The sequence below is a fragment of the Acromyrmex echinatior genome, chromosome 7, assembly GCF_024713525.1.
Source record: "Acromyrmex echinatior isolate Ae372 chromosome 7, ASM2471352v2, whole genome shotgun sequence".
Classification (NCBI taxonomy): Eukaryota; Metazoa; Arthropoda; class Insecta; order Hymenoptera; family Formicidae; genus Acromyrmex; species Acromyrmex echinatior.
In genome coordinates, this window is record NC_141858.1 from 8,746,896 (window position 1) to 9,035,253 (window position 288,358).

The 288,358-nt window shown below is 38.3% G+C and overlaps 2 protein-coding genes, 2 long non-coding RNA genes and 1 pseudogene across 5 annotated transcripts; 2 read left to right on the top strand and 3 right to left on the bottom strand.

Annotated features, from left to right (window-relative positions):
• Nucleotides 1-22,683: 22,683 nt before the first annotated feature.
• LOC105154417 (uncharacterized) lies at nucleotides 22,684-56,969 on the bottom strand. The gene is made up of 6 exons (XM_087408299.1): nucleotides 56,940-56,969; nucleotides 46,571-46,596; nucleotides 37,374-37,489; nucleotides 37,054-37,123; nucleotides 23,865-24,129; nucleotides 22,684-23,210 (listed from the first exon to the last, which is right to left on the bottom strand). The coding sequence occupies exons 1-5, from the start codon at nucleotides 56,967-56,969 to the stop codon at nucleotides 24,033-24,035; spliced, it is 339 nt and encodes a 112-aa protein (XP_087264425.1). The 3' UTR covers nucleotides 22,684-23,210; nucleotides 23,865-24,032.
• LOC147909149 (uncharacterized) lies at nucleotides 31,039-36,602 on the top strand (annotated as a pseudogene).
• An 8,706-nt stretch (nucleotides 56,970-65,675) lies between the features above and the next one.
• LOC105154418 (uncharacterized) lies at nucleotides 65,676-164,463 on the top strand. Of its 2 annotated transcripts, none has more exons than XM_087408186.1 (8): nucleotides 65,676-66,285; nucleotides 75,509-75,957; nucleotides 89,370-90,626; nucleotides 97,373-97,518; nucleotides 142,183-142,308; nucleotides 157,007-157,196; nucleotides 158,001-158,200; nucleotides 158,915-164,463. In XM_087408186.1, the coding sequence occupies exons 2-8, from the start codon at nucleotides 75,786-75,788 to the stop codon at nucleotides 158,939-158,941; spliced, it is 2,118 nt and encodes a 705-aa protein (XP_087264312.1). In that variant the 5' UTR covers nucleotides 65,676-66,285; nucleotides 75,509-75,785; the 3' UTR covers nucleotides 158,942-164,463. The 2 variants fall into 2 exon arrangements, with proteins under 2 accessions (XP_087264312.1, XP_087264311.1); XM_087408185.1 differs by having other exon boundaries at nucleotides 97,373-97,514; nucleotides 142,170-142,308.
• A 1,043-nt stretch (nucleotides 164,464-165,506) lies between these two features.
• Nucleotides 165,507-197,895, bottom strand: LOC147909150 (uncharacterized). The gene is made up of 2 exons (XR_015545783.1): nucleotides 196,092-197,895; nucleotides 165,507-166,392 (listed from the first exon to the last, which is right to left on the bottom strand). It is a non-coding gene; the product is annotated as an uncharacterized LOC147909150 (long non-coding RNA).
• Nucleotides 197,896-267,941: 70,046 nt separating this feature from the next.
• On the bottom strand, nucleotides 267,942-272,887 carry LOC147909151 (uncharacterized). The gene is made up of 2 exons (XR_015545664.1): nucleotides 269,775-272,887; nucleotides 267,942-269,598 (listed from the first exon to the last, which is right to left on the bottom strand). It is a non-coding gene; the product is annotated as an uncharacterized LOC147909151 (long non-coding RNA).
• Nucleotides 272,888-288,358: the final 15,471 nt, after the last annotated feature.

The following is a 288,358-nucleotide window of genomic DNA, read 5'->3' on the forward strand; positions in this document are numbered from 1 at the left end:
CCGGTCGGTGGACGATGCCTATCACGATTACGATTCTCGATTCGCGTCCGATAGCTTCGAGGTGGACGTAACTGCCGACATATTACATACATGACTTGGGCAAGCACAGCATACTCAAGAGCGGAGCGAATCGCGCGGTATTATGTGTATTGGTTTGGCATCGAGAGGTTGGTTCAGCCAGATACGCGGTATAGGTGCAATCTTCGCACGCATCGACATGTGTATTTAAATTAGTCGCTTCTACGGTTGGCAGAACCCGATAGCTGGAGGAAGCACTCCGGGTACCAGGAGAACCACAGGGCTACACGCTTATACATGTATAGGAACACACGCACGTATCGTGACACGTAACCGGGACGCGGGACGAGGAGGCGTGCACACAGGAGCGACGTGTAAGCTGCCTGGCCAGCTTGTATTCAAATTAACTCCCCGAGAAGCTGTTAATTAGCGGTCCTATTGCGCCAGGGTCTTTCATTAGCGGGCCTCGCGCTTCGTTATCCGCGTGACTCTTAAATATCTCGCACTCACGTGGCGGGTACGAATTATCCTTCAGGAATTAAAAGTGTTTGTAGACGCCACTGACGTCATCTGCAATCTGGGTTACCGTCTTTAGCTCGATGAACTGAGAAAATTCCTCAAATATGTTGTATTACGTTTAACTGTCAGTTGCGTCCGTATTAGTATTTATACGCGACCATGTTTCGTGAACAAACGCGCTGACTATCGAATATTGGAAAATATAGATTTTCCAACAATATTTAAGGATTGGTCGACGGGTGTAACGTGGATAAAAGCTCGTAAATAAGGATATAATCCGTGTGCGGGAGAAATTTTCTGTAAGCGTGCCGCGCACAACGCAGCACGCGTCGTAACTCCAATGGTGGTGTTCGTTAAATCCACATTGAATCAATCCTGAAATCCATATCCTTCGCACGGCGCGTCGATAACGCCGGCGAGCGAACGAGAGCGGAGTTCTGAGAGCCGCATTCACAAAAGCCGCGGCTGTCAGTCACACGTCAGCTGGCAACAATATCCATTGTAGTAAAGTGAATCGTAATACCTTGCGGGTTATGGACGTACGTATCTGATACGATAACGCGATATCGAGATGACACTGGCGCACCGACTACCAGCCGCTGGAAGCGTGGCTGCCAGCGACGAGAGAGCGATAATCGTGAGACTTTTGAATGTTATCTATCTCGAGAGTGAAGTTCAGCACGTAAAAGACTGCGGACTTGTTGCTCTCGTACGCGCTGCTCTCATAACAGACATGCGATATTGATGATAATTCAAGCAGGAGACTTGTTTGTCGCGATTTTGCTCTTAATTATTCTCGAATGGTTATTTCATTCAGAAACGTGCTTGACAACAATGGCGTAAGCGTCAGGGAAAAGAAAGGAGGGGGAGGGAGGAGGGGTGGGGGCTTTCCTTAAATTTTGGCAAGGAGGAATTAAATTATGAAAGTCATTTTTACAACGAAAAGTTAAACGCTCATGCATAGACTAAAGCGCATTATATATAGTTTACGCATTATATATAGTTTACGCATTATTCATAAGAAAGTTCGCTGAAAATCCTCAAAGATTGACTTTAACATAAGTTTTTTAATCCTACTCGCGGATTCAATGGACGCGGACATTTTCTTCAACTACGTTGTTTTATTTATAACAAATGTTTTTCACAACATTATACAATTTTAATTTTACATAATTTTAATTCTCAGATTGTGACTTGCAAAATAAAAAAAATCATTCAATTACTGCAAAGATACATTAATTTAAAGTAAAGTAAGTAAGTGAACGCGAATACTTACCAGTTAAGCAAATTTCGGAACGAGTACCGATTAAGATTAATAAACTTTGTGAGATAAATTTTTTGTCTCCCTCCTCTAACTGAAAGCCTGAACGCCCACGAATAGGTATTCTTTATTCGAGTTTCATCACCATTCAAATGATCGTTATTCGGAGCAGTCCACGAATGTCACGATCCATCGATCGTTCGCGATTTCACCTTCGTCTACGTCGATCCATTTCCGCGAGAAAGCTATCCAACGTGAGGTTCGTCGAGATGTTATCCATTGACAATCGGTTTTCTCTTGTAAGCATCGATTTCTCGAGATGTTTATATATATATATATATTTTTCTAACTATAAAAACATTTGTCAACAAGAGCGAAATAATAATTTTATATCATATTATTGTCAGCAATATGACGACAATGCAAGCTGTCGCTTTGAAACTTGATCAAGTTGTAATTATTGAAAGTTCCGTCACGTTCGTAGTCGCGGCGTTGAAATAGCTATTAGGCACGAAGCATTTTGCAACTTTGCTATTACAACTTTGTTCGCGTGCAACGCACTCGATATTTTCTGCGCGAAGGATACGCGATAAGTTTTAAATTTTTTTAATACTGACGTTCTCTTCTATAAAAGACTGTCGATAGTTTGATAAGCGGTAGAAAGTAATAAAGGCAAATTCTTGTAATCATCGCAGACACCCTTATGATATAGGAAATAAATCTAATTAGATTAATGAATTTCAATACAATTTAAATAATAACGAATTGAACAATTTAAACAGAAATGAATTCAATACAATTTAAAATATATCAACCTTTCCACGTGGGCTGGTGGAAATATCGTTAGCAAACTGTTGTAGCACTTATCGTAGTGCTTACCTCATTTTTTTTACTTTGAAAATAATATTGTAAAACAGTGCATTGCAACTGGCTCTCAACTTACCCTTTAATCTTTGTACTAATGTTATAAAAAAAAAAAATCAAATCTTTTTCTAACAATAATGCTAAAATGCATAAAATTCTTTCTTGAAAAAGTTATAATTTTTATTTTCTAAAAGGATCAACTTAATACAACTTGCAATCTTCAATTCAATTATATATTATTATATATTATTTTAAATTAAAGAAGCAACGTACAGAGAAACTTGACGAAGCGAGGTGGCGACACGAACGAAAGCATCGATTTGTGTAGCAGAGAAACAAGTTTGCCCGGATCACAAACTTGCGGCGATCGAGTTACGACCGCGTCGCTTGCATGCAATAAAAAAATAGCACTTCGCTATGCGCTCGCTCGCTGTCGCTAAACGAGGGCCGACCTGTCATTACCAGCGGTTCTGTCACGTTCGCCAGTGCACCGGCCGAAACTGCCATTAGACACGAAGCTCGTCGACGATCGTCCAGGTACACGCATGCACGTCTCTAAAAACTGATTCCTCCCCGCGATTTGAATTTTTCGCCGGTGCGCACACACGTCCGGACTCATTTTATATATTTTTTTCGTCGTAATTAATTAGCGGATAGCATCGCGGACCTGGCGCACGTACGAACGGCGGTCGACCGATAAAAGTAATGCTCCGGAAAAATGTTTCTCCTACGAAAGCGCGGGGGTGGTAGCGATGGGAGAGAAAGAAAGAAAGAAAGAAAGAAAGGGGTGCGGAAGCAGCGAGCGAGCGCGCGATAGAGAGAAAAAAAGAGAGAGAGAGGGAGACGAAGGTGATCGCAGGTAGGCGGGAAAGGAGGGAAAGAGAGAAAAATGGAGAAAAAGCATGGAACGGAGAGCCGAGTGTGTCCGAGTCGAAAGAGGCGAGGCGAGGCGAGGCGAGGCCAGGTCGGAAGCAGAGCGAGTACGCCAACGGCATAATATCTGCGCTCTCGGAGAAACGAGCGGCGCGCGCGTTCTGCATGCAACCGCGTCGTGCAGCGAAGAGGAAACGTGGGCACGGAGTTAGTACCGTAGGAGGCGAAGTACGGGCAGGCGGCGAGGGAGATGTATACGCTATAAAATATAAAGTATAACGTATATATAAGACCATAAAGCCCGATAAGGGAGCACCCTAGATATACTGTGGCCGCGCCGCAGTTACCGCTTGCGGTGGCACACGCGAAAAAGGGCCGGCGAAATTAGAATTTTTACGGTGACCTCGCCGCGAGGAAGCGAAACAATAAAAAGCGAGATACTGCAGGCTATCGGCTAAGAGCGACAATTATTTATGCGCGTGTCATCTTAAACATATATATATATAATCTACTTGAGCGCGTTATAAAATGGATCACTTTCGAAAAATCACGCTGATGAAATAAACATTTAATAAAAGCATGTTTGATGGACAGAGACGTAAAAGTAATAAAAACTTCTTCAAGAATCCGTAACAGAAATATGTTTTTGTGATGTTAAAGAAACATTGAGTTCTTGAAACTTATAATAATTTGTTTTTGTTTAAAAATTGCAACATTTGAACTTAACATAGATAGTACGATAATTCATCTACATCAATAGAACAAAAACTATATAGAAAATAAGATCGTGAAGAAATACAAATATTTCAAATCATTGCTTGACTCTTAATATGCATGATGAATCGTTCATATTAACTATCAAGTTAGCTTTTATCACTTTTACAAATATACAAAAATTATTACATAACTTTTATACATGCTTTAATATTTTTAGAAAGTACTTGTAAAGTTTTTGTATTTAAAAATCTATATATATATATGTATGATTATAAAATTAAAATTGTAAAGAAGCAGCTCAACATTTTTAAAACACAAATAAAATTAAAGGAATTACGAGCCAATGTCAATTATGTAAATAATTACTAAACAAACGTTTCCACCTCCGACGAGGTCACTTTCAATGTAAAATATTAATAAATTTGACGAAAATTATCCGCACAGCTGAGTTATTACGCAATAATTATAATTAATTACTTGGTACTCTTGATATTTCAAAGAAAAGAAATGCCCAGAACACAGATGACTCAATCGTGTACATAAAGGGTTAAAAATTAGGAAAATATTCCAATCATTAGGACCCATATATTCCAATTACAGGTTAAAATTAATTTTTACTTTTGATAGATTCTGAATTATATACTTCTCATCATACAGTTTTTACTGCAATGTCTTGAGTTCCATTTCATTGTAACGATAATGCAGCTGCTGAAATTACAGCAATAGTTGATCTCATTGATAACTCGATGACACGAAGCCAAGAAAGGAAAAGAAAGGGAGAAGTAGGTATATACGAAGTACGCTGTTACAGCTCTGAGAGAGATTGATAAATTATGGAAATCCTTCGCTTAAAACTGTGTAACCCCTAGATCTCGCCTCGTAAAACCCGACGAGGCAGGCAGTCGTCTAGATATACGAGCTCGCCGTCTTATCGGCGGCGCACGCGAAATTAGAATTTTTACGGTCACGTCTCTCGGCGGGCGGATGAGCCGACTGCCGAGCGCGAGGATGAGAGTGCGGATGAGCCACGGGCTTGTAACGACCGGGATACCGCCTTTTCGGTGGTAAACATCATTGGTCCTCGTGTACGAGAGATATGGGTACGTATGCGTACCGCGTGTACCGCGAGTACCCGAGTATGTAAGGGTCGTCGCTGGATTAAAAGCGCGCGATCGTAAAACGCCAAGTAGAATCGCGCGTTTGCACGCGCGCGATAATTAGAGGCGCGCGATCGTATCGCGCCACCGCGAGCGGACGAAGTAAATAAATATTTGAGGCAATCAGAGTGCGGTAAATGGAGTCGGTGCCGTGCATATATAGATACACATGCGAAACGAGCGGCCAAACTGAACGAACTCTCCGCCAGACCTTTGTCTGGAAATTAACGAGGCCGTCGCGCATATTTTTTCCGTGCAGGCGCCCGCTAGATATATGGCCGTATTCCGGCCGCGATCTCTTCCGGCCTTCCCGGGAGAAGAGTGCACGAGACTGCGGGATTTCACGGTGGATTTTCGCAGGAATTCGCGACTGGAATATCCGCGCCACGAGAGATACGAAGATCCATTATTTTCGTAACGCCCGCGGTTGGTAACGAGGGTTAAAAGAATGGACAAAGAACAATTTCGCGGGTCTCGCGCGATCATTTCGCGCTCGCGGAAAAAGAATGCAAAGTGTAAAGCGCGATGTATAAAAGCAGATAAAAAGTCCTCGGATATATACGAGCGTAGCTACGTAACTACGGAAACTGTTCGCGAAATTAGAATTTTTATGGTGACCGTCCGCGTCGCGTTACCTCAGCAGGAAGAGGAATAATAAAATGCGAGAAGCTTCCGTTTCCAGAATGACGGCCGCCCGCGCTCGCCTGTCCAGGTACCGTCGTTAATCTCGCAATATCTGTTACCTGAGCTTATAACTCCCGGATTTTAGAGGAAACTTCAAAATGAAAAGCCGTCCGTTGTAATTGCCTGTTTCGCGCGAGTCCAGGATACGTCACAATGTAATAGATGCGCGCGTTGTTTTTTCTACTTAAGATATTCACCTAATACAATAAATTCATCGATTTTTCACGAATTATTCACGGCCTCGATTTTCATATTTGTATTGTAGATCTTACTCTCCTTACAAAATTCACGAGATATTATTTTAATAAAGACCTAAAAAGAGTTTATAGGCTAAAAACGAATCGCTAAGAAATCTGGTTCTTGAGAGTTTCTTTAAGTTTTCGATATATTATTCTTCTTTTTTTAACTATTGTTTTAAGCACCTATCCGATGTATCAGACGTATAGTCACTGCAAAAAGAAATGACTGGAATTGAAAATTTATACTTTTTGTATAAAAATGAATAATGTTAAATACCTATGAAACAGTTCAATAAATTCAATATCTACATTTAACAATACAATTTTAGTCTATAAAACTTTTCTTACTTTATTTTAATTATTTTTTAAAGACATATCTACTTCATATCGAAATCATTTCTGATTCCGATTTTAAATCACTGCCAAACTTTTTGTATTACTTTCAAATACAACATGGAAAGATTTGAAATTTTTTCATAACTTTTTCATTTTATTTAAAAAATATGCGTGATACATCCTTAAAAATGTCAATTAATAGAGCGTGTTAACGAAACGCAAGAACGCGAAGAGTGAGAACGCTGGTGTAAAAAAAAATCGGAACGAAGCTTCTCGTAGCAGATCTTACGCCATATAACCGAACTAGGCAGTAAAACGAAACGACCGATGTATAAAAGCCATGGGGATGAGAGAAGGGTTTTCTCGTCCAGCCGAGGTGAAGCGGGACTACAGAGAATGGGAATGACGTTGAAGCCGCGTGATGTGTCCCTCCCTGCTGTCCTTCGTGATCTCGTTGGGGGATGAACAGATCTTATCCGTTAACTGCAAGTGCCATGGCTTCTTCTCTTACGCTCGTCCCGTCCGCTACCGGAAAATCCGTGACGTTGATACCGAACTGTGCCGTATGACATCGCGGGTATCGCGCATAGATTGAATCGCCACTGTCCCACACTGGCGTGTACATCGCTGGCAGCTAACTGATTCTCCTCTCGAGGGATCGCTAGATTGCTCTTTTGCCGAGGATATCTGCGGGCAAGGCTCTTGATTTTCTCTACATCTAATAGCGGACATTTAGAGAGCAGTGATCTATTTTTTAAATCTTACAGCTTTTTCTTGAATAAAATTTGTTATAATTCATTACTTCATTGTATTGTCTCAAAATACAATAACTGACGACTAATTGGACGCCATTATAGTAACTTTCTCATTCTATAAAAGTTAATGATAGACGTTGAAGTATTCAAATTTACGTTTTGATGCCATCCCTGCTAAAATCTTTTCATATATTAAAATCTAGTTTATATTAGATCATCTTTCTTCTTTTTTATCATGATAACGTTAATCGGATATTGATCACTATGATATTCCGTGGATAGACAAATTTAGAACGATAATAGATGACGTTCCTGCAGGTCTACATCGGAACGCCCGCGTTTACATGAAGTAGATATGCGTATCATTGTGATATTTGTTGGTTCACTTTGCTGCCACATGCATCCCTTTGTCGTATATATTGTTAAGATAAGCTCGCAAAGATAATATGATGATACGTGTGTAACACGCGTCCTGGGTTCCATATCAGCAGCAATGACTACATTTCGTTTCGTGTTACACGTCCGTAATAGAATGACTTAACGTTGCATAATGAAGAAGCCAATTTCATTATTTAATTTTACTTAATTATACGATAACATATAGCATACGATCGCTTCGATAATTTTCTAATTTATTCTTGCTAATTTTATTCTTGCAATCGTCTGTCTATCTGTTCTTTATTTCCAATTTGTTATACACGGAAAGAATGAGTTTGCTGAGATATCTCAAATTTTACTGGAGAAACAGATCAGAAAATAATTCTGGACTATCAAAATAATTTTGTCGAACACTCAAATTGGTCGGTAGAATATTATATTTTTTGCAGCATTGCTCATTTTTTGCGACATAATTATTTTCATATCTGTATTCGTATCAAAATGTTAACTCTTCACGCAAAATTGTACTTTTCGTATACAAATTTAATCTTTTATACATTTTTATGATAAATATATTTTTTACGTACATTCTTAAAAGTCTCGCAAGTTATGGAGCTTCACGTAATTCAATCATCGGCCACGCAGCTGCGATCGAATACGAGAGCTCCTCGATGAATGCAACAGGATGCGCACCGAGGAGGACGTTGCACTTCTCGCGCGCATCCTCGAAACCGATTTCCTCAGAGTGGACCAGCCGCGCCTCTGCCCTCGCGGCAAGATGACATCTCCTGCTTACCGAATAATAAATGAAAGAGAACGTTTCAATTAGGTAGTTCTCGTCTCTCACAGCGTGATGTCTTCCCTCCCGAGGTCGGAGACCACCCTAACGCGCCTCCGTGGCTCCGAAGGTCTCATCGAAGCTCGGGTCCGGTGAATTCTGCGTATCCATACAAGCACGCACCAATATGCGTACCTTACACACATACCTTGCGTTATAAAGAGGCGTGCTTATGACGAATGAGGACATTATGCGCGCTCGGCGTTAGGTGTCTACTGCTGGTTAGAAGAAACTTAGACCCCTGCGGCTCATTCACCGCGCGTCTCGCTCGGTATATCTCATCATTTTCCATTGCGATAATATTAAGTTTTTTTACGTATTTAAATGTGAAAGTTGGTACGAATTTAACACTCTTCGGAAAATGTAGAAATATTCAAGTAACAGATTGGATACTATTTAGGCGACTTTTCATTGGTTCACTATATTCAGGACGATGCTTGAGATAGAATGAGATGTACGGTCCTGAAAAATATGGCAGAGCAATGTATGACGTCCAATTTCTTATGGGTCGATTATAATGAAAATAATATTGCGTGTAAGCCCTAAGCTTTAAGAAATTGACCAATCATATTCGATTATTCTCCTGATATTTGATTAATCTATTCCTTATGGTTCACAATTTACTTCATATTACTCCCATAGATGACCTTCTACTTGAATATCTCTAGGAATCTCAAGAGTTAAAATGTTCAATGATTGAAACACACTCTTGGCTTAAAGCCGAAAGTTTTTAATTGACCAAATTTTCTCTGCTCATTTTAGGTATAACATGTGTTAAATAACACATGACTTTACGCGCGAAAGGATGAGAAGACTTTAATTATTTCAGTTCGAAGATTTATCGTTACGATCCCAAACTCAACGTCGCTACAATGTACACGATAACTCGCAAGTCGATCGATCATGTCGAAGCTAGAAGGGAGGAGGAGATTGAGAGGCGAAAAGCGAGCGAAACGAGAGATCCTCGGTTGATCTTCTCGTTAGGAGAGAAGAAGCACGAGGGAGAGATGTAGCCAGCAGTACGCATCCGTCCGCAGGTCCCAAAACAGGTAGCCTGTCCTCCCGCGAGCGATCTCTCCGACGCCGGTTCCGCGCGACTATTTTTCACTCGTCCAGTTTTTAATGGGCGGGATTAATATCGCCGAGTAACAGGACACTCTCTTTTCCAAAGATCCGTGCGTGTGGGTGAGCGAGCGAGCGCGGGGCGGGTGGACGGGCTCGCGCACGAAAAGGATTACAGATGCGGCCCGTCCGTTCGCGACGGCAATAAGTCCGATTGTGTTCGGGCGAGCGGACAAATTATCCGGTATTATGCCGGCGTCTCAGTCTATCAATTATGAGAGAGAGATTGGATGTGAGACCGAGCCCTTCGCGCGCGCGCGCGCACATCGTATGCATGCTTAATGCGTGCGTGAGTGAGTGCGAGCAGGCTTCTGAAAGATCAGGCCCAGCCACCAACACGCTCGCGGTCTATTTCATTGATCATTCAGTCAGTTGCTTCCAAGTATTGCATGAACAGGTCGCTGCCTCTTCTCGGAAACCTCATGCCTCCTCGTTTATCTAAGTAGACGTACAAAGTGAAGTTTGAATCCGCAAAGAGTGGGATAAACAAATGGAATCATTATAAAAATTAATTATACACGGAAAGGACGGTTTTGTTCAAGTATTAACAAATTTAGATAGATATATAGATTTGAAAAATGATTTTGTTGAATCATTAAAATAATTATGTAGGACACTTAAATGTTGACGATGATGTTACAAAAAGTTACAACATTCTAATAGCAGGCAAGTGTTCTACATAATAATTTTGGCCAAACAAAATTATTTTCAGATCTGTATCTAGTTAAATTTTTAAACTTCAACAAAATTGGTTTTCCCGCCATGTAAATTTGGAAACTTTCTATCTAACACAGCATATTGTATAAGTATAATAACAACAAACAATGAAATAAGTGGGAGTACAAATTTCTGCGCGGTAATTCATACGCCAAAAATTCAAATCTATTTATCTTTTAACATTAATTGGCACGAACGTTCGTTAGAGAGAAAGGGAGAGAGAGAGAGAGAGAGAGATATAATAATATTTATAATATTACATTTATTTATATTTAATTTGTACTACATTTGTTTTCTAATTTATACATTTATTTTATTATTGTTATTTTCGTGGCTAAGATAATCGGCAATTTGAAGGCGAAAATGAAACGATCATTGAAGTGTGTATAACGCGGCGGCGGTCGCTATCGCGTGCTAAATTGTAAAATAGTAAATCATCAATTGCATTTCCGTGACTGCGATGCATTAACACGTTCGCCTCGATTTCGACTATCGTGCACTTTCTCGCCTCCACGCGGTAATGAATTATTACGTGCTCGATATTCATCGTACGAGCATTTCTGGCCGAATAGATAGGCTTTTCCGCGTCCATTTTTTATTACGAGAAAACTCGTTTAGCCACGTCGTTGGCTATTAAGTTACATAGAAGTTACAGGTATAGGACCCTCGTGTATTGCCGGAATGTCAAAACGGAAACTGTTCTAGGCGCATTAATCAGAATACCTGTGGGGGCCTCTTTCCACGGAAACGGATTCTGCATAATTTTCCAGCGATTTCCAAAGCAACCAGCCATAAACATCGTGACTTATGGTCGCACCGTTGACACGCGGTCTGACTTATGTGCGGCTCGCTTCTCCTTTTTTTCATTTGGACCTTCACCTGATCCGTCGTCCATTACGTCGCGGTTGAAACAGTTAGGCACACCCATACGATTCTCCACCGACTCAGCTTACTCATTTTTCGAGAAGCATTAAGAAAATATTTGTGAAGAAATAAATCTCAAGAAAATGAGGACAGAGTAGTCTAAATTCATCGCTACGTCTTTATTGATTTATTAATATTTTTGCCAAGCGAAGTTAAGTCTTTTATAAAGTCTTCCAACACAGATTCCAGTAATATTACAGCAACATTCCAATATATCGCAGTAACATTGTAAACGTTGCAACAATGTTGCTGTAAGCTATATATGGGTCTTTACAATTTTGAAATTTTTATTTTGTTTAATAATAACGATTAATGATTTATTTTTCTAAAATCAATTTATCGACAGGATATATAAATCTCGGAGCAAAACGGATTAAAACCTTTGAATATCATAGATTCTTTATAGAATTTTTCGAAGCGCACTATAATCTATTTATCAACAATTTAATGCACTCCCCCAGTATAATGGACTCGGAGTATAATGTGTCGCGCCAAACCTTTTTCCCATGGTTCTCTATGGACCCCCTTAAGAATAAGAATAAGACGTTGACACATGGAGGAGCCCCGTACACACGCTATGATCGCGATATAATATACGACGGTGTGTGTGTTTTGTAACCATACTTTTATATAAAGAATCTGTTACGGATTATGGCGTTTAAAGATGAATCTATACAGGATTGCTTACGTTTCTGTCGAGCTTTTATGAAGCTGTCCATTTATCATATACATTTTCCGAGCTCTGGATAAATTTCTTCGGAAAATAATAAGAAACTCTTGAATAGAGAACCATATTATATTTTCCGTATATGTGATTTTACATTAAATGTATTCTAATAGCTCGTAACTGGAACATATAGGTCTTGGTGACCCGGATTTTTTGATAATTAAAAAAAAAATAGGTAATGATTTGGAATAATTTTATGTTTCACAATCTTACTCTTTACAGTTAAAAAATTTTTTTAAAAATAAAACTAATAAATATTTTAGTGATTTCCCAAGAAATGATGTTCTTTTAGCATAAAAAAAATGTTACAGGCTAAATGATATTTGAAAATAAATTTTTATAGGTTCTTTTTAAATTTTTTAAAACTTTCACTTCCACATGCAGGTATAAATTGAATATATTTAGGTAGAAAGTTGTCATTTTTTAAACTATTATTAATCACTATACCACGACTTTATACAAAAGAGCTCATATAACGTAACGTCCTTGAAACTGAGAACGCGCTATAAGCCGGGTAATTCATATTTTTTTTTCCTTTACGACGCGCGCGGGCCCCGTTCACTTTCCATCGTTCTGGCAGTCATCAAGGGGCGAGAGAGATCGTAGTGAAAGTAGTGCAGCGTTGCGATAAGAAACGCAATCCGATGCGCGTGTCAGATAAGTGGCTGATGCCTTTAGTATGGGGAACGGCGATGTTTCAGCCGTGGGTTAAAACGCTCTCTCGAGGGGTCGCAGTAACACCCTCACTTAGGCCGTTCGACCGAGTAAAACCCCCGGGGTCGACAACGCAGATCGAATTATGCCAAGGGGATGAAAAGTCGTTCGCGAACTAAATAGCTGGATTAAGGGACTCCGTCATTAATTGGTCAGTTTGGCTTCTGGCACGTTGATTATCTCTCGCTTGTGTAAAAATCTTATCGAACCAATTTTATTTAGTTATTTACGAAAACGAATCCCATATCAGCTTGTGAAACATAATTGTAATTTAGCTAATTGATTGATGTAAATTTGAATCTGTTTTATTTAATAAGAAGTGATTAAAAGTAATTTTATTTAGTAAGAAATTAAAGTGGTTAAAAGTTACTTTTATGACGAATAATTTAAATTAATTTTTTAGTAGCAAATTAAATTTACATATTTTAATGAGATATGGACATAGTTAATTAAAGGCTTTCAATACCTCCTATCCTATTGTATCGAATTGCTTTTCGTTTTGATAAAATAAACTACAATGTTCACGAAACATTCGCATTTAATGATATATCAAGATACTAAGATAATCCACAAGTAGTATAGTTTCTCTAAAAAAATATTCGTGGAAGTCTCAAAGCATTATTCTGGAATTGTTACAAGATTTACGTTTTCTTAATGAACACCAAAGTATCCTTATTGTTAGACATCGTTACGATTTTGCTTCAAGCCGTCCAACTCGAGAGATTTCCACGGAATGAAATCAATCAAAACCCTTAAGGGCTTTCCATTGCGAAAGATGAGAAAACGCCGAGTAAGAATATGAGAAAAAAATGACGAAAAGAGAGAAAGAAAGAGGAAGGAGAGTGAATGATGAAGAAGAGGAGGAAGATCCGTAAGATGCGCGTAGCCACGGGGGTGTTTGATGAGGACTTCTCCACGGGTTCCCATGGGCAGGTTGGCCCACCCATGGCTTTTCATGATGCACCGGAACGCATTCAGGAGGGACGCACCGATCCCTCCGACACGTATTTCGTAGGGAAGAAACAGATAGAGTCCTTCGTGCCTCCTGACAGCGGGGGCCCCACGAACAATCTGGCAGATATAAACGTGTAATTCTTTCGCGCTTCGCACTCATTGTTCCCCTTAACTATGGATTGCGCTATTGTCGCGCATTGTGCATCCCCCGCCGTCCCCGCCCCCGCCCCGTCCTGCTCTACAGGGTTGGAAAGGACATTATTTCCAAGGCGACACCATGAATGTGTTCGTACATCGCACGCAGGCTTTACTCGCGTTACCTCGCGCTTTTGTGAAAACACTGCACTTGACTTTCTGGCCAGCACAATGCGACGATATTAAGAACTCGTCACGAGGTTTGGATACGAGTGCGTCGAATTTTGAACATGAAAATGAGAAAGTGCGTTGAACTCACGAAAAGAACGATTTTGCTGAAGTACCTAAAAATTTAGTTAGATACAGATTCAAAAAGAATTTTATTGGGCGTTGTCAAAATAATTATGTAAGATACTCAAACCGATATTTAGAATGTTACAACTTTTTTCAACATGTTCGAGTTTTCTACATAATTATTTTAATAATCCAAGAAAATTATTTTCTAAATTTATCAAAATTTTTAGATATTCTAGCAAAATCATTTCTTTCATACTCTTTAGAAAAAATGCATACAATATAAGCTTATGTGGGTGAAAAAATTTCTATAACAAACACGGTATAAGGTAATCTTAAATCTAAAAAAGTAACTTATAAAATAACTTTTAAAGTAACTTTTCCAATCCTGAATATAAAAAGAGATTTTTTTAAAAAGAGATTTTTTTAAAAAATACTTTAGTGTTGCAAACTTCATACTAACTTCATACTTCATTGCTAATTTCATACTAACTATTAATCATTAAATCAAGCTTTTCATTATGATAAGAAGTCAGATCATTGTTCAATTATTATAAAGTTCTTAGACAATCTTATAATCAAATAATAAATGAAGAAAAACAAATAATTAAATCCTTAATTCGTGGTAATTGGTGCGATTAAATTATTAATACATATTTCAATCTTACATATAATATAAAAACAAATATAAAAATCGAATGTTTCGGCTCAATTCGAGCCATCTTCAGCACAATAAAAATTTTTAATAAACATCAGATAATCGTACATCAAAGTAATCGAGTGCAGCATGTCGATTACCAAATCTGAAGTGTGTAACTGTCAGTTAGCTGTTTAACTAAATGCGAGCTACTACAAAGAGCTACTTTCCATAACTGCACAATAAAATACAATAAATTAAATTAAGATTGACGAACCGATAAAACTAGAGCACATTTCTTATAAGGCATAATGTTCGCAGTGTCAAAGCAAAGTCACGTTTGTAAAATTTTATAATCTTCGAAATTTCTTGAGGATCTAACGAGCATCTTTAAATTATTAAGCACAATATTAGACAGAATATTAGACAAGCGATGTCGTCGATAGGTCATATTCTCTAAGTGGTGAGAAGCCGCGAATTATGCGACACACACAGACATGTAATAATCAACGAATTAATTAAGGTTAATTATTTTTGCGAGATGTTAATCAACCCGCCGCCTCGGTCGACTTCCTCGATTTTCATCGCAATTAATTCGAAATTGCGCAGATGCGCGATAAGTTTTTTGCACAGAAATACCTACGGCGTTTATATTTAATTATTCGCGAAGCAGCAATTATCCTCACGAAATCGTATCTTGATTTATCAATTGTAGGAAAAATAATGCGATATTGCGTAATGTTCGACATATTTATCGTGGACGTTTTTTCGTTCATCGACAAAATGCGATTTATCTTTCAGTGTGCATTAACGACCATTTTAGCGAAATGTTTTCGCAGGGGCCACCTGTTCGCATGGATGATCTAGATTACCAGTAGTCGAGTCATAAAGTTACATTTTTTTATGGTGAGAAGATACGACGCAATTGATACGAAGCGACGTTTACGCGCTGGTTCACACGCCTTCTCGATTCAAAGAGAGAGAAAAGCTACGTCCCCTTACACGTTATATTATATGCTTCCCATACGCCGTCGTCGTTATCGTTGTCGCGGTCGCCGTCGATGCGTCTCGAACTGCAGCCGATACTAACAGATAATTGAAATAATCCGTGATATGCCTGCCGTCACGACAATCAAAAGGACACATGTCCGAAGCTGCGCGACACTCGCCGACTCCCTTCTGCATCCGAGTTCGTGCATCGCGCATGGATATCGGACGCCGAAAATCGGATGCGACCGCGTCACATAATGTCGTACCTTGAATAATTTTATTGGTGGCATGGAATAGGAAGGCGAGCTCGAGCGCGCCGTTAAATAGCCATTATATTGATCGTGACGAATCCGTGTATAAAACAAGCGTGACCCAATGTTGTCACGCTGGCTCCGTACTCCGCCCCGCAGTTCATTTGAACTTTTCATCCCCTAGTTCGCTTGATGCAGTTAAGTCCGATGCCGGCTCTCATTTCGGACCCTTGGGACACGCGCAATCGCGACCCGGAGTTCAGCGAGATCCTTCGGAGGTTCTACGAACCTGCGAAGTGCACGTATGTCGGCGAGGATAGAGCTGTTTTCATTGTTGAGCTTAATTTCTGTGTTAATAGATAAGGAGGAAAATTGTAGTTCTACATTATTACTTTCTTACTTGAAGAGTGACACAACTTAAAAATATGAGTTTCGAATTATTACCGTATGAATAAGTTGAATAATCATTATCAATTATCAAAAATTGAATTTGAAATACCTTAACTTTAAAAAATGATTAATATTATCGGTAAAAATGGAAGATTCATGCACAGTGCAAATGATCGGAAATCTCTTTCTCTCATTTAGATATTAATGCACATAATTATTTCATTTCCTGCATTGTTATGTTTCTTTCTTGCTTAAATTACGTTTACAATTTTTATCAACAAATGAGAGGAACGGAATAAATTCCCATTATACACAATCAAATAACTTACCGAATCATACCGATTGTGTAACGAGTGAAATGCTGGAGTAGCCCACTTAGTCCCGAAATTCTCGTCACTTTTCTTCTCTTCGCGTCCTCCTTGGACCTGTCGATCAAGCGACGTTCGAAAAAAAAAAGAGAGAAAATGACAGAAACACAAGCAAATAAGTAAAACGAGAGAGGCGAGTAAGTGAGAGAAGACGCCGGTCTTTCGAAGGCAGGCCTCAGGAGCACAATGTTCGTCAAACGGACAATGGGGTCGATCCCTTCTCGGCTGGTGGATCGGAGACCCCGGGCCGAGTATATATCGATACTAATCGATAAGCATGCATACCGGATCGCTTGCTCGTGTATACATATATATATTCGACGCGGGACTCGATTAGTCTCCGCATTGTGACCCACCATTCGCCGTCAATGTCTATGGGCGAATGGTAGGCTTGAATACGCGTAAGCTCCGAGCATCTCATGTATACATAAAACAGGCACACGTGGATGTACGCACGCACACACTTGCGTGCAAGAGGGACCCCGAGAAAACTTGCGGAGGAACGAACGTGTGTCATTGTTAGCCACGTGAGGCTCTAAGTGATTCCTGACACGTTGTCCGTGAAAATGCTTCCAGATGAGAGAATGGGAAAGAGGTGGAACGATGAACATCAGATTCCTCTTGCGTCCATTCGAGCCGCGCGATCGATCGCTATTAACAGTCCGGCTTCGCTTTTTGTTTCGAGTTTCGAAACTACGAGAGCGAGGGGAATCCCTGTCAAGGTAGTAAGCGAGATCGCGGTGGTCCTCTCACTGTGGTTTCTTTCCTCATCGTTGATCTACATCTCTTCTCCGAGACGGCGCGTCGCATATTCATTCGCGTTGCTCACTACTTTTGATAGCAATCAATTTGAGCATGGCTATGTTCAACAAATAGACCCCAATTAAAACAGCGAATGATAGATTGCTTGATCATATGTGTCTGTAGATGCGTGATCCCTTCTACCGCGAATCGATTAATTCTAAAAATATTTTTGTATCTTATTCTCAGTATGAAAAACGAATGTGTTTCCTTTCAAAATATTTAATTCATACGTAATAAAATTATTACAACACAAATGAATGAAAAGAGCCACGCGGTCAAGGCGAGTCTTGGTCTATATTTTTATATAATTTTTCTACAATTTCCAGTTGAAAGAAATCGCGCAAACTCCGCGTTAATTATTTATCGATCTTGAACACAATGCAATTCTAAACTGAAGTTGGAGTAATATCGCAAATTAAATTGACAAATAATTTAATATTATTGATGTTAATAAGCATCTTTAAAAACACTGTGAAGAATTTATTACACCAACGCTCGACTTAATCCATCGAAATAGCTGTAGTGTCTGTCATTTCGAAGAATCATCACGTATCGGTATTTACCGCGATTTTAATGGTTGATGCCTGTCATCTTTAGTAAACGCGGTGTGAAGCGAAGGGCGAATAGGAAAAAAGAGGCACCACTCGGACACCCGTCGAGAATTCGAAATTCGAAAAGAAGAATGATGCATCAAAATATGTCGAAAAAATGTCAAAACGTTCGTCGAGATGGAGGAAGGTAGGCGCGGATCGAATCTCGAGACGATCCCTCAAATATACCGACTAGCGTTTTTGTCAAAGACCGAGAAAACAGCGTAAATGCATCATCCATCGACGAAGTTCTTTATCCTTCCATTTGCTTGCGCTTTTCACATACAAAAGTCACATTTTGGTACTTGGATCGACAAGCTGAACCGATGAAATGTGCTACTTGTAATTTCTACCAGAAAAAAAACTAAGTACAAACATCAGATTCTCTTAAGGAAGAAAATATCTCGTACAATTTTTTTATCGTTATAATCATCGTGTATATCATAATTTTATTTAGTTACTCAATAGATTGTTGAAAAAACGCAAAACTTTAAAATATATATTGCAGCGATTGACGTATCGATCACCTGGGAAATAACGTTTTCTCGTTATTATATATTTTCATCTAACAACTTTCGTACGTATATTTCAACTTAATAACTTTCAACTTTCGTGCGATATTTCTGCTAAGTACACAGTTTAAATCACAGTGCCATTGTTGGTCAAGAACGCAACGGAACGCGATAACTCTGCGGGCTGCTATAATGGAATTCCGTGACTTACAGCGCGACTTACAACACGACCGCTGTAGCATCGTATATACATCAGATATTAAATCCGCAGATTTGCTCGACGGCATCAATTTCTTCTCTGACACGTATTTCGGGATATTGGAAAATATGTCTTCTCTCTCTCCGTGATCGAAGGGGATCTACGGATCGAGAGAGAGTCGATTCGCGCGAGGCGCGTTCTTACGACTGCAAAAATTCCATTCGGAGGCAATCGAGACGTCTGCGGGAACGAAAATAAAAGTCAGTTCAATCGACACTGCGCCGCACCGCGTCGCGACGACGACGTCTGCTCTCGTCCTTTTCGGTATGCTTTTATCCCAAACGACGGAGAGATCCTTTCGCTAACGTAGACGAAGTTGTAGACGAGGAGAACCCGAAAATGAAACTGTCACTCTGCTCTCGCGGCTATCTTCTTCCTGACTTCAACCTTCCAAACCACGAGAGAAAGCTTCGCTGATCTCTCCTTTCGCTGGTTTCTCGCTCGGATTTACTTTCCTATTTTCGCGAGCCGTTGTCGACCTAAGACTTTGATATAACGCATTATATGATAAATCTCCGACAGATAAATTTCCAGATTATTTCCTTAATGGCAAAATAATCTAAGCAGCGAATTTCTTATTTATCATATATTCGTTTCCCAACATAATCTAAGTCGCATATCATGATGTGGGATTGATAACATTATCAGGGCATTGCAAAAGTTCGTATAATCAAGATTAAATGTTACTAGAATTTATTGTAAAATTTTTAATTATATGTATATTATTATAATGTTGGATTTTGCATTATATCAATTATATTCCTTGGTGTGTGTCATGAAATTTAATATTGAGTTAATTATGGAATTTGATAAAGTATTCGTTAGTGTTATTTATTTATAACTAGAAAAAGACTGCATGTCATGAGGATTATACTTATAGCGAGTTAACTGTTTCTGAAAGTACCCTAAGTTTCAATTATATGATTTAATTATCTATTCTGATGTACTGAATTAAAAAAAAATCAGAAACATCTGTTAAATATTAAAACTGTTTAATCTTAAATTTGTGATACTCAAGGAATACAATTGTATGCTGCAGGATATCCAACTGCATTCCTTGATTATAATAATACATATAACTAAAACATTTTATAATAAATTCTTATAATGTCTAACAATGAATTTTTTGTAAACATGAAATAAGATTATCATTATGCTTTCGATCGTTAAAGTAGATTTAGTTAAACGATCGTTCTTGACCATCAGTCCATTTAACTGTAAATACTGCATTGTACACCAACGCAGCAAATAGATGCTTAGAAAAACTTTTGATACGATTACGAACACCCTATAGATAGCGAAATAACCGTTCCATATTATATAGGGTGGTTCCGTATGCAAATAAGGCTTCTCTTTCTGTTCGTTCCTCGAGCTCCACCCCCGTCCTCGGGCGCCCATTGTCCGTTGTTGCATACTTGCGCGTGCACACAAATACACGAAACGTTACTCACGTACTGTCGTGTACATACACGTAACGCGCACACATGAAACACATATAGCGGTCGCTACAAGTATATTAATAATAATATACGCGGTGGCTCCGGGATCTGATATAATTATAGTCCGGACGCGGGCAGATAGCATCGACAAAGATTACGCCGGCTACTCTCCGTACAGGACAAACCGTTGTAGAGCATCTTTATACTTATCGAGCCGCGAGCATTAGAGTGCATTCACTTTACGGTCTAAGAAAACGGGAATATGCGAGAAGAAAGCATGATACAAGACACATGTTAAATTTCTAAAAAGAAACTGTCGCGCTGTTTATAATATAAGTTTAGTATTAAAATATATATTATCATGAGAGGCTCATTAACGAATAATTAGATTAGCTTATTATTTTTCTATTAATTATATGATTATATTACGATAACGAACGATTAGATTACGATAAGGAAAATGAGTAGATTAACATACTATTCTCTATTTTTAGTTCTATCTAAATGAAATTGTAACACACGTTAATCTCTCGCAATTATCTTAAATAAGTATTACGCATCTAAAGTTTTAACTTCACTTAAAGTTGTTAATTGAATTTTGAAGAAAAATAATTGCTTTTTGTTATCGTTTATTAAATTCAGGCTATTTCGAAATAAGTCATTCAATGTAATTTCATTACAATAGGACACTGGTTGGTTTTTATGTAATACAATAAACAAGAAAGGGAGATTTTCATTTTTCTAGATGATATCTAAACTTCTTTGATCCTACTGAAATATCAGTGCGAAAATCATACATCTTAGACCGCTTCATCGCAGATCGCAGATTAATGTTCGCACTAAGATCATTTCGTGCAGATGATACCATCCTTCTTCATATTAGAAGGGCGCGAAATCTCGGTAAGATCTGCAAGGAAAACGAAAGAAAGTTTATCGCCCAACCGCCAAGCTACTTTCCACCCCGATACAATATTTACGAGGCGATGCATCATGACCAACAATGGCTCATAACACCCTCGTCGAAGAAAAACCACCCCGATGACCTCCAACGAGATGTGCGTACGTATTTATGTGTTTGTGTGTTTGTGTCTTACGTGTGTACGTCTGTGCGTCGTTCCTGAAAAGAGGGTAAGAGCGTCCCTCACAGTCGCACGCACTGTGTACATTCATGTGTGCACGCATGTGGATACGTACGTGCGCCTATTACCCGAGGGCTATATCGTATCGGAGGCCAACAGATAACTCTTATCTCGACGAAGCAGTATTCTTACCGATTTTTGGACGGGGAAGAACGTCGAGTTCAGGGCTGTGCTTATGCGCGACTGGAAGTCGTGAAAGATCGATCGCTGCGTATCATCCGAAAATTTCTAAAGTTATAAAGTTATTTTTCACATTAGAACAATAATCTATAAAAGTTTTAATATAAAATTAAATTTGTCCAAGAAAATGGACAATTCTCCTCGAACACGGTTTTTTTTATGTTATTGAAATTGTTAAATTTTATTTTACTATATTATTTTATATAATGATATTTAATTTTATGTAGCGATATATTGCTGTACGTTTAATATATTTAAAGGAAGATTGAAAAAATTAAAAGGAAAAAAGAAAGGTAAATATATCATCGAATAATGTGTTGAAAAATAAAAGAAAAAGTTCTGCGTTATATGAGAATTTTAATATATATTTTAGTTTGAGAATATTTCTAATAAGATTCCACGATACGGTACTGAATATTGATGATCACGCATAAAGTTCAGAGTTGAACGACGTGCGTCTAAATAACTAGTAGCGTTTGGTGTGACTAAAAGTAGGGGTTGTGCTGAGGCAGACGACCGGAAGGGACGAAATTCGCGCGCGACGAACTGCGAGGGGTTGTACGCGTGCCTCTCCACAATCCCTCCCGGGGATGAGGCTAAATCGACTAAACATATACCTTCCGCTTCGTTTAACTGCCGAATATGTTTTAGATTTACTTCGACCTTAGGTATACCGTTACTCGATAAGTCCGCCAATTAGATACGCTGTTCTAACTTGGATTATCGGCCAATTTTCTCGTGTAATACATGTTTCAATTGAAAATTATTTTATCTTATAATTAATTTGGATTTTAAAAAATTTGAATTAGCGATAAAAAAGTGTACGTATTAAATATAAACAAATAATAGAATAACTTTTTATTATTAACTGATGTTTAAAATAATGTGAACGACATAATTTACAATTTGCAAAAATTAATTAGTGTTAATAGAACGTAGACATTAGATATAATAAATATTTATTTGATGTAAAAGATTTATATGTTAAAAATACTAATTTACAAGTCATAGAATATCTTTTGATTTTATTATGATTTAATTATTACTAATTGCATCTTAAATTAAATAAATGTGAAGGGCCGAAAGAGGATGCGAATGTGCTAAGAATTTTGACCGCCAAAGGTGGACGCCCAGCACTTTATTCGATAAACGCCCATTCACAAAATCTGAATGCATTAACGTGTGACCTTGCCTCACCTTTGTAACCGCGATAACCACAGAGGAAGATGAAGATGATGACGCGGCATAGTTATCCGATCGTCCTCTATTATTAGAGCGCAGCATTGTTTCAACAGCACTCCATGATTGACCAATTACCGTTACATCATGTTAGTTGATTCCCGAAGACTCCCGGATTTATAAAAGCTACTGAAAATTGCTTTCATAAAGACTGGATACAGGCAATTAATTACCGGCATTGAAAAGCTGCACAAAAATAGAGAAGTGAAAAATTAAGCAGAATTTTTTAAATATAAAATAAATATAAAATAATTTAATTTCTGTCTCTGTATTTAATACAGAATTCGGCAAAAAAATCATATAATGTTATTTTTAAGCAAAAAATAATAATTCTTTAATCTAAATCTCCATAAATCTCTTTTTAATTACCTTATCTTACATTTTGAAATTCTTATATAAATGTGAATGTTTTTCTTGAATTTTTTATTGCAATTTATCAATTCGACCGATGAGATATAAAAAAATTTCAGGAAAGCGTTTAGATTTATACAAGAAATTAAAAATATGAGACAAAGTCGTTTACAGGAACTAATATTATACATATACATATTTTTTTTTACAATGAAAATACGCAGAGTTTTTTTTTCATAATTTAATCTCCAATAATGTAGTATATAATAAATATTTATTTAATAAAGATTTATGTTAAAAATTTACAAGTCATAGAATATCTTTTGATTTTATTATAATAAATCCAATAATGTAGTTATCGTGAACTGCTTGCAATCAAGCGTTATAAAAAGCATGTCGATAGTGTTTGTATCAGTAACCCTTTTTTTAGTCGACGATTTTGCCAGGAGTAATCGCGGTGTACGTTCTCGCTATCGAGATTATACTAACCGGATTAGCTTGCGGTAGCAGGTTGTCGTGCTTGGTTAGTTAATAGTCTTTGGTAAACTATCGGCGAGCAATACGGGGTGGCCGTTTCTGTCCCCCATTAAGAAGCCCCTTAACGAGGGTTACGTGGCCAGAACGTAATGCGGATATCCCGCGGCGATCCTGTCGTTACTATCCACCGTATAATTCGCGCTGCGCATCTGCCAGTCTCTTAGGAAAGCGTAGGTCCTGATACTTCTGATCGACAGGATTTATTCGGGCTGTTCCCCTGTAAAAATATATGCTCCTGTGAGAATATATAGACACTAAAGTGAAAGACGAATGTAATTGAGACATCTCAGATTGGTACATATGGCCATTTCCGCTTGAAACATTAATCCCTCATTTGCATCGATAGATTTTAGATAAATATATGTAGAATACCCAGTAAGTATCAATCAACAATAACATTAATGTTGTAATTTCACAATATAATGATAACAATATAATAATATATGTTGTATGTAATAACAATATAATAGTACGTAGTAACAATATTATGTTACTGCTAATTAATATTTACTGAATAAAAAGTTGATAATTTAAGCTGGTAATAGAATAATTAATAAAATAATCAAAGTTAGTAAGAAATCGTTTTTTTTAAGCAAGTAAACTGCTTTAAATTTCTTTTTCTCTTTCTTTAATAAAAATTTATTATAAATACTTCGGACTAATTCTCTCTCTCTATCTCTCTCTCTCTCTCTCGAAATTCCTGTATTCAAAAATATCTTCATATAAATATGACTTTTTTAATTCAATAATGTACCATTTAAAATATAAAATACTAAATTACTTTTTATAGAGCGGATTTTATGGAAAATATTAAGAATATGTTGAATTATATATGATATTAGGAATTCGGCGAAGCGTTTCATTTACGAGGATTCTGACGATAGCGGGCGTTCGCGACGCTGCGTTGAGAGACTGAAACTTCAGCTTCCCTCTATTCGAATGAATGGAATTAGTGAGGAGGCTAGCTGAATAATATCGGCTCTATCTGTGGGGGCTAGACCGGGAGATGAAACGTATCAGCACGGTGTATCTGCATAGATGTGGGAGACGGGTGCTCTCGCCTCGCATCGTAGATGCGAAGAAGACCAACCCTCCTCGTCACCTCCATCTAAACTCTTCTTTCTTTCTCTTTCCCCTTCTAGCACATCCCAATTTTTCAAATAGGAACGGAAGAACAAAGTACGCCATTTCGCGATTGTCAAAATCTCTTCTTATACTCTCGCAAAATATGCATACGAAATTATGCCGTTTAAATGTACTTCAGTACAGTTTATTGTATTTCAATACAACATCAGTTTTTCAAAAAGTAGAGATTAGTATGTAAAAGTTTAAGAAAATTACTTTATTATAAAAATTTAATAAATTTCTTGAGAGAATATGATAAATTAAAAATTTGCACGTATTAGAAATCAGAAAAGAAATAAGACACTCTTATCTAAAAACTTTGTAAACTTAAAAAAACCAGAACAAAGAAATGTGACAGATTGAAATAAATTTCAGCTTTTCTTTTCACGTCCGCGGTCTCGTTAACGTTCTCATTCGTCGGAATTGTCGCTCGTTGAATAACAGTAAGTGAAATAATTTCTCGGAACTTCTCGATGTATTTTAAGATTACGACGCATCCGCGCTCAACACCAACGCGTCAGATTATTCTTCGTAATCGTAACAATATTCAAATCTCGACCAGTGCTACCGTCGGAGATATTAGAAATGCAAATATATGCCACGAAATCCGAAATACGTTGGCTCGCCAGCAGTAATCTCGCGGACAAGAGAGCAATCAAAAGACATCCTGTTATCCCCGGGGAACATACTTAACTCCAGTACCTTTCTCGAACCGGATCCATCGTCAATTCTACGATCTTCGAAATGCTCCTCTTATTTGACTACTATGTGCCACACCCTTTTCTTACATCATCAAGGTGTATCATCAAGGAAAATTCTTGAAGATGTCAATAACACATTTTTCTATTAATACATTTCCTCTCTTACTCCTTCTCTAAATATTTACAAAATCATATCTTTTATAAACAATATAAATACGTTAAATTATTTTATTGATATGTGTATATCAAGAAAATAGGATTTTAAATTATATGTATTCATTATTTAAAGAATTTGAAAAATAAAGAAAGTAAAAATAATTCAAGGTACAGATATTGTTTGCGATAATGTCAATGATCTTTGATAATCTAATTATTTTAGATGAAAATATAATTGCGATTATTTTTTTTATAAATGATTTTTGTCGGATCTGATTGCACCCTATTAAAAAATTCCGTTCCCAAAATCAAGCAGGTCATGTTCGCATTTAGGAAGCTGGCCTTATGTGACAAGGGTTCGACCGCGACGATACCGCTCGTTTGTCACTGACACCGCGATGTTCTACAACGACATCGAAGAACATCCTTATGGTTCTAACGAATGACTTAACTAACTCAATGCGACTCGATGGCTGATCATTTCAACCATAATTGGATTTACAGCCATGATAAAAAAAAACATGCGTTTAGAAAAAAATAAAAGAAAGAAAAAAATATACGCAAAATATTGAAATTTATGCGAAAATCAAAAGAATCAATCAAGAAATATTTTTATTATAAGACTTGTGAATTTGTAGAATTATAAGATCGTTTTAAAAATAGAACTAGTGTTTAGAGAACGAATGTTACTTTTCTCAAAATTTTCTCAGATTTCATTATATTTCTCTCTAAGCGGAACTTATCTCTACGAGCGCAAATATAGACATTGGAATATAATAAAGTAGAGAGTGACTTGTGCGTGATTTTAGGCAAAATCAAATTCAATGGTGGCGAGATTGATATCCTGTTACTTGTTGGTTTTAGAACCCCCAGAACGTTACAAGACCTCCTACAGTCATCTATCGTGCTATCCTCTTTCCTTCCCTTCTTCTTTCCGCCAGTAAATCCCCCAGGATATGGGTCTATATTTTGGAATGAATATAATATATTAGTTACACCAGGAATCTGATGCAAGATGTCACGAAGTTATTCGTTTTCATATCTAAGGGTTGTTTAGATCATTTCCTCTTTGATTCAATCATTTCTTGGAATTTGTTAGAATTTCTTACCTAGCTTGATAAAAAATACAATAAAAAAGAACGTTCTTTTTTCCGTTTTACGATACTATTTTAAAATATATAATATTATTTTAAGCAACTATAGACTACGGTTATTTAATTTAATGGTCTTTTCTCTTACATTTGTAATTAGTACGCCATTATTCTTAAATAACTATATATCTTATATTACAATGATTCAGAAATATTCTATAAATTCGATATTCATTGAAATTACAGCACAAGCTGCGCTGTGTGTAATTTATCATGCGCAATCGTCTCGGATGTGGCTACGATCGGTTGACCACAATAGCCCGTGTTGATGGAGACTCCCTTCGGGCACTCTGACACTCAACGGTACCAATAAACGCAAACAAATTTCTTGAGGACCCGAGACGAGCCAGGGGAAAACGCTTGTCGCGTTTTCCTTCGTATTATATAGAGACTTATAGAAGAATATTCTCGTGAAACCGTACGTCGTCGCGAGTCTTCCTCTTCTCGGCACGCCGCTTGACAATGGTAGTACACAATGCTCGCCAAATTACGGCTGTTCCAGTCAAAATACGTTTTCTACGGGCTCTTCTCCTCTCTTTCTCTCTCTGTCTCTTTTTCTCGTACATACTCTGTCACCCTCCCGGTCTCCATCTCGTTTCTACTCGGGGCCCGTTCTCCGTTTTGGTAATCGCGATCGACCATCTACGGCCACCGTGCATCGGGTGACCGCAAACTGCAGCTGTATTTTCGGTTATCGCCGATCACCGATCTGCGGATTTTCGGTTTTTACGGAAGGCACGAGGGGATGGGAAAAAAAGAGAAAGAAAGGATGAGAACTAACGTCTCACTCCTCTCGTACTCGACATCACTTCGCTTTTTACCGTTAATGTTACTCAGCATTTCTCTGTACTTGCGTTTTCAGCAAACATGTGTTACACTTCGAAAACCTGTATTACATTCGAAACAACAATTGAAACTCACTTCTTCCAAAATTGTCGTGTTCATTGATACTGCAAAATTATTTGTTTAACTCTGCTGATTTGTTCAAAAAAAGTTTATTATACAATCATATTATTTGGGTCAATTTTGTAAAAAAGCTCTAAAAAATAAAAAAGTTATACAGAAAAAAGATCTTACATTCACAGATGAAGTTACCAAATAGATCAAATGGACCTAGAGAAAAAGTTTCTAAACAAGCTATTAGTAGGAAAATAAATTATATTTTGGAAATAAATCTGAACAAAGTAACTAGTAAGATTGAATCTAATTTTGTTTAAATCTGGTCGTTTGAATCCAGTAGTTAAATCAACAAGTTTATTTGTTATCCTTTTTTACATATCGCCTTTAATCGGTTCAAAGTTTGAATATATTTATCTTACTATAGGAAATGAGAACCCAAATGCAAAATCAGTCTAGACCGTCGACAGAAAAAGATGAGGTCGCTTTCTTTCTGAAGATCGTCTTATAGTTTGCAGTATATACATCTTCCTCGCGCAACGGATGTGAGTTTCGCATTCCCCGGATCCATTTTTTGCGTACCGAAAATCCGTAGTTAAAAACTCTCCGATAGCGAACGATAGAGAATCGTATAGGCGCGAGGGCGAGCGTTAAGCAGCTGTCGCCCATTCGGTGCCATTGTCGCGCGATGTTGAGTGTTCCCGAACAGTGGAGAACGACCGGTATTGTACCGCTCCTGAGATCTGACGATTACTGGGTGTGCGATACTATCTCATCTGCATCGGACCGTCCGCCTCTCTCGTTCTTTCTGCGCCTACATAAGTACGTGTCTACGAGCGTGTACCACTGCCCCAGAGAATTAGAGAAATATAGCCCTGTCCACCCTGGAAGCACGCGAAGAAGTCTTCCGGTCAAACATCATCCGACGCGAATTTAGATGTCGAGATTGCGCGAGCATCTCGGCCCACAATTGAATCGTCGCGCCGAGATGTCTTTATTAAGGTGGTCGCATCATGTGGAAAATTTGCCGACGAGGCTCGTCGACAAAGTTGAGGTGCGTGTCGTCTCTGTTGTGACAGGATCGCGGATTGCTGCAATCCGATGTCGGTTGATGGGACGTCGCTTGACGAGATTGCGCTCACATTCTGATGTACTTCTCATATTACGTTAGGACATTTTTCGAGTACGTCATAAAACTGACTTTAGTAGAAACGATTTTGAATGATAATTAAAACATTCTTTCACTCGCGTGAATCTACATCGGAAAACAATTATTATGATATTAAAACAGTCAAAAATGTGCTCCGCATGTCTTGTAAAATTTAGAATATTTTATTTTCAATTTTCTAATATTCTAAAAATCCAAAGAAAAAAAAGGAAAGCATAAAAGGTATTTATAATTTGTACTATTTTTCTAATATTGCATACAAATGTGTGATTATTGTCTATAGAAAAATGTACTCGGGGAGATATCCATTCGATTGCATGCATTTTGAAAATAATGTCTCCTTTCTACCGCGCAGCAGTTTATAAAATATATGTAGACAGACACCGTTCTGATGTGAATGCGATAAGCTATCGGCATTATGCAGCCGCTTATAAAAACTCGATTGTCGTCGAACAAGCGAACAGGATTAATCTCGATTGGCTCTCTTTTTTTCGATCGGTATATCGAAATGTTTTCTCTGCGAGAAATAATGCTGATTTATAACTCACGTTAATTCGAGATTGCGGTGATTGCGAGGTCGAAGTATGGAAAAATGTATTTTTGGAAAACGTCCAACGGATGAGACCAAAAAAGTTTATCAGGTCCGCGTCATCTATCGCGAGATACATCCAACTCTTGCGATTTCTCCAAGGGCTGTTATTAAATTTTTAATGGCTTTCATATAATCTGCTCTTTAACGCTCGCGAATGCGAGATAACACGATGAAATATTTCGCGTTAATCGGCACTTTTCGTTCGGTCGATCGTTCATTTAATTTGTCGTTCGATGAATTGAAATTGTTTAATCTCGCGTCAGTGAATGGTGTTGATAATCTACGCGATTTCGGACGAACGTTCGTGCAGACCCACAACGATGATGATCGTGAGAGGAGAGAGTTAAGCACGATAATTAATTACCACGTACCGAAACACGATAATTCATCGTGGTCCTGTCAGCGATTCTTTCCGCCTCGGTCGATGTCAATTGCGCGTTGAGAAGCTGAGCGACTCTTAAAGCATCTTCTTTGCTCTTTCTCTTTCTCTTGGAGCATTTTTTTCAGATTTCTTAGGATAGCCTCGTTATGCACGCGTCGGCGAGCACACGGTGCAGAAAGATACTCCCTTTAGTCGCAAAAAAATGTTCTCGGAAAACACGATGCAACGCTTTTATTATTGTCGAAGAGTTCGGTAAATTCCCGCCGACATATATTATACTATATACAGATGCCACCGTGAAGTACTTGGTAAAAAGGGGAAGGGGTTTTACACGAAAAGAACAGTTTTGCTAGAGTATCTAAAAATGTTGCTAGATATACATCTGAAAATAATTTAATTAGACCGTCAAAATAATTATGTTGAAGCTTATAGTTACTACAAAATTATAATTACTCAAAATTATAGTTAGTAAAAATTTTTTAAGTAACATTGCTCATTGTGATTGAACGTCCTACATAATTATTTGATATTTATAATAAAATTATTTTCAGCATCGAGCAAAATATTTTGATATTCTAGCAAGATCGTTCTTTTCATGAAAAATCTCTTTTTATTGATACATAATTATTTTGATAATTCAATAAAATTATTTTCAGATGTGTATCTAAGTTAAATTTTTAGACTTCAACAAAATAATCTTTCTGTATAGCAAAACTTCATCCTCATAAATGTGCAGTAATGTTTAAATTATTTATTTCGTTTACGATTATTGTAATTAACTCATACAGCAAAATGATTAAAAGTTTGTTAGTTATGTATACAGAAAATGTACATAAAATTTTAGAATATATAATATAAAAATAAAAATGATAAAGCTCCACAATACGAGGAAATAGCGATAGGAATAACACGATTCCTTGCATTGTGTTTGGGATTTAATAAATGTATCATTTAATGATACAATAATATAAGATAATTTCATTTAGTATTTAAAAAAATAATAATTGTTTTACTAATGAGAAACTTGGACGAAAGAAGTGGTTAAAGAAATACAGTTATGAAGTATATATTCGAATATTCAAATATGATATCGTGGAACAGCGATGATATAGCAGTATTCTATGGAATATATATAAGTTTGAAATTGTAATAACATCCATATATAGAAACTCGAGTTTAACCGCGGACACGAATTTCAGTATCCATTTCATTCTGGCGTCAGTGCGTCGAGACGTATCCGAACAAATAGAAAGTTCGTGAACGTTTCCGTTTTCTCTTTACAGACAGAAGTCTATTATGTCGTTAACGAGAGCATTGATAATAGAGATAAATAGTTGCAATTGTTTATTATCTTTAGTGATTTGCATTAATAAATAAAATGCTGTATAAAGAGTAGATCTTACAAATTAGAAGTTCTTCTATTCTTATGTGAATTACAAATTTTTATAAATACATATAGGACGTATTTATTAAATACTTTTATATTATCAAACTTGTTTCATTTAATAATTATTTGTTAACACAATCAAAAGAATGAATTACCACTAAGGTCGATACAAATATTTCTGTTGATTTATAATCGTTAGATTAGTCACCCGCAAAAGTATGTATAGAAATAATTTCATAGAATTAGTTCGCGCCATTTATTTTCGTATGCATTCGATACGTCTCGCATTATCGTCTCACGATGCACGATATGAGTGCATTGCCTTATTCGACTGCGGTACACATTGCGAACATAATTTGCACTGTGTCAAATAAACAGAGAAGGCTTCGAAATCGATTAGTAATTCGCCACCGCAAACACTCTCGAGATTTAATCGATTTGGCAACAGCATTGGCACTGACCGGTGGACGCAGATAGGTTCGTCGTCCTGACATTGTCGTCTTCGACGAGTTCATTGTCGCCAATCAGCAAACGAGCTTCAAGTTAAACCGCTCGCAAAAGGAAATTGTTTTATTAAGGAATACGTGCTTTGCATTTGGTGTATAGTCTTTAATATTGTCACAGAAAATGATGTAATTAGTTTAAAACAGATTAATTATCTGCATATTTAGGTTGAGTATTCGAAATTTTTGGATAAGCTTCCTGATACAATGAATTCGTGAAAATCGATAGAATTATCAATGATTAGTTTCGCTTTTTCTGTGTATGGCTTTTTATAATTTACCAATGTTTTCATTGTTTAATTATGCGTGTCAAATATTCGATTGATGCTAATTTATATACTTTATTTATAATAATGATTTAATAAAAGTTTACAGTCTATAAAAAAAATGACAAGTAAAAATTTTAAAATTATATATAGTAGATTCTTTCTAATTTATAACATATTCGTGTATTTATTTATGAACTAATTGATTTAACAAAAAATGTTTAAAATAATATTTTTATAGTATATTTTGGATAATAAATTTACTCGTATACAGTATACTCCTGCATATTTATATTTTTATACAATTTTATTTTTTTAATCATCCTTTTTTTATTTACTAGTTTATTATTCTTTAAATTTATATTTGCGCATATGTTTGTGAAATTTATTTATCAGTTTTAATTACTTTAAAATGACAAATTTGAAATATATATATTGCAGTTAAACGATTAACAGAGTTTACGCTAAACGATAAATCTTTCACGATATAAAAATAATGTGTCTTAGTGGTGTGCATATTAATTTCTTATCAATGTGTATTGTAATTTTATGCTGTCATAGCAAGCGCATTGTTGTGATAAAGTGCAGACATAAAAATTCAAGAGAATAATATCACACTGAAAATGTAGATAGATTTTTATGCACAATCAGTGATAAGGAAACTATAACAGCGCGGCACATAAAATTTTGAAAAATATTTAAATTTTTGTATAATGTATATAGAAAAAGTATACTTCTTGCTGATCAAATTTTCACAAATAAATATTCAGATTAAAATCTACAATTAAAATATAATTTAAAATATTTCTCTAGATGGCTAATAGAAAATATACAGCTTTCAATTATCCTAAAGGCTGCATCACAGAAGATAAAAGAACAGTTCAATCATCGATTCAAAACATTCAAACATCGATATAACGCTGCAAATTTCCGAATCCCGTTTCGAATAAACTGGACTGTAATATTGATCATAATAGTGTCAATATCGATTTGTCAATTTATAGAATCTGTTACTGAACGACAAGTATCGGTAAACATAAGTAATATATCGAATATCACATTTACATACTTCCTTACACTACATTACAGTAAGAAGAAAAGATAAAAAAAGAAAAATAAAATAACATTTGCTTTCCACTCGATAGAATTCGCACGGAAAGAAGCATTATAATCGGCATTGTAACGCGCGAACATCTATGGTACCTAGACTTTACAAAGCGTTGCTGAACATCCGGCTCTCACGCCGCAAGACGTTTAATCGCATTTGGAGGCTGCTGCAGTTTTGCGTGACAATCTGGTGACGACGTTAGGTCGCACACTCCTGCTTTGTCTCAACGACAACGTGAGAATACCCTTCGAGCTGATTCACGATGCCGTACGAAATCGTCGAGTCGCGGTCTACGAATTCAAGTTCTGCCGGCACTGAAAAATAAGCCACTGAGGCAACAACTATACAAGTGTTGGAGAGGGTTGATAACCGCTTCATTCCCGATTACGCATCGCTCTGTATAAACATCTTTTCCGACGTTCACACCGCTTTAGAGCAGGTGCCGCTCACCGATATGTTGCTCAACATAGACCAGAAAGTGATCTCGCGCGATAAGCGAAGGGCCGGCGTGGTGTTTCCATCTTTGATGAAAGGCATTGACTTTCTGTTACAAGCAGCTCGCAATGGCGATCAGATTCTTAATCTGCGTACAGTGTCAGCGATATTATTAAATTATCCAACATTTGATCTGACGGATGATCTAGAAGTCCACAACGCCATCAAATTTATCGCGCAACGATTGAAGGAGCCATCGAGTTCGGAGGATGCTCTACTGCAATATATGGGACCGAATCTAGAGAACACAACGAATTTTTTGAAAACTGTGCTTAAAAGACTGGAAACAGACGAGTTGTCATCCGAGGCAATTAGGGAGACAACTTCATTATTACTTCAGAATTTCGATAGAGCCTTATCCGCCCATTCTCAAGAGCAAAGATAGCTTAAAGAAGCTCTTGATGATAACGAACAATTATTACTCCGATAACGTCGTCGCTGTAGCTAAACATCTCTTTGATCATCTTGACAATTCGCATTTTCAAGATCTCGATATTGGTTTCTATAAAACAGGTGATGAGGTGATGCTCTTTTACTAGTCTTGTCTCCGTAAAAAATCATATCTGCGACATTTAAGGAAACCTTTGTCCTTGCTGATATCTTTCGTCTCGCAAAAATTGGCGAACGATGCCAATTATCACTATACAGTGCCAATTAACTTTTATGAGGTTAACGACTATTTAGATTCCTTTGATACGCCGTGTCTGCAGAACATTAGCGACGCAATGAAAATGTTACGTCCCTATTTATCCGAGGATCTGCCATGGACCTACGCCTTCGAGGATAGACGAGCAAATAGTGATCCCTGGGAATTAATCTTGAACCCCGCTAATCCAATTAAAAAATGTCCCGCTAAACAAGACGAATGTTATCGATAATTTCATTTACAAAGGACGCATCAACGGTTTAACCCTTAAACGAGAGCTGCTCTATAATTCTGACATCATCTTTCAAAGGGATGATTCAATGGATGTTGAGATCGACTTCTTTTCTTTGTTGAGGCTCATACTGAATATCTTCAGAAGTGAAAAATTCGCTCCTATGATAAATTTTCTGTCCGAGCCAACCATTCTCAATATTCTTGGCTTCGAGTTCAACAAGTTTGAATACGAAACACCGAGGAGCTTATTACTAGCCATGCTGAAAAGAGCGCTGACACTTCCTTCAGTTAAATCCGACGAACCTTTATCCAGGGCTCTCCAGAACGCAATTATCTTGAAGAACCACTAATCAATTTATATATCAAAGGATTTGCAATTGTACTAAATAAAATATCTGCCGTATATCGATAGCGATCCACGGTATCTGAAAATATTCTTGAAGATACAAAAATTATTTGTTATCGACTTTCAGTCTGGCTGATGTGCACACGCCGATGAAAAAACTTATGCTTATATTACAAACCGTAGGCTTGAAAAATACAGAGTCGAAGCTTTCCGAAACATTGAAATTTGCTATCGATAATATCATGGATCGCCATTGCCAATTAAAACTTTCGATTGCTCATTTTGTGTATCTGGTACGACAACTGTTGTCTCATAACAAAATACTGCAGGATAAAATTCTTGATTCGTACGCATAAACGAACGTCGATGACTGGAACATCTCCATCACGTTCGTCGTACTCTGCACAATGAGATTAAGATTGAGCCTGCAACATCGAGAACGATGGACGATATCAATGTGCAATCGCTCTTTTTCGCGCTACCGAAGACGAGAAACGAAAGAATCATTCGTGGTATCATCAAGTTCTTCTCCATTCCTGATTTACTGCGTAAACTGAAGTTATCAAGAGATCCATTCGAGTACGTGACAAAAGATCGACTTTTGCAGACTATTATGGACTTGGGCCAGGAACTGGAAAGTGTGCAGCAGGATCCCGTGCAACAGGAGGCTCTCGAGTACTTCAGAGATAAAATAATCACCACTGGTCCCGGTGCACAGCCGATCGAATTGAAGACGTATGCGCACGATTTCAATATGGACGTGGACTTGTATGACGTGATGCGGGCTATGATTATACGAAGATAAACGAGACTGACGCGGTGAAGGTTTTCGATTTTTTTCGAACATAAGTACGATAATCTGCATGCTATAGGTTTCGATCACATGGCCTATGCGACAAGAGGCTCGTACTTGAAAGCACTGTTCGAGCATCTCGTTAACGTTTCTGAAGTGCCTAATGACGTGAAGGAGCAAATAACGTCATTGATACCGGCGGTGAAGTTGACAGTCCAGGAGAAGAAAGCGTCGATTTGAACACCGACATCGTTTATGAGAAAATGCTGCATGTGAGAATATTTAAAGAATTTTCGGATAACAAATCTCTCAAATCGGATGACCATTTAAGTACAAAAGTATCGTATATATTTTCTATGAGAATAAAGAATCGTTGAACGCTGCCATCGATAACATGTTGGAAACCACATCGCCATCTGAGGAAGAATATCTCAAACGTATTGATGAACAATCTAATGTTTACAATGATGAAATTCGCATTGTTATCAACGCTCCTGAACATTTCCATAACGCTCGACGAAAGTTAAATTTCAAGCAACCGCAAATACAAGAGAAACTCAATAAAATTACTATTAAATCGTATAAAAACAAAGAAGAAAAACGATCGAGCAACAAAAAAATCATTGCTCTAATAGAAATATTTTTGCTCTAATAGAAATATTTTTTAAAAAATATCTGTATTTTTAAAACAAGTATCCCAAGTTTAAATTACTGATATTAATATTTACAATTGATACATTTACAGTTTTGCTTTTTGAAATTATGATATGCGAATATTGCCTGTGTTTTAATATAAGTTTTGGAGTGTTTAATTCAAATAATAACACATAAGCTGTACGATCTAGCAGTTAGACAAACTTAAATTGTACATCAATATTTCCATTTCCATAATCATATAATCCTTTCTTTGATCATTCATATATTTTTTCATATAGAAAGAAGAGAAAATATCAAACTTCTAATTTTAATCAGAATTTTTAAATATTCCCCGAATTTATTGACAATTTTTCGATATCAAAAAATTTTCGAATTTTTTAGAATAAGTTTGCGCATTTCGAATTATAGATATCTGCACCACTCATAATATCATCGTCACTTTGCCAATTATTCGCACGATTATATTTTCGATTGGACAAATATTGCAAAATACGCGTTTTAAAATTAATTTAAACAATAACAAGTTTCGCTTACCAATACGACGATACTATTTGATCCGGAGCCAGGGACAGAGACTCTTGACTTTTCTGGATGTGGATCTCATCTGAATAAGAAGAGGATTTCAAAATAACACAAATATCTCTTTTGTTGTATGTACGAAACATATTTCTATACATATACACTCTATCCTAGTAGCATAATTTATTGGCGCAACATTGGTCCAACATATCTCCAATGTATGTCAATTTGTTTAACCAATATTTCGCCAATAAATTGTGCTAGTCAAGTACTATTTTTTTTAATCACTAAATTTATTTAAATTTGTCAAAAATTAACATTAATTTTTTAAATACCCTGACTTCTGGATGTGGAATTCAATCCACAGAAGCTCTGAATGTGAAAAGCTTCGTACTCTCCATAAGAAAGTCTCTGTCTATATTCGGAGATCGTCCAGTGTCCTGTGAATGTCCTGCAAGTCGAACGTTAATATAAGATAGTTAATATAAGATAGTGGACGAAGATAGGTAAAAATTTTCGATGCGCAATAGCCGATTTAATTATAGTCAATCAGAATTTGTCCTAAAGAATGCGAAAGCAATAGGACAAAATTAGATTGGATAGAATCGAATTTAAGATAAATAATTTGATTTGCTGAATTGCTCTGAATTGCCGTTATACACATTTGTTTCACTTGTATTCTTCTACCATGGCATTAAAATGATAAGAAGACGCGCTTCATATCTGGCGGTTTTATAATTACATTATTTATTATAAAATTTCATAATCGCTGCCTATTTTAAAAAAATATGTATTATAAAAATTGCACTTATAAATGAATTTTAAATGAATTTATTTTTAAAAATATTACAATAAATTTTTTAAATAAAAAAGTATTACTATTCATATCTTAACTGTATAAATTACTCAATTGCATGTTTTAAATTAGGAGATAAATAATTTGACAAATTTATTATATAAAAAGTTAGACATTCCTACAATAACTGGATTTACTAAAGAATCACCTTAAATAGTGTTATTCGCAAATTATCAATTAATTGTTTCCCGATAAATTCAGAATTAAAATAAAGAGGAACTACAAACTTCTGAGACGTATTATTTTTGAAGTTAAAATATTATATTAATTTAATATTTACAACAAAATAATAAGATAAATCATTTCGTTCATTGAAAAAAAATAAAATTAAAATTTCGAAACTCTTAATTTTTTCAAAGTAACATGTATGCAAATTTCAGTATCGTTTGTCTAAAGACAGAAATATAGATATCGCCAGCGATGCGTGCATATAGGGGCGCGTTCTTTGTGGCGAGCAAGACAAAGAGGATGAGAGAGAGAGACACATTCCGTTTATGCGCGCGACATGGAGCAGTATGGAAGGAGGTACGTGACACAGACGTCACATTAGATTTGGAGGCTAGACGTGTACCAGCACAAACGTATCTCGCGGCGATCTCGCACACCCCCCTCGCGTACCCTCTCCGCTTACCCTTTCTTCCTTTCGCCTGGAGCGAGCACTTTGCTTTTCGGCGGCGCGCGGCTGCGGCTTCAGATACTGTGGAAGATAATCTCGATCTACGCCAAACAGCGTGAGCGACTATGCTCGGATAATATAGATAGCATTCAGCCCGTACCTCTCGCATCTCACCCGTCCGCGTAACCCTTTCTCTCTCTCTCTCTCTCTCTCTCTCTCTCTCTCTCTCTCTCTCTCTCTCTCTCTCTCTCTCTCTCTCTCTCTCTCTCTCTGTCTGTTTAAAGCGACTGAATTCAATAATGCGCCCGTGTATACGAAGCCTGAATGAGGGCATTGTTGGTCCCTCGAACCAGTACACTCTCTCTCTCTCTCTCTCTCTCTCTCTCTCTCTCTCTCTCTCTCTCTCTCTCTCTCTTTCTCCCTCTCCCTCTTGCTGCTTCCCGCGCTCAATCTGTTTATCTCTCCATCTGAGTTCTTGTCCCCCTTCATCTCCGTAAGGTGAACCAGAGACATACATGGACCGGCCACGTATGCGGGAGTCTGCGTGTCGCGTTCCGCGAATAATTCTCGATTCTTCGTCGACGATACATTGTATCGAGAGGATAACAGGAAGATAAAGAGAATAATCTAATAGATACGGTCTTTCCTTAATTATTCGTTATTTTCGTTTTTGCTTCTCTTAACAAGTGTTTCCTACAAACCCGATTTCTCTCGAATTAAGATGAAACGTTAACTTTGTTTGCGATTGATTCCTTACTTTGTTATTACTATCATTATATTTCTGCGGATCTCCAACTATTAACCGACTTGTCTTAAATCTTTAACACTTCGCTCGTTAATTTAACATGTTATTAACGTTTTGTAATGATACGTTTCTCCCATCCGCAGCTAAAATTGCTTAGTTTAACGCCTTTAAGACTTTAAATCTTTAATCTCATATTTTCTTCATATGCAATAATGTTAAACAATTATGTACCTCGAACAAAATCTGATAGAACAGCGAAACGCTTTGAGCAGAGGAGCGATCATGGTTTTCCTCTCCTTCCCGTTCCTCACGTTGATCACGAAATTGCCTAAAGCGTTGCAATAAGCCATAAAGATACCGTAGCGGATACCAGCGGTATATACGTGAACCCTTCCTTATAAAGATATGTGTATCCTGCATCGAGAATAATTATATAGACGCGCACGGTCCGTAAACCAGCAGATTCGTACCGTAGATGCACCCTCGATGCACTCCGTCTCTTCTCGTTTTCTTCCATCTTATCACGTCTCGCGCAACTCGCACGTTTATTGACGTCTCAACGATGTGCGCATATTTTTCTCCTCGTCCAGAAAGCGTGACTGTGCGCGCGCCGGGACGAATGCGAATTAAGTTTTTTTTTTTTTTTCACAATCGTTTTACAGCATGAATCCAAGTTATTTTATCGATCAAAAAAATGCCCTAAAATTACCAAGTCACTGTTACAATTAAAATACCTAATTAGAATTCTAATGAAATTACATGTCTGAGAAGTGCATCATTACATCGATAATTTCTTTAAATTGCTACCGGGTATAAAAAAATTGTAATTTTACGGCACTGACAGTTTATATTTATATTTAGGCATTATATAGAAAACTGTAAAAGTATCATCGTCGTAATACATGTGTCGAGCAAGAATTTTTAAGAATTTGAGAAAATCATTGATAAAATGGCACACTATCTAAAAACTTAGCTTTGTAACTGTAAATCGAAATAAACTTAACGCATATTACCGCTTTCGTAATAATGAGACGAATAAGATGTGCTAAAACTGATGTTCGCAGTGCGTATCCATTTATGTAAACGTTTGAAATTCATGGAATCTGCATATTGGTGTCGTTGCTATATTAAATAGCTCCCGATGTCAGTTGCTGCAGGTGACAATATCAAATGTAGACGTGCGTACATCGATGATCGCAGTGATATTTGTCGTGCAGGTGCGAGACACCTGAGACCAGCATTTAATCGAGGCGGATGTCTCGACTGGACTTATCAACGTGGCGTCTGATCGAATGCAAATTTGGTAACGATTTGCTAACGCGGCGATTTCTGATTCTTTTTAACATCGAATGAAAAGTCGTAGGAGAAGCTGCTGCTAAAAATTGTGGATGAGTACACTGTTGAATTCATGTCAAATTATATTCAAATAGAGTTATTTTTAATCATTTCTATAGATCTGCTCCTGTTCAAAATGTTAATTTAAGTAAAACAATTATTTGCTAAGTATATGTTAATATGGACGTTATTGCTTGAAATCTACCATATAGAAACGGATTTATATTTTGATGTATATGGAGGTTATAAAAATATATAACAAAATGTTTAAATTAAATGTTTTAAAATTTAATTCAAGAGATTAAATTATCATTGCTCGTTTGATCTAACAACGCGATTTATTTCCGCGTCTTCGTTTTGCGAGAAGCTTCATCGCGATCCATTATTAAAGGTAATTAAAATATTACAAGATAAACTGAAGTCAATATAATTATATGATATAATAAGTCAACATAATTACATTAATTAAACGACGACCTGCCTTTCCCCATGAGAAACGCTTATGAATTCCAAATATGTAAATTACTGGTTTCTTCAAGAAGCCAATATAATTCTGCTGGTCATGCATATATTGAATAATAATTACATTAAATAACGCATCGCATGTGTACACGCGATATAACAACATAGTGAGTTCTAAAAAAAAATCACAAAAATCGCGGAGATATACTCTGTTGGAGAATTAAAAATCGTACTTAGAACCAATTACTCGATATGTATGGTGTAATTTACGCTACATCGGGAAACTGAGAAAAAATTCAAGTGGATTGTCAAAGGCATTACTGTTTACAGAGCTTAACGCGGCTGAACATTGTCTCGCAACAATAGTCTCGCATTACGAGCCTCTCATTATACTAGTGCAACTCTTTTTGTTCACGTGGATTAAGGGCACTCCGTCGCAGCGGGTAGTCCCACCTGGAAACCCCAGCTTTATGGTCCAGAGTGGTCGATGGAGGTAGGCTTAGAAGAATCTTTTGATTTCGGGTGCGGAAAAATATAGTCGCCCACTCCACGGTCGACAATACCTGAGACAATGTGCCATTCCAGTTTTGGGGGCATTTCTCGGATTTTGCAGCGATGCGACAGTAATCGCGTTGACCCTCCTTGAGGATTTCGTGATTTTACATCAAGATAATAGTATCATATGGCGCCATAGAAGCGTTTTACAATTTTTGGTATCTGTTTTCTGTCTGTCGTCACAGATATGTACTTCACAACAAAAGGAAAACGACTTGTTTTACTAATGCTTACATGTGCGTGGATCTTAATATACAACGATGCTAAAACCCATTTCTTCACGATAAATGCGTCTTTTGATGTTTAAAAATAAATACAGTATAATGAAAATATAATAAAAATATTTTACAAAGTACAAAAAATTCATGGATAATTTGTGAAAAATAATAAATACTAATACCTATAAACGATACCACAATAGCACGGAACTTGCAGCAATATTGCTGCAAGCTTTGTGCTGTTGGAAAACAAGCTTTGTCCTTTGTGCCCTTGCTAGGCCCATATTCGAAACAATATATCTAATATATCTGTTAGCCTTATGCGACACAATCCAAAAGATTTGTCATAAAAGATTGTAACATTCTAACAAGATCTCGAACACAATCTCAGATAACATCGCTATGTGAAGCAATGACCTTTAAGCGACAAAATCGACAAAATCAAGTTTTTCATCAAGCATAAAGAAAACTTGAACTGGCACGTGGTACATGAATTCGTTGTTCGTAAAACACGCAATTTTCGATACAAAATTGTAAAAATGTGCAAATCTGCGCTTATTGAAGATATCAAACGGATGAGAAAGTTAAAATTTAAATTCACATCGCGAGACCGTTCCTGGAGACAATGATTATTAAGAGTTCTATGGTTACTGTCAATCGAGCGTCTCTCATACTCTGAGAAATCCTTTATTCTTTTCGATAGACGAAGCGCGGAAGGGATTGTAGTCTAGTGTGCAAACCACAATCGATACACTTAATGGAGACATTGGTTATCCGTGTCTATTCTCTTTGTGCTTCCAATTATAACTTCCCTAAAGCATAGTCACGTACGCAACACTTGGCACGCGAATCTGGATATTCTATTCTCTCCGTTGCCTCGTAAGCGAAAGACGAGAAATGAGAAAAAATCGAGAAAATTATACAAGAAAGAGATGGACAGAAAGAAGAGAGAGAGAGAGAGAGAGAGAGAGAGAGAAGAGAGGAGAAACAAAAATGGAAAAAAGAACGAAAGAAAATCGGCTTCTCTCTCCTATCAGCTTGGTATCCCTTTTATCCTTTGATACGTGCGAGCCGGCCGAAAAACACGATGAGAAACAAAAATATAGACAGGGGGTAGGTTCGTTTAATTTTGCGGTTTAATTATTTTTTAAATTAAAGCCGGCACACTCGCGCGTACCCAACACACGTAGCGTGTACCATACACAGCAGTGTATGCAGTTCCGCGCACAATCTATGTTTTATATTCCTTCCAGAGATACGCCAGGACGCTCGCTCAGGAGTCGCGGATGCGCGGGGGTTGGTCGAAAAGCAAGGGGTCTGTAAATCGGGTAGGAGACCGCGATGCGCAGGGAACGTTTTGAATGTGAAATACCGTCTCCAGCAAGGGTGCCGGTGGAGGTACAAGAGAAGAGAGCAGAGGGAAAGGGCGGCTGTGTGGCAGGGATGGCTGATTGTGTGCTCGTTCGTTCACCGGCTCGAGAGCGCTACCAAACGCGGGAAACGGTAGCCGCGAGGGAGGGAAAAAAAGGAGAGAGCAGAATAAAAATGTAAAACGCGATTCGCCTCGGGCTTCCTCCGACGTATGTGAAGATGCGGCCCGTATGTGTGGTTATGCGGAATACGAGTGACCTCTTGTGCGTTCCACGTAGATAGGTTCGCGCGCGCATCACCGTCACCGCTTACACATGTAGATGCACATCCAGGAGCTTTTCCAGAAGTTTTCATATTTCTGGACCTGTCTCGTTTCGCGGGTCTCGCCCGGCGTTTTCTATTGGTGGCCCCGCAGTTATTAAACAGTTTCATTGCACACGAAGCTTACCTGTTACGCGAGGAAACGCAATGGAATAAGGATATCAGGGTCGGTGGATCTCTTGATGGTTAAAAAAGTTCTCTTTTCCCAAAACACAACCGCGTTCGCCTTTCTTTAATTATGCCTGCGATCGGTGACGATAATCGACCCGTCGTAAAGATGTGAACGATTAAAGACGAGCGGGAGCAAGCACGAATGAACGCGAAAATAATTCCATAGTGGAAACGCCAATGAAAGCGCGAGAAGGACGACGTTTTCGTGGTTCGGTACAATATCGCCTAGATCTGCATTCGTACGCTATGCGCGAGTTTCTCATAAAAATGTCCGTTTTCGCGTGCATACCTGTATGCCAAAGTATACGAGTTACTGTACAATATATCTTTTAAAGATAACGCCGATATCTCTGATATATATATTGTTGCCTCCATATGCGCGTTCTACACGGTATATACTCCATTTTCCACCATATATTTGTACAATTGGAAAAATATTCCATTACTAATCTCACTCAGAAAATGTAAAGTTAAAAAAAAATTAATTTGAAAAATTTCTAGGAAAAAAATGAAATTATGATTATAAAAATAAAGCACGATCGTTGAAAATATCTGCTAATTTATTACGCATATAGATTGCTAACTTTGTTTAGAAGCAAAGCCAGAAAAGTTAGGAGGATGATATAAACGCTATAATTAATCAAATTAAAAGCCCTTAAAATTAAATCGCCAATAATTTATTTATGTTTATTAAAACATATAAAAAATAAGAGCATAAAAAAATGTTTTAATTAATGTAATAATAATTAAATATCATAAACTGTAACCTGTGCTGTGGTTTTTTATGCTCTTATTTTTTATATGTTTTAATATTATAACCACGTTAGTTTTCAAGATATTATTTATGTTTATTGTTTAATAGAAGCTGATATGTGAAAGTTTCTGGTATAAATTAAAACTATTTGATGCAAAGTAGAAACAAAGTTGTCAAATTAGACTAGACCGTCTTTTAGAAGACGAAACCAAGATTCCTCGAGAACTCCTTTACATCAGTATTAACTGACTTTGCATTAGCACGATAAGTCAGGTGAATAGAATGGCAGGTCGAAGGGGAGGAGGGAACGAGCGGGTGGCCCGTGGGCCGAGAAGATGTATTTTTTCACCCCTTTCTTGCAATAAATCTGCTCGCGGGGAATTAGTTTCGAGATAAAGTATAATATCGGGCCCCCGGTGGGTGACGTCAGAGGCTGCTCCCTAGTATTTATGGCCGCGATAGTGTCAGTCGTGTGCGCTCGCCGCCCGCTCTCTAGCAGCAGTAGGCACCCAACCACCGTTGCCCCCCTTATGCACCCTCCACCTCCTCCACCGCCTCCTCCTCCTCCTCCTCCTACGCCGCTACCGGAAAACCGCCACCCAACGGACTCCCTCCCTCCCTCCTCCCGCCACCGCCACCCGCCATTCCCGCCGGCGGGGTAAATTATTGGAAAATAGTCGGCCGCTCTGAGATCCTCTTTCTAGCGTCGCGACGCCAGCACGGGCGCGATCCTTCTTCTGTTTTGTATTCCGCGGTACCTTCGGGTGCCCGTCTGATTTATGCCTCTTCTGCCACCGTTCGCTCGCTTCCCTCTTCCCCGCGTCCCGACGTCCTCCTGAAACCTCTCCCGGCGCTCGCCTCCCCCTGTTCCGCCGCACGAGGGGGATGAATTTTGTCTCGTACGCTCTACACTTTATCTCGCAAACTTCCCATCCCTGTCCCATTTCTCCTCCTTCCAACAATGTATCGACTTTTTCGTATCCACGCCTTCGCGATATAGTAGGTAGGTATTCGAAGCGGTACAATGTAACTCGGAGTCTTTATTTCCTAAGTCAAGGACTTTGTCTCTGCCCATACTTCAGATGCTTAGTACTTGAGGCACTTTATAATGCAACAGCATTTAATGCTGAAGTAAATATAGGATCAACTATAAGGACAATGTCGTCAGTTTCGTCTTCCATAAAATCCGACCTGATTTGACTTTGCTGTGCTTTTTGCATAATTCTTTTCATAATTCTTTTAATTTACGCTGAATAAAGTTTACTAATTTTTGACATATTTCTTTAAATAGTACTAATTGTAAGTAAATATTTAATCAATAAAAAAAATGATATTTAAATCAAATTAATGGCTTTGTTAAATAAACATATATTTATATTTAGGCATTTAGTAAATATTTGCTTATATTTTGTTCAGTGTACACCAGAAACTTTTATATATGCGTGTGATTCTCTATTATAGATAATTAAAAAAAAATTCCATACTATAATTGCAACATAAAGCAATTGATCATTCTTAGATTTTCTTCATCCATTTCCCCCTGTTGTATTTACGTATCTTCCGTAATTTTGCCACCCCGCGTGTATATTATGCACAACGTTGCTCGTCTAACAGATGGTCGCGCACTCGTATCAGGGCGTTCCCTCGGGAGATCTTACGAAATAATTGCGATGTCAACACCGCGCGGCTTCGTCGCGACGGGGCGGTGATCTCGCTCCGTTCGCGCTATGTTTACGTAGACGGTAGCTTCATCTCGATTCTACACTTGACGAACAGATGGGCGACGGACATTTGATTCGGCCAATTGGCCCCAGCGGGTGGTCCTCCCCGTCGCGACGGGGTGAAATCGATCTTTAATGCGCGCCGCGGGAAGGCCGGGTCCCCGACTCTTAACCGCGCCGTAATCGCGTGATATCGCGCCGCCAACAACTACGCAATGGTTACGCACGTCGCGCGCACCGGCTGCGTGCTTTTCGGCCCATTGCGCTGTCACCCGCTAAATTTACAATCATTGATCGCATGCGGATATAGGTGGACGTGACACCCGTCGTAAAACCCGTCTACAGTTTTCGTGACGGCCGATCGTTGGCTTTTCTAATGATAAAATAAAACAAGAAAAAGTACTTACAGATTGTCGACTTGGGGTGTTTTTCTCTACAGCGTGAAGATGTCTGAAAAGATAGAAAAAGAGATTATTTTTAAGGGGAATAACAGACAATACGAACAAGTTCTAAAAGACAATACGAACAAGTATAGGGTATATGAGAGTCAACGTAATTAATTATAAATGCAAGAACTGTAATATGTATATAAAAAAAATTCTATAAATAATACATAGTAAAACACATTACATTATATATTTCGGCTCTTAGATTGAGTCATCCTCAGATAAAACAAAATTCACAACCTTAAAATTCATTTCCATCGTCATAGAAAAATCATGATGAAAGTTATCCAATTTATATAGCGATATTAATGCCTCATGGAGAATTACGGGGTAATATTATAAGGGTAATATTATTATGGGGGTATAGGTAAATATAAAAAATGTTATTGAATATATTTTTGTTAAGATTGATGGTTAAATTTGAATTAAATATGTTAGAGTTTATAAAAGTTAAATAAAAATTGGAGTTTAGATAGTTATTACCATGAATTACTTGCAAGACTATTCTAAAAAAGTATCGTTTAGCGACAGTAGGAATTTACCTGCACGATGGCAGATCTAATCTGATCAACGTCGATCAAGTAGCCCGCATCGACGCACCTATATTTCGAGTAACAAGAATTCCCGCGTCATAAATTCCGAGCGTCTCGTTAATTAGTACGGAGGGAGGTCAATTAACGCCAAGTCAAAGTGCGCGGTGCAAATTATCGGGCGATTACACGTACCATTAGAGGTATGCTGCCACGAGTACCAACGGAACGAAGCTCGACTAAGGGAGAGGAGAAGCGAAGATAGGCAGGGTAGAGAGCGAGAATGACGGTGGGAAGGCAGGAGGATGCGAGAGTAAGAGGACGAGGAGGTCGATGTGCAATCGTCTAATTTACGCAAATTGCAAATCCGGCCCGGCCGATGTCGCGCGGTCGTATAATGTCGCCAATCCTTGTTGGCGCGGGCGCAAACTAAGATCTAATAAAGCGACAAATCAGCCTAACGAGCGAAAATGCCACTTAATGCGGCGTCCTCCATACGTTGCATTAATGACTGTACTAACGGCTTTCCTATATATATATGCCGCAAACATTTCTAGCGTATGATTCTCCTCATTTCCATTGGGAGAATACTTTTTAGGATATATTCACTTCTCACAAATCCGTCAATAGCTTGCAAATTTCTTTTCTTCAAAGAATGAAAGGCGGTATACATGGAAAACATTTTGCTGAAGTATTTAAAAATTTAGATACAGATCTGAAAATAATTTCGCTGAACTATCAAAATATTTATATCTAGGAAATTCAAACATAACGAGCAATGTTGCAAAAAGTTTTGATAATCTAGCAACCAGCTCAAGCGTTCTACATAATTATTTTGATAATCCAGCAAAATTATCTTAATCTGAATCTAGCTAAATTTTTAGGTACTTTAGTGGAATTGTTCTTTTCGTGTACACTAAGTATTAAATATGTAATACTTCATTAGAATTTTTTTATTAAAAAAAAAATAGTAAAGGACAAGAAACTTTCCGTCTCAGGCTGTCGATATTAATTAGTAAAATTAAGGTAAATAAGAGCAAAATGCAAGTATTAGAGCGCAATTAAATTTTTAATACTTAGATTTTAGACTTTAGTAGTTCGAACGTTTCGACTCTTTTTAGAGTCATCATCAGCGATACAATACTCTTCTAAAGATATATACGTCTCTCATTTTATCATAAGCAGCTATTAATGGATTGAATAATCCAAAGTGAGGTGCAAGAATTTCGTTATAAATGTAATAAATAAAAAACAGTTAACAGAGAATCGATATTCACAGGAAAATTTGAGATAAAATCATGCAGATCATTTTAAATAAAAATCAATAGTGAATACATAAAATAAAAAATGTTAGTCGTGATAAGAGATAAAAAGAGATTTTATTCAGAATATTACTAGTTCAAGAAAGGATTCATGACACTTTCGCTCGTGGCAAGAATTAAATGAAAATAAACGCATTTTCTTAAAGATAACATTTTACATAAATATGATTATGCCTCCTGTCATTCCATTATCTCATCGAAAATTATGTCGCCGAGACGAGCGAGCGAGTATTGAATTCAATAACGGCGGATAACATCGAGAAAGAGACATAGGCATCCGACAAGCGGACGATAGCGGCTTCGTCGTAATGACGTAGAGAGTGGCACTCACCACTATCTGTGGTCCGGCGCAAAGCGATGGCCGAAATTAATTTTGGGCTTGACGTACGGCGCCTCATAATATTGTCTCATAACTCTCCGTCGCAATGGGGCTTATCTCGTGCGCAGTGGCGTTTCAATTAGCCGCTCGGCAGCGGGCCCCGTCCGAAAGTCTTATCCTCCGCATTGCATAATGCACGCATAAATACGCCGTTCGCCAATTAATTTTCACCAACGTGAATCTCTGCGAGATCCATCCGCCAAGTCCACGAGTTTCGAAATTCACGTCTATCGCACGGAGTGGATCTTATCGGCGGGCTGGTGTGTGTGTGCGTGTGTGTGCGTGCGTGCGTGTGTGTGTGTGTGTGTGTGTGTGTGTGTGTCGTAATGAACGCTTCGTTTTAACAGCTTCTCCGTCACCGGTTTTACATCAGCACCTGGAATCTCCGTGAATGAACTCGTTGCGCTCGTTTATCTGTGTCAACGAATTCTCATTTCATAACAGAAACGGATTGAACGAGATCTCTAATCAAGTCACAAATTTCCAATACCAAATATTTGTTGAGAGAGAAAGGATTTTGCACACATATTTCTGCATAGGCACTAATAACTTTCAGAACAATACACGATATGTTTAAGAAAAAGAATTGAAAACTTTTATGGCGTGTAATACAGATTTAAATCAATCGAAAGCGTTTTATTCGTATTTTCAGGTATTACATTTTTTAACTTGACATTGTATTATTCTAAATTTATCCATCTTTGTTTTAGTTTATCAAAGCTACAAATATTATATTTTACATTATATTTTACAAGAAATACAAGAAATCGTTGTATATAGAAATTAGATGTATAGAAATTAGATTTGAAGAAACTTTTACAGAAACAAAGTTCTAGTTGGACTGCGCGACACTTAATCAAAACGGATGAAATATCTATCTTGGGTGATTCTAACCAGTTCGTGCACCTCTGATAATAGCAAATTCTCCTGGATAGAAACGTCATCGCGTTTCGTGACCTGACAATGAGAAAAGTTCGAAAGTTGTTCGCAGGTCTGGCGCGGTGAAAAGGCGCTACTCGACGACGTGCTGCGAAACTCGAGTTACCTTTTTCACCCTCGAGTGGCGGTACCTTAAGAAGAACTACGATCTGCCCTATCGACATCTATATACAACCGAGAGGGCTAAAGCATCTAATGCGGGCCACTTCTTAAACAATCGCATCGATGAGTGCCCTGCCTTATGTTATCGTTTACGCAAAGGCCACATGCACGATTGATCAATAGAGCATTAGTCAACTTCGTTTCGCACAAATTGACGTCTCAATATTACAAGATCGAACTTGACGATCTCGCGAGAATAGATTTGAGTTAGAAATTTAATTTATTTCTTATTCCTTTGTTTTCTGTCGATTACGAGGAACGTATTAATTCCAAAACTCGAGATAGATTCGCGTAAATTCATAGAATCTAACAAACGTAAATTGAAATATTTCTTCTTGTCGCTCTTCATCAGTTTAGTTTTTCATGCCCTAAAAATTTTTTGGATGAGTAGACGATACAAATATGTGTCAGTAAGGAGCTGAAGATAATGATTCATTCTACGCTTTCTAGACATCGTGATTCCGCAAAATGTTCATTGGGCACAAGAGAGGCGGAAAATAGTAGGAAGGACACAAATCCCTTTCGAAGTAGGCGATTTTCGTAGACTTCGACTTTTCGGCTCCATGCTAACGGGAAACGGGGTCACGCCTACCTCGTTATCGAGCACGAGCTCCTTGTCTAGATTCTATTTTACGACTGTCTAATATGTGGTTGCCATTGTTGCACATGTTACTATCCAGAGCAGAAAATTTTCTCTTCTCGCCTGCTGTTGAACAATCGTTTTTCATAAAATAAAGTCTAGATTCCAAAAAACTTCAGATAACTATCATCAAGAATATCTTGAATATCTTGAATAACACTCGGAATAAACATTATACATAAAAGTGTAACTATACATAAGAGATTAGAATATCATATTAATTGCTTTTAATTATATTTTATTATTATGATAAATAAAACGAAATATCTCTCGGAAAGTTTAATGTTATTAGCATTACGTGTATTTTGGTAATATTTGTCTTCAATAAAATAATTACTTTCAACTTCTCAATAAAGAAACAATAATTTATTAAAAACTATTGAATTGACTACTTTATATTAACAGTTACCTGTTAGGATATATGTTAGATTTATGTCAGAATTGACACGGAAAGGATAAATGAAATTAGAAACATGAATCAGTTTGCTTTTTCGGCGTGAACAAGAGAAATATTGAACCATAATGATAGAAATTAGGATAGACTTCCGGGGAGTTTCTCAAGTATCCGAATTGTTAGAACGAAACGCGCTACCAGTAGCCACAAATCGTCGAAAGTTTGGAGAATCTTCGACAAATCAATAATAATATAATAATAATTTATCTTTTCAGATGAAACATGAAAAAAATTATTAATAATATAATAATTCATGTCAATTTTTTAATATACGAAAATTAAATTCTTTGAAATTCATGACGAAGTTGTTCTAAATTTAGCTACAAACAATAAAGCTAGTCTTCGACGACGTTATAATAAGACATATAATTATTGTTACTAACAATTATTTATACTTTATATTTTATTGAAAATTTTATTTTATTATCTTACACATCTCTTACATTATTCTTAAGAGAATCACTGTTTGTTTCTTTTAAACCTTACAATCATTTAATCACGTATTCACACAACACACATTTAAAAGTAATCATAATTGAAATATTTTTATTGAAAAAGAGAAAGAATCATAAAAACGTAGAACGATCTGACTGAAAAGATATGTCTCAAAAATTCCAATCCTGTTCGTTAACCCCTCGGGAGCGCAAGAAAGGAGTTCGGTGATGAGGGGCTAAGAAGGGGGCTTATGTGCACGAGATGCTTTTTATATTCTACAGGATTGGTACCGTCCCATAAATCAAGCAGGGCGACCATAAAACCGTAGTATTCGCGCAAGGGTATGCGGGAGTGTATCTGGAGTTACCGTCTTCTAAGAGTATCCCAGTCGAGTTCCAAACGTGCGCAGGCAGGGTGCCTGGCGCCCCCTTCAGTTTCCTCTATTAGGAAATTCATGACACGAGACGAACATGGGATACGTAAGACATTGCGACATTTTCATAGGCTTCAAAAACACTTGTAGTGTAAAGGAAAGCAAGATTATTTCGAATACCTGCATCCCTAAGCCGGATACATCTCGCCTGAAACTTTTGAAATTAGGTATTAGGGTCGCGCGCTGAACTAACATATCAAATCGCGTAAGGTAAGTGGACAGAAGGGTCTCTATCGGAGAATTAAGGTAAGAGGCTCAATGCTTACTAAAACCTAATATTAGCAAGAAGAAAAAGCGTTTGGTTCTCGGTTTAGCTGAATTTTTTTGCAATATTTTCACAACAAACTACGTTTTTAACATATGTAATGACGCAATTAAAAACATATTATACTACAATATAACAACTCTTGTACACGAATATTTAGATATTGTTAACTGTCTAATTTATAACGATCTTCTTTCTTACATCTTGAAATATCTGTAGAGTAGATCTTTAATACATACAGCGCTGTATAGAAACATGTTAAATGTTTAGTATGAATTAAAAAAGCGATTATATTATAATAATAAATCATCTGATATATTTTTTACTGCTAAATTTCAGCAGTAACTAAAATTTTTTAAGCAATAAAAATTAAGGATAAATAATAAAATATTTGAAAAAAGTTGAGATATACGGAGATAAAGGAATAATTTTCTAAAAATTGTTTCTTACATTCTTTATTATTTAAATTCTGTACAATTATTATTAATTAAAAGATACAGTCATTTAATATTGTATTTGTTTTTAAAGACAATATTATGAAATGCGAGTAAAATAAATAACGAGGGCTGATTTTCTTTCGCGTCATCTGCAAAAAAATGAAATAGAAGGAGCAACGAAAGCAGAGAGAGAGAGACAGAGAGAGAGAGAGAGAGAGAGAGAGAGAGAGAGAGAGAGGGGGTGAGTGAACGAATGACCACGCCTCAAGCCGAAGATAAGGCAACGTACTCATCGATAAACTTCAATTTTGAACAAACGAGGAAAGAACCGGGCCGGATGTATCCTCGACACGCCCCGACACGATGTAAAACCACGATGTAGTAGCTCTTATCTGTGGCCGGGACCAGCAACGAGATAAGTGGCCGTTTAGGCCATCTCCTTCGGATACGGAAGGAGAGAGGGGCAGGGCTCGACTATCCGCCGACGAGGCAGATAATCGTGTTCATTCACCGCGTGTTTCTCCGGGAAAGAGCTGCCGGGAAATCCACTTCGCATCGACTATCATATGGCACGAAGCGTCTGCTACCTGTTTACACATCCGCGGTGCTCCATTTAATTTACAAACGGTAATTGCATAATTGTACTCGCGATCCCCTTCCTTCCCCTCTCCATTCCCTCACGTTGTTTGAAACTATTGTAATCCTTCGTAACAATAGGCGGTTGTCGCGTCCAACAAACGACGAGCGTAGACGCAGATCGTGTTTCTAGATACACGCGTTCGAACAGAGTTCTAACTCCAAGAAAGATCCGAGAAACATAAGATATTCGTGCCAAGATACTAACGAATAATCAAAATTATATTTTTAAATTGATTTTTAGAACGCTGACTAATTTTATGTAAAATAGCACATTAATATACTGAAGGTGACCTAAACCGAAACTTTTATGATACATTTTTATAAGAAAAATTAAATATTGGGTCATTTAAAAAGTATCCGCGGTTTTTTCATTCAAAAATTGAACAAAAAACCGCGAATACTTTTTAAATGACCTAATATAATAATTCGCAAAAAAGACCCTGCATGAGTTTTGATGCTTCTTATTATTTATTATTAATTTATTTGTTTATTTTTAGAATTAATAGAGACGTGCTCAACAGTCGTTTAGATTTAAAAATAAAGATATATATATATATATATATATATATATATATATATATATTGTATATATATATATATATTGTGTGTATATATATATATATATATATATATATATATATATATGTATAAAATATTCATGCAAACGACAGAATTCCAGATTTCTAAAAATCCATGACGGCGGCACCCAGACTCGAAAATAGAGCGGCAACTAAAGAGACTAGACTAGAATGAGGCATGTGTGTTCATCAGAATTTAAAAATATCACCGTATCGGATCGCATAAAGCACTAACGCGTGACATCTCCACATCATTAGTCTCCACAACCTTGCTTTAAGAAATCGCAAGCTGTAAAGTCGTAAGAAATTGACAAATTACAATTGAATATGAAAAAAATAATCGATTGTGATCGGTCATAACATTTTCTTATAACTTTATGACTTACAGTCTCTTAAAACAAGATTATAAATCTAGAATTATATGTGGGTGTTCCTTGTCCAAATTTCTTATATGTTAAAGCATCGTAGATAGTTTTAATATTTAAATAAAAATCGACCGAAAATTAAACATATGGATGAAAATGCCACATTCAATCAAGGCGATTTATATCTATAATAATTGTAAATTATTTATATTAATTATTTATTATAACTTATAAGTTCAAGCTAACTGTGTACCGATTATTTATCGATCTTGAAATATAGTTCTAATAATTAATTAATTTACAAAAATATTTTCTCATCAAACCGAAAATATATTTTATTCTTTAGATAAACTTTAGATTATTTTTTAATAGAATAATAATTAAATTATTCATTTATTTTAATTGCTATTAAAAAAGGGAATAAGAAATAATGCGTATAATAACAAAATTTATTGTTTGTAATATATATTTATATGTCTATCAATTAAATTGCTATATAAGCGAATTATGATTTAAATAACATTATTTTTATTCTAAAATATTCAGAATTGAGTTAATTAATATTATTATTATTAAAGAGAATTATTATCTCAAGCTACGCGAATCATTCGCGATAAAACAAAACACAAGGTATATGCAATAAACAGTTCATTTGCAATTAATTGAAAATGCAGAAAACAAAATTTTTTAACGCACATTTATTCTATAATTGATTGAATAATTCATAATGACAGATCGATGAAACAAGATATAAATCAACGATACGACAATGCAGATAAAATAACATCTCTCTGCGTGATTACCTTCCTACTGTCCTTTCTAAACAAAGTGACCACCATGATCACTGCACCGACATCACGCCTCTCAGCGACAATAGTCGGCAGTTCTTTGACCTTAAAATCTTGAACTTAAAGTCGTCGATTGCTTGTATCTAGACTGCGTTGTTTTTTTGTGACATAATATAAAAGAGAAAAAGAATTATCGTTCATCAAATTCAAGATTTCAAGAACAATTCTATACTTATTCAATATCTTGATTATCTTTCTATTGAAGAGAATTAAATACTTGCAATTTTAAATTCTCACATGTCCTCCACATGTAAGCTTTCTTTTTCCGTCCTTTCAATTTTATTTATATGTGTATGATTAAAAGCAAATGTCCGAATCGTGCATAGAATGTATGGCGCGTCTTCGAAGATATGCTTTATCATCATCTATTTAACGTCCATTTAGGACGATGAGTTCGCAGCGATCAGACATAGGTTGGACTATGTTTCTCGAGCTACGCACTCCCTGTCATTGATGTCAAACGAAAGGCATTTCGCGAAGTGGTTTGTCACCGATCACTGGCTGCAGCGACGTAGGAATGGTAGTAGTAAGAGTAGCAACGGAGAATGCCGTTTCTTATCACGGTAGCATCGACAACCGTGAAAGATCTCTTTTCCAAGGTGGATAGACCCCTCCTTCTCTTTCTTTCTTTCTTATTTCTTCTTTTTTTCTTCGTGTCCCGCCGTCCACCTCTTACCCCCACTAAAATCTATCTCTCCTCCAAATAGGTCTTGTAGTACTTAGGGTTCATCAAGATAACTCTCCGGCCTGGCTTTGTGTCTCTTCCAAGAGAACGTTGCAAGCAGTGGTGGAGGTGGATTGAGAGCAGTGAGACGGAAGGACGAGGTGGGTAGTAGGACATATTGTACGGATGCTGCGCGTGGTTTATGTTTTGGTCTCTTCGAGATGCGAGAAGTGAGCTCCTTTCGTTTCTCTCTCTCTCTCTCTTCCTCCTCCCTCCCTCTCTCTAACACGCTGGATAAGTGCAAAGAACACATTGTAGAAACTTCGCGGATCGTTGATCCACGCTCGAAACCTGTCAGGACGACACTGCTCTTCCACCGTTCTTTTCCTCCTATTCTTCTACATACGCGCGCGCACACAATTGCCGGTGAAACTGTTCCATTGTCGCGCGAGATGCTCCTGATAAGTTAAAGTGGTGACCGTACGTGAGATGATCTGTTGACGATGTAAATATTTTCGCTACACGTTTGCGGAAGATACCCGCAGAGCCTAACTAAAATTGTCCCATTTGCATCGAAAGTATAGAAAGGCAGAATCATATGGATCGTATCGAATAAAAAATATGGTCTACATTAAAATTTGTATACACTATTTTGGAATACATCGTGCTTCGATTACTTCGCTCGCGACATCAGCTTTACTGGAATTCTTGAGGGTCCTGCGTTACGAACGGGAAAGCGAAACGAGCCATTATGTACAACAAATTACGGCGGACTGCGCGCTCTTCATTGCACAAGCAAAAAGGTAGTTCATTAACTGTTACGAGCTCTTTGGTGGAGTACGTACATACAAAGTAACGATAATCCGGACATCTCCGCTTCGGGCGTATCATCCCGGCCTTTCGAGAAAAAATAAATTATTCTCGAACAAGATTCCGGCCGAGAATGAAAAAATGAAAGATAGCTGAGATTGAGGGGAGAGAAAGAGAGAAACGCAGAGCGTGCTAAACTTTCGGCCGTAGAAAACGCATCGTCGTGTCGGTGCATTAACGTAATCACAGAGATGCCAGGTGTTGCTCTGCCTCTCTCATTTCCTCCTTTTCTTTTTTTTTACTATCTCTCTTAAACCGCCCGTTTTCCGGATGGACCTCGCGCGTCATGCTTCGTTCGCGCGTTCACAACACGTTCCTGACACGTGTCTGTGCGCAATTAAAACAAAGCGACTAGAAAAAAAATACCTACCGTCGCCTCCCGATGACCCATGTGCGCCATGTCCATCAATATTGAAAGCGAACGAACGCGGTGAGCTTAAGTGGCTCTGTGACTCTGCAAGAATTCGATTTTTATTGCCCGAAAATACACGTCGCGTCGGTCAATATCTAAGCAATCCCTTTATCACTGATTATCGAGCGCGTATTACGTTATCGTATTACCATCTGACGGATCGACGTTGCTACATAGTCACATTGCGACTAGGAAAATTGATAGAAGTAGGACACAAACGTTGTATCTTATAATATAGGTGTATCTGGAGGATATTTGTACGTGTATATTAACTCCAGCTAGATATCGATTATCGCTACATGAAGGATATTAATAGTTCTCGTAATCTAATTAATTAACTTTGAAATACTAATGGCCATTATCTGTGATTCCAACTTCAATTAGTTTTTTATCTTTCTCGTATATTCTTTGCAATCATTAACATAATAAGACATAATCAAAGTTAGGTTACGTATTATTATAGATTATGTATTATTTATTTTTGTGACATATATTTGCGACTGTATAATTTTCTCTATACTATATAAACATATAGGAATGTGTAACAAAAAAGAAGGAAGTGCATACTGTTAGGTATAAATTAGATCACCCTAGATTATATTAGATATAAAGAAATAATGAGAATCCAATCTCTAAAGTATATTAAATAATTTTTAATTTTGTTATTTTCAATATGTGTCAAAATGTAATTAATTTCTGTGATTAGTTCAAAAATAAACAACGTATATACTTAGTAAATAATAAATTAAATTTAATAAATTTTCTTGATTTCTTTCACAATTATTTAACTCCATATATTGTTTCAGTTAAATTAATGACGTATTAAAAATCAGGGCGGCAACTTATAGACATGATTAAGCATTTGAATATAATTTGACATTATTTAAGAATGTATTCATATATTACATATCAATATACGTATATATAATAAAAAATATTATAGACATATATAATAAAAAAAGAGAGAGTGCGAGAAGATTGCATTTGTTCTGAAAAAAATTAGTAATTTCGCACGAAATTGAGGTCCTCTCGAAAGTCTACATTCTTAGCCTGGGGGAAAGAGCGGTCACGAGATAAGAATTTATCAAGGCCGTTGGAATTAATCTGGCATTAATTCTAATCGCCCCGGCGATTTATTAGGAGACGGTAAATCTGCCAGGAACTTCTAAAGAAGTAGGAAAGTTCTCTCGCCGCCGAGCGAAGTCGTAAGGAACTTCGGGCTGGCAGAGAGGAGGGTGAGCTGGGTGAGCGGCCCGATTTTGGCTTCTTTAATTAACTACCCTCGAATCACGAAATCCTCGTAAAATTTATGTCCATTCATCTCGTAACCGTGATAAATATACTCAACATCATCCATGTGGAAAACCCTGTCGCCAAGCCTGTGACATTCCCCATTACAGAAAAAATACTCGGTTAATATGACGACATTGCCCCTACAACTATTTATTCTAAATCGATATCATTAGGGAAACACGTTATTAGTGAAATGATGTGTTATATCTACATACTTGTCATAGTTTCTCGGCCGTTAGTGATTCGTCGAACATATTAACCTGTTTGCTTCTTTGAACTGATAAGCATCGTAATGTGGCATTAGCCTTGAGGCTAATGGATGCATTTAACAAAAATACGAAACGCAATTAAGAAGGCTGCAGCTCATTAATTATGCCGTCTCTTTCACTTTGTAATTTCAGCTGAGTGAAAATATAAAGTGAATATTCTATTGCTGTCTCATTGAATTTTTCTGCTCTCTCATGTGTCACTAAATCTATTACAGATTGCTGCGTTACATCGTTTATAGAGTCGTTTATCTGTATAGATGTTTCTCGTTTTACATTTCTCTCCTTCATTTACACAAGCATGACGTGCGAGTTAGACAGCTCTAGAAAACTGTTTTACAAAAGATCTAGAGAAAGAAATGATGATATCATATCTGACGCAATCAGAGACAGTTATTCTGTATCACAAATGTGGTCTGTCGCTAGTTGGTTAGCTTAAAAGTTTCGAAACGAAACAGCACTTTTGAAAATAAAACAACGTTTTTAAATTTAAAAAAAATTCGGAGACGAACCATTGTATGTAAATACTTGTTTGAACAAAATTTACGTTTAACATGCCTACGCGAAATTAATACTGACAGGAAGAGAACTTAAAATATTATCAGTCTCTTAAAAATTCATTTTTATAATACTACCGCTAATAGCAAACGGTTAAATACCTATACAATTTTGCCGTCGTCGCATAATGTTGCGAGTCATTAACAGCAATCATTAGCACGCTCTTCTACTTCACGTACAGGTGATGTTTAAAATGCCAATCAATCTATTTTCGCGTTAGTGAATACAAATTACTAATATTCAAGCAGACTTTTTTTTCTTAAATCATCTATTGAGTAATATTTAACACAGATAGCAAAAAAATTAGAGATAACATCTATTATTTTCTTTCACACACGGTTAAATATCAAAGAAGCAAAAGCAATCCAATTCCTTAAGTTAAAAAAATAACATTCTGTTACTTTTAATCTCCATGTGTGTCAAAATGTACATCAATCCATTTCTGTGATTAGTTTCAAAGAAAACAACATTCACATTAACGTATGCACTTAGTAAATAATCAAATTTAATTTAATACATTTTTTTAGTTAAATAGTTTGAATTAAACTAACAAGTAGAAGCACTTATAGAAATGATTATTGAGTAACTCAAATTGGATGTAATTTAATACTATACATATAAAGTTAATTATAATTATAAATCAATGTCAGAGTCTAAAGACATTTACAATCACGAAGCAACTCTATAAATCGACAACATCCGCGGAAAAGATAAAAATCGAGCTTTATTATAATCTATAACACGCGTTATTTTTTAATCCACGCGGAATTTCTGAGTAATCTGACAGTATAATTCATAAGTTTTGAAAACAAAATTTTATCGAGAACGCATTCAAGGCGGGCGGCAAACTGCGACAACAAAAGGAAATCTGAAGAAAAAGTTATTATCGGCGCGAATTTGACTTTTGGGAAGACGGCCAGTGTTGTCGAAAAAAAAAAGGAAACGGCATTCCGCATTATCTGAAAGGAGACCCTAGAGAACTGCTGCTCCAGTCTCCTTTGGTGCTCTTTTTCCCCTCTTCTCTCTCTCTCTCTCTCTCTCTCTCTCTCTCTCTCTCTCTCTCTCTCTCTCTCTCTCTCTCTCTCTCTCTTTCTCTCTCTCTATTTTCGCCGCTTGCTATCCCCTCTCACACTCACACAAACGTGTTCACTTACTTTTCTAAACGCGAGTCTTTTATCCAAAGTCCCTTATCGCCATTTACGCCAGTCAATAAAGGAAGAATTGAGATTTTCTGCATGAAGACTACATGAAAAATATATAGCTATAATACATAGTCATCGTATGTATTTTAACTTAATATATAACAATTAATTTCATATTATATAATTTAATTATATATTTATAATTCATTATTTTAATATTATATTAATTCGTTATTGTTAACGACATTTAAAAGCTTCGTAAATTTTTATAGAATTATTTTAAAGTTACATGTTCATACAGAATAGCGTCGGTATTTCGCATGACTACAAAATATAAAACTGTTTTATAAACTAATCCGTTAAGATAATAATTCTTGGATAAAATAATTTTCATCGAAATTATTTCAACCTCCATTCGCTTGCTATTTGACAGCTATATTGTACAATTTACAGTTTTTACTTTTTTTTTCGATATCTATCGTTTCTCTCTCCACAGCAGTATCGACGTTTCCGAAAGACGTTTCCGCGATGGGAGAGGGTCAGGGAAAACAAAAGAGGTTTCCTTCTTTCCGGCCGTACTCGTCGCACGTATTTTCAGCGGAGAATAATAAATCGACGCCGAGTATCCGAGGCACCGATATCGCGGCCGTTCAAAAACTCACGTAGTTATGTAATTTATGACTATTTTCCGACGTCCTCCCCCATCCCCCCAGTCCGGTTCCGAATAAAAATCAGGGCAGAAAAATATCTGCGTAAAGCATCGACCGATCGTACATCGAGACGACACGGAATAAGAATAGATCACAGAGAAAAATTCAGGGAAATCGAAAATTATCGACCAGTAAAAAATTCAACTCGAAAGTTTTATCGACCTACCTCAGTTGTTCTTTAAAATTATCTCTACTATTTTATTAAATTAATTAAAGAATTAAATAAAATACAAATGCGCCCTTACATATAATTAAATATAAATCATATAATTTGATGGAGGACATTACTATTTTTATAATGACATTAATTTATTAAAAATGAGAAGTAATTTTTATGTCTCAAGAACTTAATTGTTTATTTTCATGATATTGTATCATTATTTAATTCTGTTTGAATATATAAGTTAATATCATCAATCAATTGCTACACAAATGGAGAATAGAGAATAAGATAATATATGTATTAAAAAAAATATACAGTTAAATATTCTTTTTCGAATATAAAATGTAATTTCATATTTTTATAATTTCATTGTTATTATAGTTACTTATATCCTGAAACTCATTCTCAATAATTATTATTTACAACAGTAATTTTATTGTATTCATGATCTATAATACGTTCTTCAAACATGACAAGACATTTTTTAAGTTTTTTATGTGTATAGTATAACATGGATATTTCCAGATACATTTTTAATTTCACTTTATTATAGATTATTATGTACATAATTTTAATTTCGTAGATTTTTGTGTAGAATTGAGTATGTGGACAATATTTGTGTAAACGTATTAAAATACGCACAATATGATTCCTTTCATAATTATTAATCATCATAAAGACAAATATATTAATATTCAATATTAATAATAGTTAATAATTAACATCTTTCCCAATCTATTTTTTTAGCTAAATTTTTACTCTGTTTTTTCGGATAATCGTATAGATACATAACATATGATAGCATATTTATATAATTTTCTTCATATTATTATCGTACATATATTGTATATAGAATATCTACATTATTCTCCTTTTAAATTTCTCGATAAGCAAGTTAAAGTAGATATGGAAAGGATTATTATAGAGCAATCCTTTATCTATTATTTTAAAACAGTTATCGAATTTTATTCTTTGTTTGGAACATTGTCAAAGATGGAACGCAATAAACCAGCAATTCGAGGGACGGAGAGGAAAGGGAAAAAGATAGAGAAAAGGGCGACGTCAAAGAAGAAGTGAACGAGATCGGTAACGAGGAGACATGCGAATGGACACGGTAGCTCTGCGTATGGCGCGCGATGGAACAGAGACCGGTTGTTAAAGAGAGGTGGCAAGGTGAGGAAGTGAGAGAGAGCGACGGCGGCGGGAGATAGAAAAAGAGGTACGCGCGGAACTCTGGAAGGAAAGCGAGTCGACGAAGCGAGTGGAGGAGAGAGAAAGAGAGACGGAGAAACAAGAGCGGTAAAAATGAATCGATAGGCGGAGTTTTTCATGACGCGCCGCTAGAGGCGCTCCAGGTGGGGGAGCGCAATAGGCGGAGTCAGGCTGATTTAGGGCCGCCATTTTGTGACAATGGACGAGAGGGGGTATGCCTATCTGATTGGCTGATCTACGGACTTCTCTCGTCCTGGACAAGCTTCTACAGATTGTTCGGTTGTACACACCGCCGGGTACTCCAGCCACCCGGCAACCCGGCAACGCTGGGCCACCCCACACCGTGGCTTCTCCTACCCCGCTGCCGACGGTGACGTGCTCTCTCTCTCCCTCCTCCCCGCCCCTCTGCTGTATCATCGCGCACATACACGTACGTACATACGTTTACGTGCGTACACACACGGAAAAAATGCCAAGTCCCGCGTAGCAGAGGAATCCTCGCGAAAAATTGCAAGCGTTTCGTATACGGCTCGCTCGCGCGCTACATGCGATCATTTTATCTGCCATCAGAAAATGTTGATTGCAATATTTCGCTTCCGCTTAATCGAACGTGTTTGTCTCTTTCTCTAGGACGAACGTCGTCCAGACAGACACTATCGCGTGATCTCCTTTAGGATTTTTAATTTGACAGAAACAGAGGAAGAAAACGTGTGAGTAGGACGCTTTCAAGTGTCGATTATGTAACAGTCTCCTGGATAGCAGATTGATTAGATTCACTAGTTAGCAATCACTAAGATCTACGTGACTCTTGCCTTACGATTGCGAAAAGCATGTTGCCAAGAGTGCTTTGTCGATTAGAATTCATTTCCTGAAATAGGATTCGTCATTGTTTAAGAGATTGAGTCGAAGAATTAAGCCTACTCAGGATTAAATTTATCTCATATTAAAACTTCTTTTTATTTTATCTAGGTATAAGCTGTATTTTATATTGTATAATTCAGTTTTAATAATAACAAATGTTCTACAAAGCACGTTTGCCATTATCTTATAAAATTTTCACTTTTCCACGTAACTTTCCTATTGACTTTTTCCTATAATATAAAGTTCATTACATTTCTTATAAGATAATTAAGAAAGTAACATTTATTTACAATTGAATGCAAACTTGCGCCATTAACAAATTCAATATCATTCAATTTTGAGAGAAAGTCAATAAGTTCAAAATTTTTGTAATAGCAGGAAGAATTTTTGTATCGCGTATTATAACGATTATATATCTGTAAGATACAGATCATCTCAGAAAAGTTTGGAGTCACACAGAACGCACCTAATGTTGAGCATGCTATGTAAACAAGAAGATTGCCGGTATCCGGCTACAATTAACGTAGAAATGATACGAGAACAGCGGACAGACCAGAAAGTCTTGCCGCGCTATCGGATCGCACGACCTGGGGCAACCTGTAATACGGTAGATTGTCGTCGTCGTCATTGCATCTCGCTCGGATTTCAGACTTCGGATTTCGGAGGGCGTGTGTATCTTAATCGCGGTATCTCATCTAGATAGGCCGCCGGCATCAAGATCGACGGCCTGCTCGTTCGTTTGCGCGCGCGAGCTACATGTCGTATACGCGATATATGCACAGGCGAGGCATGTGCATGAATGTGTGTGTGTGTGTGTGTTTGTGCGTACCAATATACGCAAGTGTGTACGTATCTAGCCGGTAATCTCTCTTCGCGCGTGGGGCACGTGGCTCCCGCGTTCGGGCCCTCGTTTTCCTCGATCCGATCTAAATTTGGATCGACCGATCAGTGTGGAGAAGGCGCGCATCTCTCTTTCATCACGGGAACCACACGGGATTCCCAGCCACCTCGCGCCGCGTTGATCCGACGGAATTATTCAGCATCCCGCCGGCTCGTGCTGCGATCTAGATAATCGTGTTTTACGCGATCGGCCCGATTCCCTTTCCGTCGAAAAGCGGGTAAACGAGCCGAGTTTGCGATCGAAATCTCTCCGGAATAAATTGTATTAAGTATTCGAATAATTAATATTCCTTGAAACATTTTTCCTCTTTTTTTATCTATAGATTAATCGATTAATTTATAATTTAATTAATTTTCGCTCGATAAAAATATTGGAGATAATGGAATTTTGAATAATAAACAAAATTTAAAGATATCTGTATCAAGCCATTCATTGAATTTAAATTCCTCTACCGATTGTTCAATCAATTAAAAAAATTTCTATTGCGAGGAAGATTAAAAATTATCTACGATAATTTCATTCGTCATTGCACTATGATGATACGTTAGATTTTCGATTGGCCGGGCGCGTTGATAAATTGCCGACGTAAATAGCATCGCTCGCGTTACACTCGATGCAATATATTCAAAGTAGACTATAGAAATGTATCGTCCATGTGCGTCCTGATGGAACGATTTGGCACTGTTGAGCCGCGGTATCTGCCAATCGGTGAGGACTGTATTAAATCCGCCTGGGAACATTGAATTTTCCGCTCGCGCGCGCGAGCGTCCCGCTGTGGACCGAATCGCATTCTGAACACTTCGCTTCGAATACTGTTGCTAGGTTGGATCCAGCTATTTCCCGACTCGTAAATTATTTCTGTGAAAAACGAGCTGTGTGAAAATCACCGTCTACATATATACAATGTGCGTGTGCATTCCTCATTTATTGAATTGACTTCAATAGTCAGTGCAAGTGGTATGACTCGTTTGTGCATTTTTCTCGAGTGAAACATACTCAAGAAATACTCATGTCGTAGACCCCGACGCTTTACTCTTTCGTAAACCGGTACGGACAAGATAAATGACCGAAGCGGGCTTGATGCTCGAAAGAAATTACGCCTAAGCTAAACGGGTACCGCCTTCCCTCATGAATATTCAGTTGGCCAATAGAAATCCGTCCTACGACGGTACAACGGTCTAAAAATTTCAATAACATTATTGATCGTCGCCTCGTGTATCTGTGCACTTTGACACCGATTCAGCATGTATGGATTTGTATCCGTCATTGTCGTTATTATACTACGCTACTAATTTTATGAAAGCGTGAGACACTTGTCCTTTCGTCGTTTTCTCGTATTCTCGTCGACGGCGTTGACAACAGCGGCAATAACATCATCGGTGGAGAAACGGTACGGCCGCCGGCATAAATGCATACGGGGTAAGCAGAATGCACTTCTCCGTCGGCGTCGGAGTGGTGGGGAGAAGAGAGCAGTTACGCCCCTCTGGTAGGTTGGGCTCCAGCTGGGGGGCGGTGCCAGAACCGGCCGAACGGCGTCGGACTGGAACGAAGGTTGCCGAACGTGCGGGAACGTGGGGGCTCGTGCAGCGCAGTGTTTTCATGCGCTTAGTTTCGCGCCGGGTGCCACGACAGTCGCATCGAGTCGAGTTCGCGCGCGCGTGCGTGCGTTTTTTTGAAAAAAAAGGAGGAAAAATTCCGAAAAAGACTCTACAATCGCACCTTATCTGCTCGATAAGACGAACGCGACGAGAAAACAGGCAGGAGGATGGACTAGGGATGAGTTTTGTGGTGGAAGGTAGAGTACGATTGGTACGAGTTCGCGCGCCAAAGTTCCACTCCGCAAAGTGAGAGAACGTTGTGGGTCCTGTTATCGGAATCCTCGTTTTCCAAGAGACAACATCCGCCGGAAGGAGAAACGGAAGAGGGGAGAAGCGGAAGAATCAATGAAAGTCGATCGATCCGATTAATCTGCCTTGCGTCCCTCCCCCTCCTCCCTCCCTTCAACCATCTACTCGTCCATCCGTCGAGCAAAACTCCAAGAACGCTACGATGTGCTGTGTGTGTGATGTACGGTGCAGTGTGTTGGTGCTAACTTAGTGATAACAATATCCCCTCCTCCGTCGCGTCTACAAACAACCGTGGAATCGGCAACAAACTAGTCCTGTTATCTCGACCGGGGATTGCCGCCGGGAGATAAGGTAAGGGCAGACAGACGATCGTAGTCGTTTGATTATCCGTGTTGATTGTTTCGCGACGGGGGGCATCGCACCGTAATGTACCGCAATGTAACGCAGCGCAAATATCTCGCGATTGTCGCTGGCCTTTATCGAATCCACCCCGCCGAGTCACTTTTCCAACTTTTCTTCGGCATAAAACATTACCACCGACCACGAACGTCACAATCATAATACGTAAGTTTGACTTATCGCAGCGCGTGAATAGCAACTTGACTTGTCTTGAAATCTGTAAAGTTAAATTGTCGTCGAGAGTAACATGTTTCATTTCAATTGGATGTGCCAGAGGAGAGAAATCAGTTCATATTATATAGCTAAATCGTACTTTCGTTTTCTTATACTTTGATGTCAATTTCCATTAATGTAGATAACCTTAATCTCGATTTGACTTACCCTTTTATCTTTTCAAGTTCTTAGGCCCAGTTTCACAACTCACGATTAAATAATTCTTAGACTAATTCTACAATATGCTTTTTATTTTCTGTTTCTTGCTGTTTGTCTCTTGTTTTATTGACCAAAAAGGCAAGAGACAAACAGAGACAAACAGCAAGAAACAGGAAACAAAGAGCACATTGTAGAATTAGCCTTAATCGAAGTTCAACTTGTTTCTGATTTCTTTCTTATTCTAGAATTGGAAAGAAATGAGTAAGTTGCACCTCGACAAAGAGTTAATCGTGATGAGTTGTGAAACTGAGCCTTGAAATTAGTAAATTAAACCGAGATTAAAATTAATCTAAATTGGTGGAAACGGGTATAAATATGATTCATACATAATTAGGTTAGCCAGGTGAAATCAATCTCGCATTGTTTATACGCGAATAAAGTATCGCGATTTTATCAATATTTATGATACTAAAAACTATAATTTATTGTGTTTTCGCTATTCATCATCGAGTTTATTTGCTCTATGATCAGTGACTGTCACGTCATGTGCTACTCATTTCGCAACAGATTTTTTAGGCAGAATAAACAATACTAGTAATGTTCATTTCCATCAATATAGATTAACCTTAATCTTGGTTCAACTTTTTTCATTCTTAAATAGTTAATCTTTTTTAATTCTTAAACTTTTTTAATTCTTAAAACTACGCTAGTAAATCTATAGTGTCAAATTTATTCATTGTTTTAGTATAAAATAACGATATAAATTAAGTAGGAGTAGTGACGACTTAAATTAAGTTAAATTTGACAATATAGATTTAACATGGGTACGTAAAAAAAGTTAGTTGAACTGAAATTAAAATTAATTTGCGTTGGTGGAAATAAAAGTTCGATATTACAAGAATATTCAAATAAAGATTACACTTAGAGAGAGACAGAGAGAGAGAGAGAGAGAGAGAGAGATGTTTCAAAATACATTTTAAAATCGATGACTATAATAAATGAAGGGATACCTGTAGTAAAAAATAAATAGAGCGCCTATAAATAGAGAGACCTAAATGATTCAGCAAGTTGGAAATTTTCTTGACCCATCTATAAATGGAGAGATATTAGAAAATATTTAAGTGGTGAATACTCCAGCGATGGACACATTTTTCACGATAGTCAAACTTCTCAGGAATACTCGATTGCGATTGAGTTGATGTGCTTATCACCTTATTATTGCTCGAGTTTTCCCACGTCTTCAACATATCTATATCTACAATTCGCAGTTCTTTTCTTACAAATGATTACACAATTCTTGGTCCACGAAAACGAGCTAAAAGCAGAACCAAAGAGCGAAAATCAGAATTCCGAACAGCGCAGGTAAAACGACGCAGGTTGCAACGGTCACAGAAGAATAATATGGACCCTTTTTCGACACTCCGTCGCAGCACAACGGTTTACACTCGCAAAATGTCAAATTAATATCTCCTAGCGATTTTCTCCTCAGCTTTGACAATGTGAATGTCATTTATAGTTTCTTGTTGAAATGACTAATGCGTCTATGTATAACAAGTTATGGTTAAACCTAAAACTAGCAGAGTCCATTTGTGTCTGTCGATTTTCTAACGCTTGTACTTAACGACAATGGGAATTTATTTCAATACTTTTACATGTAGTGATCAGCATCATTTGTATAATGAACTTAAAACTTAAATAATTTTTTTGAGAGAAAAACAATTTTTGAAGAAAAACAATTTAATCTTCGGGGATTTTTAATGATTTTATAAATAACTAAACCGTGTAAAATCTTAGTGTACCTATAGTTTGCATTGTGACTTGAAGTAATAAGTAAATCATTATGCAGTTATAGGGTAAAATTACACAGATAAAATCAAAGATTGCCTGTAGATTCTTTTCCTTTAAAAATACTTGTTGCTTGCCATAGAATACAAATATTTTACACACCTTGGGTATGTAAAACATGTTGTATTTACAATAATGCTGAATTATTGCAAATATGTGCTTACAATTTAAACAATTTGACGAATGAGCGAATAATAACAGCAAAGCATTTAAGAATGTAATATGAATCTATATTCAAAACAAACAATTTTTATCCTTTTCTTTCTTTTTCGATTTGACCCAAAATGACGTATTTTTAACATGTGAATAGAAAAATGTAGTTTTCTTCCAATAAACAATACCTCACTACTTTGTTGGTATCAATGCAAAACTTTGTTAGACATATAATCCGAAGAAACTCACTACTCCTATAAAATTTCATTATAGGATTCTTTATAGAAATTCTTTTATAAAAAGAACTCCGATTGTAACTAACATTGTAACTGCTAATAAAATTTATAGACGAGAGAATTCATTACGATTAATTTATTCATCATAAAAACTTATTTAATTTCCATATTTCCTGTCAATGGTTTTTTTTCTTAAATTTTTAATATCTAATTAATTTAATTATCGCTGATAACTTTCCAAAATTAAACATTATGATATTGAATTAAATTATTTTTACTCATTAAAAGAGTCGATATTTAAATTGTATAATTTTAATACTTTTATAATTTTATATACTTTTAAATTTCGTTATACATATATAAAATAATTTCTGGAAACGCGATAGTTTCCGACGTTGCAACAAAACACACAGAGTTATACTTTTGTTAAAATTATATTAAATTTCTAACTAAAAATAATTTGTACTTCTTATAAGACATTTATACTACATACATATGATCGCGATTATACATTTCTGATATCATCTACACTTTTATGTGAATGGAATTCACTTATATTTTTCTCGGTTTCTGCCATCTCGCGAAAATATATCTTCTTTTCTACGGAAAAGGCGTATAACTTTTGAAGGACATTGAAAAAGGGGAAAACAGATGTTTGCCGTAAAGTATAAGTGGCGATTTGCAGGTGTAACGGACATGCCGGCGGTATAAGAGAAGTAGAGAAACATAGCATACTTGGCTAGTATAACTCGACTACTATTTTTAAACTCGAGGATAGAAAAATGCGGGAATGGTAATATTAATCCTTTGGTAGCAGCCATGGTAACATTAATCCTTTGCGTTCTATCTTGGGTGTATTCGTCTACAAAACGTGACATAAGAGAAATTGCGATGCATTAACATACTTATACTTCCAACTTATTTGTTTGTGAATCCCACCTGTCTTAAAACTTGATAGATCTTTCCTACTTTTGCTTTCCTCTTATTTTGTTGTGAAGGGATCCTTCATAACAAGACTTCCTTATACACACTGAGAATCCTAATTGGTTGACGACTAATCTCTTGTTTTGTTATAGGCGAACAAATTCTTGGTTGATGCAATAAAGTAATTTAAGTTTAAGTAAAAAATTTGATTATTGTAATGTTTTACTTGTGTTGTCAAAAACATATTCACATACTATAATGATACTATAATGTTATAGTTACAGTTAAGAGTTACAGAATAGGCCTATTAGTCTGCATTTTAAGGAGCGAAGAAGTATACATAAAAATTGACATCCACATTTTTTGCGTCTCAAAATTTCTCACAAAATGTATCAAAATGATTCTTACTTTTGCATGCGCGAATCCTTCCGCTTGAGAAAACATCCTCGAAATCCAACTTCGGCCTTGAGTATCATTCGGTAAACGAAATGCCACCATCGGCCAATGTCCCTTCGAGTTTCGAAACTGAAATTTCTTTCCCTTTTTTTCGGGACGAAGGGGAAGTATCGCGTTACTATCCCTTGGCGGTCCGAGTCTCTCGCGTTCTCGATTGTTTCGTTCTCGATCCGTCGGCCGCGAGCCGATTCGAGATCCGCTTTTCGAACTTGCCGAAAGTTCGCCGAAGCGACTTGTCGATGACGTTTCTCCTCTTATTTTCGTGGCCGTGACAGTGCGTGTCACGGACCGATGGTTCCATTCTTCATCCTCCGACGCGTTTCGACGGCGTGCGAGAGAAAAGGTATCCGTTTTGGATTCCTATCAGATTATCACAAACGACGCCTTGCAGTGAATGCGATCGGTATATGTCCCAAACACGTCACTGTGAAACGCTAAGGCGTCACTGAAACGCTGAAACATTTCAGACAATTCTGCCTTCTTCATTCTTGACGTAGCAGGATTGAATATGTTTAAGTGTACGTAACGCGAAGATTTTATCGAATTTTCGATGGTTGAGAATCATCTCATATTTTCTTACACTAAAATAGTTCGACACATCTTGAAGTTGGAACGATGAGTGCCATCTTGGAAATAAACGGAATAAGATGCGACATATTCAAATATAAAATACATTCTTGATCTTGAAGCTGCAAAACTGGATTATTTCTAATGTGTGTAGATCTTAATTCAACTTACTTTTCGTTTTTTTCTAGTTTTAAGTATTAGAGAAAGAAAAAGAATAAGTTGAACCGAGATAAAAATCTGTGGAAACAGAAATTAATAGAAACGAACATTAGTCGCTCTATTCCGAAGGCGCAGAAATGCGCTAACAAAATTAATGGCTTCCGTTGCTATTCTATATTATTTATATTGTGATGTGGATGAAGTAGTGTTGACTATGTTTACAAAGTTGTAACATCGACGTTATGAAACTAGCCAATCACAGTCATTCCATTCTTGAGAAGAATAACTATGATTGGCCGTATGATTGGAGTTTCATAACAGCGATGTTATTATCCTCGTATCCGATTCTTCGAAACCTCCGTTAATTTAGACGTTGCGTATGTTCCGTGTATTTCAGAGTACCCGACACTATTACAACATTGACGCTTTTGAAGAGATTAACGAATTTCGATAAGATTAGCGACGTGATACGTGATCGAGGAGTTGACGCCGATGGAGTTTCGTCGAGAGTGGACACAGTGATATAATTCGAAGTAGATAAGATCCACTAGATCGCAGCGGACTTAATGAAAGTACAATTAATTTAAGTCAGAAGCGAAATCAAATCGCGGGTGAAATTCTAAAACACTCATTTCTCGTTCCTGTTAGTTACTCGCAAAATATCGGATTTAACGGCACGTATCAGATAGCCACGCAGAAAAATGCATGATTTTTTTATTAATATTATACATTGGCAAGAATTTTTCACGCGTTTAATTATTGGCGTTACAATCGAGGCATGTAACCGCGATATTGCGAGGAAAGAATTTATTCGCAGTGAAAACTCCTTACGTTGATGTACTATTACGATCGGTGAGATCATCTTTATCGGAATGAGCAAACGTGTATGAATAGTATACGCTTATCAGCTGTAATTATTTCGTCGGCGGTTCAACGGACGTGCTCCAATTTGCTCGAACCTGTTCTCGTCACGGTCGTGTGTAATATTCATTTATATATATATATATATATATATATATATATATATATATATAAAACGTCGATTTAGGAAGTAACCGCTTATAGTCTTGTCGTCTTATATAGTTGCGAAGAATTCGTGTATTTTTATCAGCTTCATTTTTTTCACGTACATCAAGTATCATAATCTCTCACGCGCGGTTAAAGTCCACAATATTTTCGTGTTAGTTATCTAGCCCGGGGTTTTCAATCGTTATCATGATTGTCAAATCGATGAAAAATTCGACTCACGATACGTGCGAGTGATTGAAAGTGCATATCGGTCAAGAGTCTGATTTCGATTGATTATCTCAAGTCGAGTGGCTCTTACTAGATTAGACGATTTCCTTCTCGCTCTTTTTTCCGGCAATCATAACGCCTCGGGAAAGACAAACTGTTAAATTTTACCTCTCAGAAAAGCAGAAAGGAAGAAAGAAAATAAGTTTCTGTATTATTAGTAAGTTTTTTTTTTTTTTTTAGAACGAGTTTCGCGTGTTAGTAATTATTTAAAACTGCGAGAATATCCATAGATTTCCAGTTGTTAAATATTCGAGCGAGCTAATGATTTAAACAACCGCTATATGGATGCGATAAAAATAAAGCGGCTCTCGTGTGATTTATATTGCCGAAAAAATATTCCGATCGTGAGATATCTCTGAAAAGTAATCGCTCGTTCGTCTTGCGATCGTGTCGAGTGATACGATTTGATTGATCTGTTCAAATTTAGTTATATCTATGATCGATCGAGTTCGCGATTATCTTTCCGACATTTTTCGTGATAACCGCTTAAATTGGGCGACAATTTGGAACGTCAATACTTTTCGGCGCATTTAATTAATGAACTGCGTGGTTACTTGTGATTGATGTTAATTACTGAATATATTGTATTTATAAGAAAAGTATTTAAACTAATTATAGGGTCACGTTCGTATTATGCATATAATCGTTGGCATAGTTGATAACATTATCTAACTCGTGAAATGTATTTGCAGAATATAATATATGTATATATATATATATATATATATATATATATATAGTATATCATATAATAATAATAACAACATAAGAATCTCGATGGCCTGGCAATTAAAATTAATCGGATATGCGTGTCGCATTCCGTAAGGTTATCAATCTTATCGAGATACACGCTTTTTCGTGTATCTTATCGCGCATTGTTTTCGAGTGTTTTATTTGCTCCGGGCGAGAGTGATTTTTAACGCTCAAAGCCCCAAGAGAGGAAAGAAATATAATGTTATGTTCGAATTTGTCGAAATAACTAACATTATTACTACCGCATTGTTCTTTTTTGCGCCTCGAAAGATTCACTATTTTGCGACTTCGACTGAAAATGAAACCTGTTAACCGGCGTAACCGGTTTCACGAGAATATTTTTCCACCGGAGTCTCGCGAATGCGCGCACGCGGATGTTTTTAGTTCTCGCGACAATAAAAATTCTCTGGCGGGGATCTAGCAAAGATAATTATCTAATATTTCCGAAAATGTGTCTCTCGATAAGAATCCCAGTCACATTTCTTCGCATCTCCTCTATCTGGATTGGGCAATTAAACCTGTCCCGATTGCGTAATCGATGACCTTGATCGCCCATAAGCTGATTGACAAATCATTTCGAGTATTTGATCGTCAATCGTTGATACTCAGTATGTTCGTATTGAAGCGCTGATCAGGACCAATTACTGTAGATCTCGCTTCGATTATCGAAATTCGGCGCGTTGCATCGATTCAACAATCGGGGTAAGTCTAAGTTTTTCGTCCGTTTCCTCCGCTTTTATTAAACCTACGATAATAGGATTTCTATTAAAATTCCTTTCTTACGTAAGTAAGAATCTAGCACTTTGATCGGAAAAGCTTGCGACACGAGAAACATCCACGAAAACAGGTCTGAAAATTTATATATCAATTTTGAAATCTTAAAATATGACGTTCTGCTTAAATCAAAGAATCCTAGAAATCATAGAAAACTGCTTTATATTTAATTGCGTGTATTTAACGTCGGTGCGTCCTCTTTTCTTCTTCAGTTGCCTTCAATTTCGAGCCGGATGAAGCGGGAGGACCGCGGTGGTTTCGTTCCGATCGTTCACGAATCATCTCGCGTCCGATTCGCGATCAAGGAGAGGAAAAAAAAGAGGGCGGGAGGGGGAGGGGAGGGAAGACGTCTCTCAAAACAGGCGGCGCATTATGCAGCTTGTAACCGATGAAAGAATCATTGAAGCGTCTCGTGTTTCGATATTAATTTACTGCGTGCGTGTCCGCCCGGTTCATGACACGCCGTTCTTCCTTTTGCGCGACAAGGGCGATATCGGAAAGCCGGTAAGGATACGCACGTAAACCGGTGCGTTGCTGTGCGAACGGACGGGCGTAGCTTGTCGTCGTGCACGTTACAAAATTGTTCATTATCCCGTACCCACATTCGTGTGTATTGCGGTATACACGATCGCGCTCAGAATTCGAGAAAGGCCACCGAGCGACGGCTTTATTGAAATGACGTGTAGGACGTAGAATATCGGCTGGACGTTGTCCAGCCTCGGTGTGAAATCGGGTTATAGATCGATTAATTAGTACAGTAATAATTTTCGGATTTGACAGCGTCTTATTAAGTCAACCTGGTCGAAACGTATCACCCGCTCCCGCGAATGTTATAATTAATTATTATGTTACACGGCCCACGTATGTCTAGTCTAGCCAGTTAACGAGCTCGTGCAAAATCGCGAAATTATTTATTGCTAATAGAGCCACCAGGAATTTTCCCACCATGTGGCGCGAATCGCGTGGATCGCGTTCGGCTAAACACTCCAATTAACTTCATTTCATGTTTGCATATAATATATCTCGTGCATCTTACGGATAGTATTCACTGCTAGAGCAGTTGTATCGTATAAATCGATGTTAAACTCGCTTCCAATTGTTACGATTTACTCCTAAAGGTTGCGCAAAATAATCTCGCGTGTTCAGATTTCTAAGGCCCAGTTTCACAAATCTTGGTTAACTCTTAACCGAGGTTTAACTTATTCTTCATCTCTTTCTAATGCTACAATTGGAAAAGGATGAGAAATAAGTTAAGAATTAACCGTGAATTGTGAAATTGAGCCTTGAGCCTCGATCTATAGCAACGAATTATTTAGACTTGAAGTGAAAATTTTTTAGGACGATTACATAATCTGGTACAGTTCTAAATAAGTAAGTAAAAAAATTGTTGAACCTTTCTCTAGCAATCACCAGCAGAGATTTACTGCACTTCAAATAGGACGCTTTAGATCTTAGACGTAGGTTTTCACAACTACAGTTGAAGGTTAAATGTATCATTTGTGGTTGACACTGACTATCTCGGACACGTTTTTCGCCGCGCAAGAATAAATAGAAGAATTATTGTATAATGAGAAATAAAGAAACGACCGATCGAGGAGCAACTGAAGAACTAATCCATGTTATTTGATTGTGTTTTGCAGGACGGAGGTTAGGAAGGAAGTTTCTTTCGCTCAGCAAATCAGACCAAGATTACCTATGATCCCACTGGGCGTCGCGAGGACGACGGAAAAGGAAGAGAGGCGCTTTTGGCAGTATTCCTAATCTCCCTCTCCGACCTGCCGCCCGTTCTCTCACTGTATTCCGCTTTCCACCCCTCTCTCTCCTCCCCCTTCTCACGCCTCCTCTTCCCGCTGCTATTCCTCCACCTGCTCGTTCCTCGGCGAGCGATCGCGACGTACCGAGATCTCGTTGGACACGATGGACATGAGCAGCGAGTCGAGCGCTAGGACGTGGTACGAGACGCCTAGGTTGGAGCCGCCTTCGGGGGGTGCCGGGGTGGCCGGAGTGGTCGGCAATGATTACAGGGGTTACTACCCTCACACCGGACCGACGGCGCATCACCCCGCAGCTGCGGCCCACTACGCCCACAGTAAGTACACACACATATCCACATACACACACACTATTCTCTCGTTCCTTTAATCCTTCCGGTTATACCTTCTTATCTCTCTCTTTTTTCTTTTATTCTTCTGAACCTTCTCGTTTTTCTCTCTGTTTTTCCTTCTTGAGCAACCGTCGTCGCGGTTCAACGATCGATTGCTCGCCATTTTCTTTAAAGATTTCGCGAGGTTAAAATCAAAAGAAGCGAGGACTCTCGAGAAAGGGTCTTGTCTTTTTTATTTAGTGGCGGATACCTTGCGGCTATTAAGAGGATAATACGTATAATCTTCGAGCCACTTTGTAGCGTTATCGATTGAAATTTATCTTAAAGATTCCAATGCGTGTACAATAAAAGCCTCCCGATTTCTGCGTGCGTTATGGTTGTGTGTGGTTCTGTTGCACAATGTGCTCTTTGTTTTCCGTTTCTTGCTTTTTACCTTTTGCCTTTTTTCTCTTTGTGATCGTTTTATCAACAATTATATTTCTTGATATGCGTTTTCTATTTCTTCTGAAGTTCGTTAACGTTTATCTCGAACAACAGAAAACGAAAAACGGGATAAGAAGCAAAAAGGCAAGATGCAATAAATAGCAAAAAGCAAGAAACAAAAAGCACATTGTAGAACAGGGTTTAAGGTTACGTTTGAGGAGCACACTATCAGCGTTTTGTTGCATCATTCTATCCTTGTTTCTAATGAACAATAAAGACAGAGTGACACAATAGCGCTGATCGCGCACTTCTCGAACACACCAGCTTAAATATTATGAAAAAAAAAACGACATACTAAATCAAAACAAAAACTTTAAAAAACATTTGATTGCAGTAAAAGAAAGAATTTGACCAATTGATCGATCAATGAATGCTTTAAAGCATTCATTGTAACATCACGTTAACTCTGATAAAAGTACTCGCTGTTTGCTTCTCGCGTGTTTCACGATACAGTCGGGTCAACGACCGTCGAACAGTTACCTCTTTGCGAGCACTACTCATTAATTAGAATTTCTATATTTAATTAACGAGGCGTCTCCGAGGCTATCAGCGACATCGAATGTCTCCCCTGATGCATCGCCATTTCGCTCCTCCCCCTTCAGCTAGATACCTGCCTCGATAATTAAATTTCTACCGTGGCTGATAGGCGCGTGACATTGTACCGCTGGGAGGCCCGGGCAGAGTGACAACCGTAACATGCCATTGGGGCAGTTTCTTAGCGCGGCGCTAATCCATCTCGAGCAGATCCCCGAATGCAAGCGCCCTCGAGACGCTCTCGGCGCTCTCGGCGCTCTCGGCGCTCGGAACCTGCACTTTCGAGCACGCAAGTGCGTGTTATTGTATACCCACGCGCCGTCTTTTCTCACCGCCGCTGTCCCGCACACTTAACACCCGTGGCCTATACGTCCTCTCGATTCTCGCCAGGCAAATGACTTTCCGTTTCAAGCACAACCCTTGCTACTTCTCTAGCGTGAATGACAGTGAGAAGCAGAGACGCGCGGCAAGAAGCAAAGACGATTAGCGTGGTTACCGGCGATGGCGTACATAAAGGAGAAGCGTAAACGCAGGAAATGTGTGATTAGTTGTCCATAAAAAGGAAATCATCCTAGGGGATAACGTAAAAGAAGTAATACTTGACTAACACGGTTATGTACAGGGGAGAAGATAAAAAATTATAATTAAACGTGAAAAAGAGAATGGATGAAGTTTATAATGAGAGAAAATCGCGTCTCAAGTCAAAATGTGACGTCTCAAAAACGATTATATGAACAATTTCGCAAATGAAGAAAAACAGCTTTTTTGCCTACAATTTTATTTAGCATATTTACTTTACATAATTATTGCTTAATAAATAATAATGATAATAATGATGATGATGATGATAATGAAACTGTCGGGAATAAAACAAAACAAGCAAAAGCTAGTAATATCCTTCTTTGAAACTGTATTTAATTATTTCAAGTTTTAATTTCTATTCTTCAACTTAACATTTATTCCAGACTTTCAATTTCACTTTCAATATGCTATTAAATGCGTGAGCGAAATTTTTTATTACTCCATGTATAGTTTAGTCAATAACTAGATATATACACGCAGATCGTCCCTCTCGGTTTCTAACTCTACGCTCTTAAATTCCACGAGAGAAAAGATTTCACGGCGTCACGCAAGAGAAAAAGAGAGTCTTTTCGAGGAGAGGCGAGCTAGGCTGATAGTGTGTACATTCTAGATGTACGTAATCTCTATAGCTCCTTCGGTTCCTCGCTGTTGGCCAAGCATGAAAAAGCACAGCGTAGGTAGAAAAATGTAGGTGTAAGATAGAAGAACGTAAGAATGAGAAAAGAAGGAGAAAAAAAAAAGAGATGAAGAAGGACGAGAGGCCAGCGTTTCATTCGACGTTCTTCAACGCGCTGAGGAAAACCCAAAATAAGAGGAAGGGAAAAGAGAGAAGATGGAGGACAGATGACGGAGACATGGACGAGAGAGAAACGAGAGGGAAGGCCAAAAGGCTAAAAAGTGCGTGAGGAAGAAACACGATACAGCCGGGCCAGATCTTGAGGCCCTGGAAGGCGATATCCCTGATTCGTGCCGACGTGTATGGATCATACTCGGTCCTCTGTTAGCTCGTGGCCCCCCAAAAAACAACGGCCCTAATCAGAATCAAATCTACTCTCCGATTGTATGTCGAGACGACGTGGAAAAAGCGCGGAATTTCTTGCGACTTCTGACTGCTCTTGTCGGCAGCATCCGTGCGTCGGCGATTTCTCTTGCCGCCGACAAAAATCTGCCGTTTGACTCGATGAGCGGCCGGTCGCCTTTGATTTGCGTCGCTTCAGATCGCGTCGGAAAATTCAAACCTCGTCCAAGCGTGTCCCGAGTTTTGACAGCCGCTGATGAGTAGGGCGGAAAAATGTTGACAGCTAATGAACGTCCAGTGTTTCAAAGTGATCGATCTTATAACGGTGTTTTGACAATTTAATCCGAAATTAGTGGAATAACTTATACTTTTATATTTATGAAAAGTGTACTTTTTTTTTTATAAATAATTGTTTTTCTTAAAGATAAAACTATAATATTTACGAGTGAATATAATATACAAGAATATACAGGCTTGCACAATTCAGAATCACTTAACTTGAACTCTCGCTAACAAAACAGGGTATCTATTCTTACATTCGCGAGACGTTTTCACGCGCGCTTGACGCCAAAGTCTGAATATTTCCCTCCGACGGAGCTATATAGCGTTTAGACTAGAAAAAAAAAAAACAAACGGAGAAGAGAGCGGAGAGGGAGGAAAAGATGGGACAGCGAGAAGTGATGTTAAAAGAGGGAAAAAAAATAAATAAACAAGATAGGCGGACGCGCACGGAGAGCGGGATGCATAATATACAGTGGTTGCGGCACAGACAGGAAGGAAGCGCAGCCAACCGCAAAGCCCGCGGGGTCTGAGAGAGGTGCATACGTAATTGCGGGGCCACGCGGGAGGCTCTCTTTTCTCTCTCTATCTCTTTCGCTTTCTATCTCTTTTGTAAGTTAAGTCTTGTCCCTTCTTCGCCTTCTGCTCCTCTCTCTTCCCCGCCATGCGCGGATCCCTCGTCGTCGTCGACGATGACGACGACGACGACGACGACGACGAGGACGAAGGAGAAGAGCGTTGTTCGGGCAAGAGCGGAGTCGGTACGACGAACGTGGTCGGTCAGCAGCGTCGGTTCACGCGCGTTGCTCCGGTGTGCAAAATGTGTGCAACCGCGGCACACACCGACCGACCGGCGCCATCTTGCGCAAATGCACACGCCAGCTGAAGGCGGAGCCTCTCCCGAAGGGCCTCTCCGTCGCTCTCTCCCGTCGTTTCTCTCTCTCTCTCTCTCTCTCTCTTCCCTTCCCCTCTCTATCTCTCTTTCTCTTTCTCTCTGTCTAGTTCATCGTAGCAGATGCAGCTTCACCGCGATCAATCTTCCTCCTCGTCGCCGCGTTTCGTTCCCTCCGTAGTTCTCTCCTCTCGCCTCAGACACAGACATATAATAGTGTGATTCCTCCGCTCTCTGCGGTAGCTCCACATCTCGGTATATCGTCCGCCTCCGTTTTCTCCGTGCTTCGAGAATTTAAGGTAGATTTTAGGACCGATTCTATCAACGCCGATTAATTCTCGCCGATGCGCGATGTTTAAACAATATATAATATTCTCTGCCCAAGCCATATATTGTAGATGATAAGTGAGAAGTAATTTTTGAAAAATTATATCTTGTTCTATAAAAATGGCAAAGAGTTTCGCGACTCTGCCGCGGTCGAGCTTTGACTTCAACATCGAACTCTTCGAAAACGGGAATTCAATTTCGTGGAATGAATTTCTACTTACATTCTCTTAGGCCACATATTTTTCGCCTGGGTACACTTACTCGAACGCCTTTTGCGATCGAAAGAGAATGAAAGAAAGAAAGAGAGAGAGAGAGGGGGAGGGAGTTTGATCGGATGGGAGGATACGGGGTGAAATTGCATGTTATTACGCGAAAGCTGCTGGGGGCGCCCGACATGAAATGAGACGTTATTTTCCATGGGAATTTCGTGCACGTATCGGGATTATATTATAAGGCGCGCGCGAGCTCCTGCAGCAACGGGGGGCGACTCCTTACCCGTGGGATACTTTCGGGGTATTCCTGGGGTATTCCTGGTCTTAACTGGTCCCTGCGATCCTCCCAGTGCCATGGATCTCCTAACGAAAGTCATTCGCGCGAGAATCGTTAACGAGTTATTTCGCGGAGATTGCGTGCGTCTCGCCGTCGTTGTTACGAGCGATAATTGGCCCTCGCTAACCGCGAGGATAATGACGAACGAGTTTCCATCAGAGAATCTCTCTTTCGACGGAAAATGGAATTCAGCGGAGCGGCTCCTCGTCCTTGTCGACATTCGCGATAACAATGCTTATCGCACACGAGCGCGCGCCGTTCACGGTTAACGAGGTTGCCACGCAAAAGTAACGCGTGACGGATGTTTTGCAACCGAGGCGATATTTAAGCGTATCATCTCTTATTAGCGATACTAATTGGAGCTACACTCAATGAAGGAGTCTGGCAATCTTAAAAAAAAATTATGATCTTATCCACATCGAGATTCCGTGATCTTTCGTTACTTCCTTTCTACTTATATTTTTTACTTCGAACAGTGCAAATAAAAATATTACACTTTAAGCCTGAGACACAATTGAAAAGCGCAGACAACAGAAACAGGGAATAACAGATTTCAATTGATCAGAAATACCATGTATTTAGAAATGTGTTCGTTAAAAGAGACTTCTTATCCTAAAATTTGATAACTTTTTCCTTTCCAGATAAAATTTCTGACCTTTTCTCTGACCTTCAATGATATTTAAGAATTTTTTTGTACTTTATTCGTCCCGATTTGAAAACTCACACATATTTTGTTAAGGGAACAATTTAACATAGCCATAGTTAATGTTGCTGACACTGTTTGCATTTTTGATTAAGTTGATAGTATTCCAAAACTGCGCAAGTATAATGTACGCACATCAAACTTCTTTAAAGTCAAGAATTTTAATTTTTTTAGACAATTTTGCATTTCCCGATTTTACCTTGATTTCTCTGACCATTCTCAATTCTTTCCGCGATTTCCAGTTTTATACCCTGTTATTCTTATTGCTTGTACTTTTCAATTGTGTATCAGGCTTTAAGTTTGCCACGTTTCAACGCAACTCATCATTTACTATAAAATATATTTTCCAAGAGGATTTCTTTTCACGAGACGGTAATGAACTGCCGCTTTACAGATCCGCGTTACGAAAATAAGTCTTAATTCTCCGGGCAAATAATTAATTACTATCTCATGGTAATGAAGCAGGCGTTAGCTCGAAGACTCCCTTCCTCGCCTCGGAAACGCTCGAGATACGCCCGGTAATTTTCAGCAGGATCGCTCCGGGATATTTCTTCATTAATAAAATCAACGCGGTAACGACTCTGGTCGCGCTTGAATCTCGCTGCATCTCGATTTCGCGTCTCTTTTGAATCCGACGGCGGATCCGGGACGGGACACGACGACGTCGAAGGCAAATGGCCGGGAAATAAAGCGCGCTTCCTGATACGATACGACACGACGAGTCGTCCTTTCAGATGAACCCGTCGGTGCTTTGAATCCTTTTGACTCTTTGAGATCGCCTCTTTCGCCTCTCTCTCTCTCTCTCTCCCTCTCTTTGTGTCTTTCGTGTCTCGTACAAAAGCGAAGTGTGAGCGTCTGCGCGCGCTCTTTCGGGCGTGGTTAATTATTTGGAGTACTCGCTTTTGTGTGTGATACAAACGAGCAAAAGGGAGAGAGAGAGAAAGAGAGAGAGAGAGAGAGAGAGAGATCTCGCACCGTGTCCGTTCACGAGATAAACATAGATATTTGCGAGGACGAAGTTTTGCGCTGGCGTATGCTAGCGCGCATTTGCAAATTATTCGTTATCTGGAGAATAGAAGCTTCGTTTCGCGGGAGTTCTTTTTTTTTATGGAAATATACTCCCCTCACCTCGGAATATATTTCGCTAAAGCCGATGGAAAGAAATGCAGGGGGGGGAGGGGACAATAATGATAAGCGGACCGTGTTACTTTATCTACACCTATTTACTTCGTTTGGGGAATAATCATGATATTTTGCTATTATGTAGGTTAAAAATAACCGTTCAAGATAAGTATAGGAAATAGATAGTGAACATAAATAAGCGTATAAAATAGAACATGAAAATAAATAACCGAGAAACTCAATGACCAATTTGTTCATCCGTTCTATATTCGATAATTGCAATAAAAGAAACTAAACATTTGACGATCAAACAATTGCATAACATTCTACGATTCTGACCATATTATTATGCTTCCCGTAGAGTAAACGTTTCCGTTTTAATGTATTACCACATTACTAATGATATCTTTCATCTTAATAGTCGTCATAAGATACAAATCAAACTGAATTACATAAATCAAATTACAAAGAAAGTGAAGAGAACAAAGAAATTGGTCATAATTAGTAGAATAATATTTACGATTCTAAAGATGTATCGTCGTTGTTTTTTTTATTGAATTTATTTTTTTGTTTTGTTTATCGGAGAATGATTTCCACGACTTTCACATTTGGCTTTGATCTTTGTTCGCAATCGCAGCAACATGAATATAAATCGGCCGCGATTGAATTGCGTATTGGTTATGTAATTAGTCAGTTTTTTCCGTGAGACGGTTTTTCACAACGCAAAAGGGGAGGGGAGGGGGGGGAGGAGGAAAAAAAACGAAAACAAAAAAAACTGCACGCCAATGTTCCGCAGGTGCGCCGCGAACTCGATTTATTTCCGGTTCGTCGTTAGTTCTGAGCTCCGCGACGACGGTATCGATTATCATATTAATTTATTACGGAATGTCGTCTGTTCTCGGCAAGTAACACGGGATACTCGTGACACGCATACTCGCAGAATGCGTGGGCGTGGACGCGGTCGCACCTGAATCATCCACGCTCGGCTCGAGCGATCGAGTAAGCGATTAATCGAACCGATCTTGATCGCTCCTTAGGCGTGGGTCGTCTCTGACGTTATCGCGCGTATCGCTTGCTCCGTGACGAGCGAATTTAAAGTACGCTAAAGTAAGAGAGAACGGAGTCTGAACCCCAAAATGATCGGCCCGATCGCTCGGAGCGATCTTATTAAATCCCGAGCGATGGGATGCAAATTTGCGTGGCCCGTGGCGCGACCTGTTTTTTTTTTTTTTTTTTCCGGACAAAAAATTTACAAATATCACCAGCAATTTTACGACGATCGGATGTACGCTGTGGCGTATTGCCGATGAAAAAAAATACAAATGTATATACAGTTAGGAGACCGAGCGCGTTATCTGTAGTTGTGTCGATTTCGTTCGCGCGATATAACAGTGACCATATCCATGGATTTTTCATGAATATTCATGATATGCTGAATGGCGTTATACCGTGCAAAATCCTCCGGTTATTATCTAGGAATCAGCCGATCGGATAATATCGCGAGAAGCGAAGCCATATCTGGAATTTAACGATGCGACTAACAGTGGAGCAAAGCAGAAAATATATTTTCTGAGCGGCTTTACCCGTCCCAAGCCTCGAAAACGATCTGCGATTTCCCATTCTCCTCAGCTGTCCGATTGACTTAATCGTGAGTTGAAATTTGATACGTTAGAATAGAATAGATTGCGGAGAAAATCGATACTGTTAGCATAATGTCATCGTTAATATACGGCAGGCTGTATTCGTGATTGTACATGGATACCGTAGATCTTCTTTCGGACCTTGGTATATTTTTTGGTCCGATCGAAGGACAATCCCGCTTTAATAGCACAAAAACGGATTCGTGATTGAGAAAGAAAGCCGGCGGAATATTAGACGGGATCCGTTTCTCAATGAGCGCCTTGCCAATGGATGCTCGAAAAAACTCCTCGAGATCTACGTAGCATAATAATAAAAAGATTCGTCTGTGTCTTCCTTTTTCCTCCCGTTTCAACAAATGACGTTACTTTATTGTGACGTGCTGCCAAGTTTTTGAATATCGCCGAACGGCGTGATCATCGTGGAGCGATTTATGGAGCGCGATTATTGCGCGTGTGAAAACTGGCGGCTAGGTTCATAAAAGCGGAGCCACGAGAGTGAATGGAAACGTTATTCTGGACGATCCATGGCTCGACGTGGCTCTCATGAAGCGAGGAAATTATATCCGTCGAAAATGTATAGCTGCCGCTTACAGCAAACGTAATTTACGACGTTGTTTTAATCGGTGATCTTTTAATAAGGGGATCTTTAATAAGGCTGCATTCGTATTTCGCGTTTGTATCTTTGAGAAATTTAAACGATACTGAATATTATAAGCTTTTTACAATAAGATATTACCTAAGCCTTTAAACCGTAAGAAACTGACCAATCATAATCGAATGTGGGAAGAATTAATTGACCAATCATGGTAAATTATTCTTCTCATATTTAATTGGTCAGTTTCTTACAGCTTAAGACTTAAGGGAATGCTAAAGTCGAACTTGATTGATGTCGATAGCAGGTACAGTTTAATTCCAAATTAAAAATGTCGATAATAATAACATCTTTAATTCATTTCTCACATTATTGTTCTGTCTCACTCAAACGCATACATTTGTCCTTATCTAACATGTTACAACGCCATCCCTTGCAAGAACACCTATTGTTAGACACAATTACTGTTTTGTTTACCATTCCGAGTCTTCGCTAAGTATACGTGTACACGTAATTTGCAAATCAATACAACACAAATCTTTTTTTTAAGCTTTTAATTTTATAAACACAGTATTAATCGTTCGCATAATCCGACGGGTGATACAACGTCGTTTAGTCCATACGAGCTATAAAATTTTTGTAATAAGAAAACATTTACAATAACAATAATTATATTAGGCCTCTTGAATTTTAAACAATACAAAGGGATAAATATAATAGGCTAATGAGAGTCAACAATAGGATACGTGAGTTAATTTATACTTGTATCATTCTTGTTGAGGAGAACTCCAAAGAGAGTCGAAACGTTCCAAAATAAAAAAAACATCAATCCAATATCTGATTATTGATTGTTCATTAAATAACTGCGCCGTTTATCGTTGCCGACTCTCATTAGCCTACTATATTTATCCTTTTGTATTGTTGAAAACATTTACGTTAGCTCTACGAATTGAAAAAATATAAGTTTTTAATTTTTTTTTTTTTCGATCTTAGTGTAAAGTCCATTCCTAACTTTGCGTTTACTTAAATTCTGTAAAAGACTTTTTGATTCCGTTCAGTCAATTCGGAGATTTTCATACGACTGTGATGTCTCGATACTTTGGACCCTCCTTTCCTTAAAGCTTATAGGTAATAGCTTATTAAAAAGCTCAATACTGTTCTCGATGATTACTTCATTGTCAATTAGCGAGTTATACTAGCATATCAGGACAAAGACACAGGCGAAGATAACGGAAGGGAACGAAACGGAAGAGTCGTATGCCGCAGGGGGGAGAGTCAGCCGACAAAAAGTCCCGTGAAATCCTGTAAAAACGGAGTCGCAACGAGGGAAGCGTACACGAAGAGGAGGGTCGGAAAGAGCGATAAATATCGCTCAGCATGGAAGTTTTTATTGCGTCGAAAGTGCGAAGTGTTCTTCTCTGTCTGCTGTCATTTCTCGTCGCTACCACTCCGTCTTTATCTTCGATTCCCATCTTGCTCGTCGCGACGATCGGAATGACTCTGACATGAGACTGACTTTGAGTTCCGTTAGTGATATTTTATCTCGAACTATTACAACCTATTGAGCCTTGTATCTACGATACTAGAAATTGGTCATAGGACTTCTGGATGAAGAAAGAATTGAGCAAACGCGTTTGGTTACGTGGCCGAATTGTTTAAATGTGATTTATTCTTTGTCTGTCCGAAATCTCGCACTGATTTCTAACAACATGGACACGAGGACTTCAAATCTGTTCGTGTTGCTTGAAATCTCAAGCATTTTGTTACTAAAAAGAGATAAGTTTATACATATTCAGACATTGTAAAAAATAGAAAGTGAAGATTTCGCAAAAAAAAAAAAAATACAAGGCAACAGAAATATCAATAATGATAATGCTCGGATATGTCTTGGATAATTAGAGGAAATGAAATCACGTTAGCATGCTATTATCGTTATAAAAAGTAACGTACAGGGATTGCATAACATTATTAGGATGAATATCAAGATATAATGAAATAGTTGAGGATTCGAAAGCTATACGTAGAGCTTGTTTACTTTTCATTGCGGCTGCGCTGCGATGCAGCGGATCCAATTACAGACAGGCCATCGTTGGCTCCGATTAATTACAGAGCCGCAGCTGCTCATCTCGCCGCTCGCTGTATTCGTAATATTGTGTTTCGCGCTTCTCTAAATTTAGACAGCTTTCCGCAGATGCCGCCCGCCATTTGCAATGCGCGATATGCGAAACACGTTCCGTTTATATCCCGTCAGACGTGCTTTTACGCTACGGATAATCAATTTGCAATTGTATTAAAAACCAGGAAATTTCTATTCTATATTATTTGCGTGCGTTCCAAGTACATCTATCGCGTTTGCGATGGAAATGCAATTTTCAAAGTTTCCTTCTCGGCGTTTGTGCGAAGTGTGGGAGTTCTCGTAGCGCGGATGTGAGCTCGAGGTTGTAAAATTAATGTCTACAATTCGAGGGATAGTCAGAAGACACAGGGTGGGAGACAAGACGAAGCACGGTTTGGCAAAACATCATCTTGTTATCAGCGTATGCCGTGAAGGTGGTGGAGCGGGGCGTTGTTAGCAAGAACCAACTCGATATATCGATCGGCCACTTGGGCCAAGTAAGCAGGTTTGCATGCGTCGCATGCACGTTTTGATATTCGCTGGCAACAATGTGCATCCGCAAATTTGCACGGATATTAAGAACGCTGCACTTTCCTGGCTGACGGCGAAAGATGGGGATCGGTTAATTAGTCGTCGTCGTCGTCGTCGTGGTTGTGGTTGTCGTCGTTATTGTTGTCGTAAGATAATAACCGAAGCTAATTAATTTGATGCGTTATGAGCTCTCTGTACCGCCATTAATGACGAGAGGTGACCGTATCGTCGCAGGATGGCCGTAATTGCCCATTCATTTTTGTCCCACAAATGTAACTCTAATTTTAGACATCGTAACCACGCCAGATTTTTTGGCTGTTAATTATCTTCTCGTTAAAGTGATGTAATCATTTTTACAGTGGCAGATTCATTCTCTACATTTTTTTTGGAGTGGAATCTTATTTTAAAGAAATAAAATTAGAAAGAAATAAAAATTACGTTAGTTTTGTGAAAAGAGTAGCTCAATTTTCAATCTTTAACAGACTTTCTTCAATAAACCGTTATCTAAGCTTTAAGTTTTTAAGCCGTAAAAAATTAACCAATTACAGTCGACTATTCTTCTCACATTGATTGTAGTAATTAGCCGATTTCTTACGGCTTGTGATTTAAAGCTTAGGTAATGGATTATTGTTTATATAAGAAATCCTTTAAGAGGGAGATTTTACTTTTCAGAGTGATAATTTATTTTAAAAGTCTTACAATATGTTTCACTTCAATTAAAAAAAAAAAAAAAAAATCAGTTTCGATAAAAAATATATTGGGCTTCGATGCGATTTTTTCTTCAATGATTCGTACGTTAAAAAACGGAAAATGCGAGTCTAAAACAAAAACCAGCCATTAACGAGAATAAAAAAAAAGTTATCGGCGATATCGCAATCATTACGCTCGCGCGACTTCTACATGCGACACGCGGTCTAATTCGAACTCGGAGCGCAATTAGCGTCAGGCGAGCAGCACCATTTCTCGATCCGACATTTACATAGCGCTCTTTCTTGTCGATAAACACGATAAAACGGACGAACGCGCGTCGTCTAGCCGGTACGCATACATAACGCGATTTCTCATCACGCTGGTGGACACGTTCCTAGTGCCATATAACGAAATTAAGATTGCCAATGAAGAATTAATTACGCGTGAGTTCAGTACCTTATCGCGTATAAAGCGAATCATGATGGTTTCAAATTCAATCGAAGAATGATACACGTCGCTGTAAAGACAAGAGGAAGAAGGGCCATAATACCGCGTACTAAGCGAGTGGACCTCGCACTTAATTAAGACGTCTGTCGCAATTAGGTTTACGATCGGTATAAAATCCGATCATTCCGAGCACGCACGTGAATCAGGTTCTTCCTTCTCGTGACGGTCGTTGCTGCGGTACAGCATCTACACTCCATGCGGCTACACCATTTTCAGATAAAGCGATTCCCGAGCGAAGCACGATCGCACGCTCGCAAGACATCTGTTCAAGCTCTTCATGGCAGTTTTTAAAAAAAATATTTATGCCAGGTAGCAGTGGCAATAAAACTTGCTTTAATAGCTGGAACGATCAATGCCTTAAATACACGACTTATTTTCATTCCCCTTTACATTAGGAAGAAAAAGTTCCGTCCGCATTGTGAAATATACTACTCTCGTCCGTATCGTAACATGTAATGATTTCGCCAGTGATGCCGGGATATTAAACTTTGTGTGTTGATGAGAATTTATTTAATTAGATGTTAATCCATAACTAGAAAATATGGGTCTTAGGAAGTCTGAGACTTGTCCTCATTTTCAATACTAACGATTTGGAATAATTTTATGTTTTAGTCTTATCTTCACAGTTTTGAACTTGAAAAGTTCTTAAAAAGTATAACTAATAGAAACTTCAGTAGGTCCCAAGGATTCATATGTTCCTTAGCGTGAAAAAATATGTTCCTGGTACAGATTGAACATCGATACAATTCACACATATTTATAATTATTTATTCGCATTTACACGTGCATTACGTTATCCCGTCTAACGTTCCATATTTCGTTTGCTTTTCAGCGAGGATGTCGAGCAGCGGCGTGTCGAGCGGTCCAGTGAGCCAAGTCTGCCGGCCGCACTTCCATAGCTCGGTTCTCCATCCGTGGCTCTCCGGCAGCAGCGCGGACACCTCGAAGACACCCTGGGGATTCCCCGCGACGACGACTACGGGCGGCGCTGTGAACGACGAGAAGCCGCAGAGTCCCCTGGGATCCTCGCTGCCGCCCACCACTGGAAGTTTATCGAGTCACGGTGGCGGCGGTCATCATCTCTTCTCCTTTCCACCGACACCGCCCAAGGACGCTACGCCTGATAGCATAACCGCTAGCACGACCTCCAGCACGAATAACAACAATTCGACGAGCGCCAATAATAATAACAGCGGTAATCCTCTTTCCGGGTTGGGCGGTGGTACTACCAGCGAGTATCAAGCGGCGGTCGCTCACGCGGCGGTGATGGGCGCGTTTATGCATCATCAAGACGCGCTAGGCGCATCCGGTGCGAGCTCGTGCGACATCAAGCCGACGGTGATGCTTGGGCACCATCACGGAGCGCCCTCGCCGCCACATCAGCAACACAACGGTTCCAACAACGGGAGCAATGGTCCTGCCGGCACGAACGGTTCATCCGCCGGCCAGGTGAAGCAACGAGAAGGTAATAACCAATCTGGCAATGTGACGGGCAGCCAACAGGCGAGTGCCACGCAACAGCAGCAACAACAGCAACAGGACGCGTATCAGAGCAACAACGGTGTGCCGGCCGGCGGCGGCGGTGGTGGCGGTGGTGGTGGCGGCGGCGGCGGCGGCGGCGGCGGTGGCGGCAGTGGCAGTGGCGGCGGCGCGGCCTCGCCCTGTAGAGACAGTTACGCGGCCGCGGCCGCGGCCGCCGTCGCGGCGGCGACCAACAGCCACCATGCCACTTCCGGTTCGCAGTATGACCCGGCCGCGAGCGCGTACAATATGTATCAGCACCTGCAGTATCCCACCAGCACCCACCATCACCATCATCATCATCACGGCGCCACCTCGTCGTCTACCGCCGCGTCGTCCCACAATCCGCACAACGGCAGTGCAGCCGCGGTCGCCGGTATTTTCGGTCACCATGCCGGCAGTGCCGGCACCGGTAATGCAACCGGCGGCCTAGCCGGCGGCCTACCCGGCGGCGCCGACTCGAAGCTGCTAGTCGGTCACGCGGCCGCGCACGGAAACACGCCGGGCTCGCCCTCCGCGCAGCAACAGCAGCAGCAAAAGCCGAGGAACAAGTCGAGGACGTCCGCCGGTAAGCGGCACGCGCCTATCACGGTTCTTTCTGTTTTTCCTTTGAGTTTTCTTTCTTTTTTACTTTATTGTTTGTTTATTACTTTCATTTTGGAATTTATACTTTTGGTTTCCGAATATTTCATTTGTTCTTTTCTTCGCTTACATTTCCGTGCGGGAAAAGTGTTTTAGAAAATCTTGCAAGATTGAATAGAAGATTTTTTAAGTCCTCAAATCTTGACGATGAAATTTAATAATTAAAATCTATAACCCTCTCTTAAAAAAAGATTTAATAATCTTAATTATTTTATATTGCACTGTTTCGTAATTGAAAAGTCTTGAAATTTTTAAGTCTTGAAAGGCACGTTTAAAATATGACTGATAAATAATACTTTTCCCGTATAAGATGTGTTGCGATATTCTTGAATTATTTATCAGTTTCTTTGCGTAATTGTTTGCTTCGGCATCTTTAGTTCCGCTTCTTTGCACCGGCGTCGATTGTTGAAACTAGAGATATTAATATATAAATTTCAGGTAATCCTTATGCGCATTTTATTTTATCTGATTTTTTCAATGCTACATATACATTATCAAAAAATCTGACTTATCATATTTTACGTAATTTATACAAGCTTAACGTAATCGACGCCAATGCGTTTTTTGTTCCTGATTTCATATTACTTCTCCTGTTACATTAAAAACTTCTTATTAATTCTTATTTTATTTAACTTTAAAAAATTTTCCAATAACTTTCTTAGAAATTATTTTTATTTCGCTTATATTCTCTCCATCATTCGAGATCCACTCGATACTCTTTCGGAAGTATTTCGAATATCGATTGGGGATATGTAAAGAGGGCAAGAGAATATACAGGCGAGATATTTATCAATTTCGTTTCATTATTCGATTTTATTTTATTTTTTATCTTAATTTTAACCGTGAGCTTTTGGTGGCGGTCGTCTTACGCTTAAAGTTCGTTCAAAACACGTTCTTTCCACCCGTTTCTCTCGTTTTTTTTGGACGAGCTATCACAATAGAAAGAAAGCGAAAGAGAGAGGGAGGCACTGATTGTGGTTTTTTGTATTTTGCCTCACTGATGTGTTTTTTGCGTGGCACCCACTCGAGAGAGCGAGCGTGAAGCACCACACCCGATTTACGAAATGAAACACGATATATGTATCTACTATATCCCTATTTATAAATACGCATACTTCTCTCTCTGATTCCCCCTCCCCCCCCCTCCCCTCCTCACACATATATCGTACAAATTCACATGGACACACATACATGCGCAAAGACACAAAAATATGCGAAGAAGCACAGGTTTTTTTTCGATGTGGTGTGGCTAGCGCTGTATTTTTGTTTTTGTCACGGCAAAGCTCCCTCTCAAAGAGTCCACGGACCATTTTTCAATGGCGTACCTTCGGCAAATAATAATTTTTTCCCCTCGTACGAGCACACGCGGCTGGGTCGCATTCGTCGTGGATTTGCGGTCCAATTACAGTCCATCAATTTCTGTAAAGTACGATGTCGCGTGACGTGTGACAAGACTATAGAAAGAGTTTCGAGCGATCGACGAACTTTTGGGAAATTTTGCGTTTCTTTCGGTATCGTCCATGTTGTCGTCGAAGTGGATAACGCCGCGGAGGAAGGAGAAAAAGAGAAGAGAGAAACGAGAAACGGTTGAAAAATGCCGGATACGCTGATTGCGGTAATAATAGCTGGTCGCTCTCCAGCGTGGAGCGGCGGCGGCGGCGTGGTAAAAATCCTAATTCCGGGAACAATGGCCCCCGGCTTCGCGCCATGGAAGCCCGCTAATTGAATCGACTTACGACACACACCAACCAGCCGCGCGCGGAACTTCACGATGACGAAGAAGAAGCCGGACGGAGCCGCGACGGCATCCACGGCATCGGCGGTTCATTTAGCGACACCTACCGCGATTGTCGAGAAAATCACCTGTGAGAAGGCCACGAAAAATGGCTCCCGTAACAAAGTACGTCAGCCGAAGTGACGCTTGAGAGGTGTCGATTGAGTAATACGTCGCGGCATGAAAAACAAGCGGTAGACACGGGATTGGCAAATATCTTTCGCTCATGATGGGAAGGAGGTAAGAATGGGTGGAACTTGAGATACTAGAGATTCCTTCTCCGAATGGACGAATGAAGCGTGAAACAATTTTGATCACTTAGAGGAAGATAATTAATACAGTAAATGGCAAAGTGGCGAATGACGCGTATCGATAAATCGCATAGATATATTATACGGAATCGAAAATGTGAATAATAATATCTAATTCATTATATGTAGATAACTTCCTTTACAGAAATTTAATACTGGCAATTTTTTACAGAAAGACAAAAAAACAGAGTAATTAATTATTTGGAAAAAGGATTAAAAGTGAACAAGACAGTGCTTTTAACCCTTTGACGGCAATGTCTTTAAAGATATTGATATTTTGATTGTGAATTTTGGTAGATAGATTAAATACGTAAAAAATAAATAAAATATAATCCGATTTCTGTGATGATAAAAACTCATTGTTAAAGCTTTGACAGTATAAAGTTTTTGTGAATTTTTATACAATATAATCTGGAATGGATAAAAAATTTGTTCTGTTTGTTGAATCCCATGTTGTTGATGGAAAATTATTAATTACTTATTTCACATCTTTCATATTAAATTAGCTAATATTAACCTATAATCATACTAGTGATTATAAGTGGCAATTGACAATTACTTTTCAACGAATTAGAGCAAAGTAATCGATAACTGCTTTGCTCTCTGATCGGTTGAAAAATAATCGCTAATCCCAATCGCTAGTACGATTATGGGTTTAGATTTTTGTAAAAATTGTTAAAATTATGTTGATAAATTAACACGAACTATAGAATTTTCGGCTTTAAATCTTCGAAATGTTGAAAAATGCATGGCAACAGAACTTTAAAATATAAATGACAAATACATTAGACGCCATTGATGTGTTTGCCCTTACAACTAAAAAGTTAATCAGACACTGACGATTCAGACAACTGAGCTGACGACCAGAAATCCATCGGGAAGCAGAGGCTTTATAAAAAATTCTGTTAGGTTCGAAAGGATTGCAGAATTACGGCCGTAATTAGCGAAGAAAGAAAAAGGACAATAAGGTGGAAGAGAGATAATCATGGGCCAATGCAAAATTCGTAACGGAACGCCGCTTCTTTCGTATTAAATCATAACTCGACCGTTGATGATAGAAGTGGCAAGCGGTGGCTTCCTTCCTCCACTTCGTCGATTTTCTTCGTGCGCCAACGAACACCGGTGGCTAGGCTCTGTTTTGACCCTAAATAGTCCTCGCTCGTTTGTTTCTATCAACAATAGATGCCTAACTTTTGCAGCGGATGTTGAATAACAGAACATTTAAAAAGGATGAATTACTCGATATAAAAATAATGCTGACATAAAATAAAGAATACTTGACTAATTTCAAAAAATGAGGAATCATGTAATTGTTTTATTTAGGTGTGCATTTGGATGTAATAATAAAAAACGATTCCAAATTTAGCAGAATTTTGCCATGTTACGATATACCGTTTTATCAAGCATTTCGTGTTGTAATCCGGAAAGCTTCGCGAAAGTTGAAACGGAAGCGGTGGTCTAACGAGCGCTTCGTTGCATGCCTGGCATTAAGGTCGGAGGTGATGTCGAAAATGGGAGCGATACCAGTCCCTTTGGGGTGAAACCGGCCATTTTAGCGTCACCTTCTGACGCGAGGACTATATTTCGAATAGCGACGCAAACGAGCGTCACCTCGACGTTTCGTAGCTGATACCCATCGTCTGCGTCAGAAACTGTCCGTCTGTTCGTTCCATCATTACAAACCGATCGATAGTCAGAGAAATATCGGTACAAGGAAATATGTGTAGCGGGAAATTATTATTGGCGATAATATAAATGCCAAAGAGCGATGAGCATTCTTATCGACAAAATTGATTGATAATTAAATTGCTAAAAATTTATTCCGCCAAAGGGTGAAACCCGCGTTGTCGGCGAATAACACAAGGTGAATAAAGGACGTCACAAAATAATATAAATAGTACTAGAGAGAGAAATCAGGATTTAATCCGTAATCACCGAGGCGTCATCGAAATCAAATCAGAAAGCAGTGAGGGGATCAAGATTGATCGCGTTTATGCCGCTTTGTTATTGTTGGCATGAGAGAGAGATTCAGAACATAGCATCGGCGATTGACGGTAGTTGTAGGCGTTATCACCCTCACATCTGCGGGTCGGTAAGACCGAAATCGAATTAAAACGCCGCGGAGGAATGAATTGGGCGAGTCCTTCCCGTTAGTTTCGAAATCGATCTCGAAACGCACCAAAACGACAATTAGGCGATCATTAAATATAATATCTCTTTCACGTCAGAACCTGTACTTTGATTCTGTAACTATTACGGTAAAGTGAAGTTTCAAGATATCCAGAAAAGTAGGATTGGATCCGATTCGATGCTGTTTTATTCATATTTTATCTAATCGACATAACAAAATTGTTAAATAAAAATAAATAATATGTATCACGAAACTTCCTTCTCTTAAACAATGGCATGGATTTTGTAAAATTGACAAAATCGAGGGTTGCATCCGATCTACAAGAGAGTTAAATATTTATTGAGTATAATGTCAAATTATATTCAATTTGAATTGTTTTCCATCATTTCTATAGGTCGCCACTTATTCAATATGTTGATAATTTAACGAAAATGACGAAGTTAAATTTAATTCGAGAAAATGTGTTAAATTTATTTTATTATTTAATTTAAACTCTAATTTAACTTATTATTTATTAAATGCATACGTTAATATGAACGTTGTTTATTTTGGAGCTATTCACGAAAATGGATTGATTTATATTTTGATGCAAATGGAAGCTAAAAATTATAAAATGTTATTTAATAAGAGATTGTACTGTCATTGCTCATTTAACAGTATAATATCTGCGCAACGAAAATATATGTGATCGATATTATCGTTAAGAGTTACAGAATCGAGGTACAGTGATCTCGTCTGTGATGCTTCGCGTTCCTCGATTGCATCTTACATACGTGTGTGACAAGCCTGACGAAAAGACTGACGTTCGACTGCTCGGTTACAGATTCATCTACATGGTGGACTCGCAAACGAGCCGCTCGCGTGTCGACAATTATATGCGACCTACGTTACGTGTGCTAGAATTATTCCGCCGCCGTCAAATTTCGCGTTAAATCGAGGTCGAGTCATTAATCAGCGACGCGCGTTCAATCGATATCGCCATCATCGGCACGACATCTTTTTGGAATTGATATGACATTTCCAATTGTTCTATCCTTTATAAAATATATCTCTCAAGATAAATTACACTAGAAATTTTTTACAAAATCCAAACGCACACTAGTAATAGATGTCAAACAGAATTGATCTAATCGCAGAGGTAGTCAGAGGGTGGCTTTTACGAGCATCGTTAAGATTGTTTAACAACCACTGAACGGAGCCATTTACTTTTACCTCGAATTTTACTCAATCGTATCGCGTAACAGTCGACAATTCGGTCTCTCGTGCGTCAACGAGAGATTCGACGATGCAATTTAATAGCAATCATTTTCAGTAGCAGCCGATAAACTCGGCTGTATCTCCGCGGAGGACGCAGCTCGGAGGACGATTCGTGAAACGCGCATTTCGGGAGAAGTGATCCTTTTATCCACAGTCCTTCTTTCTTCTTTTCCATCCAGAATCGCGCATTGTGAGAGATCTAAATTTATTTTCTAATTCCACGGGAAAGAGAGCGCTGCCTGTTTATTGTGAATAAAGGATCCTCTAATCAGAGACGATCATTGTACTTTTCATTGACATTTTCTGCCAATTCATATTAATTACAACGAGATAGCACACATGTTTTTCTCTCTCTTTCTATCACTGCAAAGTGAAATAGCATATCATTTGTCACTTGCAGGATTTTGCAAGAAAATGAACGACACTCTTTTATGACTAGTCTTTGATTAGAGGGTCTCCAATTGTGGAGGGATAACGTCGATCTTTAGGAACATTTAGAAAATAAATTTGCCAATCTTTCAAGCAGCACCGTTCCTGTCGTCTGATCATAGATCAGGAGATATGAACGAATCCCATCCTTTTTCTTCCCATATCCGCTTCTTTCTCTCGCAGTGTCCTTGGAGATTAACCAACCGCACTAACGTAAGTTCGATCCGTGAATCCTATAAACGCCCATGGTCTTAAAGAGACTCTGCTTTTGCTCTGGTAATCGCTTGATATTGGTATGTCTGCAACTCTGCATGCGAATTCTTTTTCACGAGTCACCTGACTGTTTGCAAATCTCTCTGTAAACGCACGTTGATTCACCGAAGTCAAATCTATACATTATTACGTTAAATTAATATTGTTTTTTATCGCGTAATATGTATTCATATTATGTATTTATTCTATATAATCTTCAAAGGCCATATTAGTTGAAAGGAGAAAATATCATTTTATCAAAATAGTAGAAAATTGTCAAAAATGGCTTGCATGATGAAAGATTGAGAAAAAAAAAAACGATGAGTTGCCCCTTCGCGCGATCAACGTGCTTCCGTGTTCGCGTGGGAAACGTTAGAATCGAGTCCTCGAAGAGAAGCCTGAGCAGTTCCCACTTTGACAAATTTGATCTCGCGTTTCGCACGCGAACACGAGTGAGTAATATCGCTGCGCGATATGAAATGCGCCGAATTAATATGATTTTCGTTCCGTCGGGGTAGAGGGTCGCGAGTGCGTGAATTGCGGCGCCACATCGACACCCCTTTGGAGACGGGACGGCACTGGCCACTACCTCTGCAACGCTTGCGGGCTTTATTACAAGATGAACGGTCAGAATCGACCCCTCATCAAGCCGAAACGACGACTGGTAAGTACCTAAGCTGTGTTAGTTCCTTGTACAAGTGAAGTACAATTTTATATATATATATATATTTCCGTCAAGCTTGATTGATCAGACAACATAAAAATAAATAGAAGGTAATTTTAATTTTTACATTTAAAATCGATTGCTTCTGATTAATAAGCAAATACTCATAAGTAAATTCATATCTGCTTTATTATGGTTACATTAAGTAGGCAATTATGTAAAATGTTGAAAAATGGCGTGGAAGTGCATATTTTGCACGATAAAATTCAATACGTTGACTTATTGAGCTTATCGTTAAAACACTTGATATCTCAATCTCGAAAAAAATCCTACGTCTTCTGTCTACACCTTATTCGTAAAAGTGCGTCCTTGATCGTTTCCTTCGCGTATAAGCAAGACAACACATACTTAATTAGCACGTATAGCAGAGAGAAACGAAGATATACGTTTCTCGCGGTGTGTAGATATAGTAATCAGAATGCAAGATAAAACAAGGCCAAGTTAATTTCCTGTACCCGCTGATTAATATACGCTCCGCTTCTCTCCACTGTGATTAGCAGCTCCGTATCGCAACGCGCCCGGTGATGGCGGGTCGAATGATTTTCGTGCGGTAGATCGCCGTTATTGTGTATTGGAGAACTTGCCTCGTAATCTTCGGTTAAAGAGAACATCTGGAAACGCCTTAATCGGAAGTACGAGACCTGACGATTTGATCAATTAATTTAAATTCATTTAAATTGATCGTTTTCAACGGAAGAGAAGACGTAACGCCCGAGTAAATTTCCGTACGTGATATTTAACGCGAAACGGGCAATTTTTCCACGTCATGGAGGAAGGCTAAGTCGAGTGTGGAATACATAAATAGAAATGTTTCGAATCCGGATTGAATAGTGCATTTTAAAAACTATGATCAGCATTCTTATTTTAATGCCGTTTTAAGTAGATAATATCTTAAGATGCTTATAAATATATAATATATGATTCAGAGGCCAGAATTCATAATCGGTTCTTATTTTAAGATCGCCTTAAATAATGATGCCAATACGGCTTTCTAATTGATTCATGACATTTTAAGATTATAATTAAGACGATCTTAAATATAAGAACAGATTATGAATACCAACCTGTGCTTGGTCCAGGATCTTAAGACTTAGGACAGTTTTAAATATAAGAATTGACTATAAATATTTCAGCCTATATAACTTATCGACTTATAGGCTTGAACACATTCTCGCAGAAAGCGGATATGAACGTTTAACTCTCAAGATTGAGTTAAATATGCTTAAAAAAGGAATACATTATATCTCCGTTATTAACACATACACACACACTACATCACAAGTTTGTATTACTTATATTCTTAAATTAGATACACGGTTTTCATGAGCACGTTTTCAATCGTAGCGCGTTATAGGCGGCGAGTTCCGCACATATCAGGTCGCCGCCAGTTCGATCGATATCACGAACGGTAGCCGGAGGTTTCGTGCGATCGGCTCGTAGAATTCGTGTGAACTCGATCTATTTTTGGCGACTCGGCTAGCACCTATGTAGATGGAGCAGCCTCGTCCGAAGTACCGATGCGGAAACTCGATACCACCGGCTCTGCTTCCTCTTCCATCGTTCGGACTCTCCTCGTAACAGCGATTCGACCTGACTAAACACTCACGAAAATTCGCGGAATCGATCACGAAACGTCTGTTTTATGGGGTTTACACTTTCCGTCTCTCTAATCACTTATTATCCGAAATCGAACTCTCCTTTTTTTTATTACGTACAGCGTGGTTGAATCATTCGCGATAGTACAAGAGGAGAACTAAAGGTTAATCTAAGTCACAAACGTAGTTCGCAACAGTCGTTACTTGCAGAAAATCAGAAGTGTCAGTGATATCATTGACTGCTTTTGATTGGTTGTCGCGACAAGCATTGCGAATTACGTTTGCAATTTATGTACGATAACTTTAATATTTTTCAACACATGACAAATGATTTTATGATTTTTTATAAATTTTACAATCGTGATTTTCAAATATTGATACAAGAGTTCTTTTGATGGAGATATTCTTAGAATATTCGCGAAGCATGTGCGTGTCAATATCGACTAAGCGATCGAAAGTATCATAGTGGTGAAGCACGCAATCTCCGTGAAAAAGGAAGATTGTTCGGCCAATTATATCTATTTCTACCGATATAATTTAATTTTAATCTCGGTTTAATTTACTCATTACTTTTTCTGATTCTTAAAACTGGAAAAGGATAAAAAGCGTAAGTTAAACGCAAGTTAATTCATCTCTTAGTCAAAAGATTGTTAGACCAATTATATGTATATTTCTATCAATATAATTTAATTTTAATCTCGATTTAATTTACTCATTACCTTTTTCTGATTCTTAGAAATAGAAAAGGCTAAAATGTAAAAGTTCGGAGATTGAAGTCAATACATTGTGATAGAAGTAGACATTGGACGTTTAGATGTATTCCAGGCGTGCACTTTCATGAGTGTCAACCCTCCATGAGAGTCCATTTCTCAGATCACAATGATTCGCGGTTTGCAGCAGTTCATTTCAAAGCGAAGGTGCGTCTCGTCGAGAGCGGCACGAAATGCAACGAGCGGACCGGCATACCTCCGATGCAGAAACGCGTATTGACGTTTCACTATCCCTCTCGTTATCGCACTTTCTCCCTGGTACGCGATAGAGCAAGGCTGATTAATTCAAAAGTTTTTCACCGGCCGGCGTCGCCTCGCGAGTAATTATAGATATGGCGGTTGCACTCAATGTGTTCGTTAATTGACGAAGCTTTACAAAGAGCATTACATCGCCGCCTCATGTAATTTTCCGTAGCTATTATTTTTTTGTTGCTCGCTGAACGTATCACGATCACTCTCTTTCGTGAAATGCAGCGCAGAGTTCATTGTGATTTCGCTCGATCAAACCGTGTTAATATTCGATGCATTTTATTGTAAATTTCTGATTATACACATATATATTTCCGCAATTATTCAGGTAGTAATTATTTAACTCCCTATCTGCAATCATATTTTTACTCCCTCTGTCTGTAATTTGTCCTTTTTGCTGTTCTAGGCTTTCAAGCAATGTGGAAAAAATTCAGAGTTAATTTTCAATATCTCCATTACATTATCAAATAATTTTGAACTCGCATATTATTTAATAAAAATTAAAATTTGAGTGAGAAGGATAAAATTTAAGAGTGAAATTTCGCTTGCGCCAAAAAAGAAGACCTAGATAATAGACGGAGGTTAAAAAAGGAAAAAGGAAGAAATTCATCAAAGAATCAATCATTAACGTGTCAGAGAGTGGGACATTCTATATACATCCCAGATACATACCCTGCCTGCTGTGTATAATTCATTTGCTGTCACCGTTTAAACAGAGGCAATCGTTTCGCGAGTTCGCCATGACGACCCGTACAAATATTCCGACGCGATGATGAACCGACACGCCCACCCATCATTCATCCGCGCGGCGTGCGTGCGTGACGTGCGCGCGTAAAAACGTGGCCGGTCGATAAAATATGTATCGATTTAAAGTAGTGGGCGTACGCACGTGCGTGCGACACTTTCGGTGTTTTCCATTATTATTCCCCGCCGCGAGAAACACCAGATACCCTTTCCCCTCCCCCCCCCCAACGTTTTTAGGGCGCGTTCACACCTTGGCGGAAAAGCGTAAAACGGAAAAACAACAACCAATCAAAATTCGCGATGGTAGTAAGTAGTACAAAAAGCCGAAATTGTCGACTACCAGCGCGAGTTCTGATTACCTGCTGCTTTTCAGCTTTCTGCTTTTCCATCAAGGTGTGAACGCGCCCTTATTCACCGCGCCCTTACTTGTCCCTATTTACTTCCGGATTAAAAATTCATGCAGGCACTCAGCCGAAATTTATTCCCGATTGTCCTGATTGTCCCGGTAAAATGACGGCCGATCGATCGATCGATCTCATTCAGTAAATGAAGCCGCGAACAATAGTATTCCACGTTAGGGGAAAACATTACGAAAATGTGACCCATTCATTATTCAGCGATTAGTATCTATGTAGAAAATACAGTCAGAAACTATGATAACTTCATTTAACCAGAGGAACTGACAGAATTAGACTTTCACAAAGGAGATTAAATTCTCGTAGCGAGAAATTAGTTTGTTTTTTTTTTTTATGTAAAGTGAGAAACTTAATTTATTTTCAAAAAAAGTACGATTAACATCTAGTCGCTCATGTTTCAAGGGAGCTTTCTAGCAAGAGATACATTACATCGAACGCAGGAATTATTCTGTCTTTGTTCAATATTTAGTGAAAGAAAAAAAAAACAGAATGACAGTCCATGTTGATAAGTCTCACTTGCTAGAAAGCTCCCAAAGTAAGGTTGAAAAAAGGGGGAACACACGCAAAGACATATGCCTCCACAATATGTTTCATTTTTAGTGCGTCGGTTTGAATCCAGTCGCAGATGTGTCGCCGAAAAACGGAGCGCAGATACGATCTGGGAAACAAAAGGCGGCCACCAGGTATACGCACGCGGGTGTGCACGCGGCCCACCACCCTGTATATAATAAAGTCGTGGCATATATTGCCCACCGTCCGTGTCCTCTTCTTCCATTGTACATATTGAGCTACACGGAAATTCCGTACACGCATACGCACGCACGTACGCACACGCGTGCGCCGTGAACTCCTGCGACGGCGAGGTTTCGATCAGGCAGATAGCAAGGGTTGCAACCCCCTCCCTCCCGTTGCGACCGACGTCCGCCATGTTTGATCCTTCAGGAAGATAAAACGCCGGCTTGAACAGCTGGGAAATTTTCGTTTTTTTTTTTAACTTCTCTCTCCCCTTGATTCTCTCTTTTTTTTTCCACCCCGCCTCACCCGTTCTTTCTCGCTGTTGCTCTCCGTTCGCGCCAAGGGTGGTTATACCTATATATTCACGTACATGCGCGGAATGGAACATTACGCTCATGTCGACGATATGGCGTCGATCTGCTGTTTTATGAGTGAACGCGGAGTACGATACAATACAATTTAATGTGATTCTTACATAGTTTAAAGCTCCTGAATAGTCGGCATGCGAATTCAAAATCAGTCGGCGGCCTGGTGAAATGTGGCGAAATCAGTAGCCACACACACACACAAGCACGAGTCCATGTATATGTACTCTCGGTGCGCCGAAAGCAAGCACATATACTTGTGCTTGTGTGTGTGTGTGTGTGTGTGTGTATGTGTGTGTGTGTGTGTGGCAGCGCCTCGCCATAAATGGCTGAACTTATAGGCATAGAAAAGTGACGTTTTGACGACAAAATTTGTGCTGCATGCCATTTCGTTATCATTTGCTTAATTTGCTGAAAATGTGATGTGTCTCGTATTTATGAAGGCACTCAAACTAATTGCTGGTCGAAATTTTTTTGCAGCATTACTTGCTTGAGATTTCTACGTAATTATTTTGAAGATTTATACACTGGAAGAAAGATTGGCTGCTGCAGCAAATTAAATGATAAAATACGGCATAGCATTTTTAATTGGTTGCAACAACCAATTTTTGATTACTGCAGAGTAGCTAGCTAAATTTTTAGATACTTCAGCAAAACTGTTCTTTCCATGCAACAGTAAATATTAATTGAGTTGTTTAATACAACATAATTAGATATTATCAATCTTATATGATGTTGTTGAGACATTATATCATTAATTTTATAAATGCAGTGTTTTATGTGTTCAAGAATGATAAACATTTTAAACATAAAATTTTTCATCTAACATTCCTTTAATAGTTACATTTTTTTCTCATCTATTCTCGTTTTCAAAATATAAACATTTTTACAATCCATGTTATTTTCCTAATTATAATAATTATTTTCGTATCCACGTGAGAAAGTAATGCGGAAGTCGTGGATCCGCTACTGGAATCGATCCTCGACATTACACGAAGAGATGATCTTTTAGTCGAAGTCACAAGCCGCGCGAGTCTCATAGTCGCAGGAGAAAAGAGGAAGGCATAGCGCGAAGGAGAGAGAATAATTCTGCGCGCAGAGTCGCTCGTTAACGACTGTCCTACACGCTCCCCTGCTTCCCTTTTCTTCTCTCTTGTCCTGTGGCGATGCTTATCTGAGTCCATGGCCGGTCCATGCCGAGCAATGCTCGTCGAATTACGGTTCTCCAGGCGTACCTGGAGGTATAACCCCAGCAGAAACTGCGCTGCCATTGCTGTAACAGAAACAGCAACTTCGGCGAGACCTGTTAAACTCTGTTAAAGACACGCTATGCGTTTGCTGTCATTGGAGAATGCATGAGAAAAAACGTTCAGAAATAGTCGAGACAATTATTATACAATATTTAACTAGATCTCGATATTTTATCTTGCGAGAAGACATTTATGCGAAATGAACGCTTCAAATTGGTTACAAAAATTACCATCATTCAACCTTCAGAGACGTCAAAAGATTTTCGAGAAACCATTCCGTTCGAATTCAAGGAGTGAGGAATGACCCCGAACTTTGCGGCGTGATTTTATCTTCGACTCTTCAGGTAGTCAAGATGGCGCGCGACCGAGAAAGCGAAAGAGCGACGAAGATCCCCGAGTGCAAAGGGTTATCCTCATCGATCTCCATGCGGAAAATGAATAGTGTGTTCTGTGTGCCAGAGTCGAAATTGTCTGGTGTCCCGCACTCGCGCATTGTGTTTCCGAAGGCACTAAAGGCACCTCCGTACAAATGAACGAGACAGAGTATAGGAGAACAAACCAATCGGGCAATGACTCCGCATTCAGCTTCAGCTAGGAAAATCGGTTTAAATGGCATAATAATTGAACGTGCATTTTTAATGGCTCTTGATGACTTGATAAAGTGTCATTTGCAATCTTCCTAGCCGCGTTGCGTCGTTACTGGACGTATTTTTAGAGACTACTCGCTTTTAAGAGACTCGTAGACGCCCTGGTGTGTCACTTACGTGACGGTGATTGAACGTGTTTTGAAAAAAAAAAAGGGGGGGAGGCAAAAAGGTAAAAAAGGGCGCGTGGTACTCTGCAAGTGCGCTTGCGATTCTTGTAAAGGCGCAAAGTAATCCGGGCAATGACTTGGAATATGTCTTGCCGGTGCGCGAACTCGATTATTCCACCGCGTGAAAGTATAATTCGTGGCGGCGACCAGCTCGTGTTTTTCGCATGCGCGCGCCGTGAAAATTTCCCTTCGCGTTCGCTTTTTATACGGACAGACACACGCTCGAGAGCGATGAAAATTTCCACATAATGCACCGCGCGGGCCCGGTAATTGCTCTCATGACTCGTCAACGTTACGGTTTAATTCATGCGCTATATCCCGACAGTCGTTTCAAATAACTTTTCGGTTTTTTTTTTGTCTCGATCTGGTACGTGCGGCAATTCTCCTCCGTTAACTCTCGCGCGAACCTGTTCTGGATCATAGATCTTTCCTCAAACAAAATATTAGTTTTAAGACTGTTAGAAAGGCCACGATTAATTTAATAAATAAATTAAATAATCCATGAAACCTTATACATCGATGTGAAAAATTATTCGCTAATTTCATTTTACGTGTTTAGAGATCGCTTGTTAAATTGTACGAAAGAGAAAAGCGATTTACTTTCTCCCGAGAGTAAAATTGGAAAAGTCTCAATATAGCGGAATCGTATCTGTCGACGAAAATTCATTGGCGGTCTTTTTTTTTTATCACGAACGAGAGCAAGTCTAGTATTTCCGACTGTCTTATGGTGGTCTATGAGCAGCATTCGCTGCGGATACGTCGGGGGCAGCAACGGTGACTGAATTATGTACCAGATGCAAATATCGTCGATTGTTCGGTACCGCTGGCGTCTTCCATCCATCTTTCAGCTTCCTTGAAAATTCTGCTCATGAGATACGGGATTTGCATCCGTTCACACTTTGAATACGACGCGCTGTCCTCGCAAGCGAGATCGACACTCGTCCGTCTCTTTCTCTCTTTTTCTCTCGTCTCGTCAAATCCCGTTTACGCGCCTTTCTTTCGCTTCTTTCCTGTGTCTCGCGACGCCGATCGATATTCTCTTATGGTGCCACCAGAATCTATCGACGATTGAATCTCGATCGGCGATCAGGGAGAATTTACACGACCGTGGAACGCTTCTCGCGAAACAATAGCACACGAATTCACGATTTCTCCGCGAACAAAAGAGCTTGTACGTATCGTCTCGATCGATTGATTCGTTATTACATCGCACTTAACTATTATATAAGATATAATTATTATATGTTGTAATATATGATAGTTAATGTATTGTAATACGGAGTGATTGCATCGGTTGTTATATTCCAAGATCATAAAGTGATAATTCATAAATTTAAAGCTATTTAAAACTTTTTATCTGTATGTAATAATTTTAAAGTTAAACATATATATATAATAACACAGAAAGAGCAATTTTATTGGAGAGTCTAAAAATTTAGTTAGATACAGATTTGAAAATAATTTTGTGGAAATCTTAAGCACAATGAGCAATGTTGCAAAATATTTTGATATTCCAGCAACCAATTTTGTCGTCCTACCTAATTAATTTGATGGTCCAGCAAAATAATTTTCAAATGTGTGTCTATACAAGCCTCCGCTTGCCATGTATTGTATATAAATAATATATTTACAAGTCGATAAAATGTAATTCGCAAACAATGGGAACGTATCCATCAATGAAGTTAATTACAAACGTTACGACTCTGAATTTAAATCTTCTTCAGTGCGGAAAAAAAGTTAAATACAATTTATTAAATTCTAAAGTTAATTTCATTTTGTTATTAACTGTGGTCGAAAATTTTTTATTCCTACAATGTTAAATTTATTTCTATAATCGATTGAATTAAGCAAGATGAGCATGCTCCATGTACCTCGTTTTCGAAAGGTTTTAGTATCCTTTCCAACGGTGTACGTGCGTATAATTTTCGATAGAGAGCAAAAACGAAAGAGCGAGAGACGGACGAGCCAATTAGATGGGCGTGTGCGCGGACCAAACGAAATAAATTCAGCAAGGAGAAGGTGAGGGGAGGGGGAAGGGAAGGGGGAGGGCCGAGGTGTGAGAGAAGGGCGCGTAACGAATCGTCGTAACCTATTAACTTGTAAATTGCTTCCGACTGTTGTGGGCGAGAGAGGCGCGCGGCGCTCCACTCATAAATTCGCGAAATAAATCCCGGGGCTTGTCGTCTCGGCAAAACGAGACGCGTGACAAAGTTATTGGATCCCATTAGCATAACCGAAGCAGTAACTAAAGACCGATTAGATTCCGCGCTGATAACTCGTAAAATATTGCGCGACTTTGCGTCAAAAAGGACTGACGGTTCCTCGTTGATACGGTCTTGTAGGATTTCCATTTAAACGTAGAAGCACGTAGGTGTTTTCCCGAGAAACGGGAAAAAGCGGATGAAGGGCGAGATAAATCGAGAGATGTTCAAAACGATCCCGTCGATCCCGTGTAAGATTATTTATTGCGCGTCGGTAATCCTAAAAATCCTTAAAAAAAAAAAAAAAAAAAATCGGGCGGATTGATGTCGATTTATAGACGGAACGGATATAAGCGAACGACGATCCTGTCTATTCGCTCGGTGAGAAGACACTCGCACACTTCGATCATTATTGATGCGATAATTCAAGCCGGTTGTTTGCCCGGCACCGTTACTCTCTACGTGTGTGTAACGCTTTTCTTTTTCGTCCAGTGGTACACGGCTACTTAAGATTCGGTATGCCGCGATTGGACGGCCGGCTACGGCCGTCCGACAAGCCGATCGATCATCCGCTCCGGTCCAAAGAAACAATTGTTTCGTCGATAGAGTGCTGCGACTCGCTCTTCATACGCGTATATTTATAGCCCCTTAACTCTTTTTACTCGTCCATGAAGGACGAGTTTCAGCGACAATTTCTCGCAGGATCTATCCTATAAAGTTATATATAAAGTTAACGTATGGTACACGGAAAAAAAAAAAACAAAATTTGAAGTATTTAAAAATTCAGCTAATTACAGAAAATAATTTTGCTGGATTATCGAAATAATTATAAAGTGCAAAACTTATTAATGACGCAAAAAGTTTTAACATTGTAGAAATTAATTTGCATATCCTACGTATTTATTTAGTTTATTTTAATGATTCAAACAAAATTATTTTCGGATCTGTATCTAGCAAAATTTTTAGATCTTTATCGTTCTTTCCGTACATGAATAAATCCGTCGCTAAAATATACAACAGTGTCAAGGTAATCGAACTGAATGTTTCGAGGAGACAAAACGGAAAAAAATAGATTGAACGGTTCAGCAAAGCTACAATTTGCTGGGCGAGTTTAATACCTATAACTAAAAAGATTGATAGTTTAACAAAGAAGTTACATTCGCAAGCAATTATCAGTATGCCAATTCAGTTAATTCTTTACTACAATGAAAATTGCTAATATAACAAGTTTCTTCATTGTAGCAACAAAAAAAGTACACGCCATCTTAACTAGTATATTTTAAAAATGTTAATCTATATATTCAATTGATTTCATAGAAAGTTATCTTAGCTGAATTAAGAAATTTGCTGTACTGTTACAACAATATGATTACTTGTAGTCATTAATTTTTTTCAGCTGTACAACTTCGCTATACTTAAGAAAACCAGCTATCGGTACATGTATTGTACGGCTGTAGATTTGCTGAATCAATGAAGTTTCTAGTTGTTTCAACAAATCTTTTTTTTTCCCCGTGAACGAACTCTCCGTAAAATATGTTCTTACACCGCAATGTTAACCGTCGGAGCCGAGAAAGTGCGCAGAAATTTTTCTCACGTGCACCGATCCGCCCATCGTGATCCCGAGAAAATATTTCGTCGCTGCTAAGACTCGTAAGTACGTAGCATCGAATCGGTGCTTTCCCTCCTTGTAAGAGCGTGAAATTGTTTCGCGTGCAAGAGGCGAGCGAGAACAGACGAATTAACGATTTAATCGCTCCGTGCGAAGCAGTCTCGTTGATATCGGCTTGTGAGTTATGCAAATGATTATTCAAATCGCGCCGGTCCGGCTTGTTACGAACTCGCCCTCTAACGAAGCTCCAATCAATTCTACCTATTGGCAAACACACCGGGGCATTGCGCTGGTGAAGGTGGCGAGGAGAGCGGAAAATTCGCTGCGCTGCTGCGTGGCGTGCACACGCAAGTGCGCATTGCTATCGCGTTACACGCTTATCAGCCAAGGGAAAGAACGCCGCTTGGACATAGACAAAAAGTTTCCGGCGAAAACACGACTCCGACCACTGATCTATAACCGCAGGCAGAAACGACATGAAGAAATTGCGTTGCGAACAGATTAATTGTTACCTATTTGTCTAACATCAGTATACAACTCGATAACGGACGTAACGATTCGCGACAGGCACATGGAAAGAAGTAGTATCTAAAAATTTAAATAGATACAGTTCTGAAAATTAATAATCTAATTTCGTTGGATTGGATTGTCAAAGTAATTATGTAGGACGCAATCAAGTTGGTTGCTAGAATGTCGAAACTTCTAGCAGCGTTGTTCATTGATTTTCTTCAATTTTCTATATATAATTATTTCGATGGTCCAACAGTATTATTTTCAGATCTATATTCATCTCGATTTTTAGATATTTCAGTAAAACTGAACTTTCCATATAGGATATATGAACTTTCCATATTAACATCACGTCGATCGACTGCTGAAGAGACCTGTAGCCAACGTAGCGACGTGTTCTTTTCGTTCCATCATGAAAAAGTGTCCTGCTTTTCCCAAGTGTCCACAATACTAATCCTTTCCCATGTGAACCCCTCGGAACGCCCTATATATCGACGGCGGTTTAAGGCACCGCTCGCCCTTTATGCCCTTTCCCTCAAGAGAAGGGGATCTTCCTCTCGTCGAGGTAGACGAGGATTCCTCGCTGGTTCCCCAGGGCAGCTGCGCACTCTATCATTGGTCGCGATCTCGATGTATCCCACCCGAGTCCGGGAAACGACCCCTCTAGCAATCAAGGACCAATCCCATCCCGCTCATGTCCCGTTGCAGCAGGAGGGTAGCAGAAACCCCGCGGCCGTCGCCGCCGCGCTACCCTTCCTTCATCCTCGCGCACACTCCAGCTCAGACGAATTCCTCCCCTCGAGCCACCCTTCGCGAACGAACGAGAGAGACTGAGCCGCTGAGAGTTAGGTGGGAGATTTGACGGTGATTTAGGAAATGGTGGCGCATGCTGTGGGATGCAACGGAGGGATGAAAGTGGGAAGGGGGAAAGATGATTTATTTATATATTTTTGTTGGAGAAATTATTAGTTGGAATCTGGAGTTATATTTGGCTGTGAGAAGCAAATGAAAATAAATGGACAGGAAGGCGTTGAAAGTCGAGATTGCAAATTAGGGATTTATTCTCTCTTAATTGGAACGATAAATGGAAATGTAGATAAAATAAAGCGCATATGCGTGTGCTAGAGATTTAGATTATAACTGTATAAATACTGTGCTTTATTATTAATTTGAGCAGGTTCGAGGTATTTCGTAATTATGGAAACTATAGATATGGGAACTGCACGAATATTGGCCGTGGCGTTCGAATTGAACTGTATTGTCCCAGACAATGGCAACACCATGAATTCCAAGGGTAATCGTGTCTAAAGATGTGCTCGTATTGTGCGAGTTAATCCAGTAGCATTACGACTAATACCTCTATCAGTAGTAGCACCCTAATCCTACTAGACACGATTGGGAGTAACGATTCCAAAGTCGTACGATTCTCCCAAAAATTCAGCTCCCATTCTCAACTACTTTTATCTGCCTTTTACGTCCCATCGAGTATCGATCTCCAGTTAGAATCGGCAATCGACTACGTCTGAGAATCGGAGAGAAAAACGCCAATGGAAAAGGGTCGCGCGGGTCCAATCTTAAAAGAATCGTCCTGGAAGTCCATAAATTCTCCGCGGGGGTACGAGTACGATCAGAGGGAGGAGGCACATGAGCTGGAGAGAAATTCTTCAGTCACGTGAGCAGCGAAAGGGGGGTAGGAGAGTAAGAGGAGAAAAGGCTGACCGGTCGACTCCATCCACGGAGAAGCCCGAATTGGTCCCGCGGGCATGAAAAACGCGCGATGGTGGCACTCTCGAATAAATCAAAGTGGCGTGAAAATCAATTGTAAGACACTCGCCTCGCGTGTAGTCGACCGACCCGTCAGCCACCCCCTGTTTGCCGGATGCTTCTCTTCGTTTGGTACGTTACCCGGACGAACCACCGTCCTTTGTTGCTCCCCAATGCTCGCCTCGCGCGTCTCTTTGTCCAGGAGCGTGTACGTGTGCGTGTGCGTGTGCGAGCGAGCACACGCGTGCGTACATGCGTGTGTACGCCGTAGCCGGAACGTCTGCGGCTTTCGCAAGAGAGGGCGGATGGGGAGGGCGAAGCGACGGTAAAGTCAATACGGACGTAGCGGCGCGCAAACGCCGGCTACCAGCCAATGCGAATATCGCCCGCGGCGCATGGCGTCCACGGCAGAGTCGCCGCCGAGCCGTCACGGCGCTGAATATCGTGCCCCATCTTGTGAACGAACGAAGAGGAAGGTGATAGAGCGAGCGTATACTTTCATGGAATTTCGGGAATTTTACGCGAACGCTCGTCCAGAGTTTTAAGGGAAACACGTCCCGAGGCACACGTCCGTTTCTTCGCTGATCATCAACTGTCGATCGATCAACTTCCGGTACAGCTCCGGACAAGAATCCGGCACCGAGTAGTATGCGAGCAGGGAGGATACGTCGACAAGATCAAGATGGCGAACGGTGATCGAGGCGGATGTCGATCTCGACCGCCGCACCACAACACGCTCCGAGTCTCGCCCTCCGTTTCGTCTCCGTTCACGGCCGATGAATTATTTATGCTTTCCTGCGTTTTGTGCGACAAATTCCAAGAACGGAATGACCGAGATCGCCGATAATTTATCATGCGTGTCGACTGTAAAATCGTTGGCGTACGCAACAATGCAATCGCGTAGCTCGCGCGCGATTTATGGGTGGTACCGATTCAAGGATCCGTACACGTCTACTTGCACGAACGATCTCGGATTTGACGAAATAGAATTATGTTCACGTTCACTTTATCCCGATTTCACGCATCGCTGATAAATCGAGAAGGGATAAAATTTCATGAGGGAAATCAATTATATTATATTTGGAGAAAGGCATAATATCAATTATACAAGTTTCACGTGCAAAATCAATATACACATAGTCGAATAAACTGTTTTATAGTTACAACAATCATAAAATATTTGTTCAACTGTGTGTACAATAATTCTACATATAAAAAACTTGTCACATAATTACCACCTTTACAATTTTACATTGAAAAGAAAAATTACTAAACTTAATATATTTCTTTGAATTTACAATAAACAAATATTTGCTTAAAGAATGATAGTTAAATCAAATTAATAGTTTACTTAGAACTATTCAAATAAATATTTATTAAAATTTACTTTTTTTCGATGTACGTTTTTCTCTGAATCATATCTCTTCTCGAATTACATTTCTTTTCGAAGAAATCTTCCATTCCGCGCGAATCAAGAACATATCACGTACACAACGCATCATATATTTATCAAAATACCGTGATTCATTTGTGACAACTCCACGTCGAGTAACTCTGCTGTTAATTACAGCGCAATCGTATGAAAAATTAAGCCTTGCGGAAAACGCGTCGTAACGAACGAGACTCGCACACCCTTTCACCCTTAATCGCGAAAACGGGGGTGCGGAGGGTGAGTGACAAGTAATGGCCGCCGCGAGAGTTATTTATTGTGCCACTGCCGTGCACACGCGAGAGAGGCGTAGGCTTAGCGGCAATTTCCAGCGAGCGTGAGCACGCGGCTCGTCCCCGCGATTATTTGCCGCGAATGAATAAATGGCGCGGCTGTAAAGGGAAAGAGACCCAGAGAGAGATCTCTTCAAGTCGAACATCACGATTAAACAATTTATCGCTGCACCTTCGCCTCGATCCTTATTCGCCTTGGAATCTGACGGACGGGTTTGCACGCCTTCCATACTTCAATGATGATTTCACAATGGAAATCATTTAACATCGCGAATTTATCGCACTTACGTTCGTTACGCACGAGATTTCTGAATATATCCCCGAAATTCTTTCGCCGGATCACGTATTTCAAGCGAGGTGAGCTTTACAGTACATTCTATCTTCAGGAGAGGCTCGTGCGCGCGGACAGTTGCAGCAACCGGCGCGGCGTTATTTATTACGGCCGTATAAACGCGAACGAAGGCGCAACGGCTATTCCGAGCGACAGTCATGGACTTCATCGCCAAGACACATTTACTGTTTCCATCATTACGGCGTCTCTAAATGTCACGCTCGCGTAAAGAGCGCTTAAAACTCATGCAGTCGCTCGAATATGCGCACCTCGTTTATCTCGAAGAAAATCGCCTTTACATCCTCATTGGGATGAGGCCTCGTTTCCTATTGTCTCTGATATATCAGGAGATATTTCTCGGTACTGATGTCCGTCTTGAAGAATCGAGAGTTCCAGGTTTAAATCCCGGTGGCGCTGAAGTAATAGTTTTTTCAATATGTTCTTTCGCAGGTTATTAAATTGACGATCAATTATGTATAATTTGAGATATTTATTATATATTTCAACTTCAGTTTTTCATTACTGCGTTTCAAGTCTAACAAACCGCGCAATTTATAAAATTGTATTTGCAAAGTTCGCTTTTAATATTGTTATTCGCAGGTTTAAGATTCTCATTAAGATCAGATTATTAATATTCTTACAAAAATGCTCATTAATATAAAAAAAAATATTAAATTGCACGATATTAAACTCTGAATGATTGTAGAAGATTTCAAGATTTCTGCGTATGTATATATACATATTGTATATATTAGGTGTTGGAATTAATTCGTAGCGTTTTACAAGTGATGGGAAGTACTTTCATTAATGTATTTTTTAATGCTCATGTGAAATAAATAACATTCTTTCATTAAAAAACGCTACGAATTAATTCCAACACCTAATATAATTCACACAAATATTTAGACACTAAGATCCACTTTGTGATCGAAAGTAAGCTTATTTCTTTTGATACATTTTATCGAATTTCTATTTTCGATCGCAATGAGTGCCGAGATCAATCTCTCGCGTAGATCGCAGACGTCATTGCCGACGGCAAGCGCGTTCGATAATAATTATACATTCGTGGCTTGAAGCAACGTGCAACGAGGCGACGAGAGGGAGCGGCGCGAGGAAGAAACAAGCGCTGCTCTCAGCATTTATACCATCCGCTCGAGAGCCGCGGCCAACATAATAGAGACAACATAATGGCGCTATAAATAAATAATAATGCCACGGTCTAAACGCAGTTGTAGGAAGACTTAGAAAGGCTCTCAAGCTGGTTGTACTCGCCTCACGCGTTTCTTACACGCACGCTCCGTTAGCCTCGCGTTAGCAAGAAGATGATCGAAAAGCGTTATCAGGGAAGTACGGAGGGAGAGATAGAGAGAATAGAGGAAAATTCATCGTGGAAGATAAATGTCTTGCTCGCTTCGTTGATTAATTAAATCTCTGTATTAGCATAAGCGCGGCGTGATTGAGCGTGCGGCGAATGCGATCCGCGGAATCGCGCATCACTGGATCACCAGTCCTCGCAAGGTTGAATATCTCGGTCGAATGTGTCTCTTGATGAAAACGCGAATTTACGTGAACATTTCTGTGAAAAAAAAAATCATTCCAATCCCTGGTCAGACAAAAATCCGAATTTAACATTTGGAGACGTCAAACATGTATCCAAATGGAAGAGAAATTTTTTATTTTTTAGGAAATATGTTCATATAATATAATAAAAATATTATATTTTAATTTAATGTATTTTAAAATACGTTGAATGTATTTTCCAAGGGACAACATCTTTTTTTATTTTAGGGAAACACGCGAATATATTAATAAAAATATATCCCTATATTAATTCAATGTTTTTTCCAATCGGAGGGAATATTTTTATTTCAGGAAAACACGCGGATATGTTAATGTAAATAAGTTTCCTTGACGCAATGAAACCTTGTGATAAGAACAATATAATGCGGAAGGTAGATTGTATAGAGATTCGTTCACGAAAAAAAAAAAACATGTCCGAACTGCCCCCGCGATTGAGGACTCCCACGAATCGCGATAAAGCAGATCGTCATGCACGGCAGTAAGTGGCAGGCGGTTGAATAATCACCGTCACTAATCGCGCCGATCGTTGACCGAGCAGATAAGAACGCCGTATGCTCGAGGAGAAAAATCCATTTGATGAATGGCCGACGCGTCGAAACACGTTGCTGGCATCTGCCTCGTGTCACTTGACAGATCTTGACTAGCATTATCAAGAAAGACAAGAGAAAGACACTTTCATGTATTGGTATAATTTTCTTCTTATGGAAATGAAGTTATAATAAAGCAAGAAATAACGCATCTATTATTCCATATTCTCTTTATCGTAATACGTACATTGTAGTACTTTATTGTAATTACAGATTGTATCGTAGTTAAAATGCAGGAAACGAATCGCAATTTTATGCGAAAATGCTCATTAATATTTGCAGTTATAGAAACTATGCGGATTGTGTTAAGGATAGAAATAACAAATCTTTCGTTTATCACCTTTTCTTCTGACTATCGCATCTTTTATATTATAATTTAAAATCACACGAATGTCATAGCTCATCGCGATTTCGATTAACTTATTCCGCGATAATATAAGAAGCCTATTGTATAAATTATTGTATAAATTATAGAGGATTTAGAAAACAATTTTGAATGATGAAAACAATTGTATGGATTATAAAATCAACAGTAAAACAACTTGTAATCCAGATTGATTATTCAGAATGAAAGCAATAATTCTCGACTTTATAATAAATTTGATTTTTTAATCATTATTTAGAAAGCCAGTACGTAACGATTAACAATATACAGTAGCTGCTAAAAATTTCCGGCCAACATATGAAATAATTTTAAAATAATTTTTATAAATTTATTTTTAAATTTTTATTACAAGTGAATAAAATTCTTGTTATAATCAACTTAAAAATCCGATATTTTAAATGATAGACTATATTAGGTATTTGTATTACAAAATCTTTATTTGCAAAGATTCTTTATCCGAGTAAAAATAAAATTATTCATTAGCCCAAGACTTTTGGCAACCACTGTATATGGAGATCGAAAAAATGTCGGAGATACATTGGCATCTCGAAAACGGAAGTGTATGCAAAAAACGTTGCGACGATGTTCACGTAATTTATTTGACGCTCGGGTGATAAATCGCGTATTAACGCGAATCACGAGGTCTCTTTCACCGACAGTTTGGATCGTAGCAGCGTGGCTCGCCATTAGCTCGAAATGTTACGGCATTAAACGCCCTCGCCAGCTCGGGCCGGTGCATTACATTATCATTGATATCGGTATCAAAGTAGCAAGGCTGGCCACCTTGCCCTAATAAGCTGAACAGGATATTCAATCCTGCCCAGCGTGCGTGTGCGTGCGAATGTGTCGTGCATTGTTTGACGTACGCGTGCAAAACAGTTGCACAATCTTTCCTACCCACACAAACAGACTCACTCCGCGTCTGTTCCATTATATATATAATCACATCGATTTTGTGTATGTAAACGCGATCGGCGAAGTTCTACGCGATAGTTTTTGCGGCTGAAAGCGCTGTTGAAATTGGACATCGTTGTGGGATTAATCGGAGATAATTCCATATATTGTTCGAATTTCAAAATTGTGATGACAATACGGATCAATCGAGAAGTTACACAAAGACGAAAGCTGCTGAAATAAAAATTGATATACATTGCATGGCATTTAGTCGCATTCGTGCGCATTACATTGTTATATTCATGATAAATTATATTAAATTTAAGTTATTTTTAATCACTTCTATAGATTGCTTCCGTTCTTACTCAATATGTCGTTAATTTAACTAAAACAATGGAGTCAAATAATTTACTTCAAGAAAATATGTTAAATTTAACTCGAATGTAGTTTATTATTTACTAAGCTGTAATATAAATTAATATGAACGTTATTTACTGGAACGAATTGCAAAAATGGATTGCTTTGACACGCATAAAAGTTAAAAATAACAAAATACCATTCAACTCAAGGAATTTAGGTTACCATTGCTCCTTTGATACGTTTAACAGTGCACTTGGCGTTGAAAAAAGTTTCTTCAATATAATTGTCTTTACTTTCTCTATGAATGAATAATCTTCAATTCTAAATAGAAAGTTTATTCGTTTTGATTTTTACTAAAGAAAGAGGGAAATAGATCTTACATTCTTACAGCGAAATATGAAGGCGTTGTTCAGTGCTCCGAGAAAAAAGCATAGAGATAAGAGAGTACCGGTGGACGCATCGCTCGTAAATTTTTCCATGTGCGATCTCACTCGAGCGTAGAAACGAGTCTCGCCCTAACGGCCGGTACGTGTATTCACGCATGAGAAGATGCAGCGTGCATACACGCGGGCGGCAGTCGTGGTGGCAGGAGCAATGTTGTAAAACGATTTAAATGCCACACGACCTGGTGGTGTTACACACCTGGATACTACTACTCGACTTGTCTAATATCTAAGTATGTCTCGTACTCGGCACGAGGCGACGGCGGTGGATACAGAAAGAGAAAGCGAGAAAGAAGGAAGGAGAGAGAGAGAGAGAGAGGAGAGAGAATGCCAGAAGCAAGAATGCGCTTGAAAGTATGCATCAATTTGTGTTATGCAAAGCACTTGGAATATTGGCTTAAAAGATAAATCAAACAAGAGCAAGAAAATGATTATTTTCAATCCAGGCGGATCTTGATGTCTCATAATGTTTATATGTAAATTTGCAAATACATTTTTCAATTCTGTAAGATAAAAGATAAGGTTTGTGTATACAGAATGCGTATAGAGGAGAATGTGCGTGTCGCGATTACTTCTCGCGTCATGTTGAAAGCCGCGTAATTAGACGCTCCGCAAAACCTCGATTCGCGTAAATTGGAAATTACAGTTGAAACTACGACACCGCGCGGTAATTACAGCGTAACACTTTTGGAGATTTATTTCGCGGTGACAAGGATGTCACTCGCGACATTGATTCCCGCCCGATTCGATGATGATGATGATGATGATGCGAAATAATTTGGCTGTGATTGGTATCCGCTCTTAACCGTTTTACGCGTTGGATTGTTCTACAAATAGTTCTACTTTACATGCGCGCGAAGATCCTGCTACTGATAGAAATGGGCGGTGGATAATAAACGCTCTTGGCAATGACGACGGCGTCAGTGATTACAACGATTATAAAGGAGGTGTTCGCGGTATAACGATTAACGGCTGGTCGAAAGTAGCGCAGATAGCATCGTATAGTCTATTATTTTGTGTATATGCTAATTTGTAGTCAGCAATTTTCGTATGCGCGCATGAAATTGCGAAAACGTTATCATCGATTAATTTAATGATTAGGAAGACCCTGTAAAAAAAAAATGAAGATCATCCAGGCAACACGCATGTCCAAAAATAAAACATAAGAAGTTTTTAAAAAGACATTTTTAAAAAGACGTCTTATGTCTCGTATTTTGAACTTTTTCTTGTCTAGTATGGTATCGACGATGAGAAAAGAGTAATCTGACAATTTGCATTAGATTATTAAAATGACATTTAAATAACTGTTGCCATTTGTGAAATTACGTGTCGTGTAGTTTACGCACTACAGCGTCGTATTCACGTGAACGGAATTCTCTCTCTCTCTCTCTCTTCTACGATCGTCTTGCCTACACTCTGGACACCCGTTACGTGGAATACGTCTGGACGAAAGTACACCGTCGGAGTGTGGGTGTGTGTAAGAGGTCCAGCCTTGCCTCGGACGGAGGCTGGGTGTGGCCGTGACTAAAAGTTCACTAGAGCACTCTTTAACACACTTAACACGCGGTTTCTCCGACGTGGCGAACGACGAATCGTACATGCCAGATACAGGTACACAGAAAATACAATCGTCCCACATATCCGTCCGCGTAATGCATTCTTTTTCCGTGTACATAACGCACCGGAATTTCCTTATCAAACGATCCAATCGGAATCTCGACAAAGATCGAGAAAAATTGAGATTCACTGTTGCGCAATCGCAGATTTTCTGCAAGTAACGCGATTTGTTTCTATTCGAGAATCGAGACTCTCCTACTGACAACTTTGTATAATTACAGTATAATAATTGCTACGTAATTATAGCTCTTGACTCAAACCTGACATCTATATTGATCGTGTTCCATTTTTTTTTCCTCAGACAACCTTTCCGCTTATCATGGTCACCGTCGATCGTTAAATCAATGTATATCCAGTGTATAAATCATTATAACGTAATTACAATCGTTTGCGCATGGAATGAAGTGCGAATGGAGTTTCCCCGAGATTACAGTGCGGTTTTACAGAGTAACATCGACAATAATAATGCGCCAGATAATTCTATATAATATCGCGTTATGCGTGACACATACGGTAGAGGCATTACGACTAATGTCGCTAATGATAGCGGTCGATTAATTTACGTACGAACAACTCGTTTCGTTACTTTCACACCGTAAGTGCCAGAGCGAGCGAGCGAGTGTGCGCGATATCGATCGTTAGATCGCGGTGATTCATACTCTATTTAAATGCATACCCTGTCGCTACCGACGACGATTTTTAACAATGAAAGTGCGCGACGGCGTAAATAATTTCTGTATGAGGTTATTGCGGATATCGAAATTTCCGAATATCTACATGGACTTTGTTCAAGTCTTAAATCTAAAAATAGTTAAACTAATAGTTAAATAAGTTCAACTATCTAAAAATTTTGCTAGATATTTTGCTAGATAGAGTGAAAATAATTTTCAGTAACAAAGAGATAAAGGATAAAGTCGAAAGTAAACAGGAAGGAACTTCAAAGTCTAATACAAAGTCTTTTTGCAAGTAATTATATTCAATTTTCTTATATATAATTAACGTTAACGTTTTTCGGCCTTAATTAGATCCTCGATACGTTAATAGCAGCTTTTACTTGAAAATATAAACTCAAAACAAGCTAAGTAAGAACACTTGTTAATGCTTGTGTACGAAATACAACAAAATTTTTAAAAATAATTTTTAAAAATAAAACTTTGTTTGGACTATTAAGATAATTATGCAGAACGCTGAAACTTGAAAGAATGTTAAAAGCTTGTAAAAATCTAAAACTTGTAAGAATGTTTTTACAGCACTGCTCATCGTGCTTGAAATTTCTCCGCAATTATTTTCCGATCTATATCTAGCTAAATTTTTAGAGATACACTTCAGCAAAACTCTTCTCTTCACGTGTCTTCGGTTTGAGCTGTCCAGATTCAAGAATGTTGTGTTTAAAGTTCTTGAAAATTTTTTGTTTTATCAAAATAACTTTCTTATCAAAAAATACGTCTCGTTAAATTTATACATAATTAAATCATTAAAACGTTACACACAAATCTTTACATAATAGCCGGTAATACGGAATAAATGGCAGGGGATATTTTCCCATCTTAGTTATTAATAAAAACGAAGGGAGAAGTCGTGTCGACTTCCGTTGCGACGTTCATTACGCCCAAGTCCATTAGAGGAAGTTAAATCGGACCGAGACTCAGCGTCGTTTATCTGGACGGAGGGAATCAACACTTTGTACAGCGACCGTACTACGCACATTTGCATGCTATCGCGAAAGGATCGCGGTCGAGAGATCGGGCCTCCGTGGGACGGTAATGCGCTCGATTTAATTTCAACGACAGCCGGGAGTCGCGCAGGTCGTTCAGCATCCAGGGAGATCGAGGACCACGCCGTTCTCGTTTGGCACTGAAAACGACGGTGTCGTTAACCATCGACACGTGGACACCAAATCCTGCATCAAAGTTACGCACCAAGTGACACAAACGTCGTCGACGGTCGTAAAGTGTGTCTCGATATTTTACCACGAGTCGTCGCGCATGTTTAAGGTAAACCGCTTTCGAGAAACTACGCGGCGAAGAGAAAAAAATACGATGTTCAACGACGTGTAACGTACTTATTTAATTTAATTATCTGCTCTGTCACGGAGAGGAATTAAGCGAATAATGAAATGCGAGAGTGATATCTCCCGATGACATTAACGGCTGCAGTGCTATTAAAAGGCAATCGGCCGCTATTAAGAACATCGATGTTAGTGCCCGTACTTAGGTACTCGTTCGCATATATTATGTAGCGTCTAACTTTGAAACGATCATCTCGAAAGTATACATAATGAAAGTAATGATGAGCGTCCTAAAGATTTATACACAATTTCATTATCTCGACATCATTACGAAATCCGGCAGAAATCGGTGCAATCGCGATCCACGTCGTGTTTTGCACGGTGATCATCGGAATTGTAAGGATGATGATGATGCCATTAAAGTAACATCGACGACTAGCGAACTGATTTGCACCCGTGTATGCAAACGGCACATGAATTAACAGTATGGTAATCGTATGGCCGAGGGACGGGTATCATACCGTATATTATCCAACTGCAGATTACAGCGAGCGCGCGAATCGCAATTATCCGTCTGCGCCCTGGCACATCGTCTTGCCGATCGTCCGTAATCTAATGCTTTTCAATAAGCACCGATTTTCCCGATCATTAGCGCGCTCGTTTTACAGCCATTTGTCTCTCGCGCGGCCACCGCAGATATCCTCTTCTCCTCCCGATGGCCGGAGGAGAAGGAGGATTATGGGGAGCGGTAAAAATCACGACCACGAGCCGAGTGCGCAACGCACAATTTGCCTGTCAGCGAAATTACAGGGAGCTGGAAGTCGTGTCGATGACGCTCGCCGGATATAATGTGTAATAAAGTATTGCGTCACGGTATACTATAACGCGATAGATATTGTGTAGCAAAAGTATTGACGCGCGTGATCGCTGCCGTGGTTGCAACGAGTAACGGGAATGGAGCCTCGCCGACTTCTCGGGCTTAACGCTCGCTCATGCTCGCGCCATTCGCGGTGGAAGCGATCGCGACCGCTAGCTATTAATTGCATAGGCGTTTATATCGCGACGTCAGAAATTGGAAGGATCGATTTTATCCTCAGGACAGAAGGATAAATGAAAGAAATTCGAGTTTGATGGTCGAGACTTTTAAGACAGGTACTTTCGGATACTACTTGTGGATAGAAGGACAGGGACAACGCTTGTCTCTTGAACGCGCGTGACATTTTCCCACCTTCTAAGACGGAGATATCGGTTGCTCCAGCTCCAAAGTATCGGCTGCGTTCCCGTTAAGTATCAAGTGGCACACGGTCAAGGCCTGCTGGACCGTGAAAAAGCGCGTATGCGGCTTAATGCTTGTCCCTTTCGGCGGACAAAGTCGCAGCGCAGCATTTTCAGATGATAATCAGCCGTCTCGCATGCAAATACGGAACACGGTTAATCGCGCAAACAACTATAATTTAACGGCACACGTTGGGAGCGCCGGAGTAGTCGTGATATTAATGGAAGTGCACCTTGCGCTCGTTTTAAAATCGAGGAAATCATTGGATTTGTTTCAAACAGGATTTATTATTTCGTCGTATTTTAATGTGCGACAGAAACTTGTACGAAAAAAAGGCTGAAGTAGGTTTAGCGGAAGTAGGTTTAGTGGGTATCTAAAAATTTAGCTACGTACAAATCTGAAAATAATTTTGTTGGGCTATTAAAATAATTAGGGCGCCTAAACTAATGTTGGAATTTCAAAGCTTTTTGCAGCATTGCTCGTCGTGTTTGCTACATAATTATTGTAAATAATTTTACTCTACCTATTGTAAATAAAAGATATTTTAATAGAATTATCCTTTTCGTGTATCGATTGATATAAAAATTGAATTAGATACAGACATGAAAATAATTTTGTTAGGACGCTTAAACTGATTCCTGAAAAGAAATTTATTAAATTTTAATAAATATGTGTTTAAATAGTACTAACTAAACATGTATTTACAATAAATAAATATTTACTCAATAAAAATGATACTTGTAAATCAAATTAATGATTCTTGTATCAAATAATATGTTTACATTTAGTAAATATTCAATTGATGCAATTTAAACAAATATTTATTAAAATTTAATACTTTTTTCCATCGTGTTCATTATGTTTCAATTACCTACATAATTATTTTGATGGTCCAACAATATTATTTTCAGATCTATGTATATATCTATAAAATAATTCAATTTTTAGATATCTCAACAAAATTATTCTTTCCGTATATTCAACGCTGATTCTAATTTAAGATTGCAAAAGAAGATTTATAAGAATAAATATGATAATGGGGACTTGCCATTTACCTCAATAAAGCTAGAATAAAATGAAGCTCCTCTTTCAAAGAATTGACACGGAGATTTATGCAAAAGTAATTTTTTGCGCTTCCTCGAAGATCGATTAGCGAAGACAATGCGATTTAGTCATCGATTTACTGTCGTCGCTTCGCCGTGAGTGAAAGAGAGGTAAAACTTCGGGCTTCACCGAGTAGGATCCAACGCTCCGTGATTTACGCTATTCTAGGATCGTTCACTTGTAACACCTTGAATTATAGATGCCTATCCTTGTGGAAAGCTGTGTACACGCGCGAGAGATTCGTTCAATCTCAGATTTCTCAATGATATACGTAAAGCTAATCTCGAGATATTACTGATACCCATCCTGATGATTAACAGCGATACAGAAGCGTTATTAAACCTCGATTAATTTCCTACCACAGTTTTGTAGATGCAAACTGACGATTATCCCCATCATGTCAATGGCAGATGCTAACGAGACGCAGAGTGCGCATCTTGGACAGTAATTTTGATCACGGATGTTGAACTTGTATAATTTGTAATTTTTCCTAACTGTCAACTACTCCCGACCGAAGATTGAAAAAAGACGGAAAAGAGAGAATATGTGTTTTATCGAGATCAAATTGGTTATTATTTTAATTCTTAACAATTACAATATAATTTAATACCAATAACTTTTGATCAAGATTCTTATTATCTATAATTACAACGCTTATGATTACGCAAATGAAATGTATGCAAATGATATATTACGGAAAGGATGAATTTAAAAGATTCACGCGTTACGTGTTGATGGTTCAACTGAAGTTCGAACTCGAGCTACAACGCAGCAGAGAGCCTCGACAGTGGCCGCAAGCAGTTAGGCAAAGTCATAAATCGAAGATCGAGGACCCAATCGTGGCTACACGCACGCACATATACGCACACGATCGTTTGTACAGACGCGTACAAGGGGTGGCCTCGTTCGCCTCGGGGGGGGGGGGATGCCCGGACGATATAATTCACCCCCTCTGGAATTCTATTTCGAAATTGGTACTACGAGAGCGCTTCGAATTTCTGCAGTTCTCTCGATCTTCCCCTTTCACGACGTTTACCTCCATCTTACGCCGCTCGTGATAGTTTTATCCCTCGCGGCGACTTGGTCGCAATTACATTAAATCATTTTTGCACGGCCACGTGTCATTTCCTATGCGCTTTATTCGTGCAGCATGCGACTTTGCGGTTTTTTTTTTTTTTTTTTTAAATAAAGCGCAGTATAAGAGAGAATGCCGAGAATACGGGCGGTTGCAAATAAAGAGCGCAACAGCAGCGGCAGCTTTCAGTAGCGAAGGAGACAATTTTTATTTATGTTCCATTGAAACAAGGAGCGCGGAGTAGCTGCGCCTTTTTTTCTTCCGCACGCCTTCTTCTGGAGCGCGCCCCGGGGGCTCACCTCGTAATTCACTGCCCACGCGGTCGTTGCCGTTGCTGGAGAGAAGTGCGAGCGGAGGAGGCCAAATCAGGAGCGGAATAAACGCTTCCGAAGAAACCGGCCGCGCGTTGTCCTGACCGACGCGAAACTAATTGCATTATCATCTGTAAACAATTTTATCGATTTTTATCGACACCCGTCGTTAATCTCAATCTCGGCGCTTATCCCGGCGATATTATATTATTTACTAGGATTATATGCCGTATATATTTCAAGATTACGTTTACAATAATTATATATTTCTATACTGTTAAATTTACACGAATCACTTTTTCATGGAAGCAGTAAATTATTATAAATTGAATAATGCAATATACAGAAAGAAATAATTAAGTTTTGTTATCTTAATATATCTTAATATATATTTATAGTTTTTCAGCATATTAACATCTTTCTAATATGATACCGAATTGAGCAAAAATTATTAAAAATTTGCTTGTCAATTTAATTTAATTTGTGGTATTATTACTTAGCTTTTAGCTTTTTGAATTGCGTTCATAAATTCGGAAAATCAATTCGGCAGTTCGAATAAATACATAAATAAATACGCTTGTACATACATAATATATATAATTCACAATGAATTATTTAAAATATTAAAGATCCAGCTTCGACTGTTATAGGCTTTAATATTCTTACTTGTGTGTATTCACATTACGGTCTTAATAAATCATTTATTATTGTTAATATATCTGGCTTTAATATTAAATAAAAATATATGAGCGAGATAGAAATTCGGAGTGATCCAAAGATTGTTTACATATTATGCATGACGACACATAAAACAATTTACAAAATTTACATTATAGACGTATAAATATAGATCATTATATTTACGCGTAAAGAAACAATCCTGGTATTATTTTCCACATAAGAACGTAAGGGAAAAAACCCAATATGAATCATCGACTGCCCAGTTTCGTGGCTCTAATTGTAATCGGCTGCACAATCGCGATAAAAATTACTACGTGGAAGCGTGGGAACTATGAAAAACGGCATCGCTATTTGTCGCGTGTCCCAAGCGATTTTAGGTGAATGTAAACCGCAATTTTTAACCTGCAACTTCGTCGTGTTCGAACAATCGAATTAAGGAGTGCACACAATTTTTTTTTACTAGTGCACGTAATTTCAAAGCTTTTCCTCGAGTTGCACGTACACACTCGAGTTGCTCGTAATGCTCGCCACGCAATGTGGAACATCAAAAGCGTGAAAAGAAAAAAAAAAAAGATAATTACGCGGTCCTTCGCACCACGTGAGCAGGTTGATCGCTGGTGTACCGATACGTTCGAATGCACTCTCGTGTCACTGCGCATTGTAACGATTCGCTCGATCGTACGAGGTGCTTCCTGCTACCGCAATAACTAACGAGCGTCCAACAGCTTTATGTTTGTTTAGAGGGTCGAACGGCTTTAACGGCGAAGACTTGTCATCTCTCTTTAAAAAAAACCTACAATGAAGCACGTCAAGCGACACGGGAAAATGTACGTACTCGTATGTACAATACATTGGCGTGAAAATAATGCGTCTCGGTCCGCAATCGGTCTGCCAATCTTCGTTACTTTCTTTCAGATAATAGGTTACAATTTTTTATAACGTCTGCTGATGAAGGCCATGACAAACGGCTTAATTTCGCAGGGCAAACAAATTGAAATCTGCCTACGGCGGCACTCTCTAATATGTATTTCAATGCATAATTAACGCGGCCACGTGTTATTAACTCATTGTCTACTGGCGTAAGGCGTAAGGCGGCGTGGTGCGGACGTAAGACGCTCGTGGTGCATAACCGGGCAATTTACACGTCTTTTGATCCGTGAGACTTGTTTTCAACTATCGTCCCGTAAATCATCTCGCGCTCCATAAACTTGGCCGTTGTATGTATCTTCCCTCCCGCCTTCTCCACCCATCCCCTTTCTCCATCGCACCGGCTCTCATCCTTCGTCCTCGTCGGGCACCGCGCGCGATCCTCCTTTCCTTTCCGGTCAAATAACATCCTACGATTTACGGTGTAATTTACAGTCGACCGTACGTACAATATGTATACTGCGATCTCACCGTGTAAATACGCCACTTTATTTCGTATGCGAATGCATTCTTTCCACCCCCTCCTCTCTCTCTCTCTCTCTCTCTCTTTTTCGTTTTCTCTTTGTCTCTTCCTCTTGTCTCTCTCTTTCTCTCACACACACACACACACACACACACACACACACATCAACCACGTTCCGCTTCGTGCGGTACACGGAAAAGTTTTGATAGAATCCCAGTTCTACTCGAGAAACTAACAATAATGTTGAAATGGACTTAATATCGAATTAAATATCCCATGAAAGTAATTCAATTCGTAATGATCTTTACATTCACGAAATATCCGCAGGAAGTGCCGTAATTCCCAGGCTAAAGGCATTGAAAAGTGTCAGGAGCTTCTCGTTTTTAGAATAACTGACTTATTTTTCGCGCGACGTGAGTTTATTCTGAAGCGTTTAAAAAAATTATATAGTTTTCATTTAAGAAGAAACCATCACCTTGCGGTTAATCTACCACTTGGATGACTCTAAACCGAAGCTTCCACATGCTGTCAGTTAATTACACGCTTCTTTATTTTGTCGTTTTCATAACGAACCGTTATACACGCCTTGACTCTCAAGATCGGTTCCCCCTTTCGTTCTGCCACAATTGGTGAAAAAAATCAGTCGGCTGAAGGTTGTGACGGGAACTGACGTTTTCTTAATTAAATGATTCATTATCGTATTCATTGCGAGAGCTACGCATAATTAGAACGCGTACGTACGAAACGTACGAAAACGAAAGGGGGAGATTTGTTTTTACGTTCGCGCGTCGTCGATAATCTCAGGGCCTGGGCTGAGTAATAAATTAATGCAATTAGGGTAACGTAGTGGTTGAATTTGAGGAGAAGTTAAATAGTGCCGGGAGAGATAGTGCCAGTTACAGCACGGGGCACTGGATGCATTCCGGATTGCCGCAATTACACGGTGCACAAGACGTGCACACGCGTCGTGCACCGTGAGCCGGAAACCGGCTCGATAGCTGCCGGGTATCTATTTAATGATATCGCCCGGGCATATATAGGCTTATTTGTAAAAATTCCTACTACCGCTCTCGATGCGAACGAACGGCGACGGATTCTTGCCGGGCAACGATCTTGCGAAGGCGAAGCGCGATCGCTCATTTTCGCGAGATGATGATTATGTTCACGTGCTCGCGGCGCGGCGCGGCGGCAACGACCGTTAAATATCGCCGGGCGCGTTTTTCGTACGTTATACACGTACGTCGAAGCTTTCCGCTTTGAATTTTTTATCCCCTTTTAATTTCTATAATCATAAAGTGAAAGGGTGGACATTCTAATAATGACATAGCGACGACGTGACGGCTGGACATTTTTAAGAGAACAATTTCGAGCGTTATGTATGGGACCCAAGGAGAAACCTGACGGTGCCGAACGGCTATAGAATGAAACACTTTCGCGCCAATTTACCAAGGCACGTATCTCTCTGACATATTATCAATCAACTCTCGGTCGGTCCATTGTCTCTGCCGTTGCGTTCTCAACCGACCGAAGCCTATCGTCATCGACGAGCGGTTCTCACGGGGGGGTGGTTCGTTTAAGCAAGACAGAGCGAAGAAGAAGAAGTGAAAAGGCAGAAGAGATAAAGAGAGAGAGAGAGAGAGAGAGATAAGTGAAAAAAGAAAAAAAGGACACCCTACGGAGGTGGTTTTGGTGCCTGTCGTCTCACGGGACGATCCACCGTTCGACTTTTCTCCCCGCCTTATGGTATATAAAACCCGGCGACCCGCTACACGCCATCGACTCCGAGCCGGCTCGTTTTGCTCGATTTCGATTGTGCCGGGGCAGAAGAAGCTGCTGAACACGGTGGAACATTGCTCGCAATTTAAATAAATTCACCGCGAGCGCGCAGAGGCTCTCTCCTCCTCCTCCTCTCCGGCCTCGTGTTCGGCCTGAACTGGCAACGCGAGCACGCACGAGAAAGATCGTTAAAGCTCCTGCACACTGAGTTTCGTCGAAACGGCGTGGCGCATTGTGCAACAAGTATTACATAACGCGAGTCACGTGCAGCAAATCCTGCCAAACCCGAGCGTAATTTGCGTTTTCTTATTATTAAATATAACGCGAAAATATTACGCGTGACAAATCTCGGTCGAGTAGAAACATCGTGATTTATCGTCTCGCCTAGCCTAATCGCGGCTCGTATTAATTAAACGACGTATTTCAGTTAAATGACAAACGACTCAGTCGTGAATTATGACTCGAGACGTGAAACGATACTCTTAATGGCACCATCTCGCGATTTTACACACGTCCACATGTGAAGTTTTGTTTAAATTGCTCCATTTCACAATCAAACGCGTACAGTGTGTAAGGGCCTTTACTCGCGAGCATATAAGAATGTATTTTAACGTGTGGGTGTACAGGACTCGCGCTCGACTTTGTATCCTGAAATCATCTACATCCTTTATTGCCGTTTCTACGACCCGACATTCCCGGTTCGATGTATTCCTGTCGCGATTATTCTTTGAAATTAATCGTAATGGGACTAAACACATCAAACTCTTGTATAACGATGAAGCCCGCCCATTGCAAATTATACAGATCTTTTACACGGCAAGTCGTCGAATTAAAATTGACAGTCAACCATATTTATACATCTATATAAAATATTACGACTTAAAAATGTTTGCACGATTATTAAAATTAATAGCAATTTATTAAATAAATTAAAAAGAATAAATTACAAGGAAAACTTCAAATATGCAAATAGAATGTATAAATTAGCAACGTATCTTCTTTTTTTTTCGATTTCTTTTAATTCCACTGCATCCGTTGCATCAACAGCTCCGCAATAACCGACACCAGTTAAAAATTCTCTTTTACATCGGGATCTTTACGCATCGACAGAGGAAGAGAATTAGAAAAAGAAGACGTTGACACAGAAAATGTAAGAATAAAGAGATCTGTTACTAACCGATTACCTAGTTGTCTTGGAAAAAGATAAACGAAGAGAGAAAATTTATACTGCGTTCGAGGCTAAGCGTCGCCGATGCTGCCGCGAGTTTATCTTCATCAGACACATTTCTTGCGAGGATTAACGCGATTTGCTTATCACGTTACGCGCGGTTTATCGCATTAACGATATAATTATTATACCAATTGCACGTTCGATTTCGGAACGGTAATCCCCTTCTTCCATCGCGCGAGCGAAACGCGTCTCTCAAAACGAACGGATAAATTATCTCACGTGACGTAACCGACATGATATTATAAAATCTATTTGTATCACGCAGCGGCCATTATATTTGCGAACAATTTGAGCCGTCGTTCTTTGGGCTCGTCGGTCGGCCAGCGGCACTATTAGAAAGGCAGAGTCAATCGGCGGAATGGCGTGGTCGGCTACGTCATGGCGTGTGCACGGTGAAAATCGTTTGCCTCGTCGATCTCCGTGGCGCGTTCTCTATGTGGAAGATGAGTGAAAGGTTGGTTACCCGACCAAGGTCTGTTCAATGTCTCGTTTCAGCTTCTTCGGAATAGCAACGAGCGAGCGAGCGCATAGATATTTCTGCGCCGTTGAATAAAACGGCGGCGGCGGCGGGACGCCCGCCCGCGCTTTGTCGTGATAATTGTAACGATAGTATCGCCACGATGCGATAATACCGCGATAGAAATCTGAGACTCACTCGGTCCAGTGATTTATAATGTATCGCTCCTCTTACAACTTGCGAAGCACGCGCTCTTATAATTTACGGCCCGGTCTAACGAAAAGTTCGCGATTTAAGTTGCGCGATGAGAATGACGTGATCCAAAGGCGCGCTGGTCGTAATGAGATTAATAGGAAAAAATTGTAAATTGTAAATTGTTCCGCCGTACGTTGCGTCACCGTGATATTTCTAAATTAATATTAACGTCCGATGAATATTACGATGAACGTTATATGTCAAATATAATTTTTATCGATGGCGACATTGGCGAGCCGTTTATTTTAATAGCTCGGGGCAGCGTAATTATCCACCGAGACACAACTCTACATTATAACTGCATAATAGCAAACCAATTATAAAGTATTTTCCTCGATGAATACTTGACGTTGATGCTCGTCGTGCCCATCGCGAATACAATATTGTTTTGCACGTCATATGGAATCTATGACGTTGACCGTAGAATTTTTCAGTACCGCAAGATGTGTAACTTCGATATGTGTGTACGATTTAGTTTTCCGTGTGAAAATAACACTGTCAATAATATAAGCTAAAGAATAACATACTTTTTTCAATTCTTTGGAGTAGAATCTCACTCTTAAAGAGTGAAAACTGAGCCAGTCTTGAAAAAGAGTTCAATTTTCAATCTTTAAGAGTGAGATTCCACTCTAAAAGTTTTGGAGAGCACTATATATTACACACAAAAGTAGGATTTATACATTTAAACGTGTAGTATAGTGTTATTTTTACATGGAAAATTAAATCACATACTCTCTCCCTAAACGGAGTTGAATCTCACTCTAAAGAGTAAAAATTGAAAAAGAGTGGCTTAATTTTCAATCATCTTCAAGAGTGAGATTTCACTTTCCTGAATGAAATTCACTCTAAAAGCTTTAAAGAGAGTACACGTATGACTGTTATACATTTGGATTTGGAGTGAGTAATAATAGTATATGAAAAGGATATCAAATAAGAAATAGATATCGTGCGAGACGCAAAGGTATCTCTTTCGTGGAAAGATGCTTTCGAACGTGTCGTCCTATCGCGACACGGTGACATCGTGACCCGAGACGGTGGTCCCAAATGACACGGGCGTGCATTATTCGTGCTAGGGTGCTTATTAACCAGGACACCGACCACGTGTACGTGTACGTATATACGGTTGCACGTAACACAGACTATTTATCATATAGATTGGCTACTATACTTCGTAGTAGCAGTGCGGCGGTAATGGCTAGACTCTCTCGTTCTCTCGTACTTCCCTCCTCTCCCCCCTACCATCCACCTTGTCTCCTTCTGCTGTTGTATCGATACCGCGAGATCGAGTCGCGCGATGCACTTCATAGAACGCGTGCAACCTCCCAATCCACTGGCGTGGGACATGCCGAACACGCGTGACCTCCCGTTCCCTCACGCTGATTCGTTAATTGTAAGTATTTCAGCGGACGATGAATCAACAAAGCTGTATATTCAAATGAGACCTCTTTAAACTAATAATAATGATAATAATAATCTTAGAGAGATGATTATATTCGATCTCATCGCATTGCTTAATAATAGATAACGTGTCACTTTGACACACAATAAAAGAAACACGTTCGTCCTTAATCTACATACATAATCCAGAGGAATTGTTGTCGATTACAACTTTCTTATAACTTTTATTTTATATTGGAGCGAGATTTATATTTAGTATCTGCGATCGAGAGCGAATTTTAATTTTTATATATCTTATCTGTATGTAATATTTCCACTGTTATTTTTGTTTGCACATTGAAAATGATTCAACAGGAGTCGAAACCTTTGTTTTGTTTTACTTGTTACCGGTCAAATTAAAGTTTATATTTTAACTGGATGACATGTTTTATTTATTAACTGTTCAAAAAATTTTTTAATTTATGATAATTTGTTTTAAGCTCGTAGTTCTTTGTCTTTCTGTTTGGATAATAATAATAATAATTGTCTTTGGCAAACACACTTAGTCTTTGCATGGAAAGAATTATTGAAGCACCCAGTATATACAAATCTGAGAGAAAATAATTTTGTTTAAATCATCAATATAATTATGTAGGACATTTAAATTGTAGCTAGAATATTAAAACCTTTTACAGCATTGTCATTAACGTTTAAACGTTCTTTATAATTATTTTGATGTCGAATAAAATTAATTTTCAGATCTGTATAGGTAAATTTTTAAATACTTCAGCAAGACCGTTCTTTCTATACGTAAGTGGCAGGCACCCCTCGGACATGTATTTCTCTTTGAAGTTCTTAAGTAGTTATATCATCAAAGTAAAAAGAATAAATTTTTACACCTTTATATATTGTGAACGCTTGTGAAATCATAAAATACAGGATTATATGCAATAAATGCAATTCTATTATATTCGACTGACAATCTGGCGATTAATTAGGTAATTATACGAGTAAGTTGCCGCTCGCGCGCGATAAAGTGGAATTAGATGGACTTAATGTATTCACACGACATGCATGGAGCGTACGACCTTACTTTCCACAATTCTCGGAACGTTGTAATATACGTTGCACGGTGTATCCTTGAGACTTCGATAAACGGATGATTTCGCGCGGAATATGTAATCGCGGGTGGAGAGTCGAAGAAAAATTGGAGAGACATCGGATACTTGGCGAGACGAGAAGATGCGCAATCGTTTAATGCGTTAACGTGAGAGTGCGTACGAGCGCGACCTTACTTTCCACATTTCTCATTGGCGCCGTATTCTCGGGTCTCCAACAAAATGCAAAGAGTACTTGACTTCGCGACAATTGCGTGTAAAGAAAGTTTTTTTGAAACTGCAAATGGCGCGATATATTTCCGCGTCAACTGTTTTCCAAACTGCATTTCTCTCTACCCGCGAGATCGGTATTGTAACTTCACCCGCGTATTACCCGCGTTGAATTTCGAAGTCCGAGAACTCATCTGAATAATGGAAGATTGAAACTGTTGTCGAGGAAGTTAATAGGCTTAGTTGCAGTCATGGAAATATATCGATCCCTTGAAACTAGAACAACCACATCCTATTAGCTAGAGCTATTGTACGTCGACTTATAGTAATAATAGTTTTATCATAAATGTGACTTGTGTAATCTGTAACATAACGTTCTCCATGCTTCATTTATCATCGTTAAGTAATTTCTGCGAACGACCGGTGGAACGACTCGAGGTACCACTATTCGTGATGCACTTTTTGTACGGACCCGAGCATTGTTCGTACCCCACCCTAGATCACGATGTAGAAAGGGAGAGACAGAGAGAGAGAGAGAGAGAGAGAGAAAGAAAAAGAAAGATGGAGAGGAAAACCAGAGGAAGAACAGGGGTAAAGATAAGTAAAGGGAAAGGGTAGCGATGTTAGAGGAGGAAAAGAAGGGGGGGGGGAGAGGGAAGGGAGAAGGACTTGTGTGTGCACGCTGCTGTGCACCGAGAGCAACCGGAACGCGAGCTAGCGTTAGGAATGTGGTACCACTACTTGTCACAGTCACAAGCACGCACGCCGCGCGGTATCGTCGGTGCATTATATTATGCACACGCCGTTGCATACAGACGTACAGGCTGCCACGAGTACAGATACGCGCGAGCGAGTAGCGAGTATACCCTGCGCGACGCGCCGTATTTATTCGTATTACACATGCCGCCTCGGGGTGTGCGCTTCCCCGAGAGAGCTTGAGATATCGCCACCGAGACGAAGACGACGGCTCTCTCTCTCAGCATCCGCGAGATGCTTCTCGTGCCCACGTGCGCGAAAACGCTCCCGAGAGAAAGAGAGCCACGCCGCGATTCCGCCAGTCCTCTCGAGCCGGTTCCACGTGGTCGACAAAATCGGTCGCGGTCGCGTGTAACAGAACCGTTTCCTCGCATCCGGGCGCGAGATCGCAAAGTGGAATCCCCGGCGCAGCTACTGTTGAATAATAACACCGTTGAGTAAAAGCAAGCTAATTCTCATCGAGGAGTCGTTCGACGAGAGAGAAAGAGAGAAATAAGAGAGAGGAAGACGGAGGAATTAACCTTCTCTGCTCTCGAAAACTTCTAGAGTGAATTATCCTCGAAACTATCCTGTCACTCTGAAGAGCCTCACTCTTAAAGATTGAAAATTGGGTTACTCTTTCTCTTCTTCAAAACTAGCTCAATATTCGCTCTTTAAAATGAGATTCCACTCTAAAGAATTTAGAGAGTAACCTTTACTCTTTTTTGCTTCTCTTTCTCTACATTCGTCACTCCACCTTCCTATTACATATTCCGCCCCTATCATTGGCAAACGTTGTTGCTGCTGCTGCTGCTGCTGCTGCCGCGCCGTACGAGTAATTTGTATCTCGAGAACAATGTTTGTAGCCGAGCGTGTATCGGTGCGCTCTGTCCGCCCGCTCCCTGCCGCTTCTAGTCACGATTTAGTCAAGGATACATGGAGATCGTTATCGAGGCTACGCTCGTAAAACGATAGTCTCTCTCTAGCGCGCAATGCGGACCTGCGCTCACGGAAAAGTGTCAGCCGATTTCGCCGCTGATCCCTTCAATGTAGACCTCTGACGTTCCCTTTCGTAACACGGAGCTCCTCGATCTCTAACGATCCCGAAATGCCAAAACATCTTGGAGAAATCTGTACCACGATTGCACTTGGAGCAACCGACGGAACTTTAGTCACCAATTTACTCTCTAAATCTGAATCAATGAACAATCACTGATATCAGTGCCAAATATGCCACTGGTAATCATTGAATCATGAATTAAATTCCTAACTTAGTTAATCTTTATTATGTGATCTGACTAACGTTATTATGTGCTTAAAATTCAATGAATGTGATATTGGAAGATTGAAATTAACATGCAAATATCACAGTATTTTAGTTATAATAGATATAATGCTCAAATATTCTTCCTTTTTTAGTTGAACTTCACTGATTATCAGTGCCAAGTATGCCACTGGGTAATTAGTGACTATCCACTGATTCAGATTTAGAGAATAGATTCTAAATTTTAAAAAATTGTTTATTTTCCCGGAAACAATCAAGAATTCTCTTCTGGAGATCGCATAATTTCTAATATGAAAGGACCTATAGCGATTCACGTGACAGAATCGGTATACTGATCGAAAACAATTTTTCAAAGTTAATTGTCAGCGCATTATCGGTCATGACACGCGACATCGAAAGAGTAAGTAATTATCGTCGGAACATCGAACAAATATAGACGAGCATTGATTTTGTTATTCCGAATGAAAATCGGTTTCTCAGAAGCCATCAAGCGATAAAGATATCGTTAAAATATCATTAATCACCTAATGCTAATTTAATTGTTATTCATTTCATAAACAGCTTGGAAAGACGATTTTAATATCAACGATGTGAATATCAAACTATTATATTGTATATCTAACTATTGATATAACAATTAAAAAAAAAACTAATTATTTTCTTATTCGATATCAACAGTAAGATTTCCTAGAATTAATTAATTGCTAGAAATTAAAGAAATTTTGTACGTCTTTATAGACTGCTTCAATTTAAACATTAAGATGAGAGTTATCCTGTTCAATTGAAATATCGGTAGGAGTTCTTTTGGCGGGATCTTCGGGTAGCTTCATCTAGAGAGAAGTGCAAGCATTGCGTATGGTATTAGGATTATCGAGAATCTGATCATTAATCAGTATATCGAGTTAATTAATAACGTGTAATGGCTTAGTCGGCAGACGCGGAGATCGTGATCTCACGCAATCGTGTTGATACTGATATCGGTAGCTCTATACTCTCCAGGCAACCTTTTTTGCTCTGTTTTTATCTTATACAGGATTAGCGCATTAAGGATATCATGATAAGCGTCAGCATTTCTGTCGCTTCATCTCGTCGTAATGTCACATTTTTATTTTTATCAAACATGTTATTTTTTTACCAGACAACATGCGCGTAAAAAATGACTCCAAGAGATCTTCTTTAAGACTTTGTGGTTTTTAAGATTATTAAAGACGTTCTCAAGAGAGTTTGAAAATTATCTTTTATGTGATGTTTCTCAGATCAAGCTGTTTACATTACTGGATGCAATATTTATTGATTAGAATGCATGACGTGACCAGTTTGAATATAGCTTTTATTATCGGTTACATCTAAAAAAACTTGCAATATAACTATAACTATCGTATAACTATTATTAGTGATACATACATATGCATATGTATATAAATTTTTCAATTATTTTTTAATTCATGTTAATGATTATATCTTAATGATGAGAAATTCATGTTTATTTCAAAACTTAGTCATGAATGTATGATTGACCGTCGAATTAGCTGTCGGACCGAATGTCGAAGCTGATAATCCAGTTTTCAATTTCGAGAGAATGACGCGTTCCTCGAGTCGTCTTACTCATTCCCTCGTTCGAAGAACCTCGCACGAAGACCGAAGGGCAAATAAAAATACGATTCGTCGAGAGAAAGAGAGAGATCTCTTTCCCTCTTTTTCATCTCCTCCTTCTCCTCCTCGAGACGTTGAGGCGAGTCGATGTACGCCGTTGGGGTGGCAACGAGGGGGTGAAACAAAACGAACGAGGGAAATGTGAGGTCGAAGAAGGAGGAAGAAGATAAAAAAAAATAGAAGAGGAGCGAGGAAGAGAAAGACTGACGACTGTAGCTTCGAAGCTACAGTGGGAAAGGAAGGAGGAGCGGGGTGCAAGGGTAGCGGCTACGGGGAAAAGAAAGCAAGAGAAGGGAGATAAAATAGGAATAAAGGGACGAGAGAAACGTAGATCGCCGCGAACTTCAGAAATGTCATATCCGTCAGTGTCCGGAGCTCTACCTTCTGGAGGCAACCGGTTCCAAACGTACCTGGCAGCGGATGATAAAGTATTGTCCGCGAGTCCTCGATACGCACACGGGAGCAATTACCGGGAGCTCGTCCTTCGCGAGATATACGCGCGAGTTAAATAAATTTCCATAGACATAGGTAGACATAGGTAGGCGCATCTCGTTCGCGAGGCTCCCGATATGAGATCGACGTCGATGTTTCCGCTGGCGAGGATCGTGCGCGAAAGAGAGACTCCTGTCCTGCGAACGGCAGGGACAGGACTTACCGTGGAGAACAAGAATACTTTCAGGGATCTAATCGCCCAGCAATGCGTGCACGACCGTGCCGCCTGACCAGTCCGTCGCTCTCGCACGAAAGAACATTCGGATGCTCGACAACGAGCGGTCGAGCCAGCTGTATTTCGAGATCGTGTACGAGCAGAAATAATTCCGTGTCGCAACAAGCGATTTTCTACTTAAAAATAAATTCAGTCAAGTTAAATATGTCTCGACTAGAGACTCTGTAACAATCTGGTGAGCGATTTTGTCAGAGTTCTGCAAGAGAGAATGATAAATCGTTTTTCTCTGTATATATACTATCTTATTCTGACTTATACTTGTTTCATTTTATAACTTTAATTAAGATTATAGAGACAGTAAAAGTTAAAGTGAGAGAGTACCTATATATACCTTTCTCTCTCGTAGGATTTTGACAAAATCGCTCATGGCCAAACTCTGATTTAGGGTCTCTACACTCTCAGGGTTGCCACAGATCTGGAAAACCGGGAAAAATCGAGGGAAAATGTAAAAAAGTGGAATTTCAAAGTTTGCTCACAATTTCGTTAAACTGCTTCCATTCCAAATAATTGTTAGAATTTTTTAAATATTATATCTGACATTTATAGTTCAAAACTTGCGCACTTTAAACGATTTTAACAAAATAATTAAAATTTATATTTTATTCAGTATTTTTACTGCATTCTTTTCTTCAAAACTGATTTATTTTTTGCTGACTTGAATTTACACTCAAAATTTTTCTATGCTACTAAGCTTTTTTTTTGCGTTTTTAATAATACAGCTTTCCTACAATTCTTGAGTCTAAATTTTCCATCTTCATCTGAAAAATCTGAAAAAGTCAGGAAATTTTAAAATTCATTTTCTGTGGTCACCCTGACTCTAAAAAATGTCGATGTAGATTTAACCCCTCTAATGTAGATTCATACAATATATAATTTTCATATTAAATTAACCAACACAGGAATTGAATTTGAAACTCCTATTTATATCAACACTATCATAATGTGGATTTAAAATCCATGATGTTAAGTTCACACCGTTATTTTTTAGATTGTAGTCTTGACTGTTTAGAAAAATAAATTAAATACCGAAATAGTTTATATTCTGAATAAATGCAATCTCGCTTTTGATGATTCCACTCGAAAGAAAGGGAGAGTTCATGAAAGCCATGTTTCTCATGTACGCCATGATACTCTGTGTTCCACCGTCGTCGAATTATTCTCCATTTGCTAATGATCCCCTGGACAGTCGGAACCCGCTCGTCTGGAAACTCGTCCTGCGTTCCCGTTTAATAACCATTAGCCGCGCGACGTGATGGCCGGTAGGTGTCGGTCGGCGATTTTCGGATTGTCCCAACTCCCCGCCCGAAGAGGCGAGGGTGTCAAAGATCTAGAGCAGATAGCGGCGCGGCTATATTGATGAGGTGGCTCTCCGCGTATTGATTCCAGGGCGGAGGGTTTTCCCCGCAACGAGCGCACCCCGCAGACCCCTTTTGCTACGCGCAAGGGTTGATAAGATCCGCCAGATAAGGCATGATTACACACCGCACCGTACCTACTTTCTCTCTCGTCCCTCCCCGGACCTCCTTCCCATGCCTTCCGACCCTTGCGCGCTCCATTCTCGAGGTAAACAAGGGTCCGTCCTCCACGATGGACGTCGGGACAAAAATGGATCGAAGAACGATCGATAGATTTTACTGAGGCAGCATAAATTCATCATACGTCGAAAATAGGTTAGCAATTAAGAGGTAAAAAAATATGTATTAAATTTATATTAATTTAACAATTTTCACGGCAGTTGCTGCTTATCTCTCGATCTTCGAAATTTTTTTATGACGTGCGCTACAATAACCAGGCACGCATCGATCACCCCAGAAACTGCAAACTCTCGATCACGCACTGATCCGCGAATTTGTCCCTAAACATCGATAGAACGCGAGACTGCGCTCGAAAGAGAGGTACTCGAAAAAACGTTACGAGAAAAAAATCAGAGACACTCGATTGATACTGTCTCAGAGTTCATTGTGACGCAATGTACAGAGAAGGCGGATCAATGGAGAACAGTTTTATGTCTTGCATAGGGGACACGCGTGCTATCCCTCTCGCTCAAAGAAATTTCAATAAGCTCGCTATTATGCGAGTCGGCGGGCGGGAGGTTCCCCTGTATTTTGTGCTTTCGCCGACAATGACGCAGGTATAGTTTCGCTCGACGGTGCCCTGCCTTTCCGAGTGCCAGGGTGCAGTGTCATCTTGGGGGGGTTAAGTGGTTTGTGAGTAGGGGGTGAACAAGGGGCGAAAGTGGAGGGTCAAAGGTGGGCGCCTTTCGTAAAAGAAACATCTTATGCGCGCCGTCACCGCCATTATCTTGGTACAGTGATCGATTTTGTTAAGTATGTATATTCATCTTATCAACTGTACGTGCTAAGTTTTAAACATATGATGTATACACATACAAATAAATTACCGTTAAATTTAATATTATTATCTTGTGTACGAGTACGAAATCAGTCAGTCCAAGAAAAATTAATCAGCATAATTAAATGCATACAATTTAAATAATAGTTATTGCAATTATTGTTATTATTATTATTAATGTACCAATTAATATAAGTTTCAAGTAATCGAGATGCAATCCTTAACGGACAATTTATCCATACTGAACGCTTGGCAATAATGATTCAAAGCCTGTAATCTCGAAAGAGCTAAATAATATCGTGCATTAATTTGTTTCGGTCAACGTCGCGCGATGCACCAAAGTTTACCTGCAGCGCCGAGTTTTCGGTAACAGTATCATCCATTAACGGTTAAGTGGTTCAACAGGAAGAACCAGAGAAAGAGGGACGGGGGTATAGAAGAGTGAAAGGTAGATAGGTGCGTCGGGGAATCGAAGAAGAAGGCATTTTATAATACAGATCCGACGGCGGCGGGATACCTGCTCCCGTTCCCTCCCTCCCATCCCCTCTCTCTCTCTCTCTCTCTCTCTCTCTCTCTCTCTCTCTTTCTCGCGTTAGAGAGTGCATTCGCACACCGCGGTGCGCCGGTTCGGGATGTGGGGAAATAAGCCGCGGTTAGTCCCCGAGGGATAAAACGGATCCCGCTCCTTTTCGTTAAGTGTTTGCCACTCGCATGCCGTTGAACGAGGATATACAGGTGTACGCGGGATCGAGTTTTTGAGTTTCCCACTCCGTAAGAATAGGAGACGCTTTCCGACGATAAGCTTCTTGCTCTCCTCGCTATCGGTTCTTCTCTTTCTTTCGAGATACGTCGATTCGGCAGGCAGGCAGTCAGCCAGCCAGCCAGTCAGCCAGCCGGGAGAGATTTTGAGGGGTTGATGTGTCACGCTAACCCGCGTCAAGCTTGTGGCTTTTTGATTCCACGCATAAGCCGATGGATCGAATGCGCTTCTGGCGTGGGAGTAAACGGACTCGAGCATGCTTGAAAAGAGTATTTCATTCCGTCGTGCGTTTCATAATCCTTTCTCGCATAGTGCGAGTCTAATCATGATTTCCATGCGCCGCGTGTTTCTTGAAACAATTTGTTCGAAGAGCAATTTGAAGGACGATGTATGTGCGTGATAAGAATGTCTTTGGTTTTCAACGTATATTTATAAAAACTGATGTACGTATAATTTGACTTCTTAAACAGAGTCGTGGCTTATTTTGAGCTAAATAGATGACAAATTAATCAATTAATATAAGATACAATAAAATCCAGTATAAAATTCGAAAAAACGAAATTATGAAGAAAGATATTTCGATCAAAAATAGTTCAACTTGATGTTCCCCTCCATGGGTTTTGAAATCGAGAATCCAATTTGTCACAGATTTGAATCCGTAAGATTTGAGAATTGTATCAGAAATTTCTCAAATCTTACGGATTCAAGTCTGTAACAAACTGGATTATAGATTTTAATCAAAGAATTTGGCAAAACATTTATACCTATGGACATCAAGTTGAACTATTTTTAATCGAAATATCTCTCTCCTCATAAATATTTTATTGATTTCAACATGCTACACTTTATTTTTTATGTAATCGACACATCATTACTGATGTTACAAATAGGTATATCATATAATTGTTATGTCATCTTGACACTGTATTGAAAAAAGCTTTGTAAGCCGAAATGTTTATTTTATCGAATTATATATAGAATTTTTATTGTATCTTACATATGTTTATTTATTAATTTCGTTTTTCCAAATTTTATACTAGATTTTATTGTATCTTATGTTAATTGATTAATTTAAGTTATCTATTTATTAGCTTGAAATAAGCCACGACTCTGTTTAATTTGCATTAGCAATAATACGAGCCTTTTTATTCCAAATCTGACTTCTTTTTTTTTATAATTAGTAAGATGAAAATTAATCTAATTACTTAATAAATCTGCTATTTTAAATATTTAATTTAAATGGTAATTTTTCCTCGCCATTTTTCTTATAATACTTTATCAATATTTGCATACACTAAGATAAATTAATTAATTAAATTAAAAACCCTTAGCAATTATCGATATATAAACAGATCTAACCCTGGCAAAAGAGATAAAAGAGAGCTCTGTACTCTCTAACATTTTATTGCTTAATATTTACATTGCATAAATATACTTAGAACTCACTTTGCGATGCTACAAAATGGTCTGTAAGCCCGTGCTTTAAATCACAATATTTATCTTGTAATTTATCTGTAGCTGAAGAAAAAATTTGAAACGCAAACGCATGCAGGTATATGATATTATAGATGGTGCGGCTAATCGAAGTTACGAAAAGTATCTTAATTGCTTGGGTTAAATCTAATAGGCTTCCTACAATAAGCCATTACTTAAGCTTAACTCTTAAGTCGTAAGGAATCGATCAACCACAATCGATTATTCTTCTCACATTCGACCGTGATTGGTCAATTTCTTATGGCTTAAGACTCGAAGTTTAGATAATGGCTTATTGTGGAAAGCCCATAACTGAGATGATCGCGCGATCTAATTAACGATCGTCCGAAATGCCAACGTGACGGGTGTGATATCTGTGTCTTCTCTTTTCCAAAACTGTCGCTCCAGAGTGCGGCGAGACGGGCGGGCACCAGCTGTGCCAACTGCAAGACGGCGACCACGACTCTTTGGCGGAGGAATCAGTCCGGTGAGCCAGTCTGCAACGCTTGTGGGCTCTACTACAAGTTGCACAATGTAAGTAACACTCATTAATTTATTATTCCCTCGCCGCGATATACGGCGATGCGCTGCGAAATCGGGGTACGAGTTCCATAATACAATTGCCTTTTTGAAACAGAAGCTTCTTCTCGATACGTTGTTTAATGAAACTTATGGTCAGTTTCACGCCGACTTTGCGGCACGCTTCATGTGTAATTAGTCGATTAATTGCGACGGAGAAAGTTATTCTTTAGCGCACCGCCGGTAGTTTCGAATTAATTCACAATACTTATCGCGGACATCGCGGACAATCGCTTGTTAAACGGTACCATTTTTATATCTTACGTAACACAATCGAACAGATAATTTCAAGTCATTTTCTTTATTATATTCGATTGATAAATCAAAGCGTTTTATTCGCACAGTAATCAATATTTTATCAGCAATCTTACGAATCTAAAATATCATATAAGATAAGAGAAGAATTAATCTTTGAAGAAATCTTTGTATTTTCTTCGCTATAATAGATCGTGTTGCTTGTACTTTTTACACTCGGTATCTTCGCTCTTTTTCTCTTCAACTCTCGAATATATATATATATATTTATTTCGTTTTAAGTGCAAAAATTTTGCTAGATTTCAAGCAACACGAATAAGCCTAATGTTATTCCCGTCGGAAGCAACCACGCGGGTGGCCGTTTGCAAACACACAAACTCACACACATGAATGGTTCCCTCGAGACAATGAAAGCAGCGCCGCGGAGGGGAAATACCGGTGTTGTACCAACAATTAGGATGCTTTCTGGTTTGCCGGACGTGGTCCTTACACACGTACATAGGAAGCCGTCTGGAAGGGGTGGAGCGTGCTCAACGGCGTGTGACACCGGAAGCGCCGGAAGCGAGTGCCGCGGCGACGAAGGGGAGGGGGACACGATAAACGTAATCGAGACGGAAGGGGGAGACCTAGAGCGGAGAGAGAGTGTCGCTATTTTTCTTTTTCTTTGAAGATACGATATTTCAAATCCGCGATGCACGACGTTATATGTTGGACTGTCGCTCTCTCTTGTTGTCGGTGGACTTCCGCAAAACGGAAATCTCGAAGATGACCGAGGGCGTGTAGGCGACGGCCTTAATAGGCGAGACAAGCGTCGCGACGGTTTCTAGCCGAGGAATTTCACCGAGTTAACGAGTTCACGAGATAAAATGCACGCGCCATTTCTCGCATACCGTTGTTTTTCGGGTGAATGCGCCATCTGACTTTTCAAACTATGATATTTGCAAATAACACACACACACACACACACACACACACAAACACACGATTTTTACGTCCGTAGATTTATCATTGATAATTTGCTGCAATAAAAATATTTCGTTTTAGACAATACAGCCGCTCCTTCATTCTGATATTTTCGAGGATATTTTATCCTTGCGTAATTAAGAAATAGATTTTTGTATAGCATTCATATAAAGAAAAAGCCTCTATTATGAGACACCGAGTTCATTTTTAGTAAATGCTAGACATCTATAGGCAGAATTTAAAAAAATAATAGGTTATTTTTGAAGGAAATGTAATTAGCTTTAAGATAACGTTATGTAAAGTTGAATTCGAATTGGTTTTTTAAGTGTAAAAAGTAAGTAAATCGCAAAGTCAAAAAATCGTGCTCCTAATATGAGATGCTCCGAAAAATCGATAATAAAAAAGTACATCGATATTGCAATTAAAACAAGTTTATTTAATGTTTCTAAAATACAAACAAACACAACCAGCGCGAAAAATGAGCAGCCAATGGATTATACCAGGAACTCGTTTTCAAGTAATTAGAACCAAGCATTGCAGAAATAGGCACACGACATTCATTCCTTTTTATTATTAATACAATAACATTTATACTTTAACAACGATTTTCACTATGACATGAGAACATAGGTTATTTCATATTAAAAATACCCTGGATATCTCATATTATGATTTTACAACCAAATCTAACTTCTGTAATTAAGTAATTTAACATATCCCATATTTTTCTATTAGTACGATCTTACTCTATCATTACATGAAGAATTTATTGTCAAATATTTACTTATTAAGTAATAGCAAGTATTAAGTATTAACAAGATTTAAAGGCTCATCTCAATGAAATTTGAAGACATCCAAATTCTAAAATCTTTTTCTACAATGACTACAGACATGATATATTAATGAGTTTTCCACTAAAGAGTTAAATAGTTTTCAACCCAAGAGCAATAAATTCATGGTAAAACCAATAGATAGCGTTTATTACTTTAACAGAAATGCCGCCATCTCTGGGAGCTTTCCTCTAATATTTTCGAAGATTCTTAAAAAATAATTTTTAATTCAAAAATCTTCAGATTTCATTTCATATTACTTTTACAATTTTTTACATATTATACATTTTGTTTTTTACATATTATACATTGGTACTTTGAAATTGTATTAACATATGAGGAATTTAATTGCAAATTTTCATATTTTTTACGTAGTTATCGTGATACGTTAAGTATTAATTATTACAACGTTATCACGAATTCCTCATCCTAAAATTCCATAACTTTTCCCTAATTTCCAGACGAAATTTCATGATTTTCTCTGACTTTCAATAATATATTCGATCATTTTCAATCATTTTTTTTGTATTTTCGTCTTGATTTAGAAACTGTTAAATACTTTGTAGAGAGATTAATTTAATATATCAATGTAAATTACTATTAATACTGCTAACATTTTTAATTGTTAGCAATATTGTCGCTTGCATTTTTAATTGTTAAGTTGGTATCATTCTCCAAACCTGCGTAGATGCGACGTTACACGTAATTAACCTTTTTAAAACCAGAAATTTCATTTTCTAGAAAGTTTTGCAGAATTCCCTTATTTTTTCCTAATTCTTTTCAATTTCCTCGATAATTTCTTCTCTGATTCTCAAGTTTTAAGGCAACCCTGTGTTTTTTATTTATTAAAGATCTCGCTTATTAAAAGAAATTTTCTTTCTAAATCAATTGATAAATATGCGCGATTATTATTAACGTAAAATAATTCACGGTCGTCTTTCGATCTCCCAAGAAGTTCTCGGTAGCAGCATTCGGCATTATCGCGACGAGATTAAACGCGCGATAACGGGAGGATGCGAGTGGATGGAAGGAAAAAGAAGCTGCGTAAATTCGGACGGGCGATTTGCTCGGCGATGGACCCGCACAGTGCATCGCCTTGTTTCCGCGTCACGCCGGCGGGGGACTGGTAAGACAGAAAGACCCCACTGTGACGGGGGCAAACGTGACGAATGTCCATGGCGCAGTGAGGTCCGTTCGCGCAGAGAAATCGCGAGCCAATTAGCGCGCGCTGCAAATGAATCCTCTTTCACCCGAGTCTCCTTCCCCTCCCCTCCCCTCCCCCTCCTTCGCGCGGGGAGCACGCTCTCCGGGGCCTTCTTTCCCTCGGCCTTATCGCGATTAGCTTAGGAGAGATTGCGCCGACTGGAAATCAAGATACGTAGCCAGCCAGACACGCTGCCACGGATACGCCCCTAACATGCGGAAAGGAGACAAGAGGGTAGGATGAGGGAAGAGAGAGAGAGAGAGAGAGAGAGAGAAAGTCGTCAGCCCCGTTTCTTGCGCTTCTTCGAGGACGACGGATTTCTATACTTGTCCTGACATCCGTTGCCCGATGCGCAAGAAAATGAAAACTAGTGCGCCACCGAATTTCAGAAATAGAAACACATTCGTGCAGCCGTTGATGATTACAGCCTGTCATTACGTGCGCGCGTGTTTGATGCAGGTAGGCTTGGATATTGAAAAGTTAAACGGAAATGCTAAATGAAACAGGTGAAAGCGCGATGAATTACTTATAGTTTAATAGGTACGTACATGTATTTTTTTATATAAGAGGAACGCACTTTGTGAACATTATATATTTATTATTTGCGTTGCGAGTTTCTACCTTTCATTTTCGTTCGGTTTGATAATGAAAATTAGCACAGATTAGATACAGATTTTTATACAACGTTTTCCGCATTTATTTATTAATTTTCGTAAACGCTAAGATTTGTGGAAAGTGATCTTTACCGTTTATCATCTCTGCTGTATACATTTTTGCTGTGTTACATTTTACATGGTACCTGTTACATTGAAACCGTATTAATGTATGAGGAATTTAATGGCGAGCTTCCGGCATCCCGAATGCGTGCCTGCGGGAAAGGGAGGGATCGTAAGGCGAACGCAGCGCGTTTACTTCGCGGAAATGAGAAGTCTCTTTGCTGAGCAGCGACCGATTTCAATCGGGTCCCTTCCCACGACCAACACTCCGATTGTTCCGCACTTCGGAAGAAACATTTGCCGTTTCCCGAATACGCCCGCTTCCGCTTCCTCCATGACGATATCTTTGAAGATCCTTAGGGAGGAAAAGAGAAATAAAATTTAGAGAGAGAAAGATTGCAAGAAAGGGAAGAAACGTGAAGCCGTGTAATGGATACTTAATACCCCGAGAATTTTCTAGCGGATAGGACGCGACACGAAGTTTTTCAAAAGCGAGAGAGAGCCGATGCGACAACAAAAGGGCTCGCCATTACACGGCGAATCGAGCCGATGCGAGCGATGCGCAGGGCGCAATGAAACGCTTTCTTTCGATGAGAAGTGGAGGCAAAAGGTCGTCCCTCGGCCACCGTCGAAGCTAAGCGACGCTTGTCGCCGTGGCGTCGGTCGCGTCGTTTCGCCCGATCCCCAGAATGAAAAGCCGGACCGCGGTAAACGAAGTATCGAGTTGCTATTGTCATCGAGCCTCTCGATATCCATTGTCAATTTCTCTACCGTGGAATCTAATTCGTTCTCTTCTTCTCTTCCTTTCTTCTGTTTCTAACCCGCGTACTTTCTTCCTGCGAATCACAGCTTCTCCGTATGTTTTATCAGTCGTTGAAAAGATCATATACGGAGAATTGAAGATAAATAATTATTATATATGGAAAATTGGATCCCGATGAAATGTTAGCTTTCACATATAACGTAATGATTAGTAAATACTATATAATAGTTCTCATATATTATGTAGTAGTAGTAATGTAGTGAACAAAGGATATCATAGACACAAAGCTCAATAGCAAAGATATACTGTACTCTGTGAACACGAGTTTTATGTCTTCCGTATCCATAACTCAAAAACTATCCATTACCGATCTTTGTGTCTATCGACATCTTTTATTCACCACGTAAGCTACATTGTAAGTGAAAACTAACTCATTTACCAATTTTTTATATAATATAGGATCATATTATGCATTCATTGTGATAAAGAACTTTTTTGATGCCGTTCTATAGTAAACCCAAATAATAAATATTATCCCAGCAATAGCACACGTTGGTTACATTTAGGAAACATATAAACGTATATGTTTATTATATGAACCAATAGGTGCTACTTGGGATATATTTATGTGAAATATATCGAAGAAGAAGGAGGGGAAATACTTGAAGGCGATTATACCTACGACAGATTCTACAAGTTTTCTGATTTTTTATTCCCCATGGCATTCGTACAACACTCGCGCGGATTCCTCACGCGTCAGTCGAGCATACACCCGTACACGCGTGTGATTCGTGACACACACATACACACACACACACACACGCACGCAAATAGCCATGGCCCGAGTGGTTGGAATAGGTGGGACTGTCTCCGTTGACGTTAAGCCGACACATTACAGTCTTAGCGCCGTGTCCGAATCTTTTCTTCTTCCACGGCTCGAATGCGAGGGAAGAAATGGACGAAGAGACGGCTTCGAAATAGTCGATGCTGACGCACTTTCGACAATCGGAACGCGTACAGGATTCGAGGTACAGGTCTCAAGACGATCCCGAAAGTCTTTCGTGCTAATCGACTGTTGAGGATCGAGGGAAGACTCTCTTGAGAACAGTTAAAAATAAATGTGTTTATGTTTATAAAAATAATTTTCTGTACGATTATTACGTAAAGCAGAGCTTCTAGACGATCAATATTATTGCACGATATTATTGATCGTCTGGAAATTATTGAGCCTCCAGACTATTTATTTTGAACTGTATTTAAAGCATCAATAATATTGTAAATAACTGTAACAATAATATTGAGCATCGAGATGCCACTTAAGAACTCTATACTTATTGTTAGAAGTTTCGCAGCAGTTTTTTTCATTAGAATGAAATGAATTTTCACCATTAATATTAAACTACTATCAAATCCTGATTAATTAGTAAATGATTTCGGAATTATTATTGATTGTCAATCATTAACGTTCAGTTATCAGGTCAATCACGGAGATTTTTATCGAAAGATATTACCGTGAAAGTTGTTTCCGGAGTTTCGCCTTCGATAGGGAAGACCACAACGAATCAATCATTTCAGTGGCAGACATATATTTCTCTTCCCGTCTCTCATACTTGTGCCGTCTCTCACGTCATGAGTTTCCTTTCTCTCTCTCTTATTCTCTTCTTTCCTCCGACTTCTCTTGCGAGATCTCCGACAGGTCGTGGCGGGGGTGAAGGAAGGTGGAGAAGGGACGGGATTGGGTGGAGAACGACAGATCTGGCGTCGTTAAGATAGAGCAGACCGATAGCGCTCCATGGCTAAACTCAAACACGCACACGCGACTCGGCTCTTCGCTTGAAAATACATGGATTATTCGTGCCCAAACACCAAGCTACCGGGTGCTCGGAATATGGTAATCGTCGCCGAAACCAGCCTCACGCGAGGCTATGCGGGGTCAGCAAGGTCACACTCGACTTTTGTAGAACTACGACTATAGACGGAATTCTCCGTCTACAGTATGATTTTTAAGCTACACCACGCGGAAAATAAAATTTCGTTATATTCCCAAACGTACGAAAGCTATTAAGGAAGGGAATAAGAGAAAATCTGAAGGCCAGAGAGATGTCACTTCTACTGTCCTTTACTTCCCAAATAACATACAATGTCGCATCAGAGACTAATATATAATAAAATCAGTGAAACTTTCATCAAGTCACAGTGAGTGAGTCAAGATGACGTCATCTCAACTTTATCGCAACAATTGAGTATTACTTGAGTTGGCTATATTTCGCAGATATAGAGAAAAATGTTCGAAAGGAATTATCTATTGGTTGGAACAAAAGTTCGTACTTTATTTGTATCATGTATATGTTTTTGAAAAATTTTAGCGATTATACAATTTGACAGAGAAAAGTTTTAGCTTTAAGACTCTGTAAAACAAATCTTACAGAAACGGTTAAAAAAAAAAACGATTTGGAGTGAAAATTTTAAACTTTCACATTAGAATTTTTTTGAATACATAACAGAGGTGCAAAATGAAAAGAAAAATTTCTATTGTGTTTTATATATCTCGTGGTTTTCTGTATATATGTAAAAATTACCAAACTCACAAAAGACATATACAATAAAACTTTTGAAAGTAGAGATTTTAAGGTTTTAAAATCTTTTTTAAATTTAGATTAATTTCGTTCATTTTTATACCCCATACATACCTGAGTAATCTCTGGGAAAATAATCAAATTATCTATAATGAAGAATCTGAAGATTCTTTACGCTCGGTGAAGCGTTATTCATTGAGATTTGGGCTCGATAGAATAATCACTTGACAAAAGTATCTAACTTCGCGAGATTAAATCTGCAAGAGGAAGTCTCCGATGTAAATGTCTTCCGTGGCTGTAAACAAAGGTACCGGATGCTGATCCGGGACTGATTAATTCTACAAGGTTGCTCGATAAAAATTCAGACCCTCCGACAAAGTAGCGCGGGGACTTGCTTTCAATAACAAAGTTAGCTGTAATCCAAGATGCCGCTAGTACGGTCATCACGCGAAAGGACCTCCTGGTCAGAGGGATGGACTTCAGGCCTCCTGGCCTTTCCTGCGTTGCGCCACACCGAGGCCTGGCCTGAATCCGAGGCGCCGAACTTCTAGTATTACACGGACTGCATGGATTAGTCCGCGACAAACAACGTGTCACCGTGTTTTGGCCAGTGCGTGCTTTCGGTTTCCGAGAAAGGCGGAACGATGGGAATTCGCGATCAGATTCGCATCGATGCCTCAACAACATTGTTGCCCAATCATGCTTGTAAATCTCGCAATTTCTTTGTTCCGCAAAGTGTGAGACCTAACGAGCAATCTGTTTCTTCTCTTCGAAAGTTACTGTTAGATTCATTATGTCAAATTATACACAGTTTAAGTTACTTTTATTTTTTATAAGTCGCTATTGCTTCTATTCGAATATGTTCTTAATTTAATTAAGTCAATAGAGTGTCAATAGAGTTAAACAATTTAACAAAAAAAAAAAAAAAAAAAGAAATGTATTAAACTTAATTCAAGTCATCTTAGTTTATCATTTACTAAATGCATTCACTTTAAAACCACAGGAATGGATTAATTTACATTTTCACACATTAAAAATAACAAAATGTTATTTAACTTAAAAGATTGGATTTCTATGCTTTGATCTAGCAAAGAAAAGCGATAGATGGACACTAATGGCAAAAACATGAGGCTTTTAATGTTATCAATATTTCCAAATACACCAGTTTTATCTTTTTCACAATCGTCATACTTGTTGCAGTCGCGCATCCGGCGACGAAATTATCGTAGAATTCCTGCCAATAGACTTATGTCGGGACGAGACACGCGGTATGTCTCTCGAGGGATCGTTGCAAGCATATCAAGTGGCATCGAACGGACTTCGACGTAATTTGGACTTCTGCGTAATTCGATTTTACAACTTCCTCGCGGATCGGCTCTTTTATTGACGCGAAGAATCATAATGTCTTCGTGGAGTTACACCCTTTTGATGTGTGTCGCGACTGCAAAATGTAGAATTAGCATAGTAATTTGACAGTCGACTGTTTACTTCCTAAAAGAAAAATTTGTGTAGGTATGCTTTATATTTCGTAATCATAATTAAATTTAATTTAATTTATTGTGTATCCATAGAATTACACTGATTGTGAGTTACGAGGAACATGAATACGATTGTTGAGACATCAGCAATGCTGTTGTGATGTTGCTATAAAGCCTTCCAGAAACGAATCAGAATGATGATTGACATTACAATGAAACAATACATTACGCATAACTAGAATACAATGAGAATATTTATACACTTAGGCTTAGATATTAATGAAATATCACATACGCACGAGAAATGTATGAAGGTTAAATAAATTATTAAAAATATAAAAGATGAAAGGGACCAAAACAATACAAGAAGTAGAATGCAATGTTCGATGCAGATTGATCAGCGGCTAAACAAGAGCACATAATAAATTCGCCACGTAAATTCGTATTTGAATCCATTTGTTTAAATCGAACCTGATTTAATTTTCGGAATAATTATCATCGCTAAATTCGTTATCAAAATTTAAGAGAGAGAAAGATCTTAAATGGAGAAAGATGAAAGGGTATCTCTATTTAAACGCTGCAACGTTTTCTTTTTCTTATTTTGCCGAGGTAAGTCGGTCGAGGTAAGGTCTCATCTTGAGGCGTAACGATCCTTCTGTCCCGAACTTTTTTTTCGAGACAACTGGAAGGAGACACAGCAGAGCAGTCCTAAAATTATTTCTCTTATCGGTCAATCACAGTGTCAGATATATATATATATATATGTTCTATCCTCTATACACACATACGTGCAAGCACACATCGCGTAACAGCGACCGACGAGAGATCGAGATCCATATCGGAAAAGACAAGGTGCCTCTGTTCTACGTGAGGATTCTCTGGTCGTCCTCTAGCCATCCTCTTCTTCACCTTCACAGATGTGAGCTGTGAAGTAAGTATAGGTCTTCGTCCTGTTTCATTGCCTTCTCGTTCTCTTAATAGGCAACAATGGAAATTCCTCTTCGCCGCGTTTATGTTATATGAGAAGATTAAACCTTTGTATTCGCTACGTCGGATGCGTCCTTATCTAGCTTTAATTACGCGACTTTGTCGCGGAAAAATCTTAAATTACTTGTCGGATTCATCTCCGTGTCTACGTAGACGAACTAAATAAACGACGTGAGATCTTCGATCTTTATGAAGTTCATAAATATTCTTAGCTTATAAATTCTGTTAAGATTGATAGCGAGTTATATGGCTTCATCAACGTCGGTTAGCGTTATGATTATCTGCGATCAAACAGGCGCTGCGAAACAGCTATAATTATTATACTCCGGACTCGGCATTATTATTCATGCTATTGTCATACACTGTGAAAGGCTGCTCATCGTTGTGCATCGCGCACTTGAAATTCGCTGGATCCGGGCATTTTGAGGCACGTCGAAAGTGGAGACCGTTCACGAGTGGAGCGAAGACGATTTCTGGAGTGCGAGAATGTCGATCACGATTCCGGTATCGATCAGTCGATAAAAAGATCCGACCGTGGCCGTATCGCTCTTCTGGCGACTAGATTTTTCATTCATTTGGCTCCATCCCGGTCTTGTGATGCAATTTCGTATGCGATTCGTGTGCAGTTGCATCGTGTGCGATCACATCAATCTGCATACGAATTCTCGGTCTTCCCTCTACCTCGTCCATCCTTCCCCCGTCTCTGCTCCCATCTTATCTCTTCGTTTATTTTTCATCTTTTCTCCTTTTTTTCCTTTTCTTTCCGCGTTCAATCTTTTCCGCCGGTTGGATACGTTTCTCCTTTATTTCCCTTTCTCTCCTCGTCTCTTTTGTTTGCACCTCGCACTTTCGGACACCCGCGAACTCCCACGAACCTCCGGTGGTTCCTATTAAATCCGTCGGTATTGTATTCAAATTGGTTCGAGCTTTCGCGTCCTACCTTTACGTCCGCTCGTCTTTACCGCGTCGCTCTCTCAACCGTTCATCTGGTCGCTTTGTCGCTCATTAAAGGATCCATTAACGGTAGTTAGTATTTCATACAACCTTAACGTAGAGAAATAACGTAATAAGCGTAAAATGTCATAATTTCTCATATTTAATTTTGAATAGATAAATGATTTAAAGATATGCAATTAAAACCTTAAATTGGTAGATGAAGTGTTCAGAACGTCATTAAAAATTTGTAATTTTAGTTATATTTTTAACCAATATATTAAGTTATATAGTTTTTAACGTATTTATTATATTAGTTATATCATTATAAGATAGGAATGTAAAAATAATGAACTCTAAGACTTTGGCTTATACTTTTTTATTTTCTTTTTCCAAAGGAAAGTTTTAAAGGAGACCGCTCGGAGTAACCATTCCATATCTACTTATTTAAATGTTAATATACTCTAAATAACAATAATTATAATTAAAATACACTGAGGAAAATGGCCTGGTTGGATTAAATAGTAATTCTGGAAAATGGACGAATCAGAATTTTCTGATGTTGAGATAACTAGAATTCTGATTGATATAATTATTTTGGTAAAAATAAGAATTCTGGTATATTTTGTAATAAATATCAACTAGAATTTCGGTCATCTCAACTAGAATTCTAATTTTAACCAGAAAATGCTGATTCGTCCATTTTCAACCAGAAATTTTTTTTAGTGTATATTTCTCTTCTTCAACTATTTGCAAAGCAAAACATATACTTGATAACCATCAGAAATCGGCAATAGAAAATAATTTTGATACTCACCCCGTGACGAACCGTGAGATTTTATCGTAGCACTTTAAGTCTAATTATCGCCTAATTTTTTCATGCGTGCGTCGGTACTTCGACTACGTTGGTCGACGCTGGATAAAAAAAATTGCGGTTCGCAAAGAGCCGCCGCACGTTTCATCCTAAGAGAGGAAGAGTGACCGTTAATTCGACAAATTCGGCCAATTGCGTAATTCCGAAAAGAGTCGTTGACCGTCTGGACGCCGCGTCGGGTGGTGCAAAAGACGAGTAAAAAAAAGTCGCGCGTCGCGAGGGCTGCGGGCGGTCAAACTCGCAAGAGGGAGGTAAGAGAGGAGGATGATGCGCCTCCGTACGCACTCACACCACCTTCTTCGTGTCCAGAGCGCAATACCGGGAAACCTTTTCCCCCAAGTTAGCAGTTGTGTCACGTCGCGGCGACTACAAAGCACCGCGATTCCTCCCTGCCTTCTCCTTCCCTCCCCCAACCGTCTTCAGGCCCAACCCGATGCAATACACAACACTTGCATACCATACTTATTTCGTACTTAAGCACCGCACGGAGCGCGCGTGCATCTCTGCACGCACACGAGCGTACATTTCGTCATATATACGGGGTGAGCTGATAATTAAGTTCTCCTTTGAGCTGACATTCGTTTCTTTCTTTCGCGAAGCGTATTTTTCTACGGGTATTTATCGTTAAATCTATCGAATTCGAGATATAAGTTGAACCTTCGAAGTTTAATTGTATGACTTATCTTAATATCCCGAGTCTATAATCAGAGTTAGATTTTATTTTATTTTCTTTTCGTTTTGTTTTGCTGCCACTTCCACTTTACTTAACAGTAATTCCTTCATATTTCAGATACTCGCATTCGTAGGGCGCGTAATGATTGAATTTTGTCATTCTTTCAATTTTTTTTGTGGCTGCGGTTGACAGGTAATAATTTTCCTTGATCACCCCTTACATAAATAGGTACAATGCAGGTTGTCTTCTTTCGTGAATGCGTGTGTGCCGCGCGAATACGCTTTTATGCCGATGAATGATGCATCGCGGACAACGCGCGCCTGCGTTAGCATCGGTGTGTAAATAATGGATTAATTAATAAAAGTGCACGAAGCCGCGCACGCCCGCACCGGACTTCCTTCTCCTTTTTTTTTTATACTCTACGTAGTTATTATACCTTTTAGAAGATAATTGTCATATCATATACATGGGGCAGATGCAACCCGCACCTCCGAAGTGCTGTTTTACTGCGTTTTCGTGTTAGTAAAAAAAATATAGCTCGCTTCATGCTCATTAATTTTCCTTGAGATTACATTATTGGCACAAATCGACATTTTGTCGCAATGACGCAATAATTTTACTTGTTAATAGTTACTCTTAATCCTCCAGAGCTGATAGTGAGTCGACCCATTTCATTCATTTATAAATCTCATAAAAAAATATCAAACATTTCAATATTTTTTATGTTACATCTGCTGATTTGGATTATTCTTTATTAAAATACACTTGACACCCATTTTTTTTCATACAATTGTTTTGGCTCCTTGAAATTAATTAGTGCTTTTTAATCCTCGACTACAGCAACGCAACGGATTATTTGGATTTGAAGCGAAAATTTCTAGACGATTGTAGACTCCATACGGTTGATATTATAAAATTCTAAAAATTGTAAAAAAAAACTGAACCCTTCTTTATTAATCGCCGTTAAAGCAGAGATTTATTTGTATTCTTCAAACAGGATGCTTATAACTTAAGTGTAATTTTCGTAGCTATACTTAAGAAAGCTATACTTAATTAACATAAATTAAATAAGTCTTACGTCTCTAAATAAAACTCAGCGTCAGTAGACGTGTACAGATTTTGGCGTTAACTCCGTAGAATCGAGTCGATTTTGAGGATCGCGTCACGCCGAGTGCCATCCCGTTCGCTCGACCGTTTATTTTTAACAGGCGTATTATCGTTAGTTTCGATCGAAATGAGAAGCCGACGACCTCCTACGCTTCCTTCTTCGTCTCAACGAGAAATAATAACCGCGGTGATTCTTCGTGCGAATGCGCGGACAAGGCGTGGTCGCGCGAAATGCACAACGGTGACGTAGCGTCTCGCGAATTGCTCTCGAGGACTGTCGATTCGTTAATTGCACCGGCTTCCAGAGACTACCAGGAATCTGAGGGATTCCTTAATTGCGCGTTCTCGTCTGGTAACCCGACGAGATTACGTCAGTGGTGTGCGTCGCGCTCGATCCCTCGTCGCGACGTCTCGTCTCGCTTCTAGAATCAATTCCGAGATAGCGAACGAAACTTGTATTGCCAATAATAATACCTGCATCCTTCGGATAATAAGGGAAAGCAATTTAATCGGATGGTCTTTTCTCAAATTCACTATTATAAATTAAATTAAATCGCAGGAACAGATAAACGTGCTGTGGCTGACAGAGGCTGACTTTTGACGGGCGAGAAGAAGCAATGAGAATCGATTTAGCATGATGGTATGGGAATCCGAATGGAACGTTGCACTGAAGAAAAATCGTAGATTGAAGTTTAGAATAAAGAAGGGTATTCCCCGACCCTCTGCCGTCCGTCGAACATGCAACACGCGATGATTTACGATCCTGTGTACGAAGCGCAATGCCGAGCATCGCCACGCAGTCGAACGAAGAAAACGCATCGCGCGTTGCACTCCAATAACATCGTCTTTCGACGATCGCGATATTTTCTTTTTATTTCTCTCTCTCTCTCTCTCTCTCTCTCCCTCTTTCCCGTTACGACACCGCATTGTTCACGTTAATAATTTTACGGTCCTTCCTTGGTTGATTTTTCATATCCTTCATTACATGTAGTTCTTTTATTCTCTTTACTAAAACTATCTCACGGAAATGTCGCGACAACATAATTATGTTATGTATCATTTTAAATTCTTCGAAATTCAGTGCAATAATAATATCTTAATTTCTTTGAATTAATTCCAATTAATGATCTTCATCGATATAATTGTGATCATAAATTATAAATTCACCAGACATCACCACTTTACCTAATAACGTAGTGATCGTGATTTTAGCTATATAGTTGCGCTGACAAATCACATTTTCTACGTAGTATAAATTCTAAACTTAGCGAACTGTTGTCTACGACTGTTGCAGGTGAACCGGCCGCTGACGATGAAGAAGGAAGGTATCCAAACGAGAAACAGGAAGCTCTCGTCGAAGAGCAAGAAGAAAAAGGCTGGCGGTTGCCTAGGTCTCGGTGGTGTCATGGGCGACATGATCAAGGCCAGTGGACACCTTGATCTCGATAACAAGCCCTTCCACTCAGGATTCGGATCGCCAATGGGTAAGTCGAATTCTCGGGCATATTTCTTACAAATATTTTTTCTATTTCAAATTTAATAATTTCAAAAATTTCGAAAAGTGTTTTATATTCGTATATTATGACACCAGAGACAGGAAGATTATCCTCTACACTTAACTCGGGAATAATCATCTGAGAAATCTTACATCCCAGCGGCGAATAAATATTATAAATTGTTATAAAATTATTTTTTATATGAATATTGTTGAACATATTCTTTCTTGTTTAATTATTCTTTATGAATCTCTTTAAATGCAAATTCCATCGAAAAAACCTGCAATAAAAACATTAATGAAAATCTTAATTTTTTAGAAATACTGTCACATAATAAGCTATTTAACGTACTTACTCCGATAAATATTTGTTTGGTTTCTATACTTACTTTGTTCAGAAAATTATCACATTAAATTCATATTTATAATATTCTCAAATATTAATAAATTGCAAAACAATCAATAATATACAAAAAAATGTATTATTAATAATAGGGATATTAATCATATTTTGATTGGGGGGGGGGGTGTAAAAATAACTCAGATGATCGTTCACGTAAAAAAAAAATCAGATGACTACTCCCGCAAGAAAAAGACTTAAACGTAGATTTAACTTAGATTAGCGGCAACGCACTTAAGATTCGCAATTGTATGACATTTTTTGATATAATCATCCTTGTAAACGACTCGGGACGACCGAAAAGAATCCACCATGTCCCTCGAGGTCTCTTATGCGAAATTCATGGGCACAGGAAGAGTTTTAAAAGAGCGACGCTTTCCATTATCGTTTCAGGTACGTCGCAGCATCATCACACGATGCATCCGGCGATGCAGCATTACATGTATCACACGGGTGTCGGCGTGGCCGGAGGTCTTCATCAGGGATTTGCGCCACCGGCGCCGCCCCCCATCCACCCGCACTCACATTCGCATTCCCATTCTCATCACATGACGAGTCTTCAGGGTCTGCAGCTGGCGGCCACGACGAACATGGTGAGTGCACGATTGTTACCTTCATCGGCGATTGACCAAAGGCTTCGACCGCCGATAATCGATCAGGATCTACCGCGTAGAGTTTGTCGATTTCTCTCGGGTCGTGAACCGAGTTTAACATGCTGCAACTATCTCGCGATAGCGAAACGATACGATCGCGTCATTTAGATCCATAATTCCCAAAATTTCAGTCTTACATTACTGGGTAGAGAAAGGATCCCACATTAATTATGTGGAAAATTGAGTCAGTGAAATGAATTAGTTTTTACATAGAATGCAACTTGTAATAATATGATGAATAAAAGTTGTCACAGACACAAGGTTTAATAATGCATAATTTTTTAGTTATGATGTATCAAGAGCACAATTTTTATACCTTTGATACATTCGAAGTATCCGTTACTGAGCCTTGCAGTTATGATATCTATCATAAGCTACATATTGTATATAAAAATTAACTCATTTCACAGAGACCCAATTTTCCATATAATCAATACGGAGTCCTTTAAAACAATTGAATATACAAAATCTAAACATTACTTTCTCATGATGAGACACGTTATTCCAAACATTTCAATGGTTAGTGCAGCTTCCATCTCTGTTTCCAAGCGGTAATATTAATCGCGTCGCGAGAGGAGAGCCTTCACTCACAAAGCGGCCGACGAGAGCTTGGTAGAGCATCTCAAGAGTGTGATAATCTTTGTCTGGTTTCAGAGCGGCTGGCGATCGGAGTACACATGAATCGCGAGTGACTAGCAGCTCAGGACGCAGCCCACCACTGTCTCGTTGTAATTGTAAAAAGAAAGGAAAAAAAAAACAGAAAAAAAAAAGATAAACTAAACACAAAAACCGCTCCTCTTCTCTTTCTCGCACGCGGGCCTCCTCAGTCAAGGGGCCACGATCGATCACTGACGACACGAAAATCCCGACACGCGGGATCCCGGGATTCACGTCCTTGTGTATGGCCGTGAGAGCGCGTGAGTCGGATCTCTCTTAAGTGAAAGCTCATGTAAATATGTAAAGTTTCATGTAGGGCCATCGAGCCCCGGCCCCAAGTACAAAGGAAAAATCAGCTACTGTATTGAGTCTTATATATGATATATAGCATGTAAATAAATATATAGATACAAGAATTTATATTATATGTACGCGCGTACGTGCGTGTGTGAGTGAGTGCATGTAGAAAGAGCGGATGCGTGTGTGCGTGTGATAATCTGTTTTTAGGCGACTCCTCGGAGGATTCTGGGTGAACGATCAAATACTGGACCGTCGCGCGGGTAATCATATTACGCGTTACGCGGTGTCTATATGATTGTACACTCTAAAAAATATCTGTGAATTTAAAATCACGCGGTGTCTATGGGTGCCTTCCAACAAGAAATACGCGTGACACGGTGACATCATTACATCCTTGTTGTTCGCCAAGTTGTTAAACAAGGATGAAATGATCGCTGTGCTGTACTGAGTCATTTGTTGGACTACACCCTACTATCTATAATTCACACTATGTGAATGTTACTATTAACACCAACATGATGTGACTTCAACATCATGAGTTTTAAATCCACATCATAGTGTTGTTGATATGAGCGGATTATAAAATCTACTCTATGTTCTTGTTAATATTAACACCAATATGGTAAGAATTATATAGACACCGCATGGTGTGTGTGTGTGCGTGTGTGTGTGAGTGTTAAATCCACATCTATATTTTTTAGAATAGTAAGCCTTAAGTCGTAAGAAATTGATCAATCGCAATCGAATGATCAATTTCTTAAAGGCTCACTACTCTATTGTACACACTGCTTTAGGACCAAAGTACACAGAAAATCTTAAGCGGTAAGACATAAGCAGTAAGGAAATCAACATGTTGGATTTGCTATTGTTTAAGTTATAGCCTTACGGCCATCCCTACTATGTTTGGCCAATTTGTTTACCGCTTACGTTTTACTACTTAAGTTTCTTTATGTACCATGGCCTTTATTGTTCTTCCGCGCGACGGTCGACGGCGCGTAAATCCACTGGATCACGTTTCGCACCCAAAATCGATTCCGAGTGCGAAGAGTCGCGGTGTGCTGCAAATGCGCGGGATTCCGGAACGCGTGCATTGTTACGCACGGAAGTCGACGCGGTATCGTGCAATTTCAAGAGAAATGTTTATTAACGGGCGTTCGTAACTCGGTGCGGGATCGTTTGGACGTTCCTCAGAAGATCCTCGCCGTCGGTCGCGCCGACAAGTTTCGCGTGTTGCTTCGTCGAAGCTCCGTGTCTCGTTCGGCCGCAATTAAACGAAACGGCAATTAACAGTCTCGCAAACGGTAATTTACGAAGCTCGCTATATTCTACACCGACTCTTTCGAAAGAGAGAACGTCCAAGCGTTTCTCTCTTTTCAAAGAGCGACTACTTTTCACTATGTAGCAATCTAGATTGTTAAAAAATTGATGTTTCTCCTTCCGGCGGCTTAACACGGGTTTTTTTTTTTTTTTTTATTCAAGTAGAACAGCAATAATCGAGACATTTCGATCGCAGGGTCCGTTTTTAGGGAACATTTTACGGTACAATCGTGCGCGGAATTCAATCCCTTTCCAAACAAGAGTCGATTGAGCCTCACGATCGGTCACAAGAAACATGATTTATTTCCCAGAAATTGAAACGCCTTTTTACAATGTCATGATGAAGCTTATGGGATTGATGTCTCCGAAATAGAGCTTTTCCTATTTTGTTTTTAAACCTTTGACTTTGTACTTTGCCTCTATCTGTCCACTGTCGGCGTCCATTGGTCCAGCACCGTTCTGTGTGTCGTACCGGTTAGCGATAGTTCACATAAGTGTAATAAAAGCGCATAGAGAATAAATTCGTAAATTATATACGAAGCCTCCGATGATCGCGATCGATCGGCCCGACCCGGCGCGTCGATGCGATCACCGGATCGCACGAGCGTTAGCTTCATAATTTAGTCACGGCGGACACGAAAAAAAACCACACATACACGTTCACGTACACACATACACACACACATCGGACAGCAACAATCAGTGCAAGAAACACGAGAAACACGCGACTAAAGGCAAGTGTAAATTTTGTATCTTCGAAATTGTGTATCGTTATTGTAATAATATAGTATATATATATAAATATATATATACAAATGAAGAAAAATAAAATATATGTATTATAAATATATATTGGAACACGCGCGGGCGGGCGACCGTCATTAAGTGATTGTGCATAATTAGCAAACTAATTGCGCATCATAAACAACCATGCATATAAATAGTCAACAGGATATAATTGAAGACTCATCGGCGAGTGAAACACGACGCACGAGATGTCGTACAGAGGTGAGACACACCGGGTGATCATTAGCATTGTCATTATCGCTATCGGTCATCATCGATTGATTGTCCATTGATTGATCGCTACTCGTGAAAGACTCACTCGCTTGGGTTCCGAACACATTGTGATTTTTCGATTTTAGAGGTTTTACCACTCGCGTATGTTTTTTGCGATTAAATAGACGTATATAGGTAATACGAAGGTGAGAGGGTAAGGGAGTTGTAAGGGGGGGGGGGAGAGAGAGAGAGAGAGAGAGAGAGAAGGAAGGATATATAGATGGACGACGGTATGTTCGTGATTTCGGGAGGATATCGCACGGTATCTTTTCCTCCCGCCGCGAGGACGAAGCGAGCAAGATATGGCCCTTCGGGATCCCACGGGGGGACGACGAGTGGCGGCGATTTTCCAAAAGACTGAAGGGACGAGAGGAAAAGTCGACATCGATAGTCATTTTCGTGTGACATCTTCGCACGTTCAAGATCGGAAGAAAAAGGGGGCGGTGAAAGGAGGAGAGGAAGGAAGCATCTATTATAGTATTATTAGGAAGTAGCGTGTAGCCTGTGTAAAAACAAACAAAAAAATATATATGATTTTTAAGAGAGGTCGATCGCATCCGCACAAATGGGCGAGAGGTATTAACGGTGAGTGAAGTTTAGAAACGCAACGAGATGAGAGAGAGAGAGAGAGAGAGAGAGAGAACTTTGAGGGGAATGGGGTGAAAGAGACAAAAAGGGCGGAGCGATCCTTTCGCACTCGACGGACGTGCGGCGAGGATGTTTATTGGATGTAAAAAGTGACACATTGTAAGATATTATTGTAAAAAGAGGTTTTAACTTAAAATAAATTAAATGATAAATCACGCATACACACCGACCAATCTTTAATCGAATATTATGTGATTATAGATGTGTATATGTACAATGTATAGCATTACGATGCTCTCTCTCTAATTCTCTTTCTATTCCTCTCTTTCTTTCTCCGTCTCTCACCGTTTTCCTTCCTCTCTCTCTCTCTCTCTCTCTCTCTCTCTCTCTCTCCCCCTCTTTCTTCTTCTACCTCCTTCTTTCGCGCTTAAAAAACCGTCCGTATTCTTCTGTCCTGCTGCCTCGACTTAACACATCTAATTTATTCCCGCAGAATCGCATCCAGTTGTTTTTCTGCTGATCGTCGATATCGCCGATAATATCGTCGCGTTATCAGAGAATACCGATGTGAATTTTCCTCGACGACTCGAAATCAATGCGCGACGTCTCGAGATCAACGCGCGACGACTGTTCTTTAATAAATCAGACGCGCTGTATAACTACAGGTATTACAGGAATTATTAATGATTTTATTCTCTCGTATACGTGTTTCTTTCTCTCTCGTCGCGAGCATGACGATGTTGTATCGTTATCTCGGACGATGTCGCGCCCACGAAATAAATTTTTTCTTTTCGCTCCGGGTGAGAAAGAGAGGGAGAGCGAGAACCCGGAGACTCTTAATCAATCACGCGTGCCGATAATAATATCGTTACGGAATTATTAATGATTCGATTTCGCGGCGCCGTAATGTCATTATCGGGCGAATGTCGTGAGCAAAATTCTTTCGGCGTTTAGAAACAATGGCGGTGCTGTGTGATAAATCGCGCGCGGCGACGATGTACGCGATTGCCGATCGAGTCGTATTGTTCAGCACACTGTCGATCGACAATATGCACACATAGCAAAATTCTATTAACATCGTTAGCAAAACAAACACGCGAGAGCGAGGATTGTGTTTTTTTTTTTAACGACTAGTCATAATTAATCATAAGTGGCGTCAAAAGCCTGTCAATGTTCTATTTTATTTCGAAGACAATCCGTTTACTAACGTATTTTACAAGCACATTTTGCATGTTTAAATGTCTTTCGTAATTGCAGTAACAGAATAATAATCTTATCAGAAAATACCAGTCTCGAAGATAACATATTCATCATGTTATAACATAATTATTATGTTAGTGTACAAAAATATGATTCGATGTCGAATCTTCTTTTAAAAAGTAAAAGGATATTTTTCTGCCACTTGCAATAAATCGTGCAACATATCGGGGTACAGAGGCAATAATGAGACGATTTATATATATATATATATAGACGTCAATATCTCTTATTAATTAAAAGATCTTTATTGAATTTTACTGAGTGGACAGAAATCTACATGTAAATCGAGGCAGCAATCGCGAGCGAGATAACGTAATCACATCGCAAAGAGCAAATAATTATCTCTTCCTCGAGATATGATAATATCGGTAGCGCGACAACGATGTCACATTCGACGTGTTAATGAGTTCGATAATAAAGGGGGAGAATCGTGTCTCGTACAATAAAAAGACGGAAAAATGTCCCATAACCACTCCTCACATCGGAATCGATGTCCGATTCGATTTCATGTTTATTCAATTAAATATAGTAATTAATGCGACTCTCTCTGACTGGCATATCTCGCGAAGATACATCTCCGTTCGGGAAACTCGACGATAAATTGTAAGAACACGTTGTGTGATAAAAATCGCACGGTTGACTTTTACGATCAAATTTTTTTCTCCTTTAAAATAAACAAATGTAACAATAAGTTGGCAGAAATAATGGCAGAAATTTTGGTCTCGTTACGAAAACGTTATTATATCTGTAGAAATTTTGTACAAGCAGCTTATCAAGATGAGATAGGAAGGGATTTTTGCACTGCGGGTTCCGACTGCGAATGATTAGGTGATATATATATATATAAAATTGTTATTTTATCTATTATACGAGAGAGGTGTTGAAGCGCAAGGTGTGCAGGACGAAGAAGTTTAAAATGAAGGACGGTTATCCCGTGCAACCAACTATAAATTGTACCGTAACCGTTATCTCTCTCTGTGTATTTACTTGAAAATTTATAAATGTGTGATATATCTACTTAATTACGCGACTTGTCTTCATTCACTCTTCCCAAACCCTGCCGCATATTTTACTGTTTCATAGACCGCTGAATATTTTTGAATAAATTATAAACTCGCAGTTAATTAATAATGGATGTCACAAGAATTTTTAATATACATATTTAATTTTAAACTTAATAAATCATGTAAGCATGCATGTATTATCTTGTATATCACTTAAAAATATATATAGATTTATAACGAAAATATATGATTAAAAGTTTACAAGAATGAAAAATCTTCAAAATATTAAGTCCGTTGAGCTCATTATAAGAATTTTTGCTATTCCAGAGCACAATCTAGGAGCAATTATCACTGTGATTCTCGAATAAATCTCATGACATATCGATCGAGTCCCGAGAATCACGAGAGGTTGGGTTGCGTGATCACTCGTTCTATGAATTAGAAAATCGGTAGAGGCGAATGTGTCATCGTTTGAATCTCCAAATCCTTGCTTACGCGCCTTTGCGCAAGTCGGCCTTCCTCCGTTTCACGGAGAATTAGGTCCGGATGGGCCTTCGCCGAGGGTCAAAAGGGACCGGAGTCGAGATATTCAAGGAGAGCGGAGCTAGCAGCTGCTTACATTCGATCGTAGTCGAATCGCCAACGTTGACCTTCTGCCGCTGAATCTGAGATTCTACGATGAAGAAAGAAAGGAAGAGAGATATAAGGAGAGAGAAAAGGAGAATGCGAAGAGGAACGGTCTTAGATAGCCCTGGCAAGAGAGGACATATACTTCCTATAAAAGTGACCGGGATTTCGCGTAATCCCGTTTTCTAGGGTAGCGGAATAGAAGAGATGGGATATCTATCTAACCCCCAGCCGAAGCTTCCTCTCTCACGAGCGCACATGATCCTCCTTTTCTTCGTGCAAGCTGCACGAAGTCAAGAGAGTTCTCCCGAATTCTTTCTTTTGCGGTTTACCGGCTGATTTCGCGGTAACGATGGTGAAAACGAATGTCTCCCCGAAAGGTACCTACATATATCGGCTGCATATTACAGCGGCAATGGAAAAAAAACTTTAAGTTATTTTTTTGTTCACTTAGATTTTTAAAATTTTACTGAATATTTATAGCGGAATGCTTCGCAAAAAGTACATTATACATAAATGTATAATGTAAAGAAATATCAGTATTACAGTAATACATGTTCTGAAGCTGACGATAGATTTATTGGATCCACTCAATTATGTTCTTTATGTTACATCTGCAAATTAAATTATCGTTATTAAAATATAATTTAGTACTTCTTTTTTATACGAGTTATGTCATCTTAGTCCCTTGAAATTAATTACAGTATCTTTTAATCATCATAAATTAAATTTTTCTTACGGACGCAGCATCAGTAATGTATTAAAAATTTTTAAGTCAGTTTGGAAGGATTAAATATTATGCAAAATATTAATGGAATATTTAAAGCATCATGCGACATTTTTATGGAGCACAATATCTCATAACAGAAAGATTATTTGCAATTCATTTATTCAATATAATATTTTATTTTTATCTGATTTGTCCGATTAACATCAGTTTTTACAAATACAGGATTCAATAAATTTCGCGTGACAATTTATCGAAAATCGGCACAATTCATGCTTCGATTCCGTTCTTTCGCAAGAGTGCATTCGAATATTACGACACATGGCCCGATTTCTACGTCACTTTGTAAAGTGACGCACTGACGTAATCCATCGGTGTTTCCTTAAGTCGAGGAAGTCAGGATAAATGTCCACCGAGTGAAGCCTCCAAAATGGATCGGTGCCGCGTGAACGATACTCGACGGTGAATGCGGAGTCACTTTGGCGTGGCAGGACTTTGGGACTGGTAATCCCTTCTGTATATCCTGCCGCGGAGGTCAAGCACGTAGGGTCAGTCTCACGTCGAGTGTGAAACTTAGATTCAGAATGCATAGCCTGAAATAAATAATCAATCGTGGGATTTGTACGCCGAGTGTCACGATCGAGGGTTGTATCGTCATCCTATGGATCTCTCGAGCCAGGAACTTTACGTAGATGCGTACGTAGATATGTAAAGAAATAAATATCTATGTTAGCGATACTTATCTCATATCCAATCAAATTCGAATAAACGTGCGTGTAACTGTCCATTTTATTATAATAATAATAATAATAATAATAATAATAATAATAATAATAAAGAAATTTCAAAGCTAATGAGAGTTGTTGATTCTCATTAACTTTGAAATTTCTTTGTTGTTATTATTGTTTCAAATACTAAGAGTCCATTCTAATCATTTATGTGCATTTTATTATAATATAATTATAATTTGTTATCTCATCTAAAAAGATTACCAAAAAAAAAGAAAGATACCTACATTAAAAAGAATTCTAAAAATTGTGAATTTATTGTCAATAAACAAAGAGATATTGTTTGAATCATTTATCACAGATTATTAAGTTATATTGCAGTACAAATAATTTGCTGAATTATCTAAAAATTTAGCTAGAAATCTGAAAATAGTTTTGCTTAAACCATCAAAATAATAATATATCTACAGCCCTGTCTTTTATATTATTTTCAAAATATGTAGAACTATAGCTGCCATAAAGTTAGTGCTTTTTGCAGCATTGTCAACAATGTTTAAATGTTCTACATAATCATTTTGAACTAACAAAATTATTTTCCGATTTGTATCTAGCTAAATTTTTAGATTTAATTCAACAAAAAATCATTCTTTCTGTGTAACACTTTCAGTTAAACGCAGATTTGTAATGTTAATTGTAACGAAAGAGACGGGATTGCGAATTCGGGATTTCATTGACGTTGATATCGGCGTTCCTATCGCGGGCGAAGATTTCACACGACCGATACGCACGTCCGCATAATAAGCTCGGAAATATAGCGTGCACGCAACGATTGCGCACGATGAAACTGTCAGGTCGGGCAACAACAATTCGCTGGCCCTGCCGGATCGTTATTGAACCAGCCGCGACCCGTACAAATGACCAGCCTAGATTCCGCTTGACGACTGTTTTCTATCGGAGCCGCGGCATTATTAATAGGCGCACGCGACTTTATTCGAGGCATCACGCACGACGCACTGATCCTCGTAATGAACAGTCCGAGAAGAGGACTCTACGAGGGGAAACGAGTTAACTCAATTCACAGATTTTTCACAAAGCGTCCGCGAACTTTTCCACTAAGTGTGATTTCTCAATGTTGTTTTGACGCGCGTGTTATCTTAATTAATTGTCCCTACTTTTATCAGTGATAAAAGCTATTCGTTATTGATAAATATGTTAATAACAACGATAACGTGAGGTAATTCGTTATATTTTTCATAATAATCTATCATTTGATAAATCTTATCAAATTATCTTGTAGATTCATCGAAATAAAATTAATGAATTCATTATAACAATCGTTGATTGGTATCTTCTTAAAAAGCGGAACACCACGAAACTTTCAAAAGAAAAAAAATAAATAAATAAATAAACAAGAATATATCAGCGCGCAAATTCTTTGAAAACGCGTAACAGTGTTCCAGCTGTTGAATTATAATTGCTGTGGGCCAACGGAGAGCATCGGAAGGGTAGGAGGACCGCGTAATGTAATCTACCGCGCGATCGAGCATCGCCTGGTAGGTTCGTATCAAATAAGATAAAGCGCGGTTTGTTATATTTCTTGAGGAGAGAACAAGTGTCCATGAGCCCGGAGTGTAGGAGCAACAAAGTAGGAGGTGGGAAGGAGAAGGGGGGCCAGAGGAGGTGGATCAGCGGCGTTATTAATGGGCACGATTACTTGGCGAAACTCGCGCCTTTGTGTGCCAGCCTCTTCTAACTCTTATCCCTGTGTCTTTTCCTCTCTCCTTCTATCTCTCCGTCTCATTCTTTCTCTTACTATCGCCTCCCGTTTCCTCTTCACCTCCACCTGAAACTCCATAATACCTACACGCGCATTCTCCTTTTACACCTGTGCACGACTGTCTAAGTTATGCATGGGATCCTCCCACAGAAACAATGCACCCGCTCCTCTGTCTCTTCTTCTTTCACGAATCCTCTCTTTTTTTCCCTCCCCCCTCCATTCTCGTTTTTTCGCCTTTTTTGCTCGATAGTTTCATCCGTGCCACGTCCGGTACTAGTCTCGCCAAATAATTATTATTCGAAATGATGATTTCGCAAAGCGCGTGCAGTAACGTATATACCGACAGAATCTACAATTATAGCTTCAAACTGACGTATCGCGTTTCAATTATTGTGAAAAATTTACAATATTATTTATATGAAGTTGCAAAAGAAGAGGGATGCGAGATCCTCGTGGACTTTCGTTAGCGCTTACAAATTTTTACGCAACACGACGCACACAAGCGAGGATCTCTTTCTCCCGCACAATTGTACCACGAGATATATATTTCGCGGCTTTCTCCGCCGCGTTGCAATCTGTCTTACGTTACACCGCGTTATAATGATAAAAGGAGGCTATGCACATAGTGGGCAGAGGTCGAACCGAGTCGACGCGAGGCGACTTTATCGTTTAATTATCTATAAAAGCGCGTAATTACACATTTCGCCGCGGACCAGCTTTGGGAGCCGCGAGGGCAGAAATTTGGCGCACCGATTTAATTGCGGGCTTGATCATGAAACGCGCCCCGCCGATTGTCGAGTATCTTGCGAAACCCAAGTTAGGTACCTGCGCGAAAAGGTATCAACGCCTCGAGGACGCTCTCGACGCCCGATTTCCGATCGGGCTGGCCGACCGGTCGATCGTAGCTCTCGATCGACTTCTCACCCCGGCACCTCCTTCATCTGTATATCCGTTAGCTCGTGTGCCTTCTCGCTCTCTCTTTCTCTCTCTCTCTCTCTCTCTCTCTCTCTCTCTCTCTCTCTCTCTCTCTCTCTCTCTTCTTTCCTGGGCGTGTTTCTGGGCACAGTGCTTTCCGATGGACCGAGAAGCAGGCTCGCTGCCCGATGCGCGTCGATACACATCCGACTGGATTAATCGCATCAACGGCTGACCCGTTCGAGACCCGCCTAATCTAATCTAATTGAGAACCAAATCATGTTAGCAAGAGAGAATAAAAACTTAAATTGAACGTAGTCTTTGACCGAGAAATACAAAAGGATCCTATGTATTCTGCTGCAAGAACAATGTTATCGTTTCGTTAAAGTTATTTATGACAGAATAAGTGATTTCCAAAACCGTCTTCATCGGTTTTTTTTCTATTAAAAAATATAATTATTCTAAATATATGTATTTCTTCACTGTTTTTTACACTGAGAAAAATATATACTAAATTTTAATAAATATTCGTTTGAATAGTGTCAGCTGAACATTTACTTACAGTAAATATTTATTCAATAAAAAGAAATGTGATGGATAAATCAAATTAATGACTTTTATATCAAATAAATATAATTTTATAGTATTTAGTAAATATTTAGTTGGCACTATTCAAGCAAATGATTTATCAAAATCATTTTAATATATTTTTTCAATGTAGAAATTGCATAGTAATTGTAAGATTTCTTTAGAAATTGCCATCGTTGTTCGAAACTAAGAAGGAATAATCGAAAGAATGCAATTCTCATTTGGTAATATTGCCCTTAGCGTGATCCTGTCTACGTATCCGATTGGATTAATCGCTCCAATGACGGGACCGAGTCATCGAGCTAATCTAATTCCATCGGCCGGCAGGATCGAGGGATCTCCTTGGCAGCGGACCAGCGGAAGATGCGCACGGACGGGGGAGGAAGAGGAAGAAAGAGTCGATGAGGCGGAGGCGGGTCTCCGCGGGGGGTGCCCGGAGTGTTAAAATGTTAATTCGTGGGATGCCGTGGAAAGAGACACTCCTCTCTCGATGGATTGTCCCTCGAAGCGCCTAGCCAAGGATACGCCGTTCGACAGCCCGAGAATCGAATTGTCACCTTGCCGATATACGCGTAGGACAGATTGAATCGTTAATAAACCAAGTTTCGACGATTAATCTAATTAGATTGCCAATTAATACGACCAGACGATTACGCAACATCGTAAGACGATCGTAAGACGCGGTATCGTAATGAACATCGGTTTGCGCTTCATACAAGGTAATAATGATCTCGCAGCCAGTAACAATCGCGCGTGATCGCGGGGGTTATTTCATTTGGCAGTCTGCCCGTGCCCTGACAGCTCGAATGTTCGACAGATCGAATCAAGAGAGATCCTCCTTTCTCGCTATGTCGATTCGTTTATCTCTTTCGTTCCCGTTGGATCCTACGAAGAACCGCGATGTCTACCTGTTGAAAAACAATTATCGTACTAAACTGTATTGTCTTCGTTAACGTAATTATTATACTTAAATTTGTTTCTTCTACTAAGTAACGATATGAGAAATTATCTGAGAATAAAAAATCACATATGATATTTTTTTTATTATGAATACTTTGACTCAAGTTAATGACTTCTTAAAGGGAGAATGTTGATAAATAAGTCAAATTTAGGTTAAAACAAAATTTTAAAAGTCCCTGACTTATCAAACTACCCTCGTATATAAGAGTGCGTGGAATTAAAAAACAACTCGATGTTTTATTTTTTTCAGCAACACTTTTCCAATAGGTAAGATACAGAGGCGCGTGTTAATCATTGCGGTTCTGTACAGAGTTGAATAAGAACGAGAGAAGTAATCGAATCGACAAAGAGAAGAAGAGGAATCCCGAAAGCCCGTCGATGACCAGTCATTGTTGCCTCATAAAGCCAGTGAATGCCCTCCCCATGATTCCACCTTGAACAGCCGTCTTCCTCATCCTTCTTCCCTCCGCCTCAATTCGAAAAAACGATCGGGCTAATCGTTCAACGATTGTAATAGGTTTTCTTCGGTCATTGTCCCATCTTTGAGATCTTTCATGTACACACGAATAATGAAGATAAGAGTGAGAAGCGTATGAAGAGAATTAGTCAAACATGATCATCCGAATCATTATTGTTATTTCGTTAGATTGGAATATAATACATATATAGGATCTCGTCATGTATGTGCCTTTTTCGATATATAATAAGTTCATTCCCGTGAAACGATTCAACGTATATAAGATTTTCCATTTATCAAACATAATTTCTCGTAACATAGCCGAATTTAACAATTAAATTAATAGGTAAATTAATAGATACTAAATTTTAAGAACGCGTTGCCTGTCGCACTTGCGCAAAGAAAACCTCTGGCATACAAACTTTAAGTAACGAAATAATGTTGACAAATCACACAACGTTTCCATTATGGCGGACTTCCGAGTGGTTGATGTAACAGGATCACGTCGCGAGTAACTAAGAAGAAAAATAGGTAACAAAAACGGGGGATCTCTCTCGAGGAGACAAAATTAGGTGGCGGAGATCCTATGGTAAACAGGAAGGGCGCCCTCCTGCATCAAGTCAATTCATGCAGGAAATCGGTTTTTCGGTCGCAACTTCTATTCCCTTCATCTTCCCCTTCCTTTTACTTTCTATATGCTTGTGTCATCCAGCAGAAGTGGTTTCACGATCGCCATTGTGCGAAGTCCTTTTTGGAGGCTTAAACACGTCGCGGCGGGATTACCGGACCCGAAAGTAACAGTTTCGAAATTGAGGCCCCGCAGCAGGCCTCTCGAAATCTCGTTTGCAAATAAGATTCCGCGCATCAATGTCGGAGTATTTGATATAACGGCGGATTGCTCTCACATAAAATTGAGGTGAAACTGAGCTGACAGAGACTGCAACGAGTAAAAAGATCGTCATGCACGAAAATTGTTCTGAATCATTGCAGCAATTTTTTTATATTTTAGTTATCTTAAAATCTTTTAAGTTTTAACCTTTATTTTTAATAATTTCTGATAAGAGTCTTGCAATAAATTTTACAATAAGTAATAAATGTTAGTGGAAATACAGAGAATCACATGTCTGTTTTTATCAATCGAGAAACATTTTATCAATTTATTTTTTATTTAGAAGAATTTTAGGGTCAATATATTATATAGTTTTTAATCTTCTGTCTGCAATCAATTTTTTTTTATGCAGTCTAAAGTCTTTTTATTGTTTTATCAAACAATGTGGAAAAATTCAGAACAACTTTTCAATATCTCTATTACATTATCGAATAATACAGACATATGGATGCAATTGACTTATCGATACACATTATTTACAGTTCAAATTACGACGAACAAATATTCTCATCATTAATGTTTTTAGTGAAGAGAATCCAAACGAAGGGTCGAAACGTTTATTTCAACTATTATATACAATAAAACGTAATTGCAATAACATCCAGCATTGGCTCTCAAAGGCTTTTTATTCTTTATTATAATATATTTTAATTCATTAGAGCCTATAAATATATTTTCATCGATTATCAAGTAAATTATATTATAAAATATTTTTAAATAGGGACTCCGCTCTCTCTTTTATTTTGGAGAAACAATGTGGAATTTTTTTTAGTCAAAAAGACTTAGATTGCAGGAGGAAGATTTAAAAAATGCCGAAAAAAAAGAGTATTTCATAGTTTATTTTCTGCAATTTTATCCTGTTCGTTCAATTCGTTTTATTAGTTGAAAGATTCAAGAGAAAGATATAGTATAGGAGGAATAGATTTCTGTAGTCCAAGTTTAAAAACGCGAAATCGCAAATTTTTACATATTTTCCGGCTGAAGAGAGTCTCGCAGCGTAGGCGCCGGAAACGAATAGCCGCAATAGAACGAACCGACATGCGGCGTGGTCTACCCGCTAGTTAGACTCTCATAAAGTCACGACGTAAATTATCCGCCGGACGGACAACGCAAAGTGTGTTTGCGATGGTCCACCTCCCGTCAACGCCCTCGCATAAAAAGACCGAGGCGAGACGCGACGGAGAGCTGTGGTAGAGAGAGTTTCTTTACACCTCCCTTAAGTTCGTCCTTTAAATACGACGAGACGACGGTGGGCGTGTTTCCTCATTGGCGTGGCGTCGTGCAAAGAGCACCTGCTCGGTAAATATCGCTTTATTGAGACGCCAGTACGAAAAACCTATTAACGTCAGCGTACGGATAGAGGCGTGCGAGGCTGCGAGACTGCGAGACTGTAAAACGGAAGTGCGGCTTTCGCTTGTACGTTGCGTGCAACGTGTATACGTCGTTCTGTAGACTTGAGAACGATGCAACCTCTGAATGAACAATAATGTAAAAACATTACCGAATTATAGTAGCGTCGACGTCGTTTTCTTAACAGTAAAGACGCATGAATTGAAATCTCATATTGACTCAGCAAATACATTTTACAAAATTTATTACGTTATATTACATTTTTCGTTCAGTGTATGAAAAATATTTATCTAATATATGTAGATACATATTATATAAATATCATACTTCTCACATAATTCATACATTTATTTAAAAATACTGTACGATTAAATTTTTATTTGTGCGTTTGTGCATTTAACTCCCACGATTTATAACTTAGCAATTTTTTTAAAAGGAAAAACATGTAAATGTATGTATCATTTTAAAAAGATCTCACGTTGGCTACAAAAATATATAGTAAAAGAACTAGGAAAGAATCTTTTGACCGAGTAGATACATTAATATTATTCATGCAAATGCGTAACATACGCCGAGTTTTATGCGCACACAATTTTTTTTACTACAAGCAATTCATAAAAATAATGTATTGAATAAAAGTGAATCTATAATTATCGATGTTGAACCAAAAGAATTTTGGCAACACAATTATTGCTAATCTCTCCGCAGACATTCACTGCTGCGGCTATTGTTACGTAAACGGGGAGAAAACGAAAGTAATAATATTTAGCCATAGAGGAGCAAAAATACCTCTTATTCTTAGTCATCGGATTCATCGAAGCGCGGGCGATGTAACACTCGATGATGTAACACTCGACACAACCGTGAGTTACGACGCTTACCTCGTCCACCCGCTTTATCGACAATTTCATTACATTTATCGCTTTGCATTTTAATTGTTCGCTCAAACCATTATCGCCGCGACCCGACGATGTTAATTCCGCCATTTAATTAATGACGATTAATGTAATTATGTTATTATACGGCAAAAGTTAACTTGAATCATATTGCTGGCATAGTTCTCCACCGCGCCGAGGCCGAGGCCGATGAAAACTCGCTGCTATATGGAAATCGCAGTCCGACCAATCGACGCAATATCCATTTATTATCTCCGCTTGGTAATTAGGATCAATTGCAGCTGTCCTGATCTAATCAGAGATTAACTCGATTTAATCATTTTTCTGTTAAGAGAAACGTAGAAACAAATCTCGGTAAAGTGAAAACCCCGCGCAGAAGTCGACGCTTTAGTTATTATTAAAACAAAAGGTAATCACAGCCGTAAATAGAGGTATTAAAAGTTAATCAATTGTGTTTTGTATCTTAATGCACAATTAGTTTTACATTTCATTATCATACATGAATCATTTGCGTGACCATTATTATTTCTTGTATCAATCAAGCTATCACAACAGCCATTTTCCGAATAAACTCTATCTAAAAATTTACATTAATTTCAGTTATATTTACATTGTGCATGCAAAGAGCGATTACATTAAGAATGAAAGGGACAATCGAAAAACAATAGAGCATTGCGCTCCTTTTGTATACTCTCTAAATTCTTGAAGAGTGGAATTTCACTCTAAAGAGTGAAAATTGAGCCAGTCTTGAAAAAAAGTGGCTCAATTTTCAATCTTTTAGAGTGAGATTTCACTGTTTAGAGTGACAATTCACCCTAAAAATTTTAGAGAGTATTTTATGCGTCGTCTATAATACACGGAGTAAAAAGGAAGAGCAAAAAATTAACCAGTTGAATTACAATCGAATGTGAGAAAAATAATCAACTGTGATTGATCAATTTCTTACTCTTACAGCCTCTATAATGAGATTTTAAAGCGCAAAATTTAAGCTTCAATCCTTAATATAAATTAACTAATTATAGTCGAAAGTGGGGAGAACAATCAACTATGATCGATCTATTTCTTACGGTTTAAGGCTCAAAACTTAATAGATTTTCTACAATAAGCTTACTTAAGTAATCTTAAACCGTAAAAAAAAAAAATTGACCAATCCTAGTTGATTCATCTCATATTCATGACTCATCTCACATTCGACTGTGAGTGGTTGCTTTCTTACGGTAAGCTTAAGTAACGACTTATTGTAGAACGTGTGTAAGTTTTACGCTTCAAAATCCCATTGTAGACGCCGTTTTATTCCGTATAATTTCTAAAACTGCGATAAGACCCCGTCGAACATCACAGATAGTGCTTCAGTCCGCCAGCTACGGCTGATATGATACGTACCGGGCGATTGTGATCCGCGAACGAACGAGTGCAAATTCATTAATACCGGGGTCTGCTCGTTGTAGCAGCGCAGTCCCCCGCGAAGAGCGAACAATACGTCGTCTAATAGAAATCAAATCGCCTCACCATTTATAACGATCCACCTCGTACCTCCCTTTTGTCTCGTCTCGTCCCTCCTCCTCTTTCCCTCGCCTCGTTCGCTCGCTCGCTCGCTCGCTTTTTTTTCGCCCATCACGGAATAATCGAACAAGATTGATGAGATCGGCGTGACTAGCGCGCTACGAGGCCCCGCAAGAATCACGCGGTGGACCCGCGTGCAGGGCCCCAAAGAGGAAGGGCACCATCCGAAAACTTGGGACTTAGGCCGATATTCATAGTCAGATCTTATATTCAAGACCGTCTTAAGTACGGTCTTAAGAAGTCACGAACCAATCAGAGGGCCTCATTAGCGTCTTAAGACCGTACTTAAGACGATCTTTAAATAAGAATCGACTATGAATACCGGCCTTAGATCATATCTTCTCGTGGATTCCTTCCGAATTGGCAAGGAAAGAGTCTCTGTTTATGGAGACGAGCACTGACTGATATCGGCATTTTATGTTTGAATTGCTCGCTCGTTACTGATTGAGATCAATATAGTAAAAAACTTTAAAATAATCGAATGATGAAACAAACTGCGTAAGAATTTCATTGTAATGTAATAATAAGTGCTGTGTATTGTCAATTATCACCTCACTTTCGCACTGTGGCCTGCTATTTATATAAATTTAAAGAAAAAATAATTTTGCTAAAAGATCTAAAATTTTGTTATAAATTTGAAAATAATTTAATTGTCAACCATCAAACTAATTTTATTGAAAATTCAAAATGGTTGTTAGAATGTTAAAATTTTTTAATATTGTTAGTATACTTTTCATTTTTTTAATTTCCAATGTAATTATTTTAGTCCAAAATAATTTTCAGATCTATCTTCTAAAAATTATCTTCAGATCTGTTCAGCAAAATTTTACATCTTAGCAAAATCGTTCTTTCCGTGTATCGCTATATAGCGATAAAATTAAAAGTAGAATTATTTATTAAGGAAAGAGCTGTGAAATTGGAAAAGAAATGAAGAAATAATTTTTCCGAGGACAAACGGATGGGACGAGGAGGGGACGATTTCCGGAGAGCGAGTTTTATAGAGGCTGCAGCGCCTTCGCGGATTCGGGACGGGATAGCAGGAGCAGGAGGTTTTATAGGGTGGACCGGAGGTTCGGGATTGAAGGAGCTCTGGACCCCCGGCGCGAAACAACAAGCAGTCAGAAAAATGGATGGGCTGCTAACCGTGCCACCCATGGAGTCGGGCGAGCGGTTATTTTACCTTTTACTCGCGTCGACCCTACGGTGAGCGCAACGCGGTTTAATAAGCGGCATTCTTAATTACGTTTTCACCTGTGTCGTTGCACGATAAACCATCGAAACATTGGTTCGCGATGGATAGCTGTTGCCGTGCTTCCAACGCAAGTGGAACGCGATGCCTTCAGATTGGCTTCGAGAACGAAAAGGGAAAAAAAGGTAAAGAAACAAAAGAACGAGAAACGAAAAAGAGAAAAGCACGCTAGTCACTTCTGCCTCGTTAACGTTCTCTTTGCATCGTTCTTATCTTCCTTTTGAGACAGCAATTTAATTACACAATTATTTTATACCGAAGATCAAAAGACTTCGGAGTATATAACCAGATAACAAAACCTTTAGGTGTTTTATCATGCATTTCTGCTGACTGTGAAAAATTAATTTAACACTTTGACCGTCGCATGAATTTTTGTAATCAGTCCCCTGGCGTTACACTGTTATTTTTTATGTAATATTATAATTTTAAGGAAATTTTTTACATTAAAATACATTTTTCAATCAAATATATTTTTTAATCGAAATCTTCGACAAAGTTCACAAGTCTCTCTAGGATTCGCAATATACCAATAAAATCAATGCAAAATGTTCTCGGTTCATATTATATACAGATGATAATAAGTATTAAATTAACATCAAAATTAATACGGCGATGTTCTGAAGTCACATAGATATATACAGTCAAATTGTTAATGGAATATCGGAATATTTAATATTTTTTTAAATAAGAATCGTTGTTCTCTTTCCTCGAGGAATCTATGATCGAAAATCTTGAATTCTAACACAAATCCTGTATGGAAAGAAAAGTTTAACTAAAGTATCTAAAAATTTAACTAAATATAGATCTAATAAAAATTAATTTTGTTGGACTATCAAAATAATCACATAAAACGCTCAAGTTAGTCACTAGAATGTCAAAACTTTTTGTAACACCACTCATCGTACTCGAATTATCTCTACATACAATAATTATTTCGACGTTCTAAGAAATTATTTTCAGATTTGTGCATTAAAAAAATTTTTCATTAAATCTCACCATATATTTACTTAGAACTATTCAAAGAAACACATCTATTAAAATTCAGTATGTATCAGTATTTTTCAGTGTAGCTACCTAAATTCCTAGACATTTCGGCAAAATTCTTTTCGTACAGCTGTGAAATCTGAGAGAGAAATGAAACAAGTGTGAATCTGGAGATCTGCGACGTTACTTATACGTTTTACTCGTGGGGCGGACTCGCACCATATAATCCCCCGATAAATCTCGCGCGAACGGACACGATCGAACGCGAGTAAGTTCTCTCCACTCGCGCCGATAAAGCAAGATCCTCGATTTCGTCTCCGAACGGGGAAAACGCCGTAATGGGCCGCGGGGGACATTATGTGATCGCAGTGGCGCGTCGCGCGGCAGCGGCTCTAAGACGCATTACTTCCACCGCTGGTATCCGGGCATTTGTCCAGGCCGACGCGTCCAGGAACTGGACTTACAGAAGGGGAACGGTCGCCGGTGTGCATTCGAGGATTTAATGCTCGACGTCGGACGAGCGCGCGCGATATCCCTCCGGAATCGCGCGTTAGGACCTCGCGTCCGCTCGTACATCTTTTTCTACGATCGCTTTCTAATCATTTCCGGATCTCGCGCCGCCGTTGCGAGAGGCCGCCCTTGCGAGAGGCATGAATCAATGCAAGGGGATTGCAAAGATATTACGAAAAGCGTGTAATAATTCTCGCAAATTGCGCTCGAGTGCTTAGCAAACGTAACGTTTAACATCCTTTAAGCGTGACAAATATAGATTTAAATTTTTTTTCAATCTCTCATGCTGGAGATGTAACACGAACACGCGGTGACTAATCAATCGTAAAACATCCTGATGGACGGAGTATTTCTACGATCGCTCGTAAGAACGATTACGCAACGCGCAACAACCCCGACATAAATCACCGGCGCCGAGAGCCTGGACATTCGTCGATAATGAATAAATTTTAATAGATATGTATTTTCTGACGCACACGTGGATTTCCGATACCATTGAAAGTAAATCAGCGATATTAAACAGGCTCGTAAATCCAAGCTCGCGAGCGGCGCGCTTAAAAAATACAAGACAATTGTGCCATTATCTTCCCCGAGTTAATCGAACGATTGAGTAATGCGTGAATAATTTTCTATTATAGTCGTATGAGTCGTACATGTCTTGTCCGTCTCGCTCGACGTTCCTGTGTATCTCATTCCGATATCCAGGCCTCCTTCACTTTCCGCCACTGTCTCGTCTCCCTCTACTTCTCATATGAGGTCAGCGTGAATAAAAGTTTCGCGCACCGCCGATCGTGCGTGTCGATAAAATAAATGTTACAACCACCATGCGTGAGATTCGCCGAGTAACAAAAATTACAGCAGACGGCGGGTTTGTATTCGTGCACGCGCCCGGAAAGATTGTAAAAGAACGATTGAAGAAGTACGGAAAATCTCGCCGCGTGCCACGAACAATTTTGAATCTGACACGAAGACTTCACGTGTGACGGTCAAATCTTAATAGATACGCCAGCTTATTGTTCACTTTCCGAGACAGATATGCGCGCTATGCGATCACTTTAACGGTCCGATGATCGCAATATCGATATGTTCTCTTATCGACTCTCGTATCTGATCGATCACAATAATATACGATGTTGCATCGCAAAGTGATGTTTCCCATTGTTAGCAGAGATTTTAGTCAGCGCGAAAAAATGCGAGAGAAGTGTGTCAAAAAGAAAAGACAGTCGCTCTTCATGCTATCCGTAGATAAAAAAGGAAAATTAAAAAGAAAACTTAATGTACAATCTCTTGAAGGGCAATGTTTTAAGGAAATTGTGCAAAGAGAAAGCTTAGAAGTTGAAGAAGAGGAAAGAGAAATAAGGACAGTCATAAATATGCACAATTAGTTAATAAGAGAGATATACGAGGACATGATAAAGGCTAAAGTTTTGCGTGAAAAGTATGCAATAACTGTGTAAATATGATATTAATGTAAAATTAGTGTAAGAGCAGAATCACAGAATCTTGCACAACGCATAACGTGTGAAAAAATCAAAGTCCTTCATTTCCTTCCTTTTCATAAAATAAAAGAATCTGATTTGGTCGATTCTTTTTATGTTTTATGTGGTAAGCAATAATATGTGCCCTTAAGTGTAGGAAAAAAAAAACTGAGATTTAGGATACAAAAATAAGAAATAAATATAGATCTAGGTAATGGTATTATTTAGCTAATGGATTTTATTGGATCATTTAAAAAGTACCCGCGGTTTTTTCATTCAAAAATTGAACAAAAAACCGCGGATACTTTTTAAATGACCTAATAGTTAGTATCGATCATAAGCACTGAGATAAATGATTTTGATATGGGAACAAATCAAGAGAAGATGAATATAATATTTGTTAAGAAAACGATCGATTAGTTACTATTGCAAATTTCTCATTCGTCAATGTAACAAATAATCAATAGTATCACTAGTAAATGAAAGGCTCATAGCTATAGAAGTCATAGATGGTCGTAGGATCTTAAATTGTAAGAAATTAATTAATTCTAGTCAAATATTCTCCCTATATTTGACTGTGATATTGGTGAGTTTTCTCCCTTCTTATCAAATAAGAAAAAGAACTAAAAATTTCTTTTTTTTTCATCTCTCTAAAAAATTTATGAAGTTTCGAATGGTTTCATTTCAAGTTAACCGATCGAAAATTGACTGTATAGATTGACTGATCGAAGGATTGAGGTGACTGACCATTTGCGTTCCCAACGACAGAGATTCGCGTTTGTCGGTAAGATCGAATATCTCGAGAAAAACCTCGCTCGGATCGAATCGAGCTGACCCCAGGGATATTCCTGCGAGTTCGCGTTTTCGATCGCTTCCAGACAACCTGAACGGCAACGTCGGCCGTAAGTTTCCAAGGTAATTCGCGTATATATATACCGACGTACTTGACCCCACGGCTATTAATCTCACGTGCCATCATCCCTCTCGATCCGCGGGGGCGTTTCCAAACTAATATACGACGACACGACCCACGCCTCTATCGGTGAGAGCCTAACGAGGACTGACTTTAACGGTTAAATAATATTACTTTGAGCTCTTTCTCTCGAGTTGCCAGTCCAATGGAAAAGTTCCCTAGCTCTATCGGCTCAAGCTGGTGAGGAGTTTCAGTCCTTCTTAGAAAAGATAATCATGAAAGAAACCAAATACTACTCAATGCAAAGCAGCAAACGTCTTTTTTTTAATTTCTTTCAAAATACAAAAATTTATTATAATTTACAAACAGCTATATTAAAAAAAAAATAATATCATCTATGATGGTTACGACAAAACAATAAGAATCGTTAAGAAAGTAATCGGTGTTTAAGAAAGAAATTAAATTTTATCGATTCTCTCGATGACGTTGATGTTAGAAAAACTCAAGCATCCGCTTGACCCTCGTTATAAACGAGCGATTAAGCTAAATCCCTTTCAACGTTGGTCGAGAGCGGAATAGTGAATTTTGTCGCCGATCGGACGATCCATTGATCCCTGGGAAAGCTGCGGCCAGCGAGTGGAAAATCGTTTTCTCGAATGGCACAAGGGGCATTCTCAAATGTTAGGGGATACTTTCCAATCTTGAGTCTCACCAATCTCAAATCTGTGATCTATTTAATGATCGCATTAGGTACAGGGCAATGACCAATGAATTGGATCACGTAAGTCGTTTGTGTGCGAATCGAACTGCCAAGGGGTCATGTCGAAAAAATAATTAAGTTATCTGAAACGTGTAATGCAAAAATATACATTTGATGACTTCAGAAAGATACCAAAACAAATTTAAAGACAAGCAAGCTATATATTAGTCTAGAATTTATAAGAATTGTTTTTGTATCAATTGCAGATATATAATTCAAAATATTTTTTTAATTAACGATCAAATAATTAATTTAGAATGTTATTATTTCAGCTTCAGTTTATTATTACGTTTTAAGTATAATAATCGGCGCGCAGTTTATATGCTGGAAAATTTATTTACTATTTACATACAAATTAGACAGCAAGATCTAGCCTCGACTTGATGTTTTTTACTTGATTTAATCTCTCCTTATTTGATTTAATTCAGAATATTTCTTTAACAAAATATGCGTATAAATAGAACAGACGTGCCACCAGGTCTGACAGAATTAATAATTATAATTCATTTATTCAGTCACGAATACCTTGGAGACCTTTATGGTCGGTATAAGACAATAGAACGTTTTACCGATTTTATGGCCAAAACTCGCATAATTTCTCCCTCGGTGCGGCGGACGTTTCATGCTTGTTAGTCGAGCGATGTACAGTCTAGATCATGGAAATATTTATTGCGTAATAATCGTTAAAACCGGGACACGAGTTAGAGACGCTTCTACTGTTGTACGTCTGTGAGAAGAATATTTTCTTTTTCTCACAGCGCTCTTTCAATAGCATCATATGAGAGTTTAAAACCGAGAGAGTATAAAATCGAGTCGCAATAACGTAATATTATCGTGCGAGAATAAAATGGCGTAATTCCAGAATAGATAAGAGAAAGTTAATTAACAATTTATATACATTAGAACACTATTGATGGATAATCGATAAAATCTCAAATGTTTGAACAGAAGGGCCTTTTCCGAAATATTTTAACGCGCCGGAACTGACGTCAAAAACTGTAACACGATTACCCAACTAGGTCTGCAAAATTCATCTAATTTATGTTAATTAAAAAGTACTAATTAATTTCAAGGAATTAATTAGCGCTTTTTAATTTACATAATTCGTATAAAAAAGAATGAATATTAACTCAACAACAGTGTTGATGTCGTTATATTGTCGTTATTGCGCAAATTTTTTTTTATCATGTAAAAAGATAGAAAAGTTGCACAATGATAATATATTCTGACCAACATTGTCATTAAAAGTTAGAAGAAGAGCCTCGGTATATCCTAATAATAATAATTCAAATTTGTAAATGTGATAAAGAAAATTAGATTGTTTAACATTGTTGAGACAAAGAGATTTATAGTTGAGTGGATTCAACTGATCATTTTAGCTCCAAAAGATTAATATAAATAATACAAAATACATTATGTAAAAAATTATTTACGTGATAACCGAAATATGAGATACGTGCAACAAAGACGCATGTTTTTTTCAAACTCGCAAGTATCTATGAAATTATTTCTATCTATAAGTATCTATGAATAATTTTATTTATTCAAAACAAAGCGACGGTAGATGCGCCATGCAATTCTCTGTTTATTTTTATTCGTTTCATCGCGTGAATCGTTTTGTTTTCAACGCAGATGCATGGTGTGTTGTGTTTTAAAAAAATGCCTGTAGTTGCGGCGTAGCTGCAATGAACTTTGCGACGTAATTTAGCCCCGGCCAATTGACTCTTAATTAGAACGCTTGGGACAAATAACTGTGATTGTCGGCATAATGATACCTTGGTCGCGTTTCATGATTCATACGATCGCATTCGACCGACGTGCAGCTTGCGTTCGTCGCGACGCACCGTCGACGATGGAATCGTCGGCACGTGTTCAGAGAGTCTGAGGACCGTAAACGTTTTAACCGTTAATGTATATTTACGCTGATCAAAATTTTCACCTGCCTGCTGAGAGAATCATACGCGAATGTTCGGAACTACAAGACAAGAATGCGGGAAATTTTTATCAATTAAATCAGATAATTATAAGCTTAACTGAATTAGCAAACGAAAACCAGATTCTAAAAATATCTCAAGTTAAAATGAAAGATAATTAAAGACAATCGATAGATAATTAACTCATAACTCAAACTTAAATAACGTAAGTAAATTAATGCATTTTTATTGTAACATTAACAGAGTTTTCATTTTACAGAACATTTATATATTTTTTAAAACAATTCAATATTATTCCAACTCCTTCTCGAAGGCTACAAATTTTTATCAATATTCCTTGCATTCGCAAGAGAGAAAGAACGATTTTGCTAAAATAAAAACGTAATTATATAGATGTGAAAATAATTTTGTTAGGCCAAAATAATTACAAACTTAAGCATAACAAACAATTTTGCAAAACAATGTCAACAATCTTGATCACGACCAACAAATGAGCACAAAAAGATGTTTGATTAATAATTATTTAATGTGTCTTGAAAAATATAATATACGTTTCGACTCACAGAGCCTTCATCAGTACAACTTTAAATTCCAATGTATAAAACTATGATAATAATCCGACTCATCCATAAAGGCGATCACTTTCATATAATTATACTTGTAGCACACCATATCCGCAATTACTTGTGGTCAAGATGTACATTTTTTTTTTCTGCAAAAGTTTTTTTACATTTCAGCAATCAATTTAAGCGTCATGTGGGTATAATTATTTTGATAGTTCAACAAAATAATTTTTCAATCTGTGTCTATAGCTAAATTTTTTAATATTTCAGTAAAATCATTTTTCCCATGTAAATTTCTTAAATCAGTTCATTTCTTAAGATAGTCTATGAGTTAATTGATGTGTGAAGATGCTCCTTCCGCGGTCATGCGAGCGATCGTCCCGAGAAAATCGTCAGCACGCGATCGGTCCTGAGACTTCTGAGATACGTATCAAAGGTGATTTATCGCGATGCACATCGACTGCGTATACCGGCTATACGCGCTTGTAATAGTCACCGAGATAGAAGAATCCTACCGTTACTACCTGGCCGACTCATGTAGAGGCGTAATCGGCGCCGACTTTGCCAAGGGCAGAACACCTGCGAATTGTGCAGCCTAAAATCAAGCGCGATCGAAAAAATGGGGCAAAAATGACGATTACACGCGCTTTGTTTGCATCGCCGAAGTTGCTCAAAGCTACAGACGATGTGTAAAACGCATCTTGTAAGATAAAAACAATTTTTTTTTGTTAATAGGTGACACAGGTGCCACACTGTAACACAGTGAATTATTACATCCTTATTGTTTGCCAATATTAAACAAAGATGAAATGATCGCTGTGTGACTTCTTCTAAAAAAAAAAAAAACCAATTATCGAGCTAATTATATTGTATATTTGACGAAGACGTTAAATGACAGTCGCCGCTAATTTATTAGACAGCCACGAATATTTTCAACGTGCAAACGTAATATTCGTTCATCGATATATTACGAGTAAAAAGCCAAAAATACTTTTCTTATAACGACGAATTGGAATCGCGTGCGTGGATTCCGAAAGATTCGTGGTTACTAAAATATTCGGTCCTCTGCGGAGAGTATTAAGGCCAGTTCATCAGGGCAAAAGACAAGCATGCTCTCGAGGAAACACCTGCCGTGGCCAGCGGACGCGTGGCGTGCACGAGAACACGCGACGCGTCTTAAACGGACGGTCGAACAAAAAATTAGGTAAATGGCAATGCAATTATGACGCAAGTAATTTCAACGTTGCTACCGTTCGCCACAGCCAGATTTTACGAGCAGATGCTTTCCGCGTTCGTCCCAGCGTCGCGTCGCTCTATTTCGATTTATAACCGTCGTTGTGAATAAAAGTCTTTTGAAATCAACACAAAATTTTGAAATTATTAATAAAGACCATTGCTGTGTACGTAGAGAAATATCAAGAGATATACTAAAAAAAACTTATTGCGTCAACTAAAAATACCGAACGATCATTATTGATCGTTACTTCTTATATATAAAAGATTAAAATTTGTAGACGTTTCAGTAATTATGTTTTATTTACTGATGAAATACTTGACTTTTTTATCATTTTTTTATTTTAATAATAATTTATTCGCTTTTAATTAATAAGAAACATTGGTACTTCGAATATTAATTGGAATCCTGATCGATTCAATCAGAAAGATACAAATCAAACACTTATAGTTGACATTTCGTTGGTAGAATTTTCAACTTCCATCAACAATTTGGATCTTTGAAATTTAATGGAAATGAAATATCATAGTTTTATCTTTAAAACCTAAATTTAATACTTTGTCGACTAACCATATTAAATTTGTCGAACGTTCTAATTGAAATAACCAAGAATTCTATTACGATAACCAGAATTTTAATTCATACGATCAAAATTCATTTCGTTTGTACTTTTTGTTGATACAACCAACATTTTTCTCAATATATATATAGATACAAAGAAACTACTCGAAGCGTTTGTCATTTCTCATACACAATTCGACTACACAATTCTACAAGGATTACTCATATATTCATCTAGCTTGGAACAAGTATTAAATGTAACGATCGATAATCTCTTATCCAGTTCTCTCCACGGACGACAAATAAACCATCGCAAAGGCAAACACGGGACTACCACGTACAATTTACTCGATCCATCAAAATCCATGACATCTATATACTCGCGTACAAAGGCAAACTCATGATAATGTATCTGCAGGGAAGCCGAGAAGGTCTTGTCGCGTCGAACGCATTGGTGCATCGGACGCTAATGAGATCGCACGATACATAAATCGTTTTTTTCTACAGCGAAACGATAAGCGCATTTTTTATCTCGCTTCGTTCCGTTTCGCCTCTCTTTCAGTTGAAACGCCGAACGTAAAATAATAAATTTAAAAAAAGGTTTGTTGTCAAAAATTGAAATAATTTTATATTTTTTTTTTATTGTTTGTAACGTGTTATTTAAGATAATGGATTCTTAGCTTGCGTGTTATTTGTCGATGTCCTTCAAAAAATATTTTTCGATTCCGACTCAATAATCTTCCCATGTAACGAAGTACAAGAAGGTTAATCGTGCACTTTCGTAATAATTAATGACCGCGAATTACGGGCTAAGCATAGACGCTAAGATAGAAGCATCGCGTAATAATATATTTCTTGACAATGACAACTGTGCGATAAAAGAAGCATTGCGATCGCAAACGTGGAATTACCACGTACAATTGAGTCGATCTGTCAAGCAACCGTCCCGCCTACCTTCGAAGGTGGCACGGTAATACGGCAATACGAAAGTCAAGAGGAAGAAAGATGGAAAGAAGTCGAGAGGAAGAGAGGAGCCAGAGACGAGGATCTTGCATTAACCCGTTGAGAAAGATAAATTTTTTTCTTTAGCTATAAATTATAGCCCTCGCGGCCTATTACTTCTACTGTTACGCCTGACAAAAATCATGGTCTCTCATTTCCGAATTAAATGGCTAAATGTTATGAGTGCCATCGATTACTCGCATTACGACGGTATAATTTAATATAATGAGAACCGCGCGCGGCCGCGTGTCAATTGCCGCGCATCGAGCCTTGATACGAAAATGAGATGTTATTTTCCCTGCGTCGAAATTATTCCCCGCGGTTCTCTATTTTCTATCGGTAAATCATTGCCCGCAATGAATCTAGGCACCGCCCCAATAATTTACGCACTTCGTCATCACCGATGGTTAATTATCTCGTAAGCACGTTACCTCTTTTCACTTAATGTAAATTGAGATAGAGCGTCAATAAAAAAGTTTTCCGATATCTAATTATTATATGTAATATAAAATCCAATAACAATTTGTATTATAGATAGTATATAGTAGCGTCTCCGCTACATATATTTAAAATAATGTTCCTCCTATATGTATATAGAATTATAATATGGAGATTCGTATACAGAATATACACATTTTTAAAAATATTTATATTTTAAAACGATTACATTATATACTTAGCATGGCATACGATCATTTTTACCATAAACATAATCACAATGCAATAAAGTCTAATATTTAATATTAAATTATGACGACAGAGTCCAATCGTTAGAATTGCTGAAAAGCTAATGATTCTCATATTAAAATAAAATCAATTAACATTTGTAACTCCGAGAATAAATTCAATACAAATAAAACGTCTCCGCGGTTATTAATATAAATTATGTATTCATAGTAAATTATATATATAGCGATAAAATACAATTCACTTATACTTATCAAACAAAATTAAGTTAGAAGTGTACGTACAATTTACACACTTAACAACCGTGGAGTCACATAAGCATTTTATTTACATCGAATAATTCTGGCGTGCTGAGTTTTTTTTCCTAACAATAATCGAGACAAATTGAGAAATAAATCATTTGACTGGGAATGTATGATGAATCGCCAAGTATAATTCAGCCGATCTTTCGAAAGGGGAGCAGCTTGCTTCGCGAGCCCGAAAGCTTCTCGATAATACACAGCGGCGATCCAAAGTTGAGAGTCTCGTATTAACGTCGTCAATGCACCATCGGTAATTAGTTCAGCTGCAACGAGCCACGTTGAGAGACGCGTGCCCTGTGTTGCACTGCAGCTGCACCTGTCGCTCGACGGCCGATGCTTTCATAAATACAAGCCACATTGAGCACGCGTTCGACGTACGAGCGTACCAGCGACAGAGAGTGTCGATAAAAAAGAAAGACCGTTATTACGTCCGATACGAAGTTTCAAGTGCATCTCGGTATATGCATAATTTCGTAACTTGAATAAGCCTGATTTATAGGGGAAAGGCTACATTTATTGGCTCTCGCGCCCTGTTATTCACATTTTTGCACTCTCAAGTTGTTGTTTCGTGAATACGACAGTATGTCAACTTTCTGAGACAAATATACTTTGAATTCGTGGTAAAAATATTACACGCGATCTATTTTATTAATAGATTTTTTTGTTATATATCTTGTGTAATAAAAAATAAATTTAAAAATCTTTTTGCAGATGTAACTTAATTATTGCAATAAAAAACATAAACAAACATATATATAGTATCACTTGTTTAATTACAAACTTTTATTAACACGCGTTTTTTTTATGTTGATTGATAGTGTTAGAATCTTAAGTATGATTTAGGCAAATCTTTCTCTTTAATTACGTTAAGCTGCTTTAATATTACATTTATTCCTAATTTATGCGTAGCATTAAGGAATCAATGCGATATTATGTACAATGATAAATGCGATAAGCAAACCCGCATCTAGTGATAAGAATTACGATGATATATGCGATGGGCATTATATGTACATATTCAGATATATCTGCAAATACGCACTTATCTAAACTTTCAATATGACTTTATGATTGCTAAATGCATGTTTGCTAAAGTTATAAATGCTCTAATGTCGTATAACTGACGTATTAATCAATTTGATCAACTTTCTCATTTATTTATATAGTATAGACTACGAGTTAAACGATAACGCAACAGATCAGCAATGCGCGAAAATCTATTTTTCTGCTGATCGATATTGACAGCAAGTAATAATGTATCATTTAAAGAAACAATATAATTACTACTTTCTGCATTATAATTGGAAACAGAGTTTAATACAGTTTTTAAATCTATGCGAATATGTTTCATATAAGAATTGATTGCGAAGTAGTATGATTGGCCAATACATTTCTATTTTTTCTAACATAATAAATGTATTTTAATAAAGATAAAGCTATAAAATCACGACAAATTAATTATATTTATTGTAAATTTGAATAAATAAAAATAACTCCACACAAAATGATTTTTTTAATTTTGCATGAATACTATATACGCTTTCTAATTCCTGCACTGAGAAAAAATGTACTAAATTCTAATAACTATTTATTTGAATAGTACTAGCTGAATGTTTATATTAAAAGTAGGTATATATTAAATATTATTATATTCATTTGACCATTAATTATAAGAATCATTAATTATAGGACTATTAATTATAAAAACCATTAATTTGATTAAGTTATATTTTTTTATTTAATAAATATTTATTTTCTGTAAGTAAATATTAATTTAGTACCATTCGAACAAATATTTATTACATCAAAATTTAGTACATTTTTCTTCAATGTACATTTAATACGCGATTAATTTATTCAAATATTCAAGCAATATTTCAAATCTAATATCGATGAGCGCGAGCCATAGTCGACCGGAAGTCGTTTTTCCATTGCCAAGCATCACCTGCTTGGGAAGCGTCGAAGAACATTTATTCCCTAATCAGTCTTCGAGGTATCCCAGGAAGTTTCGCACCTGCTGCCGCGTGTTGCTTTTCTCACAACGAGAGCGGAATTTTCTGCGATCGTCCTTACATTTTGCGCACATGTTGATAAACCGGTAGTTCAATTGACGAGTTCTCCAAAAATGGAATATACGACGACCACGCTTTCATGATCCCCTTTCGCGCGTCGGTCAATTAATCGGGCACACCCGGTAAACAGAAATTACTTTCGTCCGCAACGTCTCGAAACTTTCATGACACAGCATTATTATATGATATAATTATGGAACAATGTCGTCATATATAAGCGTACACGTCTTAATATTGAATCAAGTTTCTCTGCAGATATAAATAATTTCTATTTTGTTTTTCTACATAGGTATTCTACGTGTCTTGTAAACTGAAACGTATAAGTTATTTATTAGCTTTCAATTTTTAATTGACGAGTACAAAAAAAGACGTATTAATTTGTATAGGAAAATTAAAAAGAGCTTGCCTATTAAAGCAAAATGTGTACTATTTAAATGTACATATGTTACTTATGTGTACAATTTAAATGTACATATATGAGTGTATTAAAAAATGTCATTAATTTTTGCTTTATTGAGGTGTGAGATGATGAGAAAATAATATAGAAAGTTACATAGAAGAAGAATGAAGATTGATCTAATTAGCGTGTAAACCGTCTGTGTTCCTAGATTCAGGTAGACCAGTCAGGCGCATCCAGACGCTGATCAGGCATAAAATCGCGATTTAATAGTTTCCCTGCACCAGGACGCTTCGAGGGCCTGAAAACACCTGCCGCGGAACCAATGAATTATAGGTGCCGCTTCAGGAGCAAAGATGCACAATAATAACGCGCTGAATCGAGAGAAAAGTTGATCGCAGTTGATGCAATATCTCAACGCGGTCATCCAAAATTTATCTTTTCTGTGAGTGTTTACGTTTAGTTATATTTATATGTTCTACATAAATTTTAATGATTCACAGTCAATTATAAATCAAATATTAAACAACTCATTACAGTTTTATTTCTTAATATACATTTATTCTTAATTTTACATTCTGATTTAAAGAAAATTCTAATTTTATGGCTTTTTTCCCTCATAAAATATCATAATTAAGAAAATCGCACAAATTATCAATACAATTACTTATTAAAGTAATTTACTAATAATTATATGTATCTTTCAATCGCGACAAGGCAATTTATTAATTTTTATAGGAATTTTTTGTGCGATTTTCTTAATTATGATATTTTATGGGAAAAAAAAGCCAAAAAATTAGAATTTCTTTTAAATCAGAATGTAAAATTAAGAACAGATGTATTAAAAAATAAAACTGTAATGAGAGATATTTTCATTAAACTTCACGCATAAATTTTGTATGCAATGGAGGAAAGTGTTCTCTCAAAGCTATCATTTTGTTGTAAATCATGTTGCTGATCGCGGCGTATAAATATTACATTAAATTACTGCGTTAAATGCTATCCTCCGCTCATTACTGATTACAACTCCCTTCAACGTAATAATATTCTAACGATTAAACCATTTTCTGCTATTTCACTGCTAGGGGTCTTGATGCAGTCGGGTAGTGCAATCTAAAGATCTTCCATCTACATCACTACTTTTCACGTATTCTGCCTATTGCGTAGCCACGCGCGCATTCTATTTTTTAATTAACCACCTACGATTATCTCTATTAATTGGATGCTACGAAGGAAGTACAAGAAAATATATTGTAGAAGTATACATTGAAATCAAACTTGAGAAACACGCATATCGACGTAAATAGCAATACGTATAATTAAAATTATACAGTAATTTAAACTCCGTGTTATGCAATTTAAACTCTATATAGAAATACATCATAAATTTAAAAAAAAAATGCCAATAACAGTCTCAACATTAGATGAATGTGTATATAAACACATTTATGATTTATTAAAATTATATATTAACAACAACGCATAACTTTCATCAATTATTTTCCGCTGTAATGCTACATAAACAAATAACTTTTCATTCTTCCACGATAGCTCTTACGATTTTTAAATCGCAGTTTCTACTTCGACCAACAGTTCAATATGAGCAGGTACACAATTACTTAATTAGTTTTCAATTTCCAAAGATTCGAACATCCTCTTCAGTCGAAATTTTGACGTTTCGATTCCGCCTCTACTTTTCCTCTTGAGCTCTGCCTGCCCATTTTTTTTTCACTTCATCGCGAGAAGGGATTTCATCATAACCCGGTCCGTGCTGAGACCCGGGCAAGCCGGTGCGTCACTTCCGGTTCTCTCGAGGGCGCAGAAAAACGTCGTTTCCCAAGACTACCTGGTCCGGCCTCGCGGTAAATGAGTTTTTTATCTGGCCCGAAGTAAATTAGATTAGCGGAGACATGCACCGGCCGTATCTCGCTTGCTTTCGCGCCACGTACGCGCGCGATGAACCAAGCGTATATTATACACAGCGCGAGGAGGAGAGACATGTACGAATGCATGTGATGGTACGGTACGATGTGCACTAATGGTCCGCTTCATTCCGGTACACTTTGTTGTACGCTACCGTTGTATGCATCCGGTAGTCAAATACAATCGGTATTATGTCAGTTTTCTAATATAGACACACAATATAGTATAGGTGACAACGTAAATTAGTAAGCTTCGTGTATAGCAGTAAACAAAAGAAAATAGCCGTGTTCGATTAAAATAGTTAGCCTGATCGCCAAGCGAATATATGTGTATATGTGAACAGGATTATTGGTTCTTAGATCCGATCAATCGCTCGGTGAATAGACTAGCAACTTTGTCTGGCTTGAACACAACCATTATTTCTTAATACATAATATTTCAATTAATTAAGAGAAATAACATTCTGATATTAATAATAATATCTCAACGCTCCTACAAGATATCCCAAAGTGAAAAGTTGCTAAAAATTATCAGTTGTTATTTTTAAACGTTACTAAAGGGACGAGAGAAAAAATTTTTTAATAGAGAACATTTGGACATTTTATTTTTCTTATTCCCTACATACGTTTAAAAATGACAGCTGATTAGTTTCGGCAACTTCCTGTAAGATATTCTGTAGGTGTTTCAAAAAGGAGAAAACAAAGGTGAGAATGCCGAACCGTCACTATTAACGCATGCCATGTTGAGCGTAGAACACGTACTCGCGAGGCGGCTTTCAGTACTCGTGACAGCTTCCTGCGCCACGTGGAAAAAGTGTGAGCTAACGCGTATACACGCGTGTAGGTGGTGTGTTCCTCTGCCCGACACGACGGTTCAACAAAAGCACTCGCCCGACTTTACAACCGACTTCCCGTTGTACACGCTCGTTGTTGCTTGTCCTTCGCGGACGACCGTACGTTACGCTGTCGCGACGCCGCGGCAAAACAAAGGGAAAACGCGAACTTGGATGGCGCGAGGAATTTTTTAATGTCTAAGCCCTGCACCTCTTTGTTTATACGCCGCGAAGCACGCGAGCGCGGTAACGGATGCGGAAACTTCGCCGCGGAAATATGATTTTATTGCGCGGATTTGAAGCTGATTAAATTTAAGAATCCGATTTAGCATTTTTTCGCATAAAAATGAGATAAATAAAATGAGATTAAAAGATAATTTTTTTAAGTTCTAAATTACCTCCACGTTTCTCATTTATTTTATTAACTTCTTAAACGGGTTAAAGTTAAAGCTTATGTAATAGACTACACATTTATAGATATGGTAGCTGGAGACAACACATGAAGAGCAGAGATGTGCGCGATGTATTACCCTCTCCGCCATACATTGCATAATTAAACGAAGAAATGTGATCAATTATTGCCTTCTCTTATTAATATTGTCCTCATATCTTCAGTAGAGACAGTTCGTTATATAAGTCTGTAAATTAAAATTTTGTTTCGTTGCGGAAATCGAAAGTCTGAAGTTTTCACACACACAACATCAATAAACAAAAAAGATCATATTCTTCCTCGAACTTGAATGGGAAATTCAAACAAAAATATTATTAAACATTAAGGACCTGTCTTCTTCACTTATTTGTATCAAAAATTTTTCAGTTAATTTTCATTTAATATTCTCTAAGAATTCTGAATCACTGATATCAATCCCAAGCAATCAATGAATTCACAGTAAAATTCAACTAAAAATTCAATGTAAAACTAACTTAGCTCATCTTGCTTTAATGTATAAATTCCATGATTTTCGAACTGACATGCAAATATTGATATTTTAATCATACAATGTTCAAATTTCTTTTTTTTTTTTTTTCAATTGAATTTCACTGATTTCCCAAGTACAGCCACCGATTGTGAGTAATCAGTGATTATAAATCAATAATTTAGATTTAGACTGCTTTTCTTTTAGTAGACACAGTAAATTATTACATCCTTGTTGTTTGTCAACGTTAAACAAAGATGACATGATCACTGTGTTACACTGCGTCGCTTGCTGGAAACCATGCATAGTTGACACAAACGTCATTTTATCCTCCTTCAATGAAAGAAAGAACATTTATGCCGATTGCGAAACAGAATGACATTTGTGTCTCCTAAAAGAAAAGTAACCTTAGAGAGAACCTATTTTTTCCAACATCATTACACATATACAGATGTGATTTTCGGCGAGAAACCTTCGCACCTATGCATACGGCGATAGTTAAAGGATAAACTTTTCTTAAAGAAAAACAGCAGTTACTCTCACGCCCAATTATTACGGTCCGCTTAGTGCGAGAGTTTTTAACTTTAATCTGATTAGAAGGTGGATTAGAGTCGACGAGATGCGAGGTAGCGGACCTTTCTTCGCTGGCCTCCTCTTGTAACGCGCTTCGCTTTCACAAACACCTCGCAAATAACACTGTATCGCGTAATTGCTGTTAAAACGTCCACGCATTAACGATCACCCCCTTTGTACCCCCTTTGCCTCACCCTCTCGGCTTCCACCGATGCCAATCACGTCGCTCGCGCGATCATGACGGAGCCGCTAATTTCAGCGACGATGGGACACGCGTACTTCTCTATTTTCCGTGGCGAGTAATTAAATTTCTCGCGGGGTCGTTCGACGTCGCGACAACGCGTCGAGCCACCTAGCTGTCGGATCACGTCGCTTCACTCTTTCCAATCCTCTCGCCAACCTGCCTCCGCCCCATCGATGGATTTGCGCGAGGGTACCGACCTAATGGGACGCGCGTCTGCTCTATAATTACAAAGATTGCCCACTATACACGCGGGCCAAGTTGTATAGTTGTATAGAACCGATACGGAGGCTCTACCGGATGATCGTCGGCTCCACACACATTGGAGAAGACGCTCTTACGCATCGATGTTGCAGATTGCAGGAACGATCGTATTTTCATTTCGATCGAGAAACCTCGGTGAAAGCTCGCTGTCAGCAGTGAGATTTATCGGGAAAATCAGTGATGATCCGAACTGATACCTACTCAAACACGTTGTAGATAAAAAAACTTCTGCACAGTTCAGGAAGGAACAGTTTTGTTCAAAGTAAAAATTTAGTTAAATACAGGTCTGACAATAATTTTATTGGACTATCAAAATAATTATGTGTAGGACGCTCAAGTCAGTAGAAAAACATCAACATTTTTTGCAGCATTGCTTGAATACCCTATATTTGATGGTTGATGGTTCGACAAAATTATTTGCAATCCTATATCTAGTGAAATTTTTAGATGTACTTCGACCGAAATCTTTCGAATGATTAAAACTTCTGATATTGATATAAAAAAAACCTTGGTAGTCTACATATTTAAAAAGAAACTTTGTTTTCATCACTTCTCTTTTCCACCCGCAATGATTACGTTCTTGTGTGATGTAACACCGGATTATTGCTACGATCATTACTGCGATTTCATCTGCAGTCTCGACAGCGAACATTGCACCGTAATGCATTATGGAAATTTTCAACGAGTCGCGTCTTTGGTTTTCTGAACGTCGGCACGTGCCGCATGAAAGATATACGCGATTGTCCACAAGTCGATCGTCTTGCAATACATACAATTGATATCACCTGCTGCCGTCCCGAAGCGTGCTTTTCGTCGTCATCGTTGTCGAATCAAGCTCGAACTGACCGATTACATCGCACAGCCATGCATCGTGTTTTTTGTCAGATAACATCGGAGTTTCCGCCGGTTTCGTGTTGCTGACGCTCGAAGAATACTAATAAAGAGCGACGCTGTACGATGAACAGAAATAATTGTAACGTATTTCGGAATGATGATATTAAACGTGTGTGTTACCGATTGTAAAAGCATCTAAAAATATAAGCGTATTTGAAATTATGGAACTTGATTATTGTGAACATTTTCTATAGAAATTAATAAATTCAATTAATTAATAAAACGATCAAAACTTTCTGAATAAACAATAATAATAATCAAGGAGCAAACGTTAGTTGTTATTGCGAAAACACTTTTTATAAATCACATGTCTTATAATAATAGACGTTTCGATCTTTCTGTCGGATCGTCAATGTTCAAAATTTTAATTTAAACTATTACATCTGTGAAGAGACAATTTAAAATAAATATTTAAATATTATTTAAAACAGCAAAAATACATATCTTAAGGAAATGCTCGCACATTAATTCAAAATAATAATATTGCAATCATCTCTTTTAATACGGAATACCACGATTGTTCGCATATCCAAATTTTCTATCAAATTATATAATTAAATTATTAAATTAACGTAGGTGACGAATAGTCTCGAAATGTCTCGAATGTCTCGAGATCCATTAGATCGCATTTTGATATAAGTGTTCGAGATACATCGCTCTTTCTTTCTCTACCATCGGTTGCCCTAGAAGGTACGAGCCGACTGTTCGCACAAGTCAATCGGCCATAATTCGTACAATTGATATCACCTGCCTGTGTCCTCGAAGACACTTTTCCCTTGTCGAGACGAGAGGGCGGTGGGCCGGTCTGCGACGCGCATTACGTTTTCTCTCTTTCTCCCTTTTCCCTTTCTCTCTTTGCCTACGCGTGTTAATGCGAACCCGCGGCACGCCAGTTACACGCGTACGCACGCGGTCGCGTGTGTGTACACGCGGACCTACGGTGATCAGGTGAGTTCGAAGATTCACCTGCTGAGCCAGGCAGCTGCGCAGGTGTATTCCACTCTGTTTTGTGGACGGTCGTCGTACGTGCCGCGACCGATCTACATGTATGTAGTACGCGTGTCAAAAAGCCAGAAGGCCCAGTACGTGTATACGGGCAGGAGAATTCACGGGAAGAGATTAACGTTGATTAACGAGAAATAGATTTAATGAGAGGCGTGTACACCAAAAACGCGAGGTCGCTCAATCCGCTCATTTGAGTAAATAACTCTGGAATGTTTGAGTAAGCGAAGGTTCGATACGAAATGACCGCAAGAGCCAGAAAAGATCTCGGGAAAACACGTTTTCTTAATTAACATGGAAAGAACGATTTTGCTGTATTAAGAGAAAAATTTTTGATAATTTGTAACTGTAATATTTTACTGTAATTATTATTATTGCTATAATATTGGTATAATATTTGATGCTAGAATTATACGATATTGGTTATTAATACTAATATTACAATGTAATAATAATAAATCATAATTATAGTAATATGTAATTATAATTACAAATACCAAAATTTTTTTTTCAGTGTAAAGTGTCTAAAAATTTAGCTAAATACAGATCTGAAAATAATTTTGTTGGATCATCAAAGTAGTTGTGCTCAACGGTTGATGACAAAGCTGCAAAAAGGTTCTTAGCAACTAGTTTGAGTGTCTTACATAATTATTTTGATGGTTCAAACAAAATTTTCAAATCTATCTAGCTACATTTTTAGATACAACGAAACTGTTCTTTCTGTACAATCGCTCTTTCTTACATGGAAGAAGTGCATCTGTTCGCATGAATGATGTGACTAACATTTTACAAATTCCCTTTTATTAAACTCTGATGAAGCTGATACCAAAATCTGTTACTGACGACGTCACTTAACTTATATTAATCAAAGAGAGCATCAATTAATTTGAAAAAAATCGAAATGGCATAAATCTTAAAAAAAAGTCCTACTAAACATATTTTAATAATTCAAATTTGCAAATGTAATCTGAAAAAAATTGAACTTTTTAATATTTTTGACAAAGAGATTTATAATTGAATAGATTTAATAGACTCACCATCAGCTCTGGAGAGTTAATTAAAGAAAAGATGGCCTTATTAGATAATAAATTTGGAGATCCTTATAGCAAAATAAATGCATAGAAAACTTATTACAAGACTTACTATCTTTTAATTACGTTGACCATCAAATTTCCAATTCAAATGTTGCAGACACGATTATTAGATAACAGAATTGCAAAACGGTTACGGATTGTTACGAATTGATAATTGCCTGGAATTGTAACATTGTACGTAATAAAATCGTACGTAATGGAACAATGATGATAATTTTGAATAACCTCCGTTTGTATTTGCATGCATAAACTTTTCTCTAACACAGGTGTAATAGAGACGTGTAAGAATAAGAAAACATACATGTAATTGAGATACGCACCGCTTTACGAGCTGAACAGATTTACGACAGCAATTCGGACACGTTGTAATTTCGACACGCAAAGAAATGGACGAACGAAGGGAAGGAAAACTATGAATATCTCGACACACATTGGCGTGTATAAAGCGACGACGTGTTAAATCACTCGGCAACACATGCGCCACATGTATATAATAATTAATTAAAAAAAACTTAAAGGAAAAAGCGCAATAACTGACTTGACGACGATTGAATCGGGGGAATCAGGAAATTTTATAATTATATTTAAAAAAAAACATGATTGCGTTATCGTGATACACGCCCGTATATCTGTAATAGCAACGTTATTTCCATAAAATTAAAATAAATGTTATTTTTTAAAACGCTGTTATAAGAATACCTATAATTCATGTCAAAATAAAGGCAGAAATGCGGGCGAGAAATCGCTTTTAGCGCCGTAATAATCTCTGTGTGTCCGGGGAACATAATAATTCGTCGATGGTCTTCACCGGAGCGATTCTCCGAGTAAATACCTCGCTACAAATCACTCCAGGAAGTTTGATACGCATTTGGCACTCCAACAATGCGCACCCACGCAACCGGCGCGCGTGTACACGCGTGTAACACTCGCAACGAGCTCGGCGTTGTTTTACGGCGGTGCATAAATTACAGGACAATGCGTGTGTAGGTAGATATACGTGCGTGCGTGCGTGTGTGTGCGTTCGCGCACGCACACATCGACGTGGCGGCGAGCCGACCGAAATTATTTGGAATCGCGTTGCGGACGCGATCTACATATTCAACGATCGTGGTTACCACGCGCGTTTAGCGAGCGAGGAAGGAAACGCGGAAAGGAGAGACGAAACGTGGACAGGGATAGAGAAATCATTTATTAAGGGAAAGAGAAACGAGATGTATGCAAAAGAGGAAAAGAGTAGAGAACAGGGAACGGGCTTTCGTGTCCGTCTTTTGTAAAGCAGGTGTAACCGAACCTCTTTCGCCGCGGTGTATTTTACCACCCGGTAGTCGTCATTAGATCCTATACCTTCGTACACTCCGAGCGTGCCTCCCTTTTGCAGGGGAAGGGAAGGAGGGCAGTAGCAGCTGAATCTCCGCGGAAAGTAGCACCTGAATATGCGCGTGCTGGAAACCAGAGGTGAAGAGCTCCAATGAAGAAATATCGGAGAGCTCACCTTAAGGATGTCGAAACGACGGTTTAACGAGGATCTAATTTCCAGGGACGTTCTCATGAATATTTGAATTCCGTAATAACAAACACACGACGCGGAGAATATGGAAACGCAACAGGTCGAGAGATCAAAACGTCGTATAAACAGGTGAAAAAAATTTGTTTTAAAAATAATAGTAGCTTTACATCGTATTTTACGTCGTCCATGGGACATCGATGGTTATTTCGAAAACGATCGTGAATATTTCATCCGTCGCGTGTGTCCGAGAGATATTCTCGTTTCCGTAAACAGTAACGAAGTGTCGCATTATTATCGTATCCGATACACTTTCCTTTTCGCACTACGTGATATAATTGGCGCGCGGCTAATCGACAGGCGATACCTTCGCTCGCAGTTAATTTGCCGCGAAACACGGAGAGCGAGGAGTCTTTCGCGCAATGGCCACGTAATTTTTGCGCAGAGATCCGTATCGGGAACCATATCGTGGTACAGCATGTTTCCCGCAAATTTATTAATAGATTCGCAGTCACGCACGCGCGCGTCCTTCTTTTATCTCCATTTCATCGCCTTTGTCATACTGATATTCGGGAACCGAGGGTCATCTTCATTCAAGAATTTCGAAGCGTTCCGATGTATCTGCAGCGAGCGCCGGTCCGGTCTCGCTTTTTATGACGCACGCATTACTTTGTCGCTTGGCGAAGGCAGATGCACTCGGCTCGACGTTTCTTCGGCGAACGAATCGAAAGTGTTTCGAGTCATGAACATGCTTGGAGAAAAAGTGATAGCAATTAAAATAATTTTACTGTAATTTATAATTATTTTCTTTCAGATGCCAATTATAGATATTTTTTAAATTGTAAATATTATAATTATTATTGTGCTAATATTATAGTATAATAGTATATACTATTCTCTAAACCTTTAAGATGAATCTCATTTTAAAGAGTGAAATCTTATTCTTAAAGATTGAAAATTGAGCTCTTTTTCAAGACTGGCTCAATTTTCACTCTTTAGAATGAGATTTCACTCTAAATAATTTAGAGTATAAAAATGGAACACTTAACCATAATTATTTTGTCATGCAATTATAGTAAAAAATGCCACAAAAACACTTTTCTGTCAGTGCACGAGTTAAATAATACACGACATAATTGCGAACATTGAAGTCGCTGACATCGTCACGTTTGTCCTTGTTAAAAGACGCCTTTGAAATTTTTCCCAAATTTGAATAACAGATGAAATCGCGTTTTCCCAAATAAAATGTATATATACTATATTGTAGGAAGAGAATCAATATTTTATTTTCAAAAGCTATTCAATGCGAATATAATATACGTACAATGTAGAATATAATAATGTCGAGTAAATACAATGCGCAATCGCGATTTGCACGTGGCTGTTCAATGTATGCTTTAACGATGCACTCGAAATGTACTCGAAACACACTCGAAACTGTTTTATACAATCCGTTCGCATACAATCATTCGACACGACGACAGGGCAGTCGCGTGCCCTCCGTTTTTATTTTCCTGCACGCGCTTTGTCTCGACGAAATCGTTTTGCTTTCACGAACCCTTGCGTAGCAAGTATTAGTTGACCGTTTAACGAGTGCTCGCCGCAAAATTTCTCTTCTCTATTATTGCCCTTTCCGCAGCCTTTTCTCCTTGTCTTCTTATTCGTGCTGGCCATTTTATTTGCCATACGCCTCGCTTTGTTAAAACAAAAAAGAGAACTTCTGCTTTCAATGTATAATATTTCGCATAAAATAACTAATTTTAATAAAAAGCTATCTTGAAATAATTTATTTACATATTTATAAAAACTTTATCTTAATAAGATTCCTCGTAATAAAACTTAACTTAGTTAAACTTAATTTTAAATGCGTTAATTTTTAACTTAATTTAGTTACTTTTAAGCTTTAATTTATTAACTTTTTTAAATTAAAAATTTTCCTACCTCTCTTAATGTTAATATTTTTTTTCTAAAGTCTTAAATATTAGAGAATTAATTTAGGTAAAAAAAGTTCAATGATTTTATGATGAGAAACTCTATAATAAGAGTCACATCATACAATAGCTTTTATTGACTCGCTAGGTTTTGTCAATTCCCATTTATATTTGAATCATACTAATTTTAGGTATCATAAATGTTATATTTCAGCAACTTAAATATGAAATGAACCTTAGATGAAGAATTGTAGAACAGTACGCACTGCGCATCCATCCATTTTCTAAATTTTTACATTTATCTTTGTAACAAATATCTCTAGTCGATGTAGTAAACATGTATGAGCAGTCTTAAAATTTAAAGAAAGTTAGATAAAGGTTAAAAAAGAAAAATAATGCAAACATATATCCTTCTCTTTTGCAAGATTTTACAAAAACGCCTTATAGTGTGACTCTTATTATATATAAGTAACTTACATGTGAATATAAAATTAAATTTACTTATATTAAATTAATTTATATTTGTAAGTGTTATTTAAAGTAGTCTCATTATAAGAAAAATTAGGATATTCCGATCTCAAAAATAATTTTTTTTTTAATTAACTTTTTTTTAACTTAAGTTAATTTAATCTTAACTTTTACTAAGTTAATTCTTTATTCCTTCAACTTTTAACTTAATTTTATAATTTTATAAGCCGTTAACTTTAACTTAACTTAGTTTAAAAAAAAAACATTAACTTACCCAACCCTGAATCACTAAACAGTATACTTAAATATTTAACATTAGTGTGTACATGTAAGTTTGGATTAAATTCTAATCTTCTTCAGCGTGACAACGTTGATGAATTAATCGGACTGCACACGTAGAAATCTTTTTTTTATCTCCTACTTATTTTCCATGACCAGTTAGTATGCTAGATGGTCTCTTATTTACATATAATATAATATAAAATGAAGCCTATTAATTCCTAAACTGTCATTCCTAAAAGTCATTCCCAAACTGTAGATCATTTATTCTTCGAAATGTCACTTAAAACAAAAGGGAGAATTGATTAATAAATAAATTAAATAAAAATTTAATTTCCAAGTGTTTTTTGTTGCGATCAACCGCAGGTAGGTAGGTAGGTACCTAACTCGGTTTAGCTTCGAGAACCGAGGCAACCGTGCACGGTGGACGTCTCAATAAATAAGGTGCTAATTAAATGGGCATTTTACTAAATTTATCCCCGGCATGCGTGGACCGCTGTCCGTAAATAAACCGATATTTATAGCTGGCGTCGCTTTTATATATTTTACGCCGTGAGATCAGCACCGGAGTAGACGGCGCGTAAAGCTGCATTTTCTGCAGTTTCTGTCTCTCCCGATGTTGAGGTATTTTATTCGGGTGGGTGGGTGTGCACGACGCGCGTGCATGTGGATGCGCTTGTGTTGCCTTTACCGGTCGAAACGGGTACCGAAGGGGAACACACCAGAAGGATTATAACGCCGGTACCTTTTCCACCGCCGCGTCGTAGCCTCACCGTCGCGACTACTATAAATCTATGGAGAGTTATGGCACAGGCCAGGTTTTGTCTTAATGGTCAACCGTGTAATTCATGGACGCGGGTCACCGCAGGCACCGATGCGCCTGGAATTCTGGCGAGGATGCCGTCGCCGATTTTCCGTGGACGCTGAGAAAGACAGGGAACTGTTTACCGTTCATCCTGTTTTTCGAGCGAGAACGTGCCAACATCGGTGTGGCTTTACGATTTATAAACTAATCGTGTGATTGGCTTAAATCGAGGAGAAGTAAAATCCGTTATTATTTTATGTTATTATTCGCGGCTGAATGTCGTTACTTTATAATTGCTAATTAATTCGTGCTAACAATTAGATGTGTTTATACACAATTGGAAAGTTTGTATTAAATTTAACAAACTTCATGTGTCCCAAAACTTTGGTGTTAATATAAGATGAACATCTTAAGAAATAACAAATATTATCTAAAAAATTAACACAAAAAATGTAACATTGATACAATTTGTAAACAAATTGTGGTAGTATATTTCGTGAATAAAATTTTTATAATACATTAAATTAACACACTAATTTATCTTACTCTCTAAATTTTTTGAAGTGTTTTTTTTTGGACTGAGATTCGTTCGAAAAGAAAGAAATCTCACTCCAAAAAAAGAATAAAAAACTGTCGCTTTTATTCAGAAGTGCAACTTTTTCATTTTTTTTCAATAGTGACTATTTTAACTTTTTTAAAGTAAGATTTCATTTCAAGCAATTTAAAGTGTAGAATTTACGTTTTAAAATACATATATTATTACTTCTGTATTATTTCTTTACTTATCCATAAATTGTTATTTTAACACTAAGAAATTATGAATATTAATTCACAAAATAACACAATCATACTACATTAAATTAGCATTTAAGTATTAAAAATTCAACAAAGACTGATTTTAACATAAATACAAAAACACTGTATAAAAAGGAATTATAAAGTAGATAATTTTTCATAAAATACGTATAAAACATAAACATTTTCGACAACAGAATGAAATATTACTTAATAAATATATAATTAAATTCTTATCAAGTCGCAAATGCTTAACGCTTGTATCATGCAAACAGTCAGTCCCTGACAATTAAGGCGAACGGCCAATTATATCGTAAGATCGCGCGTAATTAGTCAACGAGTTGGTACGGGGTGCATCTAAAGTTCCAGTCTTTTTTATCGCTCGAGTTGGACATACCGCGGATTCCAGCCGCGTCGAATTTCACGACGGAATCGTGTAAAGCCTGGTAGCAGCGTATAAATCGGCACACCTTAGATGCCTGATAGGAGGACGATTGGCTACGGTACATGTGTGTGTGTGTGTGTGTGTGTGTGTGTGTGTGTGTGTGTGTGTGTGTGTGTGTGTGTGTGTGTGTGTGTGTAGCGAGAGAGAAAAAAAAAAGAAAAATCACTCTCCTCTCAAATCCTCCAGAGCTCTCTTTCGAGAGAGAGAAGTCCCCAGAATGGTCTCTACGCTCTCGACGACCAATGCGACTTAATTGGTCGCGGAACTTTTCATGAAAATAAACGACACTGCGGAAACTCCCTCTCGAATTTGTAGATTACAAATCGGAGGTTCCGCACAATTGAGCTATTATCATTCAACATTAAACGGATGCGGTAAAAATTAGTTGGAGACCAAAAATAGCATTTCAGAATTTATAAGTCTGCAATTTGTGAATAAAAAATTGTAATCTAAAGTACGAAAATCTTCATTTGAAAAGGATCTACTTAGGTTATATAAAAAAATGTAAATATGATAAAAATAATACTTTTCAAGATAGTGAGAAATAGTGAGAAATAATAAGTTGAAAACACATTCGTCCATTAAAAGCCTCGGGGCCATCAAGTTCCGACGTTTCGCCTGCAAAAAGTTCATCACTGAAGCTCATTACATCGATACGCGATCTTTCGCACTTTCGCAAACTTTGCAACTTCAATCTCCGCCGGCCGCTTCTCCGACCTCGTCGAAATTCTCACGGCTCTCGTAATTAAAGCCGGTAATGCGCGCCGTCGAGATCCCCGCCTTTACATTTCGGTATTACCTCTCGATTTCCCGACGATCGATTAACGTGATCGCGAAAGTATTGCACGTGAAAGCCAGAGATAGGATGCAACGAAAAGATAGAATAAGGCGCACACTTATTCGTATCGAAATATGAAATATACATGTATCTTGTACTCAATTTCAAAAATGTTTGCATAAAATATAAAATTATGATATTAAAAGTTTATGTTTATTATATTTATATAAAATTACTGAATTATAATAAATATATTATAAGGTATAACTCAATTTTTGTAAAAATATAATTAATATAGTTGAAAAACGTAACATGTTCAAATAAATACCAACGTCTACAATCACCACTCAGCACAAATTCCGATCAATCAAATTGTTTCAAGAATCATGTTCACTACAGAAATTGACACTTGTGTATTCCTACAATCATGATCACTTTGCAATAAAAATCTCTGGACGGTGCATGGAAATGAAATACGAGCGATCAGGAACGAAGAAGATAGCTAAAATAACTATTTTAGAATCATAGGACGATTGAAATATGTGTACAATGAATTATTGATGACACGATATGAGAATATAAAAAATATGTATTTATAACTAATTGCGGCAAATTTTATTTTATTGATTAGAGAAATATTAAATACTGAAGATTTATATTTATTTTCGGAATAAAGAAAAATTGGGCAAAAAACACTATAGGCTTATATGCTCCTTGTTGCGATTTTTATTGTTTATAACTAAAGTTTTTAATTAAATTTCAGGATTCGCAATTTTTAATACGATTAAATACAACTGCTACATTGAGTGCTTATTCTGATACACTAGAGAAGACCCGCACGAAGAGGATGCGATTTCCTGTGAGCCTCAGGATCGCAACTATGTAGTGCTGCTGGCACCGTAATTTGGCATTTATTGGCATATTATTATTCTTAATGAGAGACGGAAGGATAGAATCTCGTTAAGAGAGGCGGATTCGATCGTCTCTCAAGGAGGAAGGAATCAAGAAGGTCCTGCGAAGCCCTAGCCATAGTATGATCAGAAAAGAAGGAGGACGGCGGGATACCAAAGAGACGGAGGAGACGGACCTTTTGTCCCCTTCCCGCCATAGCCGATACCCTTCGATCCCGCGGCATCAATCTCGCGTAAAAATTAATCTTATGGGTTGCAGTTTTCATATTTGGCAGTAATTACAGGCCTTCGAGACCTCCGCCTCTCCTCCCTTCTTCTTTCTTCCTCTTTTTTCTCTCTCTCTCTCTCTCTCTCTCTCTCTCTCCCTCTACCTCCTTCCGCTCCTTAGACGCTGCGGAGGCCTCTTTTAATACGGTTTCGCACGAATCTAATATTTCCCCGTATACTATAAATTATCGGCAATTAAAAGGGGAAAAAATGGAAACAAGGGAATTGCAAGCGCGCACATCGGAGGAGGCAGGGAAGAGGACGGAAGCTGAGAAAGATGATCGAAGTGAAGAACACGAGGAAGGGCCAAGTGGTCTCGACTAGTCGCGCGGCTTTCCTACTTTTTTACCTGAGAGAATAGTTTCTCTTCGTAAATATCGTCGGAGCACAGAGCGCGATGCATCGGCGCGATTCGACGCGGTGGTGAGATCGATCTCTCGTGCACCGCGAGAGGAATCGTGACACGGGAAACCCCGGAAGCCGCATCGAGAACTGGACGTACGATTGTGCCGAAGGATCGCGAGCTCTCGTTCCGGATGTCAGATGAGACAAGGAGATGCCCGATGGACTTGGAATCGTTACCAAAATTATCTTCGCTGGAAGTCTCCAATGAGCTTCTCTTCCCACGAGAAGCTATCGTAGCAACAATCGAATTATTAGGTGTTAGCGTTTTACAAAGTATTTATAAGTTTTAAAAGTACTTTCATTAATGTATTTTTTAATGCTCATGTAAAATAAATAACATTCTTTCATTAAAAAACGCTACGAATTAATTCCAACACCTAATATAAAAGCGTTTAACGTATAAACAATCTTTTACGTTTATACAATTTCTTATCATTGTTGCGAAAATGTTCCACACTGTTAAATAACTAATTTGAATTATTTTTAATCATTTCTATAGATCGCCACTCATATGTCGTTAATTTAACTAAAACAATGGATGCTAGAAATTAAATGCCTATAACAGTCGAAGCTGGATCTTTAATAATTCAATGTGAATTATACAGGGTTGTTGGGTAGTGCTAAGTTAAAAAGATAAAAGTTAAGTTAAAAAGTTAATTAATTTTAACTTAACTTAATTACATTTTAGACTCTTAACTTTTTAATTTATTGTAGTTACATTTTATCGGTAACTTTTAATTCGATTTTTTTGAAGTCAATCCTTAAATATTGATATATATATATATATAAAACATTGAAGTTGAACTTAACTCAAGAAAATGTATTAAATTTGGCTCAAATTTAGTTAATTATTTACGTTAATATGAATACTTACTTTGAAACTATGCTCACAGAAATGGATTTATTTACAACAACATACATGGAAGTTAAAATTAACAAAATGTTATTTAACTCAAGGGATTGGGTTTTTATTGCTCCTTAATTTTGATATCCAACATATAAAATCTAGATATTGAAAAAAATCTCGAAATGAGGAGAATGTTTCTACAATATCGCACGTAAAGTAACTACTGCAGTTTCTAAATACGTGTTTCTGTGTGCGTCCGATAATTCCATGATGCATAAAGTACACTAGCATCTCGAGAATGTCTAAACTCGAGCACCGATATCTTCCAGCCTTACGACGAAAGGACATCAATCCTCCTCGCTTTATCTCTCCTAAGAGAGTTCGATCCTTCTTGGTCTTAGCTCTGCCTCGGTAATACCGTTCAACCAATAACACCGACCATAGCGATCGTTAATTCGTCTCGATCGAACGAGGCGAATAAAGGCGTGCTTCGTACTTCGAATCACTCGGGGGAGGAAAAGAGCATCGAGAGGCCGCAGGGGTACAATCGGGGAGAAAGGGGGAGGAGAGCACCTCCGTGGGGCGCGAGGGAGAGATTTAGAACGACGCAGTGCCTATTGGCGTATTCGAGCGGAACGATATCTCGGTGGTGCAGACATAAATCCCGGCACCACGTACACGTTGCACGCCCCCACAGCACGCCCCCCATTAACTTTTTAATCTCTCCTGCAGGGGCCCCGAGCCCGATCTCGGCCGGCCGGCCGGCCGGTCGCTGCTCGGTCGTCGCGAGAGGAACGGCAGAAAGCGGTAAGGAGGATGAGAGAGTGAAAGAAAGGAATGGAAGAGAAAGATCGGCTACTAAGGGATCCCCTTTTCGGGGTCGAGCATCTAGTTAGCATCCTTTCAGACACGCGGTCTACCAGTCTGCCTCACTCGAGATGCATCCGGATATCGCGTCTATCGCGTCGATCGCCTCGACGAGAAACGTGTGTTTTCGTCGGCACTGACTAAATACGTGGACGTTGGAGCTGCGCGATAAAACGCATGTAAAGAGAGGGTGGGAGATGTTAGAGTCGCGATTTGATATTTTCGAAGGATATCTTTTGATATCGTGCGAATACACTGAAAAAATGTGCTAGATTTTAATAAATATTTGTTTGAATACTAACTGAATTTTATTGTAAATGTAAAACATACATTTATTTGATATGAGAATTATTAATTTAACTATCATTTTTGTATATTGAATAAATATTTATTTACTGTAAGTTTAAGATAGTACTATTTAAAAAAAAATTATTAAGATTTACTAAATTTATTTCTCAGTACAATTAAAATAAATATAAAACACTAATATCAAAGTAATTAAGCGACATACCGTTAAGTATTTTAAAACATGATATTTCGTTAATTATAATTTTTTTAATGACCGTTTAAACATCGCAATACAATCTGAAGAAAAGTAAATAATTAAGGAAAATATAAATTCTACGTAATTCTTTAACACCCTAGGATAAATTATTCAGATGGATTGATCTCAAGAGAAACCGACGTGTTTGATGATCCGCTACCCGTTAATTATGTGACTAGAAAAACGCGTTGTAGAGATAGATTTGATAGAATTTATTGTCGATTACGTAAGCTTAATAAAGTCAATGCACAGATTGAACGGCCGAACGAGCGAACGTAACATAGTTACGGAAGTCACGGGGCGATAGTTATCCTAAATGGCGAACGAATGAAGATCGATTGTCCAGTACTAAATCATTCTCTACATCCCATGACCACCAATTCATGGAGCACGAATCATGGGCATCCATAAACCATAATCGGCCGGTAAGGCGGGCCGCCGCGCGCGTTTAGGAAAGACCGGCTGCTGCAATCTCGCAAATGCTGCTGTATCTTCTCAATCAAAATAAAGATTAACTGCGGTGCCTGTCGAAATATAACAGTATATATATATATATATATAACATTCTGAACAAAAACAAACTGTAAAATAAAACGACTCCTTTTGCTTCAAAATAATCGCCAGCAAAAGTTTAGTGGAAAGTTGTGTAAGAATATAAAAAGTTGAAGAAGATGCTAATCAGTTATTATAAAATACTCCCGTTGGGAGTAAATGACGCAATTATTTCTTTTTTGCGATGATGAATATAGAGTAACGTAATAAGACGTTTTGCATTGACAATCCGGCGGATGATTAGTCCATCAGGATTTCACACCTAGTCGCATCCGGTCATTGCGGTTGCGCAGCCGGTTTACGGCGGTGCCGCGTGCTACGGCAATCATCGTGGTGGCCATGGAAGAAGAGTCGCGTCGAATTAGAGAAAATTACAGAACACCTCGTAAATACATCGTCGACTTAAGTGGTTGATTGGGGAGATCGTGTATAGAAGCGGACTACCGCTAAATTATATCCCGACAAGCCCCGGCTATCTCCGCGATCGCGATCGCTCTTGTAAATTAAGGCACCGAGAGAGATATACCGCGCGCTCCTATCTTCTCCTCCTCCGCGCGCGTCTTCTTTCTCTTACGGAGATATCGGAAGCGCTTTCATGGGATCGCATCCGTGCCGATCAACGGAAGCACGCGTGTGTTGCTATCGATATTAAGGTACAATCGCGTTCGATCCTAAATCGTTTGCAGCTTAGACGACTTTGCTAACTGCAGACGAGGTTTTTATATTCGAAAACAAAAATTTCTGATTAAATTGATATTTGTTATATAAAATCGAGCTTGCAAATATAAAAATTTCAACACAATATCTCAGCTAAAAATTTATTTATAATTTTAACTGAAAAAGTCAGTTAAAAAAACAATCAGCACAAAAATTTTTGTCATAAATACGTCCTGAAACCGACTACAGAAAACAGAATAATGAATGTTTTGGTTTATAATGACTTTGATTTAAGATGCAACGAAATAACGATGAACCTTTCACATTGTATTGTACATCAAATTTTATATTTAATTCTGTTGACATCATCTGATGTACATAATAATGTATATGTTGGAAAAATAGTTAAAATTTTGAAACAAATTAATTGTTTAGTATAAATTATTTAATATATGAATTGAATTAAAAAATAATTTTTTTAACATAGTTCCAATAAAGTCAGGTCTGAAGGGGTTAAGTAAATAACTTTTAAATCAAAAAGAGAATTAGATACAAATTTTATACTGACGCAATATGTAGTAGAATAATCCATGAAATTTATATATTTTTGGTAATACTTTGAGATGTGACATATACGTTCTTGTGATCTTTATAGATAGGCAAGCAAACAGAAATAAATTTATGATAAACGTTTAAAAACATAATTACAATAATAAATTAATAGAAAAACTGAAGGAATTGTAAGTAGAATTATATTTATTCCTTAATTAAATTTTCAATGTTTTTAAAATATTATTAATGGGACAATGACAAGGTAAAAAAAGAATTCGACATTATTAACGTCCCTACATTATGTAACCTAGGACGAGAAATGTGTCGTTCGCGTGGAGAGCCTGTTCGAAGTAGAAGAGGGTACCTGACAGAGAGAGTCACGGAAGCGCGAGGGTAATTTCCGCGGAAGATTTACGTTCCCCGCGACCGTTGCTGAATATTCATACGAGAGTAATGCCGTCTTCCGCGCGTCGCAATTAGCCAGAAGTAAAATAGCATTATCCCCACCAGTAATTCCCAGCGAGGGAAGTTCCCTCCACAAGGCCGCGCGCTGCATGGTAGCAGCGGCAGAATCGTGGCGAAAGGGCGACGAAAGGAGGGTGAGATAGCGCGATGGGGGTGTCGGAGAAGAGCGAGAGGTGCCGGATAATCGAGGTTAAAAACTCTCACGACTGGGCAAACATAAGCGAGAAATGAGAGTGGAGGCGAGAAGACGCACACATATATACATGAATGCACACACATACAGCCACCGTCTTTGCATATTATACGCAAGGCTGTTTAAGAAACGACGCAGCCGGTTGGCGCTTTACGAACGTTTTAAGACTTCGGTAAATATCGTAATGACCGGAATACTGTCGGGGCGTGCCGGTGAGAGTTAACCGACTCATTTTTGTACCCTCACTGAACTCCCCCGTTTTTCTTCTTTCGCCTCTTTACTTAGGTAATAATATCCTATTCCTGCGCTCGCGCGCTCACTGGCGAAAAGATTTCTTTCCTCCATGTATTCTCGGACGCCTCGTTTCAAAAATCTTTCTTTAAGGAAATTTGCAAGACATAGGAAAACTCTTACTATCATTTCGCGCTAATCAAACTTTCTTAACGCTAGATGTACGAGCGATCATTATTGGAATTGCGGTGCTTGATGCCTTTTCGAATGCTGACGTTGTTTAGAATCCGGCTATTGAGATAAAAACAAAAGAGATCATATTTCTCTAATATAATAAAAAGTTATGAATATTCGTGCAATTAAACAATTATAAAATTACACGTAGCATATTTTTTTAAGCTCTAAATACCATTGTGAAAAATGACCACTGCGGAGAATAAAGATTACTTCATTGACGGCAATGCGTAAAATGAATAAACTTTAGAATCGTATAACTATGTTGCAGATGTTACGGGACACCATGTAATAACCGAGCGACGTCGAAAAGTTCGCGAGGGGGCAGAAATTATATTGCTTTCACACGGCAGAGCCGCGGCGGATTAACGAGATTATGCTCGGCACGTCGGACGCGTCGATCGAAGGAGAGAAAGAGAGAAATACACGGGAGGAGTATATAACACGCGAGTAATATCGCGCGGTTCGAGTTCTCGCGCCCTCCCACCTGCGATCTGATTAAAGGGCCCTCACCCCCTTTTTTTGCTCTCTGTCTCTGTCTCTGTCTCTCTCAACCGCCAGCTAACATAAACATTATGATCGAGCCAACATAAATACATCGCATTGGCGGCGGGGGTACGAGACGAGGGAATCAGATGGGGAACACGACCGGGGGGTTGTAGCTTGGCGAAAGATGCGCGAATTTCAGCCCGCGGTTTCCACGCCGCTGCGGAACGCGGCCCGCCGCTTTAATATAATATTATTGGCTATTGATAAATTGTCGATAATGATGGGTTAGCCACCCCGGCCGCATGTGGGAGGGAGAGAACGAGAGCTCTTTTCTTCGGGCGTCCACGCTCCCTCTCCCCTCTCTTCTCACTCTCTCACTCTCTCTCTTTCTTCCTTTCGTCTCATTTCTCGTCGACTCCTCGCGGGCTTGAAGCAAAATTCTTGTTAAAAATCTCTCTCCCTCTTCTTCTCACATTTGCCCCTTTGGTTTTCTATCGCACTCCGTCGAGTGCCCCGAAAGAGTAAGGAATGAATGATAGAAAAAGAGGGGGAAAAAGGGATAGAGGGAGAAAGGATGAAGCAAGGGGGATCTGGGGCCCTTCGATCTCGCCCGATCCCGTCGAAGGAAAAAATAAAAAAAGAAAATCACGAGGAAGGAGATACGAGAGTACCGTCGGATCGGTCCGTTCGCATTTTCACACGGCTTCGAATCGAAACGCGACGTTACAGCACGATCGGCGAGACTGTATCCAGTGTGGTAAAAAAATTGCTGTTGAATTCATAATGTCAAATTATGCCCAATTTGAGTTATTTTTAATCAGTTATTTTTAACTTCTACAGATCATCACTGTTCCTATATATACCTATATATCATCAATTTGACTAAAACATTGGAATTAAATAATTTAGAAGATGTATTAGATTTTACTCCAATTTAGTTTATTATTTATTAAATGCATAAAAATATGGACCAAGTTTACTTTACAACTAACCATAGAAATAGATTAATTCATATTTTGAACATACATAAAAGTTAAAAATAACAAAATGTTATTTAACTTGAGGGATTACAGTAAAGAATTAGTGGAAAAAATGTAAAAATTAGCAAAAAGAACCGGTTTAAAAATAAAAATAAAAATTGCTGCAAATAAAATTGCCTCTGATATAGTTGTAGATAAAATAACAAATATAGTCATGGTAAAATTTAAATGCAGCCATTTTTTTACGCATAACGTACTATCTTATCATTACAATGTCACAGAACTCCTCAACATATAGTGTCAATTACGGTTAAATCGGCGATAATTAAGATATCCGCGAAGGCAAGAACGCGTCGTCAGCGGCGGCCTCGTTCCTCGCATTCGTCGTTTCGAGCTATTTGCCCTCCGCCTGCATTCTCATGTAATTTGCTCTCCATCGTATCGTTAAACGCGGCCCTCCACGACATTACCATAAGCGCGGCTGAACGCTTGCAACGCGTGAAATAGATATAACCGGGCGATACCCAGATCTCCAGGCAGCCGGCTGGGTCGAACAATACACCGCCGGTAATTACGTAATTCCGCAATTTAAATGGTTGCCGGTTGTAAAATTCTCCACGCGGGGGTGCGTGGAAACGCGAACGGCAAGTCTTCCTAGTCTGTTCCGCGTAGTTTGTATGCACAACGTAAGCGAAATCGTTGCGAAAATCGCATCTCCGTATGTAGGAATGTATCCGTTCTCTCTCCGTGGACCAGGGGAGAAATTTAATAACCCATAACGAAATAACTTCGGTCACAGCCGTTTGCTTCAGCCGTCGGCATCTTGCGGATGCGAGCCTTTTTCAGGATGCAGAATCATCGAGTGAATGCAGGCAAATGAATTTAGATTGAAGTGAATTGAAAAGAAAGTGATCCATCTTCTAAGATGCTCTTCGAATCTTTCGATTCTTTTTATACCTTCTTTTCCTTATGATTTTTTTCTTTTTCTCTAAATTCTGAAAATCCTTAAAAGTTTTAATTTAAAACACAAGAATATAATGTAGTTAAATAATATACGTAAGTGATGAATATTTAATATTTATTCTCATTTTAGTCAATTAAAGTTTTGAGAGAAGACAAATTATTTCTTCTTTTTTTTTTTTTTTTAATATAGAATATTACTTGGCAAAAATACTAAAGTGTTACACTTTAAATTGTAGGTAAGAAAGGAAAATTGTATTGCCGTGCATACTTTTTCCTTGATATAATCGATCGTGAAATAACATATTACCTAATATATTATTTTCTAAATGTTTTCATAGTTAAAAGGTGAATTTTTAAAAAAGAAATTCTTCCATCAATATTCCTGAATTTATTGAAGATCGGAATCAGCGTCTGATATTCAAGTACCACAAATTCGCAATTCATGATCCATGGTTTTTAATTAATATTTAATTATCGCTGGTAGCACCGAGGGAATATAAATAAGAGCGCGGCCTCGCCAGGGATAAGAGGCCGCGTTACACGTGAAGTGCCCCCGCGTGTACTGTGTCGGAGGGGGTAAGTTATGACTTAACGAGGGGTTAGCGTGATCCCGGCCACTGGACAAGCCCCGTGGAAGCTCACCGTGTTTAAACGGCTGATTCTCTCTCGAACTTCGTCCTTCTCTGCACCACGAATATATAATCGGTTAGCTTCCACGCCGGAAGCAGGCGCGAGGTTTCCGTGAGAGGACGGTACATTACGGATAGCGTGTATAGAAAGCCGTATGTGTGGGAGACGATTCTGCAACTTCACATGATCTTATTATTTCTATAATAATATAATAGGAATAAAATAGGACGTGCGATGTTTATTCGCAAATTGGAAAAAAGGACACAGTCAAAAAAAAAACGGGCAAACATGTATTAAATCTGTTGTATCTTTCCGTGAAGAAAAAATAATTTTATTCATGCGTTTAATCCAAGAGATATTGCATTGAAAAAAAGAATCCGGTAATAATTATACCAAATGTTGAGTGAAATAATTTCATTCGTGTGAATGTTTGGTTAATAAAAATTTGGTAACTAAAAATAATTTTACTTTTCTAAATATATATTTAGTGAGTATTATCAAATAATAATATAACCGACTATTCGGTAATAATTACTAAATATTTAAAAAAGTAAAATTATTTTCAATTACACTAATCAAATACTTGATTAAAATTTCACTCAACATTTAGCTATTACAAGATTCTTTTTTTTTCAGTGGAGGATGTTTCAAAGAGTTAAAAAGATCTCAAAAAAGAAACCTTGAACTTTTATCTCTATCGTTATAATGTAAGTTACCGCAATTCGTTTGCATGTTTGATACTAGATCACAATCGAAATAATAACCACATTACACAGCTCGCTTTACCAACGTATTAATTTGTATACATGTCGATGTATCGATTCGAATGACTACACCATCATTGCGGTTTTTTTTTCAGATCGATTCTGAATAATGTGCAATCTTTATTCTGACTGTTAATGTAAACATTACGCTGTATGTTTTTAAATTCATCTGACGCAAAGTTTGGCATCATAGTTTTAAAGTCTCACACGAAAAATTTTTTTCAAAAAATATTTTACAATATTTTCTAGCATATCTTATATATATATGCTTTAAATGTTATTATTTTAATGTCAAAATGCATAATAAGTCCTTATCAAAATGCTACATTATGATGAGATTATTAGAATAAAGTTCTCTGAGAATTTTTTTTCAATATTTTATTTTTAATATTAAATCAACTGTTCCAAAACACTGAAAACAAAATTTTTTAATAGTATTATATATATAGAGTTAAATTTATATCATTATTTGTACTCCCTTATATGAAATAGAGGAATAAAAATAATAAACTTTAAGAGATTTCTGTAATATTTTCCAGACTATGATTTCGAAAACTATGCGTGGAATGCTACGACCATCTACCTACTTAAATCTGAATGTAGATTAGTCGGCGCCATAACTACAATCGATCTGATCTAATTACGTCGCTTGGAAGTTTTATCACAGCACTTGTCGTCGGGTCGGAGACACAATGGGCTCCTGCTCGTTTGCCGGCGTGCGCTTTAGGAATGTTGTAAACATACCGCATCCTCGTAAACCACTCATTCGTCTTTAGAATCTGTGTGCCCCCCGCGAGGGAAGTAGAAGAGAAAAACGAAAAAAAGGAGGATGAATCAAAGAGACGAGAGAGGAGTGACCGCGCAAGGTGTAAGATCCATTGTCTCCGGGGTTTTGCTCGTCTGTTTCGCGACAAGGGGCTGCAATAAAAAAGAGGAACGAGGAAGACAGCGTGGCGAGTACACGAATCGTGGAGAAACACGAGTTAAGAGTTAGATCTTAAATCACGAGGCCCTTTTGCGGCAAAGTCACCGCCGCCGCCGGCCAGTTTTCTTCTAGCCGGTGGCAAAAAGTGAGCCAAATTCTGAGGGAGAACAGGCGCCAAGGGGAGACAATGCGACTAATCGACGACGACAGGTCGCCGCGTTTGGAATTTTGAGAAAGAGATAATGTAGGAAAGACGGAGACGAAACACGAGGGAAACGCCCTCTCCCGAGATTTCCTCGACAAAAGAAACGATGAATGTATTTCTAAGAATTTTGACCGGCGTTAGAACTTCAGCACTTTTTCCCTTTTGTCAACCACTCTTCATCGCCCTTTTCATCGTTCTTGCGAATAATATCTAGGTTTTTATAATAACTCGGGAATAGTTACGCTCTAAATTTCTTGTAGTAAAATCTTACTCCAAGAGAGTGAAAACACAACCATCCTTGAAAATAAATGAAAATATTTCGCTTCTTGAAAAAGAGTGAAAATTGTCACTCCTTTTCAGAAAGTGGAGGACCTAGTCTTTTATTATAAATGATGATTTGGCATGATTTTTACACCCAAATTATCCTTATTACGTAAGTGAGGGCATTGAATGCTAAGCTATGCTTTCAGTAGTCATTGTAGGAGGTCCAAAGTGCCATGATAAAAACTAAGATAAAGTGGAGATTAGCTTATTTAGAAAATTTTTTCCATTATATATATCAGTACTCCCTAATGGATTTCAATTTTTAGCAGTTTTGTATTATTATTTTATTTTATTTAATAACTTTAAGTGTTATGAGAAAACGCACACACTCACGATAGGACTGTAAAGTATTTGTATTGGAAATTATGTTATATATGTATGTAGTTATTTAATATTTCCTAAAAAATTTAAGAAATTAAAAAAAAAAAGAAGTATGCATTTTCAATTAGTAAAGAAAATTACTGTGATCGAGATTTATTTTTCTCGCTGCTAGATGTGAAAATCATCGAGTGATTATTCCCGAGTTAAAAATGCACGATAAAAATGCAAAATAAATAAATACATTTTTATTTGCTATTCAAAAACACACATTAAAATTTCTGCGTCAGTCTATTGTAAATGTTGCAATTTCTCCAGTAATCTACAATATAAAGTTGCCAAAAGAATATTCAATTAACAACGCGAGAGTAAATGGTTAACGTGTTTAAAAACGCAATCTTTTAAAAATGTGATTCTTGAATAAGAGAACGAGGGGGTCGCAGCACGCGAACGATCCAGCTATCCAAGTCGAGTTTTCGAGATAATTCCCGTACGTTATCTGATGATAAATAGATACACCTTTACCCAGGCCGACGCTTAGCCTCGCTAATGGACGCCTCCGCTCGATATCATCGCTGGCCGTTCGTTATCTAAACGTGAATAATTATCTTCCGCGACGCCAGTAGATCACGGGAGCGATATATTTCTTTTACGATGGTGCGTGTATAGTATATGTGTGTGCGTAATGTGGTTACCGCTGCACGTCCCGCCGCAAAACAGGTCCTAGGACGTGTCTGTCTCGTTAAACTGTCTGCGCAGAAAAGGGATGAGTTTAGCTTCTATTAAACGCGCAATCTTGTATTAAACAACGGACAGTATAATTCGTGATTACTTTGGAGTTCAACAAAATTTAATGAAAAAAACCAAATATATACTAACGAAATATTATACTAGTCTTTATAAATCGAAAATGGGTTGCTGGAAAATTAATGGTGCCTCGCACACACACGTTAAAACCGAGATTAAAACACAGACTATAAAGAAGTATTTATGAGTTATTAAAGATTTTGTTACATCAGTGGGGACGATCGATCGATGGTCCGAGGCACAGGAACGGTCGTGATTGGCCAGTACAATTAATAAACGTCAGACCTCGTAAGGACAAGTGCAGGCTTGCGGAACGAGAGTGCGAGGGTATATATTTTATATATATATATATAGATATATATATATGTGTGTGTGGGGGGAGGAGGGGGGAGGGGTGTACAGGGATTGCTCCATATAATGAATAATTTAGGTTCGCGAAGGCTGGCCTGGGGTGCACGCCACCGTCAAGCAAAAACTAATGCCTGCCCAGATAAATTACCGATAAAGCAGCCAGATAATCATCTAGATAACTCACCGCGCGCACGCGAACCGCGGCCTGTGCGCCGCGCGTTTTATCTGCATTCTGTCGGCTTGTAGATAATTCACGATTATCTGGTGACGTGGCCGAACACGTCTCGCGGCCGTTTTTTTATTTCATATTAAGCGGTGCCGGAAGATATGTGCTCGCGAACCGGCGCGAACTCGTAATATATATTTTGCGCAGATAAAACTGCACTATTTATTAATCGCAAATCGCGATCGTTCGCGAACGCCGACGATGAGAAAGAGGAAAAAAAAAAAGGCGGGGCGGGCTCCCTTACTTGGTAATTACTTTGGAGAAATTATTGCTAGATTTTCCGAAGAATTATAGCCGCACCGAAGAATTAGCGCGACTATAAGTTGCATTTCCCTGTTGTTACGATCTGCGATAATTAATCGGGCTACGGACATAACGTTTATTGCCTGTAAATCATGGCGAAACGTATTGCGTGAAGTAATATATGTCCGACAACTGGTAACAAATTGTTGCCCTTTTTATGTTAAGTATATACTTGGCCATTTCACGATTTTACAATTATTTTCCATTCTGTTCTACAGCAGAGCAGGATACTTTCCTGTAAAATTTTCCGATGGAATCGGCTACGGAGAGAACGCACAGAGTTCAAAGCCTCGATTGATACGTAACGACCGGTGGCATAGTGCATACGTCAAATGCAAAGCTCATGGAGCTTTCCTCACAAAGAGAACGTATGCCCGTCATGCGACCTATCGAGCCGAGACCATTGAAAAGCCCGACAGCGTCAGATGCAGAAGACACTCGCGGGAGATTTTATCGCGAACGAGAGACACGACGGTCGCGATTGCCGATGCTTAAAAGCCAGATAACTGCGCGAATCGTCCGTAAAACAAAATCTAGTCGAGAGTTTTACTTTAATATGTCGTAATAATGACTTAATATTTCGTGAATCTAACAATAAGATAAAATATCTGTGTGTTAATAGTTCTATAAAAATTTAAATTAATTCTCCCCGTCTACAATTCGGAGTCTTTTTTTGGCACAAGCGAAATTTTACTCTCAATTTTTTTACTCCTCATTTTTGCTCAATTTTCATTTTTTATTAAAGTTTTTATCTTCGAGTTAAAAAACTATTTGGTATTGTAATGTCCATTTTCATCAATGTACATTAACTTAAATCTCAGTTTAAATTACTTTTTATCATCTTCCAGATCTAAGCATTAGAAAAAGATAAAAAAGATAAAAAGAGTAAATTAACTCGAGATTAAAGTTAATCTACATTGGTAGAAACGGATCAGAGATGTTGAAAAGTAGCCTTGAACTTTTTTATAAAAGCTTAAAATAGTAAAAATACTTAAATAAATGATCTCGAAGGAAGGAGTAAAAATATGATTGCAGGAAAATTAATTTAAACAATTTGCATGCATATCGATAAATATTCTGATTAAGAATTACTGCAACATGTACTATGTATGAGTGAAAAGATTCCTGATGGGAGTTCGCGAAAATTTCATGTGGCGATCTATTACACGTACATAATAATATCTATTGCACGACAAAGAAACAAAACTGGGTTTCATCTGGCCAGATGGAGCGTCGTTGATACAGTACTTCATTTTGCGGCAGAGCCACGCTTTTCACTTTATAATAGATACTCGAAAGATTACTTCCTCGCTGCCGTTAATTGACAAGACTACCGGCTCTTTTCAGGCTTGCGCTCTCCGGCAAACCGCGTCAAGGCATCCCGTCTCTTCGCTCAAAACTATCTCGAATCTCTCGTCGCCGGGACTTGAATGGAGGAATTCCATTAATTCGGCCGAAAGACGGCACGTGGAGCGCCAGCTTAAAATTCGCTTTAGTGTAGCCTTCGTATAAACGAGTTTTTAGGGTCCGTATTCTCCTATCTTTGGGATTCAAGATTGCAATTAAATTTTCGAGAAAGCTATCAAAGTGTAAATTAATCTTTCAGCTGTGTACAATCGAATGTCTTCGCGTTTTATAAATATTTGCTTTTAACGTAGCATAAAATAGTACCTAGCATAATATAATGTAACGCGATATTTTATTTTACAGAAATAAAAATTCTGCCAGCTTCGCCCAAGAACGATGTTTCGGTAATTTTATTCCCAGACGAGTGAAATAGTCTTGCGAGTTAAATAGTGAAGACGTCTTTCAACTCTAGAATATGCCTTATCCGACATAATACCACAGTTCCATTGACATCCACTAGCAACGGCGAAAACGAGTTGAATTTCTCGAAAAGAATGGAGTCCGTCAAGTGCGATTTCGCAGACAGGAAATTGAGTAGTCCGTCGAACAAGTATAATTCCGATGTGTTCTTTGTCACGTAACAACTATCTCATACTTCGCCAGCAAAGCGAAAATCTCATTAATTCCGTAAATTATCTCCCGAATTAGACCAGACTGTCTTAGGTTTATCATCTGGAAGTTATGTATTCCAAAAAATATAAAGTCAATTTTTAGATCTAAATTTAGACACGCTCTTGAATTGGTTATTTCGAATCGTGTCGTGATTCGAGTACGATTTCATTCATTTAAAATTCCATTGCAAACGACATAATAAACATTTAATTTAGTACTCGACTCAACTACTATTTACGCAATTTCACTTTAGTAGCCGCGTCAACATTCCCGGATTGTCCACTCATAAGAGCCTTCATTCATTCGCGTCGACGTTCGTTAGATTCCGTCTATCGATTTATCTCGATTGCGGATACACGTCTTAATTTTCACGATTGAACATGTCTGATGTTTCAAGATTCCTGTCGTTTTTACTTTCCTTTAACGAAATTGCCAATTGGCATAGCTAACATCAATTCTCATTTATATTTGATGGATGTTTGACATTATTGATTACGTCTCAATTCCATTTAATATAAAGTTTTACGGAAACAAAAATTTAAATCAATTCATTACTAACTAACTGTTCATTACGTCCTTGTAAATTTCCAATTACTCCAAGTGTTACGATATTTGTAAATGTATGACATGTACTACATATAATATTACATTCCATAAATCTATTATTATTATTATTGATAGAGTTTTGAAATTGTCATTTTATTAATACTTTTAAAATTATCATTAAAATCATAAAATGTTATTTTTTTAATGTATTTATGTACGATTCATCAAAATAATAATTGATTCCCATGAAAAGATGTTTAATACTGGTTAAGTGATAAAATAAAATTATTCAGCTTTTGTAACACTTCAAAAATCTGTTTTTCAAAGAACTATCATCTTAATTTCTATAAAAAAATTTTATCTCCCTTATATCTTTATTTCTGCTATTACAAAAACGTGTAGTAGCATTTTCAGGAAGGAGTGATTGTCCCATGATAAATGGAAAAATTATGATTCGAACTGTCACTGGGATATCATCAAGTCGCCACGATAGTATGCTACGATGATTCCGACTCAACAGAGATATCGCGTAATTAGTGCGCGCGACGGCGATTAAATGCAGAAACACGGAATAAATTATGACGATTCGCTGATAGACTCGAGCGCGCAATAAATATTACCTGCGAATGTAGGTATGCAGCACCTCACGTCATAATTTCCCGGTCTGAAGCGCGCATCTACTGCAGGTGTCGTTAACCTGAGCTCGCAGTTGCACCTGCAACGGAGCGAAGACCTGCGCGTGCAGCGTCGAGCCGATCGCGTTTAACGAGCGTCCGTCAATCGTCGATCCATAATCGTGATATCAATCGATCCGTTATTAAATCATTATTTAATCATTCCGGCCGGTGAGAGGAAAACGGCGCGCGTGTACGCGTAACAGATTCGTTTTCCGTCACTTAGGCTTCTTTCCCGATGATTCAACTGAAGGACGAAACGTCACTCTCTCAACCATGAACCTGATTGTATGAAATTACGCTTTATGGATATTCTTTGCGCATTCTCACATTTTTTATCACGATAAAATTACGAGTAAGTAAGAGACGTGGCATGCATTAATCCTAAATTATTATGTGTTACAAGATTGCTGCATCTTAACGTCGATGAAATTTACAAATGTCCTTGTCAATGTATTACGTATGGGATGAAAGACGTCAGAAAGATATTCAACTAATGCGCGCTACAAAATACGCGGCGCAACACTACAAGACCAGAGAGCGAATTTAATTTCCATTCGGCTGAGCAACACCTGCGCGAGAGTCGTTACTCGCGTCATTGTATCGATTTGGAAACGGGACGGACGCCCGTCAATCGACGATCTGTAATTGCGAGAACGATCATCGATGCCAATCTTACTCGTTAATAAATGATTTTACAGCTGGAGAACAGCCAATCATTACGGAGAGCTGACAGTAATCGCCCGGTAAACGACTCGTTTTCCGCTCGGTACTTTCCTTCGTTCACTCGATGATTCGATACGTCGAGCACATCGTAAGATCGAAAATAAACGAGGATCTTAAACCTTCATTAGTCATGCAAATATCTTACGTACCTATCTGCCGCACCTATAATTGTAAAAACCTTAATAAATATCTATAAAACATTGTATCATAATTATGATTATAATCTGTTATAATCGAACGTCTTGATTTAATAAAGACAAATTATAGTATTTATTAAGAATCTAATAATTTCAAAAAGTGTTGAGATCCAAACATTATTATGACACTTCTTATGAGATACAAATTTATAATTTCTTACGTAATATGTGTAATCAATTTTTATGAATATTATTTTATAAATTAAATTAATATAAATTTTGTTAAAGTACACCTTTTTCACAAATTCCTTTTTAGAACATTTGCACTAAAAAAAAAATTTATTAAATGTTGATAAATATTTCTTTGAATAGTCCTAGCGGGATATTTAGACATTCGGTAAACAAATATTTAGATAAATAAAAAAAATGATTGTGACGATGATGAGTTAAATCAAACTAATGGTTCCTGTATTCAATAAATGTGTATAATATACTTGTATGTATTTAGATTTAGTAAATATTCCATTAGGACTATTCAAAAAAATATTTATTAAAATTTAGTAAATTTTTTCTGTGTGCAATAACTGATTGTTTTGCAGAAAAAGAAACATTTTATCAATAATACAGGCCCACAAAAAAAAGTATCCTGTGCTGGAGTGGAAACCCAGCTATTCTTATGTATTTTGAGTCGCTGAATATAAATCTGAACATTAAAATAGGACCATCCAGGGTAATTTTCAATTTAGAGCGAATAAATGACCCATTTTTTCCTATTTTAACCTATTTTTTAATGTTCTATTTTAGCACAGGATATTTTTTTTTTGTGAACCCATGTAAATTTGTCAGGCGTGAATACATAATATATCACGTTAATGTTACGACTTTGGCAATGTGTCGAAGGGATGCAAGGCGCAGCAGCGTGCGATTGAATACATAACAACCAGAGGAACGTAATTATGGTCTCCTGAATATCGCCGACATCTTTCGCGTAAAATCAGTCCGCCCGCTATTACTCGCTCGTATCTGCAGCATCGCCCATAAAAATCGACCATCCGCGAAATGGATTCTTGCGCGGAGGTAAGCGGAACCGGGAGCGAGAAGTAAGAAATCCGCGGAAATAAGAATTGCCGCTCATGTATCGGGTGAAACAGACATGGTGGAGAACGAAGAAGGTCGGTTAGGCAAATCGTATACATTAGAGACTTGTCTACAACAAACTCTGGCTATAAAGCGATTTTGTTAAAATCACACAAGAGAGAAAGATATACATATGTATTTCTTCCCCGTACATATGTACTATTTTTAACTTACACTGTCTCATTCTATAATTTTAATTAATTGATTTAATTAAGAGTGAGAAGAAAACAATTTACTAAATTTTAATAAATATTTGTTTGAACAGTATTAACTAAATATTTATTTAATCGTAAACGTATATTTATTTGATACACGAAACATTAATTTAGATATCATTTTATGAATAAATATTATTTATTTACTGTAAGTAAATGTTTAAACTAAAATTTATTAAACTAAAATTTAGTAAATTTTCAGTATAGTATGCATATATACTTTTCTCTCTCGGGAGGAGGATTTTGACAAAATCTGATCAGACTGTTATAGGGTTTCTAGGATACATCACTTGTGATATTGCGTAAAAAATTATCACACTGATCCGTCGCAATATTGACTAAAAGTATCGAGTTTCCTCTAAATTCTTCCACAAATATTTTTGCAACACGCAATATCACATTACTTTGAAATCTTTTTTCAAAAATTCTTTTGAAAGAGAGATCCTTTTTGAATTTCCACCCATCGAGACAACAATCCCATCGTATAATGTACGTGCACTCTCTCATACATATAAGCGCGACAAGACAAGGAAAGAGGCAGCAGCGGGGTAACGGGAACGAGAACGAAGAGGAACAGGAAGGGTGAGAGGGAACGTTGAGGGAGGAGGGGCCCGCGAAGGGGCTTACTAGAGCGTTGAAAATTGAAAATTCAAAATGGCCGATATTTCCGGCCGACGGGACCGAAACAAAAAGTCGCCCGGCGTTCATTATGACATGCATCGCTGTACGCGCGGCTGTGATTTGCACTGTTTCGTTGCAGAACGCAACGTGGATATCGGCAAATGCGACTACATGGGGACGGGCGAGAGCGTGAGCACCTACCTCTGTGTGTTTGTGTGTGTATGTACATATTTGTATATCTATATACGTATTCCGAATCGTATCGAACGACGGTCAACGTGAAAGCCGAGTAGCACTGATATCATGGGACATCGATATTGTATAGAAAAGATTTTGGTCCAGGACTCCTATAACATTTTGCATTTTTGCATGAAATGACAATATCGTGACTCAACTTTTATCACGATGAAATATATCATAAAAGTAAAGAGAAATAAACTTATTAATTTTTATGATCTTCAACTCTTATTCTCACTCAAATTATGTGTCGTCTTTCTCTTCCAACGTAGTGATGTCTATACCGACGTTCATCATCTCGCTTCTGAGTATTCAAAAGCACCATGTCGCGACTCACGAATGAATTTACCTGTCCAGACGATAGCGATCGGAATTATTTATAGCGCGTTATAATCGCATCTAGAGAACTCTTATTGTTTCAATTAACGCGATTCCTTCGTTTCCGCTCATTCTTGAACGCTGTCTCTATCTGAATATAGATATCTCGTCATCGCTGGCCGAGCAAGACAAGCATATTCGCAGCCATTTTTCTCGGGAACTTGCATGGAATCTCCGGTGTCCGCACACGGTCGATTAGCCGATCGAGAGGCAGGTTGGCTTTCCGTCAATACAAGATAAAAGCGCACACCATCATCCATTCCCGCTCGAACGAACGAACGAACGAACGAACGAACGAACGAACGAACGAATGAGCCCGCTATCCACCCTCTCTCGTTTCTTCCTCTCCTCTTTTGCTCTCTTTTCACCGGTGTCCCCGTGATTTTTGCACAATGTGCGGCCGGGCCGGTCGGCATTGTTTTAAAATTATCAACGCGTCGCACAATCGGCCGTCGCCTCGCGTGGATGGACAAAAGACGAGAGCGGTGTTCGTTGGCTGCTGATGCCGATGCAGTCGCATGCATGCACACGCTATGTATCCGATCTCCCTCTCCCTCTCTTTCTCTCTATGATCTTTCTCATTCTCTCGCTCTGGTCGAGCCCACACCTCCTTCTCATCCTCCTCCTCCATCGTCTTTTCTAACGTGTCGCGAGTGTGTCTCTGCGATTGCGGCGTGTACAGACGCTGACACGCTGCCTCGAACGGAAGCGCATAAAGAAGTGTTTAATATCGACGAGTCTCTCTCTCTCTCTCTCTCTCGTATCTCCGCTAACGTAGGGCGTCTCAACTCTCCATCCCTCTCCCTCTCCCTCTCTCCCGACGCTCCTGTGAATCTTTACAGAGAGACACACTGAGGTACATAGTACGCCAAGCTGCACACTGCGACACGATACCATTCGCTCGGCTGACCGTCTCTGCCATCCAACCGCGTTCAACCTCATCCTCCTCTTCCTCCTGCTCCTCCTACACCGCGCGTTCTCTTTCTCGTGTCGGTGCACCTACTTCTAATACACCCTCGCGCCTCTCGTCTGCATGCGTGGTACGCAAGAGCAAGAGTACATATGTACGTACGGTAAACGCACGACGTCCATGCCGAACTTCCAACTCTTCCTTCTCCCGCACACATCTCCAGTCCTCCTGCAGCACACATTCAGTAAATTCACGAGTGTGCAAGCGTTCCTCCTCCGCACACTGCTGACTGCACTCGTGTAAACGTGTACAACCACCATCAGCCACCCCTGCGCGCTGTTTGTCCTCATCCGACGACGAACCTTTTCTCTCGCGAGCTCTCTCTCCTTCGTGTTTACGCGTACTCGTATATACGCGATACAAAACGCCGTCCTCCTGTTTTGCGTGCGTATCTCCGGCTAAATGGGGCTTTCCACTCGGTGGAATTGAAAAGCCGTCCTGTGTATGTACAAACGTTATGCATGCATGTATTTAGGTACGAATCTACGTGTGTATGTGTACGTACGTACATGTGCGTGTGTGTATGTGTGTGTGTGTGTGTGTGTGTGTGTGTGTGTGCTCACCGCGTGTCACCATTGCACTCGTCACGAATAAGCCAGAGTTGTTATACGACGTGCACTCGGCTCGTGCTTACAGCCGTGCAATTTCGAGATCGTAAAATATTCCGTAAATATCTCTAAATAATATCAATAGACCATAACAAAATGCCACTTGAAATTGTTGACAGAAAATTGAGAAAATAATAAAAGTAACGATGAAAGAATTATAAAAAAAAGAATTATATGTTGAACGAAATAGGTGTATAAATATATATGAAAATATATGAAGCTTGGAGAAAGAGAGGATAGAGAAGGATTGGAGAAAAATTAGCAAAGGTTTGTTCATAATTGTCTGCAGATTCAAAAATTGTCGATGTAAGGAATTACTCTGCTTTGCCATCTCGAAATACACTTTTCATTCATCATATACATCATCTAACTATAATTGTTCTAATTACACTTGTATACATTTTTAAACTTCGAAAGATTAAAAATATGTAATTATTTTAAACTAATTGTACAAAAAAAATGTCTACATCCTTTTAACACAAATTTAATATAATAATCGCATAAAGGATCTCATAAATACTAATTATATGGAAAATTGGACAAAATGAATTAATAAGTTAATAAAGTTATAATATATTAAAGATATTCTTGAGCACAAGTTTTTTACACTTTTGATATATTAATATCTTAGAAACTATTTATTATTGAACATTGTGCCTAATTTTTATTTACTATCATAAGTTACATTATATGTAAAAACTATCTCATTTCACCAGGACTCAATTTTCTACATAATTACACTGAAAAAAATTAAATCTGAATAAATATTTATTTGAATAGTTCAAAATAAATATTTACTCTGAAAATGTAAACATATTTATTTAAAACCATTACAAAAACCATTAATTTAACTAATTTTTTAAATAAATATTTATTTAATAAGTAAATGTTTACTTATTGTTAGCGCCAATCAAAGAAACATGTATTAAGAATTAGTAATTTTTTTTAACGTAGTGCGGAATCCTTTAGAAAGTTATCAAAGTTATCCCTCTCAAGATGGATACCACTTGTAAGTGGTTAATTTAAATGGACGATGTGTCAACTAAATATTGGCGTGTACGAATACAGACGCGTGATACGTGGCACTCCACACGCGAAAACGAGAGGCAGGTGGCGGAAGCAAATCAACAGCCATCAAAACCTCGATGAGCGAAATTCGGGAGAGGAAGAGAGAGAAGAGACGGACGGCGAGCTGGGCGAGCACTCAGCACACATCGCGGCAAAACGCGAGCATTAGTCGAGCGATTACGTATTTAAATACAGTTCCGGTGATCAGCTGCTGCCCACTTTTCGACAATAATCTCCGGCCGCCGGCTACCACGCGATTTCTCGCTACAACAACGAACGAAAGCCGAAACAAAACGCGGGCGCGTGAGCAATTATGCGCCTTGACTGATTATGGGTATACCATACGGATTAAACAACAATCTCGCATGACTGAAAACTGCTTTATTGTTTTCAATACTGACTACCATTTGTTGTGAAAAATTTTACGATGTATTTATAACATTGCATCTTTATATATATGTCTCGCGGAGGAATGAAAGAAATTTCAATGTTAAATTGTTATTTCACTCAAATTTCTCTGAAATAAAACAGTTCAATGCCTCTTCCCAAAATTCTTGTTAAAAAGCTATTTGATAACGTAACAGAAACATTAAAAAATAGATATCTAGAATTTTCCCACACTTCTTGAAAACCTGGAACAGTAATAAAACTTGGATTGAACGAAGAGAGTAAAAATATGGTTACAAACGAAGAATAAACCTCCTAAAATATGTGCTTTCTACAGTAATAAAAATCTTTCGAATACGTATAACGATAATTCTTCTATTCTAATGTAGTTAATTAACAGTAAAGATTAAGATCTTATATGTGTGGTACGGCAACGTTGGGGGGGGGGGGGTGAAGGGTAAAATCATTCAAGTGATTTGATTTAATTGAAACTGACGTCGATTGTTCCCCGTTCGCCTCGAGAACTTCGGATTCAACGGGGATCCAAAAGAAATTTTTTTGGACGGCAGTTCACGTTATAAATAGACACGTATCTGTCGCCGCATCGCTCGAGATGATATCACCCCGACATTAATTCATCCTTTCGAAGAGCACGATGTCTACACAGCGATGCATCCACGTGCAACGCCCCATTCGTGAAAGTGCAGCCTACTCTAAATAAACGAAACGTACGCGCGATATTAGATACCGCACATTTCCATTATACCCTTGTAATACCGATGTAATATCTTGTAGCATCGGCTTGTTAGTATCTATACAAGCGTGATGAAAAATTTTTCGAGATACACACCGAAGATAGGCAAGCTCATTTCGTAAATAATAATTGCAAATGAAAATTGTTCTGTCTCCTGAACAATTTTCGATTAAATTATTTAAAAAACTATAATTCTTCGCTTCCAAATCCGATTGGCAAAAATTATTTATCTTTTCGTGATGAATATCCAAATCATTGCATTGCGTTAATAAATTCCATCAACTGTGTGAAATTCTGCATCTTCCATCAGCACCCCAAGTCTTATTTGAGCTTCAATGCAGAGTTTTATGTTGTTCCAAACTGTATAAAAATCTGACACAATTTTTGCATATTTATAAAAGCTTTAATCACAAGTTTTTATTATCATACAGATAACCTGTATTTATTCACCTATTTTGTACAGATTTAAATTTGTCTGATAGAATTCATCAGAATTTTAACGGAATAAAAAATCGATTATGTCTTCAAAGTCCAAGTAGGCCGACGAGGGTTTTAAGAGTCGAGGGTTAATGAAGCATTAGGAAATAAAGGAGACGCTTGATGGACAGCGCATTGTCTCGATATATACATTCCTCGACCGTATTCGATCAATTTATAAAGGTAAGTATGAGATATTCAGATTGAAAGAGCTATGATATGCACGAACGGAGGCTGCTCGGCTTACAATCATCGTATATCTAACAAGTTCGATTCTTTCTATCCGGACGAGAGAAGGAGAGAACATCTTGCGGTAGAGGAGAGAGGTAGAAAACTGATATCTCGTTCGAGATGAATCGTGCTGACTATTATTTTCTGAGGGTGGACCGTTGCACGCGCTTCGAGCTCCGACTCGGAGTAGATAATTCTCCTCCCCCGCATTGTCTATTATTTGATATCGATTTCCGTGTCGAAGCGGAGTAAATAGTCGCGCATAAAATAGTCGGCGCAAAATCTTCGAATCTTGTTCAAATCTTATTCGAATACACTGAAAAAGAAATTTATTAAATTAATACATATTGTTTGAATGCTAAGCAAACATTTACTTAATAAAAAAATGGTAACTGAATGAAATTAATGGTTTTTGAAACAAATAAATATGTATTTACATTTAACAAATATTTATTTAGAATTTAGTTTTTTTCAGTATCAAATTGGCTCTCCTAATCATTCTCTTTAGAATTTTTACCTACTCATTTTTAAAAACAAGCGATGTTTATTAATTGTATTATTGCGAATTAATTCGAGAAAATAATAATAAAGGAAATGTGAAACTAGAAATTCATCGAGTGTGCAATACTCGTATCGATTAACAAGTTACTTCTACAACTACGGAATTAAATCCGTTTAAGCAACTTGAGAAATTTATCGACATATCCATACTTATTTAACAAAATTTAATCTTTTAATTCGTTTTTTTAAATCTTTATAAAAATCTAGTACTAAGCTAATTTATTACTGACAGTAATTCATAGTAGTCCAATTTTTTTAATACTTAAAATAAGTAATTAATTATTGTTTTCTGGTAAAAATTGGCCAGTATTAAATTTCCGTAAAAAAAGTTAGAGGTAGGATAAAATAAAAGTTGAAATAAGAGACTGAATTTTGTTAAATAAGTATGGGTTCGCGTGTATGTGCAAGTCTCTCAAGTTGCTTAAACAATTCCGAAGTCGTGGGAGCAACTTGTACATGTTCCCAGCATGAAACTAACGAATCCGTCGGCGCGAAGAGGAGAAACAGCCGGTCGGCCAATAGGCGAACAAGAAAGACGAGAGAAACGCAGAAGCGAGGCCGGTAGCGTGTCCGACGAGCGTTTAAATGTTGCTGCCTCGAGACAGGCGGTAAGGACCCCTGGAACGAGCTAATTATGAAATTATGATAATATCCGCGTGGGGTCGCCGTTCCATGCCGACGATCGCCGCCGCGCCGACGATCGTCGTCGATGCCGCAACGACCGAACTTTAGTGTTCATTTTCGCCTCCGCAAACTGGAAAAGATTCATGCGACTCGGCAAAATGAAGGAATCAAAACGCGTGCATCAGAGGGATCGTTCGCGGCGTGAACGCGAGGCAGTATAATCCATAAAGCGTCTCGATAACATTTTGTCTAGAGAATTGCAGGAGATTTATTTAAACGGAATACTGACTATCTTCGTCCATCGATCGTCTCCCGTTCCTCCTTTACTGGCTTGCAAAGCCCGACGTTTTAATTACGCTCGTGAAAACTCGAGACTCATCGCTTTATTTATTCCGAGACGGATGTCTGCGACGATCGTCGCCGGCCTGCTGCGAATTATTATCAGACATCGTCTGTGAATATCCTAGCACATAATGATGCAACAATGTACGAACAATGCTATTTATAAGTAATTACAGAATAAAACTTGGCTATACATGTTTCATTAGAAACATTCTCTTTCGAGTCGAGAAAGGAGAAGGCCAAGAGGAGAAGAAAGCTTCAAATATTTCCATCTTATACTGTTAAATTCATAATATCAAATTGTACTTATAATTTGAGTTATTTTTAATCATTTCTGTAGGTTGCTTCTACTCACAATCAGTATGTCATTAATTTAACTAATAATTTAAAATAATAAAGTTAAGCAATTTAACAATATTATATTAAGAATTCATACATTAAGAATCAGTATAGATCTTCATGCTCCTTTCAAATTGTTTATTCATTGTTAAGCCGAATTTTCTAATTTATGTATTAAACAATTTTACCCAAGAAATGAATATATTGAATTTAACTCAAATTTAGTTCATTATTTACTAACTGCGTACGTTAATATTGTCTACGTTGAAACTAATCACAGAAATGAATTGACTTACATTTTAATTTGTAAAAAAATTAATTTTTCATCTTGTTATTTATACTTAAATGGACTGAATAGTTTCATTTTCTTTACTTTACATTTTGATATATATATAGAAGTTAAAAATAATAAAATGTTATTCAACTCAAAGGATTGGATTACCATTGCTCGGATTGCTCCTTTGATATCTAACATGCGTTAGACTTATATCTGGGACGTGAGTCTTTATAGAAAATTCAGACAAGCGGCGCATTCCGCGACGCGACGGGTTGCATTATTTCGCTTAACTCACAGATAAAAATAACAACAGGACGCGAATCGCGGATGCGTTCGCGTGACCGTCGGTCTCGGTTGGCTAGCTTCGCACCGCGCCATCCTGACTTCTTCAACCTCTACCATTCGCCTTTCCACCACCCACCCGATGGTCCCCCGGCCACGGCTTTCTCGTTGTTTCAGACCATTCTCCAATTCGCCATTGCGGCTACCTACCTCGACCGCCATCTCTCCGCGTCATCGTGAGCTCTACTGTTTTTCGCAAAGAACCAGCGAGCTAAATTGTAAGCGTTAACACAAAACCGAGAAATTTCGTGGAGGAGAAACTGAAACGACAATAAATCGAAATAGCAATAAAAGTCAGATATTTTCTTTCGGACGATGAAGGAATTCAATATAAGGTCGATATTAAGCTGGTTTTACAATAGATGTACGAAAAAATTTTGTTGAAATATTAGAACATTTAGATAAAGATTTGGAAATGATTTTGTTAGATTATCAAAATAATTATGTAAGAATCTAGAGTATGATGACTAATGTTGCAAAAAGTTTTGACATTCTGGCAACCAACGAGCATTCTATATAATTATTTTAGTCCAACGAAATTATTTTCAGATCTGTATCTAATTAGATTTTTAGATTATACTTTGAGAAAAGTTCTTTCCGAGCTTTAAGCGGAAAGAAATTGATCAATCATAGTGGATTATTCTTCTCATTCGACTGTGATTGGTCAATTTCTTACAACTTAAAAAACTTTTATTATATATCTATTACATAGACTCTATCTTAGATTGTATATATTTACAAAACGAATAAAACGACAAATATATTCTCGATGTCCAAATTGCGCAAAAATATCACGATAATAAATTGAAAGGCACATGGAATATTCCACTATACTTCGAAAGATCATTAATAAATTTTTCCTTTCCTGGCTTTTCGCGAAAACAAGAATTTTCTCAAGTCTTGACAGATCTCACGTAATCAATTATTTTATTGCATCCCGATACCAATATTATTGACGTTTTTCTTTTCTTGGGCCGAGCGTTCGATGCGTATCGTGGAAAGAGGTGAAACTGTCGTGGAGAGGGAAGTTTCGTGAGCGCGGGAGTCTCTTAACCGGAAAGGTTTAACAAAACTTAAAGTATGTTGCGAGCTTTTCGAGTACCTCCTCGCCCTACCAGGGTGAAAGATGACTTATCGATGATGCAAACACGCGGAAACGGACATGCACCGCACGCTCAACAACCCTCGTCCCCCTTCGCCCTCGTATATACCTTCTCTCCATTCCTCTCCATTCCTCTCCTTCTCTCCCCGCACATTATGTAAAGCGCGACGGTTTATTTCGGCACGAGAGCCACGTCTAGGTTTATCAGATCGCGTGCTCACGAGCCACCAGGCTGAGCTGTACGATGTAGGCCAGCTCAGCCCTGGCTGACCACATCGTCGTCGTCGTCGTCATCGTCGTTCTCGTCGAGCGTTGTTGTCGCCGTCAGTCGTGCTCACCTTAGACGATTAAGCGCCCAAAGAGCATTTTTCAAACGTCCCTCCGTAAAATGTGCCACGCGCTGACCGCGAATGATCGATGGGCATCGTCGATTCGAACCGACTTCACCCAAGGCTCGTAAGTTTAAGAAAAAAAAAACGACGTTTGTCACAGACTCGTGTACAAAAGAATTTCCGTCGGAAAAATGAAGTATAAAGTACCCAAGTATCTTATAGATACCCAGACTAAGACCCAGAATAATCGTTGTATTATTCATAATTTTAACGGGATGCGAAATAAAACACGTAAACGGACGCAATTTCCTGGAGTTTTAGACAAACGATATTAATAATGTCGAGAGAAGAACTGAAGAGGGGAAAAAGACTCGGGACGTTTACGAGAGAAGCCGCAATAAACTAAAGCACGGTTGCGGTTGGAAGAACCAACAAACGCGTTTTTACAGCCGGCGCTTTGTATATCCGTTCCGCCGCGAAATCGTTTGCGCTGCCTATCATTTCCATATTATTACGGCTCTTCACCTGTTCCCGGATGCCCCGAAGGGTCTCGTGGCACGGCCTACAGCGATACTCGGTTCTCCTAGCCGGTGCCTCACGAGGCTGCTTCGATTTTGCAGTCAGATTATCTTAATCGCTTTCTGACGTACGATGACCGCTTAATAACAACAAAGCAATAAGAGGCGTATTATCTAGGATTCCACGTAACACATACGACTCCTCGTATATCTTTCATTCTTACGCGCTTAATAATTAACATTAATCACCCCCCTGAGGACAGAAGCTTTCTACCAAAGAAAAAACTTAAAGAAGACTTTGTTTTCTAAGGATTTTCAAGAAGTAATCGGTTTTAGAAGATTCTTGGTATCATTGAATTTGAACGTAGTCTAAAAATGTGAATTTCAAGACGACGGTAATCAATGAAGGAAGATTTAATGTCACAGGACTTACAATCAGAGTTTGGAAATCAGTACTAATTTTTTTGTGTAATAATAATGAGCTTCAAATGAAGCAAAATTTGAAACTTAATACTACTTTGTAATTAAAAAAATTCCCTTAAAGCTGAATATTATGATAACCAGATTTTTTGAAATTTTATCCGCCATATTGAATCCAGCATTTTTGTTTCTGACTTCGGAATAAAATATTACCAAGTTACCTTATGAGCCAACTTTCATAAAAATCGAGCGAGCAGTGTACAAAATAAAAGGGTGTGTCCAAACGGACACGCCCGTCCATAAAGGATTAATCAGTATATTACCGCGACAATGGCTGTATTCAGCAGAATGTTTATTTTACAACTGTTGGAAGTTTCCTTCACTAAGCTAAGAATATTCCTAATAGATTTAAAACGTATGATCCAATCAGCGTGGAAAAAAAAACTTCCAACAGTTGCAACATAAATTCTGCTAAATGCGGCCAATATCTGCCAAAATATGAGAATATAGAAAATATTTGTTCTCCCTTTACAAGATACATTAACAATAGCAAATGCTGCACGTCGTCGCTTAGCTGAATGGATTGACGGCATATGCGATAAACAAAAGCGACACACGATAAAAATATGCACGAAGCGCGCTCGCGAGTTTCCATATTTTCCAACATGCGACAACGCGACGCGGCGCCTTGTCCGTTCCATTATCAGAGGAAAAAGGTATATTCGCACGATCCTGTTGCGTAGCGAAATCGGAGCGCGTTGCGACGCGACAGTTACATATTATTCGCGCGCAACCTTTCATTACACGTCTTTCCATTCTACTCCACGGACATATTATTGGCACGTGTTTCCATTAGCTTTATCGTGCGTCCCTATCGGCCGTATAGGTAAGTCCTTCTTTTTATTTCCACCCGCCGTCATTCGTCATGCGACGCACGTCAAAGCGCGATTGCCGATTGTTGCCAGTATGTTTTATGTAAATGCGTAATATGGAGGAGGCAGCGGAAAGCGCGACTGCCATAGGAATGTCTCGACATTTCAGAAAATTCGTTTACTCATTTCCTCACGATGAACTAGTGGGACTGAGTTTTTACTTTTAGACATTTTCACTGAATTTTAAATTTCATCAACTGTTCCGCACGGAAAAAATGATTTTATTGAAATCGAAAAATTTAGCTAAATACAAATCTAAAAATAATTTTATCGGATCATCAAAATAATTTTGTTTGGAATCTCAAGAAACATGAGCAATATTACAAAGAATTCACATTTTAGTTAAGTCTACATAATTATTTTGATGCTAAGATTATTTTCAAATTAAAATCCTAAAATTTTGGCAAAATCTTCTTTCATGCAAGGAATAATGGTATTCCAATATCTTGAGTTAAGTAAGTTCTGTTATTTTTAAGGTTTTAGGTTCGAATTCTGGCTGAGGTAATATTTTTCGCAATAAGTTTCTTTCTTTCTAATCTAATTTAGGAGGGTTTCAGATTATTTGTGTTGAAAGTCCGAAAGTTATCGACGCGCAATCACTTCTGAAATAAATTTGATTTAATAAAGAATATATAATTTATTATTCGAAACATCTAACTTTGACCGATCGAGGCGTTCTCTATCATAATTTATGCTTTTTAACTTCCATGTAAAATTAATCGATTTCTGTAGTTAATTTCAAAATAAACATCATCCGTTAACGTATGCATTTAATAAGTAATAAATTAAATTTGAGTCAAATTTAATACATTTTCTTGAGTTCAATTGTTTAATTCCATTGTTTTAGTTAATGAAATATTGGATAGAAGTGGCGATATATATATATATATATATATAGAAATAATTAAAAATAACTCAAATTAGATATAATTTGACATTATGATTTTAACAGAGCATATATATTCTAATATTAATCTGATAAATTTAAAAACAGCGATCACACGGATACTTGCAGTCCTATATTCTCGTCGAAAGCGCTTTTTAACAACGAAGGGTGCATCGATATTTTCGATGAACCGGCAGCGCGGACGCGCTAGGTGAAAAAAAGGCGCTTTGCCATCGCCGACGAGAGAAAAGGGTGAACCTTATTTAAATAATAACGTCGGTGGCTGCGACTTTTAAGAGCTGCCTGTCCCATTCCGCCTTACATGGCATGACAAGATTAGATAAAATGCCTCTGCAGAAGCCCGCGCGCCTCCGGAGCGGATCGGCGCGTTTCGCTTATATCACTTCGAAAAGGCACTTTATTCCTTATTCAAATTAGTTAAGGCTGCTTTGAATACAAGCGGGGCGTGCGCGCTCAAATATCGGCCGGCGGCATTAAAATACAAAAGGATTTTCGGAACGAGCGGATTCAGGACGCGCTGCACGCTGGCGACGGCTTCCGGAGGAAATCTGCCAGCTCGCTTTCACCCCGGCGCTCAAACCGCGACAGCACAATCGCGATTATTTATTACTTCGCACAATTAAGAACTAATTTCTCTTCGGGTGGTATCATTAGCGTTAGACCAGTGTTTGGTATAAACGTGGTATAAAACTGACATTCGGGAACGAATAGTATGTATATGTCTTTCGTTGAAAGACATGTGCTATTATGTGTAACATAATGGTAGAAAACTGTATTTAAGGAGAATGTCCATAGAAAATAATAAAATATTACACTCTGTGTATAGAAATATTAATTATCTTTCTCTCTCTCTCTCAAATATAGCTATATAATTTTCCTCACAACAATCTTTTTTCTTAATCACTTTTAAATAATTAACCGCTTTACGAAATTTCTCTCCTCTTTTAATTACATAATAAAAACTCATTGAATGTAAGATAATTTCAAAATATATGCCAAGAATGAAACATGAATAATTCCTGATTTATAAGAGTATTAAAGTAGCTTGTAAAATACAAATTAATTAACTCTCCAATTAACCCGAGCACCCATGGTCACTTATGGTCGGTGATCAGCAATATTTTCCAGCGAAATATAAAAAGAAGAAGCCAAAAAGCTAATTAAAATTCTTACATTTTCACGCACTTTATTCACGAGCATTATTCACTGCGTGAAGTGTCCTTCAAGGTCTGTCAGGCTCACGACACGCAACAAGATTTTGGATCGTTGGTGAAAAACAAAAGAGAGGGATACAACGAAGCCTTGGCCTCGATGGAAGACAATTTTCCCAAGAGGGGCGAAGCTCGATCGGCGGTCTGCGAAATTCGCAAGTCTGCGAAAGAGGTCTGGGCTTCTTTAACGAGGGCCCTCGGCCGCGCGAGAGTTGCCACATAGGAAGAATGTGCGCGCGTTGCATGCCGTGGCTTAAACGCAGGGAAACGCTCCTATCAGATAGCATTCGGCTTCGAACCGTGCGTGCACCGTACCGTTCCTTTTCGTACTGCTTTCGGAAACAGCCGGTATTACGTATGGTAATTTTCTAATTGCTTTATTTCAATCGCGCGGCACCCGCGGCACCCGCGGCTCCCTCCCGAAACAACAAGAGTGCGAAACAGTATGTTCCCCATTTCCATCAATGTAGATTAATTTTAATTCTCTGTTCAACTTACTCTTCGTCTCTTTCCCTCTCTAGTTCTAAGAATTAGAAAAGGATAAAGAGTAAATTGAACCCAGATTTTTAATTAATCTATATTGGTGAAAATAGTGCATTTGTACTCGTTGCAGATCCATTTCCATTTAAAATTTTTCTTCAAGAGATACCCCAAAAGAATGATTTTTTAGTGAAAGAAAAATTTGCTGGTAACTTGAAAATAATTTTGTTGAACCGTCAAACTAATAATATGAGAAATTATAAATGATTAGCAATGCTGTAAAATATTTTGATATCGCATAGCAATCAGTTTGAATTTCTAACTAATTATTTTCAGATCTGTATCGAAAAAAATTTTAGACCTTCCAAAATCGTCCTTTTGTGACGGCATCATTGAGATTATTAATAATAAAATGAACAAGAGAGTAATATAATTTAATAAATGGTGAAACACATACTACAGATATTAAAAAGCGCATTCGTCGTTATGATCAAAGAGTTCGTCTTTCATTAATGTTACAATCATACCCGTTCCGCTCTGTTCCACTCGATGATCGTATACGTTACACTTGTGCGCTTGTGATCTGTTGTATGCGCTTCGTATCCTGTTACCATACGAATACAGACATCATATATTCTCGTGTGTTTCACGAAAGCACGTATTCAATTCTTAATTACTATGGTGCAACCAAATCTACTCAGCAATATTTTTCAAACATAATGAAAGACGCGCAATTTGTCTCTAACTCGATTTCCTAATTTTATATCCAACCACTTTCTCTTTTATGAAAGAGAATTTATAAATAAGAAGCAGTATATACATAATGAAAGCTGGATTCATTAAGAATCTATTTTAAACTATGGGAATAAAAGTAAAAGTCATCTACTAGGACTTTGATCTCAACGCGACATCTTTCTTCTATCCTTTCTTCCATCGGCATAATAACACGTCAACGTAATTGACACATAAGAAGAAAGGGCGTAAGAAACGATATAAGAAGAGCCCGTTGTCCATGCAAAGAACTTTGCTTTGCACACTTAAGGAGCCAATCGACACCTCGACTCGCGCCGGGGACACACGGCGGATTGCTTGAATTATGGATGGCCAGTCTCTTTGTCGGGAGCCAATACGTTCGCAAGGCGAATCGCGAGTTTAGTGATCACATACGACTGATAATTCGCACAGTCTCGGGCTTAAGGCTTAGAGGGGTTGAGAGGAAAGAAGGTCTATCGGGCGTGGGTGATGCAGGAGTAACGATCGAGCAAGCAGGGAAGCAAGAAAGACAGAGGAGCTCCACGTATCGTGGAAGATTTTCGAGAACGATTGTCCGGAATGCCACTCTCGCTCACTTCCAACGAGCAGTAACGAGAGGAAGACTGTCTACTCCTAAGGTTCTGAGAAACGTCATTTATGAAACCTGTCTATCTATTTGACGCTACCGAGTTACTAACGCGAGTACCGTCATCGCGAGTCCAAATTGTCCTCCGGGGAGATACCGTCGCTCGCGTGATGCCATTACGAAGTTACGCTGCTAAACGTGAAATCGAAATACGTTTCTGTTAACCTTCAAATCCCAGGAGAAATGCAGAAAATAGCTTACGGAAAGAATATAAAATAAATTACGACATTCGCGCGGAAAGAAACGATTTTACTGAAGTATCTAAAAATTTAGCCGGGTACGGATCTGAAAATAATTTTGTCAGATTATCACAAAAGAAAATTGTGTACTCAAACTAAATTTCGCTAGAATGTCAAATTTTGGTTAGATCTATATATTTTTAATATTTTAACAAAATCACTCCATGCATTCTAATTCCGTTTATTACAGAAAAAAGATTAGCAATTCTGAAACGTATACAAATTTAAGGAACTCATTTGAAGTATGCTAAAACAAACACAAGTGTCATTTTCTACAATTTTTCACGAGAAAAAAGGAACTTATTTTTTTGAAAACTTTCACAAAATTCTACAAAAGGATTACCGTAATATTTAAAGACATAAGCAATCAGTCTCTACAAAAAATGTTAATTAAGTAACTCTAATTAAAAAAAAATTTCAAAACGATGAAAGTAAAAATGCAAATCAAAACATTATAAATCCAAATAAAAATGTTAGCCAAAACGTTGTAAGTTTAAGTAAAAATATCAATTGCACAATAGACTTACAACGTTTTAAGTTGCACCAACCATTTTTCTCCGCTTATAGCAGCACTTTCCACGCCAAATATTAGTACATGTGATAAAACACAACACTTATAAACCTTTATAAATATATTTTCTTAAATATAATTTAAGATACATTTTCATAATTTTGACCTGATAACATTTTGCCCTGGCACGTCTCATTTAATTACCTAACAAATAGTGCTTAGACTCTGTTTAAAGCTGTTCGTACAAGGTCGTTTGGAAGTTTATAACATTTCTAAACTGCATCTTTGCATGGATCTTGTCGTAGCGGCGATTACGATCACCGACACGTTAATGCATAACGTTCCGTATGTGAAGAGCGCCATGACACTAGGAAAAATTGTATTTACCACTTGCTTATCTCGACTCATCTTATCTGTATATACCGTTCTAACGTTATAGCATTCGCTGATGAGCAAAATGTGCACCACAAATAATCGGCGGCCTTGACATTACCTCGTACAATGACAAAGAACGATGCGATCGATTCGTATTATTTCTTAGAATCACGCATTAAACATGCACGCACGTAACAGAGCCATTCGTGCTACGGGCATTATTAATTATAATTATCGATTTATCCGTTACATATCGTAAAATTTAATTGTATACTTTCCGACACTTATTTCTTATTATTATTCATTGAACAATTATGCAATAAACTGCTAAAGTATGTATATTAACTGAATTCTCTGGTAATAAACACGTAAATTGTTCTCATTATGTGCCAATTATTTCTTGTGATTTAAAATATCTTTATGCAAATTACAATAATCAGCTTCTTCGAATCTCAAAACCGGATACTCAAGAAATTTATCAAAAACTTATAAACGGTCTCTGTGCTTCCATATATTCAGAAAAATATCAATATCACTTCGTGTTTTCGAAACACGAAGCGCTGACTCAAAGAGATGTAACACAGGATACGTCGTATTTTAACAAACAAAAAAAAAATTGACCGCTTCACTCGCGACGCAATTATTTGCAACGAACTCAACGCAAGCGGATGCTATTTTCACGTGCGCAAACGGACGAGGTAATATGAATGAAATCACGCGAGATCTCTTCGTTAGTTCGCGCCAAGCAACGTGCCGCCATTCACCAATTTAGCAACGTTTGCGCCGTTAAGACGGAGCGTCGCGGTTTATGCAATTACAGCAATTAATAATTGCGCGTCCGTTGTGTGGAAATCGTCCCTCGCACGAGATCGTTCCTCGTCGGCATAGCCCGAGAAGAAAGAAATAAAGGAGAACAGGAGGGGAGGGGAGAATTAGACAGATTCCAGAAGCTAATTTTCAATCTCTAATTCGCCTGTTTACTCTCGCGATCTTCTCTTGCTTTTTTAATTGTTTTACGCAAGCATTATTAAGCGACTAAGAGCTGCGCGCGCGAGCCTCATGGAAATTTATGTTAATCCGCGACCGGTAATTACGCTCGTAATCAATTCTCGAGACTATCGCGTCTCGCGGTCTCCGCCTGGGCAATACTATTTCGCTGGCATTTTTTTAAATGTAAGCATCACTGTGCAATATTATCCTGTTTAAATGCAAACGTGCAATAATTAATTCCTGATAAAAAAAAAATTAGTTTAGATCTATGTAAATTTTAATTAATATTTAATGAATCCATATATAGTCGGACAGATGATTAATGCATTGCGAGCAACTGTTTTTCTAAATCGTAAGGAAAAAATCTGATGGATCAAAAATAAATTTCTTAAAAATATATAAATATATTATACATTTGACAAATGTATCGTACATATCTAAAATTTATGATTTTAATTTACGTTTTATATCACAAATTATATATCTGGATTAGTATATAAAATCTTTTTGGTAATTAATTTATACGTTTATTTTCATTTTCAAAGTTTGCAGATTTAATTAATGTATCTTCGATATTGAAGATACATTAATCAAAATTCAAGAAAGAAAGTGGAGAGCATTAGCAAGGCAAAGTCGTAATGCATCGACATGGCAGCGCTGACTACGAGGTACAAAAAAGCTACGGCAATTTGCCAATCAAAGATCACGGAGGCGCGAAACGCCTCGCATACCTCGGTCGGCCGAGACAAAAGGTGCTAACTCAAGAAGGCAGCGGGTTAAATCGGTTCCCCAGCACCATCGGTGGTAGCGGCGACGACTACCTTCACACCTACCGTATATTTTCTTCATTGTGACTCTCCGTTGCGACTCTTGTCGCCTCAACAGTGCGGTATTCGCGGAATGAAGGCGTTCGGAGTCTTAAGTCCTTTCTTCAGACAAAAAAGACGGCGCCTGAAAGTAAGGGCTCTGCTCATTTAAAGGGATTTCTCTCGAAAGGACATTCTTCTCTCGCAGCTCATGACATCGCGATTTTCCTCATGTCAAAACGTGACGAAATTATCCCTTCGATAAAATCTCGGGACTAATTGGTAATTTTAGTAAGTTATTTTTGAATCTACTGAAAGAAAAATTTACAAAGAAGGTTTTGCCAAAGTATTTTAAATTTAACTGGACATAGATCTAAAAATAATTTTGCTTAAGTACCAAAATAATTATATAGGACGATCAAGCTAATTACTAGTATATCAAAATTTTTTACATTATTGCTTGAGTTTTCTAGTAATTATTTTGATCTGTCTCTGGTTAAATTTTTAAATATTTCAGCAAAATCATTTTTTCGTTAATATTGTCCTACAATAATGCAACGAATTACATCCCTGAAAATAACTGTCGATTACCAGTCTATATACATTGAGAAACCTGTATAATTGAATCAATTAATCTCTTGTTTGGATGTGGGCAAATAGATCCTTAATTTGATGTAAATAATTTATTTAAAACAAAACATTTGGTTATTGTAACATTTTATTTGTTTTAATAAATACTGATATCCGACAAACTCTTTTTTATCAGAAACAAATAAAATGTTACAGTACTCAAATGTTTTGCTTTAACTAAATTATTTTATCACATCAATCATAAATTTTTTGTCCATATCCAAGAGATTAATTATTTCAACTGTGGGTTTTATAAATGGATTTCTTACATCCAGAGAAAGGTTTCTTCGATTCAAAGAAATGTTTCTTTGCTATAAGATTAAAGAAAAAATGTCTTTGATTTAAACATCACTTTTTTAAATCAAATAAAAAAAATTTATTTAATTCTAAAAAATGTTTAAATTAAAGAAACGATGTTCACAAATCAAAGAAATTATTTCCATACAGCAAAGGAACATTTTTTTGAATCGACAGAAACCTTTCTCTGGGTGTAGTATAAAGAAGAAAGCAATCAAATTGTTCGAAAACGAGGAAAATGTATCAGGTACAAACGTTATTGGTAGAAGATGAAAGAACCTACGTCGTATACACTCGCGTGCACTTCACCCGAACAGTTCCACCCGAAATTCGCATTTAAATTAAAAGTGACACGACGCAAGATAAACTCTGGTTGCAAACGCGAAAGATGCAAACATACATTGCGCGGTTGTGCGTGCACGCATGTTGAGCAAGGTGCATGCATGGTACGCGCAAGAGGGAAGAGACAACGCACGCAGACGATCGTATCAAAGATAAACGTCTCGGAAACAGCTCCTTCGCGAAAATTCATGCCGTCGGTCACGTACGAACGCGGCCGTTAATTGAACGATTGACGCTTTCGTGATCGCGCTCAATCGCAATTCCGAATATGGCACGGTGGGGTAGGAAACATGATGGCATGGAATGCGAAAGAGGGAATAAATCGGCACTAAAGCTCGTAAAACAGCTCGTTAAAAATTGTTCGTGGATTAAACGGAACGAAACGAATGGTTATGATTAACGCGCGAGATGTTCATTCCATTGATCGATCTCGTATCCCATTTGTCCGCCACGATTTCTTAAAGCCGAACTTGATGTTCGTAAATTTCAAAATGCACTTGACACATTTAATCTTTAGAGAAGATGTATTTTTTCCTTCAGTAAAACTTGTTATAATTCGTTATTTCATTTTCGCTAAAATTTTTGAAGTGGAATCTCATCTAAAAAATGAAAATTGAAAAAGAATGACTCAATTTTCAATTTTTAAGAATGAGATTTCACTTTTCAAAGTGACGATTCACTCTAAAAGTTTTAAAAAGTTGTATTTCTTGCCTCAAAATATGCAGATATTGTTTCAACGTCATATAATAGTTTTTGTGTAAACATTTTAAAAAATATATATAGGTGTGAATTTAACTCATGCGATGTCTATATAATTCTTACTATTAACACCAACATGGATTCAAACTTCTGGTGTTTATATCAACGCTATCATGGTATGGAAATAATAATAAAAATCTGAATTTTTTTTAATATAAATATTTTAAGTGTGTGTACTAAAAGACTTTTTTACTCTTATATAAAGTTTCATTGAGATTCACCATTAGTTTTTTTTTTATAACACAAATAAATATTTTGTTTATTTACTGAACAATTAATGTCTGCATCTCGATGTAACTTTACATAAATATTTTTGAATTCATAAAGTTAAACTTATATAAAAAAATTGACATTTTTATCATGACTTCATAATACATTTTCATATATTTCTAGAGTACAAATTTAAAAAATATTACTTTTTATTGAAATAACTTTTGATCCAGATGGTCAACTGTCTAATTTTTTTATTACTTTTAAATGCAATTTAGAATAATCTGTAATTTTTTTCAAATAATTCTTAACATATTGCATTTGCCTTACAACCTCCTTAAAACCCGTGGTGTTAAATCACATTGGTGTTAATATTAACACCAATGCAATGAGAATTATATATTATAGACATCACTACTTTTTTAGAGTGAAGATTAATCATTTCTCTCTTTCATGAACGTATTTTCGTAAAATATAAGTAAAAAATAATTAATATACGTTCACGGGCGAACATATCTTGAAGCAGCTTGAATTTTTTGGCTGCAAAGCTCCGTGATAAAAACGAGCGACGTGACGCGCTGGTTGGCTCGGATCGCAGCTCGGTCGGAGGAGGAAGTGAGTGAGCTCTTCTCCGGGGTGGTGAGTGGCCGCGGGGCACTCTTTCGAAAAGTCTCTAGCGCACACACCGTCCGTCACCGTCCGTCCATTCTCCCCAAGTGCAAGTGCCGAGAAGCAACGACCGGGAACGGAGGCAGCAGCGGCTCGGGTTCAACCGAAGTTAGCATCTGCTCTCTGGGCCTCGTAATATGCGTGCTCGATATCACGGCGCGGGATCTGAGATGCGTGTTGGCGATATCACGCACTCGTGCACGCGTCTCCTCACCGGTTCGGCGCGGCGCGTCGCCCTTGTGCCTCTATCTCCCTCTCTCTCTCTCTCTCTCTCTCTCTCTCTCTCTCTCTCTCTCTCTCTCTCTCTCTCTCTTTCTCTCAACATTCTGTTTCTTCCGCTATCCTCACGTACGAACGAAATCGTTCGCTCTCGCTACCGCGGCCGACCGATTCGCGCGCTAGTTCGTCCAGGAAGTGACGGTAGAGAAAAGACAGAGACTACGTCGAGAGAGACGCTATAAATTCTGCGGCGATGGTAACCGCCGTAGAATTCATGGCGAGAATTATTCGATTTATTTATTTATTTGTTTCTTTATTTTTTTCAAGCGAGGAGCAAAGAAGTAGCGCGGCCTGGTTGGCTGATCGATAAATCACGAAAGAACGGACGGGCCCGATCGTTGCTTTCGACAGCGGGAAGTGCGTCCGTGTGCGTTAATTAGTAACGGTTTTACCGAAGGGCCCGCTGCCGACGACGCGACGGCCGGTCAGTACTGCAGGTTCCCCGACCCCTACGCCCTACTTCCGCCGCGAATATATTACCGGGGTGGCCGTTTTTTGTCGCGACGTTTCATTAAGGAACACACGGCACCATCGTTTCCTCTTTTCTCCCTTGTTCGCCCCTTTCGAACTCCATTGGAACCCGCTCTCTCCCTCATCCTGTCCAAACTCGACAGACAATCGCTGATTCGCGTATTCGCGAACCGCGACTAATCCGCTTCCTCGGAACGGCCGTTCTTCAGTTTGAAAAGCGAATGTTAGCTCTTAACCATTGCGATTAAAATCAAGTCGCCAAAAACGATCCTATTCTTATACTTTATAAGAGATAATATCTCTATGCTAATGATATTTGTACTCACTATGAACGATCGAGGCTTAAACGAAAGGAATTAAACACTTAAAGTGCTCTCTCTAAACATATGAGATTCTTGAGTAGTTCCCGGTCGCTATGAAAGTTATCCTTACCCTTCTTTTCCTCTCCTAACAATCAATAAATAGCCGTGAAAGGTACATGAAGTGAAAATATATTATGCATGCGCATTGAGTATAACTATACTGGTAAATGAACTCGACATGCCTTTTATGACTATTTATTGACTGTCAAAGGAAGTGAGGATATATTCAGGATAATAATTTCAGTCCATTTTTACAAAATATTTTAAAGCAATCTCATTATTTCATTTTATCCAAATTTTCTTTTTTTACAAGTGCATGCAAGAAACTTCGCCATTTCTCACTTATGACGTCACAATCTTATATGGCCACAGAAATTACTCAAGAATCTTAATTAGAGTTGTCACAAATTCCTCATCCTAAAATTCCATAACTTTTTCCCTGATTTCCAAAAAAGTTTCGTAATTTTTTCAGATTTTCAATATTTACTGTTAAAATTTGTTGTATTTCCATCCTGATTTTGAAACTATAAAATATTTTGTTGAGAGATCAATTTAACATAACATAATATGGAAAGTACTATTAATGTCCTACTTGCATTTTTAATTAAGTTTAGTTAAGTTGAAAATTTCCCAAAACTGCATAAGTGTGATGTACGTATATTAAACTTCTTTAAAGTCAAGAGTTTTAATTTTTCAGAAAATTTTGCAAAATTCTCTGGCTTTTCCCTGATTTCTCTGACAACTTCCTGATGAAAGGTGATCCTACACGATCAATAATACTGTCAATATTGATGACATTTTTTAGGTTTTCATATTATCTTCAAAGATACGAGAAGGTTTGCGGGTTCTCGCGTGTTTTCATCCATCGCTAACGGCAACGTTTCGCGAACTTTGACAATATTACTGATTTTATGTGATTATAATATTGATGAACTGATATAGAATACTAATGGTAATCTGGATTTTAATTCTCGGATCAATATCGCTTTATTAAAATTCATATCACCAATATATTACAGTGTAATAGATAATGTATGTAAAACTAAAGTAAAATATATTGTCAATAATACTGATCGTATAAGATTGTAAAATAATCTAAACGGATCGTAAGGTTGCAAAAATATTAAAAATAATGATGCATGCTGTCAGTATAACTGATTCAATGTTACTGATCAATATTACTGACCGTGTAGGGTCTTAATAATGAAGTCGCAAGTAATGAAATCTTAATAATTAAGGAACAAGAACAAATGTAAACACAAATTGTGACGAACATAATTTGCCAACACTCCGGTATTGCTGTCGATTACCGTAAGAAATACGTAAAAATAGAGCCGGAAAGAGATGAAGACCGGCTACCGTGCACGCAGAGCAGCCATGTAGTGATCTAAACGCTCGATCAATTCCACTTAGACCGTCATATTTCTTCCGACGGTTTATCCGCCACCGATCTTCCTGGCCTGCTACATTTAGTCCCTCGCATTTATCACGTTGTTTCTACATCTTGTCCGTCACTCTTCTCCTCGAGCACATTTTACAATGTGTAGATTCACGACAGTGAATCAACATTGTCAAACATCTCGACGGTCGAGTCTCGGGTTAAATTTTGGCTCGGAAGATTGAGCGCTAATTATTTAGAATAATGACTTCTGTTTGCCGCTCTTAGAGATAACAAAATTACTCTCGCATACTGAATTAGAACTAAACAGTGCTACTCGGTATTTGATAGACATCGCCGATCTTAGTGTCGCACAAAGTGTCACCAAATTCTCGCCGACAAAATGCGGTCTTTAAATTCAAAACGTTAACAGTTTCCAGCACGATTAATACGAACAACGCTCACGGAGCTGCATTCTGCATTCTGACTTTGATGAAAGGTGCTAATTAAATCTGCGAAATGAACGAAAATAATCGTTTTCTGTTACGTGTTTGAATGCCTTCATAGGATCGATTCGGAATCCCTCGCGAAAGAGGTCTCGGCAGATTGGACGAACGCGAGGAGGCAGGAGAGCTCTGGGAAACAGCAGCCAATCTGGTTGTTCGTCCTCCTCGAGTTACTCGCGTTTCAGATCTCTTTGGTCGGTCTGAATCTACAGCTCTCTCTCTCTCTCTCTCTCTCGTCGTGTACACACGCGCAGTGAAATATCTCACGTGGTGCGGCGGTATGCGGCAGAAGCGAGCATTCCACGATTCCACCCCACGCGATAGGAGTGGACCGCGCTCTGTGCAGCGTGCTCGTTCCCCTGTTATTAGGGACAATTTCCAATTGGCCGCGGGCTACCATCGCACGAGGTAGAGAGAGCGAGAGGTGCGCATGTTCGCGTACACACGCGTGCAGAAGCGAACACAATCACCCGGTGCCACGTCCGCCGTCTTGGAGAACGTCGCAATGTCTTGGAGAAACGCGACTCTAGTCGGGACGATGGCATCCATCCCAGAAATCGGCTTATCCTGCATGCGCGATGATCAGGAACGACGAGAAGACTGCACGAGCACAAAGTGGCTGCGAACCATTTACCTAATCATTAACGCTTGGAAGAACTCTTGATTAGATTGGACTTAGTCTACGACTTGGACCACTCGATTCCACCAATGGCTATGTAAGATTAACTTTAATCTCGGTTCAATTTACTCTTTAGCTTCTTCTAATTCTAAGAATTAGAAAAAGATAAATAGGAAGTTGAACCGAGATTTCAGTTAATCTTACGTTGATGAAATCGGATCTTAATCTGGGAAAAGTCAGCTGTAGTAATTTTCTTTATCGATTAGAAATCCACACTCATTTTTTTTATTTCTCCTTATTTTTTAGAAAATGTATCACGTAAATCTATATATGAAGTAATCTGAAATACTGAACTGTTATACAATCAATAATATGTAATTAATAGTAACTTTTAATTGACACATGAAAAACACTCTGAGTGAACGTTTAAAAAAAATTAGATGACTATTCCTGGAGTAACGTTTTCACCTACCACGTTTAATAATATTATATTAAATTGTGCCGTGTTAAAGAAAAACGTATCGTGTTGAAATTGATATTGCAAGAAAATAATTTCTGGTGCATAATATTAATACATTGCATTGAATAAAATTATCATAAAATTAACATTGTTAGTGCGTCATAGATTTTTTTACATCCTGTTTAGAAAAAAATAGCTAACATATAGTAGTATTACGAAATTATAGCTTCAAGGTATCACATATCTTCTATTTAAAGATAGTGTTATTTTTTATATTATTATACAGACACAAGAATGCATGTGTCCTTTTTCAGGATTCCCTCCAATTCCCTAAATCATTTTTATTAAAATCCGCTCAAAGTTCCTCCCAGTGGAATCTTTTCATCGCTACCATCGCTACCATCGTCAATCTCTTGGCGAGTACTTCCAAACCACACTGTACATTCGCGTATAACGTGCAGAGGTGCAGACCGCCCCCTCCCTGCAGCCCCTCTTTCTTGAGCTCCATCGCGGGCATATTTTATGATAAGCAGCGTTGCATTTTTGCCACGAGACCCCGCGGACCGCCGCGGGGCACCGAGGCACTTCCAACTTCCAACCGTACACGATCTTGCAGAGGCGCGGGAGGGCACGGAGGGGGCGGGAGGGTGAAAAGGATAAGCGTGCGTCCCGCAAAAAGGAGGAGAGTAGGTATCGGGCGACGGGATACACACGTGTGTACACGAGAGGAGGCAGATACAGGCTCGTGAGAAGGGAGGCTCGGACGTATAATCATTGTGATTATCTTGTATTAGGTATTGACTACGGATTTGCATAATGGTACCTACCTAAGGCACCCTTGGCATCGCATCGCATCGCATCGCATCGCATCGCATCGCATCGCATCGCATCGCTCGTTCGCCTCGCGTCGCGTCGTCGTAGAAACGAGCGCACTACCCCCGTGGCTTCGTTCGCCCTGCTCCTCCCTCTGAGACCGATCGCTCCTCTTCTCCCGCCCCGTCTCGTCGCCCTGACCTTTTTTTTCCCACCACGAATAGCATTTTATCGCCGTGGATTCACCAACGAGTCCCCATGCTTCGAGGATCATCCGCGCAAAAATACTTTGCAAATTGATGTTTCCTTTCCGGAATGCACCCCCAAACTTCTTTCATTTTGCCTGCCTCTTTAGAGGGCATCTATTTTTCAAATCTTACAACTTTTCCTTCAGTAATATTTATTGTAGTATATTATTTTTTATTGTATTCCTTGTCTCAATGTGCTTTCCATGATTTTGATAATACAAAAGTGTCGTTATTTGTTATTCTTTAAATGTCAAGGGAAATATAATGAGGTTTGTGCCGATTTGTGTCACTGTACATTAAAAAAAAAGTATAATTATAGTGATGGCAAAAGCTACATAAGGTAAATATCCCAGTGATTGGACATAAATTTATGTCCAAACACTTATGTACAAACAATAATTATTATCTATTATTAATTTCTTTCAAATACTTTTTTATTACACTATTATAATTTGATTGTATTTAAAGATTACGATTAAATAATAATGTTATATTTTAAAAAGCATTTGTGAGATTAATAATAATCTAAATAAATATAGATATATAAAATTTTATGTAAATGTTTGGACATATAGATACATGTCTAGTCACTAGGACGTTTATTTTATAAAAGTAAGAACTACATCTCAATATGTAGAATTAGTGTATGTAATTAAATAAACTAATGTACAATTGAATAAACTATTTTATTCCTACAATAAGTATAAAATAGTTCATTCGACTACACATTAATATATACATTAATATATGCAAAACTATTATAGTTGTTACTCTTATATAGTTGCTACCTCTATGTCTTTTTCTCTGATTGTAATGACATCCCGTTCTGAAAAAATTAATCTGATTTACAGAAGTTTACAGAAGTGAGTCTGCCTTGTCGTGCCCGGAAAATCATAGCCGAGTATTGAATAACTCGTTTCTCGATTATCAACATAGCTGGCTAATCGCTTATAATACAGATGATAACGTAATGCGCGTCGAAATGATATCTGTGCGTGCAGCAGACTGATGCCAGAAGCGATATACCGACAGCGATGAAACGCAACTGGATATTTAATTATAAATACACGCGAATAGCTCTCTTTCACGATACAATCGTTTTCATACCGCAATTCGCGAAGCGTCGCGGATTGATTTGGCGGGAGAACCGGCTGCGGGAGAAGTTCCATATTAAACAGCAAGGAATACACGGTGAGGATAACGAAGGGTTCGCGATAATGACGGAGATAGCGTAATGGACAATATGAGTGCTGACTGGACGGCCCACGAATAATTCGATAGCCAACGACTTTAGCGGCGTTTAAGGTAATACGGAGTTCGTTTTCGCGTACCTGATGTTTAAATCCTTACACGAGATACTCACGCTCGCGCTCGCGATACAGCCGGGATGTTAAATTTGAATACATCGCTGATCGATCAGTCTTTTAGATGCGCTAACTATAGCCTTCGACGGCGGATCGAGTTTCATGTAAAAGACGTACCGGCACACGTCGCGCGAAGGAAGCGAGATGATCTCCTGCAACGATAGAAACTGTGCTAAGTAGTTATGTACTGAGAGAAAACATTCCAATTTTCTCTATGAATAAGTATAAAATATTACACGGAAAGAAAAAAATATTGTACACAAAAAAAAATAATTTTACTGATGTATCTAAAAATTTATATATAATTGTATAACTATAAATCTAAAATAGGGTTGCCACAGAAAATGAATTAAAAAATTCCCTGACTTTTCAAGGTTTTCCAAATAAAAATGAAAAATTTTTCATGACTAATATAAAATATGTAAATTTTACATTTAAACTCAAGGAATGTAGGAAAGGTATAGTATTAAAAATAACACAAAAAAGAACTTAATAGCATAGTAAAATTTTGGGTGAAAATTGAAGCCAGCAAAAAATTAATTAGCTAGGAATAAAGAATCCAGTTATGATGAAAAAAAGGGATCAAATAAAAATACTGAATAAAATATAAATTTTAATTATTTTATTAAAATCGTTTGAAGTTTTGAACGTATTTGACTATAAACGTCAGATATAATATTTAAAAAATTATAATAATAATTATTTGGAATAGGAGCAGTTTAACAAAATTGTGAGCAAATTTTTTTCAAAATTCCAGACTTTTTTACATTTTTCTCTGAATTGTATTAATCTGGGAGACTTCCTTACTGTACTCGATTATTTTGATTTGCGACTATTTGAATTGTATTAAGCAAGTTGTATTATACGGACTACCAAGATGTTTAGAATTATTCATCAAGAGATTTTATTATACTAGACTGCTGAAGATGGCTTGAGAAGATGATTAAGCCGAAACGTTCGGTATTTGGTATATATATATATGTAGTACTGAGAAATATATGTTGATATAATCGCTCCAATTGCGAATTTAGACTCTTAATTGCTCGTGTTTTCATTTATTATTTAATTTTCCTCTGACTATTCCTGGTTTTGCCGATTTTCCAAGTCTGTGGTAATCCTGTAAAAATAATTTTGTTGGAATATCAAAATAATTGTATGAGATGCTCAAGCATAACACTACAAAAAATTTTGGTATTCTAGCAATCGGCTTAAATATCCTATATATATATAATTATTTTGATTTGTCAAACAAAATTATTTTCAAATATATAACAAAATTTTTAAATACTTCATCAGCAAAACTAATTCTTTCTGTATAAAATAATATTTCTAGGAAATAATATAAAATCTTTCCAATACCCAGAATAAAATGTCCAGAATAAAATGTACAGAAAACATTTTAACAGAGAACATAAAGAAAACTTTGTGTTTAACAAAGTGTCGTGTCTTTTATAAGCGTACCTAGTCGTTTACCGCAAGTTTAATATCGCCGAAAGTACTTTACATAATCGTCAGTAATCACACATAATTGTACTCTTTATCGGTGTATTCGCAGGGTACCGTACCTCAAATCGCTATAAATTAAAGATCGCGAAATAATACACGGGAAGCGTGCACCTGTTGTGGCGCGAAAAGTCGGGGCGACGGACTTCCGTATGAAGTCATCTACTCGTCTCATCGCGGACGATACGTTCGATGACACGAGCGGCGCGAGAAACGAGTGAGGATTGACGAAGGCGGTACCGAGAGAAGAAACCAGGTGAGACATGGTTTTCTGCGACGAGCGAGGCATGACGGCCGGGCCAGCCCGAACGGGAGAGATAACGATCCCCTCGATCTGGATCACAAAACGCATCCAGGGTCGTGAACGCATAACCGCGCAACATGATGGCGTGCATACACGCACGCACGCACGCACGCGGTGGAATTACTCTCGTCTCTGGCGTTTTACGCTCATCGGAATCGTGGGCCCACGAGGAAACGTTGCAGTTGCAAAGAGCGAAGGAAAGAGAAAGACGAAGAAGGGAACTAAGATTTTAATCTAGCTCCGGACGAGGTCGGCATATGGGACCATTCGTGGGACCACCGAGTCATTTGGCCGGCTCGGTTCAGCTCAGCTAATTAGCGGGCTTGCGCGAGCGTGAACCCAATTTCTGTGCGAGTCAGCGCGACAGACGGCAACAAGTTTGAACGAACGTACAAACGCGGAAGAGGCTTGGCAAAATCCTAAATTGCTCGGTCGAATTATTTTCGATCGACGATATTGCGTAGCATTATCTATATTCAGATTACTAATAAACGTGACATCACGGCTGAATTCATTAACGATGGCTGCCAAAGTTTCGCTATTCACGTCCATGTCTAAGTCTAAATGTAATATTTTCAAAATGTCTCCAAGTATACAGCTGATACATCGAATACTTTCTCGTTACGAACTCGTACAAGAGAAAAATGCTATCTCTAAATAATTCGTTCCGCTTGCAAATTGACAGGCGGCATTTCGTAACGCCTAGCGCTTGATAGCTCGCTTCCAGGAAACGTGGCGGGCATTACGTAGGCGTACTTCGGCGAGCGGATTCCGCGGTGCACGGTGCGGTAGGCGTAGTCCGGGCTACGCGAATGGATTTTACAGCGCGAGTCACGGCGCATACCGATGGTATGGAGCGCGACGAGGCGCGCACTGGAGAACAAGGAAGAAGGGGGCAAAGTAGAAGAAGAGGCGCGGAGAAGGCGGAAAGCGGCGAACGGATGGATGAAGTAGAGAAACTGAAGAGAGCGAGAGAGAGAGCGAGAGAGAGAGAGGGTTCGCGGCAGGAATTATCGGGGTCTCTCCGTTGCCTACGGGGCACAACGGACCCTCGTGGAGAGTAGCTAAGCGACCATTACTCGGATGGTGAGCCAATGGAGTGGATCCCCACGCCCCCTTCGACTTACTCCGCACAGACGGCATGCAAATACGCGCGTGCGAGATGCACCAAAGGATGCACCTTCGCTCTACTCGACTCTCTACTCTTCTCTTTCTCTTTCTGTCAGTCCTCTCCTTTCCACCTTGCTCGCTTCGTTCCTCGCTCATCTTCTTCGTTGCCTCCTGGTGGTTCCTCCTCCCGCGCGACTCCTCGCTGTCTCGCTAAGGAGCCCAGTCTCGTCGCGAAGTAATATTTATCACGGACCACGGCTGTCGCCTTTTTAGCCGGCCGAGATTGACCACCACGGTCCGTAAATGTAAATATATATATATATACGATGCAAGTCGCCGAGGAAGATATTGCTCTTCTTCTGTATTCTAGGGTCGCGTTCGACTTAACGATTGGCAAGTAAGAAAAGCGTTCGCGAATCGCTGAGAAAGATAAGAACTGCTAAAGAATATCTTACATCAGAGGGCAAAGAGTGAAATTACGCGTAACGACTGTGCGCTGTATTAAACACCACTGTTTGCATTTATAACTGTTTGCACCTTGGCAGAATGCCCTATCCTCTGCCTAGCGTAGCATAACGTAGCCCGTCGAGAGGGCACGAGTTCAATTTTAAAAAGCACGAGCTGACACTAGTAAACAATGGCCAGTGATAAATACGACGCATTCCCACAAGCCATTATAATCTTATTGTTGGACTTGTTTCTCGTATGCAGGTGGCAGCAGCCACAACGATGCATGCCACGGTTGCATTCGGGGAAGGAAAGGGAGAAGAAGGGCGCGGCGGAGACGCGAGGGCACCGGTTAGAGAGATATAAACGGGTATACGGAGAAGCCGAGAGAAACCAGAATCAGAAGAGAAGAACCGCCAACAGCCGTGTCTGCTTCGCCTCTTCTCCTTACCTCGGCTCCTCCTTACCCTACCCTCTCCCTCTCCCTCTCCTCTCTTTCTCCTCTCATCTTCTCTTCACTGCCTCTCTCTCCGCGGGCCCTCGACAACAGAGTACCAACGGAGATGCCACCACCGAGATACTGATTATAAACTCCATTCCATTTGTAACGAGGTCCATCTATTTTGGCGCCCAACACTCGTTGCGCCGGGGTCTCTAGGTAGCGCCAGATTTTAATATGATATCCCTCACATTATCATTCGTTTCAGACCTACTCGGCAACCTCTTTCGCCGACGAGAAGACCCCCCCTTGTCCCAGAACAATACGCGATGCAGCGCGATGTAAGCTGTCTTCGCAGAGCGATACACATGTCGGTACAGAACATGTCGATATAGTTGGAGGGTGATCTTAGTGTTGAAATATCTCTCTGCCTTTCTCTTATCGATGTAATGTGTAATTAAACCAACTATCATACACCGTACTAATCACTGGTAACCGATGCTGCCCTACCTATAATTACTTTTCCTGTATAAGATAAATGTAATGATTAAAAAATGCAAATAAATAATATATCGTAAAGTCTATCTTAGTATGCAATTGTAATATTTTGCTCGGGAAACATTTTCTAAAATAAAATATGCACAAATCACGTGGTCGAGGTTGAGATTTTGTCAGAAGGTTGCAAGATTTCGAAAAGATCCTCGTCGTTTTTCTCATCAGGGGTCGCAGGTGGAGAGATGTCACCCTGGCATTGTTTTAAAGAATTCCTAACGGGAATTTCTTTCGGGGTTTCCAGGTAGACAACAAGCCTGTTTTATTTTACGAGCTTGCTCGTCGTTCGTAACGGTCCTCGTAATTTTTCGAGAAACACGAGGATTCAACCGAAAAATAACAATTTATGCGGTTTCCTGGTGAGATCGTTGCTTGCATAATGTATGAATGATTTTTATTTTGCCATAAACAATGTTTATAAAAATATATACATACAATAGGAAAAAGACACGCTGGAAAAAAAAACTCTTCTAATTAAACTAACAAAAATGGCATTCTCTTGTTGGGTCCCGTCATTGATTTAATCAGAACGTTCTTCTCAATGTATGAACACGAGTTTATTAAATAATTTTGCTTTTCATGTGAACACATTTTTTTCTTGCTTATCCGTTTTTCATGTACAATCTTTGAACCGGAAAACTTATTTAATTTTCACTTCCTTATTAAATATATAAATTATTAATATTCTTGAAACACTGCGAAACCAGCAAAAAGTTTATCAAATTAAGTAATATATGTTTATTGTCTTGTCAAAATGAGCACGCACGCAAAAGCTGCGATGCAGAAATTTCCCAGGATACACTCGAGAATCATTGCATCCTGGCGTAGGTAATAATTACAAACGTCAGACTCAACGATGCATAACGATATACAAATCACGCTTTAGGAAAGAGGAAGACAGCGTCGACAGGGTAGAAAAGAGAAGAAAAAAAAATAATAAAGGAAGAGAGAAAGAGAAAGTCTTGCGTTAACGTCAAAAAGTCCAGACGTTCGTGCATCGTCGAGCTAAATCTTCCTGACGTTTTTTCCCTAAAAACACGACGCGAATCGTTGGCACGGTCCAGGTAAGGGGACCCTACTGACCCTTTTCGCCTCGGCGTCTCGATGCCGAGAAAATAAAGTTTCCACTTTATATCCACGAAGAGTATCGACGGGGCAGGTAGTTTCACGGCCTCCTAGAGACACCCCGTATAATTGGCCGATAAAGATTCCAAAGATTACGAGTAAATATTAATCTTTACCTCCGAAACGTTTCTGGCTACTGGATACGTGCTCATTGGGATCAGAATCCCGATCTTTTCTGGACGATAAGAATCCACCCATTGGCGCTTGCTTTATTTTTAGAAGAGAAGAGAAAATAATAATATAATCATCATATAATATAATCGCGAGTAATAAAGTTTATATTTATCGAGAAGAATTATTAAAATAAAAATTAAGAATTCAAGGCTCATCGCGTATATATTTTCCAATGGTATTTTTGTAAAGCGTAATAAAAATCTTTATTTACCAAAATCACAGCCCGTAGAAAATTAAACATGAAGAAATGTACTGAATTGATTTCCTTAGAGAAACCAGCGTTCGTGTTACATCTTTATTGTTTGTTTTTTGTTTCAAGACTTCGTAACCGAATACTTTATCTTTCATCGTCTGATGAGCGCGCTCAACAGACGGAATATTCAGACTTCAGATGCTGAGAATCATTTAAAATGGATTTTTCCATTGAATTTCTACGGAAGAGTCGGAGAACGCGCCGGAGAACAGCGGAATAATTCTCTCGTTAGCGCGGGAAGCAGCTATGGGGTTTAAGCGAAAGGAGTAACAGACGGAACACGACGCAGTGCGCGATTGTTCGAGTACGCTTCATGTCGACTCGGCCAGGTAGATGTACGCGGATGAAGCTACGCGTCGCGTGGGAATATATGGGAATCTACGATACGCGGTTGTGGCGTCGCGTCGCGTCACGTCGCGTCGCGTCGGCGCCCCGAAACTGGCAGGGGTCCCAAGACTCAACAAATTCTAATATATTAGACAGCCATCGTCTCGCCGTGCACGCGAGTGCTACCGTTATGTGGACACCCACGGAGGAGTACGGGACACCCCCGTAGTGAGAAACGTAACAGGGATATTCTAATACCAGTTTCCACCAATGTAGATTATTAACTTTAATCTCGACTTTAAATTCAACTTAATCTTCATCTTTTTCTAATTCTTAAAACTAGACACCATTCTTAGAACTAAATATCTTTTTCTAATTCTAAGAATTAGAAAAAAATGAAGAATTGGTTAAACTAAGATTAAAGTTGTTCCCGTTGTTATGTTCAAATTTATTATATAATCACGTTGTTTAAATCAGTATAATCAAAAAGCTCTAAAATGTAAAAAAATATAAAGTATACAAAATAAAAAGAAAAAAATAAAAAGTTTTCACAGAAAACCATTTTATATTATTAGGTGATTTTTTTAACAGATAAAAACAATTTTTAAATCAAATATCAATAAGAAAGTAAACTACATTTCAGGTCAAATCATGATCGAGAGTTAATCTATACATAATTGAAACGCAGGCATCTCGAATTAATATCGATAATTTGTATCCAAGTACTACCTCATCTCACAGATTACATTTTCATCAGAAAGCCTGATAAGTTACATTCACATCCACGATCGCACCGAGATGGAGATGCTAAAGCTAATACATTAAAGAAGGCGATTTCCATCATGGCATCTTAAAATCATCGATAATTAAAAGACTTCGAATTCACCAGAAATCAAAGGTGCATTCGTCTGGGAACCGTCGGTGTTATTAACCTTCGGACGAGCAAGTGTTGATTCGGTAATGGGCCGGTAATTAGGCTGCCGAGAGCGGTCTAATCGCGAGAATGCGAGCGTGGCTACAATGCGAAGCGAACATTATACATTCGCATTCTACGAGTGTGCGTAGATACCACAGCGCATTCCGGTGTACGATGCGCCGATATACACGTCGCGAATATCGTACGTGGATACAATACAGGTGCGCAAGATTGCACGCATCTCGACGAATACACTCGCATTCGCGTATCGCGTATCGCGTATTAAACGCGACTCACCTTCGCGGTCGTTTGCTCGCGCTCTTTAACGCGTTAAGCGCCTAATTATTTTACCAGCCCTACCAGTAATTACTTCGTTCCAGTCTTTCTTCGAGCCGCGACGAGTCTGCTTTGCTGCACGTGCTGCTCCCGCTTGCAGTTTTATCTCGCATTGCACCACGGTCGTACATCCGCGCGCCGAGATCGCAATTTTTCAATGTCGCGGATGAACGCGAATGATAACGGCCGAACCCTTCCTTCCCGTTGTCGCGGCGTGTCCGACCTGAGAAAATACTGACTGCCTGAGATCGCGGAAACTCGTTCGCTTTGGCTTATCTGCTTTTAAGGGCGAATCGGTGGCGAGCGCACACGTATCAAGATCGACGGTGAATAAAGTAACGACATTACGACGTGCGAAAATGTAGACAAAGCGAGAGAGAAATAAGAGAAGCGGGTGAAATTAATTAGATATCAACGATGTTTAGGGTTCACGTTTATATGATATTACGAATTATTATTATTTGATTATTAAAAGTAAGACAAAGATATGATTTACGTATTTTTTGTAACGATATATGTAACAGGAACATATATTTTTTAATGCTAAGGTAACATATGGGTTTTTGAAATATATTAAAATTTTTGTTATTAGTTTCATTTTTTAAAGAATTTTCAAAATTGTGAAAAATAAGATTGTAAATCATAAAATTATTCCAAATCAGTACTATTTCATAATCTTCGAATTATCCATATATGTTCCTGTTACAAGTCAAGTTAAAAAAAACAGCATTAAATGTGATTCTTCATAGTCTATACATAAATCTGTATTCATCTGTATTCATCAACGTTATAAAATAATACCCTCACATTTTGAATCATATTTATATAAACTTATTTCTTATCTACATACATCTTTCCTAATTTAATCGTATATGTATACAAAATTCAATTACAAATGTCCACACGTTTCGGAAAGTCCAGGAAGCCTTCGTCGAGGAATTGTAATTGAATTTATGGCGATTAGCCACACACGCGGCTATTCGATTCCGCGTATATCGATTCGTAGTCGGTGGTAGCGGTGCGTTATCGAGGATAATGTGACTCGACTAATTTAGAGACGTAATGCTCCCTTTCCTCGGTTCGGCAGATCCTGTATGCCTATGTAGATGGCATTCTAACTGCCATCTAAAAAAAGGTCGCGTTGTGGCTGTCCCGCCTCCTTCTCGCTCTTCGCGAAGCTCCACGCTAACGAGGTCCTGCCACGTCCTGCCCGAAGGACACGGGACCATGGCCTGTCAATTAAGAATACGACCATATCGGGCCACATTTCTACCCCCCGCATTTCCCCTTTCCGAGTATCTCGCTTCCACCCCGCGAGGATCAACATCTCATCCTCTCTCTCTTCATTTCTTCCTTCTCAACCTTCCTCTACCCTAATTTCTCCCTTTTTGCTCGTTTTACTCGGAAACAAGATGACTCTCTTTTTGGATTTGCGTCAATTATGATTTCCAGATGAAAAAAAATTTATGATTACAGATTAATAAAATTCTTCGATGAGAAAATATATTAAATTTGTAAGAACAGTTTTATTAAAGTATCTAAAAATTTGACAATAATTGACAGATTTGAAAATAATTTTATTTGGACCATCAAAATAATTATGTGAGACGCTCAAACTATAAGCTGCAAGATTGCTAAAACTTTTGGCAACATTGTCATCAATACTTAGCGTTCATAATTATTTTCAGATCTACCTATTACAGATCATCTGTATCTAATTAAATTTTTACATACTTCAATAAAATTATTTCTTCTGTGAACACGGGCACAGAATTTTAATGATTATGGCTCTCGCTTTTTGCTGCAGTCAAACAAATTGACTCATCAAGGGAGAGAAAATACTGAAGATTTATTAATTTCCCGTGAAAAAGTTCATAGATTGAAAACATTGATGTATCTCGAATGCGTGAGGAGGCAGAATGAATCGATGAAGAAGATCACTCGGGATCAGTAAGACCTCGATACGCATAATGGAACGTCCAGGTACGATGTATGCACATACATACAGTACGAAGGACGATACCTCTTCTTCTTCACCTTCCACGCCACGTCTCCTCTCGCTCACGCACAATCGGGTTCCGTTAACGCACCGGGGGGTCCGGCAGCAACCTCGTCGGTGAGAAGAAACGTTAAAAAAAAAAGCGCGTCGGGCACAAAACTCACTCTCGATGCGTACGAGACGCGAGACGTATGTATATGCATAGGCTCTCGGCTTGCGGTCGAGGTAAGAGACCTGGTGATTATCGCGCCACGGCAATCTCTCATTATCATTCCCGACACTCTTCTTTCTGCTCCCTCTTACGGAATCGCTTTTTGCGCTCGCCCACTGCTTAGCGGATGCTACTTTACGGACGCCGTTCTCTTCCTCTTCGCTTTCTGTCGCGCGCACGAACACCTTCTCCATGCCTGACCCGCGCAAGCTTTCGCGTAAATCCTGCACTTTTTTTTCGTTTGTTCCATTTTTCTCGAAATTCTTCGTAAATTATATTCGACAAACAAATTCGTCGACCAGTTTGTAATTAATGATAGAAAAAATACCGTGTGAAATAACATCGATAGGATAACTTCGGTTTATATGCAGTATTATATGCCGCCCCTAATAAAAACTTAATTTATTAAGTATTATTTGCTATTTTTAAGATAAATGAATTATATCAGTTAAAACTTTGTACCGTTTATTACTATGAAAAAAATATTAGAAATCCAAAATTATATACTTATTTTTCGTATTAAAAAAAGAACTTTTTGCTGTATATTCCATAGGGATGTGATATATGGCTACGAGGGGGAGGGAGATATGTACGGCTCGTGAAAAAATTTATAAATAATGCTTATAAGAGACGTAAAATGATACAATAACTTTTCAAATATATGTTTACAAAGTTTTATTAAGGAATAAGAATGATAAATATGTATATGAAGTAATAGACAATAATTACAATTTTCCTACACATATGTTACAAGTGTTATTATACATGAGGTACATATTTCATGTAATGTGTTTATTGCATTTAATGCACTGAATCCAATCTGAACACTTTGCTTTGGACATAAATCCAGCCCGCTAAAAATGCCATATATCTCAAACAGATGGGATGTACAAGACAACAAAGAATACAAGAGCAAAATACTTATATTTTGCTATAACATGCTTTACTATTCCTCTACACTTATGTGTTACGAAATATAACCATACCTAAGATCTATTTTCACAATATATGGTTATTTAAAGATTAAAGGTTACCAACAGATTCATCAATGAAATTCATTCATGAATTTCTTGGTTACCTTCAATCTTTAGGTAACCACATATTGTGAAATTGAGCCTGTCTTTTACGACCTATAGTAATCATTTTATGTAGATTATAATTTATGATGATGCTACTCATTACAATGACAAATCGATTCAACTCGCAATAATTTCATTAATATTGATTTATTAATACTAATATAACATAGAGGCATTAAGTAAGAGTAGTTGCGGGAAAATTACCCCCCCTCCTTCTATTTTTTCTGACTTCTACAATGTAAAATCCCAGCGTGACATATTTGCCGGAGTTACCCCAAACTTATTCATATGTCATTAATTTCCTTATATATTTATAAAAAAATTCGAGAATCTAATTGGATGAAATATCATAATATGCATGTATGTGTGATATATTTGATAGAAATATATGTAGTTTTCCTGCAACCATCTAGTACTCATATAGCCGCGATTCTTATATTTTAGACTGTCTTAAGTACAGTTTTACTAGATGAATCCAATCAGAGAGCGGTATTAGCATCTTACTAGTATTACTGTATTCTCATTAAGTTGTAATAATAATATTGCGTAGGAAAGAGGCGAGAAGTGTGCAACTTGTCCAATTATTGTTTAGCATTAATAGATTATTATTAATTAAAATATTGTCCATTAATTAAAATATAGTCCATTTATTGTTTTATTTTTGTTCAGTAAATAGATTCAGATTTTGTACGCAGTAACTGCAGGCGCAAAGTGTTACATCTTGATTGGAATCCTAAGTAGTTTCACTTCTCAGTCACTATAGACGGAGTTAATACAGCTGTCTAGTAACTGCTCAAAAAATGGATGAAATTTCTACGAGGGTATCTTTAATCACTTTAATTAAAATCTAAATATCTCTCCGCATAGAAGATACATCACTTTTTATATGATATCTCAAACGGAAATACCTTTCAACAATCCCAAGATGAGGGACTCCTCCATCTCGAGCTGCTCGATCTGAATAATGATTCTCTGCATTGTCATCGCACGATTAAGAAAAAAACTCATTATTTCGCGAGACGATATACGGGCGTATACCTCGCGCGAGACGAAAGAGGATAATCCTCGAATACCCATGGCGGAACAATACGATTTGTTTGCTATGCAAAATCCATTGAATTGCGTGTGGTCAATTATATTATGTTAAGTAGAGCATACGCGCGGCCTGTGACGTATCGTGCCGTGAGATCTCCGGTCGGGCCCGGTGGCCCATTCCTCGAGCTCCTCTAATAACGCATTGTGCCCCTCGCGTGGCATATTAGGTTTATGCTAATACGCCGCGCCGAAGATGCGTCGATCGAATCTGGTTTTTTTTTTTTCATTCTTTCTTTCTTTCCTGTTCCACGCGGTTTCTCGCAACTGCAACCGCGTGGGCCGTCTCATAATGGATGAAAGCTGCCGCGGAAGTCGCCGCGCAGCGCATCGACGATTCCGATTCCAAGGTCGAGAATCCTCTTACCTTCCCCCCTCCGCCGAACTCGTGTACTTGCAGATGCAAGCGCGATTTAATTGCAATGACGAGTCCGCAATTTCGCAAGTTCTATGAAAATTACGTAAAATTATATAGCGCCGCGCGTTTAATTACAACGTACGTCAATCATCATCGACGACTAGCTATCCTTTTGCGCGAAAGGAATGACACATGCGAATATTAATATAAATATTAACGATCTGGCCGTTCAATCAGGCCGCGACATCGTTGGATCGACTAACACAAAGAAACATTTTCAGACTGGAATGCCGCGTGAAATTTCGGCCGATATTTGCATTTCTCTCGTCATGCTGCTCATCACCGTATAAATCCCTAGTCCGGGGATCCGATACAATGGTCTGGGTGAAAGAGAAAGAGAATAGTAGGCGAGATCGAAGAATGAGAGAGGCGAAAGATAATTGTACGGACGGCTAATGGAGTTCGGGAAAAATGAAGCGGCGCTCACCAGGTGGGTCCGCTTTAAATGCATCAAATCGCTGCTAAGTGAGGCCCAATGTGGGACCAGGTGAGAGATGGCCTGCCTCCTTATCCTACCTTCTCTTACTCTCTCGGGTAGGGCGTGGGTCAAACGGTTAATTATTATATTGCCCATTAAGCGAACGATTTTTCATTTTCGACGGCGCTGCACGTCGAAATGTCTTATCCGTTTTCAAAACGGAACTATGAAAATCATTCCGAGGCGAGCAAGCACTTTTTAAAATACTGTCGACGTCTATTAACGCTGCTCGAAAGAATGACGGGTTACGCGTGTAACGTAAATGCAAATTTTAATGACCTAATATTAGAGAACGTCTAAACGTAGCAACACTTATAACTCATTACTTGAAATTTTATTTTAAATACTTATTATGTAATAACAAAATGAATATAAATTAATCGCATAAATTTCATTTAAAGATTTGTCTTTGTTTAAAGATAAATTTGTGGTAATCTTTTTATTTAGGCGAAAGAAATGTAAGATTGTTTCACTAAAAAAAATAATTTCTTTAAAGCCTAACATTACTATACTTAAAGAAAAGTTTTTAGTATTTGTGACTTACATTGACTATAATATTATGCAAATTTCAATGACCTAAAATTAGAGAACATTAGCAATAACTATAATGCATTATTGAAAAACTTTTAATTTTAAGTAATTATCATGTATGATATAAATTAATCGCATGAATCTTATTAAAAAGATTTGTTTAATGATAAATCTGTGTTAATTTTTTACGTTTAAAATGTAAGTCTTATAAAAAATAATTTTTTTGCAATAAACAAACCTGATATCACTGCACTGAGAGAAAGTGTGTATTTTGACTATAAGTATCATAATTACAGTAAGTGATTGTAATTATGATAAAACAATACGTACAATTGTTATTACTATATTACAGCAATATATATAATAATCATAAATTATGACAATACATAATTATAGTCACAAATTATAGTCAAAAACTTTTCTCTCAGTAAAATAACGCATTTTCAATAGATTCAAGCATTTGATTGATGGAGAAGCGTATAAAATATAAAATTCATATTTTTCTTATATACGCGTCTGGCTATCGACGTAAACATTTCTGCTGACAAGAGAGAAAAAGTTTTGCGGTGAAGAATTTTGAAAGATGATGTAAGACGAGTCGTGAGGCGTATCATGTCTCATCCAGAGAACCTACACCGCGACAACGCCAATCTGGTTGGACGAATTATAATTTCCCGACCGGTTCGGGACGGACAGCGACGTTAAAAAAGCGGAAAGGCTAGTTGACGAAAATTCCACGAGCGCTCACTTTTATTTCGAACGTGAACAAGCGGCTTCTCGTGTGGACACATGAGACCGCGTTAAACCACACACCACACATGCCTGGACGTATTTCTCTCTCCTTCCTTTCCTCTTTCACGCTCTGTGCCGTTCTCGGGTATCTTCCTTTATTTCTCAGAAGACACCTCCTTAAAAAACGTGATCCACGTAGTATACCGAGTCCCGTTGACTTGTCCCTTCCTAATCTTAACGGCTCGTGTCGAGCTGATTAGCCCTTGTTTACAATCGGCCAGCTTTCCAAGGGCCCGCGGCTACGAAATTTCGTGTCCCGGCGAAAATAATGTCCTTCGGGCGGTATCGGCCGAGACATTCGGAAGTGGTGTCGTTTAGACTTGGGCCTTGATGGTGAACGCCCAAAATTATGGCTGGCATCTTGTGAATTATCGCGCGGCTATTTACGGGCAAAAAAAATTACGAGAGCCTTACCATCCGCGCGCACATTTTTATAAATGTCACATTTTTCTACCTTCAGCGAGATTGTAAATTTAATGTCAAGCATTGGTCATCAGGAATTTAATCAAGAAGTAAATAAAGAAAGGAGAGGAAGGGAAAGAAAAGAAAATAAACGTGTACAGGTGTGGAAATGAATATAAATAGCGAAATAATCGATTTTCATTCATCATAAATGCGGCGCGACGTGGCGAAGATAAGCGTATTTGTGCGAACTGCGAAGTTATAAAGAGCTCGAAAAGTTTTTGCGGTTACGGTATGAACCTAGCCTCGTTACATCTAGATTTTACGCGGCTCGCGTGTACCGTCCACTTAATATCGAAATAATCCGGTATATTTTACCATATGGATGTACGCTTTGCACATTCTTGGTGAGATGCGTGAGTTGTCGCACCACATTTGAGCAACGATGCGGGTAAGATATGAACCTATGCGAGGGGACGTATTCCCTCGATTCGCAGATCTATCGCCCGTATCACCTTCATACATCAGTTTCATATAACCGAACGATAAGGATGATAAACCATGGCAAAGTTACCGCCTGAAAATTCTTGATAAAAAGGATATATGTACAAAAGAGAGATAAAAAAAAAGTACACGCTATCGTGATTCTATTAAACTAAAATAAATATAATTTAATATGCAATGTAATTCGCCATCGTATATTTTCGCTTTGATATTTTCGTTCGAAAAAATTATCCATAAATCTGCAATATCAAATTCAATGCGATAATTGTGTAGATCATACAAAATTGGTAAGTCCAAGACTAAGGAATCAATGGATCCACTTTCACGTTTTATTTTTTTATTCCAATAAATAATATTCGAGGATTTAAACAGTTTGAATTATTACGTGGAAGATTAAACATCTCCCTCTTACGTAATGGAACGAATTTAAAGAATCGCCTTTCGAAGGATTACGCAAATAGTTGTCATGTTGTCGGGGAAGGAATCTAATTTGTGCCTCGGCCGACGATACGATCTGAAATCTGATTAATGCGAAACTATGTAAATGCCGGGGGGGGGAGGGGAGGGGAGGAAGGCTCGTTCAATTATACAGTACGTTTTACTCCCGATGTGCATAGCGGACCGTGCTTCTTTTTTCAAACAACTTTCCATGCAACTTCGGACGCCGCCGAGAGCCTATTAAAGTGCAGGCACGCGATTTAGTGAGTAGACAAGAATCAGTTTCGCGTATAAGTGGGTGTCGGGAAAACTCATTTGGAATCTTGCCCGAAAATACACTCGGCCGTTCGCATTCTTACATATGCCCGATATCGTTTCAATTGACTCTTCCCGAAATGAAATTTCCATTAAATCGAAAGTTTGATTTCGTGTTACATAAGTTAGTCAACTCTGTATTAAGAAGACGTTCTGCATTGAATCAGTCGACAGATCCACATATTTATTTTAACAAAATTTCTAACAAAATTTCTAACAAAATTCGTAAAGAGAAATAAACTGATGGACAGATTCTCTCGAAACAAATTTCTATCAGAAAGAATTTTGAAATAATATCATGAACGTTTCATAGTCTTTTTTATCTTTGTATAATATTCTTAATAAAATTATATCCACATAGTAAAAAATATTTTGTATCTGTGTTAGAAATAGTGGTTCAAGAAATATGGTTCAAGTTCCTATTAAAATTTTGTGTTGAAACATATTCGAGTGTTAATTTTACATAATGCAATTATGTTATTTAAATATTTCGTGTTAAATTGATATTCAACATTTCTTAGTATAAAGTTACAAATTTATGAGTAAGTAAACAAGTAACATAAAAATATGTTTTGAACAGGGTTACCAAAAATTAATATTTTTTTTTATGAATAACATTATGTTTCTTTTTTTAATTATGTTTTTAATGTTTCAAATACGCTTTAAATAGTATTATAAAAAATATGTTAAAACATGTTTAAACCATATTTTTTTACCAATCCTGGTTTGAAAACATAAATTCTACACTGTTAAATCCATCGTATCAAATTTAACCTGATTTAAATCTGATTAAATTTGACACTATAAATTTAACAGTATAAGATAAATGAATAAAGTATGTATTAATTTAACATGTTACAAAATTAATTTTACTAAAAAATATGCTTTAACAGTTTGCTTACAAACTGTGTCACTGTTTATGTTAATTTTTTTTTTAATTTATAATATATAATATCAGTATTAACTCTTTTCAAATATATTCATCTTGTATTAAATTAACCCAAAATGAATTTGAGTGAACACGTGAAAGATGTTAAATTTAAAAAAAAATGTTTCAACTGTGCATATTTTAACGGTTAATTAATGTCAAATTAATGTAATATCGTTGCTATTAATTTACACATCGCAAGTAAACGTCGTCACTAAACTGCCACGTCTTCACTGACGATCCCCTCAAATTCGCGGGAATCTCGCACGAGGATAACTCCATGATGTATTTTATCATCAGTAACTGAAAAGAGAAAAGAAAGAGAGAGAAAGGAAGAGATGAAAAAATAGCGCGAAAAAAGGAGTACCACGAGATCGGGAGAAGACGGAACGACGGACGAGGAGAGAGAGAGAGAGAGAAAGAGAGAGAAACGGCGAAAGAGCGAGAGAAAGGAAGAGGATTAGAGAGAATAAACATACCTGACGGTTCGCGCGAGCACACGGCGGCGGTTTATTATTTCGTCTGTGGCGAAGCGGAGCCTTGTTAACCGTCCCGGGGACCAATCGGAGACTCTCCACCATGGACGCCCCGACCATCGGTCGACCAATGGGTGCACGTTGTGCCACGTACACGCTACATCGCGTGTCAGCCCAGCACCTCCTCTCGCATCGCCACCCGGAGTCGCGTGTGTGTTTCCCTCCGCGCGCGCGAGAACTCTTTTACGCAACCTTCTCCTTCGTTTCGCGGTGTCACGCCGATGGTGTATAGGTTACGCGAAGGCGTACGTGTGTTTATGCACATGCATTGGATATATATGTATGTGTAAGCGCCTTTCTTCCTAAGCTAACTCGCTCGCTCGCTCGTTCATCCGAGCGACGGCGATGTGCGCGCGAACCTCGACGTCGCTCGGCGCTTTTGTTTTATTCGCGAATCTCTCCTCTTCTTCGTCTGTGCGGACGCGCGCTTCGCTTTCGTCTCTCGCTTCTGTCCGTCGCGTTCTCTCTCTCTCGAGAGGGTAAGAGAGGACAACTGAAACCTCCGTGCGGCAAAACTCATCCTCCTCCTCCTCCCGTCTCAACCCCTTGTTCCTTCATCCTTGCCCGTCCTCGTCCGGCGCGAACGCACCTCGGACGTTCTTCGCACACCTCTTTCTTTGCGCTTATCGCACCGGATTGCAAAGAAACGCGAAGGAGAACCTAACGAGCACGCACTCGTGACAGTCCATTATCGATTCTACACCCCTTTTTCCTTCGTTCTTTTTTTGTCTACGTGAGAATGTACATCGACTCTCTACGGAGACTCATTTCACGACCCACACGTGTCTCCCGAGTTCTTCGCATTCATAAATTCTCCATCCCGATCGACGTCAGACAATTCTATTTCAGATTCGATTCATAATGGCTCAGAACGCGATGTACAACGATAAGTGAACCGCATTGTAATATTAATTCTCCGTTGCTGATGATGAATCTGTTAGACCCAATAAAATGGTAGTAACATTACACCTACATTATAATTTTCCATTCAGCAAATATAAATACATATAATACATATTGTAGATAAAGCAGTTATGTTCTTGAGTAGGAAATTATAATTGATGTAGTTAGTGTTAATTGGTTTTCTTCGGTTATAAATCTCTTGTCAAAAATGTTACAATTCAATTTTCTTTACGTTGCATCTGCAAATTTGGATTATTTTTATTAAAATATATTTAGTATTTACTCATTTTTGTACAATCGGTTGTCATTTTGGTTCCTTGAAATTAAAGCCTTTTGATCAACATAAATTAAATAGAATCGATTTTACATTTAATTTGTGTTATTGAGCCAATATCGATAATTGAGGGGATGGGCGAAATAAACACAATTCTACTTAGGTCCTTTTTCCGACAATTAACTTTTTCTTATAACATTGATCGTAATAGAGAAGTATTGTAACATGTAACTTCTTAAAGACATTACGTAAATTCATTTGATATTGTACTCATTTGTGTATAATAAAAAAGTAGCAAATTATTTTAATTTTTATTAATATCAAGATTTTGTAATTAGGCTTTTATTCCGTCCATCCCCTCAATTATGTTATAGATTTTGGTGTCAATTTCGGAAAAAATTAATTATGTAATTTTACAGTTGTTACGTTGAAATAAAAATAGAAATCTGAACAGACACACCAAACATGTATGTACGATAATTCACATTAGTAAAAAATCAAATATAAAATGCTAAATAAAAAATCAATTCTATAAACACTGATCGGTTTTATCCGTGCACTCAATGGTATTATTAATATTCAAAGACTAATTTACAACACATAGCTTTTATACGCATAATTTTTCTGCAGGCGAACGTAAGTTGGAATTGTTAGATAAGGTTCTCGTTCTCCAGCCTTTATTCGGAGATTTACGCGCGGATACTAATTTACGTGGACAAATTCGCTTCTTTCCCTTTTTATTATCGCATAATTCAGTCAACGCCGACGGAGTTTGTTGTCGACTCGTTTGTTTAATGACTCGTTAACGAACTCTCGAGCCGCTCGATTATCGCACCGCGTTTTCCGATATGACAGGTCGTACACTCGCGGAACACAACTTGCTATCCGCAACGATTTGCGCAACGCGACTGGTTCGCGTGTGCATGTGATGTGACCACGGGCGTTTTCGTCGAATCGGATAAATACCGATGCCTATCGCGGAGATCTTAATTATTTTGCTTTTCCACCGCGGCCGATTCAGCCGATTGCCACCTTGTTTGCAAATCGACGCGGTCGGCGCTTTGGATTTTTCGCGATTCGCGTTCGCGAATAGTTTGCAGGTATCCGCAATAATCACATGCGTGCATGCCACGCTCTCTTGTCACTCGTTAATAACTCATGGATAATAATTTTTATATGTAAAACGCCGAGGAAACTGCTAATGACACTCCAACACTCCAACTCGCGGCAGTCGGATCGCAAGTTCTATAATCATCGCATGTCAAAGGTTTATGATAACTGCTTGAAATCGTCGATCTGTTAGCAATTAAATTAGCAAATCTATATTTATATGTCGGACAAAGTAACGAAAAATTGACAATCCATATTGCAAGGATAAACGATGCAAATATTTTTAGCCTGTATGGCAGGAAAGTGATTTATTATAGGAAATTATGGGTCGCTTGATTTTATGCATAATAACAATATGTGTTCATTCCTATAATAATTGTACATTCCTTTTATGTTCAGGCTGGAAACAAATCTACAGTATTGAACGGGAGATAATTCCTTATACAAAAATAAGTCGAAATGCAGAATAAAGTTTTTTCGTCCGAGACTTTGTGTTCGAGGAAATTAAGTTTGAAAGTCATGGAGTATACGTGCACTTAATAGAGATACGATCTGTGGAAAAACGTTGCATGTATAAACGTTACGTTTTTTATATGTACGACTTCACAAATAAGTGGCAGGATTAAAGAAAATGTGACAAATAGTTAAATTTTATTTATTTATTTATTAAGAGAGAACTTTGCTCACAACAAAGCCTCAGATGAAAAAATTTATTCTGCACTCTTGACTTATTTTTATATAAAAAATTATCCCCACCTAGTATATAATATATATCTTAAATATAAAATATAAAATAATAATAGAAATGAATTAAATGTCCAACAAAGTCTTTAAATTTCAGTTCTTTTTTTAAAAAATATAAAAAATATGATAACTTAATAATGTTTTACATAATGTAATATCTTTTTATTACAAAAAAATTACAATTTAACGCTGATATATAATAATTGGATATATTAGACGCTTTATGTGTCTATGTAATGTTCGTATGTTCATTGTGTCACTAATAGTGAGAAATATCTTGTTGCTGTCAAAATTAATAGGTATAACGACGATAACTTCGTTTTTGCGTTAATGTGTTTTTGAGAACCGAACACTTTCGTTGCATATTTAAAATGTTAATCGTGGCCGGCGACGACATGCCTCCCCGAATATATGGTCGCTTCGTGAATGGCTTCTGAGATCGGGGGAAACGATTCTTTGAAACGATGTGACACCTCGCGTGATGTATGAGCGCACATTGGAGTACTTGTTAATTCAGAGACGGCAGTTTCCGTAGGATGCCAACGGTTAATGGCTGTACATTTTGAGTAACGTCTTCGCGCCTCACCGGGATGGATGCGCGCATGAAAACGTCGTAGGTATTTTATTCCGTATTATTATGCTACTTTGTACTCGATACCACAACATCGAACGAAGAGCCACGTCACATAGTTGTTAAGCTGATACTCGTAACTCGCACAAAAATACATCGATCGAAATGTAATTCCAATTGATTAAAACCTGTCTCTCGCATTAATATTAAAACAATGTCGTCATGATATTTTATAACAGTCTGTAAGCCATTGGTTAAGAAATAAAATTAAGTTTTTTTTTTAATATTAAAGTTTTTTATAAATTTTGATAATAAGACCAGGATTGTCAGAAATTCCTTATCTTAAAATTCCATAATTTCCTTGATTTCCAGACAAATTTCATGATTTTCTCTGACGCTTTAAATAGTATTTTGAAATTTTTTGTAGTTTCCTGATTTATGCATATCATCAAATATTTGATGTTAAGAGAACAATTCAACATAATAATGTAAAAAACAATTATATTTAATAGGGCTTTCGAAAAACAAACAATAATAAATATTAATAAGCGGGCAATGAGAGCATTTACAGCGATATTTAAAGCGCAATACAATAATATAATTATTGTAAAGTATTGTAAAGTATTGTAAATAAATCACAATACTTTTGCATTACGTGTTGATACACAATTCTTGGACGTTTCGATTTACTTTAAACCATCACCCACACTATGCTCATCCTCTCTCTAATGCAGAGACCATTTCCAACATTTACGGATTGGAATATTGTTATGAAAATTATATGGCATTGCTAATGACGGTTTAAAGTAAATCGAAACGTCCAAAAATCTTGTATCAACACGTAATGCAAAAGTATTGTGAATATATTATATGAATATATTGTATTGCGTTCCAAATATCGCGCTGTAAATTGCCCGCTTATTAATATTTATGTAATGTAAATTATTATTAATGTTGGCATTATTTGCATTTAATTGTTATTAGTATTTGAAAACTACGTAAGTCTAATGTATGTACATAAACTTAAAATTCTTTAAAGCCGAGAATTTTAATTTTCCCGAAAATTTTACAAAATTCCTGACATTTCCCTGATCGCCAGTTTTGTGGCAACCGTGAAAGCAGAAACGATAAGATAAAATTCTTATTTTTGTGTAAGAACAGGCACCACACGACATTTTTCAGAAATTTTTGAATAAACCGGTTTCGAGGTCTCTAACCTCCAATACTTTACGTGTTACTTCAATGTTTTCGAAAAAACATTTAGTATGTATCAAGAGTGTCAAACAAGTTAGATCATATCTTAATACACATCCACAAACTGAGATAGCTGAGTAACTGAATAGCTGCAGGAACTGTATGTTTGCGTACAAGGAAATATACATCTGCTGCAACGGGCGTGGTATAATTTGTCTGAATTGTTTGAATATATAAAGGCAGATATTATCGCAAATGTACGTAACCGCGTAAACCACAATGATCACAATCAAAATTAATCGAGAATACAAGGCGTGAGCCTAAAAACTAAATTATTTTGTTCCTCTAATAAACTTCCGACACGATCTCCGGCGTTATCAGTTTATCGATTCTTTTTCGGAATATCCAGCTCGAACGCGATAACATCGACGTCGAAAATTCTGCATGCTCAAGCATTGTATCGACGCATGGCGTGCCGTGTGAGCCGACCGCGAAGCACGTGATTCAGGAGGAACGTAATTAGCATAATTTCAAGGAAATCATCTCCCACGCGACGTCTTGTCACGTCGTATCCGTATACGAGCGATGGCGCTTCACGAAATTCGACGATTTGTGTGAAAACTTACGACAATCCCGAGGGAGATCAAACAGCCGCATGGCGCGATCTATAGCCGAGGCAAGTCACGTAGAATTTGTCATAGAATGACTAAGGAAGGTGGTGAAGGAAGGACAGTTACAAGGACTCGCACTTTTCGAAAACGCGTCGCGATGCATCGAGTGCGTGCCATCAGTATGCACCGCACTGCATATGCATTATGTCACCGGTCGCCGACGATTCCTCACAGTATCGCCTGATAATCCTCAAATCTACGATAGAATCGGCTGTCGGCTCTGACTAGATCGTGGGTGGCATCTCTTATTTTTACCTCCGTCCTTTGTAGACCGAATCACAACATTCGGAACTTTCACAACTTTTGATCAAATGTAGGAGACCATCGTGTCTTTCTGCATGGAGATGTTTATTTTTCATACGAGTTAAAATGAAAAATAAATATCTTGACTATGCAGAAATTTTATTGTATTTCCTTAAAGAATTCTTATATTTTTTAATAAAACGTAGTTGTAGAATTTAGATTATACGAGTACAATATAAAAAAGTGAGAACGTCCAATTGAAATAAGTCGACAAACGAGTCTGTTTAAATAAACAATTACTGAAGATCTGAATTTATTTTGTTTTACTTGAATTTGCTTGTTAAATTTAGAAAGAAAAAAGAAATTTATCAAAGATTATATAAGAATATATGTAGTCATATCTCGGTTATATAAAAAAACAGAGATGATACAACAAATAATTCAATATAAAATAGCTAAGTATTTATATACATATAATATATAATAACTTCAAAAATAACGGAAATAACGGAACAAAAATAATGCGTTTCAGAATTTTTTCTATTCAAATATATTCTATTGTTCTGCGGAATTTGAAAAGATGCGTTTTTTGTTTCCCAAGTTTTTTTAATCACAGCAGACTTAACTTTTAATGGAACACAACCGCCTTCCGTGAATGCTCGTTCGGTCGTTGCAACGTCGTCGTCCACGCAGCATTATTCTCGAATTTTTGTCAGGAATTGTAGAAGGAGTAACACGTATCTACGCGAAGGTGACACGCGTCGCGTGAGAACGTGTGACTGCGAGACATAAGCCGACGAATTAATGGGGTTATTTTTTTATTCAGTCGCACACGGTGACCACCACTACTCCCTCCGGTCCGTTGTCGCTCCCATATGCCTTATACAATTTATTTTATTTTATTTTATTTTATTTTATTTTATTTTACTGGATCACGTCACAGAATCGCGTCAACCACACAGCGCATGAACTGCCTTGCTATGTAAAACGATCTAATGTCTCGATACGAATGAATTCGTTAAAGTCGATTGATGTATTCCCGAGGGCATCACATGTGATTTTGTGTGAATCTGAAAATAATTTTGTTGGACTATTTAAAATTTTATGTTGGGCTCTCTAAAAATTTGTATTCGGATATCAAAAGAAATGTAGAACGCTCAAACTGGTTACTAAAATGTCAACATTTTTTGCAGCATTACTTGTCATGCTTGAGTTTCTTACATAATTATTTTGATCAGCGCTGGGATTATATATGCCGATCGGCATTTAGTGAAGTAAGAGGCAGGAACCAAGCTGAAAATCGACCGAAATGTGCAAGTAAATCCCAGCACTAATTTTGATAGTCTAACAAAATATTTTCAGATTTGTTTCTATTTACATTTTAAGCGTTTCAGCAAAATCATTCTTTCCATAGGCTCTCATTTATTATTTACGCCCTTTTTTGCTCTCTCGATGAAATCCATCTAGAATAAGATCGAGCGCTTGTCCTCGAAGAGATACGATTTCTTTTCAGATTTCCGACTAGAACTTTTCAGTCATCGCCATTTTCCATCGTGCGCGACTCTATTATTAGCGTTGGTCGCATTATCGTGGATGCAGGACAAGTCACTGATTTCGATCCGACGAGTTGGAACAAATGGCTGCCACAAAGGCGCGCCGTTTATCTCTAATAGAAATAAAGAAAAACCTCTCGTTGTGGCTGGACAGGCTTCGTGCGCCATCGGCATTGATCATGATCTGTCACGAAATGAAATTCATACGTGCACGACCTTTTTTTTATCGTCTATTCGAATGCGGAAGCAGCACGCTAACTGTCTGGTAATTAGGGCTTTGCGGAGTCCATACGTAATGCGCGCGTATATATGCCCTCGATTATTAACTACCATCTGAACAGCTCGCGATAACGGTCGACAAGCTCACTTATTTAAAGATAGAAACGTACCATCGAAATTAAATGTACCATTTGTCTTTGTTAAAGGACTATATAACGAGGGAATTCATGAAATTTTTATCAATTTCCCCAAAAAGAATTTCAACGAAACATAATTGCTAGTCTCATAAATAATTCATAATTGTGAGTCTACGACAAACATACCTTTAAGTAGATAAATAATTTAGATACGATAGAATTGATAGGTGGGATGTTCAAAACACTCTAAAAAATGTTTAATTTTATAGTTATACTTTTTACTAATATTAGGTGTTGGAATTAATTCGTAGCGTTTTACAAGTGATGGGAAGTACTTTCATTAATGTATTTTTTAATGCTCATGTGAAATAAATAACATTCTTTCATTAAAAAACGCTACGAATTAATTCCAACACCTAATACATATTACATTATCCAAGTATGGGAAAAGTTTATCTACTTATTCGACTAATTATAATTTGATAGAAGTATGATTTTTAAATATTATTCCATCAGTAACAATAGGAGAATTCTAATACATTAGAAGTTTGCATGAATTTTAAATGTACCCCTCAGATGATGAAATAAAATGTATAATAACTCGAGTATTATTTCGATGTCGAGGCGTAAATCTAACATTCGAACGACAAGGAGCGTTTTATGAAACAATCATCAAAATATCATCCAAATATTCTCAACAACAATAGTTGTCCGAGTTATCTCTCGTTAAAAAAATTCGCGCCCGTAATTGCTCAAATCTTATTGAAATGTATAGCGACTCGTAGATGACACTATCCCAGGACCTCACCTCGCGCATTATTTCACAGCGAAAATAATGTAATTCTGGTCACACTGCAAGAACGAGAGATTTTTATCGCGACGTGGCTCCTCTTCGTGGTGCCTATGACGCTTCCACTCGTCACGCATATCTCTCGTTCCAAAGCGTGTCTGCGATTGCAGCAGCTTTAGCCCGTGGAACGGGATTCGAGAAAAAAAAAACGGGAAAGAAGAAGATGCCATTTTCAAGGTAATCGTAAAAACTTAATAAAGTGTGATACTTTCAAACTCTTGCAAAATTTATGAAGTTATATTCATATAGTCATTTACTTCGTATGCATGAAAAGGTCGATTTTATTATTATAGAAGTATCTAAAAATTTAGCTAAATACAGATTTGAAAATATTGATTGAACCATCAAAATAGTTATGTTAGAAACTCAAGTAATGATGAAGAATTCTGCAAAAAATTCAAACAGTCTAGCAACCAGCTTGAAACATCCTGCGCAATCATTTTGATAATCCAATAAAGTTATTTTCAGATCCGTATTTAGCTAAATTTTTAGATACTTAGAAGGCAAAAACGTTTCATGTGTAAAATTGAAAAACCGCTGTCAATTGTATTTCTCGTGAATTTTTCTTTATCGCAAAAAAATGAAAGTTGAAATTTGCCAGAAATTTGTGTTCGGAAATGTATTTCGAAATTGTATCGTGCATTTTACCGGTTTGATCTAACTGTTTTGCATAAGAACAACCGACCAACAGTTTCTAAAGAGTTAATGCCTTCAGTTTCACGGTCAGATAGTGTCGGATAATAACTATAACTACGCCTGGACGAACGTAAATTAGTCGAAGTCTCCTGGCATCTCTCACGTGTAATAGGATACAACTCCATAACATTCCGTCTGAATCCTACTACCTATCGGATCTCTCCTTTGAAATATAAAACGCTAGAAATGCAGGTCGAAAAAATGTAATGAAGCTAGGCCTTCGGATGTATCTTCACGATGAGTCTTTCGTTGAATGACGTCAAAATTAAATTCAAATACAAAATATTTACTATTATAAAAAATGTTTTCTCTCAAACTAACATTTTCCAACGTACATATTTTTTTACTAAATATATAATTATTCCGTGTACGTTTGGCTGGAATGGAAGAATTGTAAACTACTATATAGTGACTTTCTCATTAGTAAAATAATTTTCCCATATAATCCCAGCAATAATCGAGCAAACCAACAGCAAAGGTAACTATCGAGGACATCGGCGAGACGTTGTCAACCCCGATCGGTGCTTCTTCCTCGTGAATGCATCTCATCGAGACAAATGGGTCAACGTACGACAGCTGACTCAAAGCGGATGAATCATCGTGCGCATCGGTTGTAACCATTCGTTCTGACGTACCGAACTCTCGCTTCGTACTTCGCTCCGAGAAGAGAAATTGTAAAAAGAGAAGAAACAGAAGCACGCCAACGAAGTTTACAAAGTATGTGACTGTCACGGTTTAAAGTGACCAAGAATAATCGCGTAATCATCCCAGGTATATTTATAACGTTATTCGACAACCACTTCATCATTGCTCGCAACCTTCGTTTTATCCCAATTTATAAGTTACGTTACATTTTTAACTCGCGCTACATTGATTGTATAACATTCCTGAATAAAAATAATCTAAAAATAACGATCTTGATGAACGCTTTTTATTTCTTCCTCTTCTGTTTCTCTTTCCTTTTGGTGCGTAATGCGTTGTGTTTGTGAGAGAAGTTATAAAATTATATTATACCAGCGTAATCTTCTCTTCTCGAAACTTCAGGCGAAGCGAGTTGGTTCCTCTTTTGAGAAATCATCTCGCTTTGCGCGGTGATGTGTTGTGTTTCTGAAAAGCACCGTGTGCTTGCCCTCGCGAGGTGAGGTTGGAGCATAAAACATCCTCCGCTGTGGTTAACGGTTTGCCTGGTGCTTCTCTTCGCGTTTTGTACGATAAATCGCTCGAATTACGTCACTGGAATTTTGTTGCGCACGTAATCTACAAGTACGACCCGTCGTGCATTAATAAAATGCGGAAGAAAGATGTAAATTGAATCGGTCCATTCTGACAAAGTGTATCAACTTTAACAGGAAAAATGAGCATGTTTATCAATCTTCAACTTAAATGCCTCGAAAAATTTATTCGTGTCGTCCAATTTATTTTCGCGTATCGCACTAATTATTTTAATTCAGAAATTAATTTAAAAGAATAAAATCAGAAGTGAAGATCATTTTTCCAGCGATTAAAAAAAATGCAGAAATGTTTCAATTTATTTACGCTTGAGTAGAGCAATTTTTTGTGTCGTTCATTTAAAAAATGCTTGTTTGAAAGTCGATTCATTCAAACAAACTTAATTTCGGGAATCAGGTTTGAGATAGGAATCCAGGAATATTGAACGATCCAGATATCGCCGTGAAATTTAAACAAGCGCTCTCAATATCTACTAAATAACGGTAAATCGCGACTCGAGCGAAAAGATCTTCTCATCGATTTTATCATAACCGTAAAATCATTCTCGTAACGTTCTCTTTCATTAAACGACGTCTATAATGAGATTTTGACAGACTTTCTACAACAAGCCAATACTTAAGCTTTAAAGGAATTGATCAATCATAGTCGATTATTCTTTTCGACTGTGATTGGTCAATTTCTTACTTCTACTTCTTACTTCGTATATTGTAAACGACGCATCGTGTCTTAAAATCTCATTGTAGACGCCATTCATTTTAAAGGCAAAATTTAAGATGTAACTTGGAGTTTTTCAAGTCGGATTTTAGCTGAGATACATGTCCTACATATTGCTACAGATTGAAAATATTATTCTTTCGGGATTACGTTTCCAAATATAACAGCGATCGCGAGATAAGAGCGAGGAGAAACCGCGACCGTGCCGACTGACGACCATGACGAGCACTGCTGATCTCGCGACGTATTCCCGACCGCGAAACAATGTAATATACGTCGTGTGTGAGTACGTAGGAGATCGCGCGGAACAATGTATGGTCCTGGGTCGAGGGTACGTAGCGGAGAAGGAAGACGAGACAGAGGGCGAGGAACGAAGGGGGGAGGGACGGGGTACGAGAGAGTCACGCACGTACGCTGGGCCTTATCGTCGCGTTCACATCCGCCGACTCGAGGCGAATAGAGAGAAAGCGGAGAGGGCGGACGGAAAGGGAAAAAAAAATGCCGGATTCCCAGGATCCGCGGACTCCCTCCGGGGGCGGCGAACGCGCGTACGTCAGTAATGCGGAAGAGATTTCGTGCGGGTTTAACTTCGCGAAGTGTAGACTTGAGAGACCGGCCTCTACCCACACGGCCAATTTGTGCACCGCCGGCGCTGGTTGATTAATGCGCGACGCAACGTATCGCGGTAAGTTACGAGAGAGAGAGAGAGAGAGAGAGAGAGAGAGAGAGAGAGAGAGAGAGAGGAGACGTCAAGAGCATCCGCGATGATCTCTCGTCTCTCGCGAAAGTTTCGCCAAGGGGAAACGCCTAATTCCCGGAAATCATATGGAAGCATATTGTAACTTTTGATTTTTCGAATCGTTGATAACTGCGATCAAATATATCATTTCGATCGCTATATAGTTTCTATATGATGAGAAAGTTTTGCTGAAATATCTCAGTTTAACTAGATCTGAAAATAATTTGTTAAATAATTATACAGTACACTTAAATTGTTTGCTAAAATATTAAAACTTTTTGCTTATCGTTGAATATTGTGTAATTATTTTCACGATCCAACAAAATTATTTTCAGGTCTATCCAGCTAAATTTTAATATCTTTTAGAAAAATCGTTCTTTCCGTACAGAGAATATATCTTTACCAAATATATCTTTAGCAAAATACTGAAATTACAAAATAAGATAAAAAAAAGAGCAAAAGATAATATGATAAAATATAACAGAGATAACTAATAAAATAAAAAATGACTTAAAATACAATACTTATCTCTACTTTATATAGCTCTTTCTATCAAAGTGTTTCTTTAAATCATAATTAAAATATTTTAATATTCAGTATTTCTGTATCACTATAATTAAAATCAATTGCTTACAATTAATAACGTAACTTAAATAACTTTTAAAGTTTGTTATCCATTATATTCACTCGATGCTTAGCGACAATAACAAATAGCGACCCGATGCATTATTTAAATTGTGACTTACGAATATGAAAGATTCGCATTGCACGATACCAGATGAACAACCAGGAAATATCGCGAGTAACTTGCTTGAGCTTGTACGTTTTCAGGACAACCAATAAAGCTGACACTACGAAATGTTATGCAACTATGTGCAATGTGACTCTTTCTCCCTATTTATGACTAGACCCAACGCAGATGCTATCGGTTTTCGAAGGTTGACGATATCGCACCGCAAAAAGTAATATACCGCAACAACTAAGTCGACGGGTTTACGAACTGGCTAGTGTATCACATGTCGCATTAATGTCAACAACATACAATAAAATCATTCATAACCACAAATTGTGTTCTCACGATAGATTTTCCGGCGAAATTGATAACTATCAGAATCACACGATATCTCCATTGCACTTAATACTGGAAAAACCTTGACAAATTTTCAGAAAGAGAGAATTCATACGGAGGAGCATTAAGCTTTCTTGTTTGCTAGATTTACCATAGATTTGCATTCGCAATAAGCAAGTTTGAAAACATATCGTTTATATTAATTTAAATCGTCTGTAAAAATATCATAAAGGAAACGCAGTGATTTTTTTTTTATTTGAAAGGTAACGTGAATCATCACTAATGCGGCTTCCCCGGCTGAAACTGCGAAGTGGCTTCAATCTATCGACTAGCTAATTAAATAATCCTCTTGGACGTGGTCGCGGCTCGTAGACGGTAGGAACAGGTCGATACATCTCATTGTAACAGGATAAACAGGAGTTGGGACATGGTGGTGGTTCGAGAAGCGACGAAGTTGGGTGGACAAAGTTGAAGGAAGGAGGACAAGAGGACGAGGAGAGGAGAAGATCGGGGGACTTAGCTTCGGTTCGTGGGCCCACCGGCCGTTGGAATCCGAGATCGCGTCTGATCGCAATTAAGGCCCCGCTCCGGCTGCGGCTGTGAATATTTTATTCCAGTCGTTGTCTCCCTCTCGCCGTCTCCTTTCCTCTCTCTCGTCCCTTCCTGCTCCTTTTCCCTCGGTTTCTCTCCTCGCTCTGAACCCTCTGTACACCGGCAGTGTTACACCGTGCACCACACACCACTGCTCCTCCGTCTCCACCTCGGGACAACACGCTCGGATCCCTTCCTCGTAATGCGGAGGACCGCTGCCCCTCTCATCCGTACCCGCTTATGTACCCCCAGGTTGGGGGAGGTACCCAATTCGAAACGAGCGAATTTGAATACGGCCGGCCAGGTTCAGAAACAATGGGGACATCGATGGACCACACGGGATGCGAGCAAATGGTCGAACAACCGCAGGACATGCGTTCCTGGCAAGGGTTGCTCCTTTTTTTTCCGAGGCCGCGAACTACCCACGAAACTACCACCAACTATCGTCAGAGTAACTCTTATTATTACAACTTATAATACATCACTTTCGATATTTAGGCGCGTTTATGAATTTGTTTAAGAAATAGTTAGATATAATAATAATAATTTGATATTATTTATTGACCTCTCTTTCTTGATAACGAATTTGTAGTATCATTGAAATATACAGTATAAAGAGATTAGGATACTTTATTTGTCAAAGAAACGCGGCTGCATGAAATTATAGTAATGATGTATTTGTAATAATAATTAGATATTTAAATAAATTTTTCAGATATTTTCAGAAAAATTATTTAATAGACTGAATTATTTATAACTTATAAAACATTTTTTGATAAATATTCAACAAATTCTCATCATAATTTTCACATTTCACTTTTCGAGCATTTTTGAAACTTTCAATTGAATTTTCTACATATTTTATTATATAATGTCAATATATATACGACATATATATACTTAATATAAAAAGAGAATAAAATGCATTTAAATTTCATGAAGCAACGTTTGTCTTCGACAAATAAAGTATCCTACAATCTTCTTCTACAGCATTTTGATATTCAACGAGGACTACAAATTCGTTATCGAGAGGGAGAGGTCGGTAATTCGGTGGTTCCTCGACAGGAAGGAAAGGACGAGGATCTCCGGGAGTACGAGAGAGCGAGGAAAGGAAGGACCTTTTGTGAAATCGATACTGGGCGAAGATGGTATCGGGCGGATCCAACACGTGTAACGTACTACCGCGCCGCCGGGACGAAATCAAATTTATTTTGCTGTTATTTCCAGCGAGCTGCAGAGCCGCTGGTCCGCGAGGAAATATGGGAAATCGAACTTTCTGGAAGCATCGTCGGAGAGAGGGATCTTCAGGTATATTACCGCGGATGTAAGCGGTTACATCGCGATAACCGATGACGGCTGACTGGTCGCTTACGAATCGTACGAGAGCTGGGAATCTACTATTCGCATCGTAGTAATTAAAGAGTAATACACAGAAAGAATAGTTTTGCTGAAGTATCTAAAAATACAGATCTGAAAATAATTCGGTTGGATTATCAAAATAATTGTGTAGGACGCTCAAACTAATTGGTATAAAACGTCAAAACGTTTTGCAACGTCATATTTAAATTTTCTAATTATTTTGATAACAAAATAATTATTTTTCCAACAAAATTATTTTCAGATCTGCATTTATTTAAATTTCTAGATACTCCAGCAAAATCGTTCTTTTCGTAAAATAATTTAAATTTAAATAGATAATAATTTAAAATTCTGAAAAATATTAAACGCAAAAAATCTATGTTAGAAATATAATCAATGAACTTCATAATCGAATCAAGCTTGAAATAAAACTTCTATCTATTTTCTGTAGAAACTAATACTATTGTAATATTCAATCTCTTACTATACCTTCGAGTAACATAAATCTTACAGAAATTAGACATTTTTATCGTATCAAAATAAGTATTTATTGATCAATCTGTATGCCATGATAATTTATAGACATGCTAAAAGCCTCATAATCTTTATTAACTTCATTTCCTATGTAAGCGAGAAAGCACATAATAGTATATGACAAAAATATCGCCGAATTCCCGGTACGTTGCTGATTTACGACGGGCTATGTCGCGTCGAGTATCTTTTCCCACATTCGAACGAAAAATTATGTGCGGTTAGCGCCTTAAGAGGAGGATGCGGCTACAACCCACGGGAAACGTCTTACGGTACAGGAACGTGATGGGTCATGTGAAAGACGGGGATACCTGTCGGGTTCATGGGGTGGTCCCGTGTCACGAATGATCGTCCTAAGGCGAGTGAGTCCAGGAGAGGGCCAGCCAGGCTCACTGTCGAGGACCACTGCCACTAAAAAAGACAAGAGATCGGCCAACGGGGACAACTCATGCGGAATCGCTAACGAGCCGAGCAGACACCCGAACGATGGATGGCTCGAAGAACCAGAACCCGAACTCTTCGGGCTTCGATATGTCTCGAGAAAATTCCACTTTTTGGCTCGTCCCTTCCCCCGTCCCTATCCCTCGACGAAGGGATGCCTAAAATATCCCGATGCTTTCCGCTTCCGATACATTAAAATGACATGGAGAAATAAAAGGTGTTTCTATAAAAAAAATTATTGACTAGTACGAAATACTTGCAGACATTTAAAATAAAGAAAAATTGTGTGACGAATACAACATTTGTTATTAATAATACAAAATAATAAAAATATAGTAATGATTAAGAAAATGAAATATCTAGTTTTCTTTCATTTAAATGATTTATATATCGTTAATTTTTGTAGTTTATATTCGAATCAATCAGCCCCTGGTAAATTCAATGTTCATTTTATTTTTTATCAAGGTTTCTTAAAATTTTACGACAAATGACGTGTCACAGAAATTGCAAAAAAAAAAAGCATAATGCAACTCCAAGATTTATTTGTGATATAACCGTTTCGAAAGTTTAATCGCGACGAGCACGCTCGTTTGTTTCTGCCGCGACATGTATGACGATTTCTGAATCGGTTTCGATGTCTTGAAGATTATCGCGTGACTCTGGCTGGAGTTTGACCCCGGAATAACTCGGACGGAACGTATGGATGGGCTGTGGTGGGACAAGAGAAATGGACAGAGGGCATGGACGGGAAGATGGGGCAAGAGAAAGAGAGTGATACAAAGTCGATGGAGGCGGTTCGAGATATCAGATCCGAGCTTCAACGAGGAAAGAGAGACCCCGAAGAAAAGATGGCGTGTCGGCTGTAGGAAGGAGCCGGTAGCCGGTAGGGATGTTCTGGTGGGTGAGCACAGCGTCCACCATCGCTACCACACCGATTGATTGCTCCGATTGCTTACATTCTATCGATAAAGCACCAACAACGAGTCAAACTAGAGGAGAGGAGCACGTTCCTCGAATATCTGCCGCGGGTTGATTCCTAAGTCGTTCGCCTTTTCAGCATGTCTCTGGTACCAATGATCAGAGATGCTGACAAGAGAACGTGCCAAAAGATGAATATCATTCGTCTTTCAGTGTAAACCGCGAAAGATAATCACTGCTCATATTGGAATCTATCCACACTTGATCAAAATATTTAATTAATTTGTTATTATAAATATACGTCTTAATGTAACAAAAATATTGTACATAATTGTAATTAATGTCCTAGATTATTTTCTTCATTTTTTAACCTGTCAACCCTGACAAATAACGTATAACAGTACAACTACGAGTCCACTAAGATTAATATCTCCTGATAACACATTCGCGCGAAATTTATATGCATTCCGCATTGTAATAATACGTATAATTGTCCACTGAGCGCATAATTAATCAGATGTACATTATAAATCACGGCTCCTACGTCTTGTACGCCAACAATTTTTCTTAACGGGGTTTAGTCCAAAGTATCTCGGTGAATTCGACGCTGTATAATAATGACACCGGTAGCTGAAATGACATATTTCGATTCCGGCACGATCGAGCACCTTACCTACCGTGTTGTCGCTGCCAAGGAGTACAGTGATGGATCGACCGGTGGAGGAAGGTCTTCGCTGTTATATGCGTATATGGGAATACTTTTCGTGAGAGAAAGGGAGGTGATTCGATATCAAGCCGCTGTCATGGCCTCGTTGCAGTCTCATAGCAATTTCGAGAGCGAGTATTCTCGAGCGGATACCCGTAGCAGCAAACCGCGCGTATATAATCGCTCCCCTTTGTACATATTCTATCTAGCATCCTCGAAAACTTCCAACTGTCTTGAGACGCGCCGAAGTCCGAAGAAAAGAAATGCTGGCAGGATCAGAATCTGAGGAGAGTGATCGATCACTCGGACGAACTTGCGTGCGCCGAAACGAAGGATGGAAGTTTCACCCGGTCATAGATATAGTCACGTAGAAACCCGAAACGTCGCTGTGAGAAATCACGAAACAAGGTTTCATTAACGTTATTTTTGTAACGTGAATGTATGTAAGGAGATCTTGTTACTGACACAAATTAATTCAAGATACGTTGAACTTTAGGCTGTAATCACATTAATAATTACGCAATTATGATTAGCGACTAATGATTACTTTTCAATCAATCAGAGTAAAGCATCATTGATCGCGTTGCTCTAATTAGTTAAAAAGTAATCGTCATTCACAATCACGCAGTCGCTAGTATGATTACAACTTTACGCCATTCCAATCTAATTCTTTTCAAATTTGTGAAAGAATTAGAACGTCAAATCGACATTTAAGAGGTTGGCCATAGCAGCTCAAATAGGTTTTTTTAAATCTTATTCTAAAAAAGTATTGCCGAGATGTCTAGAAGTCTTAAAGTTCATTATTTTTATATTCTTATGTCTCAAAAAGTATAACTAATGTAAGTTTAACTATAACACAGAGCTGGGACAAGAGTGTGGCGAACGAGACATTTGTCTCATATAAACAATTTGAAGGGGGCACAAAAATAGTAATATAATTTCCTACATATTCATTAACGATGATTTTGAGTTACAGTTTAATGTTAAAACATTAAATTGAAGTTAATAATAAAAAATTATTTAAAGTCATTTTAAGTCAAGAAAAATTATCAAATGTAGGAATT

Excerpts from the sequence above, each read along its gene's own strand:
- LOC105154417 (XM_087408299.1), bottom strand. The coding sequence starts at position 56,969 with ATGGCGCACATGGGTCATCGGGAGGCGACG. Across the intron at positions 37,490-46,570 it reads ACACCCCAAGTCGACAATCT|GACATTCACAGGACACTGGA; the intron begins GTAAGTACTTTT and ends TTCGACTTGCAG. Across the intron at positions 24,130-37,053 it reads CAAATAGTATCGTCGTATTG|GGGAACAGCCCGAATAAATC; the intron begins GTAAGCGAAACT and ends ATATTTTTACAG.
- LOC105154418 (XM_087408185.1), top strand. The coding sequence starts at position 75,786 with ATGGACATGAGCAGCGAGTCGAGCGCTAGGACGTGGTACGAGACGCCT. Across the intron at positions 157,197-158,000 it reads AGGATTCGGATCGCCAATGG|GTACGTCGCAGCATCATCAC; the intron begins GTAAGTCGAATT and ends TTATCGTTTCAG. Across the intron at positions 158,201-158,914 it reads TGGCGGCCACGACGAACATG|AGCGGCTGGCGATCGGAGTA; the intron begins GTGAGTGCACGA and ends GTCTGGTTTCAG.